At 45.6% G+C, this 251,598-nt stretch overlaps 1 protein-coding gene across 1 annotated transcript; it reads left to right on the plus strand.

Annotated features, from left to right (window-relative positions):
• The first annotated feature begins 105,405 nt into the window (after positions 1 to 105,405).
• COL6A5 (collagen type VI alpha 5 chain) lies at positions 105,406 to 240,493 on the plus strand. Its single transcript, XM_058290880.2, has 41 exons — positions 105,406 to 105,614; positions 123,383 to 123,475; positions 124,804 to 125,400; positions 134,466 to 135,098; positions 136,629 to 137,189; positions 141,025 to 141,579; positions 144,659 to 145,234; positions 147,772 to 148,347; positions 149,625 to 149,965; positions 150,068 to 150,149; positions 154,131 to 154,273; positions 154,873 to 154,965; positions 157,063 to 157,116; positions 158,642 to 158,713; positions 159,567 to 159,593; positions 159,702 to 159,746; positions 159,846 to 159,899; positions 161,448 to 161,510; positions 162,194 to 162,259; positions 162,660 to 162,713; positions 166,541 to 166,576; positions 167,118 to 167,180; positions 170,581 to 170,643; positions 171,685 to 171,747; positions 172,958 to 173,020; positions 175,039 to 175,089; positions 175,211 to 175,246; positions 178,104 to 178,166; positions 179,083 to 179,145; positions 182,398 to 182,433; positions 182,556 to 182,592; positions 190,013 to 190,024; positions 191,939 to 192,426; positions 210,643 to 210,727; positions 211,689 to 212,348; positions 214,821 to 214,911; positions 217,196 to 217,404; positions 230,935 to 231,621; positions 232,317 to 232,413; positions 233,089 to 233,333; positions 239,739 to 240,493. Exons 2-41 carry the CDS (start codon positions 123,412 to 123,414, stop codon positions 239,756 to 239,758), a joined length of 7,824 nt encoding a protein of 2,607 aa, XP_058146863.1. The 5' UTR covers positions 105,406 to 105,614; positions 123,383 to 123,411; the 3' UTR covers positions 239,759 to 240,493.
• Positions 240,494 to 251,598: the final 11,105 nt, after the last annotated feature.

A 251,598-nucleotide genomic window follows, 5' to 3' on the forward strand; every position in this document is an offset into this window, starting at 1 on the left:
TCGGTGCATGCTGGGCTTTTGTCCAAATGCCACCTTTTCAGAACGGCCTTGCCTGCCCACCTGTGTAAGATACCCTCCTCCCCCACGCCACTCTCGAGTCCTGTGACCCTTACTCTGCGCAGCGTTGGCACCCTCCCTGCACAATACGTGTTTCCCGGTCCCCTCTCTAATTTCCCCGCTAGCATGTAGGCTCAGGAGGGCGGGGGCCGTGTCTGAATTCCCAGGGCCTGGCCCATAGTAGGTGCCTGGTCCATAGTAGGTGCGCAGTTAAGTTCTTGTGGAATGGATGATTGCTTTTGTTCTGCCAACTAGCACCTGCCAGTTTGGCGATGCATTGAAGGAGAACTCAGGCTACTTAAACTGACAGATAAAAATGCCTAAGAAGGAGATTTCGTTAGCTGTTATATCAAGGAGGACAGAAAGTGCGTAAAAATCATTTGTTTCACGTTGGATTAGAGAAATGAAGTGTGGCCCCTGGGGAGCAGCTCAAGATAACAACTGTTTCTGCAGTTATTTTTTCCTGGCGTCTGTTTTGCGTCTACTTCCTCAAAATTACAGTTTCTCTCTTTTCCCCGAGGGGTAAGGCCCGCCATCACCCGACATCAGGCCAGACCTTACCTCGTTTCTGTCGAGGCTGAGTCTGGATTTCCTGGCTTCCCTGGGGAAGGCAGCGGCGGGGCCCGCAGCCCCGTGGGGGCACTTGCTGTCTGTCTGTACTTTTCTCTTTCCGTTCAAGCTTCTGCTCTCGGGAAAATAAGGGAGAAGAGGGTGACCAGGCCACCAGAGAGGGAGGGGCGCAGAGGTCCAAGGGCCGCGGGGAAGACCCAGAGGGACTCCCCAAGATGTAGACCCACTGCTCCGACCCCTCGCTCAGCGGGGTCATGCCTCCAGGGTTGAACGGCCTCCTGGCAGGAAGCCCCGCCTCCGATGGGTGCCCCCCCCACCTCCTGGCCCCTTAACCCCCCTCCCCTTTACCTCCCGAGTGCAGGAGCAGCTCGCGGAACCACGATCCACGCTGGAGCCCCAGAACTGCACTATTAACCTTTTCAAAGCAGGTTTGGGGGCGCATCTGTCTTGGTAAGTCTACGCCTCGTCTGCGAGGGTATCGCTTCAACTGCAAACGCTGCTGGGTCGTCAGATTTCTTCCAGGCCTTCACCTGCTCCTGGCTCAGGAACGTGGCTGCATCGTGGTGGGCTTTGAGTCTGGCCCTCGCTGTGCTTTGGGGGTCCCCCTTAGACATCTGTCACTCCACGTCCTGAGGGCTCAGTCTTGCAGAGCCACAATCCCTGGAGCCCTTTTTGGAAGGTTCCCCTGTGGGAACCTAACTCGTTGGTGAAGTTTGGAGAGTTGTAAGAGATCAAGGCCTGCGGGCGACAGTATATGGACTACTGTTCAGTGGAAAAAAGAGGAAAGAACGAGTGTTTTCCAGACACTCAATAATTGGGTATTCTCATACTTTGGCAAGGACATAAAGAAAATTTGCTCTTCTCCCAAACTTGGCTTGCTGCTGGCTAATGTAGCCCTGCTCAGCTAATCTTCTTTCTCTGTTTTCTCTTTTTTTAAAGATTTATTTTATTTATTTGTCTCCCCTCCCCCACCCCCTCAGTTGTCTGATCTCTGTGTCCATTCGCTGTGTTCTTCTTTGTCTGCTTGTATTCTTGGTGGCACCAGGACTCTGTGTCTCTTTTTGTTGCGTCGTCTTGCTGCCTCAGCTCTCCATGTGTGCGGTGCCACTCCTGGTGTGCTGCACTTTTTTCACGCAGGGCGGCTCTCCTTACGGGGCTCCCCTACGCAGGGGACACCCCTGCGTGGCAGGGCACTCCTTGTGCGCATCAGCACTGCATGTGGGCCAGCTCCACAGGGGTCAGGAGGCCTGGGGTTTGAACCCTGGACCTCCCATGTGGTAGGCGGACGCTCTATCCGTTGCCACGTCCACTTCCCCTTTCTCTGGCTTTGAATGAAAAGGCTAAAGCATCCACTCCCCCAGCTTTTGCTGTGCCCTTGCAAACACTGGTAGGGAGACGGGCCAGTCCGTGGCTGGCGTGTGGCTCTCCTGAGACCCCGGGGGCCAAACGAGGTGGAGGACGGCTTCTGTCTTCCTACGCCAGGCCCTCCGCAGAGCCCTCGAGGCTGGCCTGAGTCCTGACTCACCCTCTAAGGGTGTGCGTGCATGGGTGTGTGCGCATGGCTGGGGTCGGGTGTGGAGGGGCGTTTGGATCTTTCCCATATAGAGGCCCGCTCCTTCTCTTCTGCTTGCCCCTCCGCTGACGTGTAGTTTGTGAACTGAGCCATGGTTCCTAGTGGACCTCAGATGGGACAGATGTTTGGTATCAAAGTGGACCTGGTGGTTTCCTTACCTTGGGCAGCCATTTCCTTGGAATCCTTGAGCAGGAAGCTCGCGCCTTGGGTTCGGTCCTCTTCAGGGTGATTCTGGCTCGCCTGGATTTGCTGCACCTCCAGGGGACCGAGGCCCACTGGGACCAGCGGTGAATGTTCCTTCTTCTTCCTGTTATTTTCCACCTTTGTGCAAAAATGAATAAGGATTTGGTAAGAGATATTTCTAATGTGCAAGAGGCTCTCTACAGGGAATGGGCTAAATTGGCTTTTTGGGGAAGTTCGCCTCGAGTCCTTACCCACGACATTTATTCAGTATGTATTTTACTTGGACACGGGGGAAGCAGTGGCTAGAGATTATGAATCTTTCTAAATACATAAAATAATGCATAAAAACCACTGACGAGTGGGTTTATCAGTGTTAAAAAAATGAGCAAAAACATTTATACAAAACCCAGAAGGCAATCTTAGAAAAGGTGCCGTTTATAAAGTCCTTTTATAATGCCATGGGGGGGTCGTTTGATATGAAAGGAAGACTCTGAGGCCACCGTTGTTCTGTCCCGAGTCGTCCGAAGGTGCTAGCTGTCCCCACGAGGGGTGGCACAGCGGGCAGCCATGGGTCAGGTCTGGTGGCCTCACCGGTCTTGGGAGACTCAAAAAGCCAGAGAATCAGAAATCTTCGAGGTGGAAGGACCATGCGTGCCCATTTTAGAGATGAAGAAACAGGCTGAGGAGGTTATGGTGACCTGCCCAGAGGCACGTGCTCTACCTGGCAGGTCTAAACAAGAACGAAGCTCTCCAGGCTCACAGAGAGCGGAGCCAGGTCCCAACCTGAAGGACCTGAGAGAAGACTGTGCTTTGCTGGGGCGGAGGCAGGGCGTGGGGTGTGGGGAGTCTAGGAGAAGGCTGGGGGGTTGGGGTCCACGTGAGAACTGCCTCCTGTGGTCCCGGGACCCTGAGTGGCCTTCTGAGGGGTGGCTTGTCTCCGCATGACCCGGGCTGCTTGGGGCTGTGTGCAGCCTTCCTGGGTCTCCAGGGCGCCGGGCTGGGCACTCTGCTCTGGACAGCCACCTCCTTCCTTTCGGGTCAGACGGACCCCAGGGCTGGGCCGGAGGGGCAGAACTGGCCCGGGACTGCGGTGGGCTCGCTCAGAAGCCCTTGCCCCCACCGTGTCGGCACGCAGCATCTTACGTCTTCAACCCACGATCCCGCTCTTTGTGGGGCGCTGAGGGCCCTGAGGTCTGGTGGGTGACGGTGAGTGAGTGTTTTAATCCTCAACTTCATTCTTTTCAGGACCCAGAGGTTTTTACTGTCCCAGCGCAGAAGTCTGTTCATTGCAAAGGATCCTTTCGTTTGTCCTCTTTCAAATTCTTAGTACTCTAAGTTTATAGACTTTACTCTGGAGGATGATAACTAAATTGAATAAAAATAAATAGACTATTTAAAATCCAGCAGGGAATCTGGATGTTTTAGAGAATTACTAATTGACATGAAATGAAAGCCTTCAAGGCTACCTTTTTGCAATATTCTTTTATGTAAACCTCAAAAATCATTTATAAAATGATTGCTTTATAAACCAAGACATGGTATCATAGGGGCTTTTGTGTCTCGTGGCACATCCCGACAATAACCTCAAAAGCTACGATGCTTTCCCTTCCTCCACGTCCCAGGACCCTAGGGGTGGGGTTTGTGGGTGGTGGGGTGGCCGAGGCCGGGGTGGCAGGGCCCAGGAAGGGGTCACAGGAAAGGAGCGGAATTGCTCCGGGAGGGGTAGGGATGCCTGCCTCGGCAGTCACTCTAAAGAAACGCTTCCCAAGTTGCTGATATGTTGATCCAAGAATTCAAGGCGTTGCCTGCCTTCTGTGCTGAGATCTGTGGATTCAAACTTCTTCAAAATCTGTTCTGATTCTGGTTTTTATTTGGGAGGCAGACAACAAACACATACACACACAGGTGTCCTTATCCACCTCCCTCCAATAATAGGGGCACCGTATTGTCCATAAAATCTTAAAGCGCTTTAAAATATTCACTGGCTCCATAAATATAACTGCTAGACAGCTTTGTCTGCTTTAACAAATTTGGGTTTCCTGTTTCAGATTCAAAAGCTTTGGGTAGGACCTGATAACATCCATATGACATTTCTAAATCATGAGGGTGATGAGACATATAATATGCTTCCAATTAAATACTTTTTCCTTTCCCTCTATTTCTCCAACTTTTTTAACAGCCTTGCGAAATTGTCAGTCTCCTGCGAGAAAACTGCCGTGACTTGTTTGGGAAAGGCTCAGAAGGAGCTGGTGGGGTGGGCTGGGATGGAGCGTGACGGGGGGCGCAGGCCCCGTGGGTTTGGCTGAGTTTTGAGAGGTGCCGTTGTCCAGCACAAGGGCAGGAGTTAACGCGGTGGGCTTGGCCCCCTCCTTGGGGAAATGACCTTTCCCAAGGTGATCTCAGAAACGAAGTGGTTTGAAAAGAGAACAAATCAGCAACAGAAAAATCCCACTGTGCAACTCTGCATCCCGTGAAAACCAAGGGGACTTGCCCCCGTCCACTCTGCGTCTTGGCGCTTCTCAGACAAGATGGGCGAAGAGATGCGGTGTTGTGTTAAGTCATCCATTTAAACAAGAGAGGTGGACTTATTTTATTTATAGCTTATGTTCTAAAGCTGGAATAGGAACCCCCGAATCTTAAGTGATGCTTTGCCACATTTCCAGATTGTCGATTATTTTCTACCTTCTCATTCAGCTGTTGTTCAGGGAAACTCTGGCATTGTTTTCCCTAAATCATAAAGAATAATACCATCAGTTGACCATAAAGAAAACGAGTGTCAGAACTGACCACATAAAAAGTTAAAACTCCTTTACACAGAGAGCACCATAGAGTCAAAAGTAAAGAGAAAAATGGGGAAAATATGTGCAATGTAAGAAATGACCCAAGCTCAGGGCCAATCTGCTTACTCTATTATGGTGAGCCATAAAAAGCTGATGCCATTCAGTCATGTTCTTACACAAACACAGATGTTCCATCATGATCAGCCTAAACCTAAAAATCTCTTTAGACGATTCAGAAAAGAAAAAATACAAGTGAGCAACGATACTATGAAAGTGTTCACCCTCACAATAAGTCGAAGAATACAAATTAAAGCAAAGAGATTTTTCTGGTTTCTCAAATTGGAATTATTTTTTAATAGGAAAAACAATCCCTACCCACATTTGAAAGCCAAAAAAGTATACATTGCTGGTGAGAGTGTAAATTGGTACAATCTTTCTGAAGAGCAATTTGATGATGTGGGTCAAAAGTCAGAATTATAGGGATTTATCGTAGGGATATACTTGGACAGTTATGCATAGACACATGTGCAAGGACGCTTATCACAAAGGGATATTGGCCAAAGAAATTGTGGAAATCACGTAGTCACTGTGAAAGATGATAGTGCTGTAAGTTTATTGATAAAAGTGGATGTTCATTATGTAGTTAGTGAAAAACATTTCGGAAAAGAACATATCCGAAGCTCTAAGCTTTGTGAAGCAAAGCAAATATACATATATGTATATATATTTGTGAGTTTGGAATTAAGAACAATTCAATTTTTTTTGTTTCTCTAATATTTTCCATGAAGATATATTGTTTGTGTACAAACACAATATGGTTTACAGTTAACATGATACGTATATGTAGTTTCAGACATATATCTGCATTTACAATATGTGTGTGTGTGTTTTCAAAGTAGCTCAGTGGATTAGTAGAAAGTGATCTAAACCCCCAAATAACAGTGATACAAATGTAGGTCTCAAATCAAAGCCTGGGCACCAGTCCAGGGGTGACGTGGCGCTCCATGCTCCAGGAACCTTATGTTTAATTATATAAATGTTATATTAATGTAATACTATTATTAATAACATTATTCATATTTATATGGTACATATGCCTTCTATTTCTTGGCTTACCATTGTAGAGAACAGGGAGCGAGGGTGCTCCTTCCCCAGATTTCCTCATGGTCCCAAACAGCTGCCTGAACTTCAGCCATCACGTCTACATTTCAGTCAGCAGGGAAAGGAAGGGGAGGGAGAAGGGTGCTTTTTGGAAGTTGCACCTGCCATTGTTCCTTATTCCACTGGGCAGAGCTTAGTGAAATGGCTATCCCCACCCCCACTGGGAAACGTGGTCTTTATTCTTGCAAGAAGCTGGAGATTCTATTACTACGATTAAAGGGAGAATAGATATTTGGGACTCTCAGGCAGGAGTCTGAGAAGGCCACTGCTTTTTTTCCTATTGAAGGTGTTAAAAGTATTGACAAGCTATCACTTACGGCAGATTATTTGTGCATGTATGACTCGTGATCGGGCAGCATCCAAAGAGCACAGAAAGGAGCTCTACCCAAAGGATGGGAAGAGGGGCTTATGCAGGGGAGGCAGAAGCAGTGAGGAGTCACTGATCCGCTGCTGCCACGCCTCCGTCTTACACGGGGTCTTACAGGCTGGGGCGCAGGTGTGCGCTGGTTCAGATGGCGTCGTCCCGTCTAGCAGCTGTCTCTGCTGCACCAGAGGGCTCATCGCCAGGTAGGAGCTGCTCAGTTCCAGTCCTGAAGGGTGCACCTGACCTTCCACTTTCTTGGGCAGTGCCTGCAGGTCAGTTGTTTATCTTATGGATGGCATCTCTCCCAGTGCCCGATGCAGAAGGCCGTTTTATTTTACTGAGCAAAGTGCTCACCTGTGAAAGACGCCGCTGCTGAAGTAAGCTAACCTTGTCCTTTTTGTTCCCTCCAAAATAATTTCCCTTCCAGCTTGCTCGAATGGTACAGATTATTTCTTTTTTATTTCCTTAAACCCTCACCTGTTTAGAGGCGCTGCTGAAAACCTGAATCTTGAGTATCCATTCTGCCAAGGTACCTCCAGATGCGCCGCATTTCCAGCCCAAGCGGTCTTTGCCTCGGATGCGTCAAGTGACGTCTCCCCGTTGGAGTTTGAAAGGATGAGGAAGGTGTTGTCCTCTCTTGGAGATGGAGATAAGTGAGAGGAACTGCCCGGCTGCTGCCCGGGTGGCCGTCGTGTCCTGCTCTGCCGAGAACGGCTACCTGGTGCGCCTCTCGGACCATGGGGCCGCGGTGCTGCTGCGAGCCGTCCGGGAGCTGCCCCTGGGCCGGGCTCCTGGCCGCCCACCTGGGGCCGCCGTGAGCCTGGAGGCCAGGCAGGCGGTCATCGTGGGCACTGGGGGCTCCTGGCGAGGAACGTGGCTGTGACCCTGCGGCGGGCGCAGCCACACGTGGCTTCCCTTGGCACAGCACGCTCGAGCTGGACGCCTGGACGCTCGCCCGTGGTCGTCACCTTCTGGGCACCACAACCTCCCGGCGGAGGGCGGAGCGGGCACCTGCCACCCACCTCCACAGAGGGGCTCCGAGGAGTGAGCGCTGCCCGGAGGTGCCCAGAAATCCCGGGGGGGCCTGTGCGTGGCCTGCGCGTGGGGCTGCCGCTGCAGCCGACGGGCCGCCCCTGGGATCTTCACGCTGTGCCACGGGCCTTCTGAACATTATCTTAGTTCTCACGATAACCCGGCAGAGTTGGTGGGATTGTTTACTTCTGTTTCAGGTTTAAGCAAACAGGCTCAGAGAGGTCGAATATCTAGTTAGCAGCTGATTTTTTTTTATTCCACCTCCCCTGTGGCTTTTTGTGTGCTGTCTGCTCTCTGTGTCCATTTGCTGTACGCTCTTCTGTGTCTGTACTTATTTATTATTTTTATTTCCCCTCCCCCCTTGCAGCTTGCTTGCTGTCTGCTCTCTGTGTCCATTCACTGCGGGCTCTTCTGTGTTCTCACTTGTCTCCCTTCTTTTTTTTGTTGCATCACCTTAGGAGGCCCCGAGATGTGAACCGGGGGCCCCCCATATGGTAGACAGAACATCTGATTGCGCCACAGCCACTTCCCCCGACTGATATTTCGCCTGAGTCTGTGCTTAGCCACTGCTCTGCGGTATCACTGGGGTCCTTAGACTGCCACTTGCTTTTTTTTTTTTTTTTTTGCATTGGGGTGCAACATTCATACCCATATAACAAAGTGGGTCAAGTGTACAGGGGATGGATTTTTAAATAGGTATGACCCCTTGTGACCAAGACATGGCCCAACATCTAGAACACGGCCAGCAGCCCATGAGCTTTCCTCCGGCCCCTCCCTGACCATCCGCTCGGCCGACTGCCGTCACAGTCCCACGGGTTGCCTGTCCTGGGCCTCCGCAGGGACGGAATTGCTCAGCAGGCACCCGTCTGCCGTCACGCTACGCGGTGCCGCCTCTCCTGGGGCACATGTGTTGTCTGTATCACCATCTGTTCTTTAAATTGCGAGGTAGTTCCATTGGGTGTATACAACACAATTCAGTTTTAGAAAACCTATTCTCTAGGCTTTGGTTTTCTGATTGAAATCCATGGACCATCTGGAATGACTTATCAAAATGAAGGGAAATTCTCTGATGAGATTCCAGCTGCTGATTAAGGGTAGTTGGAATCACGCGACGTTGCCAGTCAACCATTTTCAATCTGCAAAAATGGAAATGTCCTATGGTTCAACTAACAGCTAATGAAGTCAGCTGGGCCAGACACTTTAATTTTCTCTGAAGGCTGAGTGTGCAGCAGAAGTGGTAGGTGAGAGCTTTTTTTTTCTTTTTAAAGATTTACCTATTTACTGCTCCCCTCTCCCCCCACTGCCGGCTCTCTCTGTCCATTCATTGTACGTTCGTCAGTGTCTCCTTGTATTCTCATTAGGCAGCTCTGGGAACTGATCCTGGGACCTTCCAGAATGGGAGAGAGGCGATCATTCTCTTGTGCCACCTTAGCTCCCTGTTCTGCCACGTCTCTTATTGTCTCTCCCCTGTGTCTCTCGTTGTGCTATCTTGCTGCACGAGCTCTCTGTTGGCTGGCACTCCTGCATGGGGCAGCACTCCACGTGGGCCAGCATTCCGTGTGGGCCAGCTCACCCTGCCGGCCAGCTTGCCCTCACCAAGAGGCCCTGGGCATCAGACCCTGGACCTCCTATATGAAACAGGAGCCCGACTGCTTGAGCTCCATCTGCTCTCCAGGTCCGAGCTCTGCTGACACAGCTGTGTGTGTCCTCTTAAGAATCAATAGGTGAAATTACCCCCCTTGCCTAACAGGCTATTGGACAGGGACCGGGCTGGGGGTAGCTCTCGACAAGTTCTTCAATGGATCGATACAGGCAAAGTAGGAACCAACAAGAATCTAAACTAGCGAGGAAGCTTGGGCCATCGGCTGTTTCATGAAATCACGTGGCCTTTGAACAAGTCTCTTCACCTGTACGGCGCTCGTTTTGCTCAGCTCTAAAATGGAGCGATGCTCCAGCTCCCCGTGTAATTTCCCAGGCGTCTGCTTCTGAGGAAGCCACTGCCCTGACATTTGGGGAGTGACACTGCTCAGGCTCTACTTGTGCTCCCCGTGTGCCTCAGCCCCTCTCTGGGGCTCCAGGCAGGGCTGGGGTCCAGCACAGAGCTGCCCCTTTGCCACCAGGCTCTTGCCTGTGTCTGGCTGCTTTAGGGTCCCTGAAAAGGATGCAGTGGTGCAGCAGTTTGATATTATTGATGAATTCCAAAAAGAAATCTTGGATTATGTTTGTGAACTGATTTTTTCCTCCGGGCATATTAGATTATATCGGATTCAGAGGTTTACTTGATTAAGTAATTAGGTAAACCTCCTGTGCCAGTAGGGCATTGAGTCCCCAGCCTTGGTGGGTGGACTCACAGGTAAAAGGCATGGCAGAGGGCAGAGTGGAGGGCTTCTAAGGTTGGAGTTTTGATGTTGGAGTTTGATGTTGAATCTGGAGCCCCAGGGAGAGAGACAGAGCTGTTCACCTGATAGTCTCCAGCTGAGCTTGTGGAGAGAGGCAAAGCCTAGAGAGCCTCAAAGTCTACAGCTGACCTTGTGGAGAAAACAGAGGAGCTGAGCCCAGAGGAACCCAGAAAGCCTGAACCCTCACAGACCTCAGTAGCCATCTTGCTCCAACACATGAAATAGACTTTGGTGAGGGAAGTAACTTATGCTTTATGGCCTGGTATCTGTAAGCTCCTACCCCAAAGAAATACCCTTTATAAAGACCAACCCATTTCTGGTATTTGGCAGCAGCACCCCTCTGGCTGACTGATACAGCTGGCCTGAGAAAGGAGCTCGACAGCCCGCGTGCGCCCAGGCCGGTTCTGTCGCCCCATCCCACCCGCCCCGTCTCTGGGGGATTCTGGCCCCAGGGGGCAGCAGCCTGCTGCGCTCCTTCTCGCTGACGGTTTAGAGAGGGTGTTCACGGCACCTGCCGCTTGAAAGTAATGACCCTCGTTTCTGGTGACGCTGGTAAGGACAGAATCAAGAGACATGACAGAGCCCATCTCAAGGGCTCTCAGAAGAGCTGCTTCCCCCACCGCCGGGCCTGCTGCGGCCCCCGCCGCGCTCGCCCTCGGGGAGTCCTGCTGGGGGGGTGGCAGCGCGGGGACTGTCCTGCCACGTTCCCGGCTGGGGCTCCCTCGGCTCTCGGGGCGCTCCTCTTCCAGCTGTCTCTCGTTCAGGTTTTATTTTTCAGAACGATGCCCGCGTGCTTTCCTGGGAGAATCAGGAGTGTCCAGTTTGAACTGATTGCATAAACAGATGCTTTGCCTTCTCAGTCCATTGAAGCGGAGGCTGCCAGGCCTGTCGAGAAGATTCTGCAAGCCATCTCCAGAGCCACCTCGGCCCCAGTGAGACTGCGTCACGGTGCTCGTGCCACCCGTGCCTGGCCCCATCGCTGCGGGCTGTCTACCTGCTTTGTGTCTTAAAAATAAGCCTTCATTACGCCTTTTTTAAAAAATTTTTCTTTGTAGTGTATTTTATTTTTTCTTCCTTATTTTTTTTAAACATTATGTTAAAAAAATATGAGGTCCCCATGTATGTAGACCTATTTTTTTAAAGTTAAAAAGCAGAGGATTAGAAGCAAATGCAATTTTTATGCCATTTCTTTTTCTTTTTTTAAAATTTTTATTGAAGTATATCATTCATACACAAACACACACAAACAGTAAGTGTATAGTAAAGATTACAAACTTACAAAATAACCATACGTAACACCACACAAGGATCTCATACATCACTCCTCCACCAACTCTCTGCGTTGGTGGGAAACGTTTGTTACAAACTATGCGAGAGCCATGCCATTTCTTAATAAAAAGTCTAGCATGTGTTCCCTTGAAAAAATGCCTTAGAAAATTGCTTAGGTTTATTAATCCAGGCCCTGTTCTAATACCTTCCCACTTGCTAGCTATTCATTTAGTCTCCATGACAACCCTTAGAGACAGGTATTAGTCTGAGCTCTATTTTACGAACGACAAAACCAAGGCACAGAAGTTAAACTACTTGCTCCACACCTGGAACCCGTGTGGCAATGGGAGTTCCAATTCTGAACTCCAAAGTTAGAACTCTGAAGCAGGAGTAAAAGAGATTTCAGAACTCCAAACCCTCTCCGGGTATCATCTCATTCGACCCTCGGAACGACCCTGAGACAGGTCTGGGAACGGTCCTATTTCTATCCCAGGGTATTGCTCCAAAAACAACCTAAGAATGGAACGCTAGCTCTCCCGACAGACACCACTTTAGAAGATGAAAACATTCCGAGGAAGGCCAAGGACATTTTTTGGGCAACTTTTAATTTTGGTATCAGTTCACGATTTGGAAAGTTTGCGAAAGGACCTTTTTCTTGGAACAAGACAGGCCGGGTGTTCCAGAGGCCCTTTCAGAAGTGATGACACCCCCCCGCCGGGGCCTGTGTCCGCTGTTCAGCCCAGCGGGTCGCTGGGGCCCCAGGCTGGGGCGCCAGGGCAAGGGCAGAGGCCACGAGGCTGCAGGCCGGGCTGCGGCCTCTGCCATTTGGCCTGCTCCTTGGCGCTGGAGTTTAACTTGTTCACTGTCAACTGGCGTTGAACCCACAGGTGTGAGACGCACGAGAGCGCACCTGCCAGGGCGCCTTCCTCCGTGGGCTGTTAGCGCCGGCATCTTCCTGAGGTCCTTTTCCCAATAACTCCCTCTGCTTTTTTTTTTTTAAGATTTATTTCTCTCCCCCCGCTCCATTGTCTGCTCTCTGTGTCCACTCGCTGTGTGTTCTTCTGTGACCACTTCTATTTTTCTCAGCAGCACGGGAATCTGTGTTCCTTTTTGTTGCGTCATCTTGCTGTGTCAGCTCTCCGTATGTGCGGCGCCATTCCTGGGCAGGCTGCACTTTCTTTTGCGCTGGGCGGCTCTCCTTATGGGGCGCGCTCCTTGCGCGTGGGGCTCCCCTACGCAGGGGACACCCTGCGTGGCAGGGCACTCCTTGTGCGCATCAGCACTGCGCATGGGCCAGCTCCACACGGGTCAAGGAGGCCCGGGGTTTGAACCCTGGACCTCCCATGTGGTAGGCGGATGACCTATCAGTTGAGCCACGTCTACTTCCCCCAATAACTCCTTATGAACTCGAGAGCACCTGCCGGCAACACCTGCTGAGGTCCCGCCCCTCGCCACGTGCCTGCTCTTACCCGCCCTCCTCCAGGTGCGGGCCCGCCGCCGGCAGGTGCAGCGTCTCCTGGGAGGGCGTGAGAAAGGCCCGGTCTCAGGCTCTGCCCAGCTAAGGCATCGGGATCTGCGTTTTAACCAAGATCCCCGGGTGATTTTCTCCAGTCCTGAGAGCCGCCCGCACGCCGGCAGTGATGGCCCGTGCTCGCCAGGCGGGGCAGGGGCAGGCCGGGGCACGCGTCGGCTCTCGGCCCCCACGCCCGGGCTTGGCCTCCCGCCGGGGCTGCTTCCTCAGCCCGCTCCGCCAGCGCCGCTCCCGGCCCGCCCAGCCCCCCGTGGCCCCGGGCAGTCGGCAGGACCTGGCGGCTTTGCGGGGTCCGCGGTGGCCCGTGCCAGGTGGCAGGAGCCGTGCTCCAGGCACGGGTTAAAGGACGGCCCCGCCTGTCTCCTTGCCCGACTTTTTCCAGGTTTCCTTCTCTGTTCCCCGAGCACTCGGCCTCGTTTTGCTGCCAGGCTGTTCGTGAACGTCCCCCGGGCGGGGCCACTCCCCTCGCTGGCCTCCCCCGGCCCCTCCGCCCGGCCACGAGCCTTCCCAGCCCGGCCGGGCCTGGCTTGGCCCTGGGGTCTCGGGGTCAGCGGCTCGTGAGGACGCGTTTGACGTTGGAGGCTGGGGTTCGAGGTGGCCCCTGCACCCCGGGGCTGTGCCCCCTTCCCACAGCCAGGCCAAACAAAACACAACTGGATATTCAGGAGGGACGTCGGACGGGGGACTTCCCGGAGAGCGGGTTAAAGCCACTCTCATGCTTTCAGCCTCAAGAGCGCCGCTGGGTTTGGCTTAAGACACTGTTTTATTTTCCTTTTTTTTTTTTTTAGATTTTCTTCCTCTCTGGTGCTGACAGGGGCTTGCGGTAGGAATCCTTGAGTCAGTTTCTCCTCTCGTCACCCCGGATCCCTTGCCACCTTATCTGTGCCTGAACTTTCCCGGGGATCATCCTGTCTGCCTTATCAGTGACAGAGACCAAGCCGGCCAGCGGAAGGTGGAAGGAATCGTTAACTAATAACGACTAGTGCAGATGAATCTATCCCGAATCACAGTTTCCCACTTCCACTGGGTTTTGTGTACTAGTTCCCACTTCCCCCGCCAAGGACGGAAAGTCTTAAGCAGGATCACGTAACTATTTGTCTTAATTTTAACAAGTTGCACCTGGTAGTTGTCCAACATGCCGAACCAGGGCTAGGAGAGTTACATGCGCTGAGCTGCTCAGGGTGGAAACGGCGGCACGATGCCGCGAACAGGACGTAACCATGGAAGAGAGCGTGAGGGTCAGGCTGTGCTGGAGGAGGAAGGAAGCTTAGCAACGCTGCCGCCTGCCCTAAAACTCCACTGCTGAGGAAACCGAGGCACAGAGAGGGTAAGTGACTTGCCCGAGGTCACGCAGCCCGTTATGGGGGATCAAGGACCAGGTTTCCCGATGCCTAATCAGTTAGCCTGCTTGGAACTTTGCTGGCGAACCATTGTGGGGAGCCCCGCAAGGCAGGCTCCAAGGTCCACAGGTTGTCACTGTCCAGCCAGGGTGTCCCCCGCCCAGGAGGGTGTGGCGGTGTTTGGGGTTTTCCTTTTGGGCCTTGAGGTTCGCTGTTGGTTTAGTGTAAAGGGAATGCTGAGGGGCGCGGACGAACAAATCTGCCGTCTCCACCGAGCCCCCAGGCCCCCGCCCTCGGTGACGGCCTCGTGTCGGCCGTCCACGCTCCTGGTATGACCTGCGCAGCCGCCTCCTGCACGCGGGGTCTGCCTGTCCGTGGTGTAACCCCCGCTGCACAGTGCACACGGGAAAACCAGCACAGTGGAGGAATTTATGACTAAGGGAACCCTGCCTCGTCCCCCAGCCCTGGACCCACCCCATGAGCCATTGGCTGAGCTGCACATACTGGAGCTGCGCACACTGGGAGCTGCACACACACACACACTGGGAGTTGTACACACACTGGAGCTGCACACACTGGGAGCTGCACACACATTGGAGTTGTACACACACTGGAGCTGCACACGCTGGGAGCTGCACACACACTGGAGTTGTACACACACTGGGAGCTGCACACACATTGGAGTTGTACACACACTGGAGCTGCACACGCTGGGAGCTGCACACACACTGGAGTTGTACACACACTGGGAGCTGCACACACTGGGAGCTGCACACACACTGGAGCTGCACACACTGGGAGCTGCACACACTGGGAGCTGCACACACACTGGAGTTGTACACACACTGGAGTTGCACACACTGGGAGCTGCACACACACTGGAGTTGTACACACACTGGAGTTGCATACACTGGAGTTGTACACACACTGGGAAGTGCACACACCAGTCACAGTCCAACCTCCAGGAAACTGCAATAACTAATGCCAAATTTAATACATATGTATTTTTTAATGCCTATTGATATTTTTCTCATCTGAATTGGAAAAACGCATGGAACCATGGTGCGATGTCGCCCACCTAATCAGAAACGTGTGTGTTTGGATTAGATGGACGGGACCCCGAGCCCTCGTCTGGAAGACGGAGCGGCAGCGGGACCTGGGCCCGTGACGCGGTGTGCGCTCTCCTACGGTACGACGGGGTGGGTTCCGGTCAGAGTGAATAATCAGGGCCGCCGGCCACATCCCGCTACAGGCCTGACTCTGCTTGGCAAATACTGGGTCTTAAAACCTGGGAATTTCATATCAAGTCTGCATTTCCAGTTTCTCTTAAAAGGCAAAGCTGTCTTGAAAGAACAGATATTCCCCTGTAGTCACAGCCAGCCACAACTCCGCTCTGGGGCAGGTTTGCATTAGAGCCCACAGTCCCTACTCCTCCCTATTGTCTACCCTGGCCTTCTCTGCTCTCACCTCTCCTGCCGTCCTGGATGGCGGAGGTTCCGGCTCCTGCTCCCGTGGCACCTTCGTGTGATGGGCAGAGCACTAAACTATGAGTCCTGGGATCTAGGCCTACATAGACGCGCAGTGGATATCAACACATCCCACATCCTCACATTATCCTGTGCTGGAGAGAGCCAGCTGCTGGACCCCCACACGGGGCAGGGTCTGCTGAGCCCCCATACGCCCAGGAAAGAGCCTGCTGGACCCCGCCACGTCCACGGGGAGAGCTCCCGTCCATACCCGCCTCTCCCAGGCTAGTGAGGCCTATGAACGCGGAGGCAATTGAAATCCGCTCCAGGATGTATCACGGCCGCCAGGGGTTTGCCCTGAGAGCCTGCTCAGGTCCAACAAGTGAGGGCCGTTGCGGAGTGCGCGGCGGTGGGTCGCCTTTCACGTCATGCTCTCACGACGAAGCCCCTCTGGGCCTCAGTTTCCCCTCTAGTAGAAGAATCACACCAGCTGATCCTGGCTGAGCTCCTGCTGCGCAGCAGGCACTGCCCTAGGCCCTCGCGAGCCTTCACTCACTCTCCTTTAGACTTCAGAGGCTGCCTTGTAAGGCAGGTTCTCATCACCCCACCTGAGCGGTCAGCAAACCAGGCTCTAGGCGGCTCGTGCCACATGCAGAGCCGGGTTTGAGGCTGGCGGTGGCTGCAGAGCGCCTGCCCTCATCACCTGTGCTGGGCTCACGCCCACATCAGGGGACTTTAGCTCTTCGGTGTACCAGACACCCCTCTGGCATCTGCTTAAAGCTATAGCCTCCTCAGAATAATGTTTTTAATACATAAATGAAAATACAGAGGATTACAAAGAAAAATTATGTTGAAAATACATTATCAAAATATTCGCTATAATAAAAACATACTTAATAAATGACAAGGTCTGGCAGAGTCTAATAACTATTATCATTTTGAAACACTGAGGAGCATACGTAGTATTGCGCTGTCTGTGACAACTCTCATATGGAGATACCAGTGATTTCCACTGGAGCCTGAGTCGAGTGTTGCTCACACTATGCGTATGCATCACGGATGGAAATGTTAAATTTCATTTCGATTGAGGTTTCATTTCGTAAAGGTGTAGTTATCTCCCAGCCAACTTCACAGCCCCCTTGAGTCTTCCCCACATCTCCACTGGGGACTGTGGCCCCCTTAGAAAGGACCCTAGCTAAGTCATTCGTCAGAATTCCTGGGGTGCCCCAAGATTATGCTGTGGTTAGAGCACAATTACAAGTTCCACAGACATTTTCGATGCAGAACTCTCAGACCATATAATTAGGCTGCCTTAAAATTGCCAATATTTGTTCATTTGTTTCCTCTATTTTTTTTTTAATGTTACATTAAAAAAATATAAGAGGTCCCTGTATACCCCCCACTTCCCCCACATCAACAACCTCTTCCATCATCGTGGGGCATTCACTGCATTTGGTGAACACATCTTGCAGCACTGCTGCGCCACATGGACAGTGGTTTACACTGTAGTTGACACTCTCCCCCAGTCCACCCAGTGGGCCATGGCAGAACATACAATGTCCAGCATCTGTCCCTGCAGCACCACCCAGGACAACTCCAAGTCCTGAAAATGCCCCACATCACATCTCTTCTTCCCTCTCTCTACCCTCAGCAGCTGCCGTGGCCACTTTCTCCACATCAATGCCACATTTTCTTCTATTACTAATCACAATAGTTGTATAGTAGAATATCAGTAAGTCCACGCTAGTCCATCCTCTATTCCTCCATCCTGAGGGCCCTGGGATGGTGATGTCCACTCCACCTCTATATGGAGAGGGGCTTAGATCCCACAGGGCTGATGGGTGGGATTCTCCTGCTTGCGGTTGCAGGCACTCTCCGCTCCCTGGTGTGGGGGTTGACCATCTTCACCTCTCCCAGCCTAGCAGTGTTACCACGCTTTCCCCAGCGTTCACGGTGGTTGATTGATCTACTTCAGGGGCAGTTCATCTCCAAGTCGTCTCTTTACGGGGCTGGGGTGGGCGCCCCGAGATTGGGAAGCTCTAGGGCCGGTGGCTGGAGACATGAAGTGGAGACGCACTTAATGACCCGGTTCCGGCACTAGCAGGACCCCGTTCCCAGCGCGGGTCTGGAGCCGAGTCTGGCGGGGACGCACGCCCGGGCTCACCCCTGCGCCTCCCTGCGCTCTCCCAGGCGAGTGCGCACCGGCCCCGAGAGCGCGCGGGGCGTGGGGGTCCCCTGGCGTTGCCCGGCCCTGGCCTTCTCGGTGGGCGGCGCCCGGGGCATCGGCGCCCGGGCTTACTGTACCGCCCTGCGCCCTGCGCCCGGGGCCTTACGCCCGGTGGGCGCGCGGCTTCTGGCCGGGTTGTGGGGAGCGGAGTGCGGGGCGCGCCCCGGCGCTCGGGGGCTCCCCTGACCGCGCACGGCCGGCGCTCGCGGGGACAGAGACAGAGGCTCGTCCACCAGGCTGCGCCCTGGAGTGGGCGCTGCTCCTGGGCCCCGCTGCCGCGGCGGCCGCGTGTCCCCCTCGCTCTCGTGTCCCCCTCGCTCTCGTGGCCGGCGAGACCCGCGGCTGGGGCCGGGAGGAGCTGAAGGGCGCGGCCCCGAGGCCGGGCGCCGGGCGTCGCCGTGGTTGTGCGGGCGTGGAGGCTGCTTGGTGGCCCGGGTGGCCACCCCGCCACCCCGCCCCGAGTGGCACCTGCTGCGCCCGGCGCGGCCTCGGCCCGGGAGCTGGCGCTCGCCCGGGGCTCGGCGCGGGCCTTGCTGCGCCTCCTGGGAGGTGAGCGGGCCGGGCCCGGTGGGGCCTCCTGGGCGGGCACCCTTTCCACCCCCAGCCTTGCTGGTGCGCACCGCCGGCAAGCCCCGGGAGCCGGGAGCGGCCTGGCCTGGCCCTGACCGGTGCCGGGTGCGGCTGGCTTTCTCGTCCTGGACCTCTCCAAGGCTGGGAGGCTCGGGCGCCCCGCGTCTCCTCGTTTTCTCATTTTCCAAAGTGAGATCAGCGTCCCTCCGGTTTGTGGAGCCGGCGCCCAGCTCTGCGCTGGAGGGCTGCGGGGGCCCCGCGGCCTTAAAAAGCAGGCGGTCATCGCTGACACTGTGTGCTCAGTGGAACCCCGCGCTTCTCAGCCTTTGTGTGCACAGGCCTCTCGGCCTCCTGCAGATTCAGCAGGTCTGCCGAGGGCCCGGGAATCTGCATTTCAAACGCGCTCCCCAGTGATGCTGGCGCTCTGATCCTGGCCATAATTATTTATTTTATTTTTATAAGGATTTTTAAAAAACCTTTTTTATTTCTCTCTCCTTCCCCCCACTCTGATTGTCTGCTCTCTGTGTCCATTCGCTGTGTATTCTTCTGTGTCCACTTATATTCTTGTCAGTAGCACCGGGAAACTGCGTCTCTGTTTTGTTGCGTCATCTTGTTGTGTCAGCTCTCCGTGTGTGCGGCACCATTCCTGGGCAGGCTGCACTTTCTTTCGTGCTGGGCGGCTCTCCTTATGGGGCGCATTCCTTGTGCGTGGGGCTCCCCTATGCAGGGACACCCCTGCGTGGCAGGGCACTCCTTGCGCGCATCAGCACTGCACATGGGCCAGCTCCACACGGGTCAGAAGGCCCGGGGTTTGAACCCTGGACCTCCCACGTGGTAGGCGGACGCTGTATCAGGTGAGCCCAATCTGCTTCCCGCCATAATTGTTTTAAAGTAGAGGTTTACGTGGCCCGGGGAACTCGGAGATCTTTAGGGATTTGCCAGGAAATGAGGGAGAGAGGACGAGCTCCCAGGGCCCCGCCTCGGGTGGGCGGCCGAAGCCGCCGTGCAGGTTAAGCGGCAGGGCTGGGGGCCCTGGCCAGCGTGCTTCCTGCCCTCTGTCCCGGCACGCCCCCTCCAGCTGGAACTGGTCGAACCGGACGCGCACGTCTGTGTCCTGGCTTATCACAAGAGCGTTGCACCTGCACCTGAGCTTTTGTCCGGGCCGCGTTTCCAGGGCTGGGCCGCCGGGCACAATCCTGAACTCTCACCAGCCAGCTGCTTCCCAGAAACACGCCCCCCCGCCCTCCTTCTGGGGACAGTCGTTTCTCAGTTTCTAAGTGGGTGTGACACCCCATCTTGGACCGGGGGGCCACGTGCTCTGTCATCTCTGAGTAGGGACGGGAGTCTGGTGCCCAGGTCGGAAGAGAAGTGCTGCCGCGGCATGTGTGCCTCTCCAGCCTGCGAGGGAGGAAGAGCACGGAGCTGACTCTAGTCCTGGCTCTGCACTAGCCAGCTGTGCCCTCTGAGGGAAACCAGGCACCCTCTCTGAACCTTAGCTTCTGCGTCCCTACAGGGGTGGGGAAGGAACTGAAATAGAAGGCCGACGCCTTAGTGCTTCTTTGAGGGTGAAGCAGAAATCACTTTTCTAGGTTGTTTTAATTCCACTTGATTTAAATTTTATGTTTTATTCTGTATCTTAGTCTATGTTTTATGTTCTATTGTGTTGTGATTTTATTTTATACTAATTATATAGACTATGATGCATTTTTTGTTTTATTTTTTATTCTATTTGCTTTTATTTCATATTTTACTTTTATGCTTTATTTGATTTGATTTTACATCTTTCTGATTTTATATCTTAATGGATTTTAAATTTTATATTGTTTATTTTGCTTTACTTAAGATTTCACTTTCTTTTGTTTCATTTCATTTCTTGTCTTAAATTTTATGTCTTAATGGGTAGGAGTGTATTTGTTTCATTTTGTTTTACGCTTATTTGACTTTATTTTAAAGTTTTATATTATTTTATGTTTGATTGGATTTCTTATTTTATTTTTTCTTCAGATACTACAAACCAGTACCCGCCCCCAGAGCTCACTCAAGACTGGGGACACGTCCCCCCACCCAGCCCTGGCTCCCACCAGGTGGGCTCAGGACAGAGCGAGGCTGGTCCCTGCCCGGCCCTGGGCAGTGGGCTCTCTCCTTAAAGCAAGCTCACAGGGAGTGCCCGCCCTTGGCCTGAGCCACGCCCTTGAGCCTGGACGCTCGCGGGTTTGCCAACTCTAAGATGATCTGTTTTTTCTTAAAACAATTTTGATGTTAAAAATTTGAAAGAACATATTAAAAAAGAACATTCTCCATCCACAACATCACGCCGTCCTCTAACGCCTGTCCCAGCAGTATCCACTGGGGAGGCTTACTCCTTTCCAGACTTAAACTTTGTGTACAATATATATAATTTATATGTATATAAATATATGCAAACACAAGCTTACAAACACATATCCATGCACATCCATGGCTTTCGTTTTTGAAACAAAAACTAATAACGTTAGACATATTATTCTGCTCTTTGTCCAAAAACTTCTGAAACCTAAGAAAGTAGCTAGTGCGATGCCAGCAGGAAGCCGCCGTGGGCAGCGCTGTCGGTTGGTCCGGTCCTCCCGGCCCCTGCGGTGGGCTTGCCAGTTGGACACGGGTTGCTTCTCTCCGGGTTGCCTGACCGCCGCGTGGCGTAGGGGAGTGTGGGGCGGTGATGATCGGTGAGGATGTGCGAGCACTTAGAACAGCAGGCCTGTTTTTAGAGGAGGGAAGCAAAGCCACGACGGCATCTGTATCTGAGCAAGAAACACCCGCTCGGTTACATGAAAAAAATGAGTATGACACCCGAGAAAGCGCGCAAGAAGCACCAGCAAAACTAGAGGAAACGAGACAAGAAGCAAATCCAGGAACTGTGGATGGTAAAACCGCAGAGGATTCTTTCCTCCTTAAGTTAGCTTTACCTTTTCCATCTTAACTTAAAAAGGAAAAAAATCCCGTGCACTGAGTGTCAGCCTGCAGCTTGCGCTTTGCAGACACCTCCCCTCCCAACGCACAAGTTCACGCAGCCGAAGAAACAAGGGTAAGGGAGCCCCCCAAGGCTCGTCGTCGTCGTCGGGCCGCCAGGCTGGCGCAGGAGGGGGCTCTTTCGGGGGTGCTGGGGGGCAGCCCTGGGGGGCCGAGCTCCACTGCGGAGAAGCGCGGCTCGCCCCGTGTTGGATGCGCCTGGCCTCTAGGCACCTGCGCGGCCTGGAGACGGCCTCCTTCATCGCTGAGAGCCACATGCGTTCCAGCCAAGTTTAAGGAACACTCGGCACCCACCGGAACAGGTTAGTGTCAAGGTCAGATTCGGGCATGTAGTGATTCAAGCGCCAAGTACCCCCTTACGTGGGATCAACAAATCAAGCACAACTGTCCACATGTTAGGAGAGGTGTGGGAAGCTGACTCGTGCTTGGGGAGGGAGGGGAAGCTGGAGGGTTCCTGGGGGCGCTGGGCCCTTCCTGCTCGGGTGGGTGGGGCCTGCCCAGGGGTCTCGGGTGCCCCAGCTCGGCATCCGGGGCTGCTGGGGGCACTGCGGGAGGGGGATTCAGGCTCTCTGTGGCTCACAGGCCGAGCTGTAAATGGGCGTTTTACGCGTGCCCACCTCATCGGGTGACGATGGGAGTGAGGCCGGGGGTCACGTGGGTGCCACCTCGATGCCCGCAGTGCGCGCTGGCGGTTAGGACGCTGCCCCTGCCTCTCGGACCCCAGAGCCGGAGGAGGCAACAGACCCGAGGCTGGGGAGAGGCAGGGCGGGCAGGCTTCCCGCCTGAGGCTGGAGGCTGGGAAGACTTGGCCTGTTGTTGAGGGGGTGCTGGTTTAGAGGATCCTCGGGGGGCCTTACTCGGCAGGGATTCCAGCAGGCTGTACTAGACTCAGCGGGGAACCTAAAACTTCCCGGTGCCCAGGCCCCCCAGCAGCCCAGTTCACCCCGAGCCTCTGGACGAGGGTCCAGTGACGCCACCGAGCAGCCAACGTGCGCTGCGTTGCATTGTGGGATGGTGCCCCCTGCCCGGCCCCTGCCCGGCCCCTGCCAGGCTCCACACACTGCTCCCCTGGCGAGGTGTGGGTGCATGCCCTCCCCAGGGCACACAGCTCCTCACTGCTCCCTCACCTGCCCTCCTGTGTATCCTCCACAGCACCACAGCTCCTCACTGCTCCCTCACCTGCCCACCTGTGTATCCTCCACAGCACCACAGCTCCTCACTGCTCCCTCACCTGCCCACCTGCAGTCCCTCCGCAGCACCCACAGCTCCTCACTGCTACCTCACCTGCCCTCCTGTGTATCCTCCACAGCACCACACCTCCTCACTGCTCCCTGACCTGCCCCTCTGTGTATCCTCCACAGTACCACAGCTCCTCACTGCTACCTCACCTGCTCACCTGTGTATCCTCCACAGCACCACAGCTCCTCACTGCTCCCTCAACTGCCCTCCTGTGTATCCTCCACAGCACCACAGCTCCTCACTGCTCCCTCACCTGCTCACCTGTGTATCCTCCACAGCACCACAGCTCCTCACTGCTCCCTCACCTGCCCTCCTGCGTATCCTCCACAGCACCACAGCTCCTCACTGCTCCATCACCTGCCCTCCTGTGTATCCGCCACAGCACCACAGCTCCTCACTGCTCCCTCACCTGCTCACCTGTGTATCCTCCACAGCGCCACAGCTCCTCACTGCTCCCTCACCTGCCCACCTGCGTTTCCTCCACAGCACCACAGCTCCTCACTGCTCCCTCACCTGCCCACCTGTGTATCCTCCACAGCACCCACAGCTCCTCACTGCTCCCTCACCTGCCCACCTGCGTATCCTCCACAGCACCCACAGCTCCTCGCTGCTCCCTCACCTGCCCACCTGTGTATCCTCCACAGTGCCACAGCTCCTCACTGCTCCCTCACCTGCCCACCTGTGTATCCTCCACAGTGCCACAGCTCCTCACTGCTCCCTCACCTGCCCACCTGCTTATCCTCCACAGCACCACAGCTCCTCGCTGCTCCCTCACCTGTCCTCCTGCATATCCTCCACAGCACCACAGCTCCTCACCGCTCCCTCACCTGCCCTCCTGTGTATCCTCCACAGCACTACAGATCCTCACTGCTCCCTCACCTGCCCACCTGCGTATCCTCCACAGCACCACAGCTCCTCACTGCTCCCTCACCTGCCCACCTGTGTATCCTCCACAGCGCCCACAGCTCCTCACTGCTCCCTCACCTGCCCACCTGCGTATCCTCCACAGCACCACAGCTCCTCACTGCTCCCTCACCTGCCCTCCTGTGTATCCTCCACAGCACCACAGCTCCTCACTGCTCCCTCACCTGCCCACCTGTGTATCCTCCACAGCGCCACAGCTCCTCACTGCTCCCTCACCTGCCCTCCTGTGTATCCTCCTCAGCACCCACAGCTCCTCACTGCTCCCTCACCTGCCCTCCTGTGTATCCTCCTCAGCACCCACAGCTCCTCACTGCCCCCTCACCTGCCCACCTGCGTATCCTCCACAGCACCACAGCTCCTCACTGCTCCCTCACCTGCCCTCCTGTGTATCCTCCACAGCACCACAGCTCCTCACTGCTCCCTCACCTGCCCACCTGCGTGTCCTCCACAGCACCACAGCTCCTCACTGCTCCCTCACCTGCCCTCCTGTGTATCCTCCACAGCGCCACAGCTCCTCACTGCTGCCTCACCTGCCCACCTGTGTATCCTCCACAGCACCACAGCTCCTCACTGCTCCCTCACCTGTCCACCTGTGTATCCTCCACAGCACCACAGCTCCTCACTGCTCCCTCACCTGCCCACCTGCAGTCCCTCCACAGCACCACAGCTCCTCACTGCTCCCTCACCTGCCCACCTGTGTATCCTCCACAGCACCACAGCTCCTCACTGCTCCCTCACCTGCCCTCCTGTGTATCCTCCACAGCACCACAGCTCCTCACTGCTCCCTCACCTGCCCACCTGTGTATCCTCCACAGCGCCCACATTCCTCACTGCTCCCTCACCTGCCCACCTGTGTATCCTCCACAGCGCCCACAGCTCCTCACTGCTCCCTCACCTGCCCTCCTGTGTATCCTCCACAGCACCACAGCTCCTCACTGCTCCCTCACCTGCCCTCCTGTGTATCCTCCACAGCACCACAGCTCCTCACTGCTCCCTCACCTGCTCACCTGTGTATCCTCCACAGCACCACAGCTCCTCACTGCTCTCTCACCTGCCCACCTGCGTTTCCTCCACAGCACCACAGCTCCTCACTGCTCCCTCACCTGCCCACCTGCGTATCCTCCACAGCACCCACAGGTCCTTGCTGCTCCCTCACCTGCCCACCTGTGTATCCTCCACAGTGCCACAGCTCCTAACTGCTCCCTCACCTGCCCACCTGTGTATCCTCCACAGCGCCACAGCTCCTCACTGCTCCCTCACCTGCCCACCTGCTTATCCTCCACAGCACCACAGCTCCTCGCTGCTCCCTCACCTGTCCTCCTGCATATCCTCCACAGCACCACAGCTCCTCACTGCTCCCTCACCTGCCCACCTGTGTATCCTCCACAGCGCCACAGCTCCTCACTGCTCCCTCACCTGCCCTCCTGTGTGTCCTCCACAGCACCACAGCTCCTCACTGCTCCCTCACCTGCCCACCTGTGTATCCTCCACAGCGCCACAGCTCCTCACTGCTCCCTCACCTGCCCACCTGTGTATCCTCCACAGCGCCACAACTCCTCACTGCTCCCTCACCTGCCCACCTGTGTATCCTCCACAGCGCCCACAGCTCCTCACTGCTCCCTCACCTGCCCACCTGTGTATCCTCCACAGCGCCCACAGCTCCTCAATGCTCCCTCACCTGCCCTCCTGTGTATCCTCCACAGCACCTCAGCTCCTCACCGCTCCCTCACCTGCCTTCCTGCATATCCTCCACAGTACCACAGCTCCTCACTGCTCCCTCACCTGCCCACCTGTGTATCCTCCACAGCACCCACAGCTCCTCACTGCTCCCTCACCTGCCCACCTGCGTATCCTCCACAGCACCACAGCTCCTCACTGCTGCCTCACCTGCCCACCTGCGTATCCTCCACAGCACCACAGCTCCTCACTGCTGCCTCACCTGCCCACCTGCGTATCCTCCACAGCACCACAGCTCCTCACTGCACCCTCACCTGCTCACCTGTGTATCCTCCACAGCACCCACAGCTCCTCACTGCTACCTCACCTGCCCACCTGCGTATCCTCCACAGCACCACAGCTCCTCACTGCTCCCTCACCTGCCCACCTGCGTATCCTCCACAGCACCCACAGCTCCTCGCTGCTCCCTCACCTGCCCACCTGTGTATCCTCCACAGCACCCACAGTTCCTCACTGCTCCCTCACCTGCCCACCTGCGTATCCTCCACAGCACCCACAGCTCCTCGCTGCTCCCTCACCTGCCCTCCTGTGTATCCTCCACAGCACCCACAGCTCCTCACTGCTCCCTCACCTGCCCTCCTGTGTATCCTCCACAGTACCACAGCTCCTCACTGCTCCCTCACCTGCTCACCTGTGTATCCTCCACAGCACCACAGCTCCTCACTGCTCCCTCATCTGCCCTCCTGTGTATCCTCCACAGCACCACAGCTCCTCACGGCTCCCTCACCTGCCCACCTGTGTATCCTCCACAGAACCACAGCTCCTCACTGCTCCCTCACCTGCCCTCCTGTGTATCCTCCTCAGCACCCACAGCTCCTCACTGCTCCCTCACCTGCCCTCCTGTGTATCCTCCTCAGCACCCACAGCTCCTCACTGCCCCCTCACCTGCCCACCTGTATATCCTCCACAGCACCACAGCTCCTCACTGCTCCCTCACCTGCCCACCTGCGTATCCTCCACAGCACCACAGCTCCTCACTGCTCCCTCACCTGCCCACCTGCATATCATCCACAGCACCCACAGCTCCTCACTGCTCCCTCACCTGCCCACCTGTGTGTCCTCCACAGCACCACAGCTCCTCAGTGTTCCCTCACCTGCCAACCTGTGTATCCTCCATAGCACCACAGCTCCTCACTGCTCCCTCACCTGCTCACCTGTGTATCCTCCACAGCACCCACAGCTCCTCACTGCTCCCTCACCTGCCCACCTGCGTATCCTCCACAGCACCACAGCTCCTCACTGCTCCCTCACCTGCCCACCTGTGTATCCTCCACAGCGCCCACAGCTCCTCACTGCTCCCTCACCTGCCCTCCTGTGTACCCTCCACAGCACCCACAGCTCCTCACTGTTCCCTCACCTGCCCTCCTGTGTATCCTCCACAGCACCACAGCTCCTCACTGCCCCCTCACCTGCCCACCTGCAGTCCCTCCGCAGCACCCACAGCTCCTCACTCTTCCCCTCACCTGCCCACCTGTGTATCCTCCACAGCACCACAGCTCCTCACTGCTCCCTCACCTGCCCTCCTGTGTATCCTCCACAGCACCACAGCTTCTCACTCTTCCCCTCACCTGCCCACCTGCGTATCCTCCACAGCACCCACAGCTCCTCACTGCTCCCTCATCTGCCCTCCTGTGTATCTTCCTCAGCACCACAGCTCCTCACTGCTCCCTCACCTGCCCACCTGTGTATCCTCCACAGCACCACAGCTCCTCACTCTTCCCCTCACCTGCCCTCCTGTGTATCCTCCACAGCACCACAGCTCCTCACTGCTCCCTCACCTGCCCACCTGTGTATCCTCCACAGCACCACAGCTCCTCATTGCTCCCTCACCTGCCCTCCTGCGTATCCTCCACAGCACCACAGCTCCTCATTGCTCCCTCACCTGCCCTCCTGTGTATCCTCCACAGCACCACAGCTCCTCACTGCTCCCTCACCTGCCCACCTGCGTATCCTCCACAGCACCACAGCTCCTCACTGCTCCCTCACCTGCCCTCCTGTGTATCCTCCACAGCACCACAGCTCCTCACTGCTCCCTCACCTGCCCACCTGCAGTCCCTCCGCAGCACCCACAGCTCCTCACTGCTCCCTCACCTGCCCACCTGTGTATCCTCCACAGCACCACAGCTCCTCACTGCTCCCTCACCTGCCCACCTGCAGTCCCTCCGCAGCACCCACAGCTCCTCACTGCTCCCTCACCTGCCTCCTGCATATCCTCCACAGCACCACAGCTCCTCACCGCTCCCTCACCTGCCCTCCTGTGTATCCTCCACAGCACCACAGCTCCTCACTGCTCCCTCACCTGCCCTCCTGTGTATCCTCCACAGCACCACAGCTCCTCACTGCTCCCTCACGTGCCCACCTGCGTATCCTCCACAGCTCCCACAGCTCCTCACTGCTCCCTCACCTGCCCTCCTGTGTATCCTCCACAGCACCACAGCTCCTCACTGCTCCCTCACCTGCCCACCTGCGTATCCTCCACAGCACCACAGCTCCTCACTGCTGCCTCACCTGCCCACCTGTGTATCCTCCACAGCACCACAGCTCCTCACTGCTCCCTCACCTGCCCTCCTGCGTATCCTCCACAGCACCACAGCTCCTCACTGCTCCCTCACCTGCCCTCCTGCGTATCCTCCACAGCACCACAGCTCCTCACTGCTCCCTCACCTGCCCACCTGTGTATCCTCCACAGCGCCCACAGCTCCTCACTGCTCCCTCACCTGCCCACCTGTGTATCCTCCGCAGCACCCACAGCTCCTCACTGCTCCCTCACCTGCCCTCCTGTGTATCCTCCACAGCACCACAGCTCCTCACTGCTCCCTCACCTGCCCACCTGCGTATCCTCCACAGCACCACAGCTCCTCACTGCTCCCTCTCCTGCCCACCTGCAGTCCCTCCGCAGCACCCACAGCTCCTCACTGCTCCCTCACCTGCCCTCCTGTGTATCCTCCACAGCACCACAGCTCCTCACTGCTCCCTCACCTGCCCTCCTGTGTATCCTCCGCAGCACCCACAGCTCCTCACTGCTCCCTCACCTGCCCACCTGTGTATCCTCCACAGCACCACAGCTCCTCACTGCTCCCTCACCTGCCCACCTGTGTATCCTCCACAGCACCACAGCTCCTCACTGCTCCCTCACCTGCCCTCCTGCGTGTCCTCCACAGCACCACAGCTCCTCACTGCTCCCTCACCTGCCCACCTGCGTATCCTCCACAGCACCACAGCTCCTCACTGCTCCCTCACCTGCCCACCTGCAGTCCCTCCGCAGCACCCACAGCTCCTCACTGCTCCCTCACCTGCCCTCCTGTGTATCCTCCACAGCACCACAGCTCCTCACTGCTCCCTCACCTGCCCTCCTGTGTATCCTGCACAGCACCACAGCTCCTCACTGCTCCCTCACCTGCCCTCCTGTGTATCCTCCACAGTACCACAGCTCCTCACTGCTCCCTCACCTGCCCACCTGTGTATCCTCCACAGCACCACAGCTCCTCACTGCTCCCTCACCTGCCCTCCTGTGTATCCTCCACAGCACCACAGCTCCTCACTGCTCCCTCACCTGCCCTCCTGTGTATCCTCCACAGTACCACAGCTCCTCACTGCTCCCTCACCTGCCCTCCTGTGTATCCTCCACAGCACCACAGCTCCTCACCGCTCCCTCACCTGCCCTCCTGCGTATCCTCCACAGCACCACAGCTCCTCACTGCTCCCTCACCTGCCCACCTGCGTATCCTCCACAGCGCCCACAGCTCCTCACTGCTCCCTCACCTGCCCACCTGTGTATCCTCCACAGCACCACAGCTCCTCACTGCTCCCTCACCTGCCCACCTGCAGTCCCTCCACAGCACCACAGCTCCTCACTGCTCCCTCACCTGCCCACCTGTGTATCCTCCACAGCACCACAGCTCCTCACTGCTCCCTCACCTGCCCTCGTGTGTATCCTCCACAGCACCACAGCTCCTCACTGCTCCCTCACCTGCCCTCGTGTGTATCCTCCACAGCGCCCACTTGGTCCACAGCTTCTGGTTGACCGCTTAGCTCATGTCGCCCTCTTCTTGGAGTCTCTTGGTCCCTCGGGAGATTTGCCTTTTTGGGGCCCCCCTCCTCCCCCTGCGCCTTCAGCGGGCTTCTGCCGCCGCCCCGGCAGCCTCCTCTGGCACTACCTGTGAAGAATTAGATGAGTGTCACCTCTCTCCACCGAAGCCAGGCTGATTCCAGTACGTTTTCCCGGGCAGTGTGTCCCCAGAGCACTTGCTGCTATTTTGGGTTTCCTCCAAGTGTGTCGTTAGACACGGAGGTCACCCGCCAGTCCCAGCCGAAGCAGCCGCGTCACCTCTCGCAGCCGCCGTGCCTACCTGCCAGCGCCCTCCTCTTTCCCCAGCCTTTCCCATCCTTGGTTCCTGGCTTCCGTGGGCTCGCTCCACTAAAACTGTGGCTGCTGCCGCAGGATTCGGCCAAGAAGGCACAAGGTAATGCCCGTGGTCCAACGAAGGCTGAATGCCACGTCGAGGACAGCGACCACGGCTTGGTGAAACCTCCTGGTCTCTGGTGCCATTTCTCCCAGAAGAGAAGCTAAGACTCTGGGGCACAGGGGTGGCAAGCTGCAGAGCCTGACTTAGAGGTGACTCGTCGAAGGCATGGAGGACTGGCTCGCCGCCGCGCAGAGGGGGACGTGACCACTAGCCACGCAGACCCTGCGGGGACCCCCGGAGCCGACCACGGCTGCCTCCCTGGGGTTTTCCCGGGCCTGGACGTGCTGCTTTTTGTCCCCCCCACACCCAGCACCCACTCTGGGGCGGCTTTGAACAAGCGTTTCCATCCTGGGGTGAGAGGGCAAGCATGCTTGCAGCCGATGGAGCTGGTCATGCAGGAGCGTGGACCGGCTCTCTCAGGCCCGCCACAGCCCCCTGGGCATAAGGGCACCCGGCGCTGTCCCAGGAAGCGGGTGATAGGCTCATCTCCCACTTCTCCTTACCTTGCCCTTCCTGCGTCCAGGAACTGGGAGCACAGGAGCAAAGACTGAATCCAAAAAGGACTGGGCCCCATCCCCGAGGAAAGTCCGGGCCCCCTGCCGTTCTCCTCTCCGTCGGGGGTGGCAGCGTTCACTTACGTGGAGCAGGCGACTCTCCAGAAGTTTCCTCCACCCCTGGGCGCAGAGACCCCTAAGCCAGGAGCAGAAGGACTGCGCCAGCCCCCCGTGTGCCAGGCGCCCCCCAGGCTCTCCTCCGCCTCCCCTCCCCGGTGTGTCGGGGATGCTGGCGCCGCTGTCCCTCGGAGAAGGGTCTCGTCTGGGCACCCCTCTTGGCTTACCCCCACCATGCTCAACCTTGTGGAGCTGCCCTGGAGAACCCTGGGGGTCCAGCCACAGGGGACGGAGGACGAGGCAGGAAGGCCCTGCCGGCGGGTGGCTCCAGCCCTGGCCCTGCCGGGCACTGGGGGGAACAGCTGGTGGGTTCCGGGGCCGAGGCTGGGGTCTGCTTGCCCTGTCAACTCTCCCCTCATTGGCTCGCTGACCAGCCTGGCTCCCAGAATGGACCCGCGAGCGCCCTCCTCTGCCCTGCCAAGGGCTGAGCTCGGCCTGCTGGTGTGGAGCTGGGCAGGCGTGGCTCCACGTTCCCGCTCTGGATTTGAGGACTGGGCCGGCAAGGGAATTTTGGAGGCCCCAGTGGCATTTTATTTTTAAGGAGGTAGCGGGGATTGAACCGGGACCTCATATGTGGGAGGCGGGTGCTCAACCACGAGCTACATTCGCATCCCCAGTGGCATGTTAGAACTAAATTCTTCTGGTTGGCCTGGATAGAAACTCAATTTGGAAGGGACTTTGTCAGTTCAACGAAAACCCAGGGGTGGCCCCAGATTCAGGCTGGAACCGGCGGACGGGTGCCTTCTGGAATCTGCTCTTCGCCTCTCTGTCCCTGCTTCCTGGTTGGTTCTTCAGTCGTGCTGGAAGAGAGCTGGAGAGCGGGGCTGCTTGCGCTGACTGGACCAGGGCAGGTGCCCACGCTCCAGTGCGATGGGGTCGGTCTCACCACACCGTGTGGCCTGGGGTGGGGGAGAGGAGTGGAAACGGGGAGCTTGTCATAGAAGGGGGGCGTGCTGTGGAGGTGACGTCAGCTGGCGCCCACTGCGCAGGGCACGTTCACCAGGGGCTCCCACCCCAGCTAAGCCCCAGGACCCCTCAAAGCGCAGACTCACTTGGCCTCCTCCAGGCTGCACGCTCCGTGGCCCCAGAGCTCGACCGCCGGTGGTCGCTGAGAGTGTTTAGAAATCACTGCCCGAGTCCCCACCCGGTGGGCCCTTCTGAGAGATGAAGAGACCAAGGCCGGGGCGGGCGGTGGGAGCAGGGGCTCAGGAGGCTGTCACAGCCAGGCTGTGTCGGAACAACCAGAAATAAGCAGGGTGGCCTGCGGACCCGCGGTACGTGTCTTACCGCAGCATGTGGCCGTTCAGGACTGCTGTTCCCTCTTGCCCCGGGCCAGCTGCAAGGAGGTAAGACGTTTGAAAGGTTTTTTGGATATTATCTTCTATTTAAAAACAATAACTGGGAAGCAGGTGTGGCTCAACGGGTAGAGCATCTGCCTACCATATGGAGGATCCAGGGTTCAAACCCAGGGCCTCCTGACCTGTGTGGAGCTGGCCCATGCGCAGTGCTGATGCACGCAAGGAGTGCCGTGCCGTGCAGGGGTGTCCCCCACATAGGGGAGCCCCACGCACAAGAAGTGCGCCCCGTAAGGAGAGCCGCCCAGCGTGAAAGAAAGTGCAGCCTGCCCAAGAATGGCGCCGCACACATGGAGAGCTGATGCAGCAAGGTGACGCAACAAAAAGAGACATGATTCCCAGTGCCTCCGGATAATGTAAGCTGATGCAGAACACACAGCGAATGGACACAGAGAGCAGACAATGGGGGGGAGGGGAGAGAAATAAATAAAATAAATCTTAAAAAAAAAATATATAAATAAAAACAATAACTGATGCCTTTCGTGGTTTAAAGCTGATGAGTGAGGGTGGGGGTATATGGGGGCCTCATATTTTTTTAATGTAACATTAAAAAAATAAGACAATAAAAACTAAAAAAAAATAAAACTGCAAAAATAAATAAAGCAAGTTGCTGCGGTTCGTCCCACACGCGCACCTCCGTGTTAAAGGCCCCCTGAGCCCGTCTCTCTTCCCTTCCCACATCTACCCTCTTCTCTCTTTTCTCACTCTTGCCTGGCCCTGAAGAGTCCAGTGGCGTTTCTCGAGTGCGTCGTGCTTTGCCCACCGCTTTCTCTGCACTAGTCCCTCTCTAGGAGGCGCCCTCAGTGGAGGCCGGGCAGGACATTCACTTGGGACCGTCCATGGGTGGGCGGGCAGCAGGCAGCGGGCAGCGGGCTGGTGGAGGAGAAGCTGAGCCGCGGGTGGACCTGACACCGCCGCGCCGACCCCACGGTCAGGGCTGCCCCCGGCGGGCGGGGGGTCCCGAGGCCCCGCTGGGAGGCCTGGGCAGGGCCTGGCCGCAGGAGGCAGCCCTGCAGCCCGCGGCTCCAGGGGAGGCGCTGCCCCGGCGCCAGTGGCCCCCGTGCGGGAGGTCGGGGCACAGCCATGCCCAGTGCCGCCCTCGGCCTGGGGGGCCCTTCTCTGTTCTGCCTTGAACTTCCTGTGGCTCCCTGAACTGCACGGGTACGCTCAAGGGCGTCAGCGGAGCAGCGGGTGCTCAGGCCTGTCTCCACAGGCATCCCCCACTTCTCAAGTATGGAAAGGACCCCTGAAGTCCCCTGAAAGGCCGTGCGCCATCCGTCTAGCCTGTGCCCTCGGCGATATTTCTGGGGAAACGCCTTTGTTTCCTTCATTTAAAAAGCTCTTGGTCGTCACCTGCTGGGCCCCAGAGCCACTGCCTGCGTCCGGCTCAGCGCACACCACTCTTAAGGAGACTTTTCCCACCTCCCCTTCCTTTGCTTCCTGGGGCCTGCTTTGTGCCCTTCTTACACGGTGTTCGTGTCACTGTCGCTGTGGCGGTTCGAGATTCTGTTATGAATCCCGGAGGAGAAAGGTTGGGCCTGTCAACGAATGTGCTTCCCCGGGTGCTGGATTGCATGACGACGGGCGAGGGCACTTAGATTAGGTGGCTTGATGCACTCGAGCGGGCTTTGGGCTGGACGGCGGGGGTGACTCAGGCTGAGGCCCTGCCCCTGCTGGGCGCAGGCAGACAGGAGCGGGGAGCCGTGGCTGGCCCTGCCACGAGGGGGACCGGGGGTCACGAGCACAGCCCCTCAAGGCTGGGCTCTTGCAGCCCCTCAGGGGGAGACAAGCCCCCTAGGTGCCCCAGAGCTCCCAGCTGAGCAGCCGAGACACACACACACACACACACACACACACACACAGAGGCGACCTCTGGCCACCGCCTCGCTGCGCTCACGCCTGGCCGGGTGGCTGCCGTCCTTGGCTTGGTCTTTTCATGGCCTTGTAATGGTCAGCTCCGACCGCAGGCAGACCCCTGGTCTAGTGCCTCTGCAGGTTTTAGCAAACCCAGGCAGGGAGGGAGGTGCCTGGGGCACGGGAGGTTGCCAGAGTGCGGATGATTTTTCTACCCGAGTTGTGTTTTTACAGGTATTTGCTTTATCCTTTTCCATTAAAGTGTGCATGTGTGTTTTACACGGATGGTTGCTCTTTTACACATCATGGTCATCCAGAAACTCCTCAGAAATGCAAACCCATTACATGCGAGCTAATGTAGCCTTTGTGTGAACCTTGATCGAGAAAATAGGACGTATTCTCTGTTGGTCTGAGTTAATCTCCTTCTGTGGAAGTGGCAGCATCAGGGGACTGTTCATTAAACAACCGTGAGAGGGCACGTTTTAAAGGGATCATTTTATTTATTCATCAGAAAACAAATTTTGACATCAGCCCTTTTTGGAAAGGAAACTTGTTTATGGCCTCGATTTCTTAATCACATTTCTTAGGGGAAACTAAATAGTGATATGAGAATGTTTTGACCTAATTTTAATTCCAGCCTCCTTTAAGAAATAGCTCGGCTTTGACTCTTGGAACTTGACAGGGATTTACAGAGCAACTTAGAAGGATAGATGTAAGAAATAATAATGTTATCTATTTATTCATTCAGTAGATATTTACTAAGCACCTACTTTGATCCAAGAACTCTTCTGGTAGCTTTGGCTGTACCAGTGAAGAATAGGGAGAAAAAAATCCCTGTCTCTGTGGAGTACATACCAGCCCGTGCGAGGAAGATTCCAGAAATAGTACCACAGTCAAGAAGCGACTTATCTATTAATAGGTGCTGTAAAAGTAAAGGGCTATGAATGAAAACAAAGGTATGGCAGGGTAGGGTATCTGGTTTGGACAGATTTCAGTATTCAAAGGAGGCCAGGGCATGCCTTAACGATTAGGTGATGTTTGATGACAGACTTGAAGGATGCAAGGGAGATGGCCATGAGATGTCTGGGACAAGGTCATCCAGGCAGGTGCAAGAGTTAGCAAAAGGTCCTAAGGTATAAATGCACCTGCTGTCTTTAAGGAAGAGCATCCACGATTCCTGAGGTGGGGTGAGCAAGAAGGCAAGTAGAAGAGGAGGTCACAGGGGAGGGGAAGGGAGGGTCACGTTGAATATGGCCTTATGGGGATGGTTTCAGTGATCCATGGCTGTGTAACAAACCATCCCTAATAATGGTTTAGATCAACATTAGCTTTGCTCACGAATCTGTAACTCGGGCAGGGCGCGGTGGGGGAAGTTCAACTCTGCTGCTCTTGGCATCTGCTGGTGCTGCTTGAAGACTGGGAACCACCTCCAGGGTTCCTCAGATGTCTGGTTGCTGATGCTGGCTGGTACCTCCCTTGGCTGGAACTCTGACCATCTACATATGGCCTGAGCTTCCTCAGAATATGGTGTGGGGGGAGAGAGAGCAAGAGAGCGAGAGAGCTAGAAGGGGGGGGGGAGAGAGAGAGAGACTGACTTAGCAACTTAGCTGTGGAAGTCCTGCATCACTTCCTTCTCATTCTGGTTGTTGGAAGTGAGTTGCCAAGGCCGACCCCTATGCAAGGGGAGGGAAATTATATTCTATCTTTTGGTGGAAGAAGTATCTAAAAATTTGCAGATATGTTTTGAAACTACTGTAGTTTATAAAGTACTTTGGGTAAAATAGTCATTTGTTGTAGGATTTCAAAACACATAGTCATGATTCGATTTCTGTTTTAAAAGTAATATTCTGCTACTGAAGATAATAATACTATAAATAGAGTATAGGAGGGCAAGGGAAGGTTGGGGAGATGAGTTAAGAGGCAAGAAATAATTGTGACCTGAATAAGGGTGGTAGCAGTGGCGTGGTGAGAAGTGGTCAGATTCTTGATATATTTCGAAGGTTGAGTAAAGGGAATTTCTTGACAGATTAGATGTGTGATATGAAAGAAGGAGAAGAGTCAAGGATGGCTCCAAGAGTGCTAGCTCGATCAACTAAAAAGATGGAGATGTTAGCAACTGAGCTGCAGGTAACTGTGAGTGGAACAGTTCTGGGGATTGTTGGAGACCAGGAGTTCAGCTTCGGAAGTGCTGAGTTTGAAATGTCTGTTGGACATCCAACTAGAGATTTTGAGGGTATGAGACTGGAATTTTTTGGAAAGGTCTGGGCTGGAAGTCAACATTTTAAGTCATTAGGGTAATGCTATGTCAGATGTGAGATTGGATTGAATCTTCAAGAAAACGAGTGTAGAGAGAAGAAAAGGACCAAGAACCACGTTCTGAGGGACTCTAACATCTAGAGGAGCAGCCTCTAAGGAAGAGAAGGGACAAGGTAGTAGAGGAAAATCAGGATATTGTAGAGTGCCGGGTCTCCAAGAGAAGAAAATGCATTAGGGGAGAGAAAGTGATCAGCTGTTTCAATGCTGCTGCTAAGTTAAATTAAAGGATGACTAAGACCTGCCATTGGATTTAGCAATGTGGAGGTAATTGGTGACCTTGACAAGAATAGATTTGTTGGTATGTGTGTGTGTGAGTGAAGTCTGACGGGAACAGTTTTAGAAGTGAATGGGAGGAATGGAACTGGAGACGGCAAGTTGAAACAACTCTTTCAAGGAATCTGTTGTGAAGGGGAGGAAGGAAAAGTGGCAGGGGTTGGTGGGAGGAAGTGAGGTCAAGAGCTATCTTTATTTGGGTGAAGAGTTACATTGTTTCTGTTCCTTGTTGTTGTCACAACATGCAGTGTTGCTATGAGCCCACTGGTGAATGCATCATGTAGCATGTGCATGAATTCTCTAGGTCAGAAATTGTGTCCATCTACAACATTATAGATACTGTTAAATTGTTTCCAAAATGGTTGGACCACTTTGTTCCCAAAGTTCCAGAGAGTTCGTGAAACTACATAGTCTTGAGGTAACCTGGTTAGATTCTACTAAAATTAACTTAGTACCTGTGAGCAAAACATATAAAGCTTTTGGCATGATGCCCTGCCTAGTGTGAGGACTTAAGAAATGGGAGCTATTATTACTAAAATACATTTTATAGAAGAAGCCTTTTGATCTAGGGAAAGTGACTGGAATGGCCCTTTTCAAGATCACTAGAAATCTCCCCTATCCTAAAATTTTCCGTGTGTGTGTGGGGAGGGGGCGTCTGAGCCATTGATTGATGCTAAAGTAAATGTAAACAGTGAAGTAGCTTCTCTATAGGGTGATCATTGTGATCACTGCCAGGAACTTGGGAGAGCAAACATCTTATAAGAATCCTTTTGGTATTTCAGCAAGATATTGCAAATGTTGGGATAAAAAATAATCCTGTATTCTACTCAGCAGATCGCAGGAACGTAACAAGATTTCAGCCCAATGCCGAGGTGTAATTTTCTTGGTCTTGGTCATCTTGAGTGTAGGTGAATTTCTCAGTGACTGCAGAAGTCTTTGAAAGACTGACAATGTGAGCACCTGGAAGAAAACGGGTCCTCCAAGGAAACAAAGAGTGATACAAAATATGTAATTGAAGCAGGAAGTTTTCTCAGAACACCCATCTTCGGTCAACAAATACGGAGGACCAACAATATGCAGGAGTCTGTTTAGGTGTTGCAGAGAGTTATGAGTGTGGAAGGAATGGCTCATCTCTTCAAGGAGCTCCCAGTGGAGTTGCCAAGACAGTGAGATGGCTGGTCACAGAAGACAGAAGCTAGTTACCAATGCTGTAACTAGCAGGGCGTCAGGCTGCAGAGGAGTGAGAAGGAAGGGCCATTTACCTGGGGATGGCTGGTAAAGGTGACGGGGAGGAGGATGAGAAGAATATGTGGGATGTGAATCCATGTATGGGGAAAATTGAGGCAGAGAGAAGCAATTGTGCTCTTTCACACTGGGCTTACTGAGCTTTCCATGAAAACACAAGAGGTTACATGGATGGCTTTTTTGTCAACATAGGAAAAAGTTAGAAAGGATACACAGCCCACTGCTTGTTAGTGGTTAAATCAAAGACAGGTGGGCGTTGGAAGGATGACGGTAAGAGAATTTCGTTACTTGAAGTGACAAAATTGTTATTACAAACAAACCTATTTTGAAAGCAATGGAATAAAAGGTGGAATAGTTATGATCTTAAATTTTGTGCATATATTCTATATGATGATTTAGTTTTGTAAAATCCAGAAAGAAAAAAAATGAAAACAATCCACTTCTTAAACAGTGTTCACGAAACTCACGGATTTTTGTGGTGGTGGGGGTGGTTTTATTAGACTCTTACACAGAGAGATATGTGGATAGAAAATTCCAATATTAGCTTAAAATGAACACTGAAGAAATGGAGGCCTCTTACCATTTCTCTGGCCACACCTGTCACCAGTTCACATCCCCAGAGGTAACCACTGTTGGGTATCCTTTCAGAAAAAAATTTCTCTTACCAGTATACGCCCAGTAACATATTACATGCCTGGTAGTCCATATTGGAGGTTTTCCCCAAAATCTTTTTTATGGAGAGATAACATTCTGTACAATGGCTATGCTACCTTATCTGTTTGACCAGTCTCCCATGGGCAGGTGAGTTGGTAATTTTCCAGCTCTTTGTACATTCAAGTGTTCGAGAGTAATATTCAAGATCTTATTACATGGGTTTTTTCTGGTGAAGTTCTATAGCAGTGCACGATGGTTGAATATTAGCTTAGATTACATTGTATCTTAGCAAAGGTTGATGCTATCCATTATTTAGGATTTTGACAGCTGTGGTCAAATTGCCCTCCAAAAGGTGGGTACTGATTTCAACCACATCTGAAAGATGAGAGTTCTCACTTCCTCACATATGTAGAGCTGAGAATTCCCACTTCCTCACACATGTAGAGCTCAGTGTTTCATCAAACTCAAAATTATGGCAAAACTGAAATGTTAAAAATGAAAAGTGGTTTTGATTGTAGCTCTACCTTTAAGTATGATAAGCATCTTTTTAGATTTTGGGGAAAGTACTTTAATTTCTTTTTCTTTAAACTGTCTATTCACATTCTTTAGGTCACATTTTCTACTAAGTTGATACCTTTTTCTTATCTTTCTGATATTAGGATCTCTTTGAAAAGAAAGAAAACTGTCATATGTGTTCTTGATATTTTTTCATAGTTTGCCTTTAGTCTTTAGATCGTGCTTTGCACACACACACACATATTGCTATAGAGAAGTTTTCCAATTTTATGTAGTCAATTAGCCAAGCATTTCCTTTGTTGCTTCTGGGTTTTGCGTTCTTTCTCCTGCATTTTAAAAATAATAAACAAAGTTATGAGTGAGTTTTGCAACTATTACTTCCCTTAACATCAAGTTCCCCAACCTATCTCCCTGTTTTTGTTTCTTTTTCCTTGTCTGAGGTGTGGTAAGACCAGATGCATGTATCAAGAGAGAGGGGCTGAATGGGTTTGAAAATTTATTATACTCACAATTCCCCCGGGATCAGGCAGCATGCCATGTAGGGTCACATGGGGAAAACAGGGTAGAGAGAACAAGAGGGGTAAGAAGGTGTCTTTATTGTGGTTTCTGTGGGAGGCAGGCAAGGGTTGGGCAGGAACATTTCTACCCCAAACTTGTTGTCATATGAGACAAATGCCTTGTTTGTCTGAGCCATTGTTTATCAGGTTTTCTGGAACCAGTAACCAAAGAGAACCCAACCTGATATAGAGGTATTTATTTATTTATTTATTTATTTTTAAGATTTATTTATTTATTTCTTATTTATTTCTCTCCCCTTCTCCTTCCCCCCACCCCGGTTGTCTGTTCTCTGTGTCTATTTGCTGCATCATCTTCTTTGTCCACTTCTGTTGTCGTCAGCAGCATGGGAATCTGTGTCTCTTTTTGTTGCATCATCTTGTGTCAGCTCTCGTTGTGTGCGGCGCCATTCCTGGGCAGGCTGCACTTTCTTTTGTGCTGGGTGGCTCTCCTTATGGGGCGCACTCTTTGCGCGTGGGGCTCCCCTACGTGGGGGACACCCCTGCGTGGCAGGGCACTCTTTGGGTGCATCAGCACTGCGCATGGGCCAGCTGCACACGAGTCAAGGAGGCCCGGGGTTTGAACCGCGGACCTCCCACATGGTAGGCAGACGCCCTAACCACTGGGCCAAGTCCGCCGCCAATATGTAGAGGTATTTAAAGCTCCTCCTTTGAATCTTTAGTCTACTTTCGTTTAGATCCCCATCCCTTGTGCTTTAGTCACAAGGCTTTTGGATGTGACAGGAGTGAAACCCAAAAGAATTGGGTAAGGAAAATAGTCTCATGTATCCATTTTAAGAAGAGGATTCAGGTGGGTGTCAGGAACCAGAGGCTCCAGTGTTGACTGAACTCCATTCCTGGATTTTTAATTCTATTTCTCTCTGTGGATCAGCTTCAGTTTCCCGGATCAGATCTCTCTAGGAGTCTTTAACTATCATCCCAATAGTTCTTTGGCACATCTTCCCAGTGAAACCACCAGAAAATAAGACTCTTCTTGTTTTGTGGTCATGGGGTTAAGGCCACAGAGGCCTGGTGACTTCCTCACCCCTAGATCCCAATTATCTGGTGCTGCCCTCCAGACTCGGACACTAGGAAACCTCTCCTTTGACACTCTGACGCTGAATAATCAAAATTAGACTCTCCTCTGCATGTTACCTTGACAGCCCCTTCTCAGTCCTGATTTCCTGTCAGAACGGCATCTGCTCTCCAAGTGCCTAAGGCCTCTGAGAGGGAGATTTCCTCTTTTTTTAAAAATTTAATTTATTTTTTTCCTTCTTTATTTTCTTTTAAATGTTACATTCAAAAAATATGAGGTCCCCATATACCCCCCACCCCACCCACCCCACTCCTCCCACATCAACCACCTCTTCCATCATCGCGGCACATCAACTGCACCCAGAGAATGCATTCTGGAGAACCGCTGCAGCACATGGACAGTGGTCCACATTGTAGTCCACACTCTCCCCCAGTCCACCCAGTGGGCCACGGCAGGACACACAGCGCCCAGCATCCGTCCCTGGAGCACCACCCAGGACAGTTCCAAATCCTGAAAATGCCCCCACACCATATCTCTTCTTCCCTCTCCCTGCCCTCAGCAGCCACCGTGGCCACCCTCTCCACATCATTAGTACAATTTCTTCCCTTACTAAGCACAATAGTTCAGCAGAATACCTGTAAGTCCACTCTAATCCGTATTCTATTTCTCTGTCCTGTGGACCTGGGATGGCTATGTAGAGGGGGACCGGAGATTGCCTCTTTAATATGATCAGCACATCTTAATAAAGTCTAAGCATTCCTGCAACTCCAACTATGTACCTAGACAGGCGAGAAGGGTATTTTCTCATGTCTCCCCCCCGCCCAGCCCCTCTCCCCACACATTACGTGAGAATGTGATTTTCTAAGGAAAACCACAAAGGAAATTCAAGCCGTTTGTCATAATATAACCAGGGCCCAAGGGACTGGCAAAAGTTATGTGAATCATAATGTGGTTTTGGATTCAAATTGGATTCAGGATAGGGAAAGAGTGGTTGGCTTTCAAGAATTTCTCCACTATTGATAAATACAGAATGAGGCCAACGTAGAAAAACAAAAAGGAATGACACACTACAAATTCAACAGGATTTATGAAATCAGTACATTTATGTAAAAGAAGGTGGTAGAACACTTCTGATAAAATAAGGTAGAATTAAGATAATCCAACCTCATCCCCCTCTCTGAAAAAATTGCAATGAAGAATAGCTCCCAGATGTAATGAATGTTTGACTGTTCTATTCAAAACTTAAAATTGTTTACTCTCTGCTGCTCCTGTTTTCTCTTCTGCCTTTTTACCCCAAGTATTTACCTTTTATCAAGCTATATAATTTTTGCAAATTTATGGCATTTTTTATTGTCTGCTGTCCCACCCCTCAGTAATGTAAGTACCACAAGGGCAGGGATTTTTTTTTTATTATACTTTTAAAAATAGAGAACTTGCAGGTTTATAGAAAAATCATTCATAAAATTCAGAATTCTTATAAACCATGCTATTATTAACAGTTAACCATTAGTTAAAATTCATGAAAGAACATTTTTATGATTGTAAAATTAGCTATAGTCCATTCTTTACAATAGGGTTCACTGTATTGTACAGTCCTATGTGTTTTTTAAAACTTTTATTCTAGTAACATACATATAATCTAAAACAGTCCCTTTGAATCTCACATGTATAGTTCAATGGTATTAATTACACTCACAATGTTGTGCTACGATCACCACCATTCATCATCAAAACTTTACCATCAACCCACACAGAAACTCTGTACAATTTAAGCATTTACTCTTTATTCAAGGGCAGAGATTTTTGCTTCTTTTGTTCACTGATATATTTCAAAGGTTTAGAATAGTGCCTGAATATGGTTATCGCTCAATGAAAACAATGTTCATAGTAACAAAAGAACATGCTTCTGCAGATCCTAGGTGAGACAGAATTCTCCCTAAGTATCTGGTACAATGAGGGTCCAACTGGCAATCGCTGATCTTTGAGTAGATGGCTTGCCGGAATGTCCCTGTGCGCCATTCAATGCTAAGGAGTAATAATGAAGTTCAGGATTAAGGAAGAGTAGCAGATAGCGCACGAGAAGCAAGCGATTGAGAGGTAGGGTGGAGGAGAGATGCTGGAAGAGCAAGGTCATGAAAGAGAAGGAAGCACAATGATCGCATGAGCAATCTGTGCTATTGGGCTTCAGAAGAGCCAGACATAACTCCTGGCTGCTCAGACAAGGGAGAGAGCCCCAGCGCAGAAGATTGGTGGGAGAACGTGTTGAGGCAATAGATCTAGAGCCCAGTTGCCAGTTGCACCAGCTCACCCAGACTGGTTAGTCCCATACATTGTTCTTCAGCAAGTGGCTGACCACGAAAAACTGGCTCCCATGAAAAAATGAACAATATTCATAAAGAAACCAGCATGGGAACTATGAGAAAAATATTGAAAGATAAAATGGGCGGCGGACTTGGCCCAGTGGTTAGGGCATCCATCTACCACATGGGAGGTGCGCAGTTCAAACCCCGGGCCTCCTGGACCCGTGTGGGGCTGGCCCATGCGCAGTGCTGATGCGCGCAAGGAGTGCCGTGCCACGCAGGGGAGTCCCCTGCGTAGGGGAGCCGCACAAGCAAGGAGTGTGCCCCGTAAGGAGAGCCACCCAGTGTGAAAGAAAATGCAGCCTGCCCAGGAATGGCGCCACACAAACAGAGAAATGACACAACAAGATGACACAACAACAAAAAAACCACAGATTCCTGGTGCCGCTGACAACAACAGAAGCGGACAAAGAAGACGCAGCAAATAAACACAGAGAACAGACAACTGGGGTTGGGGGGCGGAGAAGGGGAGAGAAATAAATAAATAAATAAATAAATCTTTTTAAAAATAAAAGAAAGATGAAATGGACAAATACAGTACAACAAGAATCCATACTAGAAGAACGATTTTACCAAGCAGAAGAGAATATTGAACAAATACTTACCATGAAATCAAATCAAATAAAGAAGATACATTAAAGGATATGTGGTCTTTTTTCCCAGCAGGAGCTCAAAAAAGAAGAGCAAGGCTATACAGGAGACAGGAAAAAATGGTAGAAACAGATTTAAAATGAGCTTGAAGAACTCAGGAAAAACGAAAGATGAGACTGAAGGCGTTTTATAAATGAGAGACATGTTAAAATCAGCAAGAAGGAGAAGGGGCAGTACTAAAATGCAGTTCAAGGACATGGAGGATAGGTTTCAGAAAACTGAGCAAAATTAAATGGCTTAAAGAGAAAATGATATGCAGATGAAAGAAGAGTTTAATTAAACACAACTGGTGTCCTTGAATAAGAGTAGAGAACAATGGAACATAAAAAATTCAAAGAAATCAAGAAAACTTTTCTAAAACAGATCCAAGCAAGCAATGCTCAGACTTGAATCAGTTACCAAGGCTGCATAACAAATGACCCCCAAACTTAGTGGTGTTCACAAGTCCTGTGGATCACAAATACGGGCTGGACGTAGTGGGGATGGCCTGACTGTACTCTGTAAGGTCTAAGACCTCAGCTGAAAGACTTTCTTTTTTTCTATCCTTGGAAGTCATGCAGCATCACTTCCAGTGTGTTCTATTTATCCAGGCAGTAACAAGATCTGCCCAGGTACAAGGAAGAGGGCGATATATATTCTATTACTTGATGGGCACTAGCAAAGTTCTGGAAGAACATTTGAAACTGAAAATATTGCTGTGACCATTTCTGAAATCTATCACAAGAATAAAATATGAGGCATAACTATAGGTAAAACAGATACAGAAACCTAAGAAAACATGAAAACAAAATATCATTAAATTTGAAAACTTTGATGAAGTAGATAATTTTCTATAATGTAATTTACTGAATTTGGCCTAAAAGAAATAGAATGAAGTAGAGCAGGAACCATTAAATAAATTAAATCTGAAATCAAGTCTTTTCCCTTCAAAAGGCACTAGGATCATATTATATATGCGTATAAACATGTACTGCATGTTCAAACAGAGTATTCCTGGAATGCAAGGCTAGTTGAACACCAGAAAATTATATCAATAAAAACTGTCATGTTAAGCTATCAGTGGATTAAAAATCACGACTATCTCATAATTGAGGAAAAACATTTGCTAAAATACAACATTCATTTATGGTTTTTAGATATTCTTACTAAGCTTAAAAGAGAAGGAAATTTTCCTAATCTATGAAGAGGAACTACCAATAATCATGACAAACATTATATTTAATGGTGAAACTACTCCTGTCAAGTAAGGAACAAAAAAAAAGAATACTCAGTATCACTATCTCTTTTCATGATTTTATCCTAACCAATAAAATAAGAACAAAAAGGAGTTACTGGCATATAAAAATTTGAAAAAAGAGACAAAGCAGAATATAAAGGTTATAAACCTTGAAAATGTGCTTTTATCCACTTCCAGTTTCTTACTCTTGTGTTCCATTCAAGTAAAATGACCTAGTTTTATTTAAAACTGTTAAAAAATAAAAAGTGGCACATGGCCCAATTGAGATTGGACTTACCATTCTGCTATAAACAACTCTGACACTGGACAGATTTTATGAAATAACTCTCTGCAAGCGTTGTGTGCTGCAGGGTTGTAATCCTCCCGAGAAAGGGAGAAGATGGGGCGTGCTGCATACTCACAGCCCTGTCTGCCCTGGAGGGCTTTCCAAAGTGTGGGGAAAGGAGGTGGACCCCAGAGACCAGGCGCTGCTGAGGTGCCTGGAACTGTGGACCAGGGCAATGGAAAGCAGGGAACAATGGAGAAGGAGCTCCCAGAAATCTTTAGAGCTCCCCAAGCCACACATAAGGACTGATGGAGAATCCTTACTGCGGCGCTGTGTGCTAAATGCAGTTTTCTGAAGTCACAAAGTGCTGGGAAACGTGAAATTCCAACCAGCCAGAGCAAGAGGACTCACTGAGCAGACCAGGCAGTTAGTCAAGACTCAGGCTGTAGCTTGAGAAGAGAGCTAGCCGAGTCCTGGAGTGTGTTCTAACAGAACCCAGAGCCAAGATCCATAGGGAAGGACCTGATATGCCAGTAAATTAAGTGCTCAACATTCATGAGCTAATTGACCTACACATGTTTTGTTTCATTTTGTTTCTTCCCTCTCCTCCCCTTCCTTCGCCTTCCCTTTGCTTCTCGCCTCTCTCACTCCCTCTTTCTTTCTTTCGTTTATATCAGTTCTGTAGAATTAACTAGAGCATTTCTGTAATTTTCTAGGCTCTTGAACAATTGGCATAATATGGGAATTTTTAAACGATCCAACTCATTCACAGCATTATCTGGGTGTGGCATTTCTTTCAGGGGTACATCTTTGAGGACCTATTGTTGGAGTTTTCCCTTTATGAGGTTTGCTGTGATTAACAGGCTGTGACTCCATTCCGATCGATTGAGCAAGATGTCCACGTGGGGAGGACAGTGTGTTTTCCCCAAAGTGAGCCATGTCACAGTGGGAATGGAGCAGATAAGGACCTCATCCCTTCCAGAACACCAGACCCCGCATTCCAGGAATACTGTATCTCCTAGCTCACCACCCCCAAGTCATGCGTGAGAAGAATTCACTTTTACAGCAGCCCCTCATTAACCACAGGCTCTCCTTGGACTCCAACCCTCCCCCCCATGGCCTAACGTTCCCCCACCTATTGATGGCCTGTGTTATGTCATGTGCGGTCACCCCTCGGGCTGAAGTGTGGTTTGCTGGCCTGGCGGGGGAGCAGCCGCGGCAGGCCAAGCCGCTGCCCCCATAATAGGGTGGCTGGTCGGACTCACCGCCACCCCTGAAGGGAGCTCGGCATGGGCGCAGAGTGCCCTCGGGTCTCCCCTTCTCGGCAGCCATGCTTCCGCGGCCGCCCCTCCTCCCGGATGGCGCCACAAGACGCCTGTGGGGCGGCACCCTTCTTCTTCTTTCTCCCTGCGCAGGCGCAGGGCGGAAAATTCTAGTCTGCCCTTTTCCCTCCCCCGACAGCAGCAACAGCCAGGCGTGGGCGGAGAAATCCAGTCTGCCCTTTTCCCCTCGCCCGACAGCAGCAACAGCCAGGCGTGGGCGGGAAACTCAAGCCTGCCCTCCACCCCAGCAACAGCAGCCACCAATCCCTAAACCCTGCCCCTTCCCCCAGCAACAGCGACAGCCAATCCCTAACCACCACCCCTCCCCCGTCCGGTACCGCCCACTGACCTTTCTCCGGCAACCAATCAGAACAGGGCGTGGCTTCGACCAATCAGCCTTCCCCAGCCCCTATAAAACTGTTGCCTCTCCCTCAATAAAGTGGACTTGCGTGTTTACCTTGTCTCCGCGGTAGTTCTTCTGCCGTGCGCCCTCCAGTCCTGAGAGCCGCCGACAAGGGCCTGGCCTCCCTTGTCCCCAGTTCGTCGCCTGCTTCTCCGGGCGACCCCGTCAGCCGAACCGCACAACCCCTGTGAGACCGACCCCTCGTTCGCAGCCAGACCCCACCTCTACCGGCCGAGCAAGCCGCCGCAGTCATGCCCACCCCTGCCCACGGCAGGCTGAAGTCTAACCCCTCTGTTGGGGGAGCTTCCCAGAAAACTTCCTGCCTGCCTGCATCGTGTCAGTCTCCATGTCCCAGTGAGTGCCACTTTTTTCTCTAACACCTATACAGTTTATTTTAAATATTACAGATTTTTAAGGTTTTCCTGATGGTTTGGGGAAGTTATATTTGTATTATGGGTATAGTCCTCCATTCTGGTTACTATTTATATTTATTGTATGAAGCTATTCATGGTAATATCTAATTTCTAACCCCATTCCTCTGTGTTGCTCCTGCACTATCCTGAGTTGAAATTTTGTTTATCTGGTCTTTTTTCATTATCAGAGTGGCAAAACCTTTGTCAATTTCATTATTCTTTTCAAAGAACCAGACTAATTTTATTGGTCAAATCTATAGTGTTTCTTCTAATATTTTCTGTTTTCATTTAATATTGTGTTTTCTCTTTTTAAAAGCTTCCTTTATTTCTTTTTTGGCAAAAATCTTTATTTCTTTTTTGGCAAAATCTGCTTTGGAAAATTTTTCTTCCTTCATTAATTTGGATGTTTTGTAATTTGTTTTTGGTGTTCCACACAGGTAGACACAACAATATTCTTAAGCCTCATTAAATTTTTTCCTACTTCTCTGGTGTTTCTTAAGTCCCCACTGTAGAAGTGGAAGAAATCATTGCACTTAGAAATGTTCCCTGGTACCGTCTTCCAAATCCCTACAGATATTTATTTTCATCATTAATCTTATAAGTCAAGTTTCATGATATTGATGTTCCAGTGTTCATTCCCTACATTTGTTTATTCCTTTTTCGTGCGTGTTTATTCTTCATCCAATACTTAAACAAATTGAGGGAGCAGGTGTGGCCCAAGCAGTTGGGCACCTGCCTCCCACATGGGAGGTCCTGGGTTCAGTTTCTGGTGTCTCCTAAAAGACAAAACAAACAGACCATGAGCACAAACAATGAGCAGACCATGAGCACAAACAATGAGCAAACAGATGAGAGGGCCACCTTGGGCAGTGGGGGGAGGGGGAGACCAAAGAAACAAAATGAAACAAAACAAAACACACTGCATTATCCTCCAAGGGTCCATCAACAGGTGAATGGATAAATAAAATGGGGGTATACACATACAGTGGAATATTATTCATCCACAAAAAGAAATGAAGTCCTGACATGTGCAACAACATGGATGAACACTGAAGACGTCATGATAAGTGAAACTAGCCAGACACAAAAGGACAAATAATGTATGACCTCACTGATTTGGAACAATTAGAATAAGCAAACTCATAGAGTCAAAATTTAGAATATAGTTTACCGGGGGTTGAGGGGAATAAGGAATGGGAAGCTAAGGCTAAAAATGTACAGGGTTGCTATTTGGATGAAGGGAATGTTTTGGAAATGTATGGTAGTGATGGTAGCACAAAACTGTGAACATAATTAAAACCACTGATATATATACATATATCTGAATGTGATTAAAAGCAGGAAATATTAGATTGCATATGTGGTGACAGAATAAAAAATTTTTAAAAATTCATGGAACTAGATTACCTATATGGTGAACCCTAAGTTAAATCATGGGCTGTACTTCATAGTACAATTATCATCATCAATTGTAACAAATGTGCCACACCAATGCAAGGTATTAATAATGGGGTGCCATATGGGAATCCTATATTTTATGCATGACTGTTCTGTAAATACACTTCTCTAATAAAGAAAAAAATCTCCAAACTAGTCTTTATGCTACCTTTTTGTCCTCCCCATGTCCATTTTCTCTGATATATTTGTAAAGCATACTTCAGATATGTTGCTTTCTTGCTTAAAAATCTTCACAGCTTCCATTGTACTTAAAAGGCTATTCCAGACTCTTTAACAGTCCATCTTCATTTCTGTCACTATTCTTCCTCGTTCACTCCACTTTTGCATATGTGGCCTTCTTTCTATAATTGTGACAGACTTATTTTAGAAAGCTTTTAGAAAAGTTGCAGCAATGGTGCAGACCTGCCCTATAACGCACACCCACTTTCTCTTCTCATGAGCAGCTTACAAATGGTATGTTTGTCGTGAGTGATGAGCCAGGGACGGCACGTTACTGTTACTGATATCCTTACGTTATTTGCATTTCCTCCATTTTTCCTAGCATCCTTTTTCTGTCCTAGGAGTCCACCCAGGGCAACACATGACATTATCCTCAGGTCTTCTGAGGTTCCTCTTGGCTGTGACAGTTTCTCAGAGTTTTCTGGGTTTCGATGACCTGAACAATTTTAAGTGGAACTGGTCAGGTAATTGGTCTAATGTCCTTTGACTGGGGTTTATCTGATGTTTTTCTCATGGCTAGACTGGGATTATGTGTTTTGGGGAGAAAGATCACAGAGACAAAGTCCTTTGTATCGTATCGTATTATATCATATCACTCATATTGCATCATATCATATCAATCATATATCATATCAATCATATTGTATTATATCATATATCATATCACATCGGTCACATCAATCATATATCATACCATATATCGAATATCTTCATAGCAATCATATTAATTATATATCATGTATCATCTTATATCATATATCATCATATCGTATATCATATCATATCATATCATGGATACATGCTGTCAACATGAGTTATCACTGTTGCTGTTCACTGACCGCCTGGCTGAAGCAACATTTGCCAAGTTTCTCTCTCCTAAAGGTAGTCTTTTATTTGCCCTTTCCCTACTGTACTCTCTGTAAAGAAGTCACTGTGGTTGTATTTCATTCTTTTCATTCCCTTAGAGGCTCCTTAAATAGGCTTGAGCCTTGCATTAAAAAAATATGTAGATTCTGTATTGCCCTATTTTTTAATCATCCTTATTATTTTCCATTAAAAATTCATTGACATATATCATTCATATAAGAACATACATAAACAGTAAATGTATGGTAAAAGTCATGAACTTATAAACAAACACGTGTAATATCATACAGGGCTCCCATACATCACTCCACCACCAGCACTTCATGTTGTGAAACATTTTGAACAATCTATGAAAGAGCATTGACAAAGTATTACTCTAACTAAAGTCCATATCTTTCATTTGGGGTATTTTCCCCCCAAACCACCCATTACTTTTTTTGTTCATAAACCATACAATTTATCTAAAGTGTACAACCAATGGCATTTGGTATAATCACTTCATCACCTCAATCAATATTAGAGCATTTTCACTACTCCAAAAGAAGAAAAAACAACAAAAACAAACCACTATCATACCCATATGCTAGCACTGCTAATTACAAATCCTATAATGTGCTTTCACAATTTCTATTCATTTACAAACATTTACAAACAACTTTTTACTATTCTGCACAGATTAAACCTAAGTTTTCCATTCTCTAACCACATTCTGTTCTCTAGGGACTTACATTCTAGCTATTAATTCCATGAGTTTGCTCATTATATTTAGTCCATAAGCGTGAAATCATACAATATTTGTCCTTCTGTGCCTGGCTTGCTTCACTCAGCATAAAATCCTTCAAGTTCATCTATGCTCTCCTGTGCTTTATGACTTCATTTCTCCTTACAGCTGAATAATATTCCATCTGTTTATATATCACGGTTTGTCTATCCATTCTTCAGTTGACGGACACCTGGTTGTTTCCGTATTTTGGCAATTGTGAAAAAAGTCCCTACGAACAACAGTGTGCAGATGTCTGTTCATGTCACTGCTCTCAGTTCTCCTGAGTATATGCCTGAGAGTGGGATTGATGGGTCACATGGCAGATCTATATCTAACTTCCTTAGGAACTGCCAAATAGTTCTCCAGAGTGGATGTACCAGTCTATATTCCCACCAACAGAGAATAAGCGTTCCTATCTCTCCACATCCTCTCCAACACTTGTAGTTTTCTGGTTTTTTAAAAAAATAGTCGCCATTTTAGTAGATGTGAAATGATTTCTCATTGTAGCTTTGATTTACAGTTCCCTAATAGTCAGTGATGTCAAACACTTTTTTTAAAAATTATTTATTTATTTATTTTTTTAAATTACATTATGAAAAATATGAGGTCCCATTCAACCCCACCGCCCCCGCCCCCCACTCCCCCCACAGCAACACTCTCTCCCATCATCATGACACATCCAGTGCACCTGGTAAGTTCATCTCTGAGCATCACTGCACCCCATAGTCAATGGTCCACATCGTAGCCCAGACTCTCTCACGTTCCATCCAGTGGGCCCTGGGGGGATCTATAATGTCCCGTAATTGTCCGTGAAGCACTATCCAGGACAACTCCACGTCCCGAAAACGCCTCCACATCTCATCTCTTCCTCCCGTTCCCCACACCCAGCAGCCACCATGGCTACCGTTCCCACACCCATTCCACATTTTCTTTTCAAACACTTTTTATGTGTTTTTTTTTTAACATTTATATTTATTTTTTAGAAATATGTCTATTCAGGTCTTTTGTTCATTTTTAAAAATTGGGTCATTTGACTTTTATGTAGTTGGGTTGTAGCATCTCTTTATATATCATGGATATTAGACCCTTGTCAGATGTGTGATTTCCAAATATTTTCTCCCATTGGTCTGTAATTTTCTTTCATTGTAGTATGTTTACCTGGCTTTGGCATTAAGGTGATGTTAACCTCATAGAATGAGTTAGGTAGCAATCCCTTTGTTAAATTTTTTGGAAGAGTTTGAGCAAGATTGGTAGAATTCACCTCTGAGGCCCTCTGCTCCTGGGCTTTTCTTTTTGGGAGATTTTTGATGACTGTTTCAATCTCTTTGCATGTAATTGCCCTATTGAGATCGTCTATTTCTTATAGAGTCATTATTATTATTATTTTTTTTTTAAAGATTTATTTTTATTTATTTAATTCCCCTCTCCTCCCCCGGTTTTCTGTTTTCTGTGTCTTTTTGCTGCGTCTTGTTTCTTTGTCCGCTTCTGTTGTCGTCAGCAGCACGGGAAGTGTGGGCGGCGCCATTCCTTGGCAGGCTGCTCCCTCCTTCGCGCTGGGCGGCTCTCCTTATGGGCGCACTCCTTGCGCGTGGGGCTCCCCCACACGGGGGACACCCCTGCGTGGCAGGGCACTCCTTGCGCGCATCAGCACTGCGCATGGCCAGCTGCACACGGGTCAAGGAGGCCCAGGGTTTGAACCGCGGACCTCCCATGTGGTAGACGGACGCCCTAACCACTGGGCCAAAGTCCGTTTCCCTAGAGTCATTTTTGGTTGTTTGTGTGTTTATAAGAATTTGTTCATTTTATCTAGGTCTAATTTGTTGGCCTATAGTTGTTCATAGTATTCTCTTATGATCCTTTTTATTTCTTTGGCGTCAGTAGTAATGTCCCTGTTCTCATTTCCAGTTTTATTTATTTGTGTCTTCCCTCTTTTTTTCTTTGTCAGTATAGCTAGGGGGTTGTAATTTTATTGATCTTTTCAAAGAGCCAGGTTTTGGTTTTGCTAATGCTCTCTGCTGTTTTTCTATTCTCTATTTCATTTTTTCTGCTTTAATATTTATTATTATTTTTTACTTCTGCTTGCTTTGTGTTTAATTTGTATTCTTTTTCTAATTCCTCCAGGTGTACAGTTAGGTATAATAATTGATTTTGGCTCTTTCTTCTGTTTTAATATAAGCATCTTGGGCTATAAATTTCCCTCTCAGCACTGACTTTGCTGCATCCCATAAGATTTGTTTTCATTTTCATTCATCTTAAGATATTTACTGATTACTCTTGTGATTTCTTCTTTGACCCACGGATCATTTAAGAGTGTGTTATTAACCTTCCATATATTTATGGATTTTCCAGTTCTCTGCCTGTTATTGGTTTCCAGCTTCATTCTATTATGGTCAGAGAAGATGCTTTGTATAATTTCAATCTTTTAAAATGTATTGAGACTTGTTCTGTGACCCACATGTGGTCTACCTAGGAGAATAATCCATGTGCACTTGAGAAGAAGATACATCCTGCTATTTTGGGGTACAATGCTCTTCATATAACTGTTAGGTCAAGTTCACTTATCGTATTACTCAAGTTCTCTGTTTCCTTTTTGATCTCCTGTCTAGGTGTTCTATCTATTGAGTAGAGTGGTGTATTGAAGTTTCTGACTATTATTGTAGAGACATCTCTTTCTCCCCTCAGTTGTGCCAGTGTTTGCCTTATGTATTTTGGGGCACCATGGTCAGGTGCATAAATAATTATAATTGTTATGTTTTCTTGGTGGATTGACACTTTTATTAATATATAGTGTCCTTTTTTGTCTCATCACAGTTTTTGACTTAGTCTATTTTGTCCAGCACTTTTTTGGTTGCTATTTGCATTGAATCTTTTTCAGTCCTTTCACTTTAAATCCATTTGTGTCTTTGGGTCTAAGGCGAATCTCTTGTAATCAACATAGAGTTTGATCATACTTTTTAAAATCCATTTTGCCAATCTGTGTCTTTTGATTGGGGAGTTTAATCCATTAACAATCAGTATTAGTATTGTAAAGACAGTGCTTTTTTTTTTACCTTAGCCATTTCATCCTGTGATTTTCGTATATTGTATCATATTTTTCCTCTTTTCCCTTATTGCAACCTCTTTTTCTGTATAGCTGATCTTTTGTGATGTTTCTGACTGATCCCTTTCTCACTTCTAATTTATTATATTTTTAAAATACTTTCTTTATGGTTACCCTGGGGTTTAAATTACAAAGCTTACATTTATAATCTACTAATTTGAAAACATACCAACTTAGTTTCACTAGCCTACACATTCTCTGCTCCCATATCCCACTGTTTCCCTGGATAAAGAATTTTGGGCTGGAAGTTTTTCTTTTTCAGTGCCTTAAATATACCATACCACTGCTTTCTTGCCTCCGTGGGCACTGGTCCTCCATGGCAGTGGTTCTCAAGCTGCAGCCAGCACGGGAGGTGGCATCTGCACACCCTTCTTGGGCTTGGTCGTAGTGGAAGGACCCTCTCCCTCCTGCCTGGAACAGACATAGCCGTGAAGGTGGGCCAGGTGCCACCATACATACATATTTGAGCCAGCAGTCTCCAGTGGATGTTCATATATTTGGGGCACAAGGGAAGGGAATATGGCAGCAGGCCACTATGCCAGGGGATGAGTTTCATTTCCAGGTACTCCTGAGAAGGGGTCAACCCACAGGTATCATTCCATCCTAGGGGTCAGGCTAAGACATCCAGCCCCAAGCCTGAGGTTTCTTTGTGGATCACAAGGAAAAGCGGCAGGCTGCTCTTGGCTGATCTCCACCAGAGTAGACTTATACTCAATGTACTGATAATTAAATGTTAATCATAAAGCCATTCCAATTGGAAAGCAATATCGGCAGAGTGGATAAAAAAGCAGAACATTAGTATAAGTTGCCCAAAGAGACACACTTCAAATATAAAGACATGTATAGGTTAAAAGTAAATTGACGGAAAAAAATATAGCATGTAAACTGTAAGCATAAGAATGGAATGGCTATTTTAGATAGCACATAGAGGGGAGCAGACATGGCTCAACTGATAGAGCATCTGCCTACCATATGGAGGGTCCAGGGTTCGATCCCCAGGGCCTCCTGGCCCATGTGGTGAGCTGGCCCATGCGCAGTGCTGCTGCGCGCAAGGAATGCCCTGCCATGCAGGGGTGCCCCTGCATAAGGGAGCCCCATGTGCAAGGAGTGTGCCCTGTAAGGAGAGCCACCCCAGGTGAAAAAAGCACAGCCCACCCAAGAGTGGTGCTGCACACACGGAGAGCTGGTGCAGCAAGATGATGTGACAAAAAAGACATGAAGTTTCCCAGTGTTGCCAGATAATACAAGCAGACACAGAAAGACACACAGTGAGTGGACACAGAGAGCAGACAACAGGGGGGGAATGGGAGAGAAATAAATAAAATAAATCTTTTTAAAAAAATAAATAAATAGCACATAGAATAGACTTCAAGACAAGAACATTACTGGAGATAAAGAAGGACACTTTGCATAATGATAAAAGGACAATTCATCCAGGAAGCCCCAACAGTTAAAATATATTAAACAGAACCTCAAAATACATGTAGCAAAAATAGACAGAATTAAAAGGAGAAATAGATAATTCCACAATTTTCATATGTGATATTAACACACTGTCCCAGCAATTGATACAATTGATAGAATAACAAGACAAAAATGTCAGTAAACACATAGAGTATCTGAACAACTCTATCGACCACTTTGATGTAATTGTCACTTATAGAATACTATATCCAAAAATAGTGAACACAGTGCGCACAAACAATGAGGGGGGTAGGATAAATAAAATAAATCTTTTAAAAAAAAGGAAGATTTAAAATCTAAGATCTGACCTTAAGAAACTGGAAAAAGAAGAGTAAAACAATGTAAGAGAAGGAAATAATAAAGATAAGAGAAGAAATCATTAAAATAGAAAACAAAAATACAATAGAGAAAATTAACAAAGCTTAAAGCTGATTCTTTGAAGAGGCCAATAAAATAGATAAGCCTCTAGCTAGACTGATGGAGAAAAGCAGAGAGAGCACAAATCCTTGAGAACTTAAAAAGATAGCAACAAAATACTATGAACAATTTTATGCCAACACAAACTTAGCTAAAATGGGTACATTTCTTCAAAAGAACAACTTTTAAAACTTGACTCAAGGAAAAACAAAATCTTAATGGCCCTATTAAATTTATTTAAGAAATTAAATTTGTTAACCAAAAACTTTCCCACTGAGAAAACTTTAGGTTCCAAGTTTTCACCAGTGAATTCTATAAATAGTTTTATGAAGAAATAGCACTGATCTTACACAAACTTTTTCAGGAAATAGAAGACAAGGGGTCACTGCCCAAATAATTCTAAGATGCCAACATTCCCTTGACACCACAACCTTTCAAAGGCATTGCAAGAAAAGTAGAGGTCAATATCCCTCCTACTTAAAGATGCAAAAATCATCAACAAAATATGAGCAAACGAAATCCAGCACAATATGAAAGAGGACGATACATGACGGCCAAGAAGAGCTGAATCTTCTTGGTCCGGATGTATCATCGGAGGAATTTAACATCTGAAAATCAAACAGTGTAAATCACCATATTAACAGAACAAACTAGAAAAACCACGTGATAATTGCAATAGATGATGAAGAAGCAGTTGACAAAATCCAGCATCTACTAAAGACAAACTTCCATAAACTTGGACTAGTAGGGATCATCCAGGGTCTCCTGAGACCCTCCAGCTGGCCGAGGTAGTGATGGAGCCCGTGTGGCTTCCTCCAGGCTCTGGGAACGGGGCAGGGATGGGCGTTGTTGCCCCTGGGCGCAGTCCAGGAAGCCATGGTCAGAGCTCACGAGGCCTCATCTGTCGCCTTACCGTGCCACTTCTAACTTCAGAACCGTGAGCGGTTGATTTGAAATCTCTCCAAAATGAGAAGAACAGTCCTCAGCTGGGCGTTGGGTCAGTGCCCACGAGTGACCAGCACAGAGAACGCGTGGAAGGTGGTCAGCGTCACACGAGAGCCTCCCTGATGATGGCCCATGAGCTCCCTGAGGACAGAGACCAGTTCTCTTTGGTCCCTTCTGTGTCCTCCGTGCCCGGAACGGAGAAGGTATTCTGCAAAGACTTGAATAAGTTAGAGGGATGAAAACATTGAGAAAAGGGAGCATCAAGATTTTTTCCAACTTTCTAAACGAAACCCAAGCCTCGGTCACTTCTGAACAGAAAAGTTTTCTGTGATTTTGATAACGTTCGTCTGGACTAATTTATCTTCACATGAAAATCGGCTGCTCTTGGAGAAGCCTGTTAAGCAAGAGAGCTTTGGCCTTCATCTCAGAAGTCTCTCCCCTAAGCCTCTTTTCTTCTCTGATGACTCTGCTCTGTCTAAGTTATTTCCCCACTCTTTCTTGAACTTGGCTACTTTTGACCACTTTAGCCTTTTCTTAGAATGCCTCCTCCCCTCTTCAATCAACATCCTTCCTCATTTTCATGATCTTCCCTTCAGGAGATTTTTTCTCACCTGACGTGCACCTTATCAGGAACGTTATTTCTCTACCCTGAACTCACGTAGCCTCTTTGGTCAAAGCCATTAAAATGCTACCTCATCATTGAAAGTATCCATATATTTCTCATCTCTTTTTCATGTTTGATTGCAGCAGAAAAGTTGTCATGTGCACTTGTATCTCTCACAGCACCAGGTATGTCCCTCTCATACTGTTAATTAAGGGTTAACTACAATTGGTTGAATAATCAGAATCTCTGTATGGTGTGTTAACCAAAGTTTGGTTATGTTTCAAAGCCACTTTACTTTAAATATGAACCATCTGTTCTGTTGTAGTAGTAAGTCCACTTGGATAGATGCACTTCGGAGGAAAAAAATGAAAAGAAAAAAATTACATTCAAGAACAAGATAGCTATTAAGTTAGCCTAAATAAACATTTAGGGGTTTGGATTGCATAATGTTAGCCATTTCCAGTTTGAAAAACAGTACTCACTGGGAGCAATCATACAGAACAGACATTTGGAAAATTATGTAAGAAATAGCATGGTTACAAAGCATCCTTCATTAGCGATAATTTGTACTATTTATGGGAGGAGCTCTGCTTAGTATTTCACAATGGCTTTTATTGCCACAGTCAGAAATTTTATTTAGAAGGATTAGCACTGATATCATGATTCAGAAAACTTGTATGCACAGAACAGAAACCACACAAGAGCTAATCCAATTAGAACTTTCTCAACCAGGATTCTCTAAGAAAGTCGTTCTCTAATGCCCTAACGTGGTGGTTCTCAAAGTGTGGTCCCCAGAGATCATCAGAAAGGCACATTTTCAGGCTCTGCCCTACATCTACTGACCCTCAGCTTTGGACATGGGGTCCAGCATGGAGTTTAACAAGTCCTGCAGGTGGTTTTACTGAGTTGAGCACCTCTGCCTCAAGGCATCCTTTGTGTGCTGTGAGTTAACTTCTTTCCTTTGCAGTCAGAATGATGCTAGATATACACCATTCTTGGGAGATTTGAGAAAACAGTTACTGAAATTATTACTGTTGTGTTCAGTGGCTCTGGGTGGGATTTTAACTCTTTCACGTTTCTTCCCACCCACATCATGCCAATATGCTGCACAAGGATGATGTTTCTAGGGTGAAATCCTGGAGGTTCAGTCTGTGGCCTGCTAAACTCTGCATATAACGCGGTCTTTTTTTTTTTTTAACCCCCTCCCCTCGCAGCTTTTTACGTGCTGTCTGCTCTCTGTGTTCATTTGCTGTGCGTTCTTCTGTGTCTGTATTTATTTATTTTATTTCCCTTCCCCCCTTGCAGCTTGCTTGCTGTCTGCTCTCTGTGTCCATTCGCCATGGGCTCTTCTGTGTTCTTGCTTGTCTCCCTTCTTTTTGTTGCTTCACCTTGCTAAATCGGCTCTCCGTGGCGTCTGTGGGCCGGGTGGCTCTCTGCAGCACGCGGGCGAGCCTGCCTTCACAAGGAGACCCTGGGATGCGAATCCAGGGCCTACCAGATGGTAGATAGGAGCCCATCTGACTGAGCCACAGCTGCATCCCAACCCTGTCTTTTTAACCTGCCTTTTCTTGACTTACCTCTTTCTTCCAGTCTTTATTCAGCCATCACCTCACAGGCATCCCCAATGTCTTATACTTTCACCCCCAGCTCTCATCCTTGGACATTGATGTGGTTCTCTGTGGCTTGGCCTAAGTTCTCTGAGGAACTGTGTCCTTGAGGGGTCCAGGTGGGTGGATCCCATAGGTTTTATGGGGCCCATCTATCTTCCCAGTGATGGTTTTGGGGGCATCAGTAGCGAGAAAGTAGTAGCTATGGCTTCCAAGTTGGAAAGAGGCCAAGTATACTTAATTTTAACTAAGCCAGGCAAAACCTAAGAACTTCAATACTGAATCAAATTGTGAAGAAAAAAAATGGGTCAAATCTTCCACTTTTGAGGGTTCTTTGTGGTAAACTGTGATTTATACTTCAGAGACAAAAGTACAATAAAATGGGGGAAGTTTTGGGGGAAGGGCAGATAGATGGGATCCCTGCAGGGTAACAACAAGGACTTGCCTTCCCCTTCATTAGGGGTGGCAGGAACTTAGGATAGCTTGGCTAGTGAGGATGTTGAAGCAGTTTGCTTTGTGGCACATGACATAAATCCTATTCTGTCACTCCTGGAAAAATCTGCAACCAAATGCTGTATTGCCCATTAACACCTTGGTTTGCGTGAACTCTCTTCAGGAGCTGCAACTAGCGTTGAGCTTTGGGTGATTCAAAGAGAAGAGACAGAGTCCTTATGGGAGCATCTGACCTGTGGGTTACAGTGGCCTCGAAGAGTGATAATTCAGAGTTATTTCTATGGGGATGATGACCACTGCGTGTTTTTCAGCTTCCCTAAGACCAGAATAGAGACAATGGTTTAGCTATAATGCACTCCTGAGATCAAGCTGAATTAAGAATTTCCCAACAGTGGACTACTGAATGTTGGTATGATTTCTAAAAGACCATCCCAGCATCGAATGGGCACAAAGGAAAATTAGATGTTAAAAAGTGTCAAAGAGCCCTCAAGGCAATACTTCCAGGAAAAGGTCTTTTTTCTCTTTCTCCAGGGTCAGGCTCCTTCTGAAGATCTCTTTTGAACTGACCGAGAGGATAGGAATAAGGATCGGCTACGCCAGCGGCTGCTTCCTGGCCCCCTTCTCCCCCCCAGCTTGCAAGGACACAGAGAGTGGCAGTGGGGTCATAGCTGGTGGGCAGCTACTGTTTACACAAAGGCCCGGGTTCTCCCAATCTCTCCCCACCCCGTGCAGTCCTCTTCTCCCCCCAGTTTCTCACATTATACTGAGCCATTTAGCTTGAGCTCAGCTATCACATGTTCCCATCTGCTGCTTAATATTACTTTCCAAGTATGTGAAAACTTTTATACTGAAGATGATGACTTTGTTCAGTTTAAGAAAACAGAAAGTTTCTCCAATTCGAAGTAATTGAAAAGTTATAAAGAGGTGTAATGAATAAATAACTTTTTTTCTTATCTACCCTCGGGAAAAAGTTCTGTCGCCCACCTGGTGCTCAAACCAGAAACCAAAGGGCCGTCTTGAGCACTTCTCTCCTTTCAGATCCTCATCAGCTCTATCACCAGACTGGGGTAATTCTATTTTCAGAGTACAGCTAGACCTTGTCCATTTCCCTCCATTTTCATGGATACTGCCCTAGTCCAAGTCCCCATCACCTCTTATCTGGACTACTATTTTTTTTTTTTTAGCATTTATTTATTTTTTATTGTATTTTTTTGAAGATACATAGATCACACAAAATGTTACATTAAAAAATATAAGAGGTTCCCACATATCCCACCCCCACCCCACTCCTCCCACATCAACAACCTCCTTCATTGTTGAGGCACATTCATTGCACTTGGTGCATACATCTTGGAGCACTGCTGCACCACATGGATTATAGTTTACGTTGTAGTTTACACTCTGCCCCAGCCCATCCAGTGAGTTATGGCAGAATATATAATGTCCAGCATCTGTCTCTGCAATATCATTCAGGACAACTCCAGTAATGGAAGATACTGTAGCATCGATGTGGAGAAAATGGACTACAATTAATATATGTCTAGTTGTAACTCATTGTGGTTTTCATTTGTGTTTGCTGAATCATTCTTCTTATTCATATACATATATTCTTAGTGGAATGCCTATTGAAATCCTTTGCCAAGTTTTAAATTGAATTTCTTTGTTTCATTACTGAGTTCAAAAGGTTCTTTTTTTTTTTTTAATTCTGGAGGCAAGTCCTTTATCAGATTTATGATTTGCAAATATTTTTTCCTGTTTGTGCTTGTATTTTCATTTTCTTAATGATACCTTTGAAGAGGAAATGTTTTTAAATTTGATGAACTCCAATTTATTAGTTTTTTTCTTTTATGGCTTGTGCTTGGTGTCATATCTAAGAAATCCTTGCCTAACCCAAGGTCACAAACATTTTCTTCTTCTTCTTCTTTTTTACTTAAAGAAGTTTAAAATCATAAACACTTATTATCAAGCATAAGCTCTGGAGGTCAGGAATTTGGGAGTGGGTGAGTGGGTTAGCTTGATGGCCCTGGCTCAGGATCTCTGAGGAGGCTGCAGTCAAGGTGTTGGCCAGTGCTGTGGCCACTGAAGGTTTGATGAGGCTGGAAGGTCCGATTCCAAGATGGCTCGCTCACTGTGCTTGCTTGCTGTTGACAGAAGGACTCAATTCCCCACCACATGGCCCTCTCCATAGGACAGATTTGGTTACCCAATGACACAGTGGCTGGCTTTTTTCAAGTCAAGTAACCCAAAAGAGTAAGCAAGGAGGAAGCCACAGTGCCTCTTATGACCTGTCTTAGAAGATGCACCCTGGCACTTTCATACATCCTACTGGTTAGAAGCAAGCCCCTAAGTCCAGTCCACCCTCAAAGGTAGGGAATTAGGCTCCCCCTTTCAAGGGAAGGATTGTCAAAAGCATGGTCACGAATTATTTGTTTTCCTCCAACAGACAAAATACATTCATCCACTCCCAATATTGCCCAAAAGTTTTATCTTAATAGAGCATCAGCTTGAAGTTCAGGATGTTATCTAAATCAGGTTCTGGGTCCTCTTGTACCATCCCCCTTGATCTGAAGACCTGTAAACTGAAGAGAAGAGTTATGTGCACCATGAACACCCAACATACAAAGCTGGGGCAAGCCTAGGACAACTACTGCATACACTCAAATATAACAGAGGGGGTAAACAGGAGGCACGCTGGAGTCACCGGTCCAAAGCAATTCTGAAATCCATCAGGGCAGAGTTTCTTTATTAGGGCTCAAGTCTTGGGAATAATTCTTTATGACTCTTCAATATACCTTCTTTTTAAATATATATATATCATTGTTTTATACCATCAATATTTTATTTTATTTTTATTTTTTAAAAAGATTTATTTATTTATTTATCTCCCCCCCTCCTGTTGTCTGTTCTCTGTGTCCATTTGCTGTATGTTTTTCTGTGTCTGCTTGCATTCTTGTCAGCAGCACTGGATATCTGCATCTCTTTTTGTTGCATCGTCTTGCTTCGTCAGCTCTCCATGTGTGTGGAACCACTGCATTTTTTTTGCATGGGGAGGCTCTCCTTGCAGGGCACACTCCTTGCATGTGGGACTCCCCTATGCAGGGGACACCCCTGCGTGGCACGGCACTCCTTGTGCACATCAGCACTGTGCGTGGGCCAGCTCACCACATGGGTCAGGAGGCCCTGGGTTTGAACCCTGGACCTCCCATATGGTAGACAGATGCTCTATCAGTTGAGCCGCATCTGCTTTCCCATTACACCTTCTGAACTCTTGGTTCTGCCCCCTGAGTCATTCTCTTTTCCATGAGAATAGCCTGTGATTGTAGCTAATAAGATTTCAAAGTAGATAAAAGCAATCATAAAAATAATTGATTCATAACATAAAAATAAGGAAAAGAATACAAAGAACAGATGGAAAAAACTAGAAAGCAAATAGCAAGATGGTAGGTTTAAACCCAGCTAAGTTAATATACTGCATAAATGTAAATGGTTTAATCTTAATACAAAGGCAGAGATTGTCAGATTGGATTTACGAAAGAGCTAGATCAAAATGTTATCTACAAGAAGTGCACTTTAAATATAAAGACAAAAATAGGTTAAAACTAAAAGGATGGAAAAGATACAGCATGCTGACTCTAATCAAAAGAAAGCAGGAGGCAGCCAACAGCTTCTTCCCGGGCTGCTGCCATCGCCATCCTCAATGCGCCACTGTGGGGAGAAAATGGTGGGTCATCACTGCCGCCGTATGTGGGCCCTCTTCATCAAAAACTGTGTTTAGTTTGACCGCAAGAGATGGAGTGACCCCAGTTCCAAGAACAAACTGTGAAAGCAAAGAGAGAAGCCAAAACTTGCCAAGGAGAGAGCTGGGCTTTCCAAGTTACCTGATCTTAAAGATGCTGAAGAAATACAGGTCAGTGAAGAGTTACTAGTCCAAGGTGAGTGTGAGAAGGGCGTGGGCCATTTGACAAATGTGGTGGCAGTGTGTGGAAAGCCACGGCACTTACTGGAAGTTTCACCGCAAACTCTTCCACCACTAGTGTTCCAGATGCTTCTGCCTAAGCTCCCAACAATTAATCAGAGAATTAAGTGCTCAGAGCTTGGCTGAAGATGATGTGGAATGAAAAACAAATGTCAGCATAATAAAATCTCTATTTAAAACACTTAAAAAATTCTTAACTCGAAAGATAAACAGCTCTGGGAGAATAAGGGCAAATATGCTTGATGGGGACTGTGTATCCCACAGAAATCTTCCAAAGTTAATTTTTGCTCTGTGTAGAACCACTTGTCTTATTTATTTTTCCCTATGAAAAGTGTATTTTGGTGAGGGCTTTTCATTTTATAAACACACTGTGAGTTATTGAAAATTGAAATATCATGGGTTTTCTTTCTTCCTAAAATGTGCAAGTGAAATAGACATACATGTAATGATACTTAGCTTAAAAACACCCAATGTTTGGTTTTGAAAAATAAGGCCAAAAAAAGGGTATGAGAATACATATTTTCAAAGCTAGTGCTTTTTGCTTTACATCGGAAAATTGGATGATAACTTGATTGTGTTTCTCAAAGCTGAGCATTAAAATCTTCACGAGATATCTGTGAAACGTGCTGCAATGCTATATTAACAATTCACTCCCAACCCTTGTATCAGTCTGGAAATATTTTGTTTAACTCAATGGGCTTAGTGAAATGTCTTGTTCTGGGTATTTATCTCCTATATTTTAGATTTGTGTAGTTACAAATAGCACCGGAGGCGTGAGCTGCACCAATTCCTGTCTGTTCACTCTCCTCGTTTGTGAAATAAGGGAACTAGTCCCCTGCTGTCGGAGGTGTCCCTTTCAGCTCCTAATTTATAAAGTTCTGTTCAGCATCTTCAGGTCCACCCTCTGAGGACTGTCCTTTTTGCGACCAGGACTTGCATTTTTTTCATACTTTGAACTTTGCGTGCTTGACTGACTTTTTATTTCCAAATTGATCTCTTGTTAATGTCTAACTATTGTGTTGATTTTCACAGAAATCGTATGGTTCTGTCACAACTCTGTAGTAATTAATCTGAAGTGTAACCTTTAAGGTAACTGGGATGACCCACTGGTAAAAAAAAAAAAAATGTGTTCCTCTTTGCTTTTATCTTCAGTGTGCGTTAATCCTGCTTCAACTTGATTAATTTATCTTGTTGAACAGTGAGAATAAAGTATAAAACCTTGTGACTCAAGGCTTGAAAGGAATGGAGCTGGGGGACCTTTTGAACTCAACTATTGCCTTATCACCTGCAGCCAAAGACTCCATTTCAGGTCTGAGAATAAAGATCCGTGGTACTGTGTGGCATCTGCTGACCCGAGCAGCATTTCTCACTGTACACGTTGGCTTTGTGCTGTCTGTGGAGAGAGCCCAAAGATGTAGTGGCTTTTTATTTTCATTTACTTATGAACTTTTCTTACATTAGCCTAGGCTTGTGTGTGTGTGGTAGTTGTGGTACAGTGGAAAGAGTTTGAAATTCAGGTTTTGCTCCTGCTTCTAGCTAGCAGTAGCTTTGGGCATGTTGTGTCATATCTCCTCTAGTTTTCCCACCTGTCAGGGAGAACACTGGACTAAGTGGCTCTTCCCCCAGTACCTTCTAGGTTTGTGAGAACTCTTACATGAGTGTTTAAAGAAAAAATTATGACCCTTGGTGTTCTCTTCGGGGATGAGCAGTAGAGACATGATGATTAATCAGTTTTACTAATAGGAACTGAAATTCAAGGCAATGTAGTGGTGATTGGTCAGTAATTGACCACACGGCTAAGAAACATCTTGTTTGCAATATCCTAGGTAAAGACTGAGCTGCTTAAAGGGAGAAGATAGGTGGAAGAAAGTACGGGTAGATGGCTTGGAATGCCAGAAAAACTAAAGCTTCACTGGACGAGTGAGAGGTCAACTTAGAATTTAGGAGAGAGCTAAGATACGCCCTTGGAAACTAGTGCAGTACAAGCTGGGTTTCACTTGGCTTTCCGAAAAATAATCAGCTTTGATTTAAGGCTTGTTGAAAAGGAAATGGTATCTTCACTTTAGAGCTGATAAGCCAAGTACATTTCCTTAATAAAATGACAGCGTTGATACTTCAGCAATTAGCCTCCACTTTTGAAAGCCAGCTGTATTAGGTAGAAGAAAACACCCCCCTCCCGCTCCTCCCCGCTTCCCCCGCACGGTTTCCTATCTAAAGGTTTAACAGTGGTGATGGAACCAGGGAATCAGGATTCTGGCCAAATGGTGCCCAGTGGGTGGGAATGAAAGAACTCAAGATTTAAGTCAAGTTGACAGCAGATTGGATGTTCCCATGTGCTAATGTCGCACACTTGTATAAAATCTTTGGAAATGGAAAACGCGTATTAGTGTATGTTGGCATGCTTCTTTGGACAAAGAACTTTGTTAAATACAGAGGTTCCACAATTTGTATTTAAAGTGAAAACATTTAAAACACAGGCTTAGCTGACCATAGCATTGTAATTCTAGTAATAGTTAACCGTAGGCTGTGTTCACATTTAAGTTATGTGAAGTGTATACAACCTAGTGCTGTGCACCTCGTAGGCAGTCAGTAAATACTTGATTCTTTTACCACCTCAGTGAGGTGGATTATTTTTAGCACCTTCCTGCGTCTTTGTGACCTCGTTGAATCAACCTATGGACCACAGTGTTAATGAATTGTTATTGCAGAAGAGATTTTGAGAACATTGTCATCTCATGTGGCAATCATACAAAATTTTCTTTCTTGTAACATAAAAAATGCAGTTTTTTAAAGTTGCTTGTGCCTCAATTCTTCAAATGAATATTAAAAGGGCTTGGAGGAAAAAAAAAGAAAGCAGGAGTGACCATATTAATATCATACAAAGTAGATGTCAGAGACTATTACAAGGGATAAAGAAGGCCATTTAATATTGATAGAGAAGCTAATTAATCAAGAGAACATAGCAGCCTTAAATGCTTGTGCAAAATCTAACATCCATTCCTGAGAAAGCTTTCAGAAAATTAGAAATAGAAAGGAACTTCCTCAAATATATAATGGACATTTATGATAAACCTACAACTAACATTCATATTCAACGGGTAAAAACTAAATTCGTTTTCCTTAAGACTGGAAAAAGGCAAGGGTGTTTGCTCTCATCACTTCTTTTCAGCCTTGTCCTGGATGTTCTGGTCAGTGCAATTGAGAGAAAGGAAGGAGAGGAGGAGAGGAGGGGAGGGGAGGGGAGGGGAGGGGAGGGGAGGGGGGACATTTAGATTGAAAGGAAGAAATAATAAGGATATTCACAGATGATGTGATCACCTATGTAAAAATCTGATGGAATCTACAAAAAAACTAGAATTAAATGAGATTAGCAAGGTTGAAGGATAAAAGAGTAATATAAAAATCAATGGTATATATACTAAAAACAAATGGAAATTGAAATTTAGTATATATACTAAAAACAAGTGGAAAACAAGTGGAAACTATTTACAATAGTTCAAAAATATGAAATATTAGAGATAATTTGTCTATGTCCAAGAGACAAATCTTTGGGCTTTCCATGTGCCAGTTGGGCCCTGAATCTCAACAAAGTTTCAATACCTACTCTTCAGTTTGGATTCATCCAGAAAAACTAACAAGGAAATGATGATGGACAACGACCATCCCAAGGAACAGAGAGTCTGCAACTACAAGCAAGATAGTCCCATCCATTTCCCTCATGGGATCTAAGCCCCCCCTCAATTAAATGCAGAGTGGGCATCACTATCCCAGAATCGTCAGAATTGGGGGATGAATGATGGACTGGAGCAAACTTATCTTATTCTATTATAGGCCTATTGTGATTCTAGCAATGGAAGTACTTTTATCATTGATGTGGAGGCAGTGGCCACCAGAGGTTCTGAGGGGAGGGAAAAATAGGTATAATATGGGGGCATTTTTGGGACATTGAAATTGTCCTGAATGACCCTGCAATGACAGATACAGGCCATTGTATATCTTGTCACAAGTTAAAAAATTGTGCAGGAGAGAGTGTAAACTATAATGTAAACTATAATCCACACTTAGTGGCAATGCTCCAAATGTGTTCATCAACTGTAACAAATGTACCACACTAATGAAGGATGTTGTTAATGTGGGAAAGTGTGGGAGGGGTCAAGAGTGGGGCAAATGGGAATCCCCTACATTTATTATGTAACATTTAAGTAATCTAAGTATCTTTAAAAAATTTTTTAAAGTATATTAAAAAAAAAAAGATGTGCAATACCTATATACTGAAAGCTATTCAACATTGTAAGAAAAATGAATATTCGAAATGGTGAGATAACAGTTTATGGATCAAAAGATTCAATATTTTTAAGATGTTAATTCCCCCAAATTGATCTATAGATTTTATAGAATTCCAATAAAATTCCAAGTTTTCTTTTTTTGAGGAAATTGATAAGCTGGGTTTACATGGAAATGCAAAAGATCTAGAACAGTCAAAACATCTTTGAAAAAAACAAAGTTGGAGGACTTACACTTGAACTTAAGATTCATTATAGGATACAAAAATCACAACAATGTGGTATTGGTATAAATATAAACAAAACAAGGTACAGAATAAAGTGCCGAGGACTAGAGCCACACATATGTGGTTAAGGTGCAAAGGCAACGCGTTTGAGAAAGGATCGTCTTTTCCATAAATTGTGCTAGAACACTTGGATATCTATATGCAAAAAAGTAAACTTTGATCCGTACTTCACACCGTATACATAATTAACTCAAAACAGATGATAGGCCTACGTGGAAAACCCAAAACTACAAAACTTCTAGAGGAAAACAGGAGAAAATCTTTATGATCTTGGGTTAGGCAAAGATTTTTAAAACAGAATACCAAAATACACCATCCATAAAAAATTGATAAATTGAACTTAGTCAAAATTAAGAACTCTCTGAAAGGTACTGCTAAAGAATGAAAAGGCAAGAAGCAGCCTAGAGAAAATACTTGGAAATCACTTATTTGATAAAGTAGTAGAAGAAGACATTGTTATGTTTTTTCTGACAAAAGGAAATGTCTTTAACTTTTCACAATTTATTGAGTGTTGCTGTTTGTTCTTGTAAACATTCTATTATGTTTAGCAAATGTGTTTTATTCAAATTTTAATTAGAGGTTTTATCAAAACAACTGATGAAGTTTAGGAAATGCCTTTTTTTGGTTGTTATTAACTACGGGCTGGTGAAGCTTTCCTCTCTCCCTTCCCATCCAGCCACACCAGTCACTTATCCCGCTGGCTGCATTCCTGTGGAAGGGATTAGGAAGGGATACTACTCATAAACTATGTTCTATTTCTTGGCTGTTCAACTTTTCATAAATAATTTGTTTCTACACTAAAGTAAATGGTCCAAATTTTAAGTTTTCCTTTTGACAGAAGATAGAGGTCATGAGAATGAATTCTTTTGTGTATTGCAGAGCTTTAAGAAATGGCTCTTACTCCAAAGGAAGGGAAATTTTTATATCATGAGAAGCTTCTTGCTTGAGGGAAATGCTTCTTTGATGTCTGTATTAGTCAGCCAAAGGGGTTAGGATGCAAAATACCAGAAATTGGTTGGTTTTGGTAAAGGGTATTTATTTGGGGTAGGAGCTTACAGATATCAGACCGTAAAGCATAAGTTACTTCCCTCACCAAAGTCTATTTTCACGTGTTGGAGCAAGATGGCTGCCAACGTCTGCGAGGGTTCAGGCTTCCTGGGTTCCTCTCTTCCCAGGTCTTACTTCTCTCTGGGTTCAGGGTTCCTCTCTTCCTGGGGCTTGCTTCTGTTTCCTCTGTGAGCTGACTTCCCAGGGCTCCAGCTTAAGGCTTCAGCATCAAACTCCAACATCAAAACTCCACAAGGGGTGGGGTCTCAACACCCTAATGACATGGCCCAATCAAAGCCCTAATCATAACGTAATCACGCCTGGGTACAGACCAGATTACAAACATAATCCAATACCTATTTTTGGAATTCATAACCATATCAAACTGCTACAATGCCCATTTAAGTGAACACTCCATGGGTTGTGCTTAGTCTTCTAAACAAAGACACCTGGTTCCTGAAAGGGAAGTAAGTCTGCTTGACCTTGGGCAAGGGGAAGCCTGAGTAAGGATTTTGATTTCCCAGGCAGAGCAATGCTAAGCCTTCTGGTGGAGAAATTGCTGTGCTCCCATGGGATCTATCAGCATCAAGGTCATTGTCAATGATATGGAGACCCCAAACTCTCCGCAGGGTTGATGGGGGTACCATGGACAGCGCATGCTCCTCTCTGACCATGTGACTTGATGATCCCCAGTTACAGAGCAGAATCTTTGTGGAGAGAAGGTGTGCATGGAATGTTTGCCGCCAAAATGAGTGGAAATGAACTTGACCCTACTGTCTGTTGGTAGACGAAGAAGTAGCTGTAATTTCAGTATTCTTTCTGTGGTCTCTCTTGGTTTTAGGGAATGGAAGAGCTCCATCTAAAGGCTTTCCCCCTTTTTTTTCAAACTGGCAAAAGCTGCCAAGTTGAGAAGCCACAAAGAATATGGATTTTAGATCTAGACAGCTCTGCATTTGAACTTGCCTCTCTCATGAACCAGCTGTGGCTTTGTGAAAGTTACTTAAACCTTTCAAATCATATCAGTTCATGGGAATAGTAATGCCTAGCTCTCAAGGTTTTGGGGGAAATTGAATGCTATAAAATATTTAAATTATCTGTTGCGGTCACCCCTCGGGCTGAAGTGTGGTTTGCTGGCCTGGCGGGGGAGCAGCCGCGGTAGGCCTAATTCCAAGCCGCTGCCCCCATAATAGGGTGGCTGGTCGGGCCCACCGCCACCCCTGAAGGGAGCTCGGCATGGGCGCAGAGTGCCCTCGGGTCTCCCCTTCTCGGCAGCCATGCTTCCGCGGCCGCCCCTCCTCCCGGATGGCGCCACACGATGCCTGTGGGGCGGCACCCTTCTTCTTCTTTCTCCCTGCGCAGGCGCAGGGCAGAAAATTCCAGTCTGCCCTTTTCCCTTCCCCCGACAGCAGCAACAGCCAGGCGTGGGCGGAAAAATCCAGTCTGCCCTTTTCCCCTCCCCCGGAAGCAGCAACAGCCAGGCGTGGGCGGAAAAATCCAGTCTACCCTTTTCCCTCCCCCCGACAGCAGCAACAGCCAGGCATGGGCGGGAAACTCAAGTCTGCCCTCCACCCCAGCAACAGCAGTCACCAATCCCTAAACCCTGCCCCTTCCCCCAGCAACAGCGACAGCCAATCCCTAACCACCACCCCTCCCCTGTCCGGTACCGCCCACTGACCTTTCTCCGGCAACCAATCAGAACAGGGCGTGGCTTCGACCAATCAGCCTTCCCCAGCCCCTATAAAACTGTTGCCTCTCCCTCAATAAAGTGGACTTGCGTGTTTACCTTGTCTCCACGGTAGTTCTTCTGCCGTGCGCCCTCCAGTCCTGAGAGCCCCCGACAAGGGCCTGGCCTCCCTTGTCCCCCAGTTCGTCGCCTGCTTCTCCGGGCGACCCCGTCAGCCGAACCGCACAACCCCTGTGAGACCGACCCCTCGTCTGCTGCCGGACCGACCGCTCGTCCCAAGTGGGACCGACCCCTCGTCCCAAGTGGGACCGACCCCTCGTCCTAAGCTGGACCGACCCCTCGTCCGCAGCCAGACCCCCCTTCTACCGACCGAGCAAGCCGCCGCAATCTGTTGTAGTGCTTCACACATAAAATACACTTGATAAATATTGGATATTAATAGGAACACCAAAATATGCCTAAAATTCAAGATAGCATTTTCTAAATACAAAAACAGTAATAGGGAAGCAGATGTGGCTCACGCGACTACCATATGGAAGGACCCAGGTTTGATCCCCGGGGCCTTCTGGTGAAAAAAAAGAAGAGAAAGCGTGCCTGTGTAGTGAGCCAGTGCCCACTTGGCGAGCTGAGTGCCCACATGGTGAGTCGAGTGCCCATGTGAGTGCCCACAGAGTGAGCCAAGTGCCCGTGTGGTAAGCTGAGTGCCCGCAGGGCGAGCCAGTGCCCACGTGAGTGCCCGCATGGCGAGCCAGTGCCCACGTTGAGTGCCCGCAGGGCGAGCCAGTGCCCACGTGAGTGCCCGCAGGGCGAGCCAGTGCCCGTGTGAGTGCCCGCAGGGCGAGCCAGTGCCCGTGTGAATGCCCCCCTGGCGAGCCAGTGCCCGTGTGAGTGCCCGCAGGGCGAGCCAAGTGCCCACGTGAGCGCCCGCATGGCGAGCCAAGTGCCCACGTGAGCGCCCGCATGGCGAGCCAGTGTCCAGGTGAGCGCCCGCAGGGCGAGCCAGTGCCCACGTGAGCTCCCGCATGGCGAGCCAGTGCCCACGTGAGCGCCTGCAGGGCGAGCCAGTGCCCACGTGAGCGCCCGCAGGGCGAGCCAGTGCCCACGTGAGCGCCCGCAGGGCGAGCCAAGTGCCCACGTGAGCGCCCGCATGGTGAGCCAAGTGCCCACGTGAGCGCCCGCATGGCGAGCCAGTGCCCACGTGAGCGCCCGCAGGGCGAGCCAGTGCCCAGGTGAGCGCCCGCAGGGCGAGCCAGTGCCCACGTGAGCGCCCGCAGGGCGAGCCAGTGCCCGTGTGAGCGTCTGCAGGGCGAGCCAGTGCCCGTGTGAGTGCCTGCATGGCGAGCCAGTGCCCGTGTGAGTGCCCGCAGGGCGAGCCAGTGCCCGTGTGAGTGCCTGCATGGTGAGCCACTGCCCACGTGAGTGCCCGCATGGTGAACCAGTGCCTGTGTGAGTTCCTGCATGGTGAGCCAGTGCCCACAGAGTGAGCCAAGTGCCCGCGTGGTAAGCTGAGTGCCCGCATGGTGAGCCAGTGCGCACGTGAGTGCCCGCATGGCGAGCCAGTGCGCACGTGAGTGCCCGCATGGCGAGCCAGTGCCCACGTGAGTGCCCGCAGGGCGAGCCAGTGCCCCCGTGAGTGCCCGCAGGGCGAGCCAGTGCCCACGTGAGTGCCCGCAGGGCGAGCCAGTGCCCACGTGAGTGCCCGCATGGTGAGCCAGTGCCCACGTGAGTGCCCACATGAGTGCCCGCATGGCGAGCCAGTGCCCACGTGAGTGCCCGCAGGGCGAGCCAGTGCCCACGTGAGTGCCTGCAGGGCGAGCCAGTGCCCACGTGAGTGCCCGCAGGGCGAGCCAGTGCCCGTGTGAGTTCCTGCATGGCGAGCCAGTGCCCACAGAGTGAGCCAAGTGCCCGCGTGGTAAGTTGAGTGCCCGCGTGGTGAGCCAGTGCCCGTGTGAGTTCCTGCATGGTGAGCCAGTGCCCACGTGAGTGCCCGCATGGTGAGCCAGTGCCTGTGTGAGTGCCCGCGTGGTGAGCCAGTGCCTGTGTGAGTGCCCGCGTGGTGAGCCAGTGCCCACAGAGTGAACCAAGTGCCCGCGTGGTAAGCTGAGTGCCTGCATGGTGAGCCAGTGCCCACAGAGTGAGCCAAGTGCCCGCGTGGTAAGCTGAGTGCCCGCATGGTGAGCCAGTGCCCACAGAGTGAGCCAAGTGCCCGTGTGGTAAGCTGAGTGCCCGCATGGTGAGCCAGTGCCCACGTGCGTGCCCGCATGGTGAGCCAGTGCCCACAGAGTGAGCCAAGTGCCTGCGTGGTAAGCTGAGTGCCTGTGTGAGAGTCTGTGTGGTGAGCCGGTGCCCATGTGGTGAACCGAGTGCCTGCACAGCAAATTGAGTGCCCACACAAATGACTCATACAACAAGATGATGATGCAACAAAGGAGAGACGAAGGGGAGAGTCGAGGTGAAGAGCAGCAGAGACCAGGAACTGAGGTGGCGCAATTGACAGGGAACCTCTCTCCACATCAGTGGTCCTCAGGATCAAATCCCGGTGAATCCTAGAAGAGAAAGATGAAAAGAGAAGACAAAAGGAGAAACAGAAACAGAAGATCACACAGTGAATGGACACAGACAGCAAAAATGGGGCGGGGGGTGGGGGGAGGAGAGGGAGGAAAAAAACAGTAATAAAGATGATAAGTGTTCTAGGAGTTTAACAAAGGACTTGACCAGAGGTAGTCTTTTTTCTGTGATATTGCTGTTATGTTTAAAACAGCATGCATTAAGTTCTTGCTCGTGAGTTTCAAGTCCCATTGTGGTGCAGATGATCTTGGTGGAGTCAGCTAGGCTGGGCTGGACTCCAGGCTCAAACTGGGTCCACATGTTCTCCCTGGATTTTCATTTGGCTACCTCAACTATGTTCTCCTGGCAAAGACCAGACCAGGGGTCCTTAACCTGGGGTCCACGTGCTTGAAATGAAATTCAAAAAAACCTTCTTCTTGTGGGGACGTGTGGGTGTGGGTGTGATATATTTATTAAATAATATACACAGTAGAGTGTGGACTTAGAAAGGGGTCTGTGGTTGTCACTTGACTGGCAAAGGGGCGCGTGGAACAAAAAAGGTGAAGACCCCCTGGTAGACATTCCAAGAGGGCTGGCGAAAGCTCTATACCTCTTAAAATTTTGACTAGACACAGGCACTGTCACTTTTGCTCATATTCCATTGGCCAAAGCAAGTCACAAGGCCAAGCCTAAAATAAATGGGGTAGAAATGTGGACTTCTCTCCCTATGGACCATGGAAGGAAAAGTTATAAACTAATATTGCAATCTCCCACTCCAAAATGGGCTCCAAAAGGAGACATGACCCGAAGTCTGCATTGTTTGGAAAGAATGTTCATAAATAATTAGAACGGGGGAAGAAAACTTTTCAGGAAGGAAGAGCCATGTAAGTAAAGACACAGCCAAATGTAATTTTGCACAGAATGTTAAGGAAAAAAAAACAGAAAACAAGTTGAGCAGAAGACGACTCACATTTGTAAAAAGTGGAAGAAATTTGAAAGGACTGTATGGTGGTTTGGAGTTATACTACCTCAGGAAAACTTGCTCTTAATCCTCACCCATTCCATGGTAAACAGGAACTTTAGAAGAGGGTACTTTAATTAGGTGTGGCACAATGGAGTCCATTGGGCTTTCCTTGGGATTACTGGAGACCTTTGTAAGCAGAGTGAAAGTCAGACAGGGAGAGAGCCATGGGGAGAAGCCAAATCATGGAACCCTGGGGGAAGGGAAGAAATGGTGTGTGCATTGGCATGGCACGAAAAAGTCAAGGGCCAAGGATCCCGGATGCCAGCCCCAGAATGTCACAGTCTTTGGAGAGAAAGTACCAGCTTGCTGGTGCCTCGATTTTGAACTTGTCCTAGCCGCCAAACCACGAGTCAATGAATTCCCATTGTTTAAGCCCCCCCCTCTGCACGGTATTTGTTTTAGCAGTCAGAAGTCTGTGGTACGGGTCAAATTGTCAAAGAGCTCGCGTAGCCGATAAGGCAAGGTACTAGTCAACATTTAACTTTATTGAGTTAAGCAGGCAAAAGGGATCTATGGAAGATTTTTGAGAAAGAGGGTGGCATATATAAAACAGTATTTTAGAAGGTTAACCTTTAATTGTAGACTGAGTAGGAAAGATACTGGGGGCTGGGGCCCAGTTAAAAGCCAACTCTTGTTAAAGTTTAGGGGGTGAGAGCCTGGGGTAGGTGTTAAGACAATGAAGAGACAATGACCAATATTTCAAAGAAATGATCAAGAAAGATCTACTAATTATGTCTTTTATCACAGGTGGCTGAAAATCAGTTTGCATAAACATTTAAAAAAGCGATTTGGAGATGTGTCATAGACTACACATCTGTCTCAGAAACAAATCCAGGCCCATATTTGAAGTCCATCAGATGTCTCATTTCTCCTCTTCATGCTGGCTAATTCTTTGTCCTCTCTTCAGTCGGGTTTCTTTAACTGCTCCCACCCAAACGTAGAAAACCTGGCCACTGACACTTCCCATATTTCAGTTAGTTGCCTGGAAGGGGGTGAACAAGGTCACGGTGCCCAGGTGATGATCGTGGCTGGCTTACCTTGGGCCAGGCGCCCACCGGGGCCAATGGACAGCGAGCAGGAGGCCCGTCTTCTCGAGTAAATAATGTAGCTCCAGTAGCGACGACGAGAGGGCATGCAGGAGGGCCAGTCATGGGAAGGGGTGCCCGACAGTTCTGAGCGGGCTCTTCCGTCTTGGGGACCGCTTATCTTTATAGGGAGCAGAGGGCAGCCCAATCAAAAAGGATGTTAAGGTTTTGAATCGGAAGAGTATGGTAATGCTCAGCAAAATACAGTCTTTGGTGTGTCTGGGCTTTGGATATGCAGATTGGTCAATATTGAGAGAGCCGTGTGACATCCTGGCAAAAACGTCCAGCAAACAGAGTGATGTGCGCCTCAAACCGAGAAGAATCTTGGAGTTTTGGTGCTAAATTTCCCATGCTCAGAGCGGATGGCGTAAACCCGGAAGATGAAGGATCACGCAGGGGAAGTAGAGCAGAAGGTGAGGGATTGAGTTTTGTCCTACATGACTACAGATAGGAGGCTAGAGGGGGAGATGGAGTCAAAGGAGAAATGCCGTGAGTTAGAGTGAGAAAACCTCGAGTGGATTGTCCCCCCAATGATAAGGGAGAAAAGTTTCAACAGTGAGGTCAACAGAACTCAACACTGCATAAAAATTCAGGAAAATGAAGCCTGAAGCCTGAATGTTAGAAGTTTAAGAACATTTAGTAGTTTAAGCAAAGGAAGCCGCAGAGTAAGGGGAGTCTTAATCCCAACAGGATCTTAATCCTAATCCTGTTAGGAGGATCTCAGCAGCAAGTCATCAAAAACCTGATCTCTCTGACTGATTTAATAAGGGTATTTATTATCTTAGGAAAAAGTCCTTGGGAAGGAAAGCCACATGGTACAGTTGCTTAATGATATCATCAAAGCCCCAGATTCTTTCCAATACTCTACTCTGTTACCCTCCAGCTAGTCACAAGATGGCTGCTTTAGCTCCTGACATCCCATCTTAATCTAAATCTGAATATGATAATGTTCAGAGAAGGAAAGAGAATGCATTTTTCTAAGAGAAAAATTCAGACCTTTTGTTTGTCTCATTTTTCTGAAGAAGGTCACCTGCTCACTGTGAGAGGAGCAGAATTACCATGACTAGCTTAAATGAACTGGGGGAAGAGAGGTAGAAGGCTTGGATAAAACCCTCATTTGTCATGACTCATAAACTTAACTTGTTTTATCTTACTGATTAGAAATCAAAAATTCCTGAGAGTTCCAAGCACAAATGGTAAGATGGCAAATACGTTGTTGTATTATGGAAATTCATATACACATGAGCAATGAAAGTTTTCTAATGCGTGGCTTTCCTCTAAAGAGACCTTACCAAAACAGTCAAAATGCTCTTCGTATCCTCAGTGTAGTCACTATAGATGCAGAATCAGATATCACTTTCTTTAAATAAATCCCCTTGGATTGTAAGGCTAGTGGTCAAGATGTGCCTGCCCAACAGAGAATTCTGCTTTCCAGTCGGTGGTGTAAAACAGTGTTTCAGACTCATCTCTAAAATTTTGCCAATGGAAATTAAACTGAATTCAATAGGACTTTAACTGTTTTTGAAATATACAACCTGAGCCTTGACCTTGGCTGTTAAAATTTTCTTACTTCATATAATTCTCTCCCAAGCTTCTTGGGATATGAAATTGAGTCATAGGGATTTCAGGATGATGTGAGCGTAAATGCCATTTGTGGTATACTTCCTATGTTTCTGGATTTAGGAAGTATGACAGTTTGAAGTTCTTTTATGAATCCTCCCCCCGCCCCCCAAAAAAAGACCGTGCTGTTGAACTGATCCATTCCTGTGTATGTGAGAGCCTTCTGATTGGACCATGTCAGTAAGGTGAGACTCAGGTTGAGGCTCCGTCCTCTTGCTGGATTTTGTATAAATGGAGGCACAGTGAGAAGGAAAGCTGCCATATTTGATCCTGCTATGAGAGAGCAAGGACTCAAGGATCACTGGCAGCCGAAGCTTGAGCACCAAGTCCCCATGAGGCTGGCCCCATGGAGCAGCTCTTGACTGAAGAGACGAGCCCTGTCTATGCCGGGTTGCCCACAGCTGTGCTCTGTGGATGGTAGACTCTGGAGGGGAGGGCAGCAGATTGGCCGCCATCTTGCTTTGCCTTACAGTGGCCCCTGAGGAAGCATCTCTGCTGATACTCTGCTGATACCTTGATTTGGACGTGCCATGGCCTTGAAACTGTAAGCTTTTACCCGAAATAAAATTCCCATTATAAAAGCCAACCCATTTCTGGTATTTGGTATCAGCAGCCCAGTGGAAAACTACAAGAGGAAGTCTCTGGAATCCTTCTATAAAATCTTTTCTAACACACTAACAACAATAAAAGCCTACTTATTGGACTGTAGACAGCTTGAATGCGATGGCCAAAACACTAAGAATCATCCACTGTTACACATGCAACTTCTAGTTGCTTCTTGCCTTGCTTGGTTGCATTATTTACCTTTTAGAGAACTAATTCAGCACAGCAATTTTAGGTGTATACGGCTGGCATAATTATAGTGTGTACCAATTTAGGATACCCCGCCAATGTATGACTTGGTAATTTGGTATGTGCAATAAAACGAACATTGAGGATGTGTTCATGAATTATAACAAATATACCACACTAACAAAAGATGTTGTTAATGGGGTAAAGTGTATGAGGAGTAAGGGGTGGGGTATATGGGAATCCCCTCTATTTTTGATGTAATATTTATGTAATCTAAAGCTTCTGTAAAAATAAAAAACTCAAAACAAAACAAAAAAAACCATAACAATGAGTGTTTGAAACTTCTCATTACTTAATATCCTTCAGGAACATGTTTATATAGTTGTCACGGTTATACTTGACAGATGTTTGAAACATCCATTCTTGAACTATCAGAATTCAGATATGTAAACATAGATCTTAGATACCCAATAAATTAGACAGAAAATAAATTTCCCAAGAGAACCAACTAAAATGAGCAGAAAAGAAAAGGATCCAGGACATTTGGCATTTAAAAAACAAACAAACCCTATTCTTGCATTCCCTTATGTAGGTTTCTTTATATTTTGGGCATCCAGATCAGTGGTGTGTGTGTGTGTGTGTTTTGTTTTTGTTTTTGCAATGCAGCAATAATAATTTAGAATTTTTTTCAAAGGGAGAAGTAGCAGTTACAGGATCTACACGATGGAAGCCAAAATCTTGGAATGAGCTTGAGCTGCAGTACAATTTGCACAAAAACCCTAGTAACCCTAGAAATAATAGAAAACTAAACACACAAACCTACTAATAAATATCTCTGCTTTCAAAAAATAAATGGAAACTCTGGAAGGACCAGAGGCTATGAGGAATTTGCTAATGATGGAAATTAGATGTACCGAGATTAAGGAAGAAACTCACAGCTTAGTGCATTTTTGGGAAAATAATTATTGTGAAAGATGGAAGAAGGATTAAGAGTGATCTTGCTGAGAGAGTGAGAGAGAGAGACAGAGAGAGAGAAAGAAGAAACTGTAAACATCAAGAGGCCCAAGGACAAATGATAGGGTAATTAGTCAATGATTCTTCCACATCTTAGGTCAGTTGGCAACAGTGGGGGATCCCACTTCTCTAGGTAGAAGCAGAGATAGGGTCTAATCGGGGGATGATACTCTGAAAGAACATTTAGATCAGTCACTGGAGCACCACACAGAGGCATACTCCATTTCTCACCAACTGTCTCTGAAAGCAGCAGCTCTTGCTTATTCTTTCAACAAAGGATGAGCTCACAATCAAAAGTCACCCAGAATTTTAATAACTACAATACCATGCAAAGAAATAGAAAGTTTAACAAGAGGAAAAATTTATACCTAAGGAAATAGAGTTAATAGAGAAATGACCCATATAGGGCTTAATCAAACTCCGGCTCTAAACCTGTGTAATTATCTCAGCTTTACTAGGCTGTTGTAGTCAGGCTAACTTCCCTTAGGAAGCAAATGGTGCAGGAGTACCAGGCCTCATACCCACAAACAGCACATCCAGAGCAAGAAAACGTCTGTATCACAGAATTTCTAGAAAATATCCTGAGAAGCAAATGGCCTGGGCCGCTCTTGAATAAACTCATGTGTTCAGAGGAAGATCAGGCACTGACAGTGATAGGCTTGGATTACCTGGACCAAGTACGATGTCAAAGGGAAGGAGGCCGTCCTGATGCCTTAGACCAGCCAGGGCCTGTTACTGGAACCGGAGGTGAGGTTGGTGTCACCCAAACCTCACGACTGCTACACAGTAAAGAAGAGGTGTGTACAAAGAATCAAAACACAATAGAGTTGCTATGGCCAAGAGATTTAAAATTGAGTTGGGGGGTCATTCAGGAGGTTACCCTTATACAGGACTCAGCCAGAGCGTAAGCAGGGATATTCCTCAAAGCTCTGAGGACATCTGGACACCATAAACAAATCATGTTGTGAAGAACTCAGGAAACAATTAACCTGGAGGACCTTTGGCATGCCCCAAATATCCACTACCAACAACTTATCTGATCTTCCTTTTCTTTACAAACCCTTGTCTGGACATTCCAAGATGGGACATGATTTGGGTTGCTACCTGAAACAGTGTTCCCCGAATTACAGTTCTAAGACCACCAGAAATGCCTTATTGGCTTGCAGCTAATTTATTTCTCAGTTGACGGGTGCAGTAAGTGTTGGAGAGACAAATAAAAGGTCCATTACAGGTTGAAAGAAATATCAACAAATTCTAACAAGCTGATATCAAGCAGGCTATGCTCAATGATATCATGGCATAAAACTAGAAAATATAAATGGGAAAATGAAAAAAGTTTTAGAATAACTCAGGTTAAAAGGGAAATTTAAATGGAAATAACAAAGCATTTAGAAATGAATGACAATACTACACAAAAAACTTGTTCTTTGCGAGTGGAATAGTCAGAGGAAACATTTTGTAACCTTAGGTAAACCTTAGACAAACCTTAAGAAGATGGTAAAAATAGGTATACAGTGAAATAAAGAAACTGAAAATAGTTCAAAGGAAGGAAGAATAAATCTAAAGCAGAGGTTGCTAAAATAGAAAAAATTACATTTGATTAATCAGTGACATTATTATTATTTAGATAGAGAGGAAATTAAAGAAATGATGTTATGTTAAACCTAACACTATTGTAAAATCCAGACTAAAAGTGCAATTTTATAGAAAAATATAAAATATCAAAACTGGCCAGAAAAGTAAAAAACTTTAAATAAAGTCAAAGATATAATCCCTCACCCCCTAAATGTGCCCAGGACTAAATAGAAAATTTATACTAAATTTTCAAGGAAGAAATCATTCCCATCTGATAGCATTTCTTCCAGAACACAGAAAAGGATAAAAAAAACTTCCACCATTTTATTCAGCTAATAGAACACTGATAACAAATATGATAACAGAACAAGAAAAGAATAGAAAAAGAAGAAGAGAATAATATAATATGACCAAATAGTGCTCACTCAGGAATTCAGGATTAGTTCAACAAAAACAAAAACACAAAAACCTTTCACGGTGTGAACTGAGGTCAAGGGTATGAGGAAACAGGTACCCCACAAATGGGAGTATCAATTGGTGCAGCTAGTTTGGAGAGCAATTTGTTTACATCTAGTAAATTTGAAGTATCCACACCCTAAGCACTCTAGAGACTTGGCAATCCACTGCTGGGTAGAGAAATGATGCAATTCCACTCATGATCCCCAGAATTCAAGTGCATTATTTGTAATAGTGAAAAAGTGGCAGTAGCCCAAATGTCCATTTGGAGAGGAATAAAATTAAATGAATTTGGTACATTCATACTATCTTAGTTTGCAAAAGGCTGCCAAGACATTATACCAGAAGTGGACTGGCTTTTACAACAGGGATTTATCAGCTTAAGAACTTACAGTTTCAAGAATGAAAAACTGTCCCAGTCCGGGCTTATTCAGGCCATGCTTTCTCTCCAAGGACGGCTGGTGGTCCTGGACTCCTCTCTCGGCTGGGGAGGCACACGGGGTTCCTGCTGCCTCTGTCTTCTCCTTCAGGCTCCGCTGTGTTCTGCGCTGCCTGTGGCTTCCTCTCAGCCTCTGGGCTCTTCTTTCTCTCTCTGCGGCCTCTGCTGATTCCAGTAAGAAGATGGAGACCCACCCTGGGCTATGCCTTCCTGGAATACTCTAATCAAGGAACCCTTGATGGAAGCCAATCAAAGGTTCACAATAGCTTCACACCCCCAGGAATGGATCAGTTTAAGAACCTCATTTTCTGGGGTCCGCAAAAGACTCAAACTGCCACACATGCTATGAAATCCTAGGCAGCAATTAAAATGAATGCGGCAGATTACGTTCTGTTAAAGAAAGATCCTGAGAAACGTGGTTGAGTGCAAATAAAACACAAGTTGCTAATCAGTAGTATTTTCTGATATGAAAAACAAAATAATATATTTCTATAGCTAAATATGATATATGTGAAGCATCAGAAAAAGCCTGATGCAGTGCTGTCCAAAGAAAAATAATGCAAGCCACAAATATAAGTGTACGTACTTAGTAACCATATTTGACCATGTAAAAAGAAACAGAGGGAATGTTTTCATAGTAAATTTTGTTTGTTACTGTATAGTTTAAGCATTATTCTTTCAATATATACCCAATATAAAAATTATCAGATAATTTACTTTCTTTTTTAATACTGATTTTAAGTTCAAATACGTACCTTACATTTATAGCACATTTCTGTTCAGGCCAGATACATTTCAAGTGCACGATAACTACAGGTGATTTGTGAACATCGTATTGACAACCACAGACTTGAAAAATTCACGCCAACCAAACAACTGTGTTTACTCTGGAAAAGAAAGTGGTCGAGGTCGACATTCCCTCGGTCTTTAGTGTTTGGATGCTTTGCTGCCCAAAAAAAGTATTCATGTGTTACTTGTAGAGTTAAAAAGAGAAACATTTTTAAAAGATATAATAATAATAGGTCACTTGTTAAATCGTGATATCTCCATGGTATAGTATATAATACACATGTTAAATAATGAGATAAATCTATTTGTACTTACATGGGAAGATGCCCAAAATATAGATTATAATTAAAAACAACTTTCAGAAGCACGTATAGTGTGCTACAGTTGTGTAATGAGTATACACACATATATTTATGTTTGTGTATATATAGACACATATATTTATAGGTGTGTGTGTGTGTGTAGATGATTTAAGGATGTTGAGAGAGACAGAGAAAGAGATAGAGATAAGGGTACACTCAAAACTTAATCGTGATTGACTTGGAAGTGAAAATACGGGGTGACAGGAGAGACAGATTCAGTTCTCATGTTTAACATCTCAAATTCCTACAATATATAAAAATTTTACACCAGGCAAGCATGTATCATATTTTGGAATTTACTGAAATAAAATGCAAATTAGGAAATGAAGTTGCATATAAATAAACCAAACCTGAAAAAATCACTGTCTGAGGGATAGAGTTGCTCCTGGCAGGTATGGGTGAGGGAGGCGTGCGTGTGTATGCCATGCGGGCGCGTTGTGGCTTCCATCCTAGGTGCATGTTGTTAGTCATACATACGGAGCCTATTTTGTGGCCTGAGGCTCTTGCCCGGGGACTCCTCCCAAACACCAGCAGTGTGAGTCCCTGGGCAATTTAGGTGTAGGTGTAGGGGTCCTACATCCAACCTGCCTTTTCAAAGTAGCGGATAACCTCACTCAAAGAAAAATGACTGTCCAGGACTAGAATGCAGGGGCACCTACACGTGGCCTCCGGAGGAAATGGCAGAGGATGGGGCCTCTAATCGAAGGCAGAAGGAAAGCCTGGAGGCCAAGTGCACACAGGTTCGGCGTGCCAAGCTTCTTTTGGGGGCGGTGCTTCTCACCAGCCCATGGAGGACCACGGCCACGGTCAGCCCGGTCGTGGTTCTCCTTCTTTCCGGTCGTGTTGACGGTTCAAACTGGGCAAATGAGAGTCATCCTTAGGATTTTAGTGGAATGCAGGAGTCATTCTCAAGCCTTTTACTAGAGCCAGAAGGAAAGAGGGTCCTCTAATCATCTGGATTTTCCAACTCTTTAGACAAACCTAGCGCAGCCTATGACCATTTTTACAACTAGGTCAGCTAAGCGCCAACTTGAGACTGGGGTCAACACAAATGAACCAAAGTCCAAGATGGAGAAAATAAAATCGCTTTTATGCTATTAATTGAGTCCCTGGTCCTGGATACAGTTAGGTCTGAAGCCCTTTAATTCACCTCTTGAAATTTCCCATTTACAGAAGACAAAAATTCCTTTTTGTTTAAACAACTTTGAGTTGGGTTTCTGTCACTTGCTAAGCAGAGTCTGATGAGTACTCAAACAAGACACTGGAACCCCTGGTATCTCCTCATTCTACTAATGTTGGGTTTGTCCATGTGGCCAGGTAACCACCGGTCCAAGAAGAACATGGAGACTCGGCCAGAGCTGACACGAACGCAAATCCTGGAGCCAAGTCCACCTGTCCAGAAACCTGAAGCCGACCCCCTCAGACCACCTGTAGACCAAGGGTTCTTAACCAGGGGCCCCGGACCCTTTCCAGGGGGTCTGTGGGAAGATTTCAGGGGGTCTGTGAGCTTGAATTGAAAATTCAAAAACCATTCGTGGGGATGTGTTGGTGCGAGTACGATACATTTATTAAATCATACACAGTACAGTGTGGACTTAGTTTGATTTTTATTTTGCCGTAGCGTGTTCTGAGTGCAGGGGATAACTGTCTGCCAAGAGGTTGGTGAGGGTGGTGGAGACGGTTTCATGACGCCGTGGGTAAACTCGAGTTTCTAAATGTTTGCCGAAAATGACTGTTTGAATAGGTGTTGAACGGTATCAGGTTATCAGGTATTAAAATTTTGGGAAAGTTGTAAGGTGTAATTTTGAATAATCCTAAAATTTAATTTGAAGCCATGCCGATGTTGAGTGTCATAAAACTGTCTGCTACTGCATTCTGAGAAGGGGTCTGTGGTTTTCGCCTAACTGGCAAAGGGGTCCACGGAACAAAAGAGGTTAAGAGCCCCTGCTGCAGACCATGCATGAGGAAACTAAAGGCTTACTGTTTCAGGCCTCTTAGTTGTGGGTAGTTTGTTATGCATAATTATTGCGGTGCTCGATGAAGAACTCATGAATCACGGAAATGAGCCTGTAAATTGCATAGAAGTTTCAAACTAAATTTCTAACAGGAAAAACCTGGATGTAAAAGATGGATGGATGAGATAAAAATGTGCAAGGGTGATTATTCAGAAGCCTTTGTAAACAGAGGGGCTCTTTATAACTTCTTGAAATCACTCAGTGACAATTTTACTTTTTAAAAGTATTTATTGAATCGTACCAGAGCCAGCAATTCCCTGGGTTCCCCAGGATACAGTAATGAGCAAGATCAACACAGCCCTCTATCCTAGGAGCACACAGACTGGTGGAGCAATAAACGTTGAGCTAGATAGCCCAGTATTTAATATTCTGTGTTCGTAAAATAAAACACCCTCAAAAGTATCTTGGACATGTCATTTCCCGTTTAAAAGGAGACAATACTACGATCCCCACAGATGGTTATAAATGGAACCAGTTAACCTTAGACTGCATTACTGGCAGCTGTTATGCAAGCCTGTGGCACTGACTTCATTATACGCCTATGCTGAAGTAAAGAAGGATGCTGATAAGTGCGGAGGGAAAACAGAAGGGAGGCGGCTATTGAGGAGTGCACAATGAAGATCTGGCCCTAAGGCTGTAGTGATTTCACATCCAGATTCAATTAGGAGGAAGAGATACTGCATTGATGATTCATAACAAGCACAGAGAAAAACAATCCCATTGTCGGGAATAACTAGCCTTGTACATGATGATACTGAGGTCCAAAAAAGTAAAATAACTTACCATTCTAAGTTGCCATAGTGAAATTCGGGTGCTTTATCAGCCTCTGAATAGACCTGTCTCTTCCTCTACGTGGGGAACTCCTAACCGTCCTTCAAAACACTGATACTGAGTTATCCCCCGTTTTGACCTTTCCTGTCCTCTACAAGTGATAGGAACAGCTCCTTCCACTGTAATCTTGTAGGACGTAGGTATATGTTCTTTCAGGCCACATCACAATGAATTATGGCTGTTTGTTTAGATACATAACCCCTCTCTTCCTCACCCTACCAAACTATGACCTTCTGTGCAGGAATTGCCTAAGGCCTGGTTGTTAGTGTGTAGACTGTGGATCAGCTTTATCTGCTCTTGCTTTAGTCCTTCAGGCACCACATTCCATTATTTGACTCCTCCAACCCTGGTTGTTAGGAAGTGTGGCTGGAAAGCCTCCTCATGAGAAGAGCAAAGTCAATGGGCGTCACCGTTTGTGAACCAGGGTCCTGTGAATTCAAGCGTGTGATTTCAGTCTTGGGTCTAGCGGTGCTGGTAATGACAACCAACTTTTGGGTCTTAAAATATCCAGATGCTTTGTATATTTTATTCCCAGGGATTCTGATTCAATAAGCTTTGGATCGGGCCTATGCATAGGAATTTTTAAAACCTTTTATTGATTTTTATACACAGCGAATTCGGGCAAATAAGGTCTAGACCCATCAGGGTATAGCAGCTCCCGCTAAGGTTTAACTTCTACCAGTGAATTGACTTGAACCATTTCATACTTTACCAGTTTTAGTTTCCAAACAGCATTGACTTTGGGGGTTGCATGCTTTCATGCAATTGGAAGCAATGTGAGTTGCACTACCCTAAACACCCTACCTGGTGACTTGACATTCTGAGAACTTGCCCTCCCGCTTAGCCGTAGTAGTTGAATTTTATATGTGGCGCCCTCAACACACATGGCTCCATCAATTAATGGGATTTAAGATATTCTGAAATTTCCTATAGTCAGTTCTGTGTTTCAAATGGAAAAGGAGACACCCTTCATTTTCCCCACTATGGTGCTCTTTCATATTTAAGTTCCATCAGGACAATTCCAAGATACCAAAATGAATAAGACATGGGTTCAGTAATCAAATACATCCAAGACCAGTGTGAAATTGTCATGATATTAGCCAGGATGCTTTTACTGAGAGAAACATAACTCCACGAATTATGCAAAAAGGCTGGTTTCTGGCCAGCCAATGTGCACAACTTGGGGGAAGGACAGATCTTCAAGATGGCTGGAGCTTGAGGCTCTAAGACCTCTCTCATCCTTGAATGTCACCTCTAATCTTAATTAAACTTCCTTCACGGTGGCTGAAAATGTGGCTTCCAGCAGCCTTTAGAGCAGCATCTCATCTGCTGAGGAAAGGAAACCCACGATCCCGGGCCAGATGGCCAGACTTGGGTCAGGAGCCACTCCCAGTCCAAGAACTGACTAAAGGTGTAAGGCCCCCAAAACGACAACTTTCTTTGGAATAATTTGTAGAATAAATGTTTTCCAGGAGAGGAAAGAGAGGTGGTCTTCCAGGAGTTCAAAATAATAGATTTCCAGTACAGACACGAAAGTTACTATTTCAATTACAAAATGGTTTACAGTACCATTTATGTAAATACATAATTGGCTACGATAATGAAACAGCTGCTACTGCATGGGTGATGATGGAGATGCAAGGCAGGATAGAGGAGGAAACAGCTGAGTAAGTCTGCAGGGATGGCTAGACTTTCACCAGGCAGGCAGGTAGGGCTGAAGGTGTAGAGCCACATGAAAAAACATTCCATTTACAATAGCAACTAAAAGAATCAAATGTCTACGAATAAATTTAATGATGGATCTAAAAGATCTGTACACAGAAAGCTATAAAACTTTGCTAAAAGAAATCAAAGAAGACCTAAATAAATGGAAGGATATTCAACGTTCATGGATTGGAAGACTAAATATCACCAAGATATCAATTGTATCTAAATTGATCTGTAGATTCAACACAATCCCAATCAAAATTCTAGTAGCCTACATTGCAGAAATGGACAGACCAATCATCAAATCTATTTGGAGAAGGGTTAGGGGCTCTAAATAGCAAAAACACCTTGAATAAGAAGATGAAGTTGGAGGAGTCTCACTTCCTGACTTTAAAGCATATTACAAAGTTACAGCAGTCAAAACAACATGGTACTGGCATAAAGATAGATATAAAGGCCAATGGAATAGAATTGAGAATTCAGAACAGACCCTCAGATTTATGGCCAACTGATTTTTGACAAGGGTGCTACATCTACTGGGGAAGAATAGTCTCTTCAATAAATGGTGCTGGGAGAACTGGATATCTATATACAAAAGAGTGAAAGAGGACCCCTATTTCATACAATATACACTTAACTCAAAATGGGTCAATGACTAAATCTAAGAACTAGGACAATAAAAATCCTAGAAGAAAATGTAAGGAGGCATCTTCAAGATCTTGTGGTATGCAAAGGTTTCTTAGACTTTATACCCAAAGGACAAGCAGTGAAAAAAAAAAAAGACAGAGATAAATGGAACTTCCTCAAAATTGAAAACTTTGTACTTCAAAGACTTTGTCAAGAAAGTGCAATAACCTACTCAATTTGAGAAAATATTTGGAAACCACATATCTGATAAGGGTTTAGTATCTAGAATAGATAAAGAAAACTAACAACAATAAAAAGACAAACAACATAATTGAAAAAATGGACAAATAACTTGAAGAGACATTTCTCCAAAGAGGGTATGCAAATGGATAGAAAAGCACATAAAAAGATGCTCAACATCACTAGCTATTAGGGAAATACAAATAAAAAACTTATAATGAGATATCATTTCACACCTACTAGTGAAGTCAGGGAATGCTGGATTCCTCTAGGTTCTTGGCTATGTTACATAAAAGAATTTAAGAACATACCAGTTTAGTTAGGCCAGTAAAGGGCATTTATTGAGAAATGAAAGAAAAGAACGGAAGTACATACCCCAGAGGTGGCTGCGGGCTCCTCCAGGCAGAGAGAGCTTTTGGGGTTGGAGGACTGCCTTAATCAAACCACTCTTGGTCAGAGTGAGTGCACCTCCCAGTCTCTCCTGCAAAGAGGTGGCTGAGTGGCGTTGGAGTCTTCCGGAGTGGGCTGTCTTGGGGGCTTACCAGGGAGGAGGTGTGTGGACGTCAATTTGGAGAGACATTGACAGAGGCAGTGCTTGCTAAAGATAGAATTGCAGGGTGCAAGTACAGAGGTCGGAGGCTGTGGGGAAGCGGGACCCTTCCCCCTAGGGCTGGCTGCCGCAGTGTTCCCTGAGAACTGTCGGTTGTGCGGTGGTGTTCCTGGGCCCCGTGATCCCCAGATGTGTGGTCCCCAGGTTCGTGTCCCCTAAACCCCTGTAGCCCGCGTTCCACAGATGCACATACCCTGAGTCTGCAGTGTCCTGGACTCCCCTTTCCTGAGTCCAGCACTCCTGGAGGTTCGGGATTGCCCTAGCCCTCCAGTTGTGGACTGACTCCATGGGTGGGAGGGATTCGGTGGGGGGTGCACTAGAAGGGCTGGCGAGTATGAGTTCAATTTTCTGTGCCCACCCTGTTTTTTTGTTGTTGTTTTTTTGCGCTTGGAGGAACATACCAGCTGGCTTGGGGAGCGCCTGGGAAGAGAGGAGTGGCAAATCAGCCTAGAAAGCCCAATTCACCTAAATACCCTGCGAGAGGAAACTTGGTCTGGGAGAAGGTGGACTCAGAAAATCAACTAGCCCTCTCGTAGCACACCTAAAGGAGAGGGACTGTAGGAGGTGCTTTCCAAGCTTCCAATAGCATACTTGGGGTTCCTGATGAGGTGTGGGTGCTCTCTCTCTGGAAATCGAGTCATTGTTTTCTGTGCAGAGCTGATTCAACAAGGACCCACTTGAATCTTCTACCAGACCTCTCAGGCTGCTTTCCTGCTGCCTGGGAGAAAGGGAAGTGAGGAAGGGAGAAAGAGGGAAAGTCAGATCCCTAAGGATTTTATTTAACTACAAAGAGGATTCCTTGCTTAAAACTTTGCCTAGTATTTTGTTGGTTTGTCTTGTTTTTCCTTCCTCTTTATCCCACAAGGCCCTTTTCTCTTTTTTTTTTCTTTCTTTTTCTTGCTTACTTCCCCCCTCCCTTTTGTCCCCTCTTTTTCCTTTCTTTCTTTCTCTTCTTTTTTTATTCTTTTTACATTAGGTGCTGCAGGGAGCACTTCACATTTGCTGTATTTCCTCATTCTCTATTTCCTCTTTTCTGTCTGTATTGATTTTGGCCACCAACACTATCCCCTTTCTTCTACATCTTTCTCTCCTCCATCATTTATTGTTTCTCTTACATTACACCTCTCTTTGTTTGCCCCCATATTTTTCTGACTTTTTATTTCTAATACCTTTGTCCTGTTTTCTGTCTTATATTCACTCTTCATATTTCTTTTCTCTTTCCCTCTCCCCTGAAAACACTGGCCTTTTAATTCACACTATATTCCTTGCCATATTCAGTTGACTGTCTCATTATACATACTCTACTTTTCTTTCTGTTATAACTCTACATACCTTACATGAGTCTAATATACATTCTCCTAGATCTCACATGATTCCTCTGTTAATATTTACTATCAATACTACTATTATTCATTTTCTTTTCTTACTCCTTTGCTTTCTCTGGCCCTAATATTTTCCTTCAAGTGAACTTAGCCTACAACAAGGAAATAGAATAAGAACAACGTGACAAAGAGAAGACTTAACACACATGCAAAAACAACAACTAATTAAACTCCAAACTAGACAAAGAAGCTAAGCAACTGATTAAACCTGTCAAGATAAAATGATGACCAGACAGCAACAAAAAACTACAAACCAAACCAATAATCAGGAAAACATGCCCCAATCCAAAGAACAAACTAAAAACCAGGAAGAGGAACAGAACATGGAACAAGTAATTAAAGGTTTTAAAACATATTTTAGGGACCAATTTGATGAAGTGAAGGAAGAGATTAAGAATATGAAGAAAAGACTTGGAGAGAATACAGAAGAAATTGCAATTATAGGCAAAAAGAACAGATATGATGGTAATGAACAGCACAATTCAAGAAATCAAAAATACACTCTCAGCAAATAACAGCAGACTCAAAGAGGCAGAGGAAAGAATTAGTGATGTGGAAGACAGCACATCTGAAATCAAATAGATAGCAGAATTTATTGATAAAAAGATAGAAAAAAATCCAGCTGGGACTCAGGGACCTGAACGACAATGCAAAATGCACAAACATATGCATTATAGGCATCCCAGAAGGAGAAAAGTAGGGAAAGGGGACAGAAGGAGTGTTGGAGGAAATAATGGCTGAAAACTTCCCAAACCTATTGAGGGAGATGGATGTACATGTCCAGGAAGCACAATGCATCCCAAACACCATAAATCCCAACAGGCCCACCCCAAGACATATACTTGTCAAATTATCCAATGCTCAAGACAAAGAGAAAATTCTAAAAGCAGCAAGAGAAAAGAAAACCATCACATACAAGAGAGGCTCCATAAGATTAAGTGCTGATTTCTCATCTGAAACCATGGAGGCAAGAAGGCAGTGGTATGACATAGTCAAGGTACTAAAAGAAAAAAATTTCTAACCACGAATACTCTACCCAGCTAAACTAGCATTCAAAAATGATGGAGAGTTCAAAATACTTACAGATAAACAGAAACTAAGAGAGTATGCCAATAAGAATCCTGCCCTTCAAGAAATACTAAGGGGAGTTCTGCAGGAAGAAAGAAAAAAACAAGAGAGAGAAAGTTGGAGAAGAGTGTAAGAGTGACTAAAAAAACAAAAACAGAAAAAGAAAATCAACAAATATGACAAACACAAATCCAAAGAAAATATGGCTAGTGTAAGTAATTTCTTGAGAGTAATAACACTGAATGTCAATGGATTAAACTCACCTGTCAAGAGACTCAGACTGGAAAATTGAATAAGGAAATATGACCCATCTATATGCTGTCTACAAGAAACACATCTTAGACCCAGAGATTTAAGGAGGTTGAAAGTGAATGGCTGGAAAACAATCTTACAAGCAAACAATAACCAAGAAAGGGTGGGAGTAGCTATATTAATATCAGACAAAATAGACTTTAAATGCAAAACAATTGTGAGAGACAAAGATGGACACTACATATTAGTGAAAGGGATAATCTTTCAAAAAGAAAGAACTATCATAAATATTTATGCTCCTAACAAGGGTGTCTCCAAATACGTGAGGCAAACACTGGAAAAACTAAGTAAAGGAATAGATGCTCTACAATTATAGTGGGGGACTTTAATACACCATTATTGACTTTAGAGAGAACATCTCAAAAGAGAATCAATAAAGAAACAAAGATGTTGAGCAATATATTAGAGGATCTGAACCTAGTAGACATATACAGAACATTACACCCAAATACCTTAGGATATACATTCTTTTCAAGTGCACATGGATCATTCTCCAAGATAGACCACATGTGAGGCCACAGAAAAAGTTTCAATGAATTCAGAAAGATTGAAATCATACAAAATAATTCCTCTGACCACAGTGGAATGAAGCTGGAAATCTACAAGGGCCAGAGACCCAGATTTGGCACCAAGATTTGGAAGTTAAACAACACACCCTTAGAAAAACAGTGGATCAAGGAAGAAATCTCAAAAGAAATTAATAACTACCTTCTTCTAATGAAAATAATAACACAACATATCTAAATTTATGGGATGCAGCAAAACAGTACTGAGAGGGAAATTTATAGCCATAAATTCATGCATCAGAAAAAAAGAAAGAGCTAAAATTGAAGAACTAAATGCACACTTGGAGGAGTTAGTAAAAGACAACAACAAAGTAACCTCAAAGGAAGAAGAAAGAAAGAAACAACAAAGATCAGAGCAGAACTAAATGAAATAGAAAATAAGAAAGCACTTGAAAAAATAAACAAAACCAGGAGCTGGTTCTTTGAGAAGATCAAAAAAATTGACAAACCCTTAGCTAGACTAACAAAGAAAAAAAGAGAGAAGATGCAAATACACAAAATAGGAAATGAGAAAGGAGATATCACCAATGACCCCACAGAAATAAAGCCTATCATAAGAGGATACTTTGAAAAACTATATTCCAACAAAAACAACAATTTAGAGGAAATGGACAAATTCCTAGAAACACATAAGCAGTCTACATTGACAAAAGAAGAAGTTGATGATCTCAACAAACCAATCACAAGTAAAGAGACAGAATCAGTCATTAAAAACCTCCCAACTAAGAAGAGCCCTGGGCCAGATGGCTTCACAAGTGAATTCTACAAAACATTCTGGAAAGAACGAACACCAATCTTGCTTAAACTCTTCTAAAAAATCAAAACTGAAGGAACATTGCCTAACTCATTCTATGATGCCAACATTACTCTAGTACCAAAGCCAAACAAAGATACCACAAGAAAGGAAAATTACAGACCAATTTCTCTAATAAACTTAGACATGAAAATCTTCAAAAAAATACTTGCTAATCGTATTCAACAACACATTAAACAAATTATACACCATGACCAAGTGGGATTCATTCCTGTCATGCAAGGATGGTTCAACATAAGAAAATCAATTAATGTAATACACCATATAAAAAAATTGAAGGAAAAAATCACATGATCATATCTATTGATGCTGAAAAAGCATTTGACAAAATACAGCACCCTTTCCTAATAAAAACACAGCAAAAGATTGGAATAGAGGGAAACTTTTTGAACATGATAAAGAATATACATGAAAAACCCACAGCTAACATCGTTTACAATGGTGAAATCCTAAAATCTTTCCCTCTAAGATCAGGAACAAGACAAGGATGCCCACCATCACCTCTCCTATTTAGCACAGTCTTAGAAGTACTTGCTCGAGCAGTGAGGCAAGAACCAGACATAAAAGGCATCCAAATTGGAAAGGAAGAAGTCAAAATTTCATTATTTGCAGATGACATGATCTTATATATAGAAAACCCTGAGAAGTCTACAACAAAGCTTCTAGAACTTATAAATGAGGGCAGTAAAGTTGCAGGTTACAAGTTCAATGCACAGAAATCAGTAACATTTCTGTACACCAATAATGAGCAATCTGAGGAGGAAATCAGGAATCAAATACCATTCACAATAGTAAATAAAAAAATCAAATACCTAGGAATAAATTTAACTAAAGATGTAAAAGACTTATACACAGAAAACTACACAACACTGTTCAAGGAAATCAAAGACCTAAATAAATGGAAGAATATTCCCTGTTCATGGATAGGAAGACTAAATATTATTAAGATGTCTATCCTACCAAAACTGATCTACAGATTCAATGCAATCCCAATAAAAATCAACAGAGCATTCTTTAATGAACTAGAGAAACTAACTATGAAGTTTATTTGGAAAGGAGAGAGGCCCTGAATAGCCAAAGACATATTGAAAAAGAAAAATAAAATTGAAGGAATCACACTACCTGATTTCAAAACATACTACAAAGCTACAGTAGTGAAAACGGCATGGTATTGGCATAAGGAGAGACACACAGACTAATGGAACTGAATTGAGAGTTCTGATACAGATCCTCATATATACAGCTATATGGTATTTGACAAGGCCACCAAACCCTCTCAACTGGGAGAGAATGGCCTCTTCAACAAATGGTGTCTGGAAAACTGGATATTCATATGTAAAAGAATGAAAGAGGATTACCATTTCACACCTTATACAAAAATCAACTCAAGATGGATCAAAGACCTAAATATAAGAGCCAAGACCATAAAGACCTTGGAAAGCAGTGTAGGAAGCATCTACAGGACCTTGTAATAGGAAATGGATTCATGAAATTCACACCCAAAGCACCAGCAGCAAAAGAACAAATAGATAAATGGGACTTCCTCAAAATTAAAGCCTTCTGCACCTCAAAGGATTTTGTCAAGAAAGGGAAAAGAGAGCCTACACAATGGGAGAAAATATTTGGTATATTTTCTGGTATATATCATAGGAGACTTATATCTTGCATATATAAAGAACTCCTGTATCTTGAAAATAAAAAGACAAACAGCCCATTTAAAAAATGGGGAAAAGATTTGAACAGACACTTCTCCAAAGAAGATATATAAATGGCTAAAAAACACATGAAAAAATGCTCAAAATCACTAGCTATTAGGGAAATACAAAACAATGAGATACCCTCTTACTTTCATAAGACTGGCAGCTATCAAAAAATCAGAAGACCACAAATGCTGGAGAGGATGTGGAGGAATGGGAACACTCATCCACTCCTGGTGGGAATGCAGAAGGATCCAGCCATTCTGGAGGACAGTTTGGCAGTTTCTTAAAAAACTAGCTATAGATTTGCCATATGACCCAGCAATTCCACTGCTGGGTATATACCCAGTAGAACTGAAAACAAGGACACAAACTGATATATGCACACCAATGTTCATAGCAGCACTATTCACTATTGTCAAAAGTTGAAATCAACCCAAATGCCCATCAACAGATGAATGGATAAATAAAATGTGGAATATACATACAATGGAATACTACTCAGCTATAAGACACAGTACAAACACATGTGATAACATGGATGAATCTTCAGAACCTTATGTTGAGTGAAGCAACCTAGGCATTGAAGGACAAATACTACATGACCTCTCTGATATGAAATAAGTAAACCAAGCTGTCTCAGAGAGCTAGAGACTGGATGATAAACTTAAAGGAAGTTGGGGGTAGAGGAAGGTTGCGAACTGACACCTACATGGGTGAAATCTATGATAAGCTGGAGGTAGGTATTTGTACAGGGAAGGGATGAAATGGGGGCATAGGGATATCTTTGGGTGGGGCTGTGTGGGCTTGAGAGGGGTTAGAGATGGGAGGATGAGTCAGATGGCCCAAGAAATTGGGGGGAGGGTGGGGGAGACATTTGAACATAGGAGATTGTCAGGTATGTGGTTGAAATTATAATGCAGAGAAAACTCTTTAGAAAATATAATATGGAAGGTTATCTGTTTAAGATGCTTAAGGGGGGGCATCTGACACAGGGCAGGCTTCTAGGGAGTGTGTGAGTGCTCATTTTGTCATAGTGGGTTATATCTTTGGGTGGAGACCCATACAATGAGAGTGAAGGTATACCCACATCCTGGGGAGGACTGATGTTCTCAAATAGAGGGAATTGTATCTCTTGAGAGAATTGGTGGCTCCCAATGGGTTGGAGCAGTCAAGTATGTCAAGCCCTCAACATTTTTGCAAGTATCTCTGAATATGGCCCCTCACGTAATGAAGATTGTCATGGTGGGCCCTGAGGGGAGGGGGAAAAGAAGTGTTGAATACATGGAATCAGTGTAACTGTGGGGCAATGGAAGTGTTCCACAAGATCATGTTATGATGGACATAGGTCATGTGAAATTACACCAAAAATGTATAAAATCTATAGGCTAAAATATAAACCATAATGTAAACCCAAATGGAACCATATTTGAAAGATATTGTTTCAATATCTGTACATCAGCTGCAGCAAATATAATATGAACATGTAAAAATATCATTGTTGGGGAAGGGACAAAGGGTTTGATGTTGGATATGTGGGAGTACCATATATCGTATATGTGAATTACTGTGATCTAAAACTTATGTGAAGACGAACTTAATAATTAGAAAAAAAAGGAAGGAGGTAGACACTGAGGAAGAAATGGAAGAAATTGCCTGCCACTGGACATACAGGGCAACACCTATAGCAGTGATGAAAGGCAAAACGTCAAAAGCAAATCTTTTTCATTTTTTTCATTTTTTTGATACCCCAATTTATTTTTCCTTTAATTTTTAAAATAGTATGTATTCTATATCTAGCCTTTAAATCCATCACTATATTCCATTTTACTATTAATGGAACCTGGCAATATATTGGGCTTCCTTTTTGATGAAGTTTTGGACTACAGCTACGGCAGGAGAGGAATACTTGTGTGAGGTGTCATTGGTGGGGGGCACATGGTTGGGAGGGAGTTCTCCAGGACATGTATACAGGGTACATAGAAAGGTTTGGATATTTTCATAGTGGTTTCAGTTGGAAACAACAGCTGAGAGATCACTGAGTTCCTGGCCAGGGGAGTTCTATCACATTCCCCAGTGAAACAGCAACAATCCCCCAAGTGCAATGGCAAAGACCAAAAAAGATAGATGGTCCAATGGTGAGCCCTTGATACTGATGGCTCCAATTATGAGCCTGTGTGCCTGAAATATGAACTAGGCCTAGAGCTGTGGGGTGACTAAGAGTTACCTCCTGAGAGCCTCCATGTTGCTCAAATGTGACAACTCTCTAAGCCAAACTCAGCAGGTAGATGCATTGCCTTCCCCCCAGTGTGAGACATGACTCCCAGGGATGAGCTTCCCTGGTGCTGAAAGATTACTACCAAGCACCAGCTGATGATGCAACTAGAAAAAGACCTTGAATAAAGGGGTCAACTCAGATCAGCAGAATATCTCAGCCTTCATGTAATAACAGGTGTTAAAAACTGATTTTGACTTTGGATAAAAGGGGGAAATGGAAAGGACAAGTGAGTTTATATGGCTATGAGTCTCCAAAAAAGAGTCAGGAGGTCACCAGAGACAGCCAAGGTAGATGGAAACCCAGGTGCTCGTTTCCTGAGGGCTGCAGTGACCCACAGGTTCTATGGTCATGGCAGATGGCTCTGGAGTTCAGGGCCATGTCAGTTGGCCCTACTTTGGAGTTTGTGTTCCTGAGTGTGATGGAGTTGGACTCAGATATGACCTTTCTACACATGCCTCTTCTGTTACTTTTACCGGACCTGTGGTTGGCATTTGGGTTGGTGTATATTCAGGAGACCAGAACCTCTGAACTGTCCTTGTGATGGCCAGACCCTGGGCCTCAGCCAACTTGTGACTCCTACCCTTTGGTTTCTTGGACTTACTCTGGCCAGCTGACAGGGAGGTGAAGAGAGTCAACCACCACACCAGGGAGCCGAGAGTGCTTACTGCTGCAGCAGGAGAATTGCATCCATCATCCTTGTGGAATCTAAACCCCCTCTTGATGTAGAAGGGGACTGGACATAGCCATCCCAGGTCCACAGGAGGAGGAATAGAGTATGGATTAGAGTGGACTTACTGGTGTTCTGCTGGGGAACTATTGTGATTAGTAAGGGAAGAAATTGTAGTAGTGATGTGGAGAGGGTGGCCACGGTGGCTGCTGATGGTCGGAAGAGGGAAGAAGAGATATGGTGTGACGGCATTTTCAGGATTTGGACTTGTCCTAGGTGGTGCTGCAGGGATGGATGCTGGACGTTGTGTGTCCTGTCATGGCCCACTGGCTGGACTGGGGGAGAGTGGGACTACAATATGGACCACTGTCCATGTACTGCATCACTTCTCCAGAATGTATTCACCAGGTGCAGTGGATGATGGAAGAGTTTGTTGATGTGGGAGGGGTGGCATGGGTGGGGTAGGTAGTATATGAGGACCTCATATTTTTTGAATGTAACATTTAAAAGAAAATAAAGAAGGAAAAAAAACCACTCTTCACTCCTTCCCTTTCTTAATGTTGGGAGGGGTCCCAGCTGTTTGCATTCTGATTGGTTCCCTTTTGGACCCCATCTGTTAGCTCTCAGGGGACCAATGATGAGGCCTTTTGTTGGCGCTATCCAGGACCAATAGGGAGGCCTGTTTTGAGTCATCCAGGGTGTCCCCTTGACCCTGGAAAGAGTTCCAAGTGGGACCTTGTGGCCAGGGTCCCGGTTGGGTCTCTTCAGCTTTATTCTTAGTAGCAGACTTCCCTTAGGGCAGGGGTTCTTAACCTTTTTTGTTCCACGGACTCCTTTGCCAGTCAGGTGAAAACCACAGACCCCTTACTAAGTCTACACTAACCTGTACATTATTTAATAAATACAGCACACCTGCACCAACACAAGAACAACGTTTTTTTTTGAATTTCTGTTCAAGCTCACGGATCCTGGATGAGAACCCCTGCCTTGGGGGGCTTCTGGTCTGGTGTCACAGCCATGCTCTCTGCCCTCTCAGCTGTGACTCAGGTCTTCCCTCTTTCCCATACTCACCCGCCTCACTAGAATGGCCACTATTTTAAGAAAACAGGAAAGCGCGAGTGTTGAGAGGATGTGGAGGACAGGAACACTCGTGCTTTGCTGGTGAGGATGTAAAATGGAGCAGCCACGGTGGAAGCCGGTTTGGTGCTTCCTCAGAAAGCTCAGCGTAGAGTTACCAGAGGACGCGGCAGTCCTGCTAGGAGGTCTAAGCCCAGAAGGACTGAAAGCAGCGTCGTGAACACACATTTGCACACCAGTATTCAGAGCAGCATCATTCACAATGGCCGAAAGAAGACGCAACGGACCAATGAATGGATGAACGAAATGTGGTGTATACACACCTTGGAATATTATTCACCAACGAATGGGAATGCAGTCCCGGTGCACGCGACAGCATGGATGAACCCTGAGGACATGTTGTTGTGTGAAATGAGCCAGGCATAAAGGGACAAATATTGTATCATCTCACTGTTATGAACCAATTATAATCAGCAAACTCATAGAGTTAGAATCTAGAATATAGGTTACCAGGAGATAGATTGGGGTTAGAAAATAGGGAATTGATGCTTACCTTGTACAGAATTTCTGTTTAGGTTGATACTGAAGTCTTGGGCATGGCTGGTGGTGGCGGCAGTACTTTACTGTGAGTGTAATCAATCTCACTGAACTATGTAGGTGAGTGTGGTTAAAAAGAAGAAAGCTTAGGATGCGTATATTACCAGAATAAAAATTAAAAGATGGAACATAAAAGAACAGCTATTCTAACATTTTTGTGACATCTAGAATACTCCGGCACTCTCCCCCACATGGAAAGCTTTGCTTTAAGACTGTATTTATTATTTAGTATGAAATAATTCATGTCTAACTTCCACATCTCTTTTTTAATTTTCCATTTCCACCAAGTGGAATTAAAATGCTGTAATGAATGACTTTTAGGACAAATCTTCAGATGAGCAAAAGGTAAGAAATTAACATTTATCGAGCAGTATATGCTCTATACTGGGCTGTGGACTAGGCGTTAAGTGCATATCTAATCTTCGTGACAACCTGCAGAATAAATACTATTCATGGTTACAGACGGGGAGACTGAGACCGAGAGAGGGGTCAAGTACCTTGCCCCAAGCCACACAGCCGATAAAAAGAAGAGTGGAGTTTCAAACCCAAGTGAGCTTTTTCCCAAGATTAAGCTTTCAGTCACAATGCTATACCTTTTACAAATACAGTATTTAATTTCATTCCCATTACATTATTGTTTGGTAAACACGATCCTCCCCATTTTGCACGTGTGCTAACAAAAAGTTGACTTCCCAGGATCATCACTTTGTTGTTGTAAACTGAAAACCACTCTAAGTCATCTTAGTATCAAAAGTTTTATCACAGTTCAGATGACATTGCCTTACTAGTGATAGTGCATGTTTATCACAATAGCTTGGAAATACATAATGAGATTTGTTATTCTTGCTCAACAGTTTTTTAAAAAAGAATTTTGTTATGTTTTTATTACCTTAAAATGAAGATGGAGAAAAAAATTAAAATTGGCTTTGGGCTGCTTTCAAAGGCTCATAGTATTATACTTTCTAGTTTCGTCGAGTGGACTCCTGCTTTGAGGTTTTAATTTTAGCCCATCCTAGGGGCCCCTCTCCTGTTATCTCAGCCAAAGGGGGGCTGATGCAAAATACCAGAAATTGGTTGGTTTTTATAAAGGGGATGTATTTGGGGTAGGAGCTTACAGATACCAGGCCATAAAGCATAAATTACTTCCCTCACCAAAGTCTATTTTCACGTGTTGGAGCAAGATGGCTGGCGACGTCTGTGAGGGTTCAGGCTTCCTGGGTTCCTATGTTCCTGGGGCTTGCTTTTCTCTGAGTTCAAGGTTCCTTCTTCCTGGGGCTGGCTTCTCTTTCATCTGTGAGCTCACTTGCCAGGGCTCCAGCATAAGTCTTCAGCATCAAACTCCAACATTAAAAGCCCCAACTCTGTCCTTTGCCATGCCTTTTATCTGTGAGATGGGGACTCAATACCTAATCATAACTTAATCACGCCCAGGTACAGATCAGATTATAAGAATAATCCAGTGTCTAGTTTTGGAATTCATAACCATATCAAACTGCTACACCCTCCTATCCATGATTAGATGAAGATTCTTTCCTATTTGTTGCATAGCTGAGGTTTTCCTGACCACTTAGGAGGGGAGGGGTTAGCCACTCTTGCCAGGAGCCCTTGGCTTTCTGCTTCTAACTGCTCTTCTCAGGGTGGGCTTCTCTTAGGGAGGGGTGGCTCCCCACTCCCCTCCAGAGCTGTGCTTAGGACTCTTTCAACCTGGCTGTAAGGTCATCCTTCATTAAGCCTTAATTAACTCTGCTATCCCCAACTGCTTGTGCACCATTGGCTCCTCCTTCGGCTATGATGCTGTGACATGATATACTAAACCTTCATTATTGTAAGCCTGAGTTGTCAACCATTGACTTCCCAAGATTTCCACTAGGGGAACTTGTTAATCAGCAAAATTATTCTGACTTGATGCAGTGCGAGAGAACTCTACAGTCTCAACAGTGTCGTAGCAGGGAAGTCAGGGGAAGATATTTATGGGGTTTATTTAGGTCCTGGCTGGGTGAATTTTAGGTGGGTTTTGCAAACTGGGGACCTGGTTGTGTTTGGGCAGAATTTATTACATAATAGTTTTAGATTGTGGGGCACAAGGAGATGAAGGAGTTATAGCAAGTCTTGTTGAGCAAACTGTTGGTTTCTAAAGTAAGCTATTTAGATTGGTCAGTCTTGTCTTTTAAGAGCAAGTAGTTCCTGGAACAAGAGCTAGGTCAATTTTTGCTTGATCTCAGTATTGCTTAGCAGAGAAAGAGAAAGGAATATCAGGTTCCAATATTGTTTAACACAGGGACAGAAATATGTTGGTTTGGGTTATCAATATTGGATTTAATTGTTTTTCAGTCTATCTTTATACCAGAATGACAAAGTGACAATGAGTCACACTGTGAGAAAATGTTTTCTTTTCTCTTTTAATAATTCTGATTGCATTAAGGAGAAAATCAATCATGTTCCATTTCAATCATCTCCCACCCCAAACTGTCTTCTTGTATGTTAAGCAGGCTAGATGGGGAATCCATGGACGGAGCTGGAGCCTGGCAAGAGTCCATGTGTCCTTCAACATCCCCAAGACGGCTGCCGGAACACCCTCACGAGATTCTGCCATGCAGAACGAGATTTCCCCTGGAAGCCAGGGGAAGCCCCGGATATTCCCCAGGGGCCTTTTTATTGGGTCCTCCTGGGGGATTGATGGGTGAATTAACCAATCAAAACAGCAAACAGCTGGGACTCCTATGCCATTAGCAAGGAGGTGGAATAATTAATGGTTTAAGAAGCAGGCTGTGAAGACTTCTTGCTCTCTTTTGCCTTCACCCTGTCCTGGTGCCAGTTTGTGTGCCCGTTCCTGCCCTCTGTGCCCTGCTCTCGCCATTTTCCCCCTGCCATATTCACCATGACAGTAAAACCTGGGCATTTATAATCTTTGACAGGAAATTGCAGTCTGTGAATCAGCCCACTTTCTCACTTTTCAGCCCTTTCTCTCTACCTGGGACCTATGAGCTGTTATTTTCTCCCATTTCTCTTCCCTCCCTATCTTAATAAATTACTGGCTTAACTCACTTGACGTGCTCTTAAAATTCATTTCTGCAGCATAGTCAAGAACCTAGACAAAATCCGGTCACAGAAGCATGGATTTCAGATTTTCAAAAGTCCCACCAGTAATAGCCAGTAGGGATTAATTAGTGTAGACTATGCAGTTAACCATCTCTCACACTGAAGTTAGCTTCTTTTTTTTTTTTTATTTTTTTTATTATTGATTCTGTAAAAATATTACATTAAAAAAAATATATGAGGACCCATTCAACCCCACCACCCCCACCCCACCACTCCCCCCCCAGCAACACTCATTCCCATCATCATGACACATCCATTGCATTTGGTAAGTACATCTCTGGGCACCTCTGCACCTCATGGTCAATGGTCCACATCATAGCCCATACTCTCCCCCATTCCATCCAGTGGGCCCTGTGAGGATTTACAATGTCCAGTTAGCTTCTTATTTAAAGTAGCCGCAAGCAAAACAGAACAAAATAAAACAAACAAACAAACAAAACAAAACCCACAAAAACCAAACAAAAACCAGATTGTGAAGGCTGGGTTAATGAAAACCATATATAACATGATTAATTCTGGAATAAAATTGAAAAACCTTTCCACGCTCTTGAAATGTTGGATTTCTTTTATTCAGTAACTTTTTCTAGAGGAAACGGTAAGTAAAATCAAAGCGAGGTAAATATTGTAAGTCGAATACGGTTGTTTTCTGTGTTATGAAATTGAAAACTTGGCACCTCAAGTGCCAGGATTCCTTCAGATACTCAGCTCCAAACTCCTGCTTCCTGCAAAAGATTAAGTTAAATTAATGTATACTTAGTAGAATAAGTGAAATTCTCATTAGAGGACAAATTTTGCATCATCATTTCTTTGGGGAAAAACTTGTTTCCGTTTTATAGTCAGAAGAAAGGAAAACAAAACGCTGAATTCCGTGGAAGAGGCTGTTGACCCCAAAAGCCAGTTTTATTTCATACTGTGGTTGTGAAAGTTAAATTGCAATTGAATTACAAGTAAAAAAAAATAATCCTCTGATAACGCCTTCCAGAAAAGTTAGGACTCCCCACCTCCCCCACTTCCTTTTGACTCCAGCGCTGCTTGAGGTTCCCCTAGCTCTGTAGGAGGAACTCCACCCTTCCCTGGAAATTCACAGCCTCCTTCTCCCCTGTGTCCTGACTCCTGGTTGGGGGGAAGATCGCCATGAATCAGTCTGTTTTTTCAGCAGCAGCACGCTGAGTTTCCGTGGACGGAGCAGAAGCTTGCTTTGTCCTCAGGCTCCTGCTCCCTGGCCGCCTAGCCCTCAGCGTCTCTCTCTGTTTCCTCCGGCGCCCAGTGCGCCGTCGCCCTTAAACCCCGGGCAGTGGGTGGGGGTCACCCACGCGGAGGAGCAGGCTCAGGGGCCCGGCTGCACCCCGACCCGGGCAAACACGCTTTGGCGACGGTCGGTGTTTCTCAGGAAAACATGCTTTGGCGTTGGTCTTTGTTTCTCTGATTCTGATCTTGAAACGAAGCCGAGTGACGTGGTGCAAAGAGCGTGGCCTTCAAATCGAGCAGAACTGCCTTCAGGTTCTGGCTCTCAGGATCTTGACTCCTCGGAGTCGGTTCTGGGCATCCAGGACATCTTCGGCATGGAGCAAATACCCTTTCTTCTGAGGAAGACCATTTTCCCCTTGCATCAGCACCATTTTTCCTTATTAAAATGAAAAACGAAAGGAAAACGTTATTAGTTTACCCACGTCTGTGCCCTTTTTGTTAAGTAAAATAAAATAAATGGGGAAAAATTGACAGCCCTCACTCAACTTCCCACTCTCCATCCTTCCCATACCATTTCTTCTGAGGAAACGCTTTTTAAAAACAATGTTATTGATATATATTAATAAAGCATAAATCCATCCAAAGTGCACAATCAGTGGTATTTGGTATAATCACACAGTTGTGCGTTCATCACTTCAATTATTATGAGAGTATTTTCATTATTCCAATTATAATAAATTAAAAAAAACCAAAAAACAGACAAACAAAAAAATTCTTCACCTCTCAATCTCTCTGTGCTTCCCCTGCCGTACACAGCTGCTATTCTGTTTCCATACCTCTAGTTTATTTGTAATTATATCTTGTAAAAACAACTTTATGTCTGCAATACTATGCATATTTGTATTTCACATGAGCTTTCGCTATCTTTTACAGTCCCATTACATTTTTTAGCTTTCTTTCTATTAATATTCATGTCCTTAGACTTTTCCTTTCAACCACTGTCATACCCATATGACAGCACTGCAAGTGACAAGCATTATGATGTGCTTTCACCATTTCTATTCATTTCCAAAGATTTACAAAATATCTTTTTACCAATTCTGCACAGATGAACCCTCAGCTTTCTGTTCCCTATCCTCATTCTGTTTTCTGGTGACCTGTACTCTGATTAACTCCATGATCACACAGTATGTTTAGTTCATAGTAGCACGGTCATATGGGCTTTGTCCTTTTGTGTCTGGCTTGCTTCACTCAACTTGTTGTCCTCCAGCTTCATCCACGTTGTCATGTGCTCCACGACTTGGTTTCTTCTCACCGTTGCGTAGTATTTCATCATGTGTACACACCACAATTTGTTGATCCTCTCATCGAGGGCTGGACACCTGGTTGTTTTGGGCTTCTGGCAGTCGTGAATAACTCTGCCGTGGACGTTGGTGTGCAGACGTCTGGGTCACTACTTTTGCTGGGTCATGTGGCAAGTCTATACTCACTCTTTTAGGAACTGCCAAACAGTTCCCTGAAGAAATTTTTAAAAATTTATTTCTCTCCCCTCCCCCGCAGTTGTCTGCTCTCTCTGTCCACTCGCTGCGCGTTCCTCTGTGACCGCCTCTATCCCCATCAGCGGCACGGGAATCTGTGTTTCTTTTTGTTGCGTCATCTTGTTGTGTCAGCTCTCCGTGTGTGCGGCGCCATCCCTGGGCAGGCTGCACTTTCTTTTGCGCTGGGCGGCTCTCCTTACGGGGTGCACTCCTTGCGCGTGGGGCTCCCCTACGTGGGGGACACCCTGAGTGTCAAGGCACTCCTTGCGCGCATCAGCACTGTGCATGGGCCAGCTCCACACGGGTCAAGGAGGCCCAGGGTTTGAACTGCGAACCTCTCATGTGGTAGTCGGATGCTTTATCCTTTGGGCCAAGTCCGCTTCCCTGAAGAAATGTTTAATGTGACTTCTGAGCCCTGGATCGGAGGCCGTGTGAACCCGAGGACCTTGCTGAGCAAGAGTGAGTTCCAGCTCTCCGGTTTCCCCTTGGCCTCTTCATAAAGCGTCAAAGCGTGAGCAATTTCAGCGTGTCTCTTCACGGGCAGCCCCAAGAGCGTGCCAGGCGGAAGCGGTGCACTGATAGATTTCACTCGGCTGCACGAGCTAAAACACCTTCACCGGCAGGTGCATGCACGCACTATGAAATATTCAACTGCGAGTATACGTCCCAGGAAAAAAATAAACAAGCGTCAAAACCAAGCCATTCAGGGAAGAATAGTCCCTGCTTTCCAAATTCTTCACTGTGAGCTGTGGGCTCAGTCAGCTCTTCATTTTCATCTGCTCCATTTACGGCCCCTGCCCTCCTGGACAAAGCAACTGCTACCTTAGACCTCAGAGGAGGCCGTTAGTTACTTTCTCTCTCCTCTCCCGCAGCCCCTGCAGGGCAGGGCTCCCTCCTTGGGAATTCTCCGGTTCTCCGCAGTTTGGCCCTGGGGCATTGTAAACTGTTGGAGCCAAATGACAAGTCCTCAGTCCAAGTAGCAGCAGTGACCTCAGCTCAGCCGCCAGCAGATAAAATTTGCCCTCGGTTTCTGAGAAACTGCCTTCTGGCGTCCATTTGGCAGCCCGCCGCTTCCCCAAAACCCGTGGCTGGATGGCGTGGAGACAGGCCAACAGCTGCAGCGCCTCTGCACACTCGTGTTAGAGCTGCGCGCGTTACAGGCCCCAGCCGGCGGGGGAGCCGGGCCAAGGGCGCTATCCAGCACAGGCTTAAAAGGGCGCTGCTGCCGTGCAGGCCGCCCACCTGCAGCCCGGCTGCACTGCGGGGAGCCCGGAGGCTCCGGCGCCTTGCGGTGCAGCCCCTCCGGAGAGCTGGGAGCAGCCTTGGGGTCCTGAGCGTCCCCGAAGCCAGGAGAGCTGGAGAGTGGCTGGTGCAGGGGGAGCTGCGGGCAGGTCTGTGCGTGCAAGTAAGTTCTCCCCACCGGGGAGGTCGCAGCAGCTGGGTGCCCGAAAATCTGCAGGGATTTTGTTAAGTGGGGGAAACTGAGGCTCTGAAAGCCTAGCTGTTAGCGTTGGAAACCACCTCAGAGCAGAGCTGTTGGGAGCCTGGCCCAAAGAGCAGCAGCATTGCCACCCCCGGGAAATTGTGGAAAATGCAAATACTGCGCCCCCCCCCAATCATCTTCCAGATGATTCTGTGCAGCTGCAGCCTGAGAACCACTCCTTCAACCACTGCCTTGGGTACACCTAACGTTCGCACCCAAATCCCAATACAGGGGCTCCAAATAACGGCAGTAGGTATGTGGACATCAGCCCTAAAGCTTCAGGCACAGGTGTAGTCAGGTGTAGTCACCCACCTCGGGGTGGGTGGGAACTGCTCTTCTGTCCCCTCCAAACAGCCTCCGACCCTGGCTTTAGCAGGCACTGCTGGGCCCCCACGTGGGCGAGACCAGCAGGGCACTGGGCGCAAAGGAGCAGCTGGGCGCGAAGGAGCAGCCAGGCGTGAAGGAGCAGCTGGGCGCTCTGGGAAGCTCGGGCTGGTGGCACGTTGTCCTCCCGCCGGGATCGCAGTCATTTGGTGTGGTGCTTTAGACCGCACATTTCTTTTGGTCATTCTTCAAATGCTCCTTCTGAAGTTCATTTTCATTCCTGTTGTTGTCAACCAGAGTGTCAGATAATTAGATATGTGGAGAGAGGTGTATTTATTTTGTGAGTATTGAACAAAAATCCCTAAGAATAACAACACCAGCAAGACATTTTTCAGCCTTTGCATGGAAGTTCACGATGGTACAACTTATGAGTAGAATAAATCGGGATCCTGAGATTTCTTGTGAGTCAAAGTGGAAAAGACAATTTCTTCTCTGACAAGTACATGTCATACAAACCTCAAACAAACACTGAGAAGAGATACATGGCTCTGGGAAAGCCCCTTGGAAACAAATGCAGAATCAAGCTTTATGGTCTCCCTTTCTCCCAGGTTCTGAAATATTCTTGCAGGTGAGGTAGGCTTTTCATCATTGCTGAGAATCTGACATGAAATATTTGATGATGAAGGCTCTAGGCATGATTTGCTGTCAGTTATTTTGTTGTTATTCTCATTTCCCTTTTTAGTGGCTTAACTTACATATTAGGACGAAATCTGCTACTGACTTCTGAGTATCGGAAGAAATCTCTGCGGATATTTCTCAATTTTCTCCTCTCTTCAATGGGTAGATTCAGGATGTGTAGTTTTGATATTGTATTTGCCAGTATTCATTCCAGAGCTCTTTTCTTCAGAGATTCCCATGCACTGTACAATTACAGTGTTGGATCTTCAGTGATGTATTAAAGCAGAGAAAGTATTCAATACAGTGAATGCATACTTAATTATGCATGTGTGTTTTAAATTACAACGTCTAATAGATTTCAGAGGCTAACCGCGTTGTGTCTGAAACATCTTTGGAAATGCCTGTAAAACTGGGAGCTGTTGCTAGGAATGGCAGTGGTATGAAAATTAACTTTGCTGCTGTAGGAATTTCCCATCCCGAACCTTAGCTGCCCACAGAGCATGTCCCATGGGCATAAGCTCAGCCTCCTTCTGGAAGAAGCTGGAACGTTGATAACGTGTGCTTTTGTTTCCCTAGTAGTCCATGCTGTGCTTCAAGTTCAAATTACCTTCCAAAAGGCAAGCGTTTTCAGCCCTGGGACATCTGCCCAGCTCTGTGTGGCTCTGACAGCGGGGCGGGAGCCCATGGGCCAGGTCCGCTGCTCTTGGCATTGCAGTGGGCCTGGAGGGCGTCCCTGCCCATCTCATGGGGTCTCAGGCCAGGTCCTCGCTGGGCAGGTGCGAGGAGGTGGAGGTGGACACTGGGCAGAGCTGGAACCTGACCACAACCAGCGGGAGGCCAGCGGCAGTGGCCACCCCTCCCTGTCCCTGGGGCTCTGTGGTTCTGCCGTCACCCCCCTCTCATCTGTTTGAATTCTTTTCCTTCAGGCCACCCTGTAGGGGACAGACTGTGGTTCAAGACTTGGCATCTGAAGACTCCTTGAGCCTTCTCTCTTAGCACTGAGGGGTTCACGTGGCTAGCTGATTATTACCTTGGCAAGATAAGGAGGGACAAGAAGAGTGGAAGTAGAGCTGCAGGAAGGGCAGTGAAAAGAGCCACCGCCATTGCAGGCAGAGACCGTAAGCCTTTTTGGTGAGCTGGGCTACCATTCCCAGCCTCAGTTTCTTCATCTGTAGAATGGGCATAATGACAGCTAGCCTAAAGAGTGGATATGAGAATTAGAGATTGTTGTTTACAATGCTCGGCACATACTGAGTCTGTACTACATGTATGTTAGCAATTACCGTAATCTTGGAGCTGATCACCCGGGCCTGTCTTTTTTTTTAACAATCAGAAAACTAAAACAAACCTAAACAAATAGCTGAGTAGTGACATAGTGATAGACAAAAAGATTGCCAATGAAGGTCTTGCTAAACTTCCTTAATACAGAAGTGTAATTTATAATTTTCTTCTGTGCTGTCTACCTATTATTTATTTGTACCTATTATTTATTTGTACTTTTTATAAGTACTTTAAATATGTACTCTTATGCATATTAAATGTCATTCTATATTTAGATCCTAGCAATTATGGTTAGATTTAGCCGCAACAAAAGCAAACCTAAATAACAGTGGCAAATGTAACTTATGACTTGTTTTCCATGTGTAAAATAAATCCAGAGGTAGTCAGTACAGGCTGATAGAGTTATCAGTGACCTAGTCTTCTTTTCGTCTTATGTTCTCCTTTCTTAGCATGTAGCTCCTATCTGCAAGGTGGCCTTATGGTCCCAGGTTGGCTGCTGAACCATGTTGATCCATGTGGGGAGGAGGAAGGAGGACAGTCAAAAAGACCTTTTTCCCAACTGGACCAGTCTCCTTTTGCATCTATTTCATTGGCCAACCTTAGCTACAAAGGTTTGGAAAACTCAATATATGGGTTCCACTAGTAAAGAAGGGGGAATTCTGGGTAATGGATAGGTAACTAGAAGTCTTCGCAACATGGATACAGGAGAAGAATGGTTTTTTGGAGAATGGCCTGCTGCAATGGTTGAGACGGGTAGTGGTGTGTGTGTGCGTATGTCTGTGTGAGTGTGTTGGGGAAAAAGGGAATGGTAGAGAAAATGATAACCAAGAAGTTTCTAGGCTACTATTCTGGCCAAGAAAACAGACCCTGAAATGGAAGTGGCCTGGGTGTGGAATTAGAGGAATAACAAACTATATAGGTCTTGAAGCAGTTTATATAAGTGGTTCCATTTAAATGTCATAGTAATCCTGAGAGGTAAAAGGAGTAGATGTGTTTATTAGTACTTCATTGATGAGAACGTTGAGACTCAGAATTATGAAACCCTTGCCCAAGATTCTTCGCCCAGTTGGTAGAGCGCTACCATGGACCTTAACGCTTCTGACGTCCAGTCCGTCTTCCCAGTGGAGAGGGGGAAGTTTGTGGAAGGAATGCAGGAAGGAAGACAACTTTGCAAACTTCATTTTAACCATTGCAATAAGATAAGGAAAAATTATTTGGAAAGGAAGAGGTAACCTAATCAAAATGTGCAAACTGTGCAGTGGTTTAAGAGCCCATCTACCTGGGTTCAAAGAGCGTTTCACCACTTAACTAGCTGTGTGAACTTGGGTAAGATTCTAAACATTGCTCTCATTTTCTGTCTTATGGACTAATGGCAGTATTCACTTCATAAGAATGTTGTAAGGCTAAAGGACAAGGAATGGTAACTGGACATGAAAAATAGATAAGTGCTTGCTGTTCTAAATAGACCATATCTAAGACAATCAATTGAAAATTATTAAACCTAATCACTGAGTTAGATAGCTAACTACAAAATAAATACAGAAAAGCATTAGCTTCTCTACAAACCAGCAATGACCAATTAAAAGTGTAGTGAAAGGAAAATTTCTATTCTTGACAGCAACAAATTACAAAATAACAGATCTATGAATGTGAAATGCATAGGACGAGCACCTGTTGGATCCCTACTGCCTCAACTTTGTTCTCCCCTCCCCATCACGTATCTAAATGCTGCACAGTAAACCCAAAGTACCACTATGCATTTTATGTAAAAATAGTTCCAATAAAAAGAGAAAATGTGCTACATGCAAAACAAGTTTAGAATTAGTCCAGGAAACAGAAGAACGTTTGGTACAGACTCTCAAAGGCATTTGAGAGCACAGGCTCTACCAACCCTGTGTTCAGGACCCAAAGAAAAAATGCAAGAGAGAGCTAAGGCAAAGCCCAGAAAGAAAACGAGACCACTACAAAATCAAAATGCAAATTAGAAGCAACTAGATGTAAGTCACCCTTATGGAAAACAGAGTTTTGACTTGGAGGCAAGTTTGTAAAAAATCTCACGGATTGCAGAGGACAAGGACAAAACCAGAATTGTGTTTAGAGAGAATAACAACGAGGGACAACAGACAACAGAGAGAGAGGATACACATAAGTGGACTTCCTAAAAAACAAAAAAGGAATTGATAAGTAAGTTTAACATGTAATGTGTTTCTTTAATGTTGAACTGTCATTAATTTAAAAATGCACCACTGAATTAAAACTAGCTTTGGAGGAATAAAAGGAACAATAATATATTAAATGAATGTGTCACTTACAAATATTCCTCAGTTTGAGAAATACTGAAATGTGAAAAAATGCCTCTTATAATTGAGGAAGTATGGAATCCGATTAAAAATGTTCTCAAAATGAAAGAACACATGAATTGGCAGCTCAAAAGCCTCCTCATATTCCCGGAAAACGTTAATAAATAAGACTTAACAGGGTGATTAACATAGTCATATTTAAGGTTAAAGGATAAAATAATCCAGCTAGAAAAAAATAAATCAGGCTGGCCACATAGTTTATATCAGCAACCTCAGGTTCCAGAAGACGTTGACTCGATGAGAAAGGGAAACGGGGAAGAATGCTGCCCAAATTGGAAAGGCGTCAGAAAGATATTCTCAATTACGCAAACCTCAGCATCGATAGCCGAATCCCTTGTTACTCTAAATGGTTTTTGAGGGCCAGCATCCTCCAGGAGCTTGTTAAAAACAGATTCTCAAGGCGAATACGGAACTGGTGAATCAAAGCCTGCGTTTGGACAGATGCCCTGTGAATCTTCTGCACCCTGAAGCTCGAGAAGCTTTAATTAACCACCTCCGAAAGGCAGAGTTTGAGTCATCGCCCCAGGGCATCCCAGCTGGTGAGCCGGCAAGTGCTGTGGGTGTGCAGGCGCTCCTCTTCTCATCTCCTGGGCTGTGGGCTGGAAGGTTCTGTTCCGATGCCTAAAGAGCACCTGCAAGAGCACCGTTACCTGTCAAGGTGTTGTCCAGGCAGGCAGCTGCTCACCATACTTGGGTGTCAAACTCTTGAAATGTGGCTAGTCTGAGTTGAGATGTGCTGCAGGAGTAAAATGCACATCAGATTTTGAAGTTTGTGAAAAAAGATACAAAATATCTTGTTAATATTTATAATGATTGCACATTGATATGATAATACTTTGGATATATTGGGTTAAGAAAAACATACTATTAATTTCACCTGCTTCTTTTTAGTTCTGTTACTGTGGTTGCTAAAACATTTAATTGCATATGTGGCCTGCATTATATTTCTTTTGGACAGGGCTGATCTAGATTGTTCCAGAATCAAAACAAAAACAAAAACAAAACCCAAGAATTGATAAGGAATTGCGGGGCACATTAAATCTATTTAAACAGAATTAAAATTGAAGTAACATTGGTACTATGTTCACAAAGCATGAATTATTAAAATTCTCAAAGGAAAAGCCCCGGTATAAAAATTTTAAAGTTTCAAAGGTAATTTTCTAATAAATTGGGAGACTCTTGCACCTATGAAATGCAAACAAAAAAACAGAGTGGAGGGGAAATGCAAGCAGACTGATTTTTTAATCGTTCATTGGTGGGGGTAAAGATTACTTCATTTCTAAAGTTGATGAGTTTAGAAATGAGTTAAAACATTTCATTTGTAAATAATTTTACTAAGTTCATTCTATCATTAGAAGAAAACATATATACAAGCTTCTGAATTAATGGAAACAGAAGGAAAAAAGGAACCAGAAGTAAAGGCAAAAAAGTAAACAAGCTGTAACTGCAGAATTCCTGGCTGTGAGAAGTGGACTTGTGGCCCCTGAAACGACAGGTTGAAACCTCTCCTCGGGAGGTGACTCTTTGGACTGAGTGTTTGCAGATGTGATCGAGTTAAGACGGGGTCGTTGTGAACAGGGTGACGAGGGCGTGCCCGAATCCGTTCTGACGGGTGTCCCTAGAAGAAAAGGACAAAGGGCAGGACCCTCGAGGAGGAGAGCCCGCGGAGGGGGCACTGAGAGGGCGCCGTAGGCCGGGGAGGCCGCGGGGTGGAGGCTGGCCTCCAGGCCGAGCCCGCCTGCCAGCAGCTCGGTGTCTCCCTCCAGCCCAGGGCCCCGAGAGAGCGTCGCTGTGCTCCACCAAGCTCCCGGGGCTTGTCGCGGCAGCTCTGGGAAACAGATGCACTGAACAATGATGATGTGGGGGTATCAAAGCTGATGTTGAAAAGCTGTAACTGTACTTAGGAAAATGCTTGGCCTCAAAAGCGTCATTGCTAAGGAAGAAAGAAGTAAACGAATGAATCATTCGATTCAAGAAGTTCAGGGAAAACCAGAAAACAAACCTAAGGAAAACGAGTAAGGATAAAGACAGAAAACTGAGGATTAAGACCAAAACAAAACAAAAAAGCAAAACAACGGAATGGATTAGCAAAGGCACAAATGTCTTTTGGGGAAAGGCCCCCAATAAAACAGTAACCCTAATCCAGAAAAAAAGAAAACAGATTTCGTAAAGTTAGGAATAAGAATTAGAAGAGAACCCTAGAGGGTAGAGAATAATGAGAGAATAATTTATTACTAAATTATTAATTTAATCATGTATTATAATTTAATTATTAATTAAAAACAACTGGTTTTATGGTAAGTTGAAAGCAGGGGCCGTCAGTGATGAGGGCCAAGCCGTCCTGCCCTTAGCAGGCTTTAGATGTACTAGGGGAAGGTGGGGGAAGGTGGGGATTACCGAAAGGAACCCCATCACCAGAGAACAAGGCGAAATACAAGTGCCGAAGAAGGGGCTGGACTTGGCAGCAGCAGCTCGAGCAGGGTCGGTGCGCGTGGACTGGGGGTGGAGGAGGCGGCACAGTCTCCCTGAGGAGCAGTGCTGGGGAGAACCAAGAGCGCGTGCATGCCAAGGGGAGGGGCTGTGGCAGCACAGAGGACACGGCTGGTGGTCAGCTGACCTTGCCACCCCGCAGTCAGGAAAATGCGAAGTGTTTCTCAGATGCCACCAGAAATGCACCAAAGCCCCAGGGGGACCGAGGCTGGGCTTTCAGTCGCTCTGCCACAGACTGGCTGTGTGACTTTGGCCATGCCACCCAGCCTCAGATCCTCAGCTGGAACTGGGGGGTGGCACGTGTGCATGGCAGGCCCCTTCCAGCTGGAGGAAGCGGTTTCTGGATTGTAGCTCTGCGGGAGCTCCTTAGCCCGGCCAGGGCCTCTTCTGTTTGGGGGTCACCCGCCTGCACAGGTGTCCTGAGTGAAAGATGATGAGCCAGAATGGAGGGTGGACATTAGGGAGAAGGAAAACAGGGGTGCTTGGAAGGGGAGAGGACCTGGTGCTTATTTCTTAGCCTTGTTCAGGAGCTCTTACTTCTTTGGCTGCAAAAGGAGAGAAAGAAATTAGGCTTGGTGCTAAAAGAAAATGCCATTGATACTGTGGTTGTTGCAGAATTTATCAGTGCAAACCTCCAATAAACTGTTACATACTTAGTTCCAATTCAGCAGACTCAATACACACGCCAGTCTTTGCTATGTTATTATTATAACGCAAAGAATTGCTCTTTTCCTTTAGTTCCTGAACCTGCCAGCAGGTTGCAAGCTTTTACTATGCCTGCATCCTTGCACTTTGTTAAAGTAAGCATTTTTTTTTTCCCTCCTCCTCTAGTCCTTTTAAGGCCACAATGTTATAACCCAGACGGTCCCATAGAAAGTAGTTTATTCCAAATGAGTAAGATTTGTCTTCTGACCAAAGGAACTTAATCAAAAGATGTGAGGTGATTACTCATTATTCCATCATTATGCTCCTACTTTGGTACTTGGCAATGGCTGAGGAATTTCCTTCCCCACCCAGCCGTGACTGATGAGCATGTGCTGGACATCCCACCAGAGACAGCAGGGCCACAGTGCCCCGCCCTGCGCTCAGTGCACGGCACCTTCTCCCCAGATGTGCAGTCCAGCTGCCGACTCCCCTGGAGTCTCAGGGTCCATTACCCTCAGAGCTGACGTTGGCTTTGAGCTCCCAGTCAGCCTCAGAGAGTCTGAGCAGCTGACTTTAAGAATGGGTGAGTTGAGCACTCAGCAGCCTTTCAAGCCTGGAGTTTCTTTGTGCCCCACATCTGGTTTGGGGTATATCGCCTCAAAAATTACAGGACTCATCTTCCAAAAGTACGACTTGTTGGGGCCACTCTCTGCCTGAGGAGCTTCATCACAGTATCGTGGGGTCAGAGAATTTTAAACGAGGAGGAACTTTAGAGAGTAGAAGTTTCCATCCTCTCCTAGGTGTGGTCCCACTCTGACATCCTGGAGCATCTATACTATAGTCTTTCTTTTCTCCTGGGACGGGAGACTTTTAATTTGGACAAGTTGGCCATTTAGCACTGGTTGCTGGCTTTCTCCACCAAACCCAACCCTCAGGGTGCCGAAGACGACGTAGGGAAGTTGCGCCATCAAGGAGCCCAGAGCCGTAGATAAGTAATAAATGAGTGAGGGCTGCCCAGAAGATGCATGGGGCCCGAGGTGGAAGTACCTGGATGGGGGCGGGGGACTGGGAGTGGGAACTGGGAGTCGTGGAGCTTAGACTGCAACACTGGAGCTTCTCTTTTCTGAGAGGGTGCCCCCTTCCCCCATCTCATCTGGAAAATCACAAGCTTCTGCCCTTTCCCCAGGGATGCATTACTAGCCTGGAGAATTGAAAATGAGCTTACACAAAATAATTATAATTATCTCAAGAACACAAGCAGTAGGAAAGAGAGACAAATTAGAACATTTCCCAAAGGAAGATAAATAATTAAAAAGGCAAAATAAGAACATGAAGTGAGGATGATGAAACGTGCAGTGTGGATGGGTATGGCACATCTCTGGTTGCGATTGTGTTGGTACAAGGCAATGAATAGCAATAAAACCTAGAGTAAACACACATTAGACCTAGCAATTCCACCTCTACAAAATTAAGCTATAGATAATCACACGTATGTGAAATGTTGTCTCTATAAAGATATTTATTGTAATAGCCATAAGATTTTTAAGTGTCTACCATGTGCCAGGAGCCAGAGATGAAGATGAACAAAATAGACAAAATCAGCCTTCTCTTAGAGTAGGGGTTCTTAACCAGAGTTCCATGGACCCCTTCAGGAGGTCTGTGAGCTTGAATTGAAAATTTAAAAAAAACATTTTTCTTGTGGGGATGTGTTGGTGTAGGTGTGACATATACTTTATTAAATAACACACAGTACAGTGTGGACTTAGTAAGGGGTCTGTGGATTTTCACCTGATTGGTAAAGGGGTCAGTGAAACAAAAAGGTTAAGAGCCCCTGACTTAGAGGAAAGAAAGACAATAAAAATAAATAAATAAGACATACCGTACTCACCACTGCGACCATCTCAGACCCGAGACCTGAGGAGTGGAAACATGAGCTGGAATGGGAGCAGTGTCACTCCAAGGGATGGGGGCTCGGAGCAGAGCTGCGCATGGATGTGCACCCCGCATGCTTCCTATGACCACTGGCCCTGAGGTTCTGGTGTCCACAGGTCAAAAGGGCAACTGAGTCAAGCTTGAGCTGGCGTCCCAGCTCATTTGCATTCCCCAAGCCTGAGGAGGGCTCTATGCATTAGCTGTGAACATTTATTGATTCCTGGATGAGCATAGCTGATCAGAGATGCCTCTTCCTCTTCATCCCATTCTTGAGAATATCAGCCAAAATGATGGAGTAAGGATCTCTGAAAATTCTATCCTCATAAAAACAGTGAGAAACCTGGCAAATGCTGTCAGAATCAATTTTTCTTCAGAGCTCTGTAAATTGGCCAAAATCACGCAGCAATCTCAGTAAGAACAGCAAGCTTTGTAGTGGTTTCACTTGTCTTACTCCCTTTTCGACACCCCCCCCCACCACTGCTCTCTATATCTGTGGTAGTCTTAAAAACCAATAGTTCATCACTGTGGTGAAAACCAGCAACTTGGCAGAAATGAGGAGGGCTGATGAGGGTGAATATGAAAGCCTCATTCAAAGAGAATTGTCAGGGAAGCAGACTTGGCCCAGTGGTTAGGGTGTCCATCTACCACATGGGAGGTCCGTGGTTCAAACCCTGGGCCTCCTTGACCCATGTGGAGCTGGCCCATGCGCAGTGCTGATGCGCGCAAGGAGTGCTGTGCCACGTAGGGGTTTCCCCGTGTAGGGGAGCCCCACGCGCAAGGAGTGGGCCCCGTAAGGAGAGCCGCCCAGCATGAAAGAAAGTGCAGCCTGCCCAGGAATGGTGCTGCACACACGGAGAGCTGACATACAAGAATGGTGCAACAAAAAAGAAACACAGGGAAACGGACTTTGGCCCAGTGGTTAGGGCGTCCGTCTACCACATGGGAGGTCCGCGGTTCAAGCCCCAGGCCTCCTTGACCCGTGTGGAGCTGGCCCATGCGCAGTGCTGATGCGCGCAAGGAGTGCCGTGCTACACAGGGGTGTCCCCCGCGTAGGGGAGCCCCACGCGCAAGGAGTGCACCCATAAGGAGAGCCGCCCAGCGCAAAGGAGGGAGCAGCCTGCCGAGGAATGGCGCCGCCCACACTTCCCGTGCCGCTGACGACAACAGAAGCGGACAAAGAAACAAGACGCAGCAAAAAGACACAGAAAACAGACAACCGGGGGAGGGGAATTAAATAAATAAATAAATAAATCTTTAAAAAAAAAAAAAAGAAACACAGATTCCCATGCTGCTGACAACAGTAGAAGCGGACAAGAATGACGACGCAGCAAATAGACACAGAGAACAGACAACCGGGGTTGGGGGGGGTGGGAAGGGGAGAGAAATAAATAAATAAATAAAGCTTTAAAAAAAAAACAAGAGAATTGTCATTATTTGACTTGTGCAAGTGCCTTGTAAGACCCCATTTGCAAGGCGATCTTTATTTGACCTTGCTCACAATTCATCCTGTGCAAAAATACTTTTCTCCAGAGGTGTTAGTATAAAAAACAATTGCAGACAATTGTTCAACTTTGCAGCTGCCTGAGATGGTGAGTAACAATTGCAACAAACAATAGATGAATTAAAAGATTTAAAAGGAACATCTTGGACATGAGTTGTCCATAGGGACTTTGAAAAACTCCACTAGAGTCCTGGTATTCTAGAAGGCTGTGCACATACTCAGGAAAGACCCGAAAAGGCCCTAAACTCTTATCTCTGTTGACTTTGAGGCTCTGTGCAAGCAGAAAGTAAAGACTAAGAGTTGTTAACTGGTTGTTCTGACATTCACATAAAGCCCCTTGGCAAAGAACAGGAAGCTTACTGATACTCTGTTTAAGGAAATCTCTGTCTAGTCATTATCTAGCCTCTACACTAACCAAGAAGAGATTTCAGTGGCTATGCTAAACAAAGAAAACAGACGTTTTGTAGAATTAGTAAAGAAAAAGTCACCAAACAAATAAACAAACAACAACAAATCTTAGGTTGGAGAAGAATATGATTTCCATAGTTGTCACAGGATATTATTTAAAATGTCCAGGGAAACAGACTTTGGCCCCGTGGTTAGGGCGTCCGTCTACCACATGGGAGGCCCGCGGTTCAAGCCCCGGGCCTCCTTGACCCGGGTGGAGCTGGCCCATGCGCAGTGCTGATGCGCGCAAGGAGTGCCGTGCCACACAGGGGTGTCCCCCGCGTAGGGGAGCCCCACGCGCAAGGAGTGCACCCATAAGGAGAGCCGCCCAGCATGAAGGAGGGAGCAGCCCGCCGAGGAATGGCGCCGCCCACACTTCCTGTGCCGCTGACGACAACAGAAGCGGACAAAGAAACAAGACGCAGCAAAAAGACACAGAAAACAGACAACGAGGGGAGGGGAATTAAATAAATAAAAATAAATCTTTAAAAAAATAAAATAAAATAAAATAAAATGTCCAGTTTCCAAAAGCAATTAAGAAAAATAGAAACAAAAATGTGTGCACAGGGACAAAAAGCAACCAACAGAAAGTGTTTTCCTGAGGAAGCCTAAATGTCAGATATTTTAGGCAAAGACTCTAAATCAGCTATTATTAATATGTTCAAAGAACTGAAGAAAACTGTCCAAAGAACTAAAGGAACATATGAGAATAATGTCTAACTAAATAGAAAATATCAATAAAGAGATAGAAAATATAAAAAGAAACTAATAGACATTCTGGACTTGACCATAACTGAAATGGAAACCTCATTAGAGGGCCTTATTTGAGTAAGCAGAAGAAAGAATCAGTGAAGTTCAGGATAGATTGAGATTATCCAGTCTGAGGAAAAGAAAGAATGAAGAAAAATTAAGAGAGCCTCAGAAATCTGTGGGAAAGTATCAGGAGTACCAAAATACACATATTAAGAATCCTGGAAGGGTAGGCAAGAGAGAGAAAGAAGCAGAATAAATAGGTGAAAAGAAGACAACTAAAAATTTCTCAAATTTGATGAAAAATACATATCCAAGAAGCTCAATAAAACTGAGGCAGGGTAAACTCAAAGAGTTCCACATCTAGATATATAGCACTCACACTGTTGAAAGACAAAGACCAAGAAGGAATCTTGAAAGCAGCAAGAGAAAAGTAATTCATCACATATAAGGGATCCTCAGTAAGACTAACAACTGATTTCTCATTGGAAACCATGGAGGCCAAGAGGCAGTGAGATGACATATTCAAAGTGCTGAAAGAAAAGATTATATCCAGCAAAACTGTTCTTCAAAAGTGAAGGAATATTTAAGATATTCTTTCTTAAATATGTTGAGCAGTATATAGTAACTCAAATCCTAATGATATAAAAAGTGTCAGTAATGGTAACTAGGTAGGTAAATATTAAAGATAGTAGGATAAATTTATTTTTGTAAGTCTTTTTTACTCTTGTAATTTAAAAGACTATTGTATGAAGCAACAACTATAAGTCTACACTTATAGGTATACAATCTATAAATATGTAATTTGTATGACAAGAGCATAAAGGAATTGGGAGAGAATGGAGCTATATAAGAGCAAAGTTTTTGTATTGGAATTGAAATTAAGTTGGTATTAATCTAAACTAGATTGTAATAAATTAACATGTTAATTGTGACCCCCATGCAACCACTAAGGAAAATAACTAAAAAAAAAAAAAATAGGGAGTGAGAGGAACAGAGAGTTAAAATGGTATATCAGAAGGATACCTATTTAATATAAAAGAAGGCAGTGCCAAATGGCAGATTTAAAGCCTACCTTTTCAGCAATTACATAAAATGTAAATGGATTAAATGCTCCAATTAAAAGTCAGAGATTGGAAGAATGGATTTTAAAAACCCCACAATGATCCAACTACATGTTGTCTACAAGATTCAAAGACACAAATGCGTTGAAAGGAAAAGGATTGAAAGAGATATACCATGTAAAGAGTAATCAAATGAGAGCTTAAGCAGCTATGTAGCTATACTACCTCAGGCAAGAATAACAAGTAAAGGAATTGAATTAGTAATTTAAAAAAACTTCCCACAAATTAAGTCCCATGACTAGATGGCTTCAACTGGTGATTTCTACCAATCATTTCACGAAGAATTAACACCCATCCCTAACAAACTCTTCCGAAAGTTAGAAAAGGAGGGAACATTTCCCAACATGTTCAATGAACCCAGTATTACTCTGACACCAAAACCAGACAAAGACCTCATAAGAAAGGAAAACTATAGACCAGTAGCTTTTATGAATATAGTCAGAAAAACCCTCAACAAAATGATATAAAAATGAATAGATACAGCCACAAAAACTCTCAATAAAATATTATTAAACTGAATCCAGCAATGTATAAAAGGTATTAGACCAAGTGGGACCAACATAGGTTCAAAAGATTAAAAATCAGTCAACGCATAATATGCCTTAGTTAATAGAAGAAGGACTATAACCACATGATCATTTCCATAGACATAAAAAAACATTTAACAAAATTCAATACCCTTTCGTATTGAAGGCTCAAGTGGTCATGTGCCTGCTTCCCACACGGGAGGTCCCTGGTACCTCCTAAACACAAAACAAAAAAACCAACAAGCAAACAAATGAAAAGGCCAGCTCAGGGGAGCCGATGTGGTTCGTGGTTGAACGACAGCTTCCCATACATGAGGTCCCAGGTTGAATCCCCGGCCCTGGTGTCTCAAAAACAAACAAACAAACAAACTACCTAGGAATAAATTTTACAAAAGAAGTGCAAGACTTGAACACTGAAAAGTAAAAATCATCATTAAAAGAAATTCAAGAAGACCAAGAAATGGAATGATTTAATATTGTTAAGATGGCCACACTCCACAATGCATACATATTCAGTGCAATTCCTATCAAAATTCTTGCTGCCCTTTTTGCATACACTTGTTAACAATCTGATTTTAAAATTCATGTGGAAATGCAAGGGACCCAAATTTAGCCAGAATGCCCTTGAAAAAGAACAAAGTGGAATGACTCACATTTTCTGACTGTAAAACTTAATACAAAGGTACAGTAATCAACACTCTGTGGTACTGGCAGAAAGACTGATGTATGGATGAATAAAATCAGATTAAGAGTCCAGGAATCAACTCATACAAAAAGGTAAATATGTTTTTGACAAGGGTGCTAATGTGGGTTAAATTATGTCCACCAAAAAGACATGTTAATGCCCTAAGGTCCAGTACCCGTGACTGTGACCCTACTTGGAAATAGGGCCTTTGCTGATTCAATCAGTGAAGCTACAATGAGGATTGGGGTACGCCCTAACTCCAAGGCCACATGTCTTTATAAGCAGGCTGTGCAAAGACTCAGAAACACCCAGGGAAGAAGACAATGGGATGATGGGGGCAGAGATCACCGTGATGCAAACACTAGGAGTGCCGAGCACTGCCAGCCACTCCAGAAGCTGGGAAGAGAGAGGCCTCTTCTCTAGAGCCCGCCGAGGGAGAGAGCCCTGCCGCCATCTTGATCTCAGACTCCCAGCCTCAGAGCTGGAGAGCGTCCACGTCTCATGTTGAAGCTACCCAGTCTGTGGGACTTTGTCCTGTTAGTCCTAGGAAGCTAATACAGGTCCCAAGGCATTTCAATGGTGAAAGAATAGTCTTTCAACAAATGCCACAGGACAACAGGATATATATTTACTTGCAAAAGGATGAATTGTGCCCCTACCTCACATCGTGTACAAAAATGAATTCAGAATAGATCAAAGACCTAAATGTAAGGCCTCTAAAACTCTAAAACTCTGAGAAAAAAGCCTAAGAATAATTCTTCTTATTTTGGGTTAGGTAGTGGGTTCTTAGATAAAGACATCGAAAGCACAAACAAATGAAAATACAGATAAATTGGACTTCATCAAAATTTAAAACTTTGGTTCTTCAAAGAACACTATTAACAAAGTGAAAATACAACCCCAAAATAGGAAAAAATATTTTCAAATCATATATCTGATAACTGTCTCATATCCTAAGTATATAAAGAACTCTTATAATTCGGTAATAAAAGAAAACGTAATTAAAAATGGGCAAAGGATTTGAATAGATACTTATCCAAAGAAAATATACAAATGGCTTAACGAGTACATGAAAAGATGCCCAGCATCATTTGTCTTTGGGGAAATGCAAATCAAAACTATTATGAGATACTACTTCACACCCAATAGAATGTCTATAATAAAAAAGACAGATGGCAGCAGTGTTGGCAAGAATCTGAGGAAGCTGGAACCTTCAGACATGACTAGTAGGAATGTAAAGTGGTGCAGCCGCTTTGGAAACAGTTTAGCGTTTTCTAAAGGATTGAACACAAAACCACATTCCACTTCTGGATGTGTACCCGGGAGAAATGAAAACATAAATCCACACAAAAATTCATAAAGGAATGTTCATAGGCGCATCATTCATAATCACCCAACGTGGAAACAACCCAATAGCCATTAACTGATGAATAGGTAAAGCAGACGTGGTCTATTCCCACAATGGAACATTATTCAGCCCTGACAATTAACGAGGAACTCATGCCCGTTAGGACACTGACGGACTGTGGGAGCGTTATGCTAAAGAACTCAGGTACAACAGTCACATATTGTAGGATCCACTTATATTTAAAAGTCCAAAATAGGCAAAGCCATAGAGACAGAAAGTAAGTTAGTGGTTGCCAGGCTGGAGGAGAGAGGAGTGGGCAGTGACTGCTAATGGGGATGGGCTTTGGTTTGAGGTGATGCAAATGTTCTAGAATTAGGTAGCATGGTTTCACATCCTTGAGAATATACCAACAATCACTGAATTGTGAACTTTAAAAGGGTGAATTTTATAGTATTGAATTATATCAATAGTAAATGAATAAGTAAAATATATCATATATTAGAATACTATACTATAGATTTGAAGGTCTTGCAGTATTGACATAATTCAGCTACTATCTCCGAACCTCAGTTTCCTTCTCTGTAACATAGGGATTTAGTCTAAATGATCTCTTAGTCTAAATGATGGATAGAATCTCTTCCAACTCTAGAGGCCAATGATTCTATGAATCTTCATGCTTAATCAGCTCTTTCAAAACAACAGCTGGAAAGGTAAATTCTAGAATAAAAATCAGCCCTGATACTGTTGATATTTCATGTAAGGCAGCTCCATTTTGAGTATTGTTGATTTTGGTCTATTTCCCTTTTTATAAAAAAAAAATACTGGTTTAACGGATTTTCTATGAGATTGTAATTTCCCATGAAGTTTTCTAATTGATCGTGAGCTGTGGTGAGAATTCCAAAAGTAAGAGTAATTTGTAAAACCAGTTATAACTGTAAGTGGGAAAACAGTTTTCACAAGGATTGAATGAGAAAAAGAAACATGATTTGTCTGTTGGTTTTTTGAGACATGTTATGAACACTTACAATATTCATTGTTGGCATAACAATGGAGAGTAAAGAATAGTCACTTCATAAAATTCACGAGGGAAAAAAAAAAGAGAAAGGGGAGTAGGGGAGTGGATGTAGCCCAGTGGTTGGGTGTCTACTTCCCATGTGCAAGGTCCTGGGTTCAATCCTGGTACTTCTTAAAAAAAAAATCGTGAAGACATAGAGATTTTGTAAAAGTGCTATTAGCATAGTGGTTAAGAGCTTGGGCTCTGCAAACAGCCTGTCTAGGTTAATGTTCTGGTTCCACCACTTACCAAGCTGCTCAGTGCCATGGTTTCCTCACCTGTCACAGAGGTGTACTAATAGTCCCTATCTTTGAGGCTCTCGTGAAGGTTAAATTATATCGTATTTGTGAAGCACTGAAAAAAGTTCCTGAGCCTTATATATCTTCAACCAATTCTCTACGTGCTTTCATGAATGTTTCAGACACACTTGGGACTTCTCTAGAAATACTTGCTTATGGCGTATCGTTCACAAATCCAACTTTCTCAGTACATATTTCCTAGCGTAGGATAGATTTTTCATGCTGTGAATGAAAATTTTTTTCAGGGTAAAAGTAAGAAAGCTTCCCTAAGAAAATGAAGATGCTGTTCATCTTTGTCTTCATCCTTTGGGCTGAAACGTTGGCAGATCAGAGCCCAGGTACCGTATATTTTATGTTGATTATGATTTAGGGAAACATGTTTATGCCTCAGCCAGCCTTTATTTTCATAAACAGAGAAAGGAAGAATGTATTTATTTAGTGAAAAATCAAAGTAGACGGCAATGAGTAGTAGTACTTGTAAGTGCACAGTTTAAGGCAAACAATCTGCCAATGATGACAGAGAGCCACGGGCCAAAATCTTTGTTACACTCCACCTGGCTCAAGAGGCCTTAGCCATTCCTCAATTGCGTGAGTCCCAGTGTTCTCCAAGTCTCTGGGAATAGGCAATCCATTCTGCATTTTGCATCTTAGCCTTAATAAATGGCAGGACAAGGGAAAAAGGAACCTTACACGGAAAACAAATTCTAGGTTATTTATTTGTGTGGACTAAACCACTGCTTTACTTTTCTTTAATGAACACAAAATATATATATATTTTTTATGGGGAAGAGAGTATGAAAGACAGGTTTTAGGTAATTACTAAAAAACACAGTTCAGAGAAGTGTTATTTTTATGCTGCACTGGGCCACCATGTGATTTTGTGACAAATTTCTGCGTTACTTTGAAAGAAAGAGCCAGTTGTTAGACCCTTCGCAGGACGTGACTGCAGATGCATACTCTAACCCTCTGTCCACGGGCCACCCCTGGTGCTGTGGAGATTGCTGGCACCTCTCAGAGCTGTCCCCACTTGCTCAGGAGGATCAGTCACCACACTCAGGAGGTCATGCCTAAACCCCCACTGACCTGCCTCCAGTGTCTGGGATTGTCTGCAGCCAATGGCTGACCAACGAGAGAGTAAAGAAACCCTGGGTGAAGTAGGGACCCCTCGTGTGCATGTCGGGCCGTGCTGGCTTCCTTCTTTGCACCTCCCCTGCCCTCTTCCCCGTCCTGCCCTGCCATGGCCCCTCGCCCAGGCTAGCCCACGCAGCTAGACCCCTGTCGCAGGCTCTGCTTCTCGGTCTCAAACCCAAGATGGCCGATGAGCCTACGCCATCAGTCCAGAGGACTTTGGAACTGTTGGGGGAGGAATCGTGTTGTCTTTTTTCTAGTACAACAGTAGAATTTTTTTTTAAAAGTCAAATTGTTTCTGGTGTAGAATTAAGAAAAAGAAATCCATCGGCTAGTTTTACTAAAGTCCTACTGTTTGACATTTTAGCAGAAATGAGTACAATTCCATCTGTTTAACCTTCATAAGATCTTCCCTTGGGAGTCTGCGTTCCTCTCAACACCAGGACATAGTCTCCAATGAGAACGGCTCTCTAAAATGTAAAGGCTAAATCGGATTTGGTTTTCTGTTTTGTTTTTGTCCACTGTTTGTGTCTTGAAGGCCCCGAGTACGCAGACGTCGTGTTCCTGGTGGACAGCTCTGACCACCTGGGAGTTAAGTACTTCCCATTTGTGAGAACGTTCATCAGCAAAGTGATCAGCGACCTCCCCGTCGAGGCCGACAAGTACCGCGTGGGCCTGGCGCAGTTCAGCGACCAGCTCCACCCCGAGTTCCGCCTGGGCGCCTTCCGGGGCAGGAGCCCCATGCTGAACCACCTCAAGAAGAACTTTGGGTTCCTCGGGGGCTCCCTGCGGGTGGGCAGTGCTCTCCGGGAGGCCCACAGGGCCTTCTTCTCTGGACCCGCCGCCCTGAGGGACAAGAAGCAGTTTCCCCCAGTGCTGGTGGTCCTGGCCTCAGCCGCGTCTGAGGACGACGTGGAGGAGGCTGCTGAGGCCCTGCGGAGAGACGGGGTGAGGGTGGTCTCGGTGGGCCTGCAGGAGGCTTCTCAGGAAGACCTGAAGGCCATGGCCACGGCTCAGTTTCACTTCAACCTCCGGTCGGCCCGAGACCTCGGCGCGTTTTCCCAGAACATGACTCAGATCATCAAGAACGTGGTCCAGTACAAAGAGGGAGCTGCTGATGCTGATGACGTGGGAGGTAAGGAGCCCTTGGCAGAAGAGGCAGGTGAGCCCGTGGGTTCTGCATCTCTCCACTCACGTCGGGGCTTTCATGATAAGCCCCATTATGATACCGCAAGTTTCCACCCACGGCGCTCTTCCCTGACTCTGCCTTTGATTATGCCACTTTCCCTGGCAGGACTCCTCTTGTACTCCATGGCCTCCTTATGGCCTGGATAATTCTTGTCTTCACTCAAATCTCAACCCTAGAATCGTGTCTTCTTGGAATCCTTTCTTCCAGATTTCTCCTGGGGTCCCATAGCTGTCTGTGTGTAACTCGTGATAGTAGCTCTCTCCACAGGCTGTAATTTTCCACTTCTGCCCCTGTCCCCACGGATGAGTTGGTAACACCACGAGGGCAGAACTGACCCCTGGTGTGTATCTCTGCCTAGCACAGTGTCTGACAGTGAGCTGGTGTTTAGTCACTTAATGAGTGAATGCATGAAACTCTTAGAGGTAAAGAAATAAGATCCTTGTTGTTCTCTTTCCCTGACAGTCCTGGCACAGTGAGTACACAATAAATATTCAATTAAGCCTGTTGCTTAGTCAATTGATATATAATGACACTAAGTGGGAATGATAATCTGAGAATGTGACCCCATTAGCACATGTTCATGCTTTGTGTTCAACAAGACAGAGAAGGGGATGCCATCAGTTGTACAATAGCACAATGTATATATATATATATATTTTGTCCTAAAATCTTATTGTATATTGGTACATGACCTAAATAGATGTAAATTTTGTGCTGAGTTTATAATGTAGAATTCTAATATAATCAATTTGGTTTTGTTAGTTTGGGGGGGATTTTTTTACTAAAGAAGTTGTGAACTTACAAGACAATCATGCGTAATGTGCAGAATTCCCATACAACACACCTCCACCAACATCTTACGTTGTTGTGAGATACCCGCCACAGATTATGAGAGAACATCATCAGACTCCTACCACCAACCATGCCACAGCATACATGTGGTACGCTTTTTCTATTTACCCCCCATATTAACACAGGAGCCTCTTTGATGTTGATGCAAGAATATTACAATATTGCTGTTAACTATAGTCCATTAGTTACATTAATTATATTTTTCCCATGCATCTCCATATTCTTACCACCTTGTAATAGTGACATACATTTGTTCTAGTTCATAGAAGAACATTCTTGTATTTGTACTATCTACCAAAATCCTCATCTACCTCTGGGTTCACTATGTTATCCAGACCCCAAATTATATTCTAGAGTTCTTTCAACTGACATTTACATCCCTAGACTATCCCTTTCAGCCACACTCTCATCCACAAACCAGCTGTATCAGTTGCACTCACTATAATGCATTGCCATCAACTCTATCCATCTCCCCACTTTTATAGTCAAGTTAATTAAAAATTCTACGTACATTACGCATCATCCTATCTCCTAGTAACCTACACTCTGGGTCTTAACACTACGTGTTTAACTCTATGTTCATATTAGCGAGATCATACAATACCTGAGCCTATCCCACTCAGCACAATGTCTCCAGGATCCTTCCGTGCCATCCCAGGGACCCCAATGTCATTTCTTCCTACAGCAGCATAGTACTCCATTGGATGTACACATCATACCCCCTCCCTCTGTTCATCGGCCAACGAACACCTGGGCCACCTTCATCAAGTGTCCAATGCCACTACGAACATCCGTGTGCAAATGTCTGTTACTGTCCTCATTCCCAGTTCTTCCAGATGTATTCCCAGCAGAAGGACTGCCAGATAATATGGCAGTTCCGTATCTAGCTTCACCAGGAACCCCCAGCTGTCTTCCACAGAGGCTGCACCATTTTACACCCCCAAGAACAGGGAAGGAGCGTTCCTGTTTCTCCACATCCTCTCTGCTCTTATGATTTTTCATATTTTTAAAATAATGGCCATTCCATGAAGTGTGAGATGATATCTCATTATAGTTTTGATTTGAATTTTTTCCTAATAGCTAGTGATATTGAAAATTTTCTCATGTGCTTTTTCGCCATTCAGACTTTCTTTTGGAGAAATGTCTATTTAAGACTATTGCCTGTTTTTAAATTGAATTGCTTGCTCTTTTATTGTTGAGTCATATGATCTCTTTACATAGCATTGAAATCAAACCTTTATCAGATGTGTGGTTTCCAGATATTTTCTCCTATTGAGTGGGTTGTCTTTTTTCACCTTCTTGACAAAGTCCTTTGAATCACAAAATTGTTTTAAGTTTGAGGATGTTCTGTTTATCCATGTTTTCTTTCATTGTTTATGCTTTCGGTGTAAGGATTAAGAATCCACGGCCTACCACCAAATCTTGAAGATGTTTCTGCACATTTTCTTCTAGGAGTTTTATGGTTCTAGCTTTTATATTTAGGTCATTGATCCATTTGAGTTAATTTTTGTGTAGGGTGTGATACAGGGGTCCTCTTTTTTTCTTTTGGCTATGAATATCCAGTTTTCCCAGCACGATTTGTTGAAGAGACTGTTCTGTCCCAGCTGGGAGGCTTGACAGCCTTGTCAAAAATCACTTGATTATAGTTGGGAAGGTCTGCTTATGAACCATCAGTTTGGTTCCATTGGTTTATGTGTCTGTCTTAATGCCAGTTCCAGGCTGTTGTGTTTTGTTTTTTTTTTTTTACCACTGTAGCTAGGTAACATGATTTAATGTCCAAAAGTGAGAGTCCTCCAACTTCATTCTTCCTTTTTAAGATGTTTCTGGCTATTGGGGGCCCTTTACCTTTCCAAATAAATTTGATAATTCAGTTTTCCATTTCTTTAAAAAAGGCTGTTGGAATTGTTATCAGGATTGCATTGAATCTATATATGAATTGTGGTAGAATCGACATCTTAGTGATATTCTACCAATCCATGAACATGGAATATTCTTCCATTTATTTAGGTCTTCTTTAATTAATTTTTAGCAATTCATTGTAGTTTTCTGAATACAAATGCATTACAGCCTTGGTTAAGATTATTCCTAAATATTTTATTCTTTTGGTTGCTGTTGTAAATGGAACTTTTTTCCCTGACTTCCTCCTCAGATTGCACATTACTAGTGTATAAAAACACTGCTCGTTTTTGTGGGTTAATTTTGTATCCTGCCACTGCTGAAATCATTTATTAGCTCGGGTAGCTTTGTTGTGGATTTTTAAAGACTTTCTAGGTATAGCATCATAACATCTGCAAATAGCAAAGTTTTACTTCTTCCTTTCCAATTTGGATGCCTTTTGTTTCTTTTTGTTGCCTGATTGCTCTAGCTGGAACCTCTAGCACTATGCTGAATAACTGCGATGACAGTGGGCATCCTTGTCTTGTTCCTGACCTCAATGGGAAAGCTTTCAATCTTTCACCATGGAATAGTGTTAGCTGTGGATTTTTCATATATGGCCTTTATCATGTTGGTAAAGTTTCCTTTAATTCCTGTCTTTTCATAGGTGTGCAATGGACACAACCAATCCAATGTCCACAGAGAAAATGTGGAATGGGTGTGGGAACGGTAGCCATGGGGGCTGCTGGGTGTGGGGAACGGGAGGAAGAGATGAGATGTGGAGGCGTTTTCGGGACGTGGAGTTGTCCTGGATAGTGCTTCACGGACAATTACGGGACACTGTAGATCCCCCCAGGGCCCACTGGATGGAACATGAGAGAGTCTGGGCTATGATGTGGACCATTGACTATGGGGTGCAGTGATGCTCAGAGATGAACTTACCAGGTGCAATGGATGTGTCATGATGATGGGAGAGAGTGTTGCTGTGGAGGGAGTGGGGGGCGGGGGCGGTGGGGTTGAATGGGACCTCATATTTTTTATGTAATTTTTTAAAAAAATTAATAAATAAATAATTAAAAAAAAACAAAACATGAATTGATAAAAAAAAAGAAACCAAAAAAAAAAATTCCTGTCTTTTGAAATATTTTCATCAAGGAAGGATGTTGTATTTTGTCAAATGCCTTTTCTGCACCAATCAATAGGACCCTGTGATTTTTCTTCTTTGATTTATTAATGTAGTGTATTACACTGATCGATTTTCTTGTCTTGCACCACCCTTGCATGCCTGGTATAAAACCCACTTGATTATGATGAATAATTCTTTTACTATGTTGTTGAATTCGAGTAGTATTTCATTGAGGATTTTTGCATATGTATTCATTAGGGAAACAGGTCTGTAATATTCTTTTTTTGTAATATCTTTATCCAGTTTTGGTATTAGGGTGACATTGGCTTCATAGAATGAGTTTGGTAGCATTCCTTCTTATTCAATTTTTTTTTGTGAGTTTGAGTAAGATTGGTATTAAATCTTCTTTGACTGCTTGATTGAATTTACCTGTGAAACCATCTGGTCCCAGGCTTTTCATTTTGGGGAGTTGTTTGATGACTGTTTCAATCTCTTTACTTGTGATTCATTTGTTGAGTTATTCTATTTCTTCTAGAGTCAGTGTAGGTTGTTTGTATATTCCTAGGAATTTTTCCATTTCATCATTATTGTCTAATTTGTTAATGTACAGTTTTTCATAGTATCCTTTTATGAAAGCTTTTATTTCTTTGGGGTCAGTAGTAATGTTCCCATTTTCATATTTTATTTTATTTATTTGCATCTTCTCTCTTTTTTTCTTTGTTAGTCCAGCTAAGGTTTGTCATTTTGTTATTCTTCTTGAGGTATCTACTTTCCCCCTCATTTCCACCAGTGTCTGCCCCATGTAACCCGGGGCATCCTAGTTAGGTCACATACATTTATAGTTGTTATATCTTCTTGGTGAATTGCCCCCTCCCTACATTAATACACTATGTCCCTCTCTGTCTCTAATAACAGTTTTGCTTTTAAAGTTTAATTCATCTGATATAAGTATAGCTACTACAGGTTTTCTTGGTTACTACATGTGTGGATTATCTTTTTCCAGCCTTTCACTTTCAATCCATTGGTGTCCCTGGGTCTAAAGTGAGTCTCCCACAGACAGCACAAAAATGGCTCATATTTTCTCATCCATTCTGCAGGTCTGTATCTTTCAATTGGGAAGTTCCATCCACTAACATTCAATGTTATTACTGTAAATGCAGTTCTTACTTCACCCATCTTTGAACTTTGCGTTTTATCTGTCATATTTTATTTTCACTACTCTTTTTACACTTTTAGTTACTTTTACTGATGAAATCTTCATTTCTAGACTCTCTTCCAAGCCTCTCTCTCCTGTCTTTTCTTTTCAGGCTATAGTGCTCCTTTTATTATTTCCTGCAGAGCCGGTCTCTTGGTTACAAAAGTCTCTCACTTTTTGTTTATCTGTGAATATTCTAAATGCGTCCTCATTCTTGAAAGACAGTCCTGTTGTAGATAAATTTCTTGGCTGGCAATTTTTCTCTTGCAGTATCTTAAATATATCATACCACTGCTTTCCAACCTCCACAGCCTCTGATGAGAAACCATCACCCAGTCTCTCACTTGTATGTGATGTATCATGTCTCTTCTGCTGCTCTCAGAATTCTCTGTCTTTGGCATTTGACATTCCTTTTAGTATGTGTTTCCGAGTAGGTCTATTCATATTTATTTGGCTCAGAGTACATTGTACTTCTTGGACACAGATATCTTTGTCCTTCAATAGGATTGGGGAATTTTATCACTATTTCTTCAAACATTCCTTCTACCTCTTTTCCCTCCTCTTCTCCCTCGGAGACACCCATGACCTGTATGAATGCACATCTCCTGCCATCATTTAGTTCCCTGTACCATGTTCATTTTTTTTCCATTCTTTTCTTTATCTGTTCTTTTATATGTTTACTTTTGGAGGCCATGTTCAAGCTCACTGATTCTTTTGTCCGCTTCCTCAAATTTGCTGTTATATGCCTGCAGTGTATTTTAAATTTCATTTATTGTGCCTTTCATTCCCATAAGATCGGCTATTTTTCCATGTATGCTTCCAAATTCTTCTTTTGCTCACCCAGGGTCTTCTTAATATCCTTAATCTCTTTAGCCATCTCATTGGCTTTATTAAGGAGATTTGTTTGAGCATCTATGACTAGTTTTTTCAACTCTTTTATGTCATCTGGAGGCTTAGCTTATTCCTTTGACTGGGCCATAGCTTCCTGTTTCCTGGTATGGACTGTAATTTTTTGTCACTGTCTTGGCATCCGGTTTATTAGATGTGTTTATTCTGGGCATAATTCCTCTCTTTACTCTAGGGCTTTCTATTTGATTGGCTTTGGGCTGCAGCTCCTCTTTGATACTTGGCTCAATTTAATTTGGAACTTTATAGTGGCTTGTGTTTAGCCTCTCTGAATTTTATCAGCTCTTTTCAGTCTGTTTCTTGCCCTTTCTCTCTTGCTGGTTGCACAGTGGGAGCCAAGGATGCAGCTGGTGCTGTAAGTTGTAGAGGCTGAAGCTGCCTGTGTTACTCGGGACCCAGTGAAGCTTCTCCCAGCTTTCTCCCCTCCAGGGATAGGGTCAGAGCCCCAGCCCTGTGCAGAAATCCAAACTGTGCAGGCCAAGACTGTCTGCAGTTGCCCAGAGAGACTGATGAAGCTTCATTCCCCTTCCTCTCCTGCCTGGGGCATGGATGGAGCCACAGGTATGGGTGGGAAAACCAAGCTGTGGGGGTCAAAACTGACTGTGGTTGCTCAGGTCGACTGACAAAGCACCAGACCCCCTCCTCCCCTGGCAGGGGTGGGGATGGAGCCTCAGGAGTACCCAGCATTCTAGTCCACGCAGGCCCAAAGCACCTACAGTTGCCTGGAGAGGCTTGGGCAGGTCCCCCAGCCTCCTTCCTGCTGGAGATTGGGCTGGAGCCCAGGCTAGGGCTGCCATCTGACCAGGGTGGAAAGAAGCTCGTCCCTACCATCGCTGTGATTTTCAACCAGCCCTGCTTCCCCTCCTGTCAGGGGCAGAGGTAAAAAATGGAGGGTACCAGTCTCTTTTTGACTTGGACAGGTTCAAACTTTAGCTGTTCTTAGGATTATACTTTAGCCCGCTTAATTTACTAATCAGCCGCTGAAGTTGGTGACTGACCTTCTCTTTGTCCCCCATTTTTGGGAAATAGAGCTTCCAACTCCAGCCACAGAATAGCTCCCAGCGTGACTTGCATCACCAGCAGAGAATGGGCACTCGCCTCTGTGGCGTGGAGTGCTCTGATCATGAATCTTCACTGCAGATGGGCAGTCTCCTCCTTCCATTCTTCCAAGGATACTACAGGATGCTCTCCAGGTCTCCTGAGCCCCCAAATATGTGCTTTAGACCGCTCTGGGTTATTACTAACTGTGCTGGGTTATTTAGACAGCTCTGGGTTATTACTAGGATGAGATGACTCTTGGAGCTGGTTACTTTGCTGCCATCTTGCCCTTCCCCCAGAGCAATGAGTAATTGAGTCTACCATGAATGAGCTGTGGTCTCGAACCCTCCATATACTGTGTTGTCATATCCCCTCCTGCACCATTTTTTTCTAAGAGGTAAAACCTCTCAAATGTATGTTGAGAGTTAGTAAAGCCAGAGATCTGACTTTTATCCTTTCCAGTCATATATTTTGTGCTCATATTTTCTTATATCTAAGATGCATGTTTTTCCACATTTTAATATTTTTTAAGTTAGGAAATGTCTTTCAGTGTGCTTTCTTTTTCATTTCTGTAGAGCTGCCATTAAATGATGGCATATCATACAGTAGACTTGATCTTTGATTGAAGAAATATTAGAAACATTTCGAACAACTTCTGAGTATGAGTGAGATCAAGCTAAAAGCAGCTGAAATTGAAATGACTCAGTACCCTCACCTGTATAATTTAAGACATCAGCTACCACAACACCCTTATATGAACTTCTCCAACTTATTTTCTAAGAAACCCCAAGGGGTTCTCATATGACCTCACAAACCTTTCCTCTAAGACCCCATCATCCAATTTGATGTTTGTTGTGTGCAAAACTACTTGAGAGCAGCTCTTTACTACTGCCATTGCAGCTGGTTTCCTTTGGGGGGAGGCAAATTCCCAGGTCATAAAACTGTCTTCTAGTATTCCCAACTGTCATCAAATAGGTGCCAGAACTGCCTTCCTTTCAGTCCCAAGGAAGCCCCTGTATTTATATAGAATATCTCCATCTTATCAACTTTCAATCCTGATCCCTTAGGCCAGAAGGAAGACTAGTTATGCCCCATGATTAAGAATTCCTCACTTGAAAAATTGTTTTAGTTTTGTCTTACTTGGTTCTCCATGAAGACCCTGCAGAGAAGAATCTTGAATGAAAGTAGTTTACTTGGGAGGTGATACCACAAGCACCAGTAAGGAATGGGGAATGGAGACAGGAAACTGCACTTGTGGTGTTTTTGAAGAGTTGGCACCTCTCATGGGACGTGCTCAATAAGTGTACTGTATTGTGAAAGGCTGCAGCTGTTCTCTCTAGAGTAAGGTAGAAAGAATCTCCAGCATAACGGATTTTCCTGGCTGCCTCAGTGCTCAGTTGATGGAGAGCCACTCTGAGCATGGATTAGCAATTTCTAGGACCCAAGGAAACCACCTTATTGGTACAAAGTCAAGGGTCAAAAGATCCAGACAAGGCCACTAACTGGCCATGTGATCTTGAGGAAGTGATATCCTTTTTCTGGATACTTGAATCAGTATCCTCATTTGTAAAATACGGAAATTGGGGTGATGTTAAAGCTTCCTTCCTGCTCTACAGTTCTCCAATTCCATGGCTGTATTTATGGGCTGCTTTATTAATCAGGCAAATTAGGCTGTGATAATAATAGACCCCCCACCAAATAATAAGTTTATGTCTCATAACAACATAGAGTCAGTGCCTAACATGGCCATTAGCTTCTTCTCTATTCAGGGATCCAGGTCGATGGTGATTCTTCCATCCTCAAAGACGACTTCCAAGGTGCCCTTGGAATTGGCATACAGCTGGTAGAAGGGAAAAAAGGTGGGAAATTGCTTGTGAGAGGGGAATGGCCAACTGTGAAAGAGACCATCACTTCTGCTCCCATTTCATTGGCCATATCTTGGTCACACGGCCATGTACAAGTGAGGTTACCCTGGGCCAGTGGTTTCTACTAATCCTCATATTTTTTCTCTCTCCGTAGCTCTAGTCCCCGTGGTCTGTGAGAAAGATTCTCTTGCTGACGTCGTGTTCCTGGTGGATGAATCAGTTGGCACCCGACAAAATTTAAGGCACCTTCAGAAGTTCCTGGAGAACATCACTCTCTCCATGGATGTGCAGGAGAACTGCTTGCGGCTTGGGCTGATGAGCTTCAGCGACAGAGCCAGGACACTTTCTCTTCTGAAAGCAAACACAAACCGATCCGAATTTCTGCAGCAAATCCAGAAACTTTCCCTCCACACCGGGAAATCCAACGCGGGGGCCGCCATTGAGCAGTTGAGGGCGGAGGGCTTCTCAGAGCTGAGCGGCAGCCGGAGGGCAGAGGGGGTGCCGCAGATCGCCGTGCTGGTCACCCACAGGCCGTCGGACGACGCGGTGCGGGAGGCGGCGCTGCGGCTTCGGCTGCAGGACGTGACCGTGCTGTCCGTGGGCATCGAGGGGACCAACGTCACCCAGCTGGAGGAAATCGTGTCCTACCCCCAGGGACAGGCGATTTCGACCCTCAACTCCTACGCCAAGCTGGAAGGCTACAGTCGGAGCTTCCTGAAGAAGATCCAGAATGAAATATGGTCTCAGGTGTCCACCCGCGCGGAGCAGCTGGACCTCGATAAAACTGGTATGTTTCTTAAGATTTCATCTTAAATGATAGAAGGACTGTGAGCAGTTGCCTAGGGCTGCCGTCGAATTTTGAAAACTTTTTGGAGTTAGGGAAATGTTCTTTACTGGATTTGGGTGTTGGTTGCACAACTCTATAAAATGACTAAAAATCATTAAATGATACACTTAAAATGGGTGAATTTTATAGTGTGGAAGTTACACATTGAAAAACTGTAAACAAGTACATTGTGTTAATTATAGAATAGCTTAATATTATGAACATAAAGAAGAAATTAAAATTGCCTGCCATCCTCTTCTCAGATTAATTCAATATTAATCCTCCCTTCCTTTCCCTTGCCTCGCCTCGCCTCTCTCCCTCTCTCTCCACTCAGGCACATGCACACACACGTTTTTTTAAAAATGGTGTCACATTGTATATATCAGCACTGTCCAATAAAACTTTCGGTGGTGATAGAAATGTTGTGTTAATTGTGCCATTCAATGTGACACTTAGTAGCTACAAGTGGCCATCGAGCCCTGGAAATGTGGTAATGTAACTGTGGAACTGACTTTTAAATTTTATTCAACTTTAATTCATTTTCATTTTAATAATCACACGTGGCTGGTGGCTATTGATTTGGAGAAGGCAGGCACATACAGTTGGGTAACTTTTTTATCCATTTCAATTACATTTTATCAATTTCAATTACAGTTCAATTACTGTAACCAAAGTTACAGGGAGTTACATGGGACAGAATTACTTTGTCTTTTCAGAAACACAGTAATAAAAAAGAGAGGAACTGACCTGCTTTAGCTGGAGGATAGGGAAAGGCCTTTTTGAAGAGCTGATGTTGGAGTTGACACGTTCATGATGGGCAGTGATCAGCCATGTGAATATTTGGGGGGAAAGAATATTCCAGGAAGGGAGGAGGGCAAGAACAACCCCCCTGGAGCACGTCCACAGAACAGAGGGACACCCAGCATGGCTGGAGAACAGTAAGGAGGCGAGGAGTTGCAGGAAACAGGGCCCAAGAGGAAAAGCAGGGGCCAAGTTCAGGCCAATTTGGGGATTTAAAAATTCTAAATTCAAAGACAAATCATGTAAGTGTAAGACTAACCTGATCTGATTTTGGTTTTAAATATATCCCTCTGGCCACTCTGGGAAGAAGAGGTTGGGCAAGTACACCTGAAAGGCAGGTATCGCATCCCATTTCTCAGGAAATGAGGCTTACACAGCCTCAGGCTGGTGTCGGTCTTAGAGAAACTGCCGGATGTAGCTCCTGGAGACCTGGAGCCGGGCGTTCCCTTCCTGACCGTGGCCTTGGCCGCCCATGACGCCTTGCCCCACTTCAATTTCCCCCCAAGGCTGCTGTAAATATCAAAAGAGAAACGGGGCAGCCACGTGCCTGATAGCTGTGCGGGCTGGATGCAGAGCCCCCACCGTCTAGGACCCCCACAGCCCCTCCCCAAACCCGCCCCAGACACACACGCCAGGTTCTCTCCAGGGGCTCCAGGACTGACGGAGAACGCGTGTTCCATTGTTTTGCAGGCTGTGTGGACACAAAGGAGGCTGACCTTTATTTCCTGATCGACGGCTCAGGCAGCATCCAGGTACCCCAGTTTGATCAAATCAAGGACTTCGTGGCGGAAGTGATAGGGATGTTCAGCATTGGCCCCGGCCGCGTGCGGGTGGGGGCCGTGCAGTACGCGGAGGCGAATCGCGTGGAATTCCCCATCGGCGCCTACTCCAGCGACGCGCTCCTGAGAAAGGCCGTGGCCAACATCAGGCAGCTCGGCGGTGGCACCTATACCGGGAAAGCCCTGACACTTATGCTGCAAGTGATAGAGGCGGGAAGGACGCAGCGGCCAGGCGCAGTGCCCTGTCACCTCGTCGTGCTGACCGACGGGCTGTCCTCGGACGCCGTCCTGGAGCCTGCCGAGAGACTGAGGGCCGAAGGCGTCACCATCCACGCCATCGGCATCGGGGCGGCCAACAGGACACAGCTGCGGCAGATAGCTGGGGCGGAGGAAAGGGTGAGCTTCGGGCAGAACTTTGATTCCTTAAAAGGCATAAAAAATGAAGTTGTTCACGGGATCTGCACGGAAAAAGGTGAGCAAAGCGGAAGGGGCTTGATTCTCCCCTGTCATCATTCACCACTCCTAGGGCCTGTGTGGGCCTATGTTGGCGCTCGCTCCAGCACCATCCTTCCCCTGAGGGTGACCGGGCCCCCCACTTCCAGACCCGCTGCCAAGGGCAGGAGCTCCCTCTGCAGAACGCAGGGCCGAGGCGGCTCCCAGGCAGGAGCCGGAAGGTGGCTGACGACGCGGTGGCCGTGACAAGGACCACTGCCATGGGAGTAAGAGGTCATCTTCCACGTGTGCACCTGTGTGTGCACGTGTGTGCACACTGCTACGAGGTGTAAGAGGCGATCCTCCACGTGTGCATTGTGTGGTGTGTGCCTGTGTGTGCACACTGCTATGGGAGTAAGAAGCAATACTCCACACACACACTGTGTGAGCATGTACACGTGTGTGCACACTGCTATGAGGTGTAAGAGGCGATCCTCCACATGTGCATTGTGTGGTGTGTGCCTGTGTGTGCACACTGCTGTGAGAGTAAGAGGCGATCCTCTACGTGTGCATGTGTGAGTGTGCACGTGTGTGCATGTGTGTGCACACTGCCATGAGGTGTAAGAGGCGATCCTCCACGTGTGCATTGTGTGGTGTGTGCCTGTGTGTGCACACTGCTATGGGAGTAAGAAGCAATACTCCATGCACACACTGTGTGAGCATGTACACGTGTGTGCACACTGCTGTGGGAGTAAGAGGTCGTCTTCCATGTGTGCATTGTGTGGTGTGTGTACGTGTGAGTGTGTGCACGTGTGTGCACACTGCTACGAAGTGTAAGAGGCGATCCTCCACGTGTGCATTGTGTGGTGTGTGCCTGCGTGTGCACACTGCTGTGGGAGTAAGAGGCAATCATCCATGTGTGCTATGTGAGTGTGTGCATGTGTGTGCACACTGCTGTGGGAGTAAGAAGCTATACTCCATGCGCACCCTGTGTGAGCATGTACACGTGTGTGCACACTGCTGCAGGAGTAAGAGGCGATCTTCCAGGCATGTGCTGCATGAGTGTGAGCATGTGTGTGCACGCATGAACTGAAGGTAGATACGTGCAGTGGAAGAAATGGGCTCTGAATTAAGGTAAAAGGTTCATTTTCCCTCCTGGGTCTCCAACTCCCTCATCTATGAAATGAGCATAAATGAGAATCCTTACAGGCTTAGCATAACAAACACCAGCCATTATTTTTACAACGTGAACGTATATCTCTACCTACGTAACCATTGTTCATTTTTATTTATAGCAGAAACACAGTCACATTTTTGTTCTGACTAAAAATTCAGTACCCAAAGTTAGGAAGAGCAACTTGCAAATTCCTTTAGCTGGTTGTTTGCTGTTTCTCTTATTACAGTAGTTACTAATTCAGAATGGTACGTGTTGATTGCCAGTGTTAGCGTGAGAAAACATCGTCTGCTGAGAGGCAGTGAGCTTACCCGTAAAGAAACAGGATGCCAGAGGCAGAACCAGATTCCACCCCCAGATCCCCCTCTTCTTAGCTGAATAAGTTACTTGCCATCTACTTGCCTTGACCCCTTGTTTGTGAGGTTGTCGCGAAGCTTGGAGGTGATCAAGTGTGTGGAGCACTTAGGCAAATCCTGGTACATAGTTAATGCGACATTATATAATAATTAGCTATTGCAGATGTTGGCTAGGGTGCTCACTGATGAGGAAAGAAAGAGAGTCCAAAGTTATTCGAACATAATATCAAATGAAAATGTGTTCTAATTTTCTCTGAGTCACTATAAAACAACAAAATAGAAAAAATAAATGAGCAATTAGGTAACATTAATGGCAAGATCCTAAATGAAAATTTTGGTTGTGTTTTTTTGTTACTGACAGTAACAGAGTTTGGTTTTCAGGATGTCTTAGAAGGAGTGCAAGAATAACTGGTCCCCGCAGTTCCCTGGGCCAATACCAGTAAGAGTGAAAGGTTTTCAGAAAGCATCACGTAGATTGTATGTCAGGTTCTTTCAAGGGAGAAGGCTCTGGACCATTCTCCAGAGCTGCAGAGTCTGTCTTGCAGGTCAGGTAATTGCAGTTAGGGTTAGGTTATTGCAGTTTAGGGAGTCAGCCCGATCACTGTCATACCTGGAGGGAGACCCAAGCTGTGGCCAAGGAAATGAGCCCTAAAATGGTACCCAGAGAGGCAGGTAAACTGAGGGGCCAAAGCTTGAGGGGCTAGGGCAAAAAGACTAGTCTCTGAGCAAGGCACAGTGTACTGGTCAGGGAACAAGTTAAGCCCCTGTCCCAACAAACCAAAGCCCAAACTACATGTTACTGCTTGTTATTTCTCTCTTACGTGATATCCCAAAGGTGAGCAGTCCAGGTCCAGTGGAGAGGCAGTTCCATCCTCCACACTTTCTCAGCATTTTTAGGTCCAAACTGAAGCTCCAGTTCTTGCCACCTCCAACCAGTGGGAAGAGAATGGGCTAGGGAAGTCAGGTTTATTTTAGTGGTAAGATCCACAAGTGGCCAAACCATTCCTGCTCACGTCTGTTGGCCAAAACGTGGTCATGTGGGCACATCTAGCTTCAAAGGAGGCAGGAAAACGTGGTCTTCCCCCCGGGCAACAGGACCAGTTCCAAGAAGAACGGGAGAGCAAAGACGCAGCCTTTGTCACAGGGGGATGCAGGAGGTGGGCTGGGGAGTGATGAGCTACCTGTAGAAGTCCTTTCCTTCCCTGTGCCGCTGGAGGGGCGTCCTCCACTCTGCACAGCAGGGAGGCTCTGCCAAGCCCACAGGCTTTCTCAGTGACTTTCCCACTTGGGACTTCCAAGGTGGCTCCAGGGTAGCTTACGGGGGTCGTGTCAATCTCTTCTGGTAGAGCAGAGGGTGCATGTAGAGCCTTATATGATGCAAATTATTAAAAACTAACTAACGTCTTTTTATTCTTCTGCGGCTGATGCTTATTGTTTATTTTTGTGTTGTAGGGAATGGACAAGGTAAGTGCTGAGAGAGGTACTGGTGAGAGGGTTGGCAGAGACAGAAAGAGGAATAAAAGGGATAGTAATAAAGAGGTACATGCTAATAACAATGTGTTTGCTATTGTATATATATGTATATCCATATGTGCAACAAATGTGCAGCAACTTAATAACATTGCTTTTTCCTTTGGTGTATAGAAATTGATCTCATATGTGTGTATGTATGTACATATGAGTGTGTCCATTTCCACATGGATTTTGTCTATATATATATATAAATTTCTGGTTGGTGGACTATCTACTAATTTTACTGTAAATAGGAGAACATTCCATGTTGAATGGATATGTGCTTGTTATCTATAATAAGAGCTTTTTACCCAATTTCCAATGTTAATTTATAGTGTTTATGAAATCATTTAAAATTATCCCAGAAAAAATCCTACTTAAAGATTCCTAGGAATATTGTTTTGCAAGAATATATACACAACTCTGGAATACTAATCCTATGAGTGCAGGGAATTGATGACTTTGGTCTGATTCCTTGTTTGGTCACCATTGCAAGCCTGTGCTGGACATTTCCTTATGCCATTGATAAGTTTGTAATAATGCATACGAATTAATGAATGATGGATGAATGAATGAATGAATGAATACACACTCTGGAGGCGGCAATTTCTCTTTAAAGTTCCCTGGGTAATCTACAATGGATTTCTGATTCAGGGTACCACTCAGGCTACTACTAAAGAAGCAAGTAAATTTTCAAAGACAAAAGCAGTCACTTGAAGTAATTATCAATATTTTCTGGTTAATATGTTCATTTCTGATTTACTACTTGTACTTATTCTGAGCACCATGCTAATCCAGTCTTTTCTCTGTTTTGTTTTTTAAATAACGTGCAGGATGTGAAGACATGAAGGCTGATATCATGTTTCTGGTAGACAGTTCTGGAAGTATAGGACAGGAAAATTTTGGGAAAATGAAAACCTTCATGAAAAACCTGTTAGCTAAGATTCAAATTGGTCCAGACAAAAACCACATTGGTGTTGTTCAGTTCAGCGGGGATAGCAAGGAAGAGTTCCAGCTTAATAAGTACTTTACGCTACAAGAAATTTCTGATGCAATAGAGAGAATGATTCTCATTAGTCAGAACACTTTAATTGGAAAAGCGCTGAACTTTGTAGCTCAGTACTTCACCCCCGCCAAGGGAGCCCGCCCTGCTGTCAAAAAGTTCCTCATCCTTATCACAGATGGAGAAGCGCAGGATGACGTGAGCGTTCCTGCTAAAGAACTTAGAGACAAAAATGTCATCATCTTCTCTGTGGGGGTGTATGGTGCCAATAGAGCTCAGCTAAAGGAGATCAGCGGAGATGACAACCTGGTGTTCCAAGTTGAGAACTTTGATCATCTTAAGGCAATAGAAAGTAAACTCATCTTCCGCGTGTGCACCGCCCATGGTAAGTGACGCTGTTATCCTTGAGAAATCAAGGATATGAGCTGTTGGCTTTATAGTGGGTGAATGGAGTATTTTACTCTGGGCTTTGCCCCCATCTGGACTTCACTGCTAAATTTTGGCCTTATGGATGCTATGCTGAACCACCTATGAACTCCAGGAATTTTCTGGATTAATTATTTTGGCATGTAGTATTCACAGGAAACAACATAGCTTAGCTTTGGTGACTTCAAATATATTCTAAGAAGATATCCAAGTGCATTAACTTTTAAATACCTGAAAGCCTGGATTTTCCAGAGCCAATTTTTAATCCCAGAATTGTTTTTTGGCTACCTATAACGATTGTTAAATGGTAGACAATTAGAAAGACAAATTCATTTTCCTCTTAGTTAAATTAAATCCAGTACTTAAACCTGCTGCTTCCCATACCTTGTGTATCTCAAAGGTATAGTGTGTGTTTTCATTACTTTGCATTGTTCTTCTTAACCTCTATTGGCCAGGTATTTTTGATTTGCCCTACTTGTATCTAGCCCATTGGAAATGTTTGATATTTCTTTTTCTCTGATTGCTTGGGGTCATCATTTTTATCTCTCGAATTACAGACCTTTTCAAATCATATTAAATAACCTTCAGTTTGAGACCATTAATTGTTAATGGCTCTTGAATGCAAACTTGCTATAAATACAGACATAGAACAAAAACTTTGAAGTTTATCATGTGTTATTATTTGTGTTTCAGATACCACTAAGAGAACAAACAAAAGTTATTAGTAAGTTTGTTGTATGTTGTCACATCATTCTTCAGAATTGTGTGTGTGAAATTTTCAGAAAGTTAACAAAATGTCTCATTATGATCTGAGTTTAGCAACACTTCTAAGATTTCCCTCATAACAGCTTAATTAGAGCTTTTTCTTCCTTCAAAAGGGGGAGGGGTTCCAGAACCCTTGGTAATGTCAGCACTTTCTCAGAAAGGTGTACATTGGCTACAGTCTCACCTTTGAAGTCAGGGCTCTTGTTGACTTTTATTATTTTATTTTAATTATTTTTAAAGAAGCTTTAGATTACATAAAAGTTACATCAGAAATATAGGGGATTCTCATATACCTCACCCTCTCCTCCTCCCACATTTTTCCCTATAACAACATTTTCCATTAGTGTGGTACGTTTGTTGCAATGGATGAACACATATTGAAGATTGCTACTAACCATGGCCTATAGTTTACATTAAGGTTTACACTTTGCACTGGACAATATTATAGGTAAAATGGCTTGTATCTGTCATTGCAGTGTCATGTAGGACAATTCCAGTGTCTCAAAAATGCCCCATGTTATACCTATTCTTCCCTCTCCCACCCCTCAGAACCTCTGGTGACCACTGCCTTTATATCAAGGATACAAGTTCTTCCATTAACAGAATAATAAGTCTACTTGAGTCCATAATTGCGTTCTCCCTTATGTTTGTTCTTTCCTCAGTCTTGAGGATTTGGGGCTGGTGATGCCCACTCTGCTTCTGGTTGAGAGGGGGCTTAGATCCCATGGGGCAGATGGGTGGAACTGTTTTGCTTGCAGTTGTAGATACTCTCTGTTCTTTCGGATGGGATGATAACAAAATCATCCATTTGTTAGTTGTCCTGGATGAGTCCAATGAATTGGAGGACAGGTGTTAGTTGCAACTCTGCTGAGATTTAGGGCTCAGGCAGCATATGAACAGTTCCTGGTATTTCTCAATTTTGATAAATGTAATATTTGTGGAGGCCCTGCCTATAACATAAGGTGTTATCTGGGAAAAAGTAACATTTCAGCTGACTCATACAGTAAATCAACTCTTAAGTATTTATCAGTTCATGACTACTTGTCATATCTGAGTTGGCCATTTTCCCAGGTATCTACAGATATAGCCTGGGCTCAAGCCACAGTCTGAGACTTGAAAATTTAGGACATCATAGTCAGATTTAAGGATTGGAAGCAAAATAGACAGGGTGGGAAGTGGAGAAAGCAAAACTTTGGCAGACATGTGCTTAAGTTACTGAGCGAAGGGAAGGAGGGGACACCATTCTTTGGAGACCCAGCCACAGTGGCAGCTGGCTTCTAACATGGAGGAGGGCTTGGGGCTAAGGAAGAGGTGGTAGGACCTTAGCTGTCTGACCACTCTTTCTGGGTTCTGACTTAGGAGGCTAAAGCATGGTGCCTATGGAAAGGTAGGTCCTACCAGAAGCTCAGAAGACAGTCAGAGCCAGAGGGAATAAGATAAAAAGCCCTGGCTCATTCAAAGAGCTCCTGCAGCAACTAGTTCGGTAAACATCAGTCATGTCTCCTCTTATATTGGTGTTGAACCAGCTTCTGATGTTTCCTTTCAACTGAAAGCCTGGTTAGCAAAAAGCATTACATCTAATGAGATGTAGCAGTACAGGGTGGTGTGGTACAAGGATCACCAGTTGTGGACTCATGTAGATAAAGGAAATGTCCCTGGAATCATGATCCTAGACAAGTTGCATTTCTCTGAACCTCAGCTGCTAGCTGCATTTCTCTGAACCTCAGCTGCTAGCTCAGAAAAGTGGCAAGAGCCACTTTTTTTTTTTTAAGATTTATTTATTTATTTAATTCCCCCCCTCCCGGGGTTGTCTGTTCTCTGTGTCTATTTGCTGCGTCTTGTTTCTTTGTCCGCTTCTGTTGTCCTCAGCGGCACGGGAAGTGTGGGAGGCGCCATTCCTGGGCAGGCTGCACTTTCTTTTGCGCTGGGCGGCTCTCCTTATGGGAGGCACTCCTTGCGCGTGGGGCTCCCCTAAGCGGGGACACCCCTGCGTGGCAGGGCACTCCTTGCGCACATCAGCACTGCGCATGGGCCAGCTGCACACGGGTCAAGGAAGCCCAGGGTTTGAACCGCGGACCTCCCATGTGGTAGATGGACGCCCTAACCACTGGGCCAAGTCCGTTTCCCGTAAATAGCCACTTCTGAGATCTAAATGAGATGCCGTGTCTAACACACAGTAGGCTTACAGCAAATGTTAGTTTGCTTCCTACCTCGTAGTCTTTGTAGAATGAGCTTCAGGAAAGTGTGTGATTCCAGCTTTCTTCGTCTTTCAGATTGTAAAAGGATTCAGCAGTTGGATGTTGTGTTTTTGCTGGATAATTCTGGCAGCATCAATATACAACAGCTAGAAAGCATGATTAACTTAACGGCCCACCTGGTGAAGAAGGCAGACGTGGGCCAGAACCGAGTTCAGTTTGGAGCTCTCAGATACTCTGATGATCCTGAGATTCTTTTCTTCCTTAATACATACTCTGAAAGATCCGACATCATCAGCAATCTGAGGAGCCGCAGGGACACGGGCGGGAGAACCTTCACTGCCAAGGCTCTCGACCACGCCAACGTCCTCTTCACGGAAGAACGTGGCAGCCGCATCAAGCAAGGCGTAAAGCAGATGCTGATTGTCATCACTGATGGGGAGTCCCATGACCGAAATCTGCTCAATGACACGGCACTGAAGCTGAGAGACAAGGGCATCATCATCTTTGCAGTGGGTGTTGGGCAGGCCAACAAAGATGAACTTGAGACTATGGCAGGGAATAAAGAGAACACTATCCATGTAGATGATTTCGACAAACTGAAAGATATTTACCTGCCTATACAAGAAAGTATGTGTATCAACGCGCAAGAGGGTAAGCTGTAATTTTTAAAGTTTCTATGGGGGTTGGAAGAAAAGTTTAATTGAAAATAAATGGTAAGGCTTGACTTCCATTCCCTGGGGGTCAGAGCTGACCATGTCACCACTCAGGCTTCTAGTTTTCTCAGCTCTATAAAGAAATGGGTTGCGGCGAGTTCCCTTCCCACTGCACAGCATACATTGAAAAGTTATACAAGAAAGTTCCAGAAGCATTCCTTGTTGTCTTTCAAACTGTTGGCATTCTTTGGGCAGAAAGGAACTCTTCTTAGGGTTGCATTTACGTTATGCTCCTTAATGGCTACCCCTGCTGCTCAGTTTGCTTAATGGTTTCTATGCAGCCACTGGGGGGTCACTTTAAAGCCAAACTCAAGTGGAGCATTTCTTAGTTTAAACAGATAGACTTTTGTCTCCCAAGATCCAGGGCCCTCTAAATGGGATCATAGGCAGCCTATAGGGCCACAGGAGGTTCAAGTGGTCTAACCTGGATAAGGGCCATTAGTGTAGGAGAGGGAGGCGGGAGTGGACTGTGGGGTTGTCAAGACTGGCTGTGGGAGGAGTGGGGGGGGGGGCTGGGGGGTATATGGAGACCTCATATTTTTTTAATGTAACATTTTTTTAATAGATTTATTTTTATTTATTTATTTCTCTCCCCTTCCCCCCCCCCCCCACCCGGTTGTCTGTTCTCTGTGTCTATTTGTTGCATCTTCTTTGTCCTCTTCTGTTGTTGTCCGCAGCACGGGAATCTGTGTTTCTTTTTGTTGTGTCATCTTGTTGTGTCAGCTCTCCATGTGGGCGGCGCCATTCCTGGGCAGGCTGCACTTTCTTTCGCACTGGGCGGCTCTCCTTATGGGGCGCTCTCCTTGCACGTGGGGCTCCCCTGCGCGGGGAACACCCCTGCGTGGCAGGGCACTCCTTGCACGCATCAGCACTGCGCATGGGCCAGCTCCACACGGGTCAAGGAGGCCCGGGGTTTGAACCTTGGACCTCCCATGTGGTAGGTGGACGCCCTAACCGCTGGGCCACGTCCGCTTCCCCTGAATGTAACATTTAAAAGAAAATAAAGAAGAAAAAAAAGACTGGCTGCCAATCAGGGATGCCCAGCATCAGACTAAAGTGGCTGGGTTTTAATATCCCCAGCTCGCTCAGCGCCTGCATGTGGAATGTCCTGGGGACGGGGTAACCTTTGGCAAGCAAATTTTCTGCCTTGAAGGCCTGGCTGGACCGCACATCTCTGTGCCCGCCGTTCTGGGTTGACCAGGAATCGTGGGAGAGTGGCAATCCGTTGCCTCAGTTGTCTTCAGTGATCGCTTCGGCGCTTCCCCTACCCCAGCCGTTATGCTTGGTTGGAAGTAAGTGTAGAAGGTCTCGCCTTGGTTTGGAGATGTTTCACAGTGGACTTGAGGGAGACGTCCCTGGGCTGTGTTTACTGCCCACCAATAGTTTGCCCATGGATTTTTAACATTTGTGGTATGATATCCTAGAAACAGTGGAAAAGCCCGCAGTGGGAACATGTGCCAGATTTAAGGATAAAAAAGGTCTAGAGGTCTAGGTGTCAGCTCCACCTCCTCCTAATTATGAACTCTTAGGAAGACCCTTAAGCCTTGAATTCCTTTCCCACAGCTCTAAAACTAGCATAACTGCTCATAAGGTGGGCATGAACACGAATGACGTCATTGTCTGCCAACCCTGTTTTTAAAACGGTAATTCTCAACACAAGTGTAAAGTGGAAGTGTTCTAGTAAACGGTGTGCGGAGAGCAGCACGTTGGTGCCGTGACCTTGACTTGGGGGACTGGCCCCTTCTCGGTGCCCTGAGGGGCTCCAGGCCTTGGCGATTACCTTTTAGTGTATAGATTCAGCCTAGCAAGTTTTAAAAAAAAAATTATATATATATATATTTAATTAAATTGTCTTTTTTTTTTAAAGATACATAGATCACAAAAAATGTTACATTAAAAAATAGAAGAGTTTCCCACTTACCCTACACCCCACCCCCCCACTCCTCCCACATCATCAACCTCTTTCATCACTGTGGCCCATTCATTGCATTTGGTGAATGCATCTTGGAGCACTGCTGCACCACATGGGTTATAGTTTACATTGTAGTTCACACTCTCCCCCAGTCCATTCAGTGGCAGGATATATAATGTCCAGTATCTGTCCCTGCAGTGTCATTTAGGACAACTCCAAGTCCCGAAAATGCCCCACATCTCATCTCTTCTTCCCTCTCCCTGCCCTCAGCAGCTACTGTGGCCACTTGCCCTAGTTTTGCACTTTCTCTCTCTGAGTAACTTTGTGTCTTTTCAAATGAATCATGTAAATTACTAATGTTTGAAACAAACTCCATTAATCTTTCCTCTTCTGCTATTTATCTTTCTCTCTGAGGATCAATCAGTGATTCTTTCTTCTCTTAACTCATCTCAATTTGCTACTAATGAGGGGATTAGCACAGCAATTTAAGTGTTTGGAGTGAAGGGAGGTTTTAGGATGATTCATGAAGAAAAGAATCCACTGGTTTTTTTTTCCTGTTTCAGTCTGTAAACTTCAAGAAGCCGACATGATTTTCCTTTGCGATGGCTCTGATATGGTGTCTGATTCAGAGTTTGGGGCCATGAAAACTTTCTTGTCAGACTTAATTGATACTTTTGACAGTCGGTCTCAAAGCATGAAAGTTGGGATGGCTCAGTTTGGGGGCCGCTACCAGGAAATCAATGAGCTGGGAAGCTCCTTCAATAAAACACAGCTGAAGACTCGGCTGCAGGCTACCCGCAGGAGCCAAGGGCTCCCGCGAATGGACTTTGCCCTCAAGCACGTGAGTGACATGTTCCACACCTCTGCTGGTGGGAGAAGGAACGCTGGGGTCCCTCAGACTCTGCTGGTTATCACATCCGGGGACCCCCGATACAGCGTGGCCGACGCCGTCAAAACGCTGAAGGGCCTTGGCATCTGCGTCCTGGTCTTGGGCGTGGGAAATGTCCGCAAAGAGCGGCTCCTGCCCATAACAGGCAACTCTGAGAAAATAATGATGGTTCGAGATTTCGATAAATTAAAGGATGTGGATGTGAAAAAGAGAACGGTCCGTGAACTCTGCCAGAGCTGCGGGAAAACCAGTAAGTGCGCCCTCGCTGGTTTTTTGGGTGATTCAGTGGGGACTTCCCATTTCCCCCGGGCGTTTTATGGGCAGCTGTAGCAGGACATCTGTGTGGCTCGGTGTGCGGTGAGAACAGCCTCCCCTGTGCTTCCAGCAAGCTCAGGACCAGCAGCTGCCCTCAGAAGAGAGGAAGGGGCTGCGGGGCCAGGAGGGGCTGTGCCTCTGAGCCTGCCCCCTCCTGCAGGCCAGGGCTTGTGCTTCTCTTAGCTCCTGAAGCACCATCTCCTGCGTCTGCCGTCCCCGCTTCCCGGGGGCCTCAGACGAGGCCTTGTACCCAGCAGTAAGTAAAATAAACATTTGCTGGTTAGAAATTTTACTTTTTTAAACTTTATTAAAGCATCTTGTGAGGGGCGATGTGGAGGCTGGTACGTGAGTGTGCGCGCACACGTTTTTTTTTTCTTTGAATGATGACATTCAGATAATCATAAATATCAAAGATTTGAATCATCCTTAGGGTTTATTTAATCCAGAGGTTTCAAACTCAAATGGCCACCGAGCCAGATGGGTAACATGAATGTGTCGAGGGGGCAGGTAGAAGGAAAATGGACTGGGGAGCAGTGGCCCATCTTAAGAAGACGTCACATTCAGCTCCAGCTGAGAGCAGCCGTGGGGAAAATGGACCCAGGGTTGTCAGATCTTCTGATTTCTCAAAATCCACATTGTCATGTAAAATCTCTCAGGTGCTAACTGCTGTTATCGTCAACAATGGACAGGGCAAATAAAATGCACCTGCCAGGTGCCTTGTCAGAGATGAGGTCGTACAAAGAGGCTGCTACGGCTGAATTCTGGCTTTCAGGTTCCAGGTCACTTGGCTCAGGGCATTTTCCTTGCCTGCCCATTTGACTCATTTACGTCACCCATCTAGCTTTTGCAGTCATTTGCATTGGTACCTTCTGGATTAATCTCTAAAGACAAATCAGATCTTCACTATCTTACGGTTATATGAATGTTATCATTAAAAGAAGGGAAAATGCACAGACGTGCACACACACAGCCAGCCACTGGGAGTGAGAATGAACCCCAGTTTGAACTTCAAATCCCTCTTGGAACTTGCACTGTTTGAAAGGGGATGGAGGAAGCACCTGTGTAGCTGGTATAGCAGCCACTATCTTCCTTCTTGACACTCTGGGCACCCAAGGCTGCAGGTCTAGGTCATGATCCCCTCCTTTTCTCCTCCATCCTGTCTTTCCTTCCTCCTTGTCCTCGCTAACCTGGGCTCTCTCCCTTGGTCTCCAGATTGCTTCCTGGATGTAGCGGTCGGGTTCGACCTCTCCTCCCACGTGCCGGGGCAGCATTTGCTCGAGGGCCACCCCCGGCTGGAATCCTACCTCCCAGGCCTCTTGGAGGACATCAGCTCCATCAGGGGGGTGAGCTGTGGGGCAGGGGCAGAGGCTCAGGTGAGCGTGGCCTTTAAAGTGGACAGTGTCCAAGGATTCCCTGCCAGGTTCCAAATCTACCAGAAAGCAATATTCGACAGCCTGAGTCAGGTCACCGTCAAAGGACCAACTCATCTCAACGCCGAGCTGTTGCAGGGGCTGTGGAACACGTTTGAGGATAAATCTGCATCCCGGGCACAGGTACCCTGCACATCCCATCTCCAGGCTTTCCTGTGCTCTTCCCTCCCCAGTCATCTATTTAGATATCACATCATCCCTTTCTTTGATGGCCTCTTTTGCCAGGTGCTGCTCATCTTTTCGGATGGTCTGGAGGGTGAAAGCATCGCAATGCTTGAAAATCAGTCGGACAGGCTCAGAGAAGCAGGTACCGAGTTGAAAATTTAAATGACGGAGCGTGGGATATGCTGAACAAGTCTCTGACTCTTTACGTGGGTTCTACAGCTTGGCATCTGCCCAGTGGCTTGTAGTAGATGCTGTTAGTACCCCGCCCAGGTCCTCTTTACCAGCCCACACCCCTGTCCCCCAATGCGGAGAGCGCTGTATGATTACGCATGTGCAAGAGTCCTACTCGGGTTTGGAAAAGCATGTCTCACCATACCCACCCTGCCCACGTCGTAGCTTCAGACCACACTAGAAGCTAAATGCAGAAGTAGAGAGTAATGCATCGTGACTCGAGACTTCGCAGATTGTCAGATGGGGTACACTGGCTGCTGGGGTGCAGCTTGTATAGGCAGCCTCTCTAGGCACGAAAAAAGTCTACATAACTGCTGGTTGCATCACCTCCCCTGCTCAAAGCCCTCAGCACCTTCCCACTGCTCTTGGGATGCACATTGGATCCTTAAGAGGGCGCACGAGCCTTTGCCAGGCTTGCCCTGCTCTCCACGCCAGCCTTGCCTCACTGCTCACACCGGCATTCCCATGGACAGAACTTTCCATCCCTCCTCCAATGTGCTTCCCAGCCTGTTTCCTCCACATCCTCATATCTGGTCTTGTCTTCCCAGCCTGTTTCCTCCCCATCCTCACATCTGGTCTCTTCCGCCTATTTCCTCGACGTCCTCACATCTGGTCTCTTCTTCTCAGCCTGTTTCCTCCACACCCTCACATCTGGTCTTGTCTTCCCAGCCTGTTTCCTCCACGTCCTCACATCTGGTCTCTTCTCAGCCTGTTTCCTCCACGTCCTCACATCTGGTCTCTTCTTCTCAGCCTGTTTCCTCCACGTCCTCACATCTGGTCTCTTCTTCTCAGCCTGTTTCCTCCACATCCTCACATCTGGTATCTTCAGCCTGTTTCCTCCACGTCCTCACATCTGGTCTCATCTTCCCAGCCTGTTTCCTCCACATCCTCACATCTGGTCTCTTCAGCCTGTTTCCTCCACACCCTCACATCTGGTCTTGTCTTCTCAGCCTGTTTCCTCCACGCCCTCACATCTGGTCTCTTCTTCTCAGCCTGTTTCCTCCACATCCTCACATCTGGTATCTTCAGCCTGTTTCCTCCACGTCCTCACATCTGGTCTCATCTTCCCAGCCTGTTTCCTCCACATCCTCACATCTGGTCTCTTCAGCCTGTTTCCTCCACACCCTCACATCTGGTCTTGTCTTCTCAGCCTGTTTCCTCCACGCCCTCACATCTGGTCTCGTCTTCTCAGCCTGTTTCCTCCACGTCCTCACATCTGGTCTTATCTTCTCAGCCTGTTTCCTCCACGTCCTCACATCTGGTCTCGTCTTCCCAGCCTGTTTCCTCCACGTCCTCACATCTGGTCTCTTCAGCCTGTTCCCTCCACGTCCTCACATCTGGTCTCTTCTTCCCAGCCTGTTTCCTCCACGTCCTCACATCTGGTCTCGTCTTCTCAGCCTGTTTCCTCCACGTCCTCACATCTGGTCTCTTCAGCCTGTTTCCTCCACATCCTCACATCTGGTCTCTTCTTCTCAGCCTGTTTCCTCCACATCCTCACATCTGGTCTCATCTTCCCAGCCTGTTTCCTCCACATCCTCACATCTGGTCTCTTCAGCCTGTTTCCTCCACACCCTCACATCTGGTCTCTTCTTCTCAGCCTGTTTCCTCCACATCCTCACATCTGGTCTCATCTTCCCAGCCTGTTTCCTCCACGTCCTCACATCTGGTCTTCTTCTCAGCCTGTTTCCTCCACGTCCTCACATCTGGTCTTCTTCTCAGACTGTTTCCTCCACATCCTCACATCTGGTCTCTTCAGCCTGTTTCCTCCACACCCTCACATCTGGTCTTGTCTTCTCAGCCTGTTTCCTCCACATCCTCACATCTGGTCTCTTCTTCTCAGCCTGTTTCCTCCACATCCTCACATCTGGTCTCATCTTCCCAGCCTGTTTCCTCCACATCCTCACATCTGGTCTCTTCAGCCTGTTTCCTCCACACCCTCACATCTGGTCTCTTCTTCTCAGCCTGTTTCCTCCACATCCTCACATCTGGTCTCTTCAGCCTGTTTCCTCCACGTCCTCACATCTGGTCTCTTCAGCCTGTTTCCTCCACACCCTCACATCTGGTCTTGTCTTCTCAGCCTGTTTCCTCCACGTCCTCACATCTGGTCTCGTCTTCCCAGCCTGTTTCCTCCACGTCCTCACATCTGGTCTTGTCTTCTCAGCCTGTTTCCTCCACGTCCTCACATCTGGTCTCTTCTTTTCAACCTGTTTCCTCCACATCCTCACATCTGGTCTCTTCAGCCTGTTTTCTCCACGTCGTCACATCTGGTCTCTTCTTCCCAGCCTGTTTCCTCCACGTCCTCACATCTGGTCTTGTCTTCTCAGCCTGTTTCCTCCACGTCCTCACATCTGGTCTCTTCTTCTCAACCTGTTTTCCACATCCTCACATCTGGTCTCTTCAGCCTGTTTCCTCCACATCCTCACATCTGGTCTCTTCAGCCTGTTCCCTCCACGTCCTCACATCTGGTCTCTTCTTCTCAGCCTGTTTCCTCCACATCCTCACATCTGGTCTCTTCTTCTCAGCCTGTTTCCTCCACATCCTCACATCTGGTCTTTTCAGCCTGTTTCCTCCACACCCTCACATCTGGTCTCGTCTTCTCAGCCTGTTTCCTCCACGTCCTCACATCTGGTCTCTTCTTCTCAGCCTGTTTCCTCCACGTCCTCACATCTGGTCTTCTTCTCAGCCTGTTTCCTCCACGTCCTCACATCTGGTCTTCTTCTCAGCCTGTTTCCTCCACACCCTCACATCTGGTCTCTTCTTCTCAGCCTGTTTCCTCCACATCCTCACATCTGGTCTCGTCTTCTCAGCCTCTTTCCTCCACGTCCTCACATCTGGTCTCTTCAGCCTGTTTCCTCCATGTCCTCACATCTGGTCTCTTCAGCCTGTTTCCTCCATGTCCTCACATCTGGTCTCTTCAGCCTGTTCCCTCCACATCCTCACATCTGGTCTCTTCTTCTCAGCCTGTTTTCCACATCCTCACATCTGGTCTCTTCTTTGACCAGAACTCTCCCCAGCATCCCTCTGGCCCAGTTCTCTCTACCTTCTGTCTCTGGTTCCTTCCTTGACCAACTTCCATTCATCCCTAAGGATCAGCTTAGACTTTGCTTCTTTCCAAAAACCTTCCAAGACCTTCCAAGACTGAGTTAGGGACGTCTCCTCTAGGCCCCACAGCACCCTGACCTCCCCCCTCAGATTACCTGCCGCTTCCCAGAGCAACGACCTGGTGCTTGTCCACCTCCTCCATCAGACCATAGCCTCCTTGAGGGAAGGAGAATGACTGTCTTGCTCATCTCGCTTCCCTGGTGCAATAATTAGGACATAACAGGCTCCTATAAACACATACCGTTTAATGAATGGACGGGTGGAGTAAATGAACTCGAGAAGAAGGAAGAAAAGAGGGAACGGATGATAGAAGGGGTGAGGAAACACAGTCTTGGCTGCGGCATCAGACATGGCGCCACGCTGGACTTGCCCTCCTTTCCCGCAGTCTGGTTTCACAGGCAGTTGGCAGGGGGTGACCTGACAACTACCATTAATTTACACTCAAGAAACTTCAGAAAAACTCCCTGGAGAGGAACGTTGCTCTCCAATGCCCAAGCATGGTGCTGAAATTTGGTGTTGAGGATGCGGGTGAGATGACCCCCACTGGCTGCGGCTCTGCCTGCTGGTTTCCTGCTAGAATTGTCCTGTGTGATTATAACAGTCTCCCTTGCATGCTTTCTCTTGGTGCCTTTCTTGCCAAAGGAGAGCACTGGAGCTTCGTGTATGTGCAAAGCTGGCCTTGGGCCCTTTGTGCGTTGGGAGCCTGCTCCCTCTCCAGGGGCAGCATGAGGGGCTCTCCTCTTTCACGTGCAGTTCCTTTGGTTCCACAGCTATTATTTCTGCTGACTAGGACTGGATGCTCTCCTGGTGGTGTCCCTGGACCCAAACACTCACGATGATTTTTCAAGCTTTGAATTTGGAAAAGGATTTGATTACAGGACTCACCTGAACATTGGAATGAGCGAACTGGGCAAAATGCTGTCACAGTACCTGGTGAGTTATCAAGCAAAACATCCGGTTATTCCAAACTACGTTGCCAAGGGAACTAAATCAGAACCTTTAGAGTATTGCCAAAGTCTGCCTTGTTTATCCCATGAATTAAATACCTGGTCTTTAGTACATGGGAAAAGCATGCAAGACCAGAGCTTCGTATTTTTGTTTATGCATGTCCTTTCCTTCTTTGCCACCTCACTAGACAAATGATAAGGAAACTAAAAATACAACCAATCCCTAGCAACAACAAAAAAATTTTTAAGCCCCCAACAGTTAATGCTACAGAAATCCCCAGGAAGCAGGAGAGGGTGGAGCGGGAGGCAGCTGTCTCCTGCTAAGCTGGGCTGTGGGTGTCCACGCGGTGGGCAGCCCTCTGGGGTCACAGGTCGTTTCCTCTAGAGAGAGGACATTGCCAGCACAGTGGCTAGCCTGTGCTCCTCTGCAGTATCAGGTCAAAAAGCCCCTTGTCCTCTGCAGCCCCTCAACCAGGGGACAGGCTAGGCCTGGAGGTGACCGATTAGAACTTGGGCTCTCGGAAGTGGTTCTTCCGTGACGAGATTCCCGACAATGTCGCTGACTCAGGTTTGCTTTCTCTCCAGGGAAACGTTGCAGAGAGGACGTGCTGCTGCAGGTTCTGCAAGTGCTCGGGGGCTGCGGGAGCCCCTGGGCCCCGCGGGGCACTGTCCACTAAGGTGCTGTCACTGGGTCTCACTCGGCCCTCTGGGGTGGGGGGGATCGGGCGTTCCGTGCGGCCTCCCTGGTGTCACCTGGTTCAGGAGGACTCACACTTGACGCTGCTATGAGAGTAACTCCCTTCCTCTCACGTGGCCTTGGCGTTGCTTCGTGGTCTCTGCACCTTACACGTTTTACGGGCGTTAGACTGTTCGAAAGGTACAGGAGGCCTTAGAAATAGGGGAGAGTTGTGCTTAGTCAATGACAGAACAAGATTGAGCTGTAGGGAAGCAGATTTGGCCCAACAGACAGGGCGTCCTCCTACCACATGGGAGGTTCTGGGTTCAAACCCAGGGCCTCCTGATCCGTGTGCAGCTGGCCCATGCGCAGTGCTGATGCATGCAAGGATTGCCATGCCACGCAGGGGTGTCCCCCATGTAGGGGGCCCCACGCACAAGGAGTGTGCCCCGTAAGGAGAGCCACCCAGTGCGAAAAAAGTGCAGCCTGCCCAGGAGCGGCGCTGCACACATGGAGAGCTGACACACAAGATGATGCAACAAAAAGAGGCAGTTTCCCAGCGCCACTGACAAGAATAGAAGCAGACACAGAAGAACACACAGCAAATGGACACAGAGAGCAGACAACTGGGGGGGGGGGAGGATGGGGAAATAAATAAATAAATAAATTTTTTAAAAAAAGTTTGAGCCGTAAAAACATTGCAGATTATTAGCCCTTAAAGAAAGTGAACAATGCACAATTAATTACATAACAATATGATGGATAACTAGATCATGGCAATAGCACTCCGTGGAAAATTCTGCAGCAATGGAAGTGAATAAACTACAGCTACACACACCAGCACGAGTAAATTTCAAACACAATAGTGACCAAAAGAGGCAAAACACAGAAGAATAATGTGTCACCTATGGTGTGAGCTCTTTTATAAAAAGTTTGAAAAGACACAAAACTGACCTATAGTGCCTAGGGATGAGTAATTAAGGAGCAAGTGTTTAATAAACGCAAGGAAGCTTTCCGTGGAAGCCGAGGGGAGTGGGCAGAGCGGGTGGTGATGGGTGCTGGGCATGGACCCGCTCTGGCTTTTGACTGGGCAACAGAGTTCTCCATGCGGTCGTGAAGCTGCGCTTCGTACCCTGTGCACTTGTGTGCACATTTTCAAATATGTTTTATTTAATTTTTTAAAAAATTTTATTTCTCTCCCCTTCCCCCGCCCCCAGTTGTCTGTTCTCTGTGTCTATTTGCTTTGTCTTCTTTGTCTGCTTCTGTTGTTGTCAGCGGCACGGGAATCTGTGTTTCTTTTTGTTACATCATCTTGTTGTGTCAGCTCTCCGTGTGTGCAGCGCCATTCCTGGGCAGGCTGCACTTTCTTTAGCACTGGGCGGTTCTCCTTACGGGGCGCACTCCTTGCACCTGGGGCTCCCCTACGTGGGGGACACCCCTGCGTGGCAGGGCACTCCTTGAGCCCATCAGCACTGCGCATGGGCCAGCTCCACACAGGTCAAGGAGGCACGAGGTTTGAACCCTGGACCTCCCATGTGGTAGGCAGACGCCCTAACCACTGGGCCAAGTCCGCTTCCCTCAAATACGTTTTAGATCTCCCAGTGAACAAGAGGGCTAAAAAAAGAGAGTGCAAATATGGCACTTGCTCGTGAGTTCTGCACTGCCCACCTTTGTGGCGGGCCAGTTTGTATTTTGCTTTCTAATGCATCGTGACGTGTGCGAAGCGCAGTTTCCTCTCTCATGCCCTCACCTGGGTCAATATTAGAATTATGCAAACCTCACCCAGGTGTGCTGAGCAGAGAGCGCGCCCCTGCGGGGGGCCGCCAGGAGCCTGCCCGTGGCCGAGGACAGGAGCTGCCCTGTAAACGGGGGGGAGCTTGTTGGAAGACGCGCTTACCCTTCCTCGAGTGCGGAGAAGTGGAAGAAAATAAAAGGATCCAGACTCAGAGCAGGCCGGCGGCCTCGGGCACCAGGGGCTGACCCGCAGAGGGGCTGCAGGGATGCCAGAAGCACACTGTCGGAGGTGGCCCCTGCCTGCCAGGCCCGAGGGTCCCGAGTGCGAGGCGAGGCTGCAGCCTGATTCGACCGTTTCCTTCCAGGGCTCCCGCGGCCTGAAGGGCAGCAGAGGGCACCGCGGAGAGGACGGCGACCCCGTAAGTTCCGTGCGGCCACCCGCGGCTTACTGCTTTTCATGACCAACGGTGTTTCTCGACAGAGGGGACAGTGGGCCTCTGTTTCTATGTCTCTTTTCTGCTTTTGTTTTTGAGAAGGGAGCTGTGTTTGGGGGGAAGGGGACCCGCTTTCCCACGCTTCCCGCGTGTTTCTCGGCGGCGTGCCCCTTCCCTGCCCAGCAGGCCCCCGCGGGCTCGCTTCCAGGGCCCCGGACAAGGCCGGGGCCAGCGGCGCTCACACTCTCCGGGGCAGGGGGGCAGGCACAGCGTCCCGGAGGTGGCGGGGGTCACTGCCGCACGGCGGTTCCAGGCCTGGGCGTTGGCTCTCAAGCCAGAAAGAGGCAGAACCAGGGTCACCGGTCAAGCCGCGGGGCTAGATTTGGAGGAGCAGAGACCAGGGGACTCCCCTTGGCGCTGGGAGAGTCCTGACTCGCAGCTCGGGGGTCCACCGCTGGAACAGAGCCGGCCTCTGTCGGGGGCATTATCCTGGGCTGGCGTCGGGCGCGGGGCTGCCCGCGGGGCACGGAGCAGCCCGCTTGACCTGCAGTGGAGCAGCCCGCTTGACCTGCAGTGTCTCCCTCTGTAAACATTTACAAATTCCTTGGACTGCTGGGCGGCTCCCACGCCCCCGCTAAGGGGACAGTCCTGAGGCAGCCGTCCTGGACACGCAGGGGCGTCTCGGGGTGCTTTGGCGGTGGCTGGTGGGCTGGTGTGGGGGCCCTGAGATTTAGATGCCCTCGGCCATCCCTGGCACTGGGCAAGGCCTGCTGCTTTCACTGGGCATAATCCTCGGGATAAATAAGCCAAACCAGGAAAAGGGAATTCACGTCTCCTCTCACACACCACGGAGGACAGCATCAAGCTCGCTGCCGAGTCAGCACTAGTTCACGTAGCCGGCGGTGAGCCCCTGCCTGGCGCCAGCCCTGCGCCAGCCCTGCGCCAGGCACGGGACGCGCCAGGCCCGGGACGCGACGGCCGACCTGCGGAATGCCTTTTGCCGGGATCCCGGGGCTTAGACGTTTCCTGGGAGGAGCAGGCTGGGCACGGGTGGCATGTCCTTGCCCCAGCTGGTTTGCCCTGCCCGGGGGCTCTGGCCGCGGGAGGACCCGCTCGCCTCACGGGCTGGCCCTTGTGTCGCCCCCATAGCCTCTAGTCCCGGGGCGCCCACTTGCTTTTCTGCTGGTGGCGAAGTTGGCTTTTCCAGAGCAGCGGTAGGTCAGCTCTGGGCACAGGTCACGCCCGTGGGGTGGGAAGCGGAGAGCTTCTGAGCCTCCCCCGCGTTGCCTGATGGGCCCAGGGAAGCCAGGGGCTTTTCTGTGACCTTGGGTCCCGAGGGCAGCCCTGGAGGTTGACGGGGCGATGTTTGAATGTAGGGGAAATGCAGATCACAACCAACGAGCAGGTGGACACTCGGAACGCCCCCACACTCTGCTTAATTTTTCTACAAGAAGTGGCAAAAAGTGATGAAAGAATTGCTTTGGACACCAGTTTGCGTTCCTTTCCTTAGGGGCAGCGAGGAGACACCGGACCCGAAGGACAGAGAGGGATTGCGGGATGTCCAGGGCAGCAGGGTCTAAAGGTAGGGGCCGCGGGGACCGGTACGTCGGGGCCTGGTAGCCTCCTCTCTCGCGCTCGCCTTCCTCCCCGCCTCCTGTTTTCTCTCTTCAGTCGCTTTCCCCTCTTTCCTTTCCTCCAGCTGGATTTCTTAACTTCCCCATCTGCATGTGACTTCTGCTTCTTAATTATCTCAAGGAGTTGTGAGTGTAAATTAAATTATATATATATATATATATATTTTTAAAGATTTATTATTTATTTAATTCAACCCCCACCCCCACCCCCACCCCCGGCTGTCCGTTCTCTGTGTCCATCCGCTGCATCTCGTATCTTTGTCTGCTTCGGTTGTCGTAAGCGGCACGGGAAGTGTGGGCGGCACCATTCCTGGGCAGGCTGCACCCTCTCTCGCGCTGGGCGGCTCTCCCTAGGGGGCACACTCCTTGCACATGGGGCTCCCCTACGTGGGGGACACCGCTGCGTGGCAGGGCACTCCTTGCGTGCATCAGCACTGCACATGGCCAGCTCCACACAGGTCAAGGAGGCCGGGGGTCTGAACCGCGAACCTCCCATGTGGTAGACGGATGCCCTAACCACTGGGCCAAGTCCGTTTCCCTAAATTATATTTTTTGAATGTAGCATTTAAAAAATAGAGAGAGAAAAAAGTGTAAAAAAAATCAAACATATTAAAATTCTATGAAATAAATATAAAGAGACACTTAAAAAAATTCCATCTATAGTTTCATTGTGGTTGTGTAATTAGAAGCGACTGAAGGAATATATAATAATTCACATTAGGGTACCTGGCCCTCCTGCTCTGTCTTTAGATCCACATTCTGTTTCTGAAACACCAGTAAGTGATACTAAATCTTTTCCAGGGACTCAAAGGATTTTCTGGACATAAGGTACTGTTTCTTCCCAGTAAAATTTAATTTCCTTATGGGATTGGTTTCCCAATAAGAACTTGGCAGAGAGCCCTTTTTACTTGGTTTCTCTCCATTGTTTTCTCTCAGGGAGAGGATGCAGAAAACGGGATTGATGGAATAGATGGCGAAGAGGTAAGCTGCCTTCCTTCAAGCACCATGGAAGTGTCATGTAGTTGATGGTTAAAAAAAAAAAAAATTAAAGGGTGTTCTGTTTTCTTTGTCTTCTTTTAGGGCTTTCATGGATATCCTGGAAAGAAGGGAGAAAAAGGTGATCCAGGATCCCAGGTAACGCTTTTCAATACATGAAAGTAGGAGACTCTGTTACAGAAACCATCTTCATCACTGCATGTCCATGGTTTGGGGAATAAACCAGAAGGTCCTTCAAGCAAATAGTGAAGGCCTTTTACCATGAGTCCATGCTGCTTGCCAGTTCGAAGCAAGAGGGTCACTATGTAATTTTCAAGAATTTCCAGCTAGAAAATTCAAAGCATGCAATGCTCTTCAGTGAGCATGTTTTTAAGTCTGATAATAAATACTTTTGCCTGGCAATAGCTTCTGTGTTCTTTTTATTGCATCCAAAAATATTTTTAAAAGTAAGAGAGAGAGACAAAATTATTTTGGTACCATTGGTATAGCAAATCACTATAATATTTTCTCTTTTAAATTCATTTCGACATGCACTTACATGTGCATGTTTATCTCCAAACATCTCTATTTTTCTGTTATTATCAGTTTTTGAGCACCTGGCACGGCTAAAGTATCAGAGCTCAGCCACCCAGGCTTATCTTCAAGAATCCCACAGTTCACCCCACATCATGATGGGGCGGTGTGTGGGGGCCCAGAGGGGCCTCTACCTCAGCTGGTGGGAGGGTGGGCAGCTCAGGAGACCCTCCCCTAGGAAGTGGCCCCCGAGCTGAAGAGCGAGAATGAGGCCGGTGCCGACGTAGAGGAAGGGGGTTCCCGGCAGAGAGGCACAGGTCAGGAAGGCACGTAGGAAGATGACTTGGCATCCTGTGGAAGATGTGGTGGAGGTGACCTGGGGGCGAGGGGGGGCGGGTCTGCGGAACCGAGGCGAGAAGCAACGCAGCCTTCAGGCAGAGCAACCTACGAGAGCAGCTGCGAGCCCAATTAAGCACCTGCCAAGACCGGGGCCCGGGGTGATGCAAAGAGTGAGCACCCTTAAACGTGGCACCCTAGCTGCCTTGCTCGCCTCACCCCGCCCTGGGACACAGATAGGAGCAAGAGATGGGGAGTCAATCAAAGATACGATGGGGTCCCATCCAGGTCACATGTGGTTGGAGACCAGTTGGGTTTGATATGACAATGGGAAATCTCTGTAAAAGTTTCCAGTGGGCAATTGAAATATAGATGTCAGCCGTTATGAGATTGGGGTGTCCAGTAGCCATTAGTCACATCTTGTTATTTAAATCTAAATTAATTAAAATCAAATGAAATAAAAAATCCAGGTCCTCAGTTGCACTAGCCACATTTCAAGAGCTCAAGAGGCATGTTTGAGTAATGGCTACCATATGGGCAGTACATTACAGAGCATTTCCATCATTGCAGAAAGTTCTTTGGGAAAGCACTATGAAGTTTTCCAATTTCTCAGCCACACAGAAGATCATCCTGACCATAACTTAAAAGTAGGCTAAGATTGCTTGAGAATTCTGAGGGGCCCTGGCTTTGATGGGAGAAAGTAGAGCAATCTATCTGGTTGATTTCAAGCACACACATACGCGCACACACACACGCACACACACATGCACACCCGACGTCTTGAGGTCATTATGAACTCCTCCTGCCAGCTAACTAAGCTCATTTTACTCTTTTCAGGGCAGACCAGGGTCCAGAGGCCGCCCTGGGGGCCATGGGGAGAAGGGCTTCCCCGGAGATCCTGTAAGTCCTGGGGCCCAGTTGGCTCTGAATTGTTTTGTAGCTCCACAGTTGTCTCCCCTCCTGCTTTGTGTCTTCTGCTAATAACCTCTAAGACTGCTTGACTTGGGAGTGGTGGTGGTAGGTATTCCCTGAGGCTTAGATGTTTGGGAAAATCTGTCTGCATCTCATCTAGACTTTATTAGGGAATATTACTGAAGATCCAAAATGGGGAAATAAAGCTCAAATTTATTAACCCTTCTAGTACGTTAAGACTTTTATATCCCCCAGTGGAAATTACCGTCGTTTCAGTTACTGGGCTTCTAAACTTACAGATCTGCCATTTCCTTATTTACATTAGATTACAGGGGATTCTTATTAAATATTTGAGGAAGGGACATGGAATGTTTGGACCAGTACATCCATGAGGGTGGACCATTATGGAGAAGGGAAAATCACCGTGGCTCAGCAAGAGTCCTTGCAATTCTTCAGTTACCAGCAAATTCCGTTTAAACTTAGGGAAGTAGTACTTTCATTTTTTTCTAAAAGTCCTATGAGTTTCGAAACTGGAGAATTTTTTCACACCCCTTTTTCCTTAGTCCAAAGGAACTCAGAACTTGAATATTGTATCATTTTGTGTGTGTGTGTGTGTGTTGCGGGGAGCTGGTGTGACCTGATTGTGAAATACTTGCTAATTCTTCCTCTAGGGTAATCCAGGACAAAACAGTAACGTGGAAGGACAAAAGGGCTCCCAAGGCGGACAAGGAAGACAAGTAACTGATTTATTTTGCATATTTAAGTTGATTAATTCTGTTATTGAGCTGAGGCTTTCACGATGCCTAAGTGAAATGCATTATTCAGTAAAGTGTATAACACTTCTGTACATGAAAAAAACTTCTCCCTAAATCCACATTAAAAAGAGCCTTAATTTTTTTTAAGTCCTTTCGTAATAGGTTACACTGATATGGAAAAAATCATTAAGTTTCTGGAAGTGGTGTTACATGGGAAACCTTGTAATAGCAGTGCATGCTGTTTTCCTCTTCAACGGCTGGATAACTGATAACGTTAATAGGCATGAGCGTATTTGTGTTATTTTAGTAGTGCTTGAGGTTTTGAAGCTGATGCCTTCGAAAGTGATTCCTTACGATCTTAAGGAAACGATTGCCTTTTTAGGGTAGACCCGGACAACAGGGCACGCCGGGCAGTCCTGGCTCCCGAGGAGGCAGGGTAAGTCTTTCTGTGCATGTTTATTTCCCTTCCTTATCACCTCATGAGGCCACAAGGCTTTCAGAACATTTGCGCACTGCAGAGTCAGCTCACCCGGGGACTGAAGCATCTGCAGGCCTCCTCCATCTTGGCAGTATTGCTGGAAAATTCCTTGTAGGGAGAAGCCACTCTGTGTCTTATAGAATGTTCGACAGCATCCGGTGGTGTCTACCTACTAGATGACAGAAGCATACGCTCCTCTCCCCAAGCTGTGACAGTCAAAAATGTCTCTGGAGACAGCCAAGTGCCCTTGGGGGGACACGTCACCCCGGCTGGAGAGGCTGTGGGGTACAGCCGTCCCTTCCCTGGCCACCTTCCAGGGGCTGTCAAGCATCTTTGAAGAGTCCTCCAGGGGCTTAGCATCTTTGAGCTTACACAAGAATATTACAGACTGGGTACACATAATTTCTTTCTCTTCACCTGGATCAAAGGGAAAGACAAATCCAAAACAAAGTCTTCCTTACCAGCCCCCAACCCTGGAGATGAAGGCCAAACTAGTAGCAACTTTAGGGGTCCTACAGCAACTCTATAACATCCCAGGTGATACCAAACGTATTACAGAAAAAAAAAACCCAGGGCCACAGGATTTCCCCATCTTTTGCAGAAACGATCAAGAAATCGCTTCCCCTTTGTGGACTATTGAAGTTGGCGATGCTATTTAGATTGTGCTAGAAACTCCTCTAACGCGCTCAGCGTGGAGATGGTAAAAAGAGAAGGATGTTAGGAGGTCCTAGATTTGGCCTTGAGTTCTGTTCAAGAGGAAACTCTATATTCTCTATTCTTGGCTTTCTTGTCTACTACACATTTGGAATGTTCTCCTCACTTCGAAGATGGTGGCCGACTTGGCTTTCCCCTTTGAGAAATAGAGAAGGAATGTGTTTTATCCCTCTTGTCTGTGTTTATCTTGAATCATAGCTCTTTTGGGAAAGGCGCTCCAATTAGATGTATTAGGTTTCCCTGGCTTCTGGTGAAATTCCTTGGGGCTTTGCCCTCTTCTCCATGCAAGAGATGGAAATTATAATCAGAGGAAGCAGTAGGGCAGCAAGATGACCTAAATGCTATAAATTTTAAAGATAAGTGTCTGTGTACTTTTGTTGGTTTAAGAGAGAAAAAAATTCTTTTAGTTTGAAATAACTTTATTAACTGTCACATCTATCAGGCACTTTTTTAAAAGAGATGTCAGGGTTGGGTTAGAGGCTAATACTTCACAATCAAGTCCAGTGCTTTTAAATCATGCCAAAGACAAGAGGCTCTCAACCCTCTCTCCCACCCGACTTTACTCCCTCCCCTTCACCTCCCATCTCCTCCTTCATCATCTCTTCTCCCGGATCAAACACAGCAACATGGAGATAAAACCATATCAAGCTTTTCTGCTCTCTCCCCGCCATTCTCCACGAGGGTCAAAGGATCTTTTCAGGATGACAAATTCTAAGCACTGCAAGCACAGCCACGACATTGCCTCCCGTGAGACGGAATTTCATTTTATGTAAATTAGTTGTTTCAGCAGGTGATCCAAAGCAATGAAATCACGGTCTGGGTCCTTTGCTTTTGCCTGCCACATCCAGACAATACTTACAAATAATACAATTTCTACGTGCGTGGCACCTGTTTTATGCCAGGCCCTGACCAGATCATTTTGAAATATTAATTCATTTAATCCCTGTAACAAATCTGTGAGGTAGGTACTACTGTTATGTCCGGTTTACAGATGAGAAAACCAAGGAAAACCACAAGAGCTAGTAAGGGGCAGAGGTGGGGTTTGAACGTGGGCTGTCTTGCTGTAGAATTGCTCCGTGCCACACAGGGTTTACACGCAGAGCTGAGCTGCAGATGGCCTGACTCTAAGGCCATGGTGCTACCCTGTCCGTTACACAGAGTAAACACTACAGGATTCTTGCTCTTTGGTGGAGACAGAACTGGGATTCCATGGAAACAGTGCAGCAGCCTTTGTTTATCACTTCTTCTCTCTTCATGTGTCAGGAGAGCTGACAATCTCGTCACATCAAGGTGGAAACAGCTGAGGAGTTACAGTAGGGAACTTTTCCCAGAGGATATTTGCATTTTAAAAGCAGAGAGAAGCTGAAACCAAGGGGCAGAAGCTCAGTGGAACAATTCTAACTGCTAGCCCACCTGGTGGAGGTGACGCTGGGTCAGGCAGCCTGAGGCACTTCAGAAGCAGGCAGTTGAAAGAAAAGAGTGGCTCTTCAATAATTTCCTTGGCTACCTTTCTGAATGAACGAGGGAATGCGTGAGTGAATGATGAATGAGTGAATGAATGAAAGTAAGGAAACTTGAAAAGTATTTGTTTTGAACCTAAAGTAATCATAGTTGTTTGTCCCAACACAACGTGAGTGGGTGGGCTGAGGTGGTCCATGGCGCTCTTGCAGAGGGGAAAGGGGTCAGATTTTGTCACTGCTGCTTAGGGGGAAAGAAGCTGGGACCTGGGCCTGGAGCATCCGCTTGGCTGCCCCCTGGAAGGGAGAGGGTGTGACGGAGACGGTGGCCAGGCAGAACGGAGCTGGGCAGTGCAGGGCCCACTTCAGGGCCGGCCTGGCCCTCGGGGAGCCCGCTGGTGGCATCTGGGTCATCGTGTGGCTTCGGGGCCAGCCTGGCCTTCGGGGAGCCTGCTGGTGGCATCTGGGTCATCGTGTGGCTTCGGGGCCAGCCTGGCCCTCGAGGAGACCACCGTGGCGTTTGGGTCATCGTGTGGCTCCAGGGCCAGCCTGGTTTTGGAGGAGCCCACCGTGGCGTTTGGACCATCGCGTGGTCCGCAGACCCCTCAGTCCTTCCCTCTTGTCGAATGTTATCGACGCAGACCCCACTGGGCCCATTTGAGCAATGACCCTGACAAGTGTTTGTTTCTGAGAGGGAGGGGGAGGGGGAGTGGGAGGGGGAGGGGGAGGGGGAGGGGGAGGGGAGGGGGAGGGGAGGGGGAGTGGGGAGGGGGAGAGAGGGAGAGGGAAAGGGAGAGAGGGAGAGGGAGAGGGAGAAGGAGAGGGAGAGGGAGAGAGAGAGAGAGAGATCTGGAGATGACGGGACTCTCCACGGTCTCGGGGATCCCTGCCAGGGCTTGTCAGTCCTTGGGCGGGGTCTGTGACGACTTTAGGTTGGTTTGCTCAGCCCCAAAAGGTGGGCTGCGACTCAGCACCAGGGTGGGAGCTCATCCGTGGAGAGCGCCTCGGAACGCCTTGCCGTGGGCTGCTCCCCGCGTACGCCAGTCGGATGTGGGGGGCCTGAGTGCTGAGGTGTGTGGGGGCTGAGGTGTGTGGGGAGCTGAGGTGTGGGGGCTGAGGTGTGGGGGGGCTGAGGTGTGGGGGGAGCTGAGGTGGGGGAGCTGAGGTGTGTGGGGGAGCTGAGGTGTGGGGGGAGCTGAGGTGTGTGGGAGCTGAGGTGTGTGGGCTGAGGTGTGGGGGGAGGCTGAGGTGTGGGGCTGAGGTGGTGGGGCTGAGGTGTGGGGGGGCTGAGGTGTGGGGGGGGCTGAGGTGTGGGGGCTGAGGTATGGGCCTGAGGTGTGGGGGAGCTGAGGTGTGGTGGCTGAGGTGTGGAGGGGCTGAGTTGTGGGGGCTGAGGTGTGGGAGGGCTGAGCTGTGGGGGCTGAGGTGTGGGAGGGCTGAGCTGTGGGGGCTGAGGTGTGGGAGGGCTGAGCTGTGGGGGCTGAGGTGGGGGGGCTGAGCTGTGGGGGCTGAGCTGTGGGGCCAGGTGCGTGTGGGGGCCGAGCGATGCCGGCTTGCCTCGCAGCAGCCCCTGCGTCCAGACGCCGCCCCCTGACGCTGGCCTCTCTGTTGCAGGGAAGAGCCGGCCACAGGGGGCCCCCGGGGGAGCCGGTGAGTACCCGTCTCCCTGTGCTAGGTGGGAGGGGAGCCCTCGCCTGCACGCGGTGAGGGTAGGTACGGGCCCTTAAAAGGGATTTCGGGGAGCCGGCTGTGGGCCTGGCCCCCTGGGCTGGTGTGGGGGTCACAGCGCCCCTCAACGCCGCGTTTAAAAGGCTGTGCGCTGGACATGGTCCCCTCGACTGGTGGGGGCGCACACTGCCCCTCAGTTCAGCGGCCAGGAGAGGGCGGCCTGGCCTGAGACGAAGGTCCCCCGAGGAGACCTGGCTGAGGAGCAGGAGCTGGACGACCAGGTGGCCTGCGATTACCTGCTCTCCACGTGCATTTGGAATCGCCTGCAGGAGAGTAAAACCCTTTATCAGGATGGAAAACGGAGGTGCTTACTCCTGAGGTCGCAGAGGCGAGGAAAGTCCTAAGCAAGCACAGGTGCCTCGGAGCCTAAGAGCCAGGAGATGCAAAAACGGCGTCAGGTGCCACGCAGGGAAACCAGGTGGCCCTGACGGAGGAGCCCTGACCCCGAACTCTCATCCCGCAGGGCGTGCCCGGCAGCCCAGGAGCTGGAGGAGCGCCGGGAGCGGACGGGGTGCCAGGGCCGCAGGTACTGTCGGGACGCGAGCGGAGTGCCCACAAGTGACGCCGGGTGGTCCTGACGCGAGGAAGGCCGGGACAGCTGTGTGGAAACAAATAATCGAGGCTTGCTTAACCGAGCAACATGACTGAGGCATATTAATAAAGCACGAATCCACCCAAAGTGCACAATCACTGTTCCTCACTTGGTGCAATCACACAATTGTGCCTTCATCACTCCAATCATTTTTAGAGCACTTTTGCTATTCTAGTAATAATAATAATAAAAAACAAAAATCAACCAACCAACCAACAACACAAAGAAAACTCATCACCTCTCAGTCTCTCTATGCTTCCCCTGCCGTACGTGACTGCTATTGTTTCCTTCTCCTCAGTTTGTTGTTTTTATATTTTGTAAAAACAGTCTTATAGATGCAATATCACCCATATTTACATTTTACACGAGGTTTCACTATGTTATACAGTCCCATGTTACATTTTTTAGCTTTCCTTCTAGTAATATTTATGTTATTAGACTTTCCCTTCATACCCACCTAATAGCTCTGCTAGTCGCAAACAGCGTGATGTGCTCTCACTATTTCCATTCCTTTCCAAAGATTTACAAACAGCCTTTTAGCCAATTATACATAGATTGACCATCAGCTTTCCATTCTCTACCCTCGTTCTATTTTCTGGTGACCTGTATTCTAATTATTAACTTCATGAGTTTATATTTCATTCATAACAGCGCAGTAATACAGTATTTGTCCTCCTGTGTCTGGCTGCTTCACTCAACATAATGTCCTCCAGCTTCTTCCCTGTTGTCATGTGCTTCACGACTTTATTTCTTCTTACAGCTGCGTAATATTCCATTGTGTACATACACCACAGTTGTTTTTTTTTTAATCCATTCATCAGTTGATGGACACCTGGGTTGTTGCCATCTTCTGGCAATTGTGAATAATGCCGCTGTGAACATGGGTGTGCAGATGTCCGTTCGTGTCACCACTCTCAGTTCTTCTGGTATATACCCCGTAGTGGTGTTGCAGGGTCACGTGGCAAGTCTATATTCAGCTTCCTTAGGAACTGCCAAACAGTCCTCCACAGGGGCTGTACCATTCCCACCAAGAGTGAATAAGCGTTCCTATCTCTTCTTATCCTCTCCAACATTTGCAGTTTTCTGACTTTTTAATAGTGGCCCATCTAATAGGTATGAAATGATATTTTGTTGTAGTTTAGATTTGCATTTCCCTAATCACTAGTGATGTTGAACATTTTTTCATGTGTTTCTTTGCCATTTTTATTTCTTCCTTGGACAATTATTTGTCTTTTCAAGTCTTTTGCCCCTTTTTAAATGGGATAGTTTGCCTTTTTATTGTTGAGTTGTATGATCTCTTTATATATCATAGATAGTAAACACTTATCAGATATGTGATTGCCAAACATTTTCTTTCATTTAGTTGGCTGCCTCTTCACCCTTTTGAGAAAGTCCTGTGAGGTGAAAAAATGTTTAATTTTGGGGAAGTTCCATTTATCTATTTTTTCTTTGATTGCTCTTGCTTTGGGTGTCAGGTTTAAGAAACTACCACCTACCGCTAGATCTTGAAGATGTTTCCCTACATTTTCTTCTGAGTTTTATGGACATAATCCCCACCCTTGATCTATTTTTAGTTAATTTTTGCATAAGGTATGAGTTAGGGGTCCTCTTTCTTTCATGTGGATATGGATATCCAGTTCTCCCAGCACCATTTGTTGAATAGACTGTTCTTAACAGCCTTGTCAAAAATCACTTGGTTATAGATGTGGGGGTCTATTTCTGAGTTCCCAGTTCAGTTCCATTGGTCAATGTGTGTGTCTTTATGCCAAAACCATGTTGTTTTTACCACTATAGCTAAGTAATATATTTTAAAATCAAAAAGTGAGAGTTCTCCAACTTTGTTCTTCTTTTTAAAGACATTTTTGGTTATTCAGGACCCTTACACTTCCAAATAAATTTGATTATTGGCTTTTCAATTTCTGTAACAAAAAGATATTGACATTTTTATTGGAATTGCATTGAATCTATAAATCAGATTGGATAGAATTGACATCTTAATGATATTAAGTCTTCCAATCCATGAACACAGAATGTCTTTCCATTTATTTAAGTCTTCTTCAGTTTCTTTTAGCAATGTTTTGTAGTTTTCTGAATCCAGGTCTTTTATGTCCTTGGTTAAGTTTATTCCTAAATATTTGATCATGTCAGTAGTTATTATATAATAAATTAATTTTTTTCTGATTTTCTCCTCATATTGCACATCAGTAGTGTATAAAAATGCTATTGATTTTTGTGTATTAATCTTGTATCCCACCACTTAGCTGAACTTGTCTATTCTAGTAGCTTTTTTTGTGGATTTTTCAGGAGATTCTAGATATAGGGTCATATTATCAGCAAATAGCGAAAATTTTGCTTCTTCCTCTGCTATTTGGGTGCATTTTATTTCTTTATCTAACCTAATTGCTCTAGTTAGAATTTCTAGCACAATATTCAATAATAATGGAGACAGTGGGCATCCTTGTCTTGTTCCTGATCTCAGCAGGAAAGCGTTGTCTTTCACTATTGAGTACAATGCTAGCTGTAGGTTTTTCACACATGCACTTCACCATATTGAGACAGCTCCTCCTAGTCCTCTTTTGGTATGTTCTTATCAAGAAAGGATGTTGTGTTTTATCAAGTGCCTTTTCTGCATTAATAAAGAGGATCATATGATTTTTTTTCTTCAATTTATGAATGTGGTTTATTATACAATTGATTTCCTTGTGTTGAACCACCCTTGCATACTTGGGATAAAACGCACTTGATTGTGGTATATAATTCTTTTAATGTGCTTTTGGATTTCTGTTTGCAAGTATTTTGTTAGGGACTTTTGTGTCTATATTCGTTAGGGATATTGGTCTGTAACTTTCTTTTTTTGTAGTATCTTTATTTGGTTTTGATACTAGCATGATGGTGGCTAGTTTTGGAAGAAGTTGAGCAATATTGATATTAGATCGTCTTTGAATGACTGGTAGAATCACCTGTGAAGCCGTCTGGTCCCTGGCTTTTCATCTTTGTGAGGTTTTAGATGACTAGTTCAATCTCTTCACTTGTGATGATTTGTTGGGATCTTCTATTTCTTTGGCCTTTTTATTTCTCCCTGTAAGAGAAGGATGAAGGTCATATATAGGCAGGACGTTCCTTAGAAAGACCTGTACCACTGCGCCTGGGTCTGCCTCCAGTTCCCTTCCCTATCAAAGGCTCTGTCTCATGGTTTGGTTTTCTGCCTTTTAACATTTAAGCAAGAGGCTACTTGAATGGTTGGTTCATTCCTTTCCCATGGGTGTGTTTCAAAAACACTGACTAAGAAGATAAGTTTCTCATTAACACCTGTGCTCTTTTATTAACACAAAAGGGATTAAATGGAAACCCAGGCCCTAGAGGAGAAGAGGGAAGCGAGGGACCTAAAGGACCTCAGGTGAGTAACTCTGAGACATTGTAACAAATGACCCTCCACCTTAATTTTCCTCTTACTGACTTCAGAAATGTCTCCACATATTGGTTGTTTTACATTATCCACTGGCGGATTATTTCATTTTTGGATTAACAGGAGGTAAATTTTTAGCACCGCTCAGATTCCTGGTCTGTAGTTTAATCACACCTCTTTCTCCTTCACATGGGTTTTACTCGGAAAGATTTATTTCCTCAGTCTAAAGAAAGATTTTGGAGAAATACACAGATTGCTGGATTGTAACCATTTCCTCCAAAACCTGCTACATTATCGTGGCTTTTCTAACTTTTAAAAGTTATTTCTGCCACTTGTATCTCCACTAGTGATAGATATTTAAAATTTACTCTACAAAGATCCCCTGCCCTCCAGATTTATTTGATTCCTATGTCCAGCCCTTGAACTCTTCATCTGAACCTACTTGGTTCCTGATTTCCAACAGTGAGTAATTAGAACTTGAATGATGAGGGATTCATACAAAAGTTCTGAATCTATTCAGTTCTTTAGCTTGGTAGGCTAGAGTTCAGAAGGGAAGGGATATGCTATTTGCTCAGTTATCTATCCTTCCAGTGTATTTGTGAAAGACACTTTCACCCATATTAGATGAGAAACAGAAGCAAATTCTGTGTACTGTTATGTACATGTATGTAGTGGAGGGCACAAAAGGTCTAGTGGCAGCAGAATGTCTTGTTCTAACAAAATCAGTATATTACAACAAATTTCCCATACTGGAAATAAAGTACGTCAGGTAAAGGGCACCTTTTCTGTTTCTCACAAAGGCACCATATGAGCTAGTGATGTTCCTGCAGATAGATTTGTGGTCCTCTCACGGGGCTGTAACCTGAGCCACCTGGTTTTCAGCCCCGCTGTCTCTCTCCCCTGGTGCCTCGCTCTCTTGTGAAGGAGGCGTCAAGGAGCTCCTGAACTGACGTGATGAAAAGGCAGAGGTTTCTAGTGGATTTCCCAAGAATCTCTGCCATGCCAACATTTGTATCTCCTATTTTCTTTCAGGGTTCTCCTGGGCCTGAGGGATCTAAGGGGAGCCTTGGAAGACCTGGACTTTTAGGGAAAAAAGTAAGTGCTGTCTCAACTATTTAAAATTCTGAAAGCAAAACACCACCATTCTCTTCCTGGTTTTCACATTAATTCCTCACTTGCTTGACTTCAGGCACTGTCAATAGACCACAGCTTTCTGCTAATAAGTTCTCTTCCTTCCCTGAGCAAAAAGTCTCTAACTAAGCACTTCCTCCGTGAAACTTTCCCCCCTTATAAGATAACCTTACCATCGTGAAACAACTCTGAACATCTCTTCAACTACCAGATTTTCTGAACGCATGAATGCACTTGGTGGCAAAGGCACTAAAAAGAGCTGGCTCTTGACCTGCCAGTTCTGAGAGGGCTCCTTTTGGAGATTGTCAGAGAGCAAATCGTTGGGCTAGCTAGGACCTCACCTCCAGGCGTGCAGGCTTCCAGTGCTCCCTGCACCAGGCCAGCGTCATGAGCCTGTGACCTGAAGTGACCCAGGGCCTCCAGCTCTGAAGGACCTCACACCTGCTGCCCTCCACGCCTGCCGCCCTCCACGCCTGCCATGCTCCATGCCTGCCACGCTCCACGCCTGCCGCCCTCCACGCCTGCTGCCCACCCTCCACGCCCGCCGCCCTCCACCCCTGCAGCCAGAGTCGGCATTCTCAGTTCCTGGAGCATGCTGCCCCAGGTGTTTCATCAGGGCCTCTCTTCCACCTGGCTCACTCATACCCCTCCCTCCCTCCTTCTACTCACACGGCTCATCCGCCAGGCCTCAGTTTCCCCACTCCTGTAGGTGAGGCAGCCTCCCCACCCACTGAATCTGACTTAGGCTCCTCTTTGCTCCCATGACATGCTGACCTTTACCACTCGATATCGTAGTGGTTTGCCTGTCCCTCTTCCCAGCTGGCGTGTGCTTTGTGGCAAGACCATGGCTACTGTGCTCAACACTGTTCATTTTCCAGGACAGTAAATAACTGCTGAATGGCAAATGAATCAGCAAACGAATCCGCTGCCTCTGGAGCCTTCTCCTTCAGCCCTTTCATAACGCCAGGAAGGCAGGGTTTGAGTCCCGCCCTTGCCCTTGCTGGAAACGGTGCTTTCTGCTTGCCTTTGGGAAGATCGTTCTTCCTTCCCCTTTCACTGAGTTCTGTATCTTCACAAAGAGTCTCGGGTCTCCCCAGCTGGTGGGCAGAACCTCCCATGGTGGACCTGGGTCTGGGTTTCCCTGATCTAAAGCTCTGCTGGTCTCACTTATTAGGGAGAACCTGGAATTCCTGGAGACCAAGGGCCAGCAGGGCAAGCTGGACCACAGGGAAAACAGGTATGAGGTTTGGGAACCCTTAGCCTTTCCCAGCTCCAAGGGCTCGGTCTTCAGACCAGGGGACAGGTGGCAGCGTCACCCTACGGCTCCGGGGGATGGGAGGGGTTTCAGCATTTGGGAGGATATGGGGTGTTTCTCCTCCGTAGCTCCCTTCCTATGGCAGGCTCTCTGCTACGGTGAGAGGGAAAGGACGGGGAGGAGAATGCAGAGGGCCCTGGATGCCTTAGAACAGGACATTTCAACACCGGGACGGCCATACCAACACATGGCAGAGGAAAAACAGCTCCCCTCACTTCTTTCCCCATATAGAAAGACCCCCCCAGAGCCAACAAGAAATAGGAGATTCAGCCAGAGGCGGGCATCGCTTCTCCAAGCTTGCACCTGCTCTGTGGCCCTGGCTGTACCACGGCCTCATCCCCCTGAGAAGCCAACAGAGAAGCGATTTTTCATTCCTTTTACAAAAATTATTCACAGACATGATAGAAAATCTACCAGGCACAAAAAGGAAGAAAGGAGTAAGAAGAATTACTCATAGTCCTACCATTTGTGATATTTATCGTTTATATTCTGGAGATACCAAAAGTAAAATCATTGCAGTATACTCTTTGTAGTCAATTTTTCCCTCTTAACAATAATGCATCTCAAATGCATTTCCATGTCATTAAACTTTTCCTCAGCACTGTCTTTTTAAATAAAATTTTATTGAAATATATCATTCATACACGAACATATATAAACAATAATTGTACAGTAAAATTTGTGAACTTACAAAACAAGCATGCACATCATCATACAGGGCTCCCATACATCTCCCTACCACCACCATCTTTCATCGTTGTGAAGCATTTGTTACAAGCCAGGAAAGAGCATTGTCAAAATATTTGTGCATATATTAATAGTAATATTTATCCCATATCTTACATTCAGTGCATTTCTCCCCAACCCGCCCGATTATTAACACCCCGTATTAGTATTATATATTTCTTATCATTCATGAGAGAACGTTTTCATATTTGTCCTCTTATCCACAGTCCATCATCCCCCACTGGACTCCCCGTGTTAAAAGCCCCATGCCTTGGACAATCCATTCCAAGTGTACACACAGTGGCTCTCACTTTCATCACAGACTCAACTTCAAAATAGTCTAGTGAATGTAGATATCTTAGTTTATTCAACCTATCTCTTCTGTTGGATGTTTAGTTTGATTCTAGTTTTTCGCTGTTATAAATAGCAGGGCAGTACACATTCTTGTACCGAACTAAATCTTTCAGCAAAACCATAATAAATTTCTACATAGGAATTTCTAGAAGTAGCACAGTTGGGTCAAAAAATATGTACATATTTAATTAGGGCTTTGGGCCTCTGTTGTAAAGTGCCCTGAGGAAGATTTGAACCACACACATGCGTTGTGCAAAGGAGAACTCACTTCAGGGCGTCCACAGCAGCAGCGGCTTGTCAGTGTTTTGTTTTATTTTTCATCTTTACCAATTTTATTGAAAGAGAGAGAGAGAGAAAAGAAAGGAAAGGCAGAGAAATGGTATTTCATTATAGTTTCTAACTGAATTTCTTTGGTTATCAGTGGGGGGGAATGACAGTTTTCATATGTCCATTGGCCATTTATATAATTCCACTTGATTTCCTATGGTTACAGTGGGAATAACAGTTTTCATATGTTTATTTGCCATTTGTAATTCTTATTTTGGGACTCCCACACTCATGCCCTTTGGATCAGCTCCTAATTTTCCAGGCAAGTAATTCCCACTGACTCCACAATTTCTGAACGATCATCACTCTGCCTCCTGCAGTGGCCAGACCAGAGCTGGCCAAGGAATTTCCAGGGCCATGCCAGGGAGTGAGGGAAACTCCAGAACACGCACACCCCAGGGTTCAAGGCTACCACTCAAACCCCCTCCACCACACAGTCCCCCGGGCATCTCTCCAGACACCGTGATCTCCCCAGCAACCATGACCATTAATTCTCAGTTTTGAGACCCTGAAATGATCTGATGTGTTCCCAGGGCGATTACGGCATCCCAGGCTACGGTCGTATGGGACGAAAAGGAGTGAAGGTAAATATGGAAAAGAAGGAATTTTTTAACTGATAAATCAAACCTGAAAAATATAAGAAGAAACGCTCCTACTGTGGACCTGATGTGTTGATTTATTTATCTTCTCTGCTGCAAATTACAGGGTCCAAGAGGATTCCCTGGAGATGTAGGGCAGAAGGTACGGTGCACACGGCTTTCTTCTGAAATGCTCTTAACCTTCTTAACTCGTTTAAGAGCTGCGATAAGGCTGGAAGGGTGAAGGAGAGAGAGCTGGGCAGGTGTCCTCCTGGGCGTCGGGAGGAGAAGACCACACTTAACTCCTGCAAATCTTCAGATTGGGAGAGTTTGTCTGGTCGTACCTAGTCTGATGCTCAGTGTATCAAAAACTGTTTTTTCATGTATTTTGCTCGTTGTTTGGCTGCATTAAGTAGGAGGGTAAGCTCAGTCTCTGTTATTCTATCTTGTCAGAAGAAGTGCAGTAACATATTTAGTCAGTGTAGTAGAATTGTGAAGAGCAAGAAGAACAAGCTGAAAGTAATCTATTTGGCCTGAGGTATTGAATCTTGGTCATCTTCTTTTAAATTAATAACAAATGTTATTTTTAGAGAAATTTTAGATTAGAAAATTTCCATCGAAAATGTAGGGGATTCCCATATAGCCCACTCCCTCCTTCTCGCTTTCTCCTATTAATAAATCTTACATTAGTGTGGTACATTTGTTACAGTTGACAAACCAGTATTGAATCATTGCTACCAACCAAAGTCTGTCTTTTACGTTATGGTTTACACTTAGTGCTGTACAGTTTTACTGGTTTTGACAAATGTATAACAGCCTGTATCCTTCACTACGGTATCATGCAGAACAATCCCAATGACCTAAAAATACCCCGGGTTCCATCTCTTCTTCCCTCTACTCCTTAGAACTTCTGGTGGCCACTATCTTTATATCAGTGTTACATTGGCTCCTATAATCTTTTAATAATTAGCATTTTTGTTAAATAGTGAATGAGTTGAAGAGATGAAAGTAGCACATATTATACTCATTAATTCATCCATTTATTCACCCACAGCTCTTGTGTGCTTACTAGGAGTAAGCACTGAGAGTCAAAGAGTCGTAAGACATAATTCATGTCCTCCAGGAGCAAATCATCTCACAGAGATGCTTTCTGTCCAAATGGTTGATGCCCCAGGTTCTGGGCAAGGCTAAGATGGTCATCTTTTCTGAAGACCACTGTGCTAAAGTAGCCAGTTTGTGAAGGCATCACCATCTTTCAGAGAGTCAGAGGCCCAAGTAACTTTTTAAAGGTGTGGTAGAAGAAATAGGACTCTTTGCATCTTTTTGTTACACCTCTCCTTCCAGTTCAGAGTAGACCTGGTTCAACTGGGGATACAAATACTTCAGTAAAATGGTAGAGTGCCTTTTCTTATTCCCCATTCCTTGAATAATGTTCTAAGTGAGTAAACTATATTGGAGGCACTTTTGACAAACATGTTCTCTAAGCTTTAGTTTTGGAAAATAAAATAGCAGTTGGTATAAATTCTGCCCTCCTCCACTCCATTCCAACACTCTGTATGTTCTCTCTTCTCTCCCCAGTGTGATGATGCGCCCCTCCCAGCACCTGAATTATTCACCTTGTCAACACATTTCAGGTCCTAGCTTAAATTCCTTTCTCAGGGAAACCTCTCTTGTTCCCCATCACCACCCCTTAAATTCCTCTTGGTTAGGCGTACATACTGTTCTCCAGCCTCCTCAGCCTTCAGTCTACCTGAAGTGTCCACCATACTTAGTCCCCTTTCCTAACGTCTCTCCTCCCTTAGCCTACATACATGGCGAATTTCCCTCTCCCTCCCACTCCCTTCCTTTCTCTCTCTCCCACTCTATCTTCCTCTCCCCCTCTCCCCCTCACTCTGTCTCTTTCACCACACTAGGTCTTCTCTTCCTTTCCCTGCCTCCAAGTTTCCTCTCAAGGTCAGTCCTTTGTCCTCTCTCCTCTCCCTGTCCTGGTTATCTATCTTTCTATTCACCTATCTATTCCTCTCAGTAACTCATCATTTGGTCTTCCTCTCACTTGAATGATTTCAGTATATTTTCTCATCAGTCTCCTGTTTCTACCTTTTCCCTACTTGAGTTAATCCCTTTGATTAAAAATCCCTTGATTTTTTTCCGAAGCAAAGCTATGATTATGTTAGTCTCCTGCTCGCACATCGTCCAGAATTCCTTATTGGCACCAAATGGAAATCCATTTCCATACTCTGGGACCAGAGGAGCTCACATTGTTTCTGTTTTATCTGCTGGGATTCTGTGTAAGATTCCCTTTTTTTTAAAAAGTGCCTAGAATATGTCTTCTACCTATTTTATTTTCAAATTAAAATACAAAATATGGTTAAAAATATTGGGATGCCTGATTAATCAACACCAACCAACTGTATGGAAATAGCCAAATTTTTATTCCTTTTTAAAAACAGTGTTTTCAATTGATAAATTAACAAAAGAAAGATTCTTTGGGTAGAAAAAGGGGCAAGAAAGGGCTATATAAATACCTCTCAGGACAAGTTTCCATTCTAGATCAATTTTCTAATTTACTGATAAAGGGAGGAAATTAACATTTTTCAAATTACTGAAAAAGACAAATTTAACATATTGATAAATAACTACTAAAATCAGTTTCCCAGCATAGTGGTAGTAATTTTTTTTAAGCATTCAATTTTTTTCAGAAATGATTTAGGGAGGTTAGTACTTTATATAATTGATACTCCATATGTTTTCCTTAGTTTTCATAACTTTTGGGGGGGTACTTTTGGTAAGTGGACAATAATTGCTTTGATATTTATGTATAAATATTGTATGATTAGAAAAATTAAAAATAGTTTGAAGAATATCTACTGACAAATACCAGAAGATGACATTTGATTTCTATTGGCCTTCATGAATAAATACTAACATTGTTATAAGATCAGTTGTTTCAAGAGAATTGTCTTTCTGTCCTTTCATAGCAAATATTTCATCATCTTGATTTCTTATATCTGAATCTTCAGGGTGATGACGGTGATCCTGGAATTCCTGGGGCTTCTGGACCCAAAGGATTTAGAGGACTCTCGGTAAGTGGCCTAGAATTCCAGAAGAATAAAAGTTTCTTTGGAAGACTTGGTTTTTGTGTTCTAAGAACACATGTGAATTATTGATCCAACCCAAGGGCATCTGAAGGGCCACTTGCTAGCTGCGTGGCCTTCAACGTACCTTCTCAGCATCTCCATTTCTTTAACGTGAGAGCTGAACTAAGTGGCAATAAGGTTCCTTTCAGCTCAAGATTTACAGAATGACGACCCGCTGCCCTAATCTGGAAAGATTGCCTCCCAGTCTCTTCTAAGCACATGCTAAACCCTCAGTATTAGCCCAAGGTGGAAATGAGGCCGCTAGCACCCCTCGGTGCCCCTCGGGTGCTCTAATGAGCCCACTCTCCATAATCAAGGTCATATAGGGTCTTCATTTCAAGGAAGGCTGTGGAAACCTTGTAATTAGAAAAGCACCGAGTAGAGTGAAGTATCAGGCATCTTCAGTGTGAAAGAGATGCGATTCGACAGCTCCTGTCCATCTGGCTGGATAAATTTCATTACCCCCCATATCTGTCACCTTGAGATATGGGACTGACACAGCCCACCATGTCCTCTTATGTGTGGGGGGATCGTTTTTCTTATTTGATATTTGGCAGGTGGGAGGTTTTTAGTATACTGTATGCCCTAGTATATTTGCTTCTCCGGTTCGGTGCAATCCCAATTGAGGACTAGCTTAGATTTAAATGCACAGCCAGTGCCAAAGCAAAGCCTGTCACTAAATTGAAGAGGCTAAGAAGGAAATGGATATTTACAAATAATTAAGAATGGCTAGTTTATTCACCAGTAAGCAATTTACATGACTTTAGGAATAGTTCATTTTTAATTTTTTATGTTAAAGTCTCATTAAAACCGAGGTGGTCCCATGAATAGACCCTGTGGTAACTGATGTTCTTATCTGCAGCTTGCTGGAGGCTTGAGAGGTGAGAAGGGGTCCCGAGGACCCCCAGGCCCTCCTGGACAGCGTGTGAGTACATGTATGAGAAATGCAGAATAGATGGGCTTTAGGGTGTCCAGCGGGGGAGGGCACAGAGCTTGAAGTCAGAAGCACTGGGTTCAAGTCCTGGTTCCCTTCTTACCAGCTGCGAGCCTACTGGTCAGTCATGGGTAGCTCAGCTTATCTCTAAAGTAGTGATCATGTATCCTGTACTAACCATGCCAAAAGGTAGCTTTGAGGATCAGGGACTCGAATGTGAACACTCTATGTAAACTATAAAGTGCAGTGGATGTAGTAAATATGGCTGATATTACAGAAGCTTTAAAAATAGGACAGGATTGCAAACAAAGGAAGTTGGGACAAGTTGATGGGGTTCCCCCAAGCAGTAGGCCACTACTGTCGCCTTCCTAACCTCAAAATTTAGATTTAAGAGAGATTCGGAAATATAACCATGAGTTTCCACTATGAGTCCATCCTTACAAGAGAAATGTCACTTCCTCTGCCAGTGTTCTCAGGCAGAATCAGGCACTGACGAAACAGCCCCCTCTCTATGTTGGAGCCTTTCTTGTTGTGATGACTTATTTGCATGCCCAACTCCTCTACCCCACAGTCGGGTAAGAGCTACCTGTTGCAAGCCCTGGTGTTTTGCGAGGCGGCACAGCAGCCCTGTGTAAGATGTGAGGAATGAACTCATTTGTTCCAGGCATTGCGGGTGTCTTCTGACCACCTGGAGAGGTTCTGTCCCCTGGGGCTTTAAAAAGACAATGAAAAGCATGGATGGTTGCCACTGAACCCTTAGCAGAATGAGAATCAACAAATGGCAAAGACTGTTCTGCCACAATCTTTTCTTCCTCATTAAAGAACCTGTGGATAGTCTCAGTCATGTGGGGGAGGCCTCTGGAGCTCCCACCCGGGGACCCTGCCTCTCCCTGGTCTTGTGCTGGCCCCTGCCCATCTGCACGGGTTGTGTCTTCTTTGTCTCACGCGCTTTGTTCTCAGCCTCTGTTTAAGAACTCACTAAAAGTTATTCTGTTTTGTGTGTGGGCCTTAAAAAATTATTTTGAAATAATTATAGACTCACAGGAACTGACCTAAAAAAAAAAAAAAAAAGAGGTACAGAAAGGCATACCGTTAAGGCAGCTTCCTCCAGTGGTAACATTTACTTGAGTCTAGTACAATATCACAACCTTATTCAGGTTTCACTGGGTTTTACATGGGCTTGTGTGTCTATGTCTCCGTGTGTTTCTATGCAGTTCTATCACATGTATAGATTCATGCAACTTCCACCAATGTGTCATATTTTAAAATATTCATTTTCATGCAAGCCAGGTTTTTCTCATAATGATAACTGGCTTATAAACAAAAAATAATCATTTGGTCTCAAAAATAGAAACTGGATACATTATGCAACACTCAGAAATAGACCAGGCATAATGAATACAAGGTCAAATTGTATTTTGGTTTAAAAGTAAAGAAATAGATTCAAGTCAAAACATCTTCACATTTTAAGTTCTCTGCTTGAAGCCAGTACATCCACCAAACAGCCACACATCTGGACTTTATTACCACATATACCTGTCTTCACTGAAGTCTCTGAATTACTTCTTGGATTCTGTTGAAAGTTAGTACAAGAAACACTCAGATGGAGAACACTTGGACAGTTTTTATAGAACCATTACTGAAGACACTGTAATACTGGTCAATATTTTTTACTTATTTTAACTAGGGATGAGATAGGATCATCTAAGGAGCTGATAACATCCTGAAAATAAATTCCTTTCAGCATTTTGGTCTCAACAGTTTTTGTTTCATTGGAGAATTGGAATATTTGGCTATCCTAGCCTTTTCCCCAGAGCTCTACCATTTAGAGCAGCACTGCCTGGTCTTTGCGATTTGGCAGCTGCACCAGTGGTGAAGTCAATCCAGCCCTGACACCTGGAATTCACGTAAATTCATTTTGGCTCCTTCTGCTGTGGTGTCAGTCACCGTGGCTGTGCAGGAAGGCTGGGGACTCAGACTTGCATCGAGTTGAAGTGCTCCGCTTCCTTGGGTGTTCTCACTTGTTTCTGAATATAAATGTAGAGTCTAGAGGTAGAATGCACTTCATGGAGGATGTCCTCAGTGCTCATTGCTCTGGAGTCCTCTCAACTCCACCTTCTGCTGTGGGCAGGCATCGCCCTCAGGCTGCTCCACGTCATAGGAGCAAATGCTCGGGGAACACAGCGTGCCATCCCGGGCTAGGCAGAAGCCTTTTCTCCCTCCCCACGTGATCAGAGGCTTCAAAGTTATCCTTCAACTCAATCTTTCAGCACATGCTCCTCCGAGGATGGGTCCTCTGAAAAAACGTGGGCTGCCCACTCTGTTTATGAACCAGGAGCTGTTCCACTTTCTGCCCCAATGGCTCAGCAGTCTTTTCTGTTTTATGCCAGAACTTGTAAAAGGAAGGGTAAGACTCGCGTCTTTCAGTGAGACGCTTACTTTCCAATTTAGGGCCAAAAGGAAAAGATCTCCCCGATGGGTGGAATCATGGAGGCTATGCTAGTTCTGACTAACTCCGCAGCACCCAAGCATTCCTCCACAACCATTTTATTGGCCTTCCCAGCATTCAGCAGACACTTAATGTTTATTGGATGGATGGATGGATGGATGGATGGATGGATGGATGGATGGATGGATGACAGAAAGTCTGAAGAGGTAAAAGAGGAACATTCAAGCTACCCAGAAAGAAGGACTAGCTTCTTTCAGGAAGGCTTCCTTAGTTTCCATCACCCAATTCTCTGTATTCCTTTGCTCCATAACCTCTTGGGATTTATGCATTTAATGTATATTCTTTGCTTTTGTATCATGTCCATTTTGCTACATAATCTTTGGATCTTCCACATATGTGGACGATGTATCTTATCTCATGCATTTTAAACTCCTTGATTTGTAATGTAACTATCTGAATTCTCAATAAATTCTTCTCCTTAGCACTACACTTTGGAAAGTCTGCTGGTTACAATTTTAATATTCTAAGTTTTCTTATGGGAAATGTCTTCTAATTATTGCCTATTTACTGCAGTTCACTCTGGGTGGGCATTAGCTTAGGTGATCAAACTGTGAAACAAAAAAAGTTTACATTCTCCATGCTAATGGTGAAAGTTCATTGTATCCAGTGGGTCTGGGAGTACTTAGCTTGCTCTCAGCTGTGCTTTCAGGAGTTCAGGGTTTTGGTTTTCTTTTGTTTTGCCACTGAAGGCTCTAGTGCACATATCAATAACTCTCTCTGTTTTGTTTTCCTAGGGGATTAAAGGCTTGGCAGGACAGCCTGTACATTCTGTATGTATTTTCTTATTCATGATAGCAAACCCAGCCCGTCCCCTGGGAAATAAACATGGCCACTCAGCATTGCCCGTTCTCATGCTTCTCTCTCTCTCTTTTGCTTTATTTTTCACCCACAGCAATGCGATCTGATCCGGTTCATGCGGGAGCACAGTCGTGAGTATCTGTCTGCGGGTCATAGAGCGAGAGCGTCAGTGATGGGCGAGGGTGTTTAGCGTAGACCTCGGTGTGGGTGGGCGGTCGGGGGCTCCGTGCCCTGCTGGAGGAGGCATGCGCCCTCTGCAACAGGCTTCCCTGGGTGCTGTAGCCACACATCAAGGTGGGAGAAAAGGGATGTAAAGGCTTGATTCATAGGGGGAGAGGAAACCTGCCTGTGGGGAGCGATTAGAGACCTGCTCACATGCTGTGGAGTTGGCTCACACTGACGTACAATTATGACCAAAAGCACTGAGAGGGTGTGACGTTAAAGGGGCAACCAGACAGAGTTAGTGTTAGAGAAAATTTTTTGGAGAGAAGTAATTGCGTCTGGTTATGGACAGTGATATGGAGCAACAAGAACACGATTTTAGCAGAGGAATAAAGCAAGTGTCAGCAAATAGGTTGCCCTTGACTGTGAAGAAGAGGGAAATGATGTAGAAAAGGATTAGGGTTTCATTTCTAAAAATTTACCCTAAGGAAACAATGCAAAAGAAGGAAAAATTGTGTATAATTAAGTTTGGTGAGGTCTTATTGATTAGAGAAAATGATTATCCCTTTAGACTATTTACAATTATAGAATAAGTTATGGGGCATCACCTACTTGAAATATTAAGCAACTATGGTTTTTAATAAAGACTCAATCATTCTATGGAAAAATACTGGCATTTAAAGAAAGAAAATTAAATTGAATTCTCATTGTGATTACATTAGATAGAAGCAAGGGCTAGAAGCAAAAGTGGAACACTATAAACATTTACATTTGTAAAACAAATGTATTAGGGTGGTGGAATTTTAGGGGATTTGTCTTTCTTCTCATGTTTCGATTGTAGTTTCTGCATGTGGTTTTACACTCGCAGGGTAGTGCTGGGACAAACCTAAAATGGGAAACTCAGAGATTTAACTAAGAATAGATAAAGCTGTAACGACGCAGGTGTGGCAGGGCGAGGATGGAGTCAAGTTCTAAAGAACTGAGGGCAGGGGGGCTTGTCCCTGTGGTTGAGGAGGCAGTGAGGTTGTGAGGGCAACACCCGTGGAAGGGAAAGATGTTTCCACATTTTAGAGGTGGGGACGATGGCGCTGACAGCCAATCGAAAAGATCTGCAGCAACTGATGAAACACACCCTGGAACGGCGGCGGCCAGGGAGGGAGAAGGCCCCCCACCGCCCTCCTGCTTCCCGTGGCCGCAGCCTGACTCCAGCCTCTGCGTGTCATCACGTGGCCCTCTCCCTGGGGTCTCTCTGCGTCTCTGTGACCTCATAAGACACCAGTCATGGGGTTTACGCCCACCCCAGCCCGGCGGACCCTCGTCTTAGCTGATTACACTGCAGAGACCCCATCTCCCCAGGACCCCGTGCTGAGGCTCTGTGTGGACGTGAGCTTGAGGGGACACTGCCCAACCAGGGACGTCTTTCCAAGGAAGGCTGCGGAGGGGGGCACCGCTGGTCCTTGGAGGCGTTGGGATTGGAAGGCAGGAACTTCCCAGCACCGGGTGAAAGAGTGTGCCAGGAAGTGGGGGGATCCCGTGCTGCCTGCTGCTGACTGGAGGGTGTGGAGCTGCAGCCACAGGTCAGGGTCAGGCACTGGCCCTCAGGGTGCATGCAGACACCCCACCCTGGGCCTCAGGGTGCATATAGAAGACACCCACCCCAGACCTTAGGGTGCATGCAGACGGCCCACCCTGGCCTTAGGGTGCATGCAGATGCCCCACCCTAGGCCTTAGAGCATGTAGACAACCCCACCCTGGCCTCAGGGAGCATGCAGACGCCCCATCCTGGCCTTAGGGTGCATGCAGATGCCCCACCCTGGCCTCAGGGAGCATTCAGACGCCCCACCCTGGCCTTAGGGTGCATGCAGACGGCCCACCCTGGCCTTAGGGTGAATGCAGATGCCCCACCCTGGCCTCAGGGAGCATGCAGACGCCCCACCCTGGCCTTAGGGTGAATGCAGACGCCCCACCCTGGCCTTCGGGTGCATGCAGATGCCCCACCCTGGCCTCAGGGAGCATGCAGATGCCCCACCCTGGCCTTAGGGTGAATGCAGACGCCCCACCCTGGCCTTAGGGTGAATGCAGACGCCCCACCCTGGCCTCAGGGAGCATGCAGATGCCCCACCCTGGCCTCAGGGTGAATGCAGACGCCCCACGCTGGCCTCAGGGTGAATGCAGGCGCCCCACCCTGGCCTCAGGGTGAATGCAGACGCCCCACCCTGGCCTCAGGGAGCATGCAGACGCCCCACCCTGGCCTTAGGGTGAATGCAGACGCCCCACCCTGGCCTTAGGGTGAATGCAGACGCCCCACCCTGGCCTTAGGGTGAATGCAGATGCCCCACCCTGGCCTCAGGGAGCATGCAGACGCCCCACCCTGGCCTCAGGGAGCATGCAGACGCCCCACCCTGGCCTCAGGGAGCATGCAGACGCCCCACCCTGGCCTCAGGGAGCATGCAGACGCCCCACCCTGGCCTCAGGGTGAATGCAGACGCCCCACCCTGGCCTTAGGGTGAATGCAGACGCCCCACCCTGGCCTTAGGGTGAATGCAGACGCCCCACCCTGGCCTCAGGGAGCATGCAGACGCCCCACCCTGGCCTTAGGGTGAATGCAGACGCCCCACCCTGGCCTCAGGGTGAATGCAGACGCCCCACCCTGGCCTTAGGGTGAATGCAGACGCCCCACCCTGGCCTCAGGGAGCATGCAGATGCCCCACCCTGGCCTCAGGGTGAATGCAGATGCCCCACCCTGGCCTCAGGGAGCATGCAGACGCCCCACCCTGGCCTTAGGGTGAATGCAGACGCCCCACCCTGGCCTCAGGGAGCATGCAGACGGCCCACCCTGGCCTTAGGGTGAATGCAGACGCCCCACCCTGGCCTTAGGGTGAATGCAGATGCCCCACCCTGGCCTCAGGGAGCATGCAGACGCCCCACCCTGGCCTCAGGGAGCATGCAGACGCCCCACCCTGGCCTCAGGGTGCATGCAGATGCCCCACCCTGGCCTCAGGGAGCATGCAGATGCCCCACCCTGGCCTCAGGGTGAATACAGACGCCCCACCCTGGCCTTAGGGTGAATGCAGATGCCCCACCCTGGCCTTAGGGTGAATGCAGACGCCCCACCCTGGCCTTAGGGTGAATGCAGATGCCCCACCCTGGCCTCAGGGTGCATGCAGATGCCCCACCCTGGCCTCAGGGAGCATGCAGATGCCCCACCCTGGCCTCAGGGAGCATGCAGACGCGCCACCCTGGCCTTAGGGTGAATGCAGACGCCCCACCCTGGCCTTAGGGTGAATGCAGACGCCCCACCCTGGCCTCAGGGAGCATGCAGACGGCCCACCCTGGCCTCAGGGAGCATGCAGATGCCCCACCCTGGCCTTAGGGTGAATGCAGATGCCCCACCCTGGCCTTAGGGTGAATGCAGATGCCCCACCCTGGCCTCAGGGAGCATGCAGATGCCCCACCCTGGCCTCAGGGAGCATGCAGATGCCCCACCCTGGCCTTAGGGTGAATGCAGACGGCCCACCCTGGCCTTAGGGTGAATGCAGACGCCCCACCCTGGCCTCAGGGAGCATGCAGACGCCCCACCCTGGCCTCAGGGTGAATGCAGACGCCCCACCCTGGCCTCAGGGAGCATGCAGATGCCCCACCCTGGCCTCAGGGAGCATGCAGACGCCCCACCCTGGCCTTAGGGTGAATGCAGACGCCCCACCCTGGCCTTAGGGTGAATGCAGACGCCCCACCCTGGCCTCAGGGAGCATGCAGACGCCCCACCCTGGCCTTAGGGTGAATGCAGACGCCCCACCCTGGCCTTAGGGTGAATGCAGACGCCCCACCCTGGCCTTAGGGTGAATGCAGACGCCCCACCCTGGCCTTAGGGTGAATGCAGATGCCCCACCCTGGCCTCAGGGAGCATGCAGACGCCCCACCCTGGCCTCAGGGAGCATGCAGACGCCCCACCCTGGCCTCAGGTGAATGCAGACGGCCCACCCTGGCCTCAGGGTGAATGCAGACGCCCCACCCTGGCCTCAGGGTGAATGCAGACGGCCCACCCTGGCCTTAGGGTGAATGCAGACGCCCCACCCTGGCCTCAGGGTGAATGCAGACGCCCCACCCTGGCCTTAGGGTGAATGCAGACGCCCCACCCTGGCCTCAGGGAGCATGCAGACGCCCCACCCTGGCCTCAGGGAGCATGCAGACGCCCCACCCTGGCCTCAGGGTGAATGCAGACGGCCCACCCTGGCCTCAGGGTGAATGCAGACGCCCCACCCTGGCCTCAGGGTGAATGCAGACGCCCCACCCTGGCCTTAGGGTGAATGCAGACGCCCCACCCTGGCCTCAGGGAGCATGCAGATGCCCCACCCTGGCCTTAGGGTGAATGCAGACGCCCCACCCTGGCCTTAGGGTGAATGCAGACGCCCCACCCTGGCCTCAGGGAGCATGCAGACGCCCCACCCTGGCCTCAGGGAGCATGCAGACGGCCCACCCTGGCCTCAGGGAGCATGCAGACGCCCCACCCTGGCCTTAGGGTGAATGCAGATGCCCCACCCTGGCCTTAGGGTGCATGCAGATGCCCCACCCTGGCCTTAGGGTGAATGCAGATGCCCCACCCTGGCCTTAGGGTGCATGCAGATGCCCCACCCTGGCCTTAGGGTGAATGCAGACGCCCCACCCTGGCCTTAGGGTGAATGCAGACGGCCCACCCTGGCCTCAGGGAGCATGCAGACGCCCCACCCTGGCCTTAGGGTGAATGCAGATGCCCCACCCTGGCCTTAGGGTGAATGCAGATGCCCCACCCTGGCCTCAGGGAGCATGCAGATGCCCCACCCTGGCCTTAGGGTGAATGCAGATGCCCCACCCTGGCCTTAGGGTGCATGCAGACGCCCCACCCTGGCCTCAGGGAGCATGCAGATGCCCCACCCTGGCCTTAGGGTGAATGCAGACGCCCCACCCTGGCCTTAGGGTGAATGCAGACGCCCCACCCTGGCCTCAGGGTGAATGCAGACGCCCCACCCTGGCCTTAGGGTGAATGCAGACGCCCCACCCTGGCCTCAGGGAGCATGCAGATGCCCCACCCTGGCCTTAGGGTGAATGCAGACGCCCCACCCTGGCCTCAGGGAGCATGCAGACGGCCCACCCTGGCCTCAGGGAGCATGCAGACGCCCCACCCTGGCCTCAGGGAGCATGCAGATGCCCCACCCTGGCCTTAGGGTGAATGCAGACGCCCCACCCTGGCCTCAGGGAGCATGCAGATGCCCCACCCTGGCCTTAGGGTGAATGCAGACGCCCCACCCTGGCCTTAGGGTGAATGCAGACGCCCCACCCTGGCCTCAGGGTGAATGCAGATGCCCCACCCTGGCCTTAGGGTGAATGCAGACGCCCCACCCTGGCCTCAGGGAGCATGCAGACGCCCCACCCTGGCCTTAGGGTGAATGCAGATGCCCCACCCTGGCCTTAGGGTGAATGCAGATGCCCCACCCTGGCCTCAGGGAGCATGCAGATGCCCCACCCTGGCCTCAGGGAGCATGCAGACGCCCCACCCTGGCCTCAGGGTGAATGCAGACGCCCCACCCTGGCCTTAGGGTGAATGCAGACGCCCCACCCTGGCCTTAGGGTGAATGCAGACGCCCCACCCTGGCCTCAGGGTGAATGCAGACGCCCCACCCTGGCCTTAGGGTGAATGCAGACGCCCCACCCTGGCCTCAGGGAGCATGCAGACGGCCCACCCTGGCCTCAGGGAGCATGCAGACGCCCCACCCTGGCCTCAGGGAGCATGCAGATGCCCCACCCTGGCCTTAGGGTGAATGCAGACGCCCCACCCTGGCCTTAGGGTGAATGCAGACGCCCCACCCTGGCCTCAGGGAGCATGCAGACGGCCCACCCTGGCCTCAGGGAGCATGCAGACGCCCCACCCTGGCCTCAGGGAGCATGCAGATGCCCCACCCTGGCCTTAGGGTGAATGCAGACGCCCCACCCTGGCCTTAGGGTGAATGCAGACGCCCCACCCTGGCCTCAGGGAGCATGCAGACGCCCCACCCTGGCCTTAGGGTGAATGCAGACGCCCCACCCTGGCCTTAGGGAGCATGCAGATGCCCCACCCTGGCCTTAGGGTGAATGCAGACGCCCCACCCTGGCCTCAGGGTGCATGCAGACGGCCCCAGGCCCCCAGCACTGGGGCTACAGGCTGACGCGGCTGGTGGGCTCCACACGGGGTATGGCCTCGTCCTCAGCCGGCAGCTGTCACATCCCCCAGAATCCACGAGAGCTCCAGGAGGCTGGTGAGGAGTGGGGATTGGGAAAGGGGGGTTCAAGAATAAAGCAGACGCGAGGAAAGCGGGTTTTTAGGAAAAGTAATGGAAACGAGAAACACACTAAAAGAGGACCAGGAACCTGCCTAGAGTCAGCCTGGCTTTCCAGCCTCATGCCAGAGCCTGCACCCAGAGCCTGGCGCCCAGCCCCACGGCTGGCTTGAGGTTGGCACACCGGGTGCTCTTGGCCCGGGCGGGCCTGAGCTGCAGGGAACGGGAGTTGGGTCCAGGGGCCGCCGCACCCAGGATCTCGAAGGCGCTGTAAGTGGAGGAGAGCACAGCGTGGGCCTGGGGAGGGCGGGCTGTGCCGCTGCTGTTAAAATCCTCTAGTGTGCTGGGGCCACTCGTGGGCCCCCCAGCACCCGAGGAAATCCAACGGGTCATCAGGTTAGAGTTAAGCTTAGGATTAGGGTCAGGGTTAGGGTTAGGGTTAGGGTTAGAGTTGGGGGTAGGCTTAGGGTTAGGCTTAGGGTTAGTCAGTCCCATGCATTCTCCCCGAAGGCCCCAGGCTTGCAGGGAAGGGATGGGGAGGAACCGGTGCTGCTGGCTCAGGAGCACCCTTGGGGCTTTTCCTCTTCTCCGCGTTCGTGGAGGCTCACTTGGGATCTGTGTTTGTAGCAGAGCTAACGCTTACTCTGAAATCCCTGAAGTTCTTCAGGGAAACCAAGGTTCTGAGGTGTTCTTCAGGGAAGAAAATAAGACCCATGGTTTAGGCTTGCATTTCTGAATGACTCTCAAAGGCTGTAGGCAGAGAGATGAAACGAACAGGATTCCAGCTGTCTTGCCATTTATTAGAGGCTCGTCTACTGTTTCTAAAACAAGTCATCAGCGTTTCAGATGTCAGCAAAATTCTGCTGAATCTCCTGCCCAGGCACACAAGGAGGAAAAGTCAGGAAGGTTCACAGTTTAGGAAAATTCTCTGTATATTTTTCTCAATCCTTTAACCTTGGATTCTGATTATTTAGGACTTAGCCTCATTTGCAGTTTAAGTCGAATAAAATATTGTTTTGTTGAAATTTTGCTTTCTCGGTTATTTTTAGTTGCTGTGCCAAAAATGTAACAGACTTTTCTCTCTCTTTCCTTTTTATAGCTTGTTGGGAAGGTGAGTATTCTTTTTATTTCTTGCTGAAACAATTACTGTGTTTGGACAAGAGCCATTTGAAAGAAGCCCTTCCCTTCATGGAAAGAAGGATTGTATGAAGACACCGCTATCTTTTGATTATGATTCCAACTTCTAGTGTCATTGTTTTGTTGTGTTGGCCTGATTGTAAAACGGGGAGCCCCAGTGCCTTTGCACTGTCGTTCTTTCTAGGTCTTGTCCCAGTTTCCAGCTCATTGTCCTCCCAGCCTGTGTTCCTGGGACTTCAATGGGCCGGGCTCGCTCTGATTCATCCACATTCTCTCACTCTCTTTGCTGCTGACCCCGTTGGCACTGGCTCCTTGGACACACATTGTTTCCTTCCATCCCTGCTCTGCACCCATTCCTTCCACAGCACCCAGTGCCAGCCCCTTAAAGCCTTACTCTGTCCTGATGATCTTTGTAGGGGCTGCTCTAGAGGCAGGGTTGCCTGGTGCCCTCCGTCCTGTAGCTGGCCTGGCCAGTGAAGGCCGTTATGTCAACTTCCAGAGCGGCCTGCCAAGGTAGCCCCTCAGGGTCTCTGAGTTTGTCCTGAAGTTTGGAGTCATTCACTTTAACTCAGCAAAAAAAATGCCTTGCATGTGGTACATGCTCAATAAAACTTCACGAATTTGAATGAAATGGACCAGGTGCCTCCTGGGCGCTGGGGATGGGGAAAGAATCAAGAGAAGTACCTTTAGATTCCTGCCATCTGGGAGAACCTGAGATGATGACCTGAAGATGCTCCTCCACCACTTCCCCCAACGTTGTTAGAAGAGAGCTAAGAGAGAAGGAGTACTTCGTTTTTCTTATTCTACTGTTCTTTACTAGCTTTCCCACTTTTTAAGTTCTCCACAGTAAAATTCCTAGATTTTAAACACATCTCCAAATCAACACTTCCTCTCCTATTTCTGTTCCTGAGAACAGTGGTTGGGCTATAGGATTCTTTGAGTTTAAGGTACTTTGGGATTTAGCCAGTTTTGGGTAACAGAACAGCCTCTGTAGATGGCAATGCTGTTTTAAACATCCTTTTAGCTTTCCCTGTGTCCAGAGTTGAACAAGAACTCTGATGAGTCACGTTTGGTAGAGCAGGCTCCCTGGAAATCCCTGAGGCTCGCTCCTTTTAAGACTCAGCCCTGAGCTGGGAAGTGTGGACGGGCCTTACCCTGGTGGCCGGTCCTCCTGGAAGGGCTCCTGCTTGCCCAGCTTCCATCCACAGCCGGCTTTCCCAAACCCCAAGACACTGCCCAGGTGGAAGCGGCCTCTTCGTCCCCCAACTCCTTGAGTAATAATCACTGTGTACCTTGTCATATAAGGACCCTCCCCACACTCCAGCTTCTAGAGGCTGACCTGTCCTGGGCCCTTCTCTGCACAGCGCTTGCAGTGTGCATCGCGCTCTGCTTCGTGCGAATATTCAGCAAGTGCTGCAAAATGGACGAAAATGTTCCAGCCGACTTTACCATTGTTATTAGTAATAGGTCATTTCTGAAGATTTTGGGGAGGATCAAACTCTTCAATAATTATTAACCTCCTTTTTCCTTTTTTTAAGTTTACCCTCAGTAAATTTCCCTTTTGTGTATGAGGACTGTTCTGAATTTTAACCTACATATAGATTCAGTAAACACAATCATAATCAGGATACCAAGCAGCTCCATTTCCCTGCCATTTCCTTTTAAATGGCAGGCTGATCGAGAGCTACCAGGAGATGGCTCTGCATGTGTAAAAAAGCTTCCCGTCTACAAGCAGAGTCGATCTTCCTTTGCGTGTGGACTCCTCTACGTCTAAGACTACATGAAGCACGATGATTTCCTAGACCTCAGAGGGAGCCACGGTGGACTGAAGGCGAAGGGGAGGCTCCTACAGTGAAATAACTTCATATCCTGTTGTTCCTGTTTGTAGGAAAGTGTCCGGTGTATCCAACAGAGCTGGTATTTGCCCTAGACCAATCTGCTGGCATCACAGAACAGAGATTTAATGAAACAAGGGACATCGTCACTTCCATTGTCAACGACCTGAACATCAGGGAGAGTAATTGCCCTGTGGGGGCCAGGGTGGCCGTGCTTTCTTACGACTCGGGCACCAGTTACGCCATACGATGGTCCGACTACCGCAGCAAGAAGCAACTCCTCCAGCTCCTGTCCCAAATAAAATACTCCGTCCCCACAGAGGCCCGGGACCTGGGCAATGCTATGAGGTACATGGCCCGGAACGTCTTCAAGCGGACGTACGCAGGAGCCAACGTGCGACGGGTTGCCGTGTTTTTTAGCAACGGCCAAGCGGCCAGTAGGTCATCCGTCATCACTGCCACCATGGAGCTCAGTGCGCTCAACATCAGTCCCGTGGTCCTTGCGTATAACGAAAGGGTTTTCCTCGATGAAGCTTTTGGGGTGAGAACTTCCTTTGGTAACTTCCTAAATTTGATGGTGGTGGAATTCGTTGGGCAGTGGTGGGTGTGGTGGGAAGTTGTGGGAGGCGTGGTCTCTTGAGCCCCTTGGTGGCTCTCACAGCTGTTTTCCTGCCAGTGTCCATGAAATCCAACAACAGCAATCAATAGTAACAGCAGCTGCATTTTCTCAGTTCCTACCATGGGCCCTGCACTGGTCCAAGAGCCTTATATCCATATCCAAATATTCTCAAACCCTTTGAAATGAATGCAGTTATTATCTCCATTTTGCAAATGAGGAAAATGAAACCCAGAGAGTTCAAATGACACATCTGCGTAGTAAGTGGCTCAGTCGAGACTCGAATTCAGATCCTGCATGAAGACCCCCGGGTGTCATTCTCTCCCAGCTCTCTGCTGCCCTGGGGCTTCTCGCATTTGTCTTATGCTCATGGCACCTCGTTGAACAGCCGGTCTTAACCTGTAGTAGATGAAGTTATGGGAATCTTTGAACCCCTGGAGTTGTGCAAAACATTTGACGTGTATGAACATTTCTCCCAAAAGAGTTTCTGTAGCTATTAGAGACACAGATTCTCAGAGGGTTCTGAAAAAAAAAAGAGTTAAAGACCTTTTCATTCACTCTACTCAACTTTCCCCCACCCCTTTTATTGGAGAAGTTTCAGGTTTACAGAATTGACAGGCACAAAATGCAGGATTCCAGCACACCACCCCAACACCAACATCTTGCATGGGTGTGGAATATTTGTACAATTGATGATAGCACATTTTATAATTATGTTATTAACTAAAGTCCTTGGTTTATATTAGGGTTCACTTTGTAGTGTATTTCCACGGGTTTTTAAAAATTCTTATTCTGTTACCATACATATGATCTAACATTTTCCATTTAATCACATTCAAATATATATTTCAGTGCTATTAATTACATTCACAATATTGTCCTACCATCACCACCATCCATTACCAAAACATTTCCATCATTCCAGATAGGAGCCCTGGGTATTTTAAGCCTTAATTTCCTGTTCACTATCAGCACCCCATCCCCTGGTAAACTATTTTCTAGATTCTGACTCTGTGAGTTTAATTATTCTAATTATTTCAAATCAGTGAGATTGTACAATATTTCTCCTTTTATGCCTGGGTTATTTTATTCAACATAATGTCCTCAAGGCTCATCCATGTTGTTGGATATATCAGGACTCTTCATGGCTGAACAATGTTCCATATGCATATGTCACATTTTACATTTTATTCATCGGTTGATGGGCACTTGGGTTGCTTCTATCGTTTGGCAATTGTGAATAATACCACTATTAACATCTGTGTGCAAATATCTGTTTGAGTTCCTGCTTTCAATTCTTTGGGGTATATACCTAGGAGTAGTGGGATCCGCTAGGTCATGTGGTAATTCTATACTTAGCTTTCTGAGGAACTGCCAAACTCTTGAACCACCAGCTGGTGGTGCTGCAACCACCAGCAATGAATGAGTGCTCCTATTTCTCTACATCCTCTCCAAAACTTGTTATTTTCCATTTTTGTAATAGCAGCCATTCTAGGAGATGTGAAATGGTACCCCATTGTGGTTTTGATGTGCATTTCCCTCATGGCTTATGATGCTGAGCATTTTTCATGTGCTTTTTGGCCATTTGTGTATCTTTTTTGGAGAAATGTCTGTTCAAGTCTTTTACCCATTTTTTAAAATTGAGTAATTTGTCTTTTTGTTGTTAAGATGAAGAATTTCTTTCACATAATCTGATTTTAAACCTTTATTATATATATGGTTTCCAAATATTTTCTCCCATTGTGTAGGGTGTCATTACTTTCATGATAAAGTCCTTTGAGGCACAAATGTTTCTAAATTTTCATGAGGTCCCATTTATCTATTTTTTTCTTTTGCAGCTTGTACTTTGACTGTAAAGTCTAAGAAACTATTAACTAACACAAGGTCCTGAAGATGATTCCCTATGTTTTCTTCTAGGAATTTGATAGGTCTGGCTCTTATGTTTAAGTCTTTAATACGTTTTGAGTTGACTATTGTATAAAGTGTGAGGTTGGGGTCCTCCTCTTGTTTTGTTCTTTTTTAAACAGATGGAATCCACTTTTCCCAGCACCATTGTTGAAGAGACTGATCTTTCCCAATTGAGTGGTCTTTGCATCCTTATCAAACATCGATTGGCCATAAGTGTGAGAGTTGATTACTGTGCTTTCAATTAGATTCCATTGGTCTGTATGTTTTTCCTTGTGGCATTACCATGCTGTTGTGATTACTGTAATTTTGTAAAAAAAAAATTAAGATCAGGAGGTGTCAGTCCTCCAACTTCATTCTTCTTTGTCAAGATGGCTTTAGCTATTTGGGACCCCTTACCCTTCCAAATAGATTTGATAATTGGCTTTTCCATTTCTACAAAGAAGGTTGTTGGAACTTTTATTGAGATTGAAGTGACTATATAAATTGCTTTGGGTTAAGACTGACACCTTAACAATATTTATGTTATGAAAGATTCATAAATCTTTCAATTTATGAATACAGAATGTCCTTCCATTTATTGAGCTCTTCTTTGATTTCTTTTAGCAAGTGGTTTTCTGTGTATAAGTCCTTTACATCCTTGGTTAGATTTATTCACAGAAACTTGATTCTTTCAGTTGCTTTTGTGAATGGAATATTTTTATTGATTTCTTCTTCTGGTTGTTCATTGCTTGTGTATATAAACATTACTGATTTGGGGGTGTTGATCTTGTACCCTACCACTTTGCTGGATTCATTTATTAGCCCTAGGATTTTTTCAGGATTTTCTTTAAAGAGGCTCATGTAATCTGCAAATAGGGAGAGTTTTATTTCTTCCTCTCTAATTGGGATGCCTTTTATTTCCTTTCTCGCCTAATTGTTCTGGCAAGAACTTCCGTTACAATGTTGAATAACAGTGGTAACAGTGGGCATCTCTATCTTGCTCTTGGTCTTAGAGGGGGAAAGATTTGTCTTTGAGCATGATGTTAGGTGAGGGTTTTTAAAATATGCCCTTTATCATGTTGAGGAAATTTCCTTCTATTTCCTGTGTTCTAACTGTTTTTATCAAGAAAGAATACTGGATTTTTTCAAATGCTTTTTCTATATCAGTCGAGAGGATCATGTGATTTTTTTCCTTCATTGTGTTAATTTGGTGTATTACATTAACGGATTGTCTTATGTTGAACCAACCTTGCATATCAAGGATAAATCCCATTTTATCATGGTGTACAATTCTTTTAATATATTGCAGGATTTGGTTTGCTAATAGTTAAATATTTTTGCATCTGTATTCCTAAGAGAGATTGGGCTGTAATTTTCTATTCTTGTGGTATCTTTATCTGGCTTTGGCATGAGGTGATACTGGCCTTGTAGAATGATTTAGACAGTGTTCCCTCCTCTTCGATTTTTGGAAGAGTTTGAGCAGAATTGGAGTTGTCTTCTTGAAATATTTGGTAGACGTTTTCATTTCCTAAGCTGCTTCAAGCAAATACCTGAAATGGGTTGGCTTGAACAATTGGAATTTATTAGTGTACAGTTTTAAAGCCATGAAAATGTCCAAATCATCAAGGCGATGCTTTTTTCCCAAAGACTGGCTGCCAGGATCCTTGGCTCCTGTGCCACATGGCGAGGCACTTGGCGGCATCTGCTGGTCTCTGCCTCCCCTTCCAGGTTTTGATGCTTTCAGTTTCTTGCTTCTGTGGCTGTCTCACTTCTCTAAATGTTCTTCAGGATCCAGACCCATCCTGAATGAGGTCACACCTTAATTGACTCATCCAAAGGTCCTAGTAACAGTTGGTTCACACCCACAGGAATGGGTTAGATCTAAGATGTTTTGCTGTGGTACATACCACTTCAACCACCATACTCCACCCTCTGAACCTCACAAAGACACCTTCTCTACTTGGGATATTGTGATGGAATGAATGTATTTCAGTAACAATGCTAAGTACAAAGTCTCATAAAAATTGATTATATGTGTGGTCTCTCTTGGAGCACAATTCCCCTCTGCCTGTGACGCTCTGAAACCTAGAGAGCAAGCTATCTGCTTCCTATACACAAAGGAGCAGCAGGCATAGGATAAGCATTCCCATTCCCAAATGGGAGAAATTGGAAGGAAAACAGGGGTCATGTGTCCCAAAAGTTCCAAAACCCTGCAGGGCATACTCCATTAGATTTCAAGGTCTAAGAGTCATCTGTGGAATGAAGTTTTGTCCTCTAGCCCTGACAGAGCACAACCCTACCCTTTCCAAGCACTTGTGCAGTGGCCAGACCCTCACCACATACCGCATGAAGGCTCCAACCTCTCCAAGCATTGGGGTGGCAGCCAGACTCTCCGCCATCGCTGGGGCACAGGCTCCAGCCTCTGAGAACACTGGGGTGGCTGCACTCTTCCTGGACAATGGGATGAAAGGCCCACCCTCTCCAAGCACTGGGCAGACTTCCCCTTTCCACAAACACGGGCATGCCTACTCACTTGGTCAAGAAGATGTCTTCAGTCTGAACCTCAGCTTCAGTGTTCTTTATGTGTGTGTTAGGTCTAGTTGGCTTAGAGTATCATTCAAGTCTTGTATCTCCTTTTCAATCTTCTGACTAGATGTTCTTATTGAAAGTGGTGTATTAAAGTCTCCTACTTTTTAGTGCTTCACGGACAATTACGGGACACTGTAGATCCCCCCAGGGCCCACTGGATGGAACGTGAGAGAGTCTGGGCTATGATGTGGACCATTGACTATGGGGTGCAGTGATGCTCAGAGATGAACTTACCAGGTGCAATGGATGTATCACGATGATGGGAGAGAGTGTTGCTGTGGGGGGAGTGGGGGGCGGGGGCGGTGGGGTTGAATGGGACCTCATATATATTTTTTAATGTAATTAAAAAATAATAATAATAAATAAATATTAAAAAAATAAAATAAAATAAAATTATTAAAGAGAAAAAAAAAAAGTCTCCTACTTTTAATGTGGAACTGTAAATTTCTCCCTTCCAACCTGTCAGCATATGTGAAAATATGCTTTTTTACATATTTTGGGGTTCTGCTGTTAGGTGCATGCATTTATTTATAATTGTTATACCTTTTTTGGATTATCCCTTTTATCGGTATATAATGACCATTTTTGTCCCTACTGTTTTTTGACTTAAAGTTTATTTTGTCTGAAATAGATTAAAAATATATAGTAACTCTTTTAGTTACTACCCATATCATATTTTTTCCCATACTTTTGCTTTCAACCAACTTTTAGTTGGGCCATGCTTTTATATCCATTATGACTGGAGAGTTTAATCCATTTACTTTTAAAGTTACTACTGACAATTCAGAACTTTCTTCTACCATTTTGATGTTTGGCCTTTGTATGTCTTATACCTTTTTTGTCCCTTACTTCTTCCATTAATGTCTACTTTTATATTATACTTATTTTGTGTGTGTATATCGTACCATATTGAGGGCCATCTCTTTCTCTCGATGTATTTTTCATTTATTTTCCTTGTGGTTACCATGGGGTTAAAATTTAACATCCTAAATATATAGCAGCCATATTTGGTTTGATACCAACTTAACTTCAGTAGTATCCCCATGTATTTTTCCTATATCCCTTTGTGCCCCCACCCACATTTTTTGTACTTGCTACCACTTATATATTAGGGTATTGTAGATCCACAACCATAGATTTATCATTACTTTTTATGCATTTGCACTTTAGCATCTGTAGGAAGTAAGAAGGAGTTACATCCCAAATGATACACTACAATAATATACTGGTATTTATATTTAACCAAATGGTTACCTTTACTACAGATTTTCATTTCTTTATGCCACTTTGAGCCACTGTGTGTTGTCCTTTCCCTTTAGTCTGAAGAGCACTCTTCAGCATTGCTTGTAGGTCTAGTGGTATTTAGCTCCCTCAGCTTTTGTTTATCTGGAAATGTCTTAATCTCTCTCTTATTTTTGAAAGAAAGTCTCACCTGATATAAAATTCTTGTTTGGCAGTTGTTTTCTTTCAGCACTTTTAAGAATTTCAACCCATTGCCTGCTTGTCTCCATGGTTTCTTTTTTGTTTGTTTTCTTTTTTTAATTTATTTTTCTCTCCATGGTTTCTGATAAGAAATTGGCCCTCAGTCTAATTGGGACTCTCTCATGCATAACATGTTGCTTTTCTCTTGCAGCTTTCAGTGTTCTTTCCTTGTTCTTTGTTTTGATAGTATGATCAATATATGACAGGGTGTTTTCATTTGCGAAAGGGCTGCCGGTATAAAGTACTGGAAATGGGTTGGCATTTATAAAGGGAATTCACTTGGGGGTAAAAACTTATAGTTCTGAAGCCTTGAAATGTCCAGATCAAGGCACCATCAGTGGTGCTTTCTCACCAAAGTTGGCTACTGTTGATCCTGTTATCCATGTGGTGGGCACATGATGAAGCAAGATGGCCACTGAGCTCTGCAGAGGCCCCTGCCCTCCCCTCCAGAATCTTCCACCTCTTGGAGCTCAGCTGTGGGCAACCAGGCACAGGGCTTGTCTCTTTCTAAGCCTCCTCTCTCAGTCTCTGCTGCTCCGCTTTCTTCCTGAGGTCAGCTGTGAGCCAGCAGGCACATGGCTCTTCTCCCCCAGGCCACGCTCCTTGAGCCTCTCGGGGCTTCTGTTTTCCTGCAGTGCTGTCTCTCACATGTCAGGGTAATATGGTAGCTTTCTTGTCCTCTGGGTGTGGCTGTCCCTTTCTTTTTCTCCATTTACATCAGACCCAGCAAGAGAGCAGAGATTCAACCGGAGTTACAGCTCATGATGCAGTCCACTCAAAAGAGTCTCCCACCCATGGAAATGGATTAGTTTAAAAACATAATCTTTCTTCTTTTGGGATTCATAAAAGAACATCAGACTGTCTCATGGGGCATATTTTTCCCCATGTTTATCCTCTTTAGTGCTCTCTGGGCTTCTTGAATGTGCACATTTATGTCTTTTCTAAGTTTGGGAAGTTCTTGGTCATTATTTATTTTGACTATTCCTTCTGCTTCTTTCTCTCTTTCTTCTCCTTCTGGAACTCCCATAATGTATATATTGGTACTTGTGATGGTGTCCCAGAGAATGTCATAGGCTATTTTTGCTTTTGATAATTCTTTTTTCTTTCTGTTCCTCAGTCTGACTCTTTTCAAATATCTTGTCTTTGAGTTCACTGATTCTTTCTTCTGCCAGCACCAATGGGCTGTTGAAACCCTTCTGGGAATTTTTCATTTCTGTTATTGAGGTCTTCAACTGTAGTAGGTCTGTTTGTTTCCTTTTAAAAATTTCTATCTCTATTAAAATTCTTATAATGTCCATTCATTGTTTTCCTGATATCCTTTAATTCTATTTCTATTTTCCTCCATCCCCTTGAGCATTTTTAAGATCAACTTTTTAAAGGATTTATTCAGTATGTCCACATTCCGGTCTTCCTCATTGGTGTTTTCTGCATTTCCCAACCAAAATAAGGCCAGGGACTCACAAAGGGGGTGTAGACCAGTTCCAGAATGCCCTTGGGAGGTGGTCAGGAAGGAAACCAAGAGCCTCTTCCATGGCTCCCCAAAGCTGGGCTTTCTTGGTCTGCCCAGCAAATTCAACCCTTCATCTAACTGCCCCCTGTAGCCCTGAGGAACTAATGTATTTAAGTCTCCTTCACTGAAGCATTTGCCCAGGACAGGTTGAAACACTGGCCACCCTTGTGGCCAGGCCACCAGAGATTCAAAGTCACTAATCAAAAGCCAAGATCAGTGATTGGCTGTGCCCAACCTTGGTCTTGGGGAAGAGGATTTTTATGTCTCTTTCGGTCACCAGCAAGCTAGCCAGGGGCTGGACTCCACAGTGGCTGCCATGAGAGTGGTAGTTGGACACCAGTAGCTACTGAACAGAAAGAGCAACTTACTGTTCTTTACTGCAATTTATCGGTCTCTCCCTCCCACACCTCCTTGGATGCTGTACAGTGTTCTTCTGGCCTTCAGAGGTTCAGGTAGTACCTATTATTTAATAGTTGGTCTGGTGGAAGGACTGGGTGCTGGAGCTTCCCACTCCACATTTTCTCATGTTCCTTCTCCTCTTGTATTACTTTTAAATATATTCAGATCACCCATGAAATATATGGTCCTGGAGCTGGACAAAGCCATCATGTAGTCCAAGAGTTATAAAAGTCAATATTTATACAAATACACTTATTTTTCTGTAAAAAAAGAAGTCCTTCATAGTATGAAGGGTTCAGAACACATCAAAGAACTTATTGGAAGCAGGTACCCCAGAGAGAAGCACAACAAACGCTGATAAAAAAGATTGTAGAAAGTCTTGTGGTTTTGAGTTTCTCTCTTCAATATTTTTCAACCTCCCTAATTTTGCTTCCTGGTAGAAACAAATGACATTTTAGCTTTGAGAGTGTCATCAAATTATAGAATAGGAGAAATGTGAATCAAGTTCAATCCCTTAACAATTAGACATGTCCAAACCCCTCTGAATCACCAACAGGAAAGAAGCTCCACCCCCTCTTGGCTAATAAATCACTTTTAATTTATACCATTTCCCTACAGAGTAACCCAGGAAGCCATCCTCTTCTTACCACCTTCACTGCTACCATATAATGACTCCACTCCTTGGTTCTGGTCATGAATCATGTCAATCAAAGCTCCCTGTGACCATTGTTTTGTACATCCTGCCTCCATGCTCTTCTCCACTCAGGATCTCCTCACCTTCTCTTCCTTCTTTCCTCTTCCTCTTCTCCACCCTCTTCATCAAGCCCTTGCTGCCTGGAATCTAGGGACATAGAGCTTGCCACCAAGAATGTCTGTTTTCCCACATACTTACCAAAACTGGATTTTTATCTACTAAGCATTCAAAATTTTTGCCAATCTGATACATAAATAAGGGCACCCCATCATTGTTGTTTTGATCTGTACTTCATAGTGAGGCCAAGCATTGTTTCATGTTTACTGGACATTTTTATGTTTCTGTGAAACTGTCAGCTCACACCCTCTGTATCATTATTTTTAATGCTATTTCCTTTGACAAGTCTACATTAAAATACCTTGCCTTACATTTTTATTTCTAGACTCTTTCAACTACATTTTGTAAATCAAGTCAATTTATTGATACATATTAATGAAATACACAATTCATCCAAAGTCTACAGTCAATGGTATTTGGTATAATTACATAGTTGTGCATTCATCACTTTAATCATTGTTAAATCATTTTTATTATTTCACCAATAATAATAAAAAACAAACAATAAGAAAATTCTTCACTTCTCTATCTCTGTTTCCCCTGCTGTACATAGCTGCTATTTCTGGCTATTCTTCCACATTTATTTATTTATTTTAAGGAGTTTTATTGAGATATATTCACATGCCATACTATCAATGGTTTTTAGTATAATCACAATGTTAGGCACTCAGCACCACAAAAATTTTATAACAATTTCATTACTCCAAAAAGGAAAACTCCATACATTTAGCTGTCCTTCCCCAGCCCTACATAACCACTGATCTAATTTCATCTTTATAAGTTGATTTATATTTACATTTTATATAAATAGAATCAAGCAATATGTAATACTTTGTGTCTGGTTTCTTTCACTTAGCGTAACGTGAAGTTTTTTGTTTTGTTTTTCAGTCTGATATTAACATTTGGCAGTATTAACATACATTTGTTTGGCTTCAAAGAAAAATGGTCTTATGTATGTAATTTAACCCATATTTGTATTTCATATGTGGTTTTCTATACATTTCCATGTTACATTTTTTAGCGTTCCTTTTAGTAATATACATGACCTTAGATTGTATACATTCCCATCAACAGTAATAAATGTTCCTTTCTCTCCACATCCTCTCCAACATTTGTAGTTCTCTGTCTTTTTAATAGTGCTTATTCTGATAGTTGTGAAATGATAGCTCATTGGAGTTTTGATTTACATTTCCCTAATCGCTAGTGATGTTAAACATTTTTTCATGTGTTTTTTTGCCATTTGTATTTCTTCCTTGGACAAATGTCTATTCAAATCTTTTGCCCATTTTAAAATTTGGTCATTTGTCTTTTTATTGTTGAGTTGTAACATCTCTTTATATATTATGAATATTAAACCCTTATCAGACATGTGATTTCCAAATATTTTCTCCCATTGAGTTGGCTGCCTTTTTACCCTTTTGATAAAGCCCTGTGAGGTACAAAAGTGTTTAATTTTGAGGAGGTCCCATTTATCTATTTTTTTCTTTTTATGCACATGCTTTGGGTGTAAGGTCCAAGAAACCATGACTTAAAACAAGGATATTAAGATGTTTCTCTACATTTTCTTGTAGTTGTTTTATGGTCCTGGCATTTATGTTAAAGTCTTTGATCCACTTTGAGTTAATTCTTGTATAGAGTGAGATAGGGGTCCTCTTTCATTCTTATGGTTATGGATATCCAGTTCTCCCAACACCATTTGTTGAAGAGACTGTTTTGTCCTATCAACATGGACTTGGTAGATTTGTCAAAAACCAGCTGGCCATAGATGTGAGGGTTTATTTCTAGAGTCTCAATTCTATTCTCCTGATTAATGTGCCTATCTTTACGCCAGCACCATGCTGTTTTGACCACTGTAGTTAGTAATATGTTTCAAGTTCAGGCAGTGAAATTCCTCCCATGTTGCTCTTCTTTTTTAGAATGCTTTTGGCTATTTGGGTGCACTTTCCCTTCCAAATGAATTTGGTAATTGCCTTTTCTATTTCTGTATAGTAGGCCATTTGAATTTTGATTGGTATTGCATTGAATCTATAAATCAATTTAGGTAGGATTAACATCTTCACAATATTTAGTCTTCTAATCCATGAACATGGAATGTTTTTCCATTTGTTTAGGTCTTCACTGATTTCTTTTAGCATTGTTTTCTGCATATAGGTCTAGTACTTTTTAGTTAAATTGATTCCTAGGTATTTGAGTCTTTTTGTTGCTATTGTAAATAGAATTTTCCCCCCTGATTTCCTCCTCAGATTGTTCAATATTAGTGTACAGAAACATTACTGATTTTTGTGTGTTGTTCCTGTATCCTGCCACTTTGCTGGGCTCATTTATTAGCTCACGTAGCTTTGTCATAGATATTTCAGAATTGTCCAAATAAAGGATCGTGTCAACTACCAACAGTGAGAGTTTTACTTCCTCTTTTCCTATTTGGATGCCTTTTATTTTATTTTTTCTTGTCTAATTGCTCTAGCTAGAACTCATAGAACAATGTTGAATAACAGTGGTGACAGTGGGCACCCTTGTCTTGTTCCTGATCTTAGAGGGGAAGCTTTCAACTTTTCCCCACTGGTATGTTGTTGGCTGTGGGTTTTCCATATATGCCTTTTATCATATTGAGGAATTTTCCTTCTATTCCTATCTTCTTTTGAAGTGTTTTTATTAAGAAAGGATGCTGGATTTTGTCAAATGCCTTTTCTGCATCAATTGAGATAATCATGAGGTTTTTTTCCCTTCAATTTATTAATGTAGTGCATTATGTTGATTGATTTTCTTAAGTTGAATCACCCTTGTATACCAGGAATAAATTCCGCTTGGTCATAATGTATAAGTCTTTTGATATGCTTTTGGATTTTATTAGAGAGATTGGTCTCTAATTTTCTTTTCTTGTATTGTCTTTATCTGGCTTTGGTATTAGGGTGTGTTGGTGTCATAAAATATGTTGGGTAATTTTCCCTCTTCTTCAGTTTTTTTGGAAGAGTTTAAACAGGATTAGTGTTAATTCTTCTCAAAAAGATTGGAGAATTCACTGTGAAGCCATCCAGTCCTGGACTTTTCTTTGTTGGAAGATTTTTGATGACTGATCCAACCTCTTTAAATATGATTGGTTTGTTAAGTTCTTGCCTTTCTTTTAGCATCAGTGTAGTTTGTGCATTTCTAGGGATTTTCCCATTTCATATAGGTTGTCTAGTTTGTCAGCACAGTTTATCATAGTATCCTCTTATGATCCTTTCTATTTCTGTGTGGTCAGTCATAACTTTTCCCCTTTCCTTTCTTATTTTATTTATTCTCATCTTATCCCTTTTTTTCTTTCTTAGTCTAGCTAGGGGGTTTGTCAATTTTATTGATCATCTCCAAGAACCAGCTTTTCATTTCTTGATTTTCTCTATTGGATTTTTGTTCTCAATTTCATTTATTTCTTCTCTGATCTTTATTATTTCTTTCCTTCTGCTGGCTTTGAGAATGGTTTGCTTTTCTTTTTTACTTTCTCTAGTTGTTCAGTTAGAATCTTTGATTTTAGCTCTTTCTTCTTAATATAGGTGTTTAAGGCTATAAATTTCCCTCTCAAGACTGCCTTCATGTTTCCCATAAGTTTTGATAAGTTGTGTTCTCATTTTCATTCATCTCAATATGTTTACTGATTTCACTTGCAATTTCTACTTTGACCCATTGATTATTTAAGAGTGTGTTGTTTAGCCTCCACTCATTTGCTAATTTACCTCTTCCCTGTCTATTATTGATTTCCGGTTTCATTCCATTATGATCTGAGAAGGTGCTTTGTATAATTTCTATCTTTTTATGTTTATTGAATCCTGCATTGTGACCTAACATGATCTATCCTGGAGAAAGATCCATGGACACTTGAGAAGAATGTATAATCCTCTAAGTTTGGGTGCAACATTCTGTATATGTCTGTTAAGGCTATCTCATTTATCATATTGTTCAAGTTCTCTGTTTTCTTGTTGATCTTCTGTCTAGTTGTTCTATCTAATGATGTGGGTGATGAGTTGAAGTCTCCAATGATTACTGTAGAGATGTCTATTTTTCCCTTCAGTTTTGCCAGCATTTGCCTCATGTATTTTGGGGCACCCTGGTGCTAGGTGCATAGATAACTTATGACTGTTATTTCTTCCTGGTGGATTGTGCCTTTTATTAATTTATAATGGCCTTCTGCATCTCTTATAACTTTTTTGCATTTAAAGCCTGTTTTGTCCAATATTAGATTAGCTACCCCTGCTCTTTTTTGGTGACTGTTTCTGTGGAGTATCTTTTTTCTGACCTTTCACTTTCAGCTGGTTTGTATCCCTGGGTCTAAAGTGAATCTCTTTTGGGCAACATATGGATAGCTTATGTTTTGTTTTGTTTTATCCATTCTGTCAGCCTATGTCTTTTGATTGGGGAGTTTAACTCATTCATATTCAATGATATTACTGTAAGTACATTATTCCCACCATTTTTTTCTTTGTTTTTCACATGTCATATCTTGTTTTTGTCTGTCTTTTTACTCTTTGGGTTACCCTTTCTGCTATTCTTTCTTCTGTACTCTCCTCCAGTCCACTCTCCTGTCTTTTTCTTTTAGGCTCTAAGGTTTCCTTTAATATTTCCCTGCAAAAGTGGATTCTTTTTTATGAACTCTCTTAGCTTCTGTTTATTTATGAATGTTTTAAACTCACCTTCATATTTAAAGGACAATTTTGCTGGATAAAGAATTCTCAGCTGGCAGTTCTTTTCTTTCAGTATCTTAATTGTATCACACCACTGTCTTCTTGCCTCCATGGTTTCTGATGGGAAATCCACACTAAGTCTTACTGCGCTTCCCTTGTATGTAACAATTTGTTTTGCCCTTGTTGCTCTCAGAATTTTCTCTTTTTGTCATTTGACATTCTGACTCGTATGTGTCTTAGAGTAGGTCTATTTGGATTTATTCTGATTGGGGTACAATATGGTTCTTGAACATGTAAGTTCATTTTTATCATGCAATTTGGGAAATTTTCAGCTATTGTTTCCTCAAATACTCTTTCAGCCCCTTTTCCCTTCTCTTCTCCTTCTGGAACTCCCATGACACATATGTTGTATTTCATGTTGTCGTTCAACTCCCTGAGCCCCTGCTCTATTTTTTCCATTCTTTTCCCTCTTTGTCTTTTCTGTCTTCAATTTTCAGCTGTTCTGTCTTCTATATCACTTATTCTTTCTTTGCTCATTTTGAATTTGCTGTTGTAGCCTTATAATGTGTTTTTGATCTTACCTATCATGTCTTTCATTCCCATGAGCTGTTACTTTTTTATTCAAGTTTTCAAATTTTTCTTTGTGTTTGCTCAGTGTTTTCTTGATGTCCTTTATCTCATTAGCCATATTGTCTTTCAACTCATTAATTTGATTTTGGAAATTTGTGTACATCTTGTTGACTAGCTGCCTCAAATCCAGTATCTCTTCTGGGCCTATATTCCTTTTTGTGGATCATTTTTTCCATTTTCTTAGTATGACTTGTAATTTTTTGCTGATGTCTAGGCATCTGATTAGGTAGGGAGTTAACTCAGATGATTGATTTCTCTTTCCTGGGGTTTTAGTTTTGAGAGGCTGTGTGTTATTGCTGTTCTTTGATTCTTGGTTTAACCTAGTCTGGGTCTTTAGGATTGTCCCTGTTAGTTGCTCAAATATGGGCCCTGGAGCCAGTGATGGGTTGCAGCCTTGGGGAGGGAGGCTGTAAATGTTGGAAATAGCCTTTCTAATTTACTTTTAATTTCCTCACATGCACTTCCTTGGTCAGCAAGCAGATGGCGCTCTCTGCCAGCCCTCTCAGTTTAATGCCTGGTTGGATTGTGTTTGCTATAACACCAATGGGATCAATAATGTGATTGAGGTTCCTGCCTGGAAGCCAAGAGCCTCATAATTCAAATGTTCTCAGAGGCATTTCTCCAGCCTTCACTGGCAGCCCCTCCCTTTCCAGAAGGAAATAATTCCACTCCTGTGTCCTAAACCGCCAGTCCCTGTCAGTAGAAAGGGAGCTTGAGGGGGTTGGCTCTCTTTAGTCCCTTGCTAGACAACAGCGCAGCCCCACCCAGCCCGGATGGGTTCGTGGGGCAAGCAGACCAAATGTGTGGGCCAAAGGCTGAGTCAGCCTTCAGCTGTGTCCCTCTCTCTCCCCTTTCCTGGGAGGTGGATCTTGGGGCCCCTTTGTCTGTAGCCCTGGCCTGGAGGCCTGAGAATTCCAAAAGTATCTATAGTATGGGGGAGGATGCTGTCAGTTGCAGCTGCCACTTTAACTCACAGTTTTGCTGTTACAGATCTTTTCCTTTGGCCCTCTCTCTTCTGGGTGGTGTCCAGCCTTCCCATGGTATCCTAAACCGTAGAAGATTTTTTTTCCAGGCTGTTTCTGCCTGACCCCTAGCTATTTTTCTGGGAGATAGAGAGTCCCATATCATTTTAATGCACCATCTTCCCTGAAGTTCCTCAACTAGGTTTTAAACTTTCAGTGTCCTACTGATGTTCTAAAGATTTCTAAAATTTCTAAAGCTCTAGCAGGTTGAATCTCTATATGACTGGTCCCCCCTTCTCTAGTAAGATATAGATATAGATATAGATATAGATATAGATATAGATATAGATATAGATATAGATATATAGATATATATAATTGTAGCCCATGATCTTTTCTTTTATGAAGTTGGACAAAATGTATATCATTATTAGGTATTCATATTCCCCTAAAGTGTTAAAATCTTATTATTCCTGGAAGAGGCCCTCTGTCTAACACAGACCAATTTCTCCATCTCTACTGAATCACTGTAATCAGTTAAGAAAACAAATGAACCAACAAAACAACCCTTTCTTGATCCAACTTTTCGCTTCAGCTATTGCTCACATTTCAGCTCCCCGTACAGCAGATCTCCAGAAGAAAATATTATCTGTATTTGCTGTTTCTAATGCCTTTCTTTGCATTCTTTTTTTTTTAACTAACCCACATAACATTTTTATCCCTGCTGCTCTCTTGAATTTGTTCTTGTCAAGGTCACCAATGATCTCCACACTTCTGAACCAATTTTGATTGATTTTCAGTCCTTGTCTTACTTGACTTCTTAGCACTATTGGATATTGTTGCTCTTGCCCTGCCTTGGAAACATATTTTCCACTGACTTTCAGTACACCCCACTTTCCTGGTTGTTCTCCTACCTTATCAGTTGCTCCTTCTAAGTCTGATGTTCTGATTCCTCTTTACTTTCCTGATCTCCAAAAAGTTGGATTTCCCCAAAGCCCATTTCTTGGTTCTTTTCTTTGTAATTGATCACTTGGTGATCTCATCTAGATTCACAGGTTTTAAATCCCTCAATTACTTAAATTTCTATCTCCTCTTCAGACCATGTTGCTGAACTCTAGACTCATATAACAGCCTACTCAACATTTCCTCTTGAATGCCCAGCGGACATTTCAAACTTGCCAGATCAGAACAGAACTCCTGATTTACCCCACACCCAAAACTTGCTCCACATATAGCTTTCCCTGTCCCAGTTAATAAAAACTCCATCCTTCAAGTTTCTCAGGCCAACAACCTTGCAATTACCCATTACTCCTTATCTTCTTTCATAGCCAACACCTTTACCTTTAGTATATGCATTTAGTAACATACATATGTACCTCCCAGGATTTGGCTCGTCTTCCCACCTCCACTCTTGATGCTCTGGTCCATGTGCCATCATCCACTTCCTGGTCTTTGCAATCGCCTTCTCTTAGTGTCCTTCCACCCACTACTGCCCTGCTACAGTCTATCTCAACACAGCAGCCAGCATAATCCTGTTAAAACCCAAGACCCACCCGGCTACTCCTCTGCTGGAAACCCTCTGATGACTCATTATTTCTCTGAGTTAAAGCTAAAGTCTTGATAATGGCCTCTGAGTCTCTAAATCGTGTTTCCCCAAACCTTCTTGTTTTCTCTCTGACTTTCCTTCCTCTTTCTCTCGCTCTCGCTCACCTGGTCCCAGGAACATTGTTCTTGAACTATCCAGGCACAGCCTGCTTCCCCAGACGCTTTGCCTGACGCTCTTCCCCCAAGTATGACTCGCTCATTTCCTTGTTTGAGTTTTTGCTTAAATGTGGTTTTCTCAGTAGGCTGTACTTAAAATTCTACTCCTAGCACTTGCTATCCCTATTACCTGGCTTTGTTTTTATTACTTTTTTGATAACCTCCCAGCATACTAGATAATTTATTTATTATGTTTATTGTATATCTCCTCCCACTTGAACGTAAAGTAGAGACTTGCCTGTTTTGTCCATTTCTATATCCCCAGCACCTGAATCACTGCAGGCATTTAATAAATACTTGTTGAAAGAAAGAAAGCACATGGTGTATTCCGTGTGGTTATACTTCTTTGGCTTACCAAGGCAGCATTTAGTTTTTACGAGAGGTTCTAACAAGGCTAACTACAAAATAATGCCCAAAGTACTCAATTTCACAAGAGTAATAGAATAGGGGTATAGCAAATACTTTCTAACCATAAAACTGGAGTGGTTATATATTGTCCAAATGCACACTCAGCTCTTTACAGAAAAGAAAAAGGGCTTCTAACCCCTTAATTTCCCAGGAGAGAAAGAGAAGAAGCAGTAGCACGTTTGTGGACTAAGAGATACCCACAGATTTTCTTCATTGTAATGAGTGTCTGCCTTGCAGGGTGCTCACACAGAGTGCATACGTAAGTAGTTATTGACTCGCTGAGTAAATAAGTGGATGCTATTATATATATTGTTTATTTTAGTGAGCACTAAAGCAAAAATGTAATCAAGGTGGAGACTAAATCAGGCAGTATGCTACCAAGAATTTAGAATAGACAGAATCTTCTGTCTGTTGCATTTGAAATTGGATTTTAATTGGGATTTGTGATTGGGGATGTCCACTTAACATCTGAGAAATGTGCCTTCTTCTAGACAATATGACTGGGTTGGAAATAGGTGGGATCACTACTTAAAGAAGCCAAAGGAAACTTGTGAATATAAAATTTCTGCAGGGCTCGATCTCACTTTTCAATTTCTGTTGCACAATCAGAAGCATGTAAAAATTCCATGCATAATTGCAAGCTTGAAAATAAAAGTCAGAAGATTTTTTTTGTCTTTTCATTTTTTTATTTTTTAAAAGATACTTAGATAACATAAATGTTACAGAGAATATATAGGGGATTCCCATATGCCCTGCTCCCCACACCTCCCACATTTTCCACATTAGTAAATCTCATCAGGTTATCTTATGGCATTTTGTCATCATAAAATTGGAATGCTGATACCTGTTCTAATTCCTTCTTTGGGTTATATGCAGGATAAAGGGGGAATAATGTTTATGTAAAGATGCCCTAATAGAGCTAAGGGCAATAATGGAAGGTAATAGTGATTAGTTGAGTGTTTCTCAATCTAATTCTTAAAGTAGGTGTAAAATGGCTTCCTGATAATCACTAAAGAAAATGAGCAAAAATCTGCTTTTTCAATGCAGTTTGACAACACTGGAACATTTCAAGTGATTCCATTTCCTTCAGATGAACCACTGGAAAGACTTCGGCAATGTACACTTTGCTATGGTAAGACCAACGGGAAGACTATAATTGTGCTGAAAATCATGAATGTATTCTGGATGAGTTATTGGATTTGGCTTTATTAGAGATTTATATTTTTGATTGTAGGTTCATCTGTAATTTTCTGGTTTTCCAACACTACATGTCAGTGTTTCAATCCTGTGGTGTTTGGAGTTTCCTTAAAATGTAGTCATTAATTCAGAAGATTATACCAATTGGCATAGCCTTTCTTGGGAATAATTTGATAGTTTGTATCAAAAGCCTCGAAAATATTGAAATTATTTTCTAAATGAGTTTGAACATGACTTGTAGACTTCAGGTATACAGGCTACCTACATCTGCTTTCATCTCTGTCAACCTAGAAATAACAAATTACACTGCGAGGCAATAAAAGCGTTTATTTGGGGCTTTAGGATTGTGATTCTGGGAGCATAGATTCAGGTGGTACCCCAAATCATGTCCCATCTTGACATTTGCAGGCAAGGTTTTCAAAAGAAAAGAAGATTCTACAAGTTGTTTGTGGTTGGTGGCTATTTGGGGGACTCTAATTGTCCTGCAGGTCAGATAGTTAACTGAGTTCTTTGTCTTATGGTTTATTGTGTCCGGATGTTCTTAGGGTCTTGAGGGACATTTTTACTGGAGGCTTTGCCTACTTTGGCAGTTTGTAATAACCGACAGATAGTTATGAAGAGTAACCTCCAGAATGATTGCCTGAGTCCATTTGAAAACTCTTAGCCATAGAACCTCTATTTTGTTTTATTTCTTTAAAAACCAAAGATCTTCCCAAATTATCTGCCAATGGCCAAAGAAATATTGGGATACCGAAAACTTCTCATTAATTTAAATGATGGAGATGGGAGAGATATTGATCAGATTAATTCTTGGCAATCAGTCTTTGAATCGTTTGAAGATCTCAAACAACAGTGCTAATATTGAACCAATGATGAGTCTCTCTGTATGTTTTCAGATAAATGTTTTCCAAATGCTTGTGCCGAAGAGATCTATTTACCTGAAAAGTCATACATGGATGTAGCCTTCCTCTTAGACAATTCTCAGAATATAGCAAGTCATGAGTTTAAGGTCATGAAAACGTTGATGAGCTCATTGCTTGAAAACTTCAACATTTCTTCACACCCTTTAACTTCAGACACCGGTGATAGGATTGCCTTGTTGAGCTATCCTCCATGGGAAATTTCTGGGAGAAAGAAGGGTGGAGTGAAAACAGAGTTTGACTTTACAACTTATGGCAGCCAAGCCTTAATGAAGAGCCACATCCAGAATTCCCTCCAACATCTAGATGGAGAAGCCACTATTGGCCATGCCCTCCTGTGGACCATGGAGAATCTCTTCTCAGGAGCACCCAACCTGAGAAAACACAAGGTCATCTTTGTGGTCTCAGCTGGAGAAAATCACGAGAGAAAGGAGTTCTTGCAGAAGATGGCTCTGAGGGCCAAGTGTGAAGGCTATGTCATATTTGTGATTTCCCTGGGATGGACACAAAGGGATGATATGGAAGAGTTAGCCAGCTACCCACTAGAACACCATCTGATACAGCTTGGGAGAGTTCATAGACCAGAGATGGATTATATTGTGAAGTTTGTTAAGCCATTCGTATACTCAATCAGGCGTAAGTCATTATTTAATTGTTCCTCTATGTTTTATTAAGACATTAGTGTTTATTGATAGTATTGCTAATTTAACATATGCTTGCTTCCACAGATAATACAAACACATGAATTAGTTGTTGAAATGGGAGCAGGGATGGGACATATTCTGATCATACCCTATTTATACATACCCTGGTCATAATGTGATGAGACCTTTTTCATCGTAGAGTCCTTTGGCCAAAATTTCAGCACTGGAAAGCAGGGTGACTGAGGTCTCCTGAACCAAACTCTTAGAGAGGTTGTGTATAGTCTCCAGGATAAGGATTTAAAGAAACACTTACCTGCCTCGCCTGGTTCAATTCCAACCTTGGTGCACGCAGGAGAACTTTCTAGAGATGACACAGTCCTGTGCTCCTCTCAAGAATCTGAGCATAAAAATCACCTGGTGATCTTGTTCTAATGCAGGTCAGATTCAGTATGTTTAGGGCCACATCTGAGATTCTGCATTTCTAAGACTCCCCAGTGATGCCAGTGCTTCTGCCCCGTAGACCCCTTGAGTAGAAAGGCTCCAGAGCAGTGCATCACCAAGTGCCATCCATGGATGGATGCCACCATATTAACCACTGATTACTTATATCCATAGAGATTAGTACAGAAATTGAAAGAAACTTAGAAACTTCTAAAGCAATTTGACATTATACCACGTGCAAATGCAACATCCCTCGACTCTGTCTCATTGAACAGGAAAGAGATCCAAAGTGTCAGTCCACACAGGTAATAAATATAGCTTGTCTTCCACCACAAATGGTTTGAGGAACACTCTCATTGAACAGCGATTCTCAACCAGGGTCGAATCCCTCCACCCCTCACCAGGGGACCCTTGGCAAAGTCTGGAGCCATTTTCAGCCAGTAGAAGTGGGGAGAGCTTCTAGCAGCAAATGGATGCTGCTAGCCATCCTACAATGCATAGGTCGGCCCCCCGCCAGCCCAGAGTGTCAACAGTACCAGGGTTGGGAAACCCTGCTGTAGAGGGTCCCACAGAATCAGACCTGAAGCTAGTCCTTCTGGGAATCTGATAGGTTTAGAGCTCTATTCTGTGGGAACCAACTGTCCTCGTGGGAACTCTACTGTATTTCTTTAAATCTAAGATGCCTTCAAATGTAAAATACACCATTATTTTATGTAGAAAGGAAGACAAAAAATGCTTCCAATGAATTGTGATACAAACTTTCCTTTTAGAGTTTTTACTTTAGTAATTGAAAGAGTTCTTTGAACCAGGGTTACCATATATGACTCTTGGGCAAGCGTAAAAAGGAAAATGTATGTGAAATAGACTGGTTAAGGTATTCCTAAAACCTCTTCTCATTGAGAATTTGACTTCCTGTGGGCTACTTTTTGACTCACTCCCATCAACATCCCTCTTTTTCCATGTAATGGTGTTCTTGGTTCCGTCAAGATTGCTGATGACGCAGCATTAAGATGGTAAGGCAGCTCAAAGCCGGTGTGCTGGGCTCTTAGGCGGCTTTGCTTTTGACTCTGTGTAGAGCAAGCTTGCTTTTGGCTCCCAACTGAGAAGTGCCATTGGGCACGTCTGACTCATGGCCTTCCCACCACTGCCTGGGCTGGAGGGGTTGCGAGATCTCCCTTCTACTGCTTCTGGGAGTTTTTTCCCAAACCGCTAACCCCAATTCAGCAAGTTTTGTGCTAGCACGTCTCATGTTTAGCAAGCACCAGCAAAGACAACAACTATGCCACATTTCCTGCCCGACCCATAGCAACTGATTACAAGACACATTCCCATTTCAGAGAAACCAAAAAAAGACAAAAAACCCACTCATCTTAAAATCCAAAAATTGTGATCACTGTGAGACCACAGAGATTCTCTGTGATATGTTCATGGAGTCTTGGGTTGTTCAGTGGTCAAAGGCCTCCTTTAACTAAAAAACATTTATTTTCACTCAATTAGGGGGAAATTATATACTTTTCAATATCCCAAAGCTTGGGAAAGAGATAAAGAGGCATATTATTTTGACCAATAAGCTAAAATCTTTTCTGTGGTTCTTTTCCTCCTATGAAATGAGTGTTAGTTGGTGCAGACGCAAAGAAATAGCATGTAATAAAATATCACCTTTTCTGTGTGCTTCACCCAGTAGCATAAGTCTGAGTGAAAAGGGCATTAGGTAATCAGAAGAAAATTTTCCTTAGATTGTGTTGCCCGGGACCATGTAGAACTTACGTGTCTCCCCATCACTATTAACCCTTAAACGAACAATTTGAGGGGCTCTGTTCCATGACCTTGATTATTATTTGGCTGCTCAAACTTCCTAAAATCAAGTTTCGAATGCTATTTCTAGTTGCTACTGTTTTCTGTTTTCGCCTGGACAACTTTTGCTGAGGTATTATTGCTTCAAGAGGATTCCTGTCGGGATTCTCTTTACCTAATAAACAGCGTCCAGTTTAAGTGTCTACCTCTAACTTTGCTTGCTTGACAGGGGGATTCAATCAGTACCCGCCGCCGATGCTCGAGAATGCCTGTAGACTCCTCAGTGCAGAAGGAGAGCGCAATCAATACGGACATGTCCAGTGAGTTGGAAAGCTCTAATATTTATAAGAGACTGTTAACTGACTGATGTGCATAACTGGATGGCTGGTTATTAGGCTGAAGAAGGTAACACGAGCTTGGAATTAAAGGCCCTTCACGCATCCCTTTGGCTGTAGCAGGAGTGCCATATCAAGCAAGCTTTCCAGCTTGGCGTTTTCATAACATCCTCTTGAGCCTGATTACAATTTCGCCTCTAAATCGTAGACGCCTCCGAAATTCCCATATTGAAATTGACCCCAGAATAGAGCCCACAGTCTAACCTCATTCCTCATTTCTCCCCTCCGTGAGCCCTGAGCTCTGGCCGCCCTGGACTCCTGCCTGCATGGCCATTTCACTTCCTGGGCCCCTTCTCCTCTGCCCTCTGGGTAAAACCCGACCCATCTTCCATGGTCCAGATCGAAAGCGTCTCCTCTTGGAAGCCCTTCCTTGCCCTCTCAGTCCAAAGCCTTTGTTCTTCCTTTCTCGAGCACCTTTTTATACCTCTGCGGAGGCGTTCACTGCCCTTTATCCCAAAGCCTGGGGCTGCCCGTGCTTATTTTGTCCTAATTGCACACGTGAATAATTTTTCTTGGTGTCATATGCGAAACAACAATGTAAATAATTAGTCTAAGTGCATCTTGAGCCTCAAGCAGCCTCAAGCGGCCCAGGCTGGCTGTGCCCCTCTTCTCCGTGCCCATCTCGGGGCCTGGCGCCCTGGCTGCAGTCTTGAGCCCCGGCTTCGACCCCATGGCCACAGAGCAAAGTGAAGCAACGACCATTCTCAGAACAGATGGGGCCTCCGAGGCACCGCCAGAGCAAACGGGCACAAGGGGGCCTCCCAGAGCCCTGGCGCGTCCAGCTCCTCCCGTGCCCCAGTTCTTCCTCTTGGCCCGTCAGGACGTGTGTGCGGCACCCGGCTCCTTCTGAAGGACAACGTGGCACTGACGTCGGGCGAAGCAGCATTTCTCAGCCTTGAATGAGCCACAGACTCTAAAGGAAAATAGTGTTTTGAAATGCAGACAAAGTTGTACGTTCTTAAACCCGTTCAAACATAACGCAAAACACAAATACCATATGCTTAGTTGAGTTCTTCTGCCACTTAAACCAAAACAAATTTATACATCAAGTCCAAGCAAGCTCAGTAAAACGCAAATTTAATGTAGCGTATGCGTCCGTGTTGCCTGACAGCCAGCCATGGTACTGCTGCTTGCTGCGGGGGCCGTCGTTTTGCAGCCCCCTCTGCTGCACGATGACTCGCCTCCGCCTGCACCACTGCGAAACGATCACACTCACCTGGCACCACGGTGCCACTCGGCCTTCACTTGCTGTGAACAGAGCATTCGCGTGTTACATCTGACTTTTTCTTTTGTTTTTTGTTTTGAGTTAGGTCACTAATTTATTCAAGTAGGGAGGGAAGAGAAATGATGAGTTAGGCCAGTAATTTATTCAGGGAGGGAGGGAAGAGAAATGAGAGAAAATAACAGAGCAGGGGTCCCAGGTAGTGAGGAAGGGGGTGAAAAGGGATAAAGGGGGCTGATTGACAAGCTACAATTCCCCGTTATAGATTATAAATGCCTAGGTTTACTTGCCCTGCCACGTGGCAGATGAAAAATGGTGAGAGCGGTGCACAGAGGGCAGGAATGGGTCCAGGGGCAAGAGAGCAGGGCGAGAGGGAGCTCAGGCCTCGTGGTCTGCTTTTTAAACTATTAATTATTGCACTTTTTTTTTTTCCTCACCAGCCCTCAACAATTACAGTGTAGCACTGGTGCCAACGTGACAACAAACACAAATGCAAACCCAGACAATGAAATCACATACAATTGCATGATCAATAATAAACTGATACTGAACATATGTTCTATCCTCTAAATAGAAACATAAAATTCTCAAATTGTCATAGAGAACTCGTGAATTTATAAGAATATAAAATTTAAGAGCATTGGTGTCCATGAGATATGTATTGTGTAGCTTTATGTTTCTCAGAGCAATTCTTGGTTAACTAAATGTCTATTTTCTCTATTTTTTTATGTCATTACTTGGTTTATACCAAAGTAGTGATTCATAGGCTATAAGCAGATAGAAGAAAAGGAAGGATAAATGGAAATAGTTTTAATTATCATTTTTTAAGAAGTTTAATCTTAGTGAATTATTTGATTGAAATGAATTTAGAATTTTGCCCCAGTTGTTTTTCTTTTAAAAATAAATGACAGCGATAAATGATTAGACTGTTTTATTTGCATGTCCTGAAGTTATCTAGACTCACCTAAAACTTTCTTTTTCTTCTAGGGTCACTACTGAGCTGCATGAGGTTTCTTCAGCAGAGAACAGCTTCTTTAATGAAGAAGTAATTGCTCCAGAAGCCTCAACTTTTATGTTGGAGGACAGTGAAAATGACCACTTGCTTCACATTCCAAGCCACATATTCGAGCCACAGAAATTAATGGTTAAATATGAAAAGAATCTAGAGTCTGAAGCCATGCCAAGTCTCATTTCTGGTAAGGAATGAAAAATTATGTCAGAAATGTTTAAGTAAACTGGATCCTTGCCTGTTAACACTTAGGAAAGGATCAAATAAGTTAAGGCTGGTGTCTAAAGCAACTTTTCATCAAGTTAAAGATGAGAGCTACGACTACTGCTTTTACTTGTCAGGATTTAATAGTTTCAAACAAATCAGATATATGGGATTTTGTCTGATTTTCATTAAAAAAGGGTGGAATTCTCAACAGACTATTTGGACATTCCATCTATGCATCTAGTCTTCCAAAATGCTCATTTGGCGAGAATGCTAGCACTTTAAGCACTGTGTCGTAAGTATGATGTGTATAGTTAGAATATGCAAGCCTAATGAAGAGAGGGCCAATTTCATTCTATAATATTAATTCTTAGTAGCATTCTTTGATGAATTTTCTTTTCCTTTGGTTGAAGACCCTATAAACTCTTTCTGAAATATAAATATTTTAACTTTATCTTTAAGTCATCTTTAATATCTTTATTATCTTTAATAATATCTTTATTATCTTTAAAAATTAATAATTCAAAAGCAGCCAATAAATGAAAAGTAAGGCCTCTTAGCTAAAATAAAAGATAGTATAGTAAAACTTGATGTATATAGTACCAAAGCATTAAAGCCTTTAATGTGTGTATTTTTCAGTTGAACTATTTCTTTTATTGTCATATAGACATAGCCCAAAGAAGAGAATTAAACAGGAGTTGTTTTAAATGATTATGTTAATTTTGGGTATTCATGTTGATGATATGGAAATTGCAACGGTCCTCAAGGCACAGGAATTTTGTTTAAAAAAAAGAAGAGAAGGTGCTTTGGCAGAGTTTTAGAAGAGGAAAATTGTCATTTGTGACTGTCTTGTTAGAGATAAGAACTCCAAATTCCAGTAAGTCAGATGTGTGGACCTTTTTAGAAAAGACAGATACGGCTGAATATCAAAATATAAAACTCCTCTTTGCAGTCATCATAATGAACATTGTTCAATAGTAAAAGACTTTTCATTTGTTTTTTCAAGATGTCTGACAATCAGGTTGATACACGTAATTAAAAGAAGGTCCAGTTTGGCTAAAGAAATAATTACATGGCTCTAGCTGGGGGGAAAAAAGTGAATTGTCAGTTACTCTCACCCCACCCAGTTTCTTCTGCAGTGGGTGGGTGTGTGCTGGGAGTGCTGTGGAGAATCATGCAAGTTGTGGTAGACTCTGAACACAGCGTCCCAGACCTGGGAATAATTTCTATAGACATATTTTATCAGTTAAAAATACATCTGAGACTCAGATTATAAGTGTTTTCTAGGGACTTTGTGCTATTCCTTTCTCTTCTTTTTGTCATTTTTAGCCAGTTGCCAAGAATTACTAAGAAGTTTCTCTATAAAGTGCCCTCCTTCTGGATAGTCAATTGTGATTCAGATTTTTATTCAGTCACTGAGAGATGAGCTTTAATAAGTTCCAGATGTATTGCACAAATAAAAGGTCGATAACCTTCTCTAGCACGTCTACGTTGCGTCTTTGTTACACATTCATAATGCAGTTCTTAGGGCTAACGCCTGACGTTTCTGCCCTTGAACTGACAGTCTTGGGGGAAGTTAGGAATCTTAAACATTTAAGAATGTACAAAGCTCCCAGGTCCTGTGCATCGCTCTCTTTACAGGAAGCATGATCACTGTCTTCCTACCTGAACCCCTCCCTCTGCTCCTTGCCATCTGCCCCGGGTTCCACGTTCATCTCCAACTCCCCCACCTTTTCCTGACTCTCCATCCTTTAGCACAGTCCCCGAAGAACCCATGTCAGAGTCACTGGTGCTTGGTAAGCACAGACTCCCAGACCCTCCTCAGAACTCATGCTTCCAATTTAGGGTTGTGAATGGGGAGAGGAAGCTTCAAGCCTGGGGCACCGTGGTTGATTTTTGTAAGCCTTCAAGTTGGACATTCATGGAGCATCAGCATTACACTGCAACTCAGAAATGCAGGTTCTCAATATCCATCCAGACCTGTGGAATCGGGAACTCCGAGGATGGGCTCAGCAGTGGGGCTTTCAACAACCACGCAGGGGACTCTGATGTAGGGGAAGTTTGAGAACCACTGCACATCCTGACTTTGGTTTGCCCAATTTGGTTTGTGTTCTCAAGGAAGCTGGAGGCCATTGGGCATCTAGTATGACAGAACAGGATGGAAGATTCCTACTTCCAAAGGATACCAGATGAACTGGATGACAATTTTACATTACTACATCCAAAAATACTGAACATCCATCTATCCAACATCAATATAACAAAACACTTTTAGCGTGTAGACATTATCTAGCGATTCTAGCATGCATTTTGACCACACTATCAGGACTACAAAATTTCCTTGGAAAATCCAGCCTTCCCTAAATACTTACCAGTGGAATACACTTTGTTCTTTGGAATCATGTAATGAAGCACAGGCGATTTGATTCTGATTAAATTGCAGCTCTTGACTCAGTGGCAAGCCTAGCAAGCATATTACCCAATATTTAAGGCACAAACTAGTTTACTTTCAAGATTAAAGAGAGAAAGGATAATTCGTGATAAATGCTAAATACTAACCTAAACTCAGCCTAGCACCTACTCAAAACTTTCAGCAGCCCAAGGCTTTATGATAAATTCAGATGCTGTTCCTTTTGATGAGTTTCATTGAGAAATAAAAAGCAACACTTCCCTCTTCAGACTAGACTGGAATTGTGCTCAAGGAATTTGCACAGATTATTTTTTTCTTTCCATTTTTCTAACTTTAATCTGATTCTGATGTGTAAATCTGCTCTTTTTTAAAAGGCGGTGTTATCTTTTGAATAAATCATAGGGCATTAGAGCTGGAGGTAGTTTAGGGATCACCTAGTGTAAACTCAGGTGAGGGTGATTGTCACCCTACCCCACCTCAGGGGAAATCTGGCAGGATCTGGAGATGTTATTGGTCGTCACAATGGGTGAGGGCTGCTCCTGGCATCTGGTGGGTGGAGACCAGGGATGCTGGTCAAACTGCTTGACCAGGATCTGTGCCAAGGTTGAGAAATCTTGTTTTAGAAAAAGCCTCATGCCCCCAAGGTCATGGAACTAGTAGACCCAGTAAGAGAAGCAGGACTCTTACTCCCCATCTACTGCTTCCCCATTGCATCTCTAGGATTCTGCAAATTAAAAAAAATATATTAAAATGCTATCTGTGGCAGTTTGAGATTATTTATGTATCCCCATAAGGGAGGTTGTGTTTGTAAATTAATCTATTCCTCTGGGTATGATACCCTTTGAATACATTAGATTCAGCTGACATGTCTTGATTAAATTACCTGTTAAGATTAGAGCTTTGATTCAACCATGTCAGTAGGCTGTGACTCAGATTGCGTCTCCGCCCCCTTGGTGGGCTGATATAAATGAACACTCACAGAAGAAGACACGGAAGAGGAGAGAACATGGTCATTTCGGTTCTGCCATGTGACAGAAAGGAGAAGACTTAACAGCTAAGAAAGATGAGCCATTTACCTGATAGTTTGCAGCCGAAGAGAACAGAGCAGCTGAGCAGCTGAGCACCTGAGAAGGCCAGAGAGACCAGGCAGAGACCGCCCGCCATCTTGCTTCAACACATGGCAACTGACTTTGGTAAGGAAGTAACCCTGAATTGGAATCTTTAGGGCCTTGTAACTGTAAGCTTTTACCCCAAGCAATACCCTTTATAAAAGCCAACAGGTTTCTCGTACTTTGCATCAGCACCCCTTTGGCTGACTAATACACTATCATACCATATCAAATTAGAATACAAAGAGCCCCCAAATCAAATAATTTAGCAACTGGGTTATTTTCAGTTTGGAATATGTTGTTTAGTTTTTCTATAGGTATCTAGGTTTGTAAATTTTTATCCAATTTTATATCCAGCTTTTCAGATAACATTATGTCATAACATTTTCCATATTGCTTAAAGCTTTGTGCAGATTTTTCCAAATGTCTTCAGCTATTCCTTTCGATGAAAGGATATATTTAACCACTCCCCTCTGTTGGACACTTAACTTGCTTTTATTTTTTGCTGTTGTATTGTATGTTAAACTGCAACTAAGTTTAAGTCTGTATTGGAGTTAAAGACAGGATTTCTTCTGAGTTCTCCCATGGGACACCAGTTTCACGTCCAACTTTCCTATCAGTACTCATTATAAAGAAGATCAGTCGTAGAATTGTGGCCAGTTCTGGATTTTAATAACATGTTTTGTAAAATCTTTAGAAAATCTCAGCCATCTTAACACTTTTGGGGAAAAACTTGAGTCTCCTGTTGCTCCCTTCTAAACTGTTGCTTGAGATTGTTGCATTTATTTTTATTTGAGAATTTTAAAAAATACTGTTACTGTAAGTTCAGTTGTCTTCCTCAAAGGGTTTGTATGTGGACAAGACTGATGAGAACTGAATTTCAGTGTGTGTGGACTACATGAATTCAAATGTACACTGAGGGTGCTTCAGTGTGACTTGTGCAATAATTTGTTACAACACAAAAGCAATGTTCTAGACTTCTATTGACATTTTATCTCATATGGTCCCTTTTCTAATTGAATAAAACTTGGATACTTAAGGTAGTAACTGGGTGATAGAGATAGTGGTGGTGGTGGCAGTTGTGCTGGTGATATAGCCATGAAGGCAAATTTGGTGAAGGTGTCCGCTGTCGCTGATGCAGGTGGTACAGGGTGGTGGAGATGGTGTTGATGAAGGTAGAGGCATGAGTATGGGGTGCTGTTGATGATGGTAGTGGTGGTGTAGTGATAATGGTGGTGGTGATAATGGTGTTGGTGGGAGATGGTGGTGGTGGTGGGAGGTGATGGTGGAGATGATGGTCATGGTGGAGGTGATGGTGATGACAGTAGGGGTAGAGGGGGTGGTGGTGGTGATGGTGTTGGGAGGTGATGGTGATGGTGAAGGTGATGGTGATGGTGCTGACAGTAGTGGTAGGGGGGTGATGGTGGTGGTGATGGAAGGTGATGGTGATGGTGGAGGGGATGGTCATGGTGCTGACAGTAGTGGTAGAGGGGGTGGTGGGGGTGGTGGTGGTGGTGATGGGAGGTGATGGTGATGGTGGAGGTGATGGTGATGGGGGAGGTGATGGTGATGGTGGAGGTGATGGTGATGGTGGAGGTGATGGTCATGGTGGAGGTGATGGTCATGGTGGAGGTCATGGTGATGGGAGGTGATGGTGATGGGAGTTGATGGTGGAGGTGATGGTCATGGTGGAGGTGATGGTGATGGGAGGTGATGGTGATGACAGTAGTGGTAGAGGGGTCATGGTGGAGGTGATGGTCATGGTGGAGGTGATGGTCATGGATTTTCCTATGACTCTTCAGACATTCTTTCATGTAACAAATATGACTGGGGTCCTGTTCTGAAGTAAGCCCAGAGCTCAGCTCTTTGGGGGACTGGGAAAATAAAAATGTATGAAAAAAGAAGATTGAAACACAGGCCCTGCTTTCAAGGAGCTTGTGGTCTGACAGAATAGTCCGTGTGCACAAAAATTCCGAGCACCAAGTCAGAAAGTGATGAATTCAATAAAAAGTGCAGATGAGATGCTTTGGGATCCAACATTCCTTCCATGCAGTACAGTTCTCGAAGTCTATCTGCATCACCCTCTCATTTGCCCATTGAGACAACGCATGAGGAATGACAGTAAGCACAGATGGTACTGCTGGTTGAGTGCAACTATCTCCCAGGCACCATGCTCAGCACTTTATATACAGGGCTTCATTTAATCTTTTCAACAGATTTATTACTGTAACTGCTATTATTATTATTTCCTTGTAGTGATGAGGGCATTGATACTAAAGTTAAGAACCTCACAGGAAGCCACACAGCTAGTAAGGGGCAGAGCAGGATTCAAATCCATGACATCCACACTAAAATGCTGACCTGATCACGTTTGCCACATGGCCCGGTGATGTCATTGTGCCCATTTAAAAGGGAGGAACCACATCCAAACGTCAAATTCGAGCATATGTTAAATTATGTCATCATTTTGAACAGTTGTTTTTAAATAATTTTTGATGGTACAATTTTAAATTTAAAATTGAATTTAAAAAAACCACCCTGTGTGTAAGCCTATTCGGAGGACAGGAAACAGAATAACTCCATTAACACCAAACTGCCAACGGTTTGGGTGAGCTGAGTCCTGCGACCTGCATCACTTGCCCCCCATATTCTGGTAACGTTCTGCACCATTGCTTCAGAGGGAAATGGCCCGTGAGACTCACGCTTGCCCTCTAAGTGCCAATTATACATCCAGGAAATCATCTATCTACCCAGAACCATCTAGGCTAAGAAAGACACTTACTCTAAGTCTTTGGGGAAAGGGTGAAATCCACTTTAAGGCAGTGACTTGTTCGGGCAAATAAGGAAAAGAGGATTTCATATGGCAAAACAAGAGCATTTAAAACGTGCCTGTATTTCCTCTTGACATGGAGTCAATGTCACACGGACACACGCTTGTGCCTGCGTACCCTGCCACCTTAGACCTGAGCCAGCGCCCCCACTGAGCAGAGGGGGGGCAGCGCTGAGTCAGTGCTGTTGAATTCCTCCCAGCTTCTCTGAAAGTAAGCATGCATAAACACAGCAGAACGAGCCTCCTCGCTGCTGAAAGCACGCATGCACTGCGGCACGTGTGTGTAAACTGGGTTCCCCTTTTCCAGCTGATTCTTCACTTTTTCTTAGGGAAATTCTGTTTTGCAAAATCTAGTGGCATGAGCAGGATTTTCAGATGCCCGAGACTTTTCTGTTTGTTTGATTGCTTCTTAAAATTATTTTTTGGAGCACTTCGACTATGCATGGCACTATGGAAACTCTGAAAAATTTTCTCAATAGCCATGTCAGGTTGGAGTTCACTCCTACCATTTTTCAGATGATGGAACTGAGGCACAGAAAAGTTAAGAGAACTCAAGGGGCAGGGCCAGAATTCAAACTCCCGAGTTTCTGCTCATCACCACAGTTCTACCCTGCCTAGAAAAGGAAAAATTACAAATTTTATTTAATCCGTATAGTCATTCTTTTGGAAGAACACGTTCTCTAGCGGCTTCAGTCAGAAGGAACATCAGTTGGCTGAGAATCACATTCTTCAGAACAGGTCCCAGAGCCTTTGGTGAGCCACGTGTCCCTCGTTTGTGCTCCATGTTCATATCTGATGACCAGTTCTTCTGAAGTAGACAAAGCCGGGTTCAAATCCTGACCCATCACTTACTAGCTGTCTGCCCTTGTGCGAGTCATTTACCCCCTCTAAGCCTCAGTTTGCTCATGGGTAAAATGGGAATAATGGTAATTCTACTCTCATAGCGCTGCAAGAATGATTAAATGAGAGAAGACACACGGAGTGCTGAGCACAAGACACAAAGCAAACCGAATGCACAATTAAATACTCAGAAGATGGAAAAGCACAAAAAGAAAGCATTGCCAAGCTTGTGGGAAGTCATTATAAAAATGTTAACTTGAAAAATATCTACAGTTCATGTAGAAAAAAAACTTACAGATAAAGTAGCCTCAATTGCAAATGTGGCTATTAAGAACACATGGCTAATTTTGACCCCTGGGCAAATTCCAGGGCAGACCATGGATAATATATTCATATCTTGAAATTTCCCACAAAAGCCACAAAAGGCAGCACAGCTGTTTCATGGCATATTTAATCCCAGTCCAAATGACTCAAGTCCCCTGGAGTCTCCCTTCTCCCTAAATTTCCTCTTCACCCCCGCTTCTCCCTAAAGTTATTGGAGCACACTTGGCAATGTGGCTTTAACCCTAGCCAAAGTTAGACTCATCTCTGGGGTACTTCTGTGGAAACTCCATCCAAGTCTCGTGCATATTAATGTGAGCCAACCCTTCCACCTCTTCCAGTTGAGGGAATCAATTCTTCCACAGAGTTAAAGATGGGGATTTGGCTTGGTGACATTTCCAGAAAATGCACAGCATCATTGTGAACAATGGGCGCGTTTTATCCATACTTTGGCCAGGTTTGCTTGGAAGAAAACATTGCAAAGACCCAATCTCTCTAAGTAAGATGAATTTAGGGAAGCAGATGTGGCTCAAGTTTTTGGGCTCCCACCCACCACATGGGAGGACCCAGGTTCGATCCCTGGGGCCCGCTGGTAACGGCAAGCCTGCACGGTGAGCCAGTGCCCATGCAGTGAGCCATGCAGCAAGACGATGACACGGTAAAAGAGAAACAAAGGGGAGCGTCAAGGCGAGATGCAACCGAATCCAGGAAGTAAGGTGGCACAAGTGACAGGGAACCTCTGTCCACATCGGAGGTTCCAGGATTGAATACCGTTGAATCCTAGAGGAGAAAACAAGAAGAGAAGACCAAAAAAGAGAGAAATAGACACAGAAGATCACACAGTGAATGGACACAGCAAAAACAGCAGGATGAGGGGAGGGGGAAAAGAAAAAGATGAATTTAGATTCAGAGTAGAATAATCATGCTTTATGTTTGAAAAAAAATTAGAGTTTCTAAGGTACAATCATTATATTTAGTTTCTTTGATTCTCATGCTAATTCTGTAAGTAGACAGAGAATCTATTTTTAGAAATTTTGTAGATGAAATATACCTCTTCAGAAATAGTCCTGCTGGATACTTTAGAAAAGGATAGATATTTTGCTCATTTATAAAGAGAACCACTGGAAAAAATGAGTATTTCTGGTATGGGCATGTGGGAAAAATATTGTTAACAAGGTAAGTCAACTCTTCTACCAGAGTTTTTTTTAAAATACTTTCCTTATGTTTTAACAAAGTGTGTAGGTCAACATTTTCAAGGAAGTTAAAACACTGTAATGGAAAACAGAGATTCTGGTGGCAGAATAGTCCATTCCAGGACTGTAAATTCCAAAAAGACAGAGCTGTCTAATTAATCTTCACAGTTCCTAACACATTAAGGTTCAGAACTCTAGAAATGTTTTTGGTGTTGATATTTTAGGGCTAAAGTACATTATATAGTGTCCACAGCAATGAAGAATATAACTTAGATGCTTTTGCCTGCCCCTCTAGTTTCATGTTTAGTAGTTTAATCAGGGACCTCCATCTTGATGAAAAAAATTCTAAGATTTTGAAACTGGGCTCCTGGTGGAAAATGGGACTTCGAACATCCTTGTGAAATACAAAATTTTGTTCAATTACTACAAACATATTAATAAAGGAAGTATTTGGCACATAAATGAATTTTGTGAGAAGGAAAAGAACATGGAAACATCTCAAACAAGACGGTCAGTTCTCATCTATTAGAGCTGCCCAAAATGGAGTAATAGGAACTGGATTTACCACCCACTTGAAATACAGGAGAGAGGAGGAGAGAGGAGGAGAAAAGGGAAGAGAAGGGAGAGAAGGGAAGAGAAGGGAAAAGAGAAGAGGAGTCAACAGTTTTTAAGGCACTGGACAGAAGAAAATGAAAGACAGTGATTCCTGAGAGAGGGAAAGCAAACCTTGAGAGCCCTCCACTTGCCCCAGCTACCATCTTGAAAGAACTTCCAGGCCACAAGGCAGGATGGGGGCTTCAGGGGGAGCCCAGCAAATTCCCTGGGATGAGACACAGTTGAGAGAGTTCAGGGAGACCATGGCAGTTAGCGTTTGCAGAGTACTAGAGAAGGAAAATTGCACACAGAGGGCACCCTTTGGTTAATTCAGCAGAATAGTGACAAACATATGCATGTGAGGTCATTAGCCATGGCCAGGGAGAGAGCCATCTGAAAGTCTGGGAGAACAGTGCTGGTCACTCACACAGGCCAGGACAGTGCTCTTCCCACCAGCAAGACTGGACAAACACAGAGTTCATATGATACTGGGGGGAAAACTCAAGAAAGTCTTACTAAGTAGTGGGGAATCGGCCCTAAACTGAGCACTGCTCCAGACTGTACCAACAAATCATAAAAGCAAGACCCAAGAGGATCAAACTACTTCCATAGGATTTAACTGCCTCCCCAAAGCACTTGATCACTTATAGGAATAAAAAGGAATCACACACCCAACAAGAGAAGCAGAAAAACATAACCCAAAATGAAGAAAATAATCTACTGAAGCCAACCCAGAACTGACACAGATGTTAGAACTAGCAAACAAAGTATCAAAACAACTATTGTGACTGCGCTCCATGTATTAAAAAATTAAATAGATAAATAGAAATTATTAAAAAGATCCAAAGAGAACTTAAAGAGATTAAAACTACAGTGTCAGTCATGGGAGCAGGTGTAGCCCACGTGGTTGAGCTCTCTTGCTTTCCATGTGTGCGGTCCTGTTCAATCCCCAGTACTTCCTGAAAAGAAAAAAACTACAATGTCTAAGGTGAACAATATACTGCTGAATAGGATGAGTGGGATATTAGATTTGGCAGAAGAAAAATTTAATGAACTTGAAGACATAGCAATAGAAGTTATCCCAATTAAATACTGAGAAAAAAGAGATTCCAGAAACATGCAAAGAGCATCAGTGGGTTGTAGGACAACTTTGAATGTCCTGAGCTTTATGCATTGTGGTCTCTGAAGGAAAGGAGAGAGAAAAGAAACAGAAGTACTTGAAAAAATAATGGTTGGAGTTTTTTTTTAATTTGATGAAAACTATAAAACCATAGGTCCAAAAACCTCAATAAACACCAAAGACAAGAAACATGAAGAAAATGGCAATGAAAAAGAGAAAAATCTTTAAAACATACTGAAAAATAAGATATATTCTTTACAGGTTAATGAAGACCAGTGTGACAGGAAATTTCTCATCATTGTGCAAGCAAGAAGACAAAGGGTCAACATCTTTAAAACCCTAAAAGAAGCAATCTGTCAACCTAGAATTCTATTCCCAGTGAACAAGTCTTTCAAAATGAAGGCAAATAAAGACATTTCAAGACATGTTAAGACTGAAAGAAGACATCATTAGAAGACCACACTCTAAACAGAAGAAAAATTATGCCACGTGAAAATAGTAACTACATGGGTAAATATGGAAGTTGTTTTTATTATTTTAAAGATAATTGCCTGGTTACACAAAAGTAATAATATATCGTGATGTTTGTAACATGTAAAAGTAAATTGTGTGACAATAGCATAAGGCTAGGAAGAGAGATATGGACATACACAGGCACACCTTATTTTATATTGCACTTCACAGATAGTGTACATTAAATTTTACAAATTTAAGTTTTGTGACAACCCTGCTTTGAGCAAGTCTATCAGCACTATTTTCCCAACAGCATGTGCTCACTTCATATCTCTGTGTCACATTTTAATTAAGGTCTGTACATTGTTTTGTGGATATAATGCTCTAGCACACTTAATAGACTACAGTGCAATGTAATCATAACTTTTTATGCACTGGGAAAGTGAAAATGTGTGTGACTTGCTTTACTGTGATATTCACTTTATTGCAGGGATGTGGAAGTGAACTTGCAAAATCTCTGAGGTATGCCTGTACTAGTTAATGTTTTGATAATATATATAAAGTGGTATTATCACTTGAAGGTAGACTTTGATAAGTTATATATGTATACTACAAACCTAAGCATTACAACCAATCAGCCAATAAAGAAGATAAAATTTTATCATAAAAAATAATTAATACAAAGGGGCAGAGAAAGAGGAAAAGTAGAAAAAGAACAGATGGAATAAGAAGCAGAATGACAGACTCAAACCTAACCATAACAATAATTACATTAAATGTAAATGGCACAAGCATGCAATTTAAAAAAGCAGAGTTTATCAGATGGGATAAAAAATCAAGACCCAATACACCTCTGAGATACATATTTTAAATACAAAGACAAAAATAGGTTAAAAGCAAAAGGGTGGAAAAATAGATGCCATCTAACTCTATTCAAGAGAAAGCTGGGGTGGCAATTTTAATATCAGATAAAGTAGATTTCAGAGTAAAGAATATTACCAGGGTTATATAAGGTCATTTCATAATGATAAAGCAGTCAATTTATCAAGAAGACGTAAAAATCCTTAACTTTGATGCAACTAAGTATGGAGCTGCAAAATACTTGCATCTCCTGTACATTGCCCATCAATTCTGATGTCAGCCTTGGAACATAACCCTGCCTTAAAGTCTTATGTACCCTGTGGAATTCCTGGGATGTGGATGGAAACAGAGACGGCCCACCATCCATGTCCTAGACGTGCATACCAAGGCCTGATGAGGTTCAGCAGTTTGCCCATCTCAGGGAGTCTTGGTGTGCCACAGCGCTGCCAGTGCCAAGGGCCAGAAACGTGCTGGCCTTTATCAAGGGGATTTATTAGGGTAAGCTTCCAGTTCTGAGTCCATGAAATATCCACATCAAGGCACCATCAATGGTCCTGTCTTGCCAAAGTCAGCTGCTGTTGATGCTGGTGTCCTGCCGTGTAGCGATCAGGCATGGGGCTCCTCTCCCCAGCCTGGAGCTGTTCCATGGGCCAGCCGCTCTGCTCGAGGACCTCTGCCCGTGCCTCTGTGCCCGCTGCTTCCAGACTCGGGGACCTCTCTCAGCCCTTGGGGCTTCTCAGTTTTCCTGCAGTTCTCTTTCTCACATGGCAGCTTTCTTTCTCTCTTTCCTCCCTCTCTCTTTCCTTCTTTCCCTCCCTCTCCCTCTCTCATCTGCATTTATATCTGGCCCAGCAAGAGGGAGGAGACCCAAGCTAGCTCAAGCCTCACTGACATCATCAATCAGAAGCCCCAAAGGGATCTTATCACGTGATCTAACCAAAGGCCCCTTCACCAAATTTAATGCAATCAACAACCCAAAGGCCCCACACCCATGGGAATGGGGTAGTTTAAGAACAGAAGCCTTTTCTGGGATTCACCAAATTCAGACTGTCAGAGGGAGCAACTGGTGTCTGACACCAGCTCTTTTAACTTCAGCCTGCACTACTTAGGAAACCTTAGTCTGTCCACATTTCCTTCTCAAACTTAAAACCCACAAGAGAGTAGGATGATTGTATCCAGCCTGTGATGCTTCTTGGCCACAGCCTCTTCTGCATGTGGAGGGTATTACCAAGTGAAAAGAAATAGATTTAACCTGTCAAGAAGCACTGTATCCCTCTTCTTTTCCAAGAGTAGAAACAAATGGGAAAGCTAAGAAAAAAAATGTTTTCATTATTTTAGTAGATAGGAATGAGTCAATAGTGTATTAGTTATCACTTCTAAGCAAAAATCACTTTTTCAGTACTGTTGATGGCAGTTTACTGAGAACCCCTTAAGAATTGTTACAAGTAAAAAGTTGTAAACATCCAGAGTATGCTAAAAAAGCTGTATGTTTTTCTTCTTGCATATGGAAACTAGTTGGAGGATAAAGAAATCACCTGACAAAGATCTAAGATGGGGTGGAAGACAGATTTCTTCTCCCATCAGATTGTAATGGTTCCCACCACAGGGAGAAGGATTTGGAAAATGCATCGGGGAACAAGTGCTGTGATTGATTAGTGATGTCTGCCACAGGAGTAGAAATGGGCATGGCAATAACCCATGCTGTGCATTTGCCATCCTCGGGCTAGGAGTTATGAATTTCTCCTTCTACTAAAAAGAGTGACTTGAGTTATTCTATTGCAGGACAGGAAAATGTTAACAGAAAAGAACCACTTCCTACCAATGAACCTGGAAATCCCTCTCTTCAGGACTATTACATGGATGTGGCCTTCCTCATAGATGCTTCCCAAAGAGTGGGGAATGATGACTTTAAGGAGGTGAAAGCTTTCATAACCTCAGTGCTTGATTACTTCTACATTGCCCCAGATCCAATGACTTCCACCTTAGGAGACAGAGTGGCGGTCCTGAGCTACTCCCCTCTGGGCTACTTACCCAACACTGAAGAATGCCCAGTCTACCTGGAATTCGATTTGGTTACTTATAACAGTATACACCAAATGAAACATCACCTCCAAGATTCTCTTCAACAGCTCAATGGAGATGTTTTTATTGGCCATGCCCTGCAGTGGACGATTGACAATGTCTTTGTAGGAACCCCCAACCTGAAGAAAAACAAAGTTATCTTCATAATATCCGCTGGCGAAACCAACCCTTTAGACAAGGAATTCTTGAAGAATGTATCTCTGACAGCCAAGTGTCAAGGCTACTCCATATTTGTGTTTTCCTTTGGTCCTACACACAATGACAAGGAATTAGAAGAATTGGCCAGTCAGCCACTGGATCATCACTTAGTCCAGCTTGGCCGAATTCACAAGCCAGATTTAGACTATATCGTCAAGTTTGTCAAGCCGTTTGTCCATTCCATCAGACGTAAGTCATTAAGCTTTTCTATTGCTTTTGCAATACATTTAATGTCCCTGTGTACAATCCCTCAGTAGCGGTAGTAAACCAAACCTCACAGCCTCTGCCCGTGTTTTGTAATTTTAGGCATGGATGTAGTAGTTAACCTGAGAGCTCACAGTGTCAAACAAGCCCTGGCTGTGCTGGGGAATTAAGTGGTTGTCTGAAGCTCCTGTAAATTCAATAGACAGTCACAGCAATGTAGAATTTCTGGTACCCATTGAGCCCAAGGGCTCCCGTAACCCTTAGGAATCTTGGAAATCCCGCTCTATTGAGTACCAGACTTGTCACTTCCAAACAAATGGTGCCTTCTTCTAATCCCAGATAAACAGAGCAGACAATTTCAAGAGCTCACGACATCTTCTAGATGGAGCGTCCCTTTAGGGGGAGAGACACAGATGAAGGGGATGATTGAGAGGCCCTCGAACTAATCGCAAGCCTGTGCCACGCAGAACGTGGGCGCTTCGGGCTCGATTACTGCCATATCTCATTGACTTTGCCCATGGCAAGGGATTTCAGTGTCAGAGGACACCTGCTTTATTGGGTGTCTAATAAAATTCACTTTCTCTCGGAAACACCTGAAACCACAGAAGAAAACTGTCTTTGGGTGACAGCCAGACTCTGGATGGGTGTCATTTAGACTTACCAGTTCATTCTCTCTCCAGGCGCCATCAACAAATATCCGCCCAAGGATCTGAGGCTCAAGTGTGTCAATGTCAGCTCTCCCCACCCAGAGATGGTCAGCCAAAAGAACGCTGTCCTGTGAGTGGAGAAATGCAGAGTCTGGGTAATGCTAGAGCTGGGAATAGGCCTTAAGAAAGCACTTTGAAATAAACGGCATTTTAGTTTACGTGCCTGGTCCTGTGAGTACCTTTCAAAAGCCCCTGGTGTGTGATGACAGCACAGGTCTGGTGTTGATGGAAATAGAATATGATCTACATTAGAGAGAACCATGTTTTGATTTTATTGCTTTTTAGTAAAAGCCCTTTATTAGTAACTATGTAATATCGCTCTCACACTGGTTACTGCCAAAACAGAAAACTTATACTATCAAAGGTTGTACCTAACAATTTTAGATCAGAAGAAATACATGAAAAAGGCAAGTCATAAAATAGCAACAGACATTGGCTATTTGGAAAACAGATCTGATATGAAGCTTGGCAGGAAGGATTCTTTCAAGTTAGATTTTGAAAAGTATGACCCTAAGTACTCAATAAAAATTCAGTGATGAAAATGATAATCATTTGGAGTCTTAAACTGCTGAGACAAATGTCTAATTTCCTGTTGGAATATGAAACATATTGCCCCTGAGTCAAATATCATCCACCAAACCGCATTTGGACTATTCCAATCACAAGCATAAAATGGATTCGTGCTACATGATCCTGCTAGGGACGTGGCTAATGTATTTTCCATCTCTTTTCTTTGCCACACCAGCCTTCCTCCTGCAGTGTATGGCATAGTGTCGGGAAACAGTGAGCTGTTTGGTGGATCCGGCTCCCAGGAATGGCATTCCTTCGAATTTGGGAGCAATGACAGTGATGGTTCTGAATCCACTACTGATTTGATCCAGAAGTTATACATGCTCTTTTCAACTGGGAGATTGATGGCAAAAGACCAAGAAGAAGCACTGAGAGAAGAAGTCACATATGCAGCAAGTGATACACAACAAGAAGGAAAAGGTAACCAGAGCACGACACGAGGGCCTCGGTCTGTTTGAATTCCTTTGGTGAAAACATGCACAATGAGAACTCACCAGGACATTTGGAGATGACAGGACAGGGGTGAAAGAGAGGCTTATCAGCCAGGGCTACGGGGCCCCCAAAATCAGGGGCAAGGGAGGCAAAACGCTGGAAAAGCACAGGTGTTGACAAAACCACAAGGTGAGGTGGGTGTGAGTTGTTGGTGTGGACACAGGGAACTGATAGGGAAAAGAACGAGGACCCTGGGTTCCCAGGAGGCAGAAGGAAGAGTCCTTCGCACTTGTGCAGAAGGGGGGTGGGGAGGGCCGTGCAAGAGGCCCCCAGCTTGGAGCCCCCGGGTTCTGCTTTCTCCTCGGCAGCCAGGCCTCCCCAGGTCTGCGTGCAGGCTCCCCGCTGAGCGCAGCCGGGTGGGGTGGGAGCGCCCAGCTCTGTGCGGGCGCTGGGGCCGTCCCACAGGCTGAGCAGGGGAGGGTTATGGATCAACAGCTGAAGAGGAGATGGGGGGCGGCACCCAGGAAGCTGTGGGCAGCACCAGGCGGCCGCTCACCTTCCTTGCTGTGTGCCAGATCAGGCTGGAAATTACTTAAAAGGACAATTCCTGAGAATCTACTAAAGATGAAAATACGCACATCCAGTGACCCAGGAATTTCCCTCCAAAATTTATACCCAACAGAAATACATAATTAAGTTCCCCAAAAGTCACAGACTAAAATGTTCATGGAAGTGCTATTTGTAGTAGCCCCAAAGTAGAAACAAAAATGCCCAGCAACAGGGGAATTGATGAACAGATACTGGTCGATTCAAACAATGAGATACTATAGAACAACAAAAGAATAAATAAATTACAACTGAGCAGGACGTGGATGAATCTCACACCAATAGTATTGGACAAAAGAAGTCAGAAACAAAAGACACGGGATCCGTTTAAATAAAGAGAAAACCACAAGGCGCTTTTGAGAGCATCACATTTGGGGGGATTTTGTTTTTAAATTTATATCGTGTGGTTATTAAACAGTTCAACCATAAAAACCTTTCTTAAAAAAACAAAGGGAAAACAGGCGACATTAATCTGTGGTGTTAGACGTGGGATGGCGGCCTGCTTGGGGAGTACTTGGGGGGCAGGAGGGGACCCGCAGGCTGGCAATGGTCCCTTCTCGGCTCTGGGGTCCGCTCCTGGCTCGGTCCAGCTTGTGAAAATCCACGAGCTGTAAGCTCGCTGCGTGTACACTCCCTGCATTGCAGACTCTTCAAGTTTACAGACACGTTAAAAATACAAGTATAGTTAAAGACAGGCATTTATAGCTCTACATGTGCATATTGCTAGATACATAGAATAGGACAAAATCAACAAAACGATGGAAAATGAGAGATGGGGGTGGGGAAAATAGAGAAGAAACCACGGAGGCCAGAAGACAGCCGGACGGTGTTGTTTTTCAGAGCCCTGACACGTGGTGCTAAGTGTACCGTGAGCACAGAATTGCGTAAGCAGTGAAAATGACCCCAAATGGAGGCAAAATAGAGACATTCTCAGGTGAAGGAACGCTAGGAGAATATGTTGCCAGCAGATCTACTCTAAAAAAGAAATATGAGGAGATGACCGGTCGCTGAGTGAGGTCAGATGGCTATTGACTGGGGGGCGGGAGTCACGACTGGGCAGAGAAACTGAGAAAAGAGCCCAGTGAGTTAGGAAGTAGGAAGTGGGGGCTGAGAGAAAGGCAGGTGCCAGCTGCAGCTGACCCTGTAAAGCGCTGGACGGTTTATTAGGTAATTTCAGACACTGACCCCATGGAAGCCCCCCAAAAGCCCATGGGAGCCAGGAATTGATATCCCTGTCAGTCCTCTGCAGATGGAGAAACTGAGGCACAAAGGGGTTCCATGCCCTGCTGGGACTTGGCCCTGGTTTGGCAACTCCTGGCCCAGGGTGCTTTCTCAACATCTGGAGGAAGGAATTACGAGGGGTCAGAGACCGGGTTGGGGGTGGAGCAGGCAGGGAAACCAATCAACAGCGCAGTCAGAGGAAAGAGCACAGACACGGCCGTTTCCAGCTGGCCTCGACATTAGGGTCCCTGCACATTTGAAAATTCCACCTGCAGACCCCACCCCACCCTGGCGTGAGGCAGCATCCAGAGCTAAAGCTCCACAGGCAACTCTGTCATCACGTGAGCAGTGTGGATACATTCCTTATCATTCTTCACAAGTCCTTTCCTCCCAAAAGTCCCTCGGTTTTCCTGTAGCAATTCTGTGTCATACAGCTGGCGGTAGGCAGTGTTAGTCTTTTAAGGAGCGCTGGCTGACCTCTCTGCTTGCTGAGGTTTGCCCAGTCCTCTTCTGTGCAGCAAGGCTGAGTCTCTCTAGAAAAGATCAATTTACCTTTTTTCTAGGCATCTTGGAAACTTCGAATTTGAACATTGGAATGACTTTAAAAATCAGAGTTCTATTGTCTCTTTTTTACATATAAGGAAATGGGGCTAGAGATAGCCGAGTTATCTTACCCAAGAATACACACAACTCCTGGTTCAATAAATACATCACAGGCATTCTTATTCTGTAATTATGTTTGTAGAGCACCTTCAAGTTATGCCATGAAAAGAAGATAATAAAATCTATCTCTGAATTGTTGAAAGGTGGGAGACGATACCTATAAATCTCAAAGTACACATTGTGCCTGGCACATAATCACCTAGTATTATCCTTGAGTGACTTACCTAAGCCTGGCAATATATTTGGCAATTAAAAAGAAAAGTCCACTGATCAGCCGTTCTATTGCCTCATTCATCTTTTGTTTTCCAAGAGAGAGTTGGGTTTCTTTTTTCCTACCTATTTTTCTGATATTTTCATTTTATTATTTTATCATCTACTTAATGTACGAGTTTTCTGTTTGCTTCATATAATACACATTTTCCAGGTTTTAATGTGGATGTTTTTAAGTATAACTGGATCCTTTTCCCTTTATGCCAAGCCAGGGCTTATGTTTTTGTCTTTATTTTTCCAATATCAAGTGAGGAGTTTCTCCAGTGTCAAGTCCAGCCCCATCAGTATCTCCTGGGAACTCATTAGAAATGCAGATTCTCAGATCCCACATGCCTGAATCAGAAACTCTGGGGGGGCCTCTGGGTGATTCTGATGCTGGGGTTCGGGCGGGAACCCCTGACTTAACGTTAAAGATACTTTGTCCCAATCAGTCTTCCTTAATGCGGTTTCTCCTGGGCTATTAATAGGCGCTTGGGTGAAAAAAGATCATTTTCCTGGAAGCTGCTGAGAAGGAGGTGCCCCTTGTGCAGGACTTCTCAGTGCCTTTAGGGGGCTGAGGGTCACTGAGATTCTGTGAGAGCGGCTGTAGTCACAGCAGTGGGCCACAGGGTCTTGCACGAGGGAGCGTCTTCGAGGGCTGGTGTTTTATGGTAAATCGTTTTAGGAAAACACTAGTGGGAAGAGGGAATCCGGGCCGGCCCTCACCTCAAGTCCGAGCTCTTGCATGCCTTGAGCTCTCGGACACTCCGCTTTGCCTGGTGAGCCTCGGTTTCCTCGTGTGTAAAGCAGGGCTATCGGAGCCTCCGATGGGCTACGTGGGCATGACGCGAGGGTAGAGGGCCTCACACGGCCCTGGCATGACGTGAAAGCTCAACGAATGTGAGCGTTTCTTTAAAATGGGGAGGGGGAGGGAGACGATGGCGCTGACAGTGACGAAGCCAGATGGCCGCAGAGCCGACGGCCACGGCGACAAGGCCCCAGCAGGGAGAGGGGCCTGGTCCAGCGTGGTTCTGTGGCCCACTGCGTGATCTCGGAAGGCCCCTCGCTGCTCCCGTGCTTGACTTCCTAATCGTCGGCCTGAGGAGCGTGGCTGAGGCCGTGGTTTGCACTCTGGGCTCACCTGTTTCTGGGAACACGCAGAGACTTTCTGAGGCACGGACTTTTCAAAGCTAGCCGTGCAGGACTCGGCCCACCCAAAGTGTGTTTGCGTCTGAGGAATCACGGAGGGGCTCCTTTCCGTGCCCCCCACTTCACACGCGGAAACTGGCCCATCCCTCAGCCCCTCTGAATCTCCCTGGGTGCTGCACCTCAACGTTAAAGTCCCCCAGGAAGGGGAAGGGGCCTGCTGTGGAGCAGGGCGTCCTTCTAGAAGGTTCGACCTGTAGGCCTCCTTTGCTAAAGCACCTTCCATCCAGGCAAGGCTTCCAGGCTTCCCTCCGTCCAACACGTTTCTGCTAAGGAAGGAGTGCATGGCTAGAAATGGGGTATTTGCGCCCATATTGGGATGTTCTGATTTTGGATGTATTATAGGGCGAGGAGGGTGGAAGTGACGACAAATTTTATTTAGGAATCTGGCCTGTGCCATCCCCAGCTATGGCCAAAGGATGCCTGTCTCCTGACTCAGAATTCCACGAGAACAAAGCAAAAAGAATATTGGAAAAAACTGATGGAGTGCAAGCACTGTTTCATGAGGCCAAAATCTCATGGCGAGAGGTAGAATCTTAAGTAAGACATCATCAGCTCAGGGACCTCAGTAACAGTTATTTCAGTGGGAAAACGAAGTCAGACTCTTTCTATGGCTTTTGATAAGGACTAGTCCTGCCAGTTCATACAGGGGGCATTTTCCATAAATAGAACGAGCTAAATTGAAACTTCATATATTTGAAGAAAAAGTAAATAAAACATCATAAGAATTATTTTATCAAAAATATAGTAATAGCACAAGAATTGTGCTTTGAGTGCTGTTCGACTTTTCCAATAATTGTTTTTTTTTTAGTTTTTCAAGTCAAACAATGTGCCTTTAAGTAAAAGGTATAATTAATATACGTTTTGGTAAAGTTTTTAATGGTACATTTCCCAGAAATGAGAACATGAATAATTCTAATGACTATGTAAGAGATTCTTTTGCAAAACCTTTTGAAAGATTACTAGGTGTTTTTGGCACATAACTCAGAAAGAATTCCAAGAATTGTTTGACACTGTTAAAACTAATTTGTTCAAACCACCTATCTAAATAAACAATATTTCCTAATGCTTAAATCTATAATAAGTATTGAAAATAGAATTGATATTAATATTAAAGTTTACATCATTTTAACAATAAATAAAATAATAGGGAAAACTATCAATTTAATTAACATGTACACCTTTTGTGCTTGTTGAATTACCAAAATTTAAATATATATGCTATTTAATTAATTCTGATGATAATCTAGCTAGAAAACATTTTAGCATATTGATGCATAGTTATAGAAAATAACCAAATTTCAATTTATACACATTTTTATTGCAGAATTATCATTAGGCCAACAAAATATTTCGAAGCAGAGAAATATATTAGAATGAAGTTCTATGGGAGAAGTGGAAGGAAAATACAAGTTTAAGGAAAGAACACTAAAATAGACTTTCACACATGAGCATATGTATTATTTTTTTAAGTGTTGATGGGATCGAAACACTGTGATATTTAGATTCCATTGAGTAAATTAAAAGAGAAACATGAAAGTTTTATTTTACAATGTGTTACAAAGTATATCATTTTCAACTACTTAAACTCACAATGAAAAAAATTAGAAGTCACCTTGGAAAGGTGCGGAAAGCACGTGCTGCTTTCCCTTGACGGGGTCCTCTGTGCAGCAGCGTTTGAGGACAGCTGAGTTGGAGCGTCCCCCGGGTCTGGCGTGGGCCACGCTTGCCTGCAGCAGACCCCACGAGGGGCTTTCTGTGCCGTGGCTAATTAAAGGGGTCCTCCCAGAATAACCAGTAAAGGAAGGGAGAGCGGGAAAGAGGAAGGCTGGCAACCAGCCCGGGGTTCCCGTCAGGCAGCCGCAGCTGTGCTCCGTCAGGGGAGCTTGGTGGTGGGTCCCTCTCTGACCTCAGGCAGAGAAGTCTGGCTTTCCTCTCCCTCCTAATTCATTCCCTGCTCAAGGCGGCCCTGCGGAGGGGCGCGAGCCCCCAGGGGGGCATGCCTGTGGCTAAAGCCACTCACCAGCTTGAAGGACAGCCGCCCCCATAGCAGAGCAGGTGCCGGCTGCCAGGCGCTGAAGCACACGTGGGGGGGGGGGGGGGTCGGCCGAGAAATTAGGGCTAAAAAGAGCCCGTTGCGGGTCCCTTCCAGCTGCGCTTTGAGTTCACCAGCTGCGCGTGGACTTGCAGATCCTGGACGCGCTGGTGCTCTCCAGGAGGAGGCACAGCTGTGGTTCCACGTCCGTGCTGCTCTTTTATGCCTATTACCACGTCCCCCTGAATTAGGCTTTTGTTTTGACTATTGAAAGTGGTGAAAACTTCTAGGAGAAAAGGGAAGCAGAATTGTGTTTGTTTCTTAGGTGGTATATAAAGAAGTAGGTTTTAGAGGGGACGTTTTAAATAAAAACTGACGTGAAGAGCAATGCATTTTGTGCGTGTGCTTCGCAGGTGGTGAGGACAAAAGATGATCACAGCAGAAGGGACAGCAGCCCCGATTCCACGTGCTTCCAGCCAGAAAGTGTGGGTCATCTTCTAGCGGGCGAGCGGTGAGTGGCAGGCCTTGATCGCCAGAGCAACTGGGTGTCCCGTGTCTCAAATCTGATGAAGACTCACTGAGGAGCTCTGCAGAACTAGGACTGACCATTTCCCTCGGGAATCTAGACAGTTGGCCTTGAAGAGTCGACTGAAGCTTTTCTTTGACAGCTCTATACAGCTCAGGCATCAATATATCTGCATAAAGAAGATTTTTTTGCCATCATTTTTATGACACAGCTATCTAAAATTGGACTCTGTGTAAAAGGCATTTAGAGTTTAAATTTCCTAGGAGTATCTTCTGTCTATTCACAGAACTAGAAACCTGTGTCTTCGGTTCTGGTAGGACTCGAATGCTGCACCTTGTCCTGAGTGTCCCATAAAAACCACCTGTCAGCCTGCTACCCACACGGGCAATGCTTTCTCTGTACTTGGACATGGACAAAAGAACTGGGTGAGGAAGAAAGGAAAAAGTGGGAAGGGGCTAGTTTTAGGAACTGCTTTGTGCCGTGACTGCTGTCAGTTGAGGCGTGCTTTGCTTTGTATGTACTTGATTTTTGCTGCAAAAAAATTATGGAAAAGCCTGAAAGCTTTATATGACGAGAATTGTTCTTGGGAATTACAGTGTAACAAGTGACAATTTCTGAAATAAAAGCAAGTCTCACCTGGAAGCTTTTGCTGTTCATTTTTATTTTATTTCACGTTGTCTAAGACCAACTAAAACACCAATACAGGATGAAACATATTTGGAAACTATATAAAAAAAGGAAAAATAAGCCAATAGTGCATTAGTTTTGAAAATCATTCAATTTGGTTAAGGCAACAAATAATTATCAGGTCAATAAGTACGAATTGTATGAAAAAGAAAGTGCCTACCTTAGTTGGGTAACACTATAGGCAATTTTGTTCTTTTTCCACAGCATCAATTTCCTTAGCATTTCTGTTGTTTGTATAATTTTAAAGTAATCAAATCAATTGATTCCAGGTGGTCGAAATTTTAAAGCAGCCCTTATTGCTTTCTGGAAGTTCTAAAGTAAACTTATTTAATATATTAAAGTTTTGTTTTCCCCTAGGAATAGTGATGTGTGTGTGCATGATATGTGTGTGTAAATATATGTATGAAGACTCCACCAAACCCTTAACCCTGAGAAACATGGATTGTCAGGAACTTGAGGTCACAGGAGCCTCATGCTCTGCTGAGGGACAGTAAACTGGTATGAAAACCTTGACCATCACTTGAGCAGTGCGGCGGTTAGGCTGATGATGCCTCTACCCTACACCCCAGCAGTCCACTGCTGAGCCGCGTATCCTCTGGAAGCTCTCACACCTGTGCACAAACTAAGTACAAACAGGTACATTTCAGCACTGTGTATTTTGGGGAAAAGTTGAAAACAATCTACGTGTCCTAAGTGTGGCATATTCATATGATGGACTATGATACAGCAATTAAGTTGATCAACTGCATCTTTAAATATGGAAAAGTCCCAAACGTAATATTGAACCAAAATGAGTTACAAAAGGATACATTCTGACATCGTTTATACGACATCTGAGAACCCGAGAAACAATAGTGCATATCTTTTATGAAAACACCCTGTGGTGAAAGTGTCAGGTGTATGCAGGGATGACGTATGCCAGACTTAAGACAGCGGTTATCTTCCAGTGCGGGGAGGTGAAATGGGAGTCCAACTGTTGCATTGTTCTATTTCTTAAGCTACGTGATGGAAACATGGGTTTTTGTTACACTGTTTTTTATACATTCTTGGATACCTGAAATATTTCATAATTTAAAAATGAGTAATGGCTGTGAAAAATAAATGCAAAATTCAAGTAAATCCTTACACTACACCCAGAACCTTGTTAGAAATTGCAAAGTGTTAAAAATAAATAACTCTCCCTGAAGGAGTTTGCTATTAATTTGAAGGGTCTAGAGTAAGGTAACATTGATATCTTAGGCATCAAGCCTCAGGGAAGTGTGTCCCCTTCACTGGAGTGCCACATAATTTTGATCAATGTGAAAAACTAAATTATGTTACCACTGAGTGTTCACAACTTGCAAAAGCGTTCACTTTAGGGATGTCTGAATGGGTCGTTCGCAGTTGCATAGAGGCTGGATGCAATCTGATGCAAATAAGAGGTAAGAGGGGTAATATCAAATGAGATTGTTCCACTGGAGGAGATATTACACACTAAATATAGGCATTTTAAATAAATACATTATGTAATTTGGACATTCAGGCCAAAAATATAATACTTGAATGCATGTTGTGGGCACACACAAAAAAGAGAACTAATAGCACCGAATGACCATAGGATGATAAAAAATACAGTGCATAGATTCAGAGTAAGGCCATTAAGTAAAGCTGGGAATGAGGTTTATGAGGAAGAGATCAGCCTCGCAGGAAATAGCAAAGGGTGTGCTGCAATCTGAAAAGAAAAGATAGGAGAGAGAGAGGCTTGGAAGAGACTCTAGAAATGAATATTATATCATAGTTTATAGCTTTCTCCACTCTGCTAAAGAGTTGCTACTCCTGCCTGGTTTCTATCTTTTTGAAAAAATGTGTTGCTAATTCTTATTCAGAGTAGTATCTTCTCCAGCTTTCTTTCATGGTACATTAATCTGCTTTATTACTCTCTTTTTTCACATAGAGGTGAATATGCGTGACCACCCACCATATTTGATTTAGAAGTCTCCTTAATTTTCCAATGTATGACATAGAAAATGTTTCTATTATACCCTTTTATTTACTGAGACATTTCCAGTGGAACAAAAGCACTGGTGCTGGATTTGCGAGATATGAGTAGACCCCAGTTCTGCCGTTTATCAGACACTTAACCTCTTTGAAAGCCAGCAAAAAGAAATACCAATACCTGCCTCTGAGGAGTCATGCTAGTACATGGTAGCTCACGTTTTCCACTTGGGAGGCTCCTTAGAGTTAGGGCTGGATCACAAGTAGGACGACAGTCCCAAGCAGTTTAGCCCTAATTCCTGGAAACCCTGCAGAGCTCCAGCAGCACGCCCTGTGGGCTGGAATGGAAGATTAACCACGGGAGTGATCGTTTAACTCAGCAGCACCACGCCATTTCAGTAATTTTCTGATGGAGAATTATCCTCGAAGATAACTCAAAAAAGAAAGGGGGAAAAAAGTCAATGAAAACTGAGAGTTTTCCCTTTCTCTGCTCAGAGCACGATTTCTCCCACAGAATCAGGCTGATTGGGAATGAGTCTTTCATGCAGTTTCCAAAGACAGTTTATCTTTTCAAAATCTAAGCGTAAGATCCCCCAGGAATAAAAAGACCTTAACTCAGAGCCAGAATTCAGAGAGAGAGTAAATTATTCATTGCTTAAGGAAAGAGTTCTCACAAAATGTGTTGAATAATTACATTTGAAATATTAACGAGTGTTTCCAAATTCCCACATGTAGAAACAGACTGACTGAGTATCCTCTAATTTTAGATACTGCTTGATGAAATGTTATTTCCTCAATATCCTAGAGACTTTTATTCCTGAAAAGAAGAATATTTATACTATGAATGTCATGAAAATCACTTTAGGAAATATTTATTTATTGCTGCTAAAGATGACCACATATTTTTCCTTTTTCAATAACATTTTTCAGGCTATAAAGCTAATATGTGCCCATGATAGAAAATTTTAAAATTACAATTCACCTTAAGGACAATAAATTTCACTCAAAAACCCCTCTCCCAGAGATCATTTACAGTATTTATTCCTGCTTTAGATCGGCGCTGCACAGAAGAAATAAAATGGGAACGCCATAGTTAAATTTACATTTTGTAGTCACATTTTTCAAAGTGTAAAATTCATTTTAATAAAATATTTTATTTAGCCCAATATTATCATTTCAACTCATAATTACTATAAAAAGTTACTAATGAGCTACTTTACTTTTTAAACTAAGATCTGGTGTGTATTTTACAGTTCATGCAATTCAGAGGCTAAATTCTCATAAAAAGTACTTAATCTGTATTTAGAGTTCAGAAAATGTAAACTTAAAAAAAGTAGATAGAGGGACGCGGATGTGGTTCAAAGATTGGGCTCCCGTCTACCATATGGGAGGCCCTGGGTTCACTTCCCGGGGCCTCCTTGTGAAGGCAGGCTGGCCGGCGCCCGTGGAGAGCTGACGCAGCAAGGTGACGCAAGAAAGGGAGACAAGCAGACACAGAAGAACGCACAACGAAGGGACACAGAGAGCAGACAGCAAGCAAGCGGCAAAGGAGGGGATACATTTTTAAAAAAAGAGGGAGATTGAAATACCTGAGTTGCTCCAAACATACATTAACATTTTCTAGTAACTGAATTGAGTATACAATTTTATTAATTTAAATTAATTCAACAGCCGCATGTGGCCAGTGGTTACTCTATTGGACAGCACAAAAATAGATGGGTAGATACATAGATAAATAGAGATATGAATATATAAAATATAAGTATAAATACATACTTCTTTGTGATGTACTTTCTTCATATAACACATTACCTTTTATCAGCATTTTCCCATATCAACAAGTATTATTCAACACATGATTTTCAGTGATTGCAGAATATATCATTTCTCCTATAGGGAAATGTGGCATTAATATACCTATAGAATCATTCTCTAAAATTGGGGCATTAGTTTGTTAATTTTTTACTGTTTTTGCTATATAAGAATTTTATTATATTTCTGGTTATTTCCTTCATATAGGTTCCTGGTTGTGGTATAAGTTTAAGGGTATGAATTATTTTTAGATTCTTACCAAATCATTATAATAACTAACATTCCCAACTGCAGTGTATAAGTGAACTCATAGTACATCTGAGCTAATATTATCTGTAGTCTTATCTTTTCTAATTCTATATGCAAATAAATCCATAATTTTAATTTACATACCTTTGATTATTACAAGGTTGAAAATTCTCTTCTGTATTCATTGGGCATTTATACTTCTTATCCTGCTAACTGTCTATTTATTATTTTTTGCCCATTTTTTCCTAAACAAAAAGCAACAAAATACATTACAATGGATAAAAGTTTATTATATTCAATTCCACAAAATTGAAGGAAACCTAAATAGAGACTGTTTTTCAAAGATAAACTGGGAAAATTATTTGAATAAATACAAGAAATATGCCCTACGTCCAACAAAGCTTTGCTAGGTAGTGAGCTTCTTTCCTGGGAAGGTATTCAAGTCAAGACTGAGTAATGCCAGGGATGGTTCCCAATGGACTCTTGAATTAAGAAACCCCTAAAACGTTTACCAGAAATGTGTGACTTACAATGCCCCTTCATCCAATCCTTGCTTCCCACACAAGACCCATGAACACAGCTGTGACTGTTTCCTGAAATATCCGCACAAGGTTCTTTAGCACGGGGTCTCTCCAATTATAATAGCCAGGCACTGTCCTAAGAGGTTTACATACTCATTTAATCCTCTCAACAGCCCTGTGGGTAGATACCATTACAGTGCCCATTTCTAAGGTGAGAAAACCGAGGTCCGCTGGGGCTAAAGGAGTGACCACATCAGTGGCAGAGTGGAGCCACGCCCTGGTGTTTATTGATGTGTCGTTTCCATCCAGCTGCCTGGTTGTGTGGTGGCTTATTCCTCTTTCTTGGGAAACTCCCAAGAAAGATGTTTAAGAGCTCAGTTTAACATCATCCCTGAGAAGTGAGTTGAGTACAAAGAAGCAAAAAGGAAGGGAAAGAACATACGGGAAGAGCTCCAATTAGAGCTGGTGCCAACTGTAGACGCAGGCTTATATGTATAAACAGTTCTGTATATGCAGAACTGTTTCGAGGTGCAGTTGTATTTGAAGCAAATTCAAAGGAGAACCAAGACGGAACTTCCTTTCTCAAGGAAAGAGTGCAGTGAAAAAATTCTGGCAAAACCCATCTTTGAGGGGCAAGGTGGGAGGTGAGGGTGGGGGACAGGGCTTAGGAATGGGTGGGACACAGCCATTTCTGGAGATGAGGAAGCAGGCACCCCAGGAATCATTGCAGGGGGTCTGCTCAGGACGTGGTCACAGGAGTGGAGGGGAGCTCCACAGTTTTGGAGTCTTTCTTCCTCTAGTGATAGTCAAGTTCCAGCTGCCGGGCTTGGGCCGCACGGCTGCCCTCAGGCAGTGCCCTGATTACAGCCTCATGAACCAGGGTCAGAGAGAAAGTGACAACTTCTCAAGGAACCTCAGAGCATAGCTGGGAAGGGAAAAATGGGTCTCGGGCGGCCAACCCAGCAAATTGCCATGACGGCTTTTCTTCCATGTTGGCTATTCATAGTTCTCCTTCTGCAAGTTACCTATTAATGTTTTCAGCCCATTTTTCTCTTTCAGTGTTCATCTTTTTCTTACTGAAAAAATCTGAAAGTGCATTTTAAAGGTGAACTCAGGAGAGCTTTGCAGAAGCCCCTAAAGATCTCTTCACGTTGTAGTTAACCAGGGGCAAAGGTCCTCTCTGAAGACTCTGTTGTTTGGTTTTTGGTGACCTATAATCAAAGTAACTAAGACTCTCATGGAGCAAGCACTTTTTCATCTTTCTCACTGTAGTGGTTGTAACCATAACACAAGCCACTTGTCACATACAACCCTAAAATCACAGTGGCTTATGCAATGACTTTAAAGCGTGGCCTCGAGATTCCTAGTCATTTTTCCCACCAAAAAGTGGGCTCTGAGTCTCATCCCCCTTGCCTTGACTCTGGCCTCTATCACTACTTGCTCAGTAAAATAAGGTGGAAGTAATACCGTGCCAGTGGGGCCCAAACCTTAAAAAATCATCAGTTTCTACTTTTTGTCTCTTGGGACATTTACTCTTAGAAGCCAGCCATGCCACAAAGAAGCCAGCAGCCTGTGGAGAAGGGGATGGAGAGGTCCTGGTGCCTCCAGCCCGCACCCCAGCTGAGCTCCCCACTGACAGCCAGCCCTCACCTGCCACCATGTGAGTGAGTCATCTTGAAAGGGGATTCTCCAGCCCCCGGTGCATCTGCCCCTGATGGCTTGTGGAGTAGGGGACAGTGGTCCCTTCAGGGCTCTGCCCAAATGAAGGTCTTGTGAGGAAATCAATGATTGCTGTTATTTTTAACCTTTAGGTTTGGGGGTTATTTGTCTTGCAGCAGTAGGTAACTGATACTGCTTAACACATGAGAAGTTTATTTCTCTTTCATGGACCAGTACTGATGTGACGCTTAGTACATCAATTACGTGGTAATTGAAAGGATTCCAGGATGCATGTTTCTCCTGTTTTCTCCTTCTGCCCTTCCCTGATTTCAGCTACTCTATCAGGAAAGGGAAAGAGTAGGTGGGAAAGTAAGCAGGGAAGGAAATTTTGCTTCTTAGTGACTAGTCCTTGACATAACTCATTACCTTCACTTGCATTTATTTTGGCCAAAACTTGCTATATACCCATGTGTGGACACAAGGGAGTGTGGAAATTGTGGTTTGTAGCGTCCCAGTAATAATCTCACACTATGGAAGGTGGAGCACAAACCTGTGGTGGAAAGCCAGCTGTCTGACACAATCACTTATCAAAGAAATTTAATCTGCTTCTTCCTCAGACAGCAAGAAAATAAGAGAACCGAGGGTTCCTCATGAAGAATCTCATTGTTCACCCTGTGTACAAGCCTTATTTCTTGAGAAAATATGTGAAAACATAGAAGCCCCATTGGGACTCATCATTTTTAAAACAAATATTTAAATCCATATCTTTCTGGGGTGTGAATTTGCTTACAGGAAATTAACTGATTTCCCAAAAAGGAGTCAGTCATGGGGAACTCAGAGGGAGGAAGACAAGCTGGGTTGGGTTGTGTATTTCCAGCCATGGTCATTCATGGAGTAAGAGCCGGGGTCCCGCGGGAAGAGCAGGGGCAGCACTTTGGCCCTTGGTCCATCCCCATGTGCTCTGTGGCCTTCTTGCCTCTGTGTCTCCATTTCTTCAGGTGAAAAAGAAGACAATGGGTTAGAAAATCTTGACGTATTTTTTCCAGTTCATTCATCTGTGAATCTGTACACAAATACAGAAAAAAGAACTTCGCTCCCGAGTAATGAAAACGCTGCCATGCTGTAGACTTCTGGCTGCTGTTGAATATTCTCCCCCATTAAACCATCCTCTGCTTTCCGCACGTCGGCCTGGGAACGGCGGCTGTTTCACCTTTGCATCTTGTACCCTTGGCAACCAGAACAACAGAACCTGCTTTGACCCTCAGTAACAATAAAGGAAAAGACATGTCTAAGAATTCTTTCCTAGGAATAGAGAATCACCATCATCCCAGCTTCCACGCCTCGGGACTCCACAACGTCAGCAGGCAAAAGGCACCTGCCTCTCGTCCCAGCTCCTGAATTTTAACTGGAGGATCAGCTTCACAGGTGAGCAGGGCCGCACGTGCACTGGGGGGCAGGGAAGGCTGAGGTGGGCACAGTCTGCATCTGTTCTCAACATCGTCATTAAGAAGAGATGTTGCTCCAACAAAACACCGACCACTTAGATGCAGGCGTGAGTCGTGGGGCACGAGGCTTGGCGCCCACGAGTGCGTTTACTGAGTGGTCCATTTCCTTAGGAAAATTTTCATTTCAAACTATTTCCCCGTTACTCCAGGACGACCGTCCAGGGGAGATGGTGATTCTGTTTTTGTTCCAGATTCCACAGCCTCAGCAGATTGGGAGGGTGTGTGCATAGATCACTGCAGGAGGCCCGTGTGCACGGTGTACGTGCGTGTGCACATGTGTGATTCCCTATCAGGGATCCCAGAGGGCGAGTGACTAATCCGAGAATCTGAGTGTCTTCAAAGCTTGTAAGAAGAGTGGGAGAAGCAGATCCAGTGGGCTGATAACAAGTTAAATCTGGCTCCGGAGACCCTGGAATGGAAATAGCAAGTAAGAAAAGGCCAATTTTGTAAGAGTTTGGGGAGAAAATGCAAACTGTTCCTTAAGGAGGCCTTCCTGAAATAAATAACCAAAATGTTCATATGTATGCAATGATCTTTCTTACAGAAAAGTTGGAACAAATGTACCACACTAATGAAATATGTTGTTAATCTGGGAAAATGTGAGGGGGGAGGGCATTCCCTGTATTTTCGATGTGACTTTCCTGTAATCTAAAACATCTTTAAATGTAAAGTCAAGGGAAACAGACGTGGCTCAACTGATGGAGCATCTGTCTACCATTTGGAGGGTCCAGGGTTCGATCCCCAGGGCCTCCTGGCCCACGTGGTGAGCTGGCCCACGCACAGTGCTGATGTGCGCAAGGAGTGCCATGCCACGCAGGGGTGTCCCCGCTAGGGGAGCCCCACGCACAAGGAGTGTGCCCCGTAAGGAGAGCCGCCCAGCGTGAAAAAAGCACAGCCTGCCCAGGAATGGCGCCGCACACACGGAGAGCTGATGCAGCAAGATGACACAACAAAAAAAGAGACACAGTATCCCAGTGCCGCCAGATAATGCAAGCGGATGCAGAAGAACACACAGCGAATGGACACAGAGATCAGACAACTGGAGGGAAGGGGAGAGAAATAATATAAATCTTTAAAAAAATATAAAGTACAAAAATAAACGTCTTGCAAAAAAAAAAAATCTCTACCATGTAGTAGGTATCTAATACATGCTTGACAAACAAATGAATCCTATTAAGCCAAGTAGGATGACTGGCTTAAGTATCGTATGTTAATTTATGGGGAAAAAATAGAATTACCAATGTACCAATGATTCCAGCTCTTCACAGTGCCTGCCCCATGCTACGTATCCAACGTACATTTTGCAGAATAAACAAATGCAGAGGCAGCAGTCCCTGCACCGCCCAGGCACTGCGCGGCGTTGCTGACGTCCTGGAGCTCACACCTGGCAGCAGGAAATGGGGCGATTGGCGAGAGCGGGGAGAACGACGAGGAGCCCCGGGTTTGCTTCTGCAGCACAGAGGGGCTCTTTCTGGCACCGCCAGCAGAGTGATTGGTCAGCGTGTCCCTCCGTCAGAGGAGAAGCACGAGCCGGTGGGATTTGGGCGGGGATGAAGGAGAGGACTGGAAGCTGGAAGACAGGGGGACAGTGGCCTCAGTGGCTTCGGGCTCTGAGCTGGGAACGAGTGGCCTATACGGGCCGAGGGCTGGTGACGTTTGGAAGGCAACACAGATGTTCCACGTGAATCGTGGTTCACTTTCTCCCAAAGATTTTAATTATGAGTACCCAAGTGTCCCAGGGCCCCAGCATGTCACGGGGAGTAGCTCACCTGTATGCAATTGACGACCCATTCGAGAAGGCTGTCGTGGGCTCCGAACCCTCGCTGACGCACGTGGCACCCACGCCGATGCAAGTGGCCCCCGCGCTTCCTCTAAGTTGCGGGTGCTCCCGAAAAAGCCCAGGACGGCTGCCAAGACCTTGGCTGCTCGCCCATTGCTCCTCACTCCCATGGCAAAGGGGGGCGCGATGGGGGAAACTGAGTCACTGCAGGCAAGAACCTGCGTTCACAAGGCCCCAGGACCTTTCTTCTTTCCCTGCCTTTTTAAAACAACCGGGTGAAGGGACGCCTCATTCTTGGGGTGCAGGTCAAAGTTCCGTCCAGTTGGGAAAATTCGTTTGGGTGTCCGATAGAGTGCTGAGAGCTGCCCCAGCCCCACACGAGCTCTGTCCCGTGGACCTGCTGTCGAGGTAGTGCTGGCCGGCCCTCCCACAGCACGGACACGGCCGTGGGTCCCGCGGGCATGAGGCCCAGGCTTCCACTTCCAGAAGAGCTGCCATTCCGGCGGGTCCTACCTGCGGCGTCCTACGGGTGTGGTGCGCTTCGTAAAACCTTGCTACACACCCACTAGAACGGCTGCGATCTGAAGTCTGATCAGGATGTGGAGAAACTGGAACACACATAAATTGGCTGGTAGCAATGTAAAATGGTACAGTTGCTTTGGAAAATGACTTGGCAATTTTTAAAAATTTTAAATATAAATTTACCGTAAGACTCAGCAATTCCACTCTTCAGTATCTACCCAAGTGAAATGAAACATAGGTCCACATAAAAACACATGTGACTTTTCATAGCAAAGCTATTTTTTTTTGCAACGTTATTTGTAATAGTCAAAAGGTAAGAACTAGCCAAATCCCTATCAACTGGAAAATGGGTAAAATGTGGTATTTCTATACGCTGGAATACTATTCAGCAATAAAAGGAATGACCTGCTGGTACATGCTTGATATGCCAAGTATTTATAGGAAATATCAAAGAAAGCAAAATCTCTAAAGACAAAGTAGAACAGTGGTTGTGTGGGGCTGGGAATGGGGGTGATGGAAAGGATCTGAAACCAGATTGTGGTGCTGGTTGGACAAGTCTATAAATTTACTAAAAATAACTGAATTGTACCCTGAAAAGGGTGACCCTTCCTGCTGTCAACTGTGACTCAATAAAGCCATTGTAAAAGGAAGTTAAATGGGTGTTTGTTAGGACTGTCATCACCAGGGCTGTGCAGCCACACAGCGTCTCAAGCCCAGAGAGGACCTGTGCGTGGTTTAAAGCTCTGCTCCTGACCTTCTGAAATTCTTAAAAAACTTTATCTTTGAACTTGTGTTTTATAAGTGAAGTCTGATGGGACAACGGAGCAGGTGTGAACAGAGAAGATACGCACGCAAACTACGCGTTCCGCACTGCCGGTCCCGTTTGCTGTCACCATGCCAGGTGAGCGGAGAATCCAATGGGGGGACAAGACAAACATGGTACATCCAGCCACCTCAGTAAGGGGGAGACTGCGGGAAAGGGGGTGCTGAGGGCCCCAAGGGTCCACACTTGCTTCCAAGGCAGAAGGCGGCAGTGGT

The sequence above is a fragment of the Dasypus novemcinctus genome, chromosome 31 (genome assembly GCF_030445035.2).
Source record: "Dasypus novemcinctus isolate mDasNov1 chromosome 31, mDasNov1.1.hap2, whole genome shotgun sequence".
In the NCBI taxonomy this organism is placed as follows: domain Eukaryota; kingdom Metazoa; phylum Chordata; class Mammalia; order Cingulata; family Dasypodidae; genus Dasypus; species Dasypus novemcinctus.

What these genes read in the sequence shown, in the direction of transcription:
- COL6A5 (XM_058290880.2), top strand. Translation starts at nt 123,412, where the DNA reads ATGAAGATGCTGTTCATCTTTGTCTTCATCCTTTGGGCTGAAACGTTG. An exon ending in AAGGATTTTCTGGACATAAG is followed by an intron (nt 159,594 to 159,701) that starts GTACTGTTTCTT and finishes GTTTTCTCTCAG; the next exon opens with GGAGAGGATGCAGAAAACGG. An exon ending in AGGGCTTCCCCGGAGATCCT is followed by an intron (nt 161,511 to 162,193) that starts GTAAGTCCTGGG and finishes TTCTTCCTCTAG; the next exon opens with GGTAATCCAGGACAAAACAG.